This window comes from Tetrao urogallus (assembly GCF_951394365.1).
Source record: "Tetrao urogallus genome assembly, chromosome: 8".
NCBI classification, from domain to species: Eukaryota; Metazoa; Chordata; class Aves; order Galliformes; family Phasianidae; genus Tetrao; species Tetrao urogallus.
Window position 1 is genome coordinate 23053832 of NC_136821.1, and position 260125 is coordinate 23313956.

Below are 260125 nucleotides of genomic sequence, written 5' to 3' on the forward strand. Positions count from 1 at the left end.
TCCCTGAGCTGTTCAGTCTAGTCTCTAATCACCAAATACTTTCCATCCTATCAGATGAATATGTTATACCCAACAAATAACTCGTGGATGTTACCTGCTACAGCACTCTGTAAAGAAAGACTGTCTTCTCCACTTCAGTTCCAGCTGTACAGCTGTATTCCTTCAGGCAGACCGCTCTGAGTAGGGGTATGTGGGCAAATGAAATGGTTGTAGCCTGGAAACAAAATCTGGGAAGACAGCATCAGTGGAAATTCATTACATTCTCTTCTATTTGGTCTTGCAAAAAGGACAATTCTTTAGGATTTCAACTTTAATTAAATACGTCCAAGGATATATTGTGAGAAAAGTAATACGGCAGCATATAAAGGCTGTTATTTTTGGTAAGAGCTCTGTGATTGTGTTCTGCCCTCTGAACATCTGCTGTAAGCTCCTAGATCTCAGAAATGGTTTTGCCAAGCACTACAGAGCATCAGGCAAGTTGTCAGTTAATCACTGGCAATTTTCCAGCTACTGCCCATCAATTGGAAGGCATTTTGTTACAAAGGAGTTCTGATTTGGATGAGAAGGGGAAATTTACTGTGCATTATATTTGATTTTTGAGTGTGTCAGGTTGTCACCTTTTAGTGCGTTCTCACCTCTTGGGTTAGACTTAGTTATTCATAAACTAGCTTACAAGTGTATTTGCCTCTGTTCAGAAATATCTTGCTATTCCAACAATGTCTTAATGGTTTTCATTTGCATAAATCAAAGCCTTGACTTCTCTGATTTATTCTGTTGCATACAGCTTGCACATTGTTCATACACAGGATCCCAGCTCCTTCCCCCACCTCCCACACTGGCACAGATGGGGAAATACTCAGCAATTCTAGAATAAACCTGTGATGAACTGTGGAAATCCTTAACACTTTCAGCGGCCAAAACCAAAAGTGCATTTTCAAATTCTGCTTAGTTTTGGTGATGTTCAGCCTCAGGTCTGAATTCTGCTGCTTCTCTGTTTGCTTCCTGCAGCCTGTCAGGGGCAGGCTCAGGTTGTTTTTCTTCTCTGTGTGACTCACCTGTTTGTTCTTCATTGCGGCTGGTTGGAGATCTATTGAGAGAGTTCACAGGTCTCCCAAAAACCTAACAAAAATTCACTTGCTCTCTCCAGGCAGTCATGTCCCAGGTGAAGCACATCCTGTGATGTGCCGTACCAATTGGACTTTCCTTCTGCACCACATTTTCTATCTTTTTCCAACTGCTGGTAATGGATATCAGGAGATTGACCAGAAGCTCTTTGGCTGTGGGCTTAGAGCTATGCTTGCAACATAGTCCTTTGACCTGTCTACAGCATTTTCTGTTTTCTGTTTTGGCACGAAGCACAATTTTGCTGCAGGAGATCAGCTGTCCTTACTGTCTTGTAGTGGTTGTGAGCTCTAAGAGCTCACTTTTGAGAGACTCTAAGAGAGAATTTTAATTACGATGAAATAAAAAGTGAAAATCAAGTATGCTTAACAGAGTATTATTAATATGATTAATCATGTTATTTTCATTGTCTTAAAAGAAAGCACAGATTTTACTCCAAATTGGGATTTAGACCTCTGAATTTTATCCTGAGTCGACTTTACCTTTCCTGGGGTTGACAGAGGGAAAATGTCATCTCCAGTAGATTCTGTGTTCCTCTTAACTAGAACAGAGTAAAATGTGTTCCGATACGTCAAGCAGGAGAGAGCCCAGATTGCTGGCTTAAAAATGGAACTTTTCAGTATCTGAAGATACATGAGATGGATCCTACCAGAAGAGATCAGAGCCTAAATCTGAGCTAGCCTAAGATGCAAACTGCAGTTTGTACACCAGATATGCTTCGTGAGAGTGTGGATATCTATGTAGTGTCATCATCAAAAGTCTTCCTGGAAAAGGTTTAGAAAAGGATTTGGAAGAGCAAGGGCTATTTTGTGATATGTGAGAAGGGGAGAGTGGTTCTGGCACCATGTAACAGAGATGGAATTACTGCATCCACCCCTCCTGCTACCTCCACCCCCCAAAAACTGAAAACTTCCTGATTTGTGTTCATCAATAATTAAGAGCCCATCAGCAATACTCAGAGGGAGCTTTCATTGCACTTCTGAGCAGCCAGTTAGTAATGTACGGTGGAGAGATCCTCTCTTTCAAATCCCAGGGCTCCAGGCCATGCAATGCTAGTATTGCATTTTCAATTAGCTTCTGAGTGAATGCTTGGCATATGCAGAAGTGAACTGGTACACAATTAGCTTATTGTTCCTTTCAGCTTTGTGCTGAGAGGATCTGAAAGACTGAAGAAGAGAGAGGAGAAAAAATAGCCAAGCCAGCGGCATCTCTGTGGATGTGGAATAAGGGCACTGCTCGGCTCACACAGATCCACTTGCTAAGTCAGGAATTACAGCTGTTACTGAGGAGCACGCGGCGCGGCTCTCGGGAGGGTGCCGAGGGAGCCGCGAACCAGGCTCTGCTCTGAGGCACTCCAAGCTCTGCTCTCACCCACCTCACGTCAGCACTGCCATGGAGCCCAACAGCCCCAAAAAGATCCAGTTTGCCGTGCCGCTGTTTCAGAGCCAAATAGATCCCGAAGCAGCCGAGCAGGTAAGGACGATGAGTTTCTTTGGTTTATTTTTGAGGGAATGGGGTGGACGGAGGCAAGAGAGGGTGTTAACAGGTAATATGACCTAAAATCTTTCCTAACTTATGTTAGTTTGACTACAGACTAAATGCTCTGGAGGTCATTGCGACGTCTGGATACGTGCAAAGAGAGGTGGATATGTGCTCCGAGCAGAATAAGCTTTCTTTGCCTCAGGGAGGTTTGCCCAGTGTACATTTGGTGTACATTTTCTGTAACTGGACTTGTTCTCTAATGCATACATTCCACCTGAATATGCATTCTCAGTCATCTAAAGAACATTGTTTTTACGTGAACCAAAACATGAAGTTGATAATAGGCACCTAATAGGTATATTGCACAGTCCAGTTAGAAGACAGCTTACCATTCATTTTACCATGAGAAAATGAGAGTTACATTTTGCATACAGCCATGCCTTCAGTTATCTCCTGTATTTCACATGATTATTGCAGTCTTCTTTATGTCATTGTTAATGTGTTTTAAACCTTTGAAATATGTACGTGTAAGTGTAGGAATGTGCCTGGATGTAGAATCATGTATGCATGAAACTAATATGTGTACTATTTACGTTTTGAATCACATATACAGATAGATGTAAAATATATATAGCAATACAGCAGTCTGTGTAGGAAAGGATGCCTGGTATTCTGAACAGCTATGCACAGATGTACATAAAGAAGGACACACACAGGCTTAGAAGAAATACTGGATAAGTCATAATTAGGTCACCCAGTATATTTCTCTCAGTGCAAGTCCTTCCTGACACTCACTTCTATTTTGGTAAGTCTCTTTTTAGTTGATACCAGGGGAATATTATAACCTTGACAGTTCTGTGTTAGTAGCCATAAAATCATTTGCACTTCTAGGACAGTTATCTTGTTTCTTGAATGTTTGGATGTTGTGTCTCTTAAAAGGCAGCTGTTTGCTGGAAAATGATGTGTGAGTGACCACTGAATGAAGAAGTGCTAGAAGGGTGCAGGAGAGAACTGCTGCAGGTCTTCATTTTGTCCATAGGTGTTTCTGAGCTATAGAATGTCTGTGCTTATGGTAAAGTCCTGCAGTTAATTCAAATAAGACGTGATCTGACATATTTCTGAACCCTGTGAAAATCTTAGGATTTGGATTTTGCTGCATTCCCATGGCTTTTGAAATGCTACGCCCCAAATTTTGACCAGTGTTTAAAGGCAAGCTTTTTTTTTTTTTTTTTTTTTTTTTTTGGTGTTGAGAGATTAATTCCAAGAGCCAGGGGCATGTGAGGAAATTAAACTAGCAAATGCTGCTGCCAGCTACATTTGCTCTAATCTGGAAAAACCCTATTAAGCCCAGTGATGTAATTTTCCATTTACCCCTTTGAAAGCAAAATTTGAACCCAGCTCACTACAGATGTTGGCTCAGCAACTGAAAAAGAACAAACATACTGACATTGTGCATTTGTGTGAGGTTCATTTCTAGCTTAAATACTCCTGGTCACTCTCCTAAATTCAATAGAATATCGATATAGCCTGAAGGTTTTAGTGTAGCAACTTTCAATGTAAGAATGTCCATTACAGGAGAGTAGTCCAACATCATGTTGTTCAGCCAGTGTTAATGGAACAAAAAAACTTAACCAAATAAACTTTGAATAAGAAGAATTGCATACAATCCTTATTCGGGATCATATATTCGTAGGTAAATATCTGTGGTACGGTGCTCTTTGGAAACATTATTTTGAAAGTCTTTTCTTCAGTTGAAGAATGATAATGCTGCCTCTGGCCACAATTTAGAAATCTGGATTCATCAGAAGACTTATGTCCAATATCAACTCTTGTTTATGCTTACAAAACACTCATTTTAATAAATACTTATAAAAGTTACACCACAAGTAGGTATTTGAATATATAAGCTCACCAGCTACTGCAGTTATTTTCATGCAGTGAAGTTAAATGTCAGTATTTTGAGAAACACATCAGTAATACACATCCAAAAACTTATTCAAGGTGACTGCAAATCACAAAGGTATTTTGGAGGGCTCTCTGCCATGCTTTGGCTTTTCATGCACAAGCAGCACGACCCCAATTGCTGTCAGTCCAGAAGAGCAGTGAGAAAGACAGTGAGGTTTTTTGAATGTTTGTAGTTGTTGTTATTGCTGTTTTTAACTTGATCTGATTCAGACTCAGAAGGACATGGTGTTTGCTTTGCTCTGAGTGTGGGGTGGTTGGTGGTCCCTGATGGCTGCTCTTGTTTTCTGCATGTTACAGATCAGGAAGAGAAGGCCTACACCAGCATCGCTGGTCATCATGAATGAGCACGTGCCCCCAGGTAAGTGCCAGCATACCATCTAAACTATTGAATTTGTATACTCAGTTCTCTGCAAATTGGTTTTTTTAACTACATGATTTTAAAAATTCATCGTTATTTTCTTAGCACTAAATATCACACAGTGGACCCTAGAACTATTTGGAGTGAAACCCATGAATCTTTGTGAATGTTGGCTTCTATATGGTGTCAGTATTTTAAGGATTTTAAACTTTGCAATTTTCTGCAGTATGCATAATGGTAAACAGGACTTTTCTTTCCCTTGGTGGATGCCATGGAGGTCCATGCAGTTGATTTTTCAGTCTCTAGAGATGCTAGCATGGCTCCAAGGCTAATTCAACAAAGGAAATTGCTTTGTAGAGCAGGTTGTTCTCCAGTTTTCTGATGAAGCATGTGATGTCTGTTCTCGCTATTCTTTTTCAAATATGAAAAATAATATCTTCATCTGAGACTCTTCCCAGAAGTTTCTCTGTGAGGTGGGGCAATATGAGGTTGCAATGTCCTTTATCAGATAAATGTGATTTTAAAAAAATAAGTCAGTGATAAGCTGGTCAGTAAGCATTATAAATGACAAAACTGCAAAAATGAATTTCAAGAAAAAAATCTTCAAGACGTAGTCCATTTAAAACACATTACTTCATATCCAGCTTTTCTTTCATGTAGCTCTCTGAAACATTATTTTCCTGCCTTATCTCTTCATATCCTGATTTTTTTAAAAAAAGATAGCTTGGGCTTTTTCTCACTGATATATGTCATAGATCCTTACTGTATGCACTAGCATCTCAGTGAAATTAAACCATCTTAGCTCTATTGGGATCTCCACTTACTGCATCATGCTGATGGTCTCCTATTCTGACTGAGAGATAATACGGGTAGCTGAATTCCTGAGAACTGTGCAGAAGGAAGCATTTAGAGCACCCTGCTCTTCTGGTTGTGATCACTGCAGCATAGCCCAGGTTGGGGATGTTCAAATGTGTCATATGGCTAACACTGTGTTTTTTGAAACTGCAAGTGACCTGTACGTTTTTTAAAGAGCTATTGCTTATCCTAGTTCAGAGAGTAGCAAGTTTCAGTGCCCAAGTCTCAGGCAGTTCAGCTCTCAATTATGAAAGATCTGTCTCGGATCAACTTTCCTTACAATTAATGGGATCTATGATGCCTGTGTTGCTAGGACTTAATTTAAAGCAAACTCACCTTGGCTGTTAATCTCTTTTGCAACTTACTTTGTACGCTTTGTACTGTCATATTTCCTTTTATAAACAGATACTTGATACAGTACCAAATCAAAATCAAACAGAGAATAAGAACTCTTTTTAATTTGCAGGAAATATTAGTGTAAACAAAGTGGTGCATATCTGTTATCTCCTTTCCTGCAATGTTCATAATAAACCTTTAAATAAATCATTTTTATTATCAGTTAGGAATGCTGCGTCAGTCAACTTCCATGAAAACACAAGAGCTCATATTCACCCTTTTCACTTTGCACTTGCCTTCACTTATTTATTCATTTATATATTATCCTCTTACAAGGCATTGGGCACAATATCAATGAAGATATTATATGGTTAAATCTTGTTTTATTGCTTTTTAAAATTTTTCTACATAGTCAGAAAAAAATAGAAGCTTTGTAAGTACTTCATTTTCCTATACCACACCATGTGGTTTGTGCATGAGCACGTGTGTACATGTTTCCAAATGGCATGCTTGATGTGGGCAAGAGTTTCGAAAGGAAGGTGCACATGCAGCTGTGTAAACTCGTGGAATACGAGATCTGCACTGCTAATTTGGAGAGACAGACAATAGCTCTACAATTAAAGTGTGAATAGTAAATAAACTCATAAGGGGCATGGTCTTGAAAGATGTGGGGCAACTTCCAAAATAGCTGTATACCTTCATCTTTCAGAGGAGTCAGCAAGTCCTTGCTGACCTTGCCACCTTGCTGATTAAACCCCAACCGCTAGCCTGCTACTGGGTTTTGAATCAAGTTCAGTGGTCTAATGAATAATGATTCATCCTCAAAAATGGTTAATTCCTCTCTGCATATTTTTATGGTCAATAAAATAATAACAATAGTAAGACCACTACCTTGACACTGCCATAATTTTCCTTAGAAGCACGACTCCCTGAATCAATAAGGAAACTGAGCAGCAGAAAATGTAAGTGATATTGTCAAAGCCAACAATTAAATTAGAGCTGGGCTAAACTAAAATCCAGTCTCCTGAATTTTACGCACTGAAGTACTCCAATTCCCTCATTAGAACAAACAGTGAAAGATATATTTCCAAGGGCTTCAAATGTGTGTTCCAGTGCAATTCTGAATGTTTAGATGCACTCACAAAGTTTACTCAAATTATCTAAACTTCTTTTATTTTATAAAACAGAGAGAGACATTTTCTAAGAAACAGACTTTTCTATATTCTTGTTTTGCATCTGCTCTTGATTGCAGCATGAAAAAAGCAGCATTTTTGTGGTATTCTGGTGTTCTGGATCCAGAGCCATCTGGAAACCAGAAGAGAGTAAAACGTATTTGGAACTATAATAAATGCAGTTTGAGCCATATATAGATCTCAGGGTTGTTTTCTTGTAAGACTTCTCATCCATCCCTAGTGTCTACAACAGATTTGACAGGAATCTGTCTTCACGGATGTAGATAAGGGCCGTTTTGCCATAAAGTGAAGATGGAGTGGCTACTGAGGACAAGTCATTTTAAGCAGATGGCAGCTACTTCCAAAACTGTAAGAGTCTGCTTGGCTTTCTTGCTTCCTAGGAATCTGGAAGGGCCAGACCACACTGGAAAGACAGGTGGTAAATGTGACTGCAGAGGCTAATAGTCAGCCCAGAGTATTGGTGCATTGATTGGTGTATCTTTTCCTGCTCACTCTGGTTGAAATCATATATGACAATTGCAAAGTTAGCAGAAGAGAAATGTGAATAGCAGCAGCATTGATAATTATTGCCGTGGACAAAGTGGGTTTGTGAAGCAACAAAACAATGGAAAAAAGCTTTTTCTCAGAGATCTTTTCTGGTCCTAATGATGATCCTATGATTGAATGATCTGAGCAGAAAAGGTAGCACTAGAAGAATTAAGACACAAATTATGAAGTTACTTACCCCTGTTGTGATTTAGTTGCCACCAAATGAGCTGTATTTTCTGAGAATCTGATGTTTGATCTCATAATACCTAGTTGGTTTTAATTTTATTTGAAATTGCAAGACCTGTTTACTATCTGTGAGAGCAAAGATGAATGTTAGTGGGCAGAACTAGAGAAATGTTCTGCATCTCTTTCTATGCAGGGTATCTGTATGGGCTACTGGGGTAACCCAGTGATATCCTGCTATAGCCACAGTTGCTTATCCCCGTGCTTTAAAAAAGCGACACAAGCATGTGCTTAGTTTTAAAAGCACATTTACCTGCAGAAGAGCTTACATTATCCTGCAGAAGAGCTTACTCCAAAAATGGCTAAAGCTTCCTGCTTCCTTTCTCTTGGAATACCATTGGAGCCAAGAGAAAATAAAATTTCCTACCTTGAAAGCAATCATTTCTGCGCTGCTATAATATATTCACAACCTCCTGTATCCCTACCAAGTGTAGGAGAATAGATATGAAAATCAATTCTTATTATCTGAAATACAAGTCTAGCCGTGCTTTAAACCAGCAGTGCACACAAAAACCAGCAAACCACACTGCAGCCACTCAAGGGAAAGCTGGTAATGTTGTAGAGCAGTGGCAGCTGAGGAAGGAAAACATGTCAGACCATGGGTCAGGTTTAATGCCATTAGTGCTTACTTTGCTAGGAAAACATTGTCAACATTCTTGCATGGGCTGGCTTTGTCACAGAGCCAAGGCAACATCAAATAGTTTTGGCTGTCAGGACCTGCTCTAGTTGTGTCAGAGTGCTCGGTCTTCTTGAAGGATTGGAATATAGGTAAATATCAAGATAAACTCCTGCAATTTTGAATTTTCTTTGTGTTTGCTATTTCCATCTCTTTTCTACTCAGTTGCATGTTTTGGCATCCTTCCCCATAATGTAAACATTATGTGGTGTTTGGAAATAAAAAAACAGAGCAGTGTATATTGTAATTCTCCAGAGATGCCTTTTCATACTGTGTGAATTGAATTTCAAGGAAGAAAAGGTAACTCAATGCATCTGAGTTTTCTGAAGTCTGGAAATTCTAATCTGTAGGTAAGAAAGCTGTATTCATCCCCACTAAGGCTTGCAGCCTGTGTTTGGGCTTCAGCAGCCTTCTGTGGCTGCACCTCTGGAGCTCTGATGGGATGCCCCAGGGGTGGCATCAGCGTTTAGTTCAGCAGCAAACCATAGTCGGATGGCTGGTAGGATGAAAATTGGATGAAAATCTGCTGCAATTCCATGACCACCCAAAACAGGTTTTTTTTAATGTTAAATTTGTTGTCTACCATTTGTTAGCTTTTGCTTCTAAATAGATTAATGTGGTTTTTTTCGTGTCTAATGGTTGTGTTTTCTTCTAAGACGAAAGACACTTGCTGAGTAGGAGAAGATTTTCTGGGCAATAGCAAACCAACCCTGCAGCCCTTTCTCAGGCAAAACTCTTTCTGAAACTTGAGTCTGCAGAGAATTCTTGGTCTCACAGTTCATGAAAATTGATATGTTTTTCAAAAGCATGAGATCCTGGTAGGACACATTGCTTACTTTGGTTCAGGAAGTAGAAAGTGAGCAAGCCAAAGAACAGCTGTTTTCAATTGCAAATTTGGGCTTCAAATGTGGTAATAAAAAAAACTGTCATTAATTTTTTTTGGTCTAACTACTCATCCTTTCTATATGCTAAATTTGAATACTATTTATGCATACTGTTTTTATTGCAGTCTAGGACTTCATGGAGGTATGGCAATAAGCAACGACCTCAGGACTGGAACAGCTCTATGCACATTATTACTGGCACAGAGATGCTCAGAGATCAGGCTCTTTTGGTCAGGGTCATGCATACCTTTGTGTTCTTCAAGCCAGCGCTGTGAAGGGCCAGCTGACACAGTGAGACAATGAAATACTGAGAGTAAACACTGAATGAGAGCTTCTAGGTGACAGAGGGATTCCTGAGCTGGAAAGGAAATGTCAGTGCTTGAAAAAGCCTGCTGTTTGCAGGCTGATGTGAGACTGCAGATGTTCAGTGGCAAACTGCATCCTGTTGTCTTGCCCACTTACCCTGTACCCAGATGCTCCTTTGTTTGGGTTGGTTTGCATTTACTCCATAGTTCAGGATCACAGAGTCCCAGAGGCAAGTCACAGCATTAGTTCCTCACACATATGCTGCATGAGTAAGGTCTCTGTGATATGACCTGAGAAAATAAAAGTTCACAGAGTTAAAATAAGTAAATACATAAATAAATAAGGACAGGAAACTGTGCTTGAGTTGTTTTTAATGCCACACAGAAAAAACAACTCATGGGTTCCAAACAGAAGCAATGAAGCTTCTTTTTTTTTTTTTTATTTTATGGGGAAAAAAAAAAAAGCTTAGCTGAAAAATCTTTCAAAGGCAGACACTCCCACACTGGCACGGGCAGGAGGCATGCTCTGCTTTCATGAGAAGGTGAGGATTTTATATCAGCCAAAGGAGCTGTCGTGCTGCCTGCAGTATGGTGCAGATTGCATGCTGAGGAGCAGATTCTGATTTGGCTGGGAGGAACTGTGAGATGCTCTGTCTGAACTGGAGGTTATCACAGAGGTACACAGATGCATTTTTGCTGGTTTGTTTTGAGGTTGTGACCATATTGGTTCACAAATATAAACATTTCTGGGGAACAATTTACTTGTTGTGTAAAACATATAGTCAGGAACAGTGTGAAATCAGTGCTGTTCTAAATGATGCACAAGTAAGCTACATGCTTTGAGGATGGAAAAGAGCTCATAGTTTTAGGCCTTCTGTTGTTCCAAACTGGTTGACTTTGGGTGACCACCAGGCCAATTTAGCTGACACAGTGAGGACCTCAGGTCAGTCTTCACTCTTCCTTTGGCTCTTGGAGTCATTCCTCCTAATAACATATTGTGCCTGTAAGGGTTATGGCAAGTAAAGCAGCCTTTGGATTGCTTTAATCTACATGGAGTAACCACTATGGTAGAGATGTACAATGACTACAAAGTGTTACAATGCTTCCTCTTTAGGTATACCATGCAGTCCTCAGCTGTGCAGCACAGGATGAGTCTCTGCCACTGGCAGCTAAAAGCTTAAATCCCAGCCCACAATGCTGGATTCATTCTGCTGGGCTGAAGTTAGGGAGTTTGCAGTCAAACTGAGACAAGTTCCTGCCTTTCCTCCCCAAAAAGGTGAAGCACAGGATAAAAGCAAGGTTTGAAAACAATCTGGGTTGTGGAAAGGATGGAGTCTGACTGCAGAGAGGTGGTGAAAGTTGAACATTTACAGCCAGAACTTGGATTTCAGAACCTAGATGGGAGGATGGGGCAGCTGAGGTGACAGAAGGCTCAGTCTTAATTTGGGCAGAATTCCATTTATCCATTTCTCTTGTTCCATCCTCAAATAGCCAGGTGCAGCTGTGCTGCTTATGCACACTATGATGCTGCTTGTTTCTCCTGCTCTCCACCTCCTGTTGGTTTTGCATTTGAGGGGTCAATGTCCATGTAGATATCTGAAAGAGAAGGAGATATTTTTAGACCTGAACCTTGTACTATTCATCTGTTTTCCTTGTTACTTATATAACCATAGAAACAGCCTTCTTCCATCTCAGGAGATTATTTGCAAATAATTTTTAACATGTATGGTTTCATGTTATATTGCCAGCTCCTTAATCATTCAGTGTCATTACTGATATGCTTTAGGACAGTTTAGGACAGTTTGTCTCTGTTGTCATCTGCATTGTGTATTGACAACAATATGTGCCACTGGTTGGGAATAGCAGTGTGGGGAATGATGGTGTTGTGAGAAAGTCACTTTAAGAGCTTCCAGCTTTTTAATATTTGTAATGCTTAGGAACCCTAACAGCCTTGTTCTGTACCAAATACTTTTATACTTCATTCAGCATATTTTGATGAGAAATGACAATAGAATGCTGTGTTTCCTATTTACAAAATGAAATATCTAAGTATATTTAATGACTTCTTATGGTCAAAGTGCTTAAGCTATCTCTAGGACAGCTATGTGGCTCTACAATTATTATTAAATGTTGGTGGCATTCAGATAACTTTTTTTTAAACAAAATGGATTCAGTTTAGTCTGTTGCAAAACATACTGTTAGTATTTTGAGGGTGCCTTTTTAATAGTTAAAAAAAAAAGGCGATAAATTGAAATGAAATATGTTCAAAAAATGAGACAAAATTGCTTGAATGAGAATATAAAATGTTATGGTTTAAGACAGCCTAAATTATAATTCAACCATTTGATAATACTAATACTTTCTCTTTAAACATAGGGTAGAAACTAAAATCCATTAATACATGTTTCAGCCCTGCTGAGGAGATAAAGCACCACACAGTTTGCCTGACCTCTACTATTTACTACTTAATGCAGCACTCATTTACCACGGTGACGTATGCAGAATAAATAGATAATGCAGACAGATGAGAGAGAATCCAGCTTTTAGCACTAACCTCATTATGTTCAGAATACTGGGGAGGAGTTGCACTTAAAGTATCAATCGCCTCATTTAGTGAGCTTCCAGAGGGGAAAAAAGAAAGCTAACTATTTATGTGAAGTAACCAAAGGTAAAGGCTCATGTCAAAACTCACCAAAAGTAGGAATCTGGACTGAAAGCTAGTAAAGAGTGTAAGGAAAAAGCTGCTACCAGTCAAGGAGCTTCTCATCAACTGCACAAGGCTGGACTGCTGAAAACTAGAGTGTATGGGAAGTGCAGAGCTTGGCTTCCCTTTCCTTAGGCAGGAGCTGGCTGTGTCACCAGTGATTAGGAGCAGCCTAATCTCCTTTTACAGCCATCAAAGCAGCTGTAGAGTAGAATTATATTCTGTTTACTGTTTTTCTCTACTCCTCCTCAAAGCCCTAATCCTATGTCTGTATTTAAAATCGTCACTTGTAATATTTTTCTTAATATCTTTGCTGGAGGATCGGGAGAATATGATAGCAGAGTAAAGTGCAGTTACATGCTGTCTAGCTTTGCCTTTTCCCTGGGATACCTGGACACATGTACTGCAGAGTGTGAATGCCTTGGCCTTTTTTTTTTTTTTTATCTTGAAGATCAAACCATGCTTATAGAAGTCCATTAGCAGCACTGAGTGCACAAGTGTGCATTTTGAAGGCAGTATTTTCCACATTTCCATATCCTTCATTCTGACAGCACATCAGAGGAGTCGCACCAAGCAGTGCAAGAGCTTTGTTGGGCCAGATGGAAAGTTCAGGAAAGCAGTAAGCTCTGCTGCATCCTCCAGTGCTGTTTATCCACGTACAGAGATGCCCAACAGATTAAACATTTCAGCAGGGTCTCAGCTCGGAGAAGACAAGCTTGTGGTGATAGTGTTCTTTGAAGTCTTTGAAGCCCTCTGCCTTAGCAGTTCTCTGGCAGTGGTAAAAGCCAAAGATGTACCTGAACATTTTCCCGCTCTTTTTCTGACCACCGCCAAGCAGCCCCCACACACCTGCAGTTCGTGCTCTGCCCTCTCCCTGTCGTGCTGGGATCCACAAGAGCTGGCTGAGACAGGCAAAGAACAGGAGAGCAAGCAGGACCAGCTGATCTCACGTTCTTCAGTGCTGTTTTATAGCCTTTTCTTTTGAGTGGAATTATATTGAAGAACTAAAAAGTGACAGAGTGGAGGAAGGTGGAGAGAAAAGGCAAGAATGTTCTTTTTAAAGAATCGGGATCCAGATGTTTTGGTGCAGATCGACATGAATTTTTTACTTGCTGCTTTTGAAATAAGGTAAGTAGACAGAAGAGCTGCAGTTATTCAGAAATGTGCTTTCATGCTTCCCAAAATGCTGATATTAGTGGATTACTTGGGCCTTAATGTGTATAGCATATCCTGTCGGAGGGTGTGGAACAATTCGTTCCACATGAATCACAGTGCTGTTCTGCTGATTGTGACAGTTCAAAGACGTAGAACACAAGAGACAGGGTTCTTTTGCTCTGGTATTCAGTGAGGTTAGTAGAAATTCTGCTAAATGTCTTTGAAAATTACAGGCTAACTTACTCCAAGTTAACAAATAATCACCCTGTTATTTCCATCCTGTCTAGCCATGTTCATAGTGAGAATGAGATTCTGGAACCTCATTTTGTTGATTCTTTGAAAACTTCCAGATAGGAAAACAAAAAATGAATCTACAAAACTGACTTTTGCATATTCTTCTTGTAAAATGATGATAAACCCCAAGCAGCACTATTAATAGTAGTTAACTTGGTTTGAACATAAACTGACACATGTATTGTGAAGGGTTTTATGCGTGTGCAGTCTCATCATAGGAAAGCAGAGCACTTGGCAAGGAGTAGTTTAAGACACATTTTTACTGAAATCCTTGAGATATTATTCCAAAAAGGAAGGAAACTGCAAAGGCAGCAATAATAATTGGTGGCTAAGGAAGAGTTTTCTTTTGTGTTTGTTTTCTTCTCCCCTGACAAATGTCACTTTCCACAGTGTACAATACACAACTGTTCAGCTAGGAATTTTTTTTCTGTTATGGTTTTACAAGTTATCACAGCAAAGAAATGTTTGAATCTTTTAGTTTTGGCTGTTGGTGATGGCTTTTATCTTAGAGCTTAGAATGCTCTTACAGCTCACAGCGGAGTACTTGGCAGCTGCTCACAGATGTAGGTCCAGCTGTTGCCACTTCTACAAAAAGGTTGCCATCAGTGGATCAGTTCTGAGCCATTTTCCATTGCAATTGATTCCTCTATATGAAGCTACTAGAAAATAGTTTACATGCATACCAGGGGATCCACTACTATTGAATTTCTGTTAGTTATGGACTTTTCTTTATGAGCTTTGCCTCAGATGAATTTAGATCTTCAACCTCTTTTCTGTCTCATTTGAACACAGACTGAACATAAAGCAAGCAAGCAGCCAGGAAGTAACATGTTATTGATATTATTAGTTTTTGCTAGTGAATTCATAACTCATTATCTCAAGGTACTTAACCATTTGTATTTGAAAATGTTTGATGAACATGCTAAATCATTTCACAGATTGATACTTTGGCTTGAGCATTTGAATCAATGGTCAAACTACTTGGAAAGTTTGTGTGAATGTGCTTTGGTAACATCTGGTAAAACATAAGCCACCATTTGCAAATATTTAACATTTTGACAGTATGTTTTGCTTGGATATAGTAGTTTCAGAGGGAAGTTTCTGCTCTTTGACCCTGTTTCTCTGAGTATTTGCCAGCAGTCACTGAACAGCTCTGGCCTTCCTCAGGCCTCTCAAAGCAGTCTTCGTCTTCACTTCTCACTTAGTACTTTCATGTAAATCTTTTCTTTCACTGTTATGCTCCAGGCTAGGTACGGTTATTCTTTGCATTTGGAAATTGTCCTTACCCCATACAGAAAAGATGCAATCTCTCTTGACATCCACTTTTGTGTCAGAATAGACCTGGTGTCAATATAACCTTAGCATTAGGTAAGTTCTCCATCTCATTCAGAAAATTATGAGACGATGTCAATTTTCTAGTCCTTGTCCCTTGCCTTGTTCCATCTCTCTGTTTTTTCCAAGGCCATCTTGCACTTCACTTTGACCTTCCAGCATCTCCCAGCACCCAGAAATGCTAGCTGTCAGATTCTCCTCCCACTGCAATGACACTCTTTCCTGGAGTCACCAGAGCTCATGCCAGAAAATCAGCATCACCCTGATTTACGTATATTTGTTCCACAAAGAAAGGAGATTTTCTTACCTACGTTTTTCAGTCTACAAGAGAGTTAAGTCATCCTAACAGAATGCCCATAAAAGAGAGGTGTGTATAGGTCATCATGTGTCTTCTTAGTATCACTTTTTACATGTTTGAGACTTGAGTTTACAACCAGCCTCTAGGCCCATAGGCCAAGTATTTTAAATTCTGCATTGCAAGCGCACCAGTTTGCTTCAGTTTGACTGTTATTTTTCTTTAGTTAAATGAATTAATCTGAGTCTTCAAAGATGCGACTATCAATTTGACTGTCATTATTTAGTTTAGGTATTGAATAACAGTTCAACAGGAAGCCAGTAGGCTGAAGTTCTTTCCATGTTGTAGTAACTTGGAAATGGTTAATTAAATAATAGAGTGGTTTATTTGTTTGTTTTTTGTTTTGTTTGTTTTTTTCCAAACTCATGCTATAAATCTTGGATAAAATCTTGACTTCGAAGTCAATGGTAAAACTTCCTGTCGCTTATGACTTACTGAAGTCAGCAGTAAAATCTTTTTTTTTGTGTGTTTCATATCTCGTAAATTCTCTTTTGTTTTGCTGATACAGACCTCAGATTTGACCTAGTATCTGCACTGTGCAGCCTTCAACATGGTTTGAAGTTCAGAGCTGGAATTGTTATATCTGGAGCACTGCTCACTTCCCATCAAGCCTAGTTAAAGTAGGCACTGAAGGTACTCCCCTTTTTGAAGAAGGCCGGTGTGTAATAGGTGCAGATGACAAATAACAAAGATTTGGGATTAAACTTACCTCTGTTTTGCTATAAATGGGAAAAAATACTTTGTACTTCACTAGATGATATTCTTTCGGAAGCAATTAATTTATGGAGCTCTGACGCCAGGTATGGGCTGCCTCTGACTTGGTACTTCTGGACACAGTGATACCTCAAGGTTCTGCTGGGGAGGTCTGCCAGCCTTAAAGCCACAGAGTCCACACCGGTCAGCTACAAATTATATGAAAACTTATTTCAGAATAATTCCCTCAAAAACAGTGAGATATTTATCTTGGGATGAGAAAATGTATTATTTAAGAGACCAAAAGGAAAAAAAAATAAGTTTTTGACTTTCTTCCTTTTGATTCCATTTATTTAGCCAGTTGTTCTTTGAGAGCCCTCTCAATTGACTTCACCCAAGAGAAGACTGTAGTGCTTAGAAAGCAACTCCAGGAAAGTAGCTCCAAGCCTAGCACTGATGGGAAGCTAACTCAGTTATTCCATCAGTCATTAGTTATTCAAAGAGAACCTCTCTCTCTGGAAAGAACTGCCAAGCCTAGAAGTGTCCCCATGTGCTTGATGAGGAGCTTCTGGCCAGGAAGCTCTCCTCCAGCATTCCTTACTCGCTGGGCTCATCACAGAGCAGGGCCAGAGAAGATGCCTCATGAGCACAGAAGTGCAAGCCTTGTGCTATGAGGAACTTCTGCATTGAGGGACTTTCTCAAGCCAGATTTTTCCACAAAGCCTGCTTTGTCTTCTAGTAAAATCACAACAGAACTAGTCAATAAAGTAATTAAAAGTATAAAACAAATACAAACAGCAAAACATACTCACATATTACAAGGTGCACAGCACAAGGAATGTGGCTGTGCTTTGCTTAGTGTATGATCAGAGCATTCAAGAAGGCAGAAAGGCCAATTCAGTTGCTCTTTATTCATCACTATTCATTATTATTAATTATTAATTATAAAGGAGAAGGCAAATAATGAATTTTGTATTATTTTCCAATGTATATACATATTTTTGGAATTTATATTTAAGAGGTTTGGGCCATCGTAGAGAGGGGAGAACAGAAGGCTGACAGCATAATGCTTAAGAGGAATGATTTTTTGCTGCTTGTTATTAACAATTGACAGCCGCTCTCTGTAAGGCTTGGAACAGATTCATCACTGTTATATTCTAGTTTAATGCCAGTGAAACTAGACTGATTTCCATGTGTCTGGCATGAAACTGGAACAAGAAGCTGGTAAGCAGGCAGTATAATTCCCTTCTGAGATCTGTGTGATGTGAACAATACATTTAGTTTCACGTTTGAGGTTTGTAATGTCTCCATTTACTTCCAAATGATATTACAATATCAGAATGTACATTTTAAAGCAATTTTTATCTGTGTGATTTATGGAAGAGTTTTATTCCATGCTCTTATGGCTGTGCAGTTGTAGGTAGGTCCTTGGATGCTGTCTCTGTGGTGCACAGTGATGCAGACACTGGGCCAGATGCTGTTGTACTGGTAGAAATATGATCATTCTCTTCATTTAAGAGTTGGCTGCAAGCAACATTAGGAAGCATTTGGACTAACTAAGTAGAGTTCTGTCTGTGCTCAGTACTAGCAATGTCATCTTGAATATTGACAGTGGGAAATACAAGTTATTCAAACGTTAATTATACCAATTTATCTGGAAAGAAAGTACAGCATGTTGAAACAGCTGATTTGTCTGGCCCGTGGTATTCTAGTGAACTTTGGAAGTCCGGTTACGGTCTGGGGCTCTAGATAAACTTGGGCAATGCTGAACCAGCTTAGTGTAGGAGTCAGTGTGAGCAAATACACTTGAGCTGAATGAAATAGCTAACTGAGCCCTGGCAAACTCCTGCCAGGGCTCTCTGTGAGCTCAAAACCAACCACAGCTGCCTTCTTACTCTATTTCACATGCATATTTTTGACCAGCTTGTCCCCTCTAGTTCCATCAGTTCAATCATTCTCTGTCCCCTCCGCCAGGACAACATTTCTGTACTGTGTCAGTACGTGGCACGTGGAAGCCATCCACCACAGTGTTCTCAGGGGCAGGTAGCAGTACCCCTAGGTGCTGTCAGGGTAGCTCAGGATATTCCACAGGATGCGTGCCTGTGCTGCGGGCACCTTACAGAACAACCTTGCAAAAGCTTGTGTTTGCAGCAAACTCCTCTTTTCCCTGTTCTTATTAATATTTCCTCTACAAATCTCTCTATTTGTGTTCCCTAAAGGTAATTTAAATGGTGATTACTGTGTGAAATGCAGCAGAACTATAACGAACACGCTCTCCTGTCAGCACTTGACTGAGGAGGGGGAAGACCCTCTAGCTATGTTTATTGCAGTAGCTGCTATACTGGATTTTAATGAGATGTTTTTGCAATGAGAAGATTTTCAGAAACACATACTCATGCCAGGAGGGCTTACCAGGATATTTTTTTGTAATTAAATGTAATTATGTTCATACTCATAGTCAATTTTTCATTGACAGATATAGACAAATAGAAACCAACAAGTAAAAGTCAATTAGCTACGCAAGCATTTTTTTATTGCCTTACTGGACTTTTTTTCTATCTCCTACCTCAGTGGTTAAAAAGCTATGAAATTCTAGCTTATCCAGCAATGTGCGGTTAGTGTTCTGCCAGAAGCAGAGCATGAAATGTTTTTTGATTTTATTTTGTCTTCTGTAGGAAAGGAAAAGTAGTTTTGATAGTAGGGAAAAAAAAAAAAAAAAAAAAAAAAAAGACCACAAAATAACATTACGACAAACGGTTTCTAAGCCTGATTTCAATGAAGTTGTTTTACAAATACCAGTGGCAAATACAAGCTGTGTTTTTTATTTGAAGCTCCTCAGCTCTGTTTTTCTAGTGAAAATTCCAAACTCTCTACATGGAACTTTCTCCAACAATTATACTACCCTTTTGCTGAGTTTCTCTTGTGTAAAAGCCAGTTTCTGACCTGCTTTTTTCCTCCAGGGCCTGACTGAAACCCTATAGAAGAGGCTTTTATTTGCTCTTGCCATTGGGAAAGAGAGAGGTGTACTTAGCTGGATGAGTGTTTGCTGGATGACTCCACTGCAGATTCCATGGGTGATGTCAGTGGCGAAGTCTTTCAATATACGTCACCTCTTGCCCTGCATAGCTGCTGCAAGTGCATTAACATTGTCCAGTGGGAAACAAGAGGCAGATTTTGATCTGTGAAACAACCATTACGTTTCCCCCAGCATGACCTCGCCATTTAAATCATAATGGAGACTTAGGGGAAAAGTGATAAGCCGCTTCTAGTGGGCATTATTCTGCAGGTAGCCAGCATTCATAGGCTCAAATCCTGTCTGACCTCAGAGAACAGCATCTTATTTCTGGCTTTGTATAAAGATACCCTAGGAGTAGTTCAGCTTATTCTTTCAGCTTGGTTGGATGACTGTGCTAATTAATGTTAAAATGAGCTAAGCTAACACGAGTGTGTGGGAGACAAATCCCCACTTCGCAGCAATTTGGGTACGTACAAATGAGTTCTCAGCTCTTCTCACATGATTTAAAATACCACTTGAATAACAAAAACATTTTAAAAAAATCAAATCAGAAATGATTTGAGTATTAGATTCCTGTTAGCTAATTAGGCCAAGAGTCAAACTGGAAAAATGCCATGTGTTCAGATTTGTAGTATAATAGGGCAGCACTGTTATGATCTGTGAGAAGAAAATGGAGAAGCATTAAACGGTCGTCTTCCTTCTCTGGCCCCAAAAATGAGAACTTGGAGAGAGAAGTTATCTACCAAGAATTTAACATAAGGCAGAATTACCTCTCTAATTGAACATATATTCTCTGTAATTGCCTGGTTATAAACATGACAAGAAAGTTTTTCATTCTTTATAAATAGGAGTTTTTTATGAGTAGAATCCTGACCATACAACGGTCAGGTCACTGAGAACTGAAGGAAAGTGAGAATTCAGGAGTTCCATTCCCTTTTGTGAATCAATTCTGCTTCAGATCATTTCCTCACTCTTCTCAAGGGGACTTCAGGATCTAAGAATTTAGTAAAGAAATTCAGTTTTTCTAATTGCCACTGGATTTGGCAGGGGTCTAAAGCTGGGAATTATCTGTCTTGTTGGATTTCAGTTTGGTGGATACATTGCAGCAGCTGACCCATTGTGTTCCTTCTTACCTTGTGCCATCCATTCCCATCATAAATTTTGTTGTCTCAGAGATATCTCGTTATGCCAGAACTGATCTTTTGTGGTGAGAACATCAATTTGGACATGAAACGACTCTCTTATGGACACTATTATTAAGAACACGCTTTCACAACATTATTTGAACCGCTTTCAAGGCAAAAAGGATTACAATGGAAAAACACTGTGTATATCCAAGCAAGACTAATCACTCAAATATAAATGCAGTCCTCCAGTTAAGTCAGTATGGCTCAAGGTATTTCCTTGGGCAGAGATCTTTTAATCAAGCTCCAGTGCACACTGCACTACTGCTCTGTTCTCACTAAATATCTCCTCTAACTTCTGCTACAGCCCACTACCTGTCTTTCATCACTACCACAGCTACACAAAAAAGCAGCACTGCTTGCTTGCTTTCTTTTCCTTTTTCCCTGTCTTTTCATCTTTCCACTTTCCTCTACAGAGAGAATTTTTATTTTCTTTTCCCTGTGTTGATCTATGGCAAGCAGTGATCTCAGCTTCACCTCTCTTTGAAGATCTATATACTTTGTTGAGTTTTTCTATCAAAATGCCTTTCAAAAATAAGCATGCAATGTTCTTTCTGTGCTCACATCTACCAAAATGTACTGTTGACCAAAAGATATCTCCAGCTGTCTCTGCCTTTCTTTTGATCTCAAAATACATACGAAACACCTCACAACTGCTGCTTCAGGTTTGTCTCCTTTGGTCATTCCAGCTTTTTTCTGGATTTGAAAAACTGTTGGAGTATTTTTGTAAGTCATTCTTGAATTTCTGCATTGTTTGTTGCTATTTATTGGCTTTCATTGCCCTGTGGGTATCAATGATTTCTGTAACTTGACAGGACAGGTTTTGATCAAAAAGCCGACATTATTTAAGGGCTGCTGGATGAAAGGAAAGGATGGAAATTTGCTGGTTCTCATAAATTCAGTGTTGCTTCACTAAGAGGAATAGTTAAAGTGCAAGCCCAAAGGGTTAGAGAAATGCAAATCCATGGGGAAAAGACCTGAAACCCAACAAAGCTGCTGTCTGCAGCGAGACTGACTCCTTATGCAAGTCTCAAGCTGGGTTTTCCACAAATTCTTTGAATCCGAACAAGCCTAGTGTTTCAAGAAGGAACGGGACATAATTTACTCTTAATTGTTCTCTGTTTGAAGTTTTCAATTTATTTCATTTTCAGCCTCTAAACTAAGTCCAGGAACTTGAGGTAAAAATTCTGGTGTTGAGTATTTGAAGTCTGTGTCTCTCTGTCATGCTTCTAATAAGAAACATTGCAAGGACTTAAATAATCAGCCATTTAGCCAGGATATCTTCATGATCCAAAGTGCTTTAAAAGGCTACAAGATTCTGCTATACTTATTTACAGGTAGGGAATTCAAGGAAGAGATTAGTCAGCTTCAAGGTCATGCAAATGTCAATGGCAGGAACTGGCCTCCTGATTGTCTTGTCTAATTCCGTAGCTGTGGGACCACACTGAAGTAATCAGTGCTGTTTTGAACCACGTTTTTCAACCTTGAGTATAAATCAAATGAAGGTCTCTTGTATAAAGCCTATGTGAAATCCATACTTCAAGAAAGATCAGTAAGTCAATTAATGTTTGCAAGATACATGTGCTTGAGGGTAAGGAACGCAGTAGGAAATGCAATTAGTCTGCCTGGACTGGTTCTTCCCCTGACAAAAAATCACATTACAGGCAGCTGATACCTAGATACAAAGTTGGATGAAGCGATGGTACACAGAAATGATTCATCCTCCAAATCTGTCACACATCAGTAGAAATTGGACAATTATATCTGCAAGTAGTGGTGCAGTTAGATTGTTGTCTATGTTTTTAATGGCTCTTTATTTTAGAGCTTGTAACTACAGTGCATCAAAGATCCTGAATGATCTTTGTGGAATGTTTGGAAAGTTTTCATTGGAAGAGACTCTGATCATTAACCGCATCAATACAACGCTAGAAAAATAATTTTGTCTCGTGGACAAGCTGATTTTAGAGCAATGGTTAGGAAAATTTGCAGCTTCTCCGCTTCATGTTATTTGACTTAATTGTTCAGATAAGTTTCCAGAATGTTTATTTTCATTAGGAATCTCTATTATTGACTGTTTCTGTCACACCTATTCTCCAAAACAAATTAAGGCAAAAAAGTAAGTGATATCAGGAAATATTTCACAGCCTTTTCTAAGACTACAGTAGTGGTGTCCTTAAACTTTTCAGATGAAAGACGAGACTTCATTGCACTTCAGTTTGCTGATTTTGAATGTTACTGTTACTCTTGAGTGTCATTACTAGCGTATTAACAGCCGAGTGAAGGGGAAGGTCTTGTTGGTGCTTACTGGAGCCCAGCAGAGCCCTGAGTGAGGCTGCTGCATGCCATTCTGCAGCCATAGCGCAGTGCTTGGGCACCACAAATCGCTTGGGCGTGGAGCCCTGCTGCCAGCCCAGCCAGACAAAAAATGGGAGTGAAGGGCTCCAGACACAATACAGTATTGTAGGGCCTCAGGTTTTCTGAGTGACGCAAAGGAGAAGCTGCAGATCAACAGAGTGATTTCTTATTTACAGGAATGTTCTAGGGTGCTGGGCAGAGCTGCAAGACTTTGCACCAGGAAACGCTTTTGTACTAACTTTTCTATTTTGTATCTTTTCATTTTCTAGAAAAAGATGAGAAAAGAACAAACATCTCACAGGCAGAAGTAAGTGAAGTATTTTTTTCTTAAAATTCATTTACTGTTAGGATAGAACTACTGTTCAAACCCCTCCAAAATGTCCTGGTCCATCGCTGTAGTTGCCTACACTTACACGCTCACATGCCTCCAGCAGCACAGCCAACCCAAACCCACCTACTGTGTCCACCAGCTCTGCTTCCTCACCCTCCTGCCTCAAGCAGAGGGCTGCAGGCAGCTGTGGGGCTGCAAAAATCCCTTCTTGCTGTCCTTTGCCTAGCCCACAGTAGGCACAGGACTGATGCTGTCTGCAGGAGAGCTGAGAACTGGCTCCTCCCCTCTCATCTTCCCTCCCACAGCTCCTGCAGTTCCTTCTCACTTTAGCCTCCACCAATTGCCCAGAGAAGCCAGCAGAGCTCTAAAATAGCTGCAGGAGGTATTGATTGTTTCAGACTTGGATTCAAATGCAGACTTATCAGTGATTCACTGGGGTGAGGATCAGCAACCTATCACAGTGTGATTATAAATAGCTTTCTCTTTCCAAAAGACAATCTTTTATTTATAAATGTTATCACTCCATCCATTGTGATAAGGTAATAGGATTGGTGGCATTTGTGTGGCAGTGTTTTTCTTAAGAGCTGTCTCCAATAATCTTTGAAGAGATTAAAATTCACTGGGGATACACCAGAGGAAAAGTATGAGGCAGCATCATTATAAGCAAATAAAACTAAAATTGATGAGAGCAAGTAAAGCTTGCTCAGGCACAGCTTTTTTTACATTTTTCTTGGGAATGTGGTATGTCTTCCAAACCTAGCCATGTGTGAGATATTATGTGATTTTATTGTGCTCTGTATATGGAGATATTCCATGTTGGTACATACGCCAATTGAACTTTTGCAGAAATTGCACTGCCTTAGCACTGGAGTATGTTTCAGTTAGGTCTTGTTAGATATGCACTGATGTAATCATTCCACGTGTAATTTTAATGCTGTCATTTTGGAATAATTCATCTTTTGTGCATAGGTGTGACTTTGGGGTCAAAAATTATATTATCTCTAAAGATATCCCTTAAAACAGGACTAGCTGAGGGCTGAGTGGTTGGTGGAATTGTTTGAGGAGTATTATAATACATTGAAAAATTGCAGGGGGAGGGTTTTTTCGTTTGTTAGAATGTGTGTAGTAATAATTTCATTATTACCTTACATATGGAGTCATTCTTTATGCATATACTTTATACTGATTAGTTGGAATATTCGTTAAAGTAAATCTTGTGTTATTTTAATATATGTATGTATTTGCCTTCTTAGAGTCAGTTACATAGACTATTAAAAACACAGACTGCCCTAACTTTATGCTTAACAGCATCTTTTACAGTTAAGGGTAATTTTCAGTGGTGCCTGGGAGCTATTAAAGTTGTTCATTAAGCATATTTTGTCCATTTAAATTTTCCCTGTGTTCACAAAAGCACAGGAGCTGGCATCAGACTTCACACGATATCATTTCCACAGATGCTTCTCATTGCTCCTGAACTGGGAGCAACGCAGAGCACTGCAGTCTATCCCAAACCTGCCTATCATTGCTGCCTGTATGTATGGCTTTCAATCCAGCCCTACTGAGGCCATAAGGAACTACCACTTAGTCTGAAAAGCACCCAGGGTAATTCTGAGTGTGAAATAAGTTTTTGCATTGGGCAAGCAACCTCAGAGAGTTTTCAGGTAAAGAGAGGGAAGAGCTGCGCAGCACGACCCCGAGCTGCTAAGCACAAGAAAGTTCTCTGCCCGTGTTTTACCATCTGTCTCTATTTTCAATCCCCAGTGCCAGAGTTCATCGCCAAAGCAGCGGAAGCAGAGCGTGTACACCCCACCTGCTCTCAAAGGTACTGTCCAGGTACTGTCCCTGCCCTGGGAGCACCCTGGTCCCATGCAGCTCTGTGCCCCTGTGCACAGGGAACACCCAGCACAAGCCATAGTTCCGTGTTCCCCCAAGCAGAGCGTGGGGGCTGTGAGAAGTTGGTGCTTATGTGTCTCTGGTCTCTCACATGGGAATGGTTGTCTACCTGATACTGGGCTGCAATTGGCCCTCAGGGCAGTATAACAACAGTGGGAAATCTGTTTAAAGGCCTTGTTTCTTCAGTGACTTGCTCATGCTTCCAGTAGGCAAGATCTGTGGGGACTCACCAGCTGCTTACACCGTCACTTGTCTGTACTGGACAAAGCCAAGTGTCTCCTGGTAGATTATGAATATCTTCAATTTCCATTCTTTCTGCTCAGCACAACCTGACAAAATACAGGAAGTAAAATATTTGTAGAGTGGATCACAACCACAATTGTTAGGTAGTTTACCGTAACAGCCAGCTCTACTAATATCTAATATCTCATTCAGTAGCTTTAGTTCTCCAGCACTTAGCAACACTGAACACATCACCTAGATACTGCTACCTGTCAAAACTGGCTAAAGTTTGTTTACTGGATATTAGAAATAATCTTCTTATAGTAAGTTTTAATAATTTGTGGCAGAAAGTTTTGAGTGGGCAGCAATAGCTCTTATTGATGCCACTGCTGCATTATTCCCCCGCGTAAGTCTAAATTAAACAGTGTGTAAATGAAGAGATCTGAAACAGGTCCTCATAGTCCTAAGACTACATCCTACTCAGCATTACCCCTGCTGAGGTCTGGGGAAGTTCCTGGCAAAGTTTGCTACTACATAAACTTAATTCCCAAGGAAGAGACTTTCTAGAAGAAAAGAGCTCACAGATGATCAGAAATAGCTTGTGATCAGAAGAATGAAAAGTGTAAAATGCTTATCCTGTACACCTTAACTTCCTAACTGGTGCGATATTCCCAGAAGCACAGCTAGGCACCTGGAAGTTGATAACTGCATTGTAAACAGGCTGGATTGCCCTTAATTTAACATATTGGAAATGTCATAAATATAAACCTTTTTGTTTAAAAAAAAAATATCCTGAAACAGAAAATTCATTATTCCTTCCTCCTCATTGCTATGAAAACATTCATGTTATTTTGTTTAGACTGAGATTAGGGGGCACATGTAGCAATCCAAAATACACAATGCTATGAAAAGCATGACTGTGAAACAGAATTTTTAAAAGTTCTTTAATGATTTAAATAATTCTATTTTTATAGGTTATTTGGTTTTTCTCCCCAGTGCTTTCAGAATAGCAGGCTTCTTGATTTCTCAGTATTCCCTCAGCTTTGCATGTGTTTTCCCCCTGGGCTGTTTCTCCCTCTGTACTTATAGTGTATGTGTCAATCTACAGTAGAGCATGAGATTCTAGGTGATGAATATTTTTCGGTACAGTACCAGGACAATGGTTCTTGTTACATTAACTATGCAAATACATTAAAATATTTGAAATTTAAAAAGTAAATGAAGATGCAGCACTGGTGTACATGTCATAGTGATAGATGGAGAGCATTCTTAGCTAAATGTGAGCATACTTTCCCACTCTGCCGTAGAAACAATCTGAACTGAAAGACAATGCTATTATTTGTCTAATACTGCTTCCAAATGCTTTGGTTCCATCCTTAATATGGCTTGCACTGTCTTCGGTGGGTTTGCAGTTGCTGTAGCAAGCTGTAGCAAAGCCGTGTGTATGCAGAGCCAGTGCCTGGTTAGAGTGCAACAGGTAAGTTCTTATTCCTATGTACGTGTGTGTGCACTTCGGCTCCTGCTTTGATTTTTCAGGAAAAAAACCCACACAGCATCTCTGCAGACATAGAAAACAGCTGACTCATCTCACGGCATTGTTCTTTTTACTGGAATAATGTGCTTGAAAAATCAATGTGAGAGCTATTGATTTAGGTGGTAATCTGGAGAGAAGATCAGACAGCAAACCAGATAACAGCTCAGTGCAGAGTTCTTTCTAGCATTATATTACCACGTCTGATGGATGGCAAAGAGGTTTCTTTATTCTGCTTTCAAAAATATTTTTTTTGCTAATGCTGCTACCCTAGTTTTTATTAACTCCACAGCCTTACACAGTATGCAACGATGGAAAAAGTTTCAGCATCCGAAGATTGAACCCAATTCATAATATTTTCAGTATATTATGATTTACCTCATGTACATTGTCAGCACCTCTTACCTGAGGATAGTAATGATAACTAATGAAAGACTGAACATAAGGAAGGCTGAAACTTTTTTCTGTGTTTGAGGGCTGCTCTAATGTCATAGACTAAGCTCTCAACTCTACTAAGCTTATACCATCTCAGATCAGTGATAGGTTCATCCCATGTACTTAATCTAGTAACTTTTTTCTACTGTTTTCTGACTTCATCATCTCTGTTTTGCCTTTCTTCAACCCCCTTTCTTCCCTGTCTCTTGAGTTTTTATATGGGAGCTTCAAATGCTCCCTTACTTCCCTAATTTCCAATGTGCTAATGTGTTAAGCTTGAATCCTATCACTTTCTCCTTCCATTTTAAGCTCCTCTTCATGTACAGAAGCTGACTTTGTATCTCCTGACAAAGAACACCGTAAAAACAACCAGGGAAAATATGTCCATTTGAAGAGTTATCAGTTGTATCCAAAGCAATTTATTTTTTCAGTCAGTTCTCATTGCTTAAGGTTGGTTTATCCTAGTACTGATCTGCTTATTGTTCTTTATGATAAAATTAGTAAGAATCCTTTGGTAATTTTCCTCGGTATCAAAGCAGGTGCCCAGCTTTTTAAACATGTCCATTCATCCACAAATTGGTATACTTAAAGAAATCTCCATTATTCTGGTTGGAGAGTATGAGGAGCCCTTGGGAGCTGTGCCTTTTCCCCTTATGCTCTCCAGAGAAGTCTGAAATGAAATAACCCCCCCAGGCAGAGAGTTCCAGCTCAGACTGTGCTTATCCCTGGTAAAGGTACTTCCTTGGCACCTCATCACCGCCTGAAAATTAAAAGAGCAAATTTGAGGCTCAGAGTTACAGTGGCAGCTTTCAGTCTAAAGACATGCTTTGTACCAATGCAGTTTTCCTACTACCTAGATATCATGTTTTGTTTCAGCTCATTCTTGAAAGGAAACACATACTGGAGTGACAGGAAACAAGGTTTACAAAGACAAACAGAAGACAGTCTGAGCTGTTCCCAAATCTGCATTGCTCCCCAGAGGTCACAAGTCTCCACATTATCTACCAGCCCCTCTGCTATTAATACTAACATCTATTTAAATACCACCAAGGTCTTCCCTTGAGAAGCAAGCGCTCATTCCTGAGTGGTTTGAAGACTTCATTAGTAGTGATCCTACTGGTGTGGGTGTGCTAGAGGTCAGGGAAAGAGGAAACCTTCCCTCATCTGAGTTCACCCTGCAGGAGGCTGTTGGGGCCAGCATCAAGATCCTACTACTCCCAGTGGGCTTTGAAGAAAGTTCTTGCTGCTTTCTGTGTTCACTGGACCACCTTTGCAATTAGCTGCCATTAGATCATAATTAAAGTCCTTCCCTCCTGAAGTGGAATCTTTCACTATGTTTTCCCTCTACCCACTGAGAGAACGCATCCCCTCTTAATGTTTTTTCTTTGCATGAAGGCCAAGATTTTTTCTTTGACTAGTCCTAGCAACAACACTTGAAATGGGATGAAGTACAAGTTGTTATAATCCTAAGGAACATTTAAAAACATCTTTTAGTTTGATTCATTAAAACATCCAGGACTCTGGCTGTTCCCAGGGTGTTCAGACCCAGGGATTTGATACATGCATAATTCTAGTATTTAGAGCGATGTCTGATATTAAATGAGCTCTTTCTAGTTTCTGCCATGAATTTCAGATGCCATGCTTGTTTAGTACCTGCTTGTTCTCCAAAGGAAACAAAATGTAGAATAAATTATTAAAATCATGATGTCCCTCCTGAAATATGTAATTTATTAGAAGCAATTAGTACAGTATGTGGCCCTCATCCAAATTTGTAACCCCTTAGGCCAGCTTGACGATGTCTGATGCATCTCATTACTTTGTGAGTGAAGGTTAACAAGAACACAGAGTCTGGAGACATAAAGGACTGTTGTTACTGTGATAGGCACTGAGTTCAAAGCTCACGAGAATTATCACAGAGCAAAAATCTGAGGCTAAATTTATTTCAAGTGGCAGAGGAGTGACGTTTGTGAGTCTAAAGCAGTCATTACAGAAAACTGTATTGTTTTATGGCCTGTCTTCTTATATGGCAAACTCTGACTAGGTTCTGTCATTAACTAAATTCATTAGGGCGAAAACAAGAAATAGAATGCTAAAAAAAAAAAAGAAAAATACTATGTCTTTGTGTCATTTGTGCTTCATAAATTGTCTTAAATTTAATTTTTTAGAAAATTTATGTTAGCCACAATCTTTTACACATCTTGTACCTTTTTCTGAACATCAAGATAGGTTTGTCAAAATTCACAGCCTAAGCTGGTGCTGCTCGTATGCTTTTCTTATGTAGGTCACTTTGGCTCAGACTTTTATATCTTTGATTTTGCAGTGAGCTAAGGGGCTGAGATAAATTCCAAGTAGTTGGCTGGGACTGGTCCACAATGAAGGCTTCAAGCTGCACCAGAGGTGATTTAGGCTGGACGTTAGGAAATACTACTTTTCTGAAACAGTGATCAGGCACTGGAATGGGCTGCCCAGGGAGGTGGCGGAGTCACCGAACCTGGAGATGTTCAAGGAACGTTTGGATTTTGTACTGAGGGACATGGTCTAATGAGTACTATTGGTCATAGGTGGATGGTTGGACTGGATGATCTTGAAGGTCTTTTCCAACCTTGGTGGTTCTGTGAAGGCGCAGGCCAGAACCTGAAGTGATCATCAAAGATGGGGCCAGACCCTCTTCTCAGACCCCTGCATAGATGCAGTATGGTGCGCATTCTTCAATCCCTTCCCTCTAGGTAGAAGATCTATCTCAATAGTTGTTTCCTGGGTAATAGAAGAGGGCAACAATCTGCGTCATTATTTGCGTGCGTTGCTCCTGTTTGTCAATGTGTTGTGATGTGATATAGCACCATCAGTTTTTTTGTTGTTTCAGGAGTGGAAGCCCCACAACTGCCAGGGCTTCCTGAAGCACTGGGAAAAGAAAATTCATTCTGCAATCTTGTATAATTACATTTTTTTTCTTTTTCATAGCCAAGTCACAAAAGAGAAGTGTAGCTTTTGTTTCAAGAAAATTTTTTTTTTTAGTTACTCTTATCCGTATCTTAGTCACAAAAGCACCTTGAGGCGAGCACATCACTTAATATAGCATGGCCTTGGACAGACTTCCTGGCTTCATTTCAACTGATGTATCAGACCTAGTTGGGGGTATTTCTGAAATTCCTGTGTATGTACCACTGTAAGAAAGAGGCGGGATGCGCATCTTTGCTGTTCTTTCTCAGGATGCTACCTTCTACTGCTTGGTCTCTTCCTCACTCTCCCTATGCCTCTCTCCTGCTTCACACTTGCACACTAGTATGGTAATAGATACAATTTTTAAAAAATGAACTAATTAGTGAATCTCTGACTTAGTGACTGGGATGCATTAGATTGTCACCACCTCAGGTTCAACCGACTGCCACCAAAAGTTGGCAGACACTGCTGTAGTCTGTGTTTAATTCCTTACTGCTGGCAGCACTGAATACGTTTCATTTCACACAGCTGGCAACTTCTAATTCAAAATGGCTGTGGCCCTGTCTGCAATAAATACCACATTACCTTTAGCGAGACTGAGGTGTTCAGTGGAGATTAAGCTTGACATCTGCTGTACTTGAAAATGGGGCATTTGTGCTACAGCTTGTCATCTGCCACTGGTACCTGGCATGTGAAAAAGAAAAGGTTGTACTGAGCACTAATATCAGCCCCCAGATCACCATGTGTGGTTTAAGGCCTGATCCAATGCCGGCGAAAGTCAGGGGGAATATTTCCACTGACTTCATTCAGTTCAGCATGATGTTCCTGTACCTGACCGTTCATTCTAACTTTCATGGAATGAATGTTAAACTGGCCTCATTCTAAGGGCAGACCCTTTTGGCCTTGATTTCATGATGGAATGATAAGCTTACTAATGTCTTTGAAAAAGCATTTCTGGCGTGGAGATAGTTTGATAGGCTTGGAGATTGAGTACTGTCATACCAAAGATAGAACAGTGTAAACATCATGGTACCAATTGCTTCTAAGCAGTAACAGAAGACATTAAGAAGTAAATCTTTAAAGAGAGAAGTACATAAAATATTGCAGAAAGAGAATGTGAAAGACTTAGTACTTATTTTCAAATAAAAAGTAGAAAGCCCAGGAAGAGCAATGATTTGTTCTGGTTACTTTATATCATGAGGCATATTTGTAGTTTAATTCCAAAGATTTTGGCAGGGCTTTGATGAAAAAGCTTTTGAAGAAAAGACAATATTTCTATCTGAGAAGATGCTAGGTTCCTGTGAAGCCAGTCATCTGGTGAGGCATTGGATTTTCTTTACTGGCTGTAGCCATATGTTCTGGGTTGGAGGTTAACAGCCAAGCCCCAAGACAGACACTGACTCCAGTAGGCCCTGTTGTAATAAATAATTGCCCCTTTGTTCTTCTCAAGCACCAAAAACCCTGAGTTTGATCCTAAACAAGGAGACCAAGTGAACCAGCAGGGCTCCTGTGCAGTGTTTGACCCCTCCTTGGCATCTGGACAGGAGCTGCAGGACTCTGTATACAGGCTGGATGGTTTTGGCAGATGCTCACCATCCCCAGCGCTGTGTGGTTTGTCAGCCTGCTGGGCAGAGCAGATCTCTCCTTCTGGGGGAGGTGGCTCATGTGCTGGTGGCTGTGGGTGCAAAGGTGGGAACAGCTTGATCAGGAGGTGAGGAATCAATACAGATACCTCCCTAAGGAGGGCTTTTGCGAAGAGCCTCCATGGGATGCAGGCTCACCTCTTGCCTAATTAAACAAAAATCCTCCCCTGCATTTTCATCTGATTTCTTATCTCTAAGTAGTACCTTCATGTCTCTTAATGTCTCCTGGGAGCCTTGAAATATGCTCTTCCAGGGCAGTAACTTAGCCTTTGCTCTTTTAGTTTCTACCACCGGGTTTTATTCTGACCCGAGCAGAAGTCCAAGCAGTACACAATTTCGTGATATCTCTGTATCTGAGCAACACGGTCCTTAGTTCTGTGGGTAGGCCAAAATAAGGCTGAGATTTTCTTCTTTTCTCAATTGCCATCTGTCTTGGGTTCCTTGTAATGGGGATGTTGCCTGAGTTTTATGACTCGATTTTTGTTCTTTTTTGGAGTGAATGCTTAATAGTCTGAATTTAATGAAAAGTGAAAAATTCTCTAAAGATGGCCATGTGGTTCTCCTCCCCTCCATAATTTCTCCTTTTCCTCACCCCTTGGGATGCAACATTGCCTGGTTTGGCAGGAACAGAGAGTTCCCAAAACCCTCCACCAGAGCTTTGGCATGGAGACAAGAACATGAGCAGCCTGAAGATTTCAACCACATCCTTTTCAGCCCATGGCTAGGCCTGAAAACTCAAATGAATTATGTGTGTGAATGTGACCAGAGGAAAAAGAAAAAAAAAACAGGAAATACTGCAGCAAACATATGGATCTGAAAAGGGATTCATTTTCCTGTGAGCTGCATGGGCCAAAAGGAAGTTGTTTAAAGAGTTCTAAGTGGTTTTCGCTGGTAATTATTCCTGAAACAAGATTTTTCAGGGTTTTTTTCAGCCCTCACCCAACCCGTGAACCAATGTTATCCCACACATCTTTTATACCTGGAGGAGACTGTCAGCAGGCTCTGAGCAATCTGCAGAGTAGTTGCTTTCAAGGATACCTTTAAAAGGACTTGTGGGATTTAATGACCACTCAGAAGAGGAAAACAAACAAGAAAAACACCTAAGAAGTTTGCTGTGATCTTCTCAGCCCAGAAACACCCGGTGCTCATAGGGCGGATTTCCTTGCAGAGCCAAAGGTAGGCAGCACATTGCTCCTTTCCTTTCGGGAATGAGGAGAATCGGTATAAATTCTCTTCCCCCGCTTCCTGATCCCCCAGAAAGCAGAATTGCTGAGCAGGCAGTCACGGGGATTTTTGGCATTAAAGCTCCCTCTGGTGACATGTAGGTGTATTTTCTTACGGCTAGAATTGTGAAGGAGATTTTTTTCTAAATAGTTGTGTTGAAATTTGGGGGAAATTGGCAAGTAAGGCTATAAATGAACTAGAGGAATTATGTCGAAGTCCACCTATGGCTTACATTTCTCATCTAAAATCTGTTAGGTTATCACTGCATTTCACCTGTGTGTTTTCCCCAAATCCTGCAGTGCTCAGAGCTCCATTTTCCCTTCAATCTCGCTCTTGGTAAGATCAAAAGTAAGAACAGTGTTGAAACTCACTTTTACAGAATCTATGAGTCTGAAATGAACTTGTCTAATCATGTAGAGGTGTGTCTACCATTTTTGCACGTTGGCTATATTTTCCACAATGAAACTAAGAAAACTGATATTCTTTCTCCTATATTATTATTTTCACTTTCCAGAAGAATTGAGAGCAATGCTTGTTTCCAGTCTCTGACTATTAATTTAAGTGCCAGATCGTGTATTTCCAGGATGTAATTACATTCTCGTTGTACTGGATGCTGGCTCTGGGGTATTTTGATGCCTTAGGCAAACCAGGAGATGTAGGTTTCTCACAAGCTCAAGTCATTCACGCAATGAAGAGCCACTAAAGATTTTGCCCCTGATGTTTTGCTGCCTATGGCAACTGCAAAGTGAGACCAGCTGCATCTGTGGCAATGCAAATCATTTCTGGTAGCTGCATTCCATGTTCAATATCTGATTTCTTAGTATTTGTTTTAAATTAGTTTTAGGAATAAGAATTTGGTGGACTTTCAGTTGTCAGAAAGCTGTGCTATCCCTGCTTCTACAGGGCAGCCTGGTGTGTCTAAAAAGTATTCACGTAGTCTCAGACTGGATTGGGATGTCAAACTGTTAGAAATGATAAGTTCACACTCTTTAGTGTGTTTTTAGCTGCAGCTTTTAAGAGAGCCAACTATTTATGAGTTAGGAGCATGGATTCTTTAAAAAAACCTATCTGAACACTTAGTGCAATGGTAAGATATCTATTACCATCCACATCCTACTTCTGTTTAGTTACTTTTCAGACTACAGTTGCAGTTTTATGTTAAGTATATCTATGCCTTAAGTAACAATGTTAGACACAGTTCCCTTCCTGACACTTCTCTGCTTTAAAAAATGAGGAGCTAGTATGTGATGTGAGGACAGGAGTCAAAGGACTCAAACTGAAGTGGATGAAATTCAATTTAACATACTTTTTTGGTTGTTTTTGCTGTAAGAGCAGTCAAACAGTGAAACAGGTTGCCTAGAAAGCTTGCCGTTTCCTTCCCTGAAGATATTCTAAACCTGACCTGACAAGGTCATGGACAACATGGTTGGGTTTGGGGGTCCCTTGAGGAACCACTCCAGCCTCACCAGTTCTGTGATTCAATAGCTGTCTTATTTGCTGTTTCTGAAATGCAGTTATTTCACAGTATGGCAATGGCAAGCATATTAAAAACTTGATCTTGCAGCTGCTCACACCAGAATTTCACCTTTGTTCTGATGGATGACATCTTTTGTAGTGTTATGTTTCCTACTTCTACAACAGCACTCTCTAAACATCAGTTTCCTTGGTCAATACAGTGAAAAAATGTCTCAGAATAAAAAATTAGCGCAGGCTGCGAGCTCCAAAGCTGTAGCATGGGAAAGACCTCTTTAGTAACCAGGGTGTTAAAAGAGAAGAGGGACTGGACTGGCTCTGATCTCTCAGGAGAGCTCTGGTGCTCTTCGATGTTTGTTGTATCTCGCTGTGTTGAATTTGCTTCGGTTAGCATGAAATGTCTGCTGCCTGGGGCTACAGGAAAGACTCGAGCCTTGCCATCTGAAGCAGATCCCAGCTGTTTGAGGACATCTGAGCAGCTCGCAGACAATGATGTGGTGAAAATGGAGCGGGCTCATTCTTCCCAACAGATTCCATTTTGGTTGTAAGCACTGCAGCTACTATAGCTGTAACACACACACAAAAAAATGGGAATTGCCTGCTATTCATATGTCACCCATGAAGGAACTACAATGGGGATAATTTAGTGTAAGCACAGACTTATCAATCACTTGTTCAATCATTGCAACGTTCTTGTCATTTTGAAGGAGTTTGTGACATACTTAAACTAACAAGAGAGCTCATTCCAAAGTTTACAATATTACTGATGTCAGTTTATATGGATGCCAAAACTCTATCTCCTTTGTCATCATAAGAAGATTCACAATGAAGAGTGTAATTACAACTCAGTAGGGGATTCATCCATAGCATATTCATTCATAGCAAATTAATGGAGAAGCTTATAGACTTCTGACAGAAACCAAGCAAACCGGATTAATTAAAAGTGAAAGCCACACAGAATATGGAATTATGGCAGTGAAAGACGGAGTTACATATTTTGCTGACCAGCAGAGTTGTTGGTCCTGTTGTTGGTTAACAAGTACAACTCACTGGGAAGCTTTCTATCTGCACTCTAAAAATCTCAGGCTTCAAAGCACTCAGCATGAGATTCAGGTCTGCCGCTAACAAACCTTGTGCTGCTTCTGATCCAGACCAAGCAAAGAAATGACGTCCACAAAAAGAATGTCAAAAATAGAAAATACGGATCCAGAAGACAAACAACACAGAGCAGCTGGGGGGTTGGGGTCCTATGCCAAGACTTGGGATGGAGCAGAGGAAGCTGTGAAGCACCAGGAACTGCTCAGCCCTTACGTGCGGAACTCCATTCATCCCACTGTGGACTCAGCCTCCTGCTCTGGAGCTCAGCAGCTCCCTGTCTCTGCCAGGGATTCTCTCCTCTCAGGATGTGGCAGTCATTTTTTCTCCTCTGTTTAGGTTTCTTGACCTCAGAAAAATCCCTGTATTGGCCAAAAAATATGAAAAAATAGAGCCATAGTGTAATTCTTCAGGAAAAGAGGAGCAGCTGGATAATTCTGTCAGTTGACACTGAAGTCAGATAAGAATGTCTAAAGGAAACTGAAATACAGCTGCTCAGAAAAGTCTCATAGAGGTGTGGAGATCAAAATGCTTCATAAAGCATTTTCAGTAAGGTCCTCAATACACAAATCTCTGAGTGTTTAAGTTAATTTCGCTTGTGTTTTCATCTCAGATAAAAAGTTAATTACTTTTCCTATAGCATGCCTACGTTTTCATGTTAAAAAGAACTAGGCAATGCTGAGTGTTTTTACACCACTAATATAAAATGTTTTGGCAGTATCTTTTTATTTTTCTTTTCATAAAGGAAATTTTTTACTTTCAGGGTTTTATTCCTAATCTCAGGCAAGCAACAATTACAAAGCTCTGAACAAATGCAAATATTCAGCTGTTGAAGTCTGCTGCTGTCATTTTTATAAATGCTTTGTCCTGACTCCATTCTACTTAAGCTGTCAGTCATGTAGTTACCCTGGGTGTGCTACAGGATGCCAAGTGGAGAATCAAACTCTGGGAGTTTCTATGTTGGCTATGTGAGGGCTCGGAAGCAATGTTGTTCCTCTCAAAAGTATGCAAAGGTCAGTGGGCATCTGTGCACTCTCCATCCAGAGTGTCACAGGACATCCCATAGGGTGGTTCTTTGTAGTGCTACAGCTGTGAGCAGGAGCAAGAGAGTGACCTAGGAAATGGAGAGAAAGTGAGGATGTTGTCAGTGAGGTTACCTTTTACAAAGTGTTTCTTCACCATCAACGCGGAGGAGCATCACATATCTTCGCACTTAAAAATCCTCCAAAGATAATTCTGAATTGAGTAAAAATGTTTGTTGAGCAGCAAGACCAATACTTACAAGAGCGTGATGATGCTGGCCCTTGTGTCTGAGAATAAACATTTCCAGTGATCCATTCTAGCAAAAAGGGCTAGAATTGAAGTGTTGGTGATTTTGCCTCTAATCTGTGACTGGACCTAAATTTAATCACCTGTCCTTGTAAGAGAAGCCAGCCACAGCTGGTGCATCAAATCTGGATGTAGTCTCAGGTTTCATATCTCCCTAAGCCTACAGTAGTACTCAGTTCTGCAAATGTACATATGCCCCCTCATTCCTTGCATACAACTTCTTCAATCTTCCTTGCTGCAGTTAACAGAAAGCTACATGCAGTTAAATTTTGCAGAGAAGCTTACTGAGCAAATATTACCTGCCCAGTGGGGTGGGCATTGGAGCCATGTTATAGTACCAGGGCAGTACAAACAGAGTTGATCAGCCTATTTATGGTTCAAGTTTTGACTATAGACATCCTCAGGATTAAAAGAACCTTCCTTGCCTTACAGAGAGACAACCAAGCATTGAGTTATTAGCTTTTATTTATGTAAGTCAGCTTTGATGGCCTGCAGCACCTTGGCTGTGGATGCTTCAGAACATGCGGGCTGCTTCAGCTGTCTCACCATGAGCATGCAGAGTTTGAGCAGACAGCTCTAAGCCTCTGTCTGAGCCGTGAAAAACTGGGATGAAAAGATGTAGCTGAAGAATTTCAGCTGTCCCTGCTGCAAACCCTGGCAGCCCAGTGAGCCTGTCATTAAGCACGTGGGAACCATCTTGCCATGTTTTTCACCTTGAGCCGTCATTGAGGTATTTGACCCAGAGCCATCTTCCACATAATCAGCTGAGAAATGTTTTCTGGCTTTTCAGAGTGAACTAAGGGTGGGCTGTGGTTGTTGCAGTCTGAAACAGCCACGCAGCTGACTGCAGCAGCTTCCGCTTTCTGTTGGAACCCTTAGGACTGACTGATCCCTGCTAGCGAGGCAACCAGCAAAAGGAGTTGATTATATCCTGGTCTGGAGCAACAAAAGCCTTAGTTTACTCTGTTGGCTACTGTAAGTAAAGGGTGCTGTCCCTTGATCACAGCTCAACTGACCCCTGTGTCCAGTGCTTGTTCTGGCCAGCTTGTTCTGCAGTATTGACCAAGCATTGCTGAGCTGAAGCAGATCCCTCATGCTAGTGTGAAGGAGTCAGAGCTGCTTTAGGCAGCTTCTGGGAGAGGAAATTGAAGTAGAAAGTGCAGTGTGAGAGAATAAAATGGAAAACAGCTGGAATTTTGCAACATGAATTTGCTGCTCTCATACAGTCTTCATTGTGCCAGTGTAACACTGGGTCTTTTGACTGAAGAGAAAGCAGCACAAGTCCCCAAATTTGTCATTTAAGAGGCTCACCGTGGGAATTAAATATTCTATATCTGGAGCGAAGAGATGAGTTAGTAACAGCCATCGTGCATTTAGAAAATGAGGCAATCCTCATTGCTTGGTATCAGAAAGGTCATTCACAAATATTTATGAGGCCGTGGTGACCTTCTGGATATGCTGATGATCTGATCTACTCCAGGTGTGACCTACATAAACCAGTTAGATTTGCCAGTACTTCAGACAATTTGTTTTCATTTGATTATCTGTGTTTTTGAAAAAGATCCACGTTATTGAGAGAAAAAATAAAGTAAATATAAATGGGGATTGAATAGTATCTTGGTCTCATAAACGCATTAAACACATGATAAATTTTTCTTCTCCTCAGTCTGAGCTAAGATATAAAATAACATAACACACATTGTTTTTCTGATTTACAGCTTGCTAAAATGTCAGCTTAGTTTAAACTGCCACATTGGTCCTTCAAATTCTTGTCCTGAACTCTAAAGACCCACCATGTGTGCTAGCCTTCGAAGACTCCATCACACTAAGACAGCCACAGCCTGGCTTTGCTTTTCTTTGGATGATCTAAACAGGAGTTTGAGAATATCTGTCTGTGTGTCACTTCTTCTCATTTCTCTAACTTTAAAATCAGACTAAACTTGCATTTATAGAACTGTACATACATTCATTGTAAATAAGCTATTATTTCTTTATAACTGGAGATAAGATCAATCACAAAAGCTGAACTTTCCTTTCCTAAAAAAAAAGAAGAGAATGTCCCAGTGTTATCTGGAAGAGCAAGACCAAGCCCTGCCAATAGGCTTGGCTGTGGTCACTTGTGGGAGTTGTCAAGGGCTGGGTCTGTATGTTTTGTTGCTGTAATTTCAGATTACTGTTGGATTTTCTTTGTACCATTGGTGGCTTTGAGACTACCTGTAAGAGAGTCTGCAGGGGGACATGCAATTGGGCGAGGGTGCCAGAGCTGCCAAAGAGTCTGGGTTGTTGCTCTTGTGGAGACAGGCATTGAGCACTTAATTTCCCTATATTCCTCAGTTTTATCTTGTCTTTGTTTTCACTAGTTGTATACATCATCTTTTTGCAAATGGAGCTCACTCACAGAGTTCCTGCTTTCCCAAGGTGGACTTCTGGTACAGCTGCTTGTTTTCCTGCAGCAGTGCAGACCATGCCTGTGCTGGGAGGAGGCTGCTCCCTGAGACCTGCCAGCTCTCCTGGCTCTACATGGCTGCCTCCAACTGCAGCCTGCTTACCAGTACTGTGAGTAAGACCCAGATGTGTGGTGGAGGCTTTTTCTTTATGAAATGCATTTTTTGTTGTTGTTGTTATTGTGCTGTAAGTTTTTTAATTATTATTTCAAAAAATTTGTCTCAATTGAAAACAAAAGTATGACAAAAGAGCTTTAGTGAAGTCAAAGTATTTTGGACTGATTGTTAAATTCAGAGCAATATGATCCACAAAATGACATTTCTCCCAATCCAGGGGATTGAATACATGATTTTTGTCTTGATATTCCCATTTTTGCTGAAGGAGCTAGAGCGTATTTCATTCAGGATTGGCACAAAGCAGATGTTTTCATTTGGCTATCATCCTCTTTGTCCAGGTTTATTTGCTTGATAATTTCAAAATGATCTAAGTACTGAAAGTCTGAAGGTTAGCCTGCTTTGTCTGTGGCTCAGTTTCAGCTTCCACTCTTTTTCAAGAATTTGGATATTGGTTTTCAATAGGAAGAGGATAAGTTCTAAATCATAAAATTAAATAACCCTCCAAACTGCTGGGAATTCAGATTGCCAAGCTGATTTCAATCTCAAGTTTCATAAATGTCAACAGTGTTCCTTGGGCAATGAAGCAGAATGAAGGCAGAAGAGTTAAATAGGAAGAGGAACTGTCTTAATTATAAGAGATGGAGAACTACCTTAGTTACCTTTTTTTTTTTTTTTTTTTTTTTTTTAAAGGAGAAATTTAATTCAGGAGCACTTGGTTGTTTCCTATCTTAGCCTTTTAATCTGATGCTTTGGTCAGATGGATAGACTGTTGATTAAACAGCATAGATGTTATTATGTGACTGCAAAAATGCCAGGAAGTTGTCCCATTTGCACTCATAATTTATAAGTAATCTAGAAATATGCTTTGAGGCAGTGACTTCATCTAAAAAGAATTAACAGTTCAAAGTGTATTAGTGCATGTCTGCTGAATATGGCTTGGCATTAAGGGTTTCTTCATCAGCATTAATTGGATTAAATTACCTACAGTGAAATATGAACCCTTTGAGGAAAAGCAATTCTTGTGCTGGCTTCAGAAACATAAAGGAGTGTGGGAGAAAAGGGAGAAAAAAACCAAATGTCAGTGTTTAGATAAGCTTTGTTTTAAAGCAGAATACAATGATTTTGAGCAACCTGTGAGTGTGTGATTGTTGTGGTGAGTGTGCAGTGAGAAGTTGAAGCTGTGTCTGGGGGCAGTGAGCAGCAGTGGGACTGGAAAGGCTTTACTCTCAGGAGAGCAGAGTCCCAGCTGGAGCAAGGCTGGGGACCAGCAAGGAGATCTCTTAGACCCCACAAGCCACCCCCAAAGGAGAGCAGGGACAAGCACCTGGGCTGGGGACTGGACAGTGAGAGACCTTATGGGCAATGTGCCCACAGGTTCAGGATTAACTACTGCCTGCAGTAAGGAGCATTGGTGAGATGGGGGACTCACTTGTGGGTATGCATCTGCAGTTCTGTTTGCAGTTATTAATACTGTAAAGTTTACTGAAAAGTGGTTTATGCAAAATGAGTGACTTGATTATTTGAACTTGGATCTTCTGGATGTACAAGCAGTATCTTCTAAAATATCCTGTCTTTGGATTCCCGTGTTTTGTTTTTTCTGTTTGTTGTTTGTTTGTTTTAACGAGTAAGATTTCTGTCTATATTTGTTGTTCATCCTTAATGCCTTGCTTCATCAATGAAGAGGGACAAACCCCAGACAACACTGTTCTGGTGCCTCTTTGATTGCCATTTAGGAAAAGAGAGCTATGAACTCTGTTTCACAGTGCAATGTGCAAGAAGAGCGAAAAGATGAAAAAGAAATATTTTTCTTTTTATTAAACCATCACCACCATAGCAACAGTAGTAAGAACAGTTGGAGTGACCCGAGTAGTAAGTTTTTACTCGATCTCCAACCAGAATATAACCCTTTGGCAAACAGATATTGCTAGGCTAAGATGCTGGATATGAACAGATCTAATTTCTCGGCAGCTGGTTTAGAATGCAGTATTGACAAGAGTTCCATGGCCTATCTGTCAATTCATAACAACTTCCTTCATTGCATAGCTGTCTTATTTCATAACAATGCTTGCAAGATCAAATAATTCTGGCAACCTCCACCGCAACTTTTTTGAGGTTTGTGAATGACGGCTTTGTGAGTCTTCTGCATGCATTGGCCAGTGTAGGAAATGCTGCAAGTCTGTACATCCCAAAGATGCATGATATTCGGTGACTGGCAATGGGAAGGGCAGGATGTAGAAAGGAGGTTATGAAAAACAACTAACTAATAGTGAAAGTGGCCTGGTGAGTGAGAATTTCATCTTCAAAACGCTCCTTGATTCCCATTGATCCCTTCTGTTAAGCACTGGAATAGGCTCCCCAGGGAGGTGGTTGAGTCACCATCCCTGAGTGTGTTTAAGAACCATTTGGATGTGGTGCTCAGTGACATGATTTAACATGTTGTGTTGTTGGAGTTAGTGTAGTTAGTTTGGTTAGATTGTGGTTGGACTTGATCTTTAAGGTCTTTTCCAACCTGAGCAATTCTGTGATTCTATGATCTGAAATACTGAATAATGCATGTTAGACCAGTACAGTGATAAACAAAAGGAGATGAATTTGCCATACGTACATTGCATCATTTTGAAACGAATGTTCTTTTAACCTTTAGTTAAATGAAATCATATTAAATTATTTGTTTTACTGAAGGGCATTGCTAAAGAGACCAGCATGGTGGTAGCTGAGCACTCGAAGTGTTTCTTCACTTAACATCACAGTTACTTAATTGGATATGTGTTGATTATTGTAGGGCACACTTAACACATACTGTGCTAGGAAGCATTAATTTATTTGCATGTTTTACATCTGAACAACTGTTTCCCAGGGAACTAAGTGCTGCTTGTATGCGTTTGAAAGAGAGGGAGCCCGGAGGCCAGGCTGAACCGAGCTTGTCTCCTGCTGGATGCAGGCTGCACTCCCCTTGTTAGAACTTCTATGAGATTCTGCTTTCAGCTGCTTGTAACTTCATTAAACTCGAATAACTGAAAATTCTCCAAGTGATGAATTTGGAAAAATCTTCCCATATTTTGGAGTGAACAAGGGCCTTCAGCATATCAGCCTCAGGCTCAGGCAGAATGATTCCTACACCTACTCTCTTAGCCTTTAAAACTCAAACCTTGCTTTATAGTGGCAATACTAATCTGATCTCTAAGAGAAAAGAAGCTGTTCTGTTCCTACAAAGTATGATAAATTTCCAAAGGGCCCATACTCAAGGAAGACAGTATTTCTGTTGGAAATACATCACAGTACTCTTTGAATGAAGAGTTTTTTGGGAATGGGGGCCAGTATGGGCAATAAAAACATTTCCATTTATTTATTTATTTATTCGTTTATTCATTCATGGAAAAAATATGTCTGATATGAACTAACACAAATTTTAACTATTCTATTTTCAGGGATAAAGCATCTGAAGAGTCAGAGTGATTCAGCGTTCCCAGAGGAGGAAGAGGGAATCGGTGAAAGAGAAGAGGAATGGGACCACTAAGCCATGCAAGTCTGCTTGGGGGCCAGGTACCGCGATGTGACACTGCGTGTGTGTCCCACTATTCACCACCACTTATGTTCCCACACAGCAGGGTGTGCTGGGGGCACACCTTGACTAGGCTTTATGGCCACCTGCAAATCCGTTCTTTGAGCCTTATACCCAGAGATAAAATGGTTGTTTTAACGTCACTCTTCTTTCGTTTTCTATGACGTAGAAATGTCGTTGCAAACATGGTAGATCTGATGGCAGTACTGCCAAAGCTTAACTTCTGTGTGTGAGCTGTGTTCTAAGACCTGTTGTAAATAAATCCCATCTAAGAGCTACAAAATAAATAATATGTTCTTTAGACAAGACTGTATGTTGTACCGTGGGTTTGTCTAGCTTGTGGAGGAGTGTTTGTATAGAATGACCCCATCAGTTAAGGGCTGCTTTTACCAGTAATGTTAGAGTGACCTGCAGTAATGCAGACAGGAACAAAATAAGCAGAGATGCCTCTTATGTCCAATGGAGAAGTATGCAAAGATGTTCTTTGGTGTCTCCCAGGTACACAACAGTTAAAATACTTTTCTGGCTTTAAGATTAACTGTACTGTTGTGTTAGCTAAGTTTGATACAAAGACTTAACTTTCCACTGACTTTAGTCAATCTCAGAGAGCTGAGGTAGCAAAAAAAAAAAAAAAAAAAAAATCCCCGGGCATATGAAAACACAGAACCTTCTGTCTATGCCTTGCATGATGATTTCATTCACAGCTTGAGCTCTTCCATGCAGACTCACTGAGAAAGGGATCTGTTAACAAGTGTTCCTTTGTAGTTGGGAGCCATCTTGTTGCCTTCCATCTGCACTGCAGTATCTGTCCTCTTTATCACCATTATTGCAATCAGTTTCTGTGACTCTAGCTCTGTTCAGCTGCACAGGAAGAACTAAAAGGACTCTTCAATTGGGCAGGAACATCTATAGGGCTGAGGCCTTTTTGTGCTACAAACAAGGAAAGGAGGGAAGTGACCCTTCATAAAACATCTGAACAGGCCAATGTCAAGACTGGAATGGTATCAAGAGGAGCTGGGCTCTGCTCCCAGCTTTGTCACGACTTTGAGTTTGCACTGTGCCAGGCTCTTCACTTAACCCTGGCTGCAGCAGTAAAATGGTGACCAATATAGAGGCATTCTGTTACTGGCTGATAAAACAATTTGTATTAATTTTTGCTGGTTATTAGTACCCAGAGGCTCCACGTAAGAGGTATCTATGGGCCAAAGGAATAAAACATGCAGAAGTTGTAATAGACGATATAAACACAAGGCACTTTGGGACTTCAGCGTTTCAGAGGCAGCACAAAACACCTGATAAGTATATAGAGAATTCATTACAAATAGCTTGTTTCAGGATCACTGTTGGATTGAAGGATGATTACACTTTATGAATTGGATTTATAAATTAGATTCCATTTGAACCAGATCTGAATGCATTGCAGAGCTGTTAATGCAGTGATGAGAGAACAAGAAGCCTGTTTAACAACCCTTATCTGGATGAAGCTCCATAGTTTGATAAGGGCCTCAGATAGCCACGCCTCAATTTGAATGCTTTTCTAAATGCAGATCTCTTATCACCTCCCTCATCTCTAAATATTCCAGCTGTGTTATATCATTTTAAAAGCCTATTGCTTTCTATCTGTCCTGACGCAGGGTTATGCACACAGCACGTCTGAGTGTAGGAACAGACTGATCATTTTTGGTGAAGTGACAGGACTTGTTCCTCAGAAGATTCTGTGGATCCACGTCACCATTTGCTGGTGTTAACCTCACCTAAAGGATATGGATAGAATGCACATTTTTCTGTATGACAACAATTTTAAATCAAAGAATTAAGCAAACTGTCTGATCTTCCACTTGAGAGGTATACCATAAGGATGGCTACAAGGAAAGAGGGAATAAAACATCAGAGCCCAGAAAAACAGAAGAATACCCAGCTAAGTGCTTACATTGGAGCAGAGCTGTAGAACTGCAGTGACTTATCATTGAACCCCAGGACAGAAATGTCCAGGAAGACAGACAATGTGATCACATGGCATGTGTGGGACAACGGGTGGATCAGGTACAGCTAGCATGGGTTCATGAAAGGAAGGTCTTGCTTGACCAACCTGATGTCCTATGATTGACCCGTTTGGTAGATGAGGGAAAGGCTGCTCACATAGGTCTACCTAGAGTTCAGCAAAGCCTTTCACATTGTCTGCCACTGTGTTCTCCTAGAGAAACTGGCTGCCCATGGTTTGGACAGGTACACTTTTTGCTGGGTAAGGAACCAGCTGTGGTGGTGAGTGGAGATAAATCCAACTGGCAACTTGTCACAAGTGGTGTTCCTTATGAATCAATATTGGAGCCTGTCCTGTTTAATATCTTTATTGACAACCTGGATGAGGGGTTGGAGTGCACCCTCAGTAAATTTGCAGATGACACCAAACTGTCACTCTGCCTGAGGGTAGGAAGGCCCTACAGAAGGATGTGGACAGGCTGGATCACTAGACTGAGAGCACACAAAGGTATGAGGAGAGGCTGAGGGAGCTGGGATCATTTGTTCTGGACAAGAGGAGGCTCGTGGGAGACATTATCGCTCTCTACAACTACCTGGAAAGTTTGTGGCGAGCTGGAGATTGGCTTCTTCTCTCAGGTAACAGCAATAGGACGAAGGGGAATGACCTTAAGTTGTGCTGGAGGATAGTCAGGTTGGATACTGGAAAGAATTTCTTAACAGAGAGCTTCTCCTACACTTTGGGTGCAATTGAAAGCTCTGGCTATCTCGGAGTATGATCAGCTTTATAGAGTCTTAAATAAACCATGCAGATCTCTTTGCAATGGTGCAAAATACTGTATGCAGTCAAAACGGACAACAGAGATAGCTTTGATCTGTTTCTAACAATGCAGAGAGACTGGCAAGGGGAAGGAAGAAAATTATTAAAATAAAGAGCATCTGGGCAATCCTTCACCTATGCTATAGGGATTTATTTCTTTAGAGTAGCAATTTTTTGAGTAGTTTTTGTAGTTTACTTTTAAATACTCTAGAAAATTTAATATTGTTTAAAATCTGCTTTTCAAAACAAAACAGGATGTTGTTGGGCAATTTTCCTACGGAAATCTTTGTTCACCCTCCATCAATGTTGTTTCCATGTTATTATTACTCGGTTTGACCTGCCTGAGAAAAGTCAGATGGTGGCACTGCTGGAGAGCTGAGAACTGGAGTTGATGGATCAGGTAGAACACAGCAAGTTCCTTGAGCACCTTTCAAGATGCTAAATATTAACAATCACTATAAACATTTCTACTCTTTCACTTGCTCAGAAACACAGATGATTTCTGCATGCTTGTGGTGTGAGAGTTGACAAAAGAAAATTCAAGTAACACTTTTAGAGATGGATTGTATTAGCCCATATTCCGTGATTGAACTGATGGAGAAAGAAAGAAGAGGTTGAAAAAAAAAAAAAAGAAGGCAAGTAATGAATATAATTCTTTTTTAATGAGCAACTCTGATTTGTTGTTTTTCTTCTCATCTCTCATCATGTTCTTATGTCTATGGCCTTTCTGTGCTGCTGTTCTTCCTTTCAAGATATTGCAGGAAGTGACATTTGCAGAATGATGGCTACAGCAAGATTTGAAAGAAAACTGTCTCTTTGGACTGATTTCAGCTTTTTCCCAGAATCCCACAGCTCATTAATGTACAGCAATTTAAAGGAGCTTTGTTATTGCATTTTACAGCCTTATTTCTTTTTTCTTGTGTTATACTTGTTATTCCATGACAGATTCTTCCCTTTGATTTATTGAGACATTGTGCTAATAAGTTTGTTGGAAAAATTCCACGACTTGACTTACAGGATGGTATGTGTTGTTTATTCTCCAGGTGCAAAAGCAGATAATACTTAAGTAGATACAAAGTAAGAGCCAAGATTTAAAAGTCATTTCTAAAGTGTAATTTCCACTGAAGTCAGAGGAACTGTGTTCAAAAATGACCACAGGTTTTGGCTGACAGTGTCCTTTCTTTTGGAAAAGTATGGTGTGCTGTGTACATAAAACTTCCTGTCATCCTACTGTCAGTTTAAGTACTAAATCTCTTGCAATATTTTAAGAACTACCCCAGTCTTCTCGAAGTGTTGTTAGTTGTCTGCAATGATGTGAACTGGAAAAGGCTCTGATTAGCTACTTTGCTAGCCAAAATTACCACTCGTTATTCTGCTGCTGATGCTATTGAACCTATATCTGCACATCTAGCACGACAGGGCTGGGCTGCTCTCTGGAGAAGGGGTATCTGCCCAGCCTGGGTAGGCTCCAGTGCTGTTGGGTGGGAAGGGACTGATGTGTGGCCCTGCATGCTCTAGGGCCTCCACTGTGCAAGTTTGGTGCCTGGTACCATGCAAATGAGTTTGGTGCAAGCCCAGCTCAATGCAGATTTCTCCTCTCCCCCCATTGCCCCCCCTTTCTCACTCATCTCTCCCCCTCTATTCCCCTCCTCTCTACCTTCCTCTCTCCCACCTCTCCTCTCCTCTCTTCTCTTTTCCGCTGTGCAGCTTTCCTTTCCCCTTCCTCTTTCATTCTCTTTCTCTTACACAGGTGAGACAGAGGCTTTCTATGTGAGGTCTTATTGCTGAGGAACATGAAGTGATTGTACTTTCTGCTGGCAGGTTTGTAGAAGGCAGAGCTGCAGGTGGCATGTGAAACTCAGCACTAAGTTGGCCATGCACTGGATTGATAGCTGACACCTTCTCCACTGCTGGTTTCATAGGGATTACATCCTCTGTTTGTGTGTGTATGGCTGTTACCTTATTCCTTTCTCTCCTTTAGCTGCTCAGCACAATGGTGAGTTGCAATAGGAGTCTCAGCTGCTCTGTAAGTTCATCACACATGCAATTACATTTGACCTTTCCACAGCGAGCGTGGCATTTGGCAATTGAGTTGATGTTCAGCATCTCTTGTGCTGTGTTCTCATTGCTCTCCCCAGTGAGACAGCAGGGCCATCCCCAGCAGCAGCACATTGGGCAGATATCAGGCAAGGCATCTGTGCCCCTTCACTGGGCCTCGGGCGGCTTGGTGACACGATGCTGGTCTCCAGACATAGTAGAGCTGGCTGATGGAGTCTGTGTGTGGTCATTGCCGACAGCAGGGGCATTTCTGCTATAGGCTTGGATGGTTCTGGTAGCTTCTAAAGTAGTCTGTGCTTTCTACAAATATATCCAGCGCTCCTGCTAGGAGAAACTGACTCTGTTTTAGTCTTGTAATGATGCATTTTCTTGGTATATACTGACCCTTAGTGGTGAGCTGAAATTACAATTGCGTACCCACATTTCTAAATTTTTCTTTTCTCTTTGGCCCAACTGTTCAGAAAATGGCAGGGATATTTGCTGTGCATCAGGACTGTCTAACTATTTAAATAGCGCCGTTGTCTTTGACAGACATAATGGGCATCCTAAAATAATGACGACAGGTGTTACTCGCCCTTCTGAAGGGAGGGCTGGGGAGCAGCAGTGTCGAAAGGTTATTCCAAAGTGCAAAACAAAAACCTTGGCATTGAGAAGCAATACTCTCCACATAATGAGAAACAAATAAGAACTCAGTATCTGGCACTAACGAACACCTCAAGCTAACAGTGGAGTGAGTATTAATTAGGTTTCCAAAATAGCATCTTTCTGAAAAGCAGCTGAGGTGTAATATTGCTCCTTATTAATCAAAGCAATGGGACAATGTGAACTCTGCAAAAAATAAATGGTTTGCAGATGGCTGTGTGCATCTTTAATAATCAGAAGAACACAAGTTAGAGCTTTAAATGCCAGAGAGTCTTTCTGCATCTTCTCCCTTTCAGAGAGCGATATTTGCAGTTTTCAAGGCAGTGAGGAAAGTGTGTTGGTTTCTTATTACATTTTCCCTGCAGCATAAATTCTATTGATGTGCTTCCCTAATCATGCTAATTATACTGCCATATGTTGCTCTCATCTTTCTTTTTCTCTCCTAATGGGACATAGATTCTCTCTTTCGAATATGTCATTTGTTTATTGCATTTATCAGGGGCTTTAACATTATATGGGACTTTTAATTGCTTTTTTAAACACTCTGCAGATTGAATATTAAAAACAGACATGAAGGTCAATTATAAATAATATTTAAATTGCTCATGTCATTTTTATTCTCTAATTTGCTGGGAATATCAACTCTGTAGCCCTGGTCTCACGCCCATTATTTGCTTGTGAACACACGCATGTCCATCAGAACTACCTATGGCTGCAGTCACAGCTCTGTCCTACTCCAAACCACCTTGCAACTAGCCGAATAGGAGTCTTCCTCATACAGAAATGCTGAAAAAAAGATGCATGATCTATTAAGTCACAATGCTCACCATAAATTCACTGCCATTCATTCCAGTGAATTGGAGTGCCTCAAGAAATAGATGTAAATTTTCATTTTTGACTGGAAAGAATAACATAACTCTCAGAGGAGAGGAAAGAATTGAAGAAAGGGAAGAATGATTTCAATAGAAGAATTAAAAACAGCTAAAATTTCAGTAAAACAGCTGAAAACAGAGAAATTAACAATAGCTAATTACAAGTTCTCCAATAGTAATCAATCCTTATGTGAGAAGTGTTGGTAACAGACTTCCAACTATCTTTGTGAGGTTAGGCTTTGGGGTGTGGCATTTTTGATTGGCTGGTTGTTCTTTGGTTCATTGAGACTTTTTTGATTGTTTTGTGTTTGTTGTTGTTTTTTTGCAAACTTTAATTTGCCTCAACAACTTAATTACTTAAATAACTGACAATTTACTAAACACCAAAACTTGCTTCCCTTCCTCCTGACTGAAAAGCTGAGCTATTCACCCTCCGCTCTTGTTGGAGTAGTGCCTTTGCTGCTCTGTAAGAATGGGCTGTAGGAAAAGGACTTGCCTGAGCAGAAGGGAAGTGGGTTTTGCAGCACAGTGGTTGTTTTTTTTTCTTTTTCCTCTACACTTATTATTCTGTGAGTAGCCTCTTCATTCCCAAGGGAATGTTTAGAAGCTCAGAGTTCCGTAAAACTTCTAAATCTTTGTCCTGGTACATGGACAAGAGGTCTCTTGAGACCCACTAAATAATTAAATGATCAGGAAAGCAAAACTATCCCAGGGACATTGCCTAAACTTTTCTGAGAGATGACACTTTCTTTTCTTTGCATTATTAAATGTCATTTCTACTCAATTTTTAGGATTTTTTAGGTTTTGAAGGATTTGATTTTTCAAAAAACAATTTACAATTGGATACACTCCTCTCTAAAACAAATCTTGTCTAAACTATCATAACGTTAAGTCTTTTTAATCTGCTATTGAAGAACGTTAATATTATATTTCACACTTTCTCATATGTAGTCAATTGAAAGCATCTATTCCATACATTTCCACTGGGGAACTTGATTACTTTGTTAATTTGATGTCTTAGTAGCAGCTTGTTTGTCTTCTGGCTTGCATGCAACAGATGAAAGTCACCCAAGCATATAGCTGAAGAGAGCCGAATGGAGCTGCAAAGAACTAGATATGGCAGAGTTGTTCTTCATTTATTGCTATCATGCACTTTGTTAGAGCATAATTCAAGTCAATAGGATTCTTTCCATTGATTTCCAGTTGTAGTAGGTTGAGGCCCTGCTCCACTGAACTTTGCTAATTAAGCCTGGACCATGCCATAGAGGTGCCTCTGAAAACAGAACCCATTCTGAAGAATCAGTGCTGGCCTGAATAGTACCAGCAATTTTAACAGTGCCAGCCCCTGGTAAAAAGATTTGGGAAACAATACTTTATATTGGTTATGATTTCCTTCATATGATGGCTGACTGAGTAGTAAAGGTTAAAAAGGTAAAGCACACTGAGAGAAAGTATCATCAAGGGAGTCACAAGGATGCAAGTGAGTTGGTGCAGCATAGTGGCACAGCCATGGACAAAGCACGGAGTGACAGGCAGGAAAAGGGCACAGGAACAGCCAGCTGCGCTCTGCCACTTTTCAGAGACAACTGTATGCAAATAAGCAAATGCTTCAGTCAAGCAGATTTGTAACTAACACTCAGGAGCTTCATGATCTTTGCCCTCAAATCAAATTTATTTAAGAATATCATCATAGGAAATATGGACAAATACAGCAGAATAGAAACACACAGTTGTAGATTGCTTGTTGAAAATTAAATAAAAAAAAAATACTGGCTAGATCATAAACCATAGCAATATTACATAATATATTTATCAGATATCTCAAGATAAAAGTACAAAGTAAAAATTTTGAGGGCTAATCTAAAGCTACAGCTCCTCAGTGTGCTCAATGCAGGGGTACATGCCCATAATGCTGTGGGAGAGATGCAGATATAAACACCAGTTCTTATGGCCCCATGCAATGCTTTGGTAGTGCAGCCTTCTGGGGTTCGGAGAAAGTCCTGCCCAGGAGAGGCCCCCCACAGGAAGCTGCTCTGCCATCTGAGTGTGAATTCCACACAAGATCAAAGCCTTAACTGACACACAACGATTATGGTCTCCTCAGCCAAACTAAATTTTCCTCATCCAAACAACACACTAAGCTTTGGGTCACGTCTGGAAAAAAAACCTTGCTAAGAATAAAGGAAGAAAGAAAGAGAGTTATCTGGCTTTAAAGGAAAACTAAGGACTCTTCTATTTCAGTAACACCTACCACAGTGATTAAGACTGGATAAAAATGAAGAAGTAGAATTATTTATACATTTCTGTATGAATGAAGAGTTGAGCAGGCACTGAGTGCCTTCTATGAGCTCAGGAGCTCCTCCTACCTTCTGAAGGACAACAGGACACCAAAAGCCCCACAGGATGCTCCCAGCGTTCTGCAAGTTCTGTTTGTATTTCCAGAAGATTATTTTCGTATAGTATATCAATCACATAAAGAAAAAGTCAAGTTCAGCTATGGTAGAAGTCTGAAATTGAAAGTAAATACAAACATTAAATTTGGATGGCTCCAAAGTTTTGGTCTCAGGGAATGATAAATCACAATGCTGATGAATGCGCTGTTACAAAGACATAGCTGGCCTAATTTTTAAATATCTCTCTCAATTTTTGCACTTTTAAAATTTGGCCGGAACTGCAGATGCTCAACATATCTGAAATAAGATCCCTTGTTTGGAAAGAAAAGAGATAAGACCAAAGATATCAGATCTTAAACAGGAAAGTTTTCTACTGTCACAGCATATGGCAATTTGCAATGAGGAAAAAAAAAAAAAGTGATATAAATGATGTCTCTTTTTTGGTGCAACAACAATAAGAAATATTTCATTATAAAGAAAAAAATGTGTCCAACATTCCCCATAATGGATTCAGAGGTGCACGGAGTGATCCAGGCTACTAAGGATTTGCTCGAACACTGCCATAATATATAAATTCTTAACTCTTAGCAAAAAATATCAATTGCATTATAACATATATGATACAATTTCATTTGTTAACATTTCATTCTTCAGCTGCACTGTACAGAACTTTGTCCATGCCAAATACAAGCCCTGGACCAGATACACAAGACAATTTAAATGCACTTTTTACAACCTATATGCACAAACATTTCTTAAGTTAAAACTACACACTCTAACTGTGCATAGTGTGTATATGGCTTACATATTCAACGACAGAAATTCCACCTTTTGGCATGCCCTTATTCCAGGGCTCAGAGCTCATATTGTTCCCAGCTCAATTGCAATGATCTGCTGTCAGAAAGGAGACAGTCAAAGGAAGAGAGAAGCACGTGCCCCTACGTGTGGGGTGGCTGGTTTACTGTTCCTTCTTCAGCCAGGACAAAACGCATTCTCTGGAGGCTGAGCCTGTGGTACATGGGAGCTCTAATTAGGTTCCTGAAGCAGTGGATGAGCACCCAGGGCTCTGCAAAGCAGGGAGGAATGCTGTCCCACAAGCGTGCCTCTGTGTGGCCCATGGCGGACTGCAGTCTTGGTCATATTGAGGTAATACAGGATCCAAAAAAATGGAACGCAGTGACCCAAGTTAACCAGGAGAGTAAAAGGTGAAGGGAAAGAGGAACGTTCCTTGTTGGCCGCAACAGAGGGAAGTGAGGTTGGGTGCAGGCTGCGCGAGGTCCCATGAGGCTCAGCAGGAGCAGAGATGAACGTGGAGCCTCTTCTGGGCACAGCTGGGCTGCAGGGCTCATTCCAAGATATCCGGCAGAGGTAAGTGCCTGTGTGCTCCACTTGTGCTGCCTCTCAGAAAAAGATGCTCTGGTGTTTGAACAAAGCAAAGGGAGGACTTTGTCGGATCCATGCTATCACCTTTTCATTTGAGCAAACTCATTATATAAGGCCTCAATATTACCTTCCAGTTCTGTCTGAGAGGCAACACTATGCGTTGCTGGAGGGCAGCAATTTTTGTGTATTTGTGTAGCAGCCTCATCCGCCTGTGAAATCATAAGCACCAGCTTCGTAGTAGGGCTGACACCAGTGCTGACATATGACAAACACTGTAGAGCTGAGTATGTTTGAATCATAATACTGGGTGATATTTCCAATACTGATTTGTTAAACACCATCTCCCTCCCTGTGGCAGACATGGGAAAGAGTCATTATTCATGCAGGATAGATAGTACAACTCTATGACTTCCTGCCCAGTCCACATACTTACATTTCCAGATATTTTAAGGAAGCTAACAAGTAGAACTTTCATGTTGCATGCAGCATGGTTGCATGAACAAGTGTCTGTAACAGTATTTTGTTTCAGCTTTCCATTTCCATTAGATGCCAGTGGCAGTGACATGGAACAGCAATCCAGTGCAGATGATCTTTAACATGTTTTCACATGTCTCTTGGAAACAGCTGGTGTCAGTGATGCAACAAAGCAAGGTCCAACTTTGGCTGGAAAAATTATTTGGCCAGTTGTAGAAAGCAGAATAGAAAAGGGAAAAGCAACAACAAATATGACAAAGTCTTGAGAGTTGTTCGGTGCGTTGAGTTCCCAGCTCAGGGTTTGATGTTTTACACTTTTGATCCTTCTGCCCAGTCTCCACTGAAACAAGATGATCTGAGAGTAAGTTGACAGACAACAGCCTCTGAGAGCATGGAGGTAGGAACAGTGTTCTTTTCTTCTGCAACAGAGTTCAAGTAAAAATTCATAAACAATATTGTTATACTATTACCACATATTTCTAGTATTCAGTATACTTGACTTGAGGATGCTTTATTGAATGGTTATTTTGTCTCACATTAAGAATTCAGATACACAGTATTGTTTTTCCCTTCCGTTATGGTGAATTGACTTCAAAAGGGACATAAAAAGTGGGTTGCAACATGCTCCAGGCACAATGTTTTGTAATAAACCCACAACTAGGATAGAACAAAGAGAATAATAATAGCAATGAGCCAGTCTTTATGGTACAAAACTATCACCATTATAAGAAAGAAATGACAGAAGTACCTGTCCTGCCAGAAACGTCAGAAGCTTTTAAGAAACAGTAAATCTAGTTGTGTACCAGTGCTTGATTCTGTTCCGTGGCTTTTACTATATCTTCTGTTTGCTTACAGTGTGTAGGCTCACCTGGAAGAAAGAAAAAGTGTTATTAAGAACTTGAGTGAGGAAGCAAAAGAAATTTATAGCATCTGCAGAGCTCTAGACAGGCAGTAATGTCTTTCCCCTTTCTTTTGCTAAGGTTGCAGTGAGGGTTCATTCACAGTTTTCTTTAACTGTTTTCTCAGCATAGAAAGTATTGGATTTAATTGACTAATTGCTGTGGTTTATCTAAAGTGCAAAAGATAGAGTGAAAGCAATAGACTACACCGTGAGAGTGTTAATGAAGTGGGTTTTTTAAAAACTTCTAATTTATTGAAAAAAAATAACTAATCATCCTCAGCAGAGCTGTGTTGTTTAAATCCTCTTCGATGTAGGCAACCAAAATAGGCATAAATTGCTCTCAGAGAGTGGAAGATGCCAATGTCAAGTTTTGAAGATTCAATTAATTCAATCAGATAGGGAATGTGACACCTAGCAACACAAGTAGATTTCAAAGTAGGTGACACAGTATAAATGTCAAACTTCCAATCGTTTGACAGAGCTCCTGTTTAAGCTGTTCCTTGAATAAGCACTGCTGGAAAAATTGTAAACTGATTAAGGATAGTAGACATGGGGGGGAGTGCACCAAATTTCAGAGTTATATACCAACTATATGGTAAATGCTTAGCTTTAACTAATGGATGGAGTGATCCCACTAATACTGACTTAAAAAATGTGAAAAAGGAAAGCCACATAAGTATCAAAAGCAGAGAAAGCGAGTTGAGAGAAGGGGAAAAGTTTAGAAACAAAAATGCATATGGGGAAAATTTTTGAAAGACAAAAACAAACTATATAAGCAACTAGAAATGAAAGCAGGTGATTTGTGATTTGAAAGGGAAGCTTCAACTCACTGAAAGACTGTCTTTCATTGAGCTGAAGCTGAAGAAGAGGCTCAGAGTTTAGAAAGGAAAAAAAAAAAAAAAAGAGTGCATGACAATGAACACAAGGAAAGAAAAAAAAAATGAATAGCCCTGAATTTACCACAGTATTACAGTAAACAAACAATTTCATTACTGGATTTTGTGAATGATTTCATTGCTGGGGTACTGCCCACTCTAACACAGCACAGTGCGTTTAATCTTCGTAAAAACTAACACTGAATCCTGAGCCACATTTCACTTTCCTCACAGAAGTGCATACACTTTGTAGCAACTTCCCAATAGTTGCTGAGGGCTTCTACCCCTATCCTTTTTATTAGCACATCACCTGCTCCTTCAACATCTCCTTCCCTCTATCCTCATCCCAGTGCCTCCTTTGGGTTTCCACTGCCACCCATGTGCAGGGTGCACAATTAATGCTAACGAAGCACACAACCTCCACCCACAGCTGCTGAGCACCAATGGGATTGGCACCCAGGGCCACTGGTATTGCCATGGCACAGGTACTACTTGATGCTGTCCACGTTGCCATTAATTGAACTGGTGTGTTGTTGCTGTGAGCTTGTGCAGCTTTACCACAGGTTTCTGCTGAAGGCTCTGCACGCTCACTGCAACACACTGTGCCTGACAGTCCTCTACTGTCACCAGGGACGAATTTACCCATATCCTGCCTTACTGCAGATTTATTGTCCCCTTTTACATTCTGATACTAAGGATTAATGTGGCTATCATCATGAGCGAAAAGTTAAAAGCGTGCCAGCTAGCCATTATAAATCATTGAAACACAAAGTTGTTTAATTAAACATAAGCAGTTTTTAAAATTAATGCTCCAATTAATAAATCACCCAGGAGAAAAGGAAAACCACCACTTAAATAAAATCATCTTATAACAGTTCACTTAATCTTGTCACATGCAATTAAATGATAGTGAGACTGAGGAAGAAGAGCAGTGCCGTGGAAGAAGAGGCACTCAGTCCTGGCCTGAGTTCCCCCAGCAGTTCTCTCTTTGCTCTGACTGGGACACAGGGAAACAGATCCTGGTATGATGTGGTGGTAAATAACTGAGTGGAAAGCAGCACCTTTTCTCTTTTTTTTTTTTTCCCCCCAAGGCATGTTCATACTGTCCAGATAAATGTATAAAGAAAACTTAAAAGATGTGCATACTGCCTTTTACAGCTTGCAAGTGAAGCTGTTGAAAATACCTGCTTTTATTTTTACAAAGTGGCCTGACTGAGTCTGCTGGTCATCAACACAGGTGTAGAAGTGAGAAGCAGAGATGCAGTGCTGTGCAGGGAAAGATCCTGCTGGGCTAAACAGTGCTGCATCATGTGCAGCTCTCCCTTCTGGTCATCTTGACCACAACTTGTTTGCGAAGGTGAGGAAAGGCACAAAAGTTATTTGCTCCTATCTGACGTTCATATGTTGACAGTAAGAAATGCCAGAGCCAACCCATAAGTTTTAGGTTGCTAAATAGAAAAGCACTCATTGCACCATGTGGAGGAACAACAGATGAGAGATGAAAAATAACATTTAAGATTAATCACGGTTTCTGGGCAAGGCTGAATCTAGATTGAATACAGATATGTGGTGTCTTTTTCCCTTTAATTCCTCCGTTTCTCACATAACGAGAAGTAAATTCCACCCAGGAAAACCAGCAGCAATTTGAGTTCTGATACACATTCAGCATATACAAAGGTCTCTCTGAGGTTCATTGTTTGCACCTCATAAGGGATTTTTATATGCCATTGATTTTTGAAAAATACATGCTAAGTGAGAAGTACTGTACTCTTGATGCTACTCATGAATGGCTGATTCTCCAATCCAGTAGAATTCAACAACTGCAGTATTAGACACCAACCTCCGCACACACTGCAGCAAGAAAAACCATGCAAAAAACAAAACCATCAGTGTTATTGTTGTTGTCTAAATAAGCATGACAGTTCAAGGAAAGTCCTTCCACTTACAAGAATTACATTTCACTAACATAAAAGAAATATGAAACATTGTAACCTGACAATTCCCTTTGGTACTGGATATTGCCAGCTATTTCAATACTGAGCTCCTGCTTTGTCTCTCTTTTCTTTTGCTGCAACATGGTGGCACTATTGATGCAGAGGTACTTAAAGCTGCTGCTGAACCTCAGTTTTAATTCATTTTGTCTCAGAGAGCCAGGACCTGTGCTTTGTAGTAAGTCTGCTGCCCCAGCCTCTAGCAGTACGTTGGTTTAACTGCAGGTACAACAAGAGCCCACATGTATATATGTCAGTGAAATAGCAAAATGGCTGCCCTTCTGTCCTTAGAAAAGAGGGTCTGAAGAATATGATGACAGTCTTTCTGTAAAGTCATTTCAAAAGACCAGAAAGTATTCAAAATAGTTTCCTACGACATTTAAAGTTGGAGAAAATTGAGAAAATGCAAGAAGGAAATGTTATTAAAGTATAAATCAAACAATTCAATGTAATAAAAACAGAACATAAATGGCATGGTGGCAGACCAATAAAACCCTGCAGCGGTAGAAAGCTCAGTGGAGATGGACAAGGGCAATGTAACATCAAATATCTTCAGATAAGTAAATCTGATATCAAACATTACACCCTCTGCACAGAATACCTAAGAGAACACATTCAGTGAGTGGTCAGCTCAAACATTAATAAGGAACAGAAACCAGTCAAAACATCAAGATCTCCACTTCCCTGTGATTTCTCTCTACTGGAATACGAACACAAAGAAGGAGATGGCTAAGAGCAAATTCAACATACTGCAGAGGACAGACATGTCACAGAAATATCTATTAAAAAAATGACAACAAAAGACCTACAAATATCAGATGCCTTTTAAAACCAAAACCAAATCAATGCCCTTTTTCTATGCATTGTAGTACTCAATTAAATATCTGCAACAGTGTAAATAAGAAAACAGCTCTTCAGCAAAAGGAGAAATCCAGCCTCATTTTGCCATTTTCTGGCTGGTGGAACTAGGAGTTACTAACGACAGAGTCCACAAAAGGTTCATGAAAGTAAAAAATATAATTTAGGCTTAAGTTGGTTGACCAAGGATGCACAAGTCCATTAGAAAGAATTTTAAAAAGTGCAAGATGTGAAGAACTGGGAACACAGATATTCTCTAAACAACAGTATCACTCCCTACAATGACTGCATTCATTAACAAACTACAGCTGAAACATAGTTTAGAAACTATGTCTAAGAACTCGCCATAGCTGGGAATGCGTTCTGTCAACAGCATGAGCAGCAGCCCCTACTTCTCACTCTCTCCAGGAGGAAAAGGCATGGCTTATAGAACAGGGCAGTCTGAAGAAAAATCCTTCCTTTTTAGAAACAAAATTCTTTTGTTTCCAAAGATCTTATGCAGATGATTACATTTTTCTGGTACAGATGTTAAGTTTCTGTAGAGAAGTGTACATTATTATACCAAAACTTTTTGTGGCTATCAGCTACAAAATCTGCTATGGCTCAGGGGTAAGCTGGGGGATCCCACTAAGTGCCAGCACACAGCTCAACGGCTGAAGCTGCCTTGAAAAATAATACACCAGTTCTCCTATTGTGCAATTGATAACTTGAGGCATTTTGTCTCCAGATTTATCACTCCTTCTTCCACAACTTGCTATCATCCCACAGCTTAGATACTGTTGCCTCTTTAGTGATACAAAGGGCGAGTGATATACCTGTAAAAGCTCTGGTTTTTCATTCAGGACATTACCAAAACTATTTGTTTCCATAAAAATGACAGCTACAGCACAAATGTCTTCTTTGCAGCTTGAAAGACAACAGACACAGTTTTTTCCTATTGTACTCTACACTCAGTAGATGGGAAACTTTTCTAGAGCACATAAATTTCAAAATGAGCATTAATAGAAAAAAAAAAAAAGGTACAAAAAAATACATATCAAAGACAAAAATGTCAACTGCTAAGATGTATGGGAACTGCTGAGTCACAGCCTGAATCATTGATTGATCACCTAGGGAAAGGACCTGGTCAGCTCTGAGTTGCACAGGTGAAGGCAATTCAGCTGTGTGAATCCCTCCTTGGTGAAGCTTTCCCCTGTGAACTTGGAATCTTCTGATACGGGTGAGCAATCTTCTTCCTTTCCCTTACAGCACCTTTCAGTTTGGTTGGTCTTTCCATCACCACACCTTTGTTGTAATGCCTTTCCCATTGTATTGATCTGTCCAATTGCTACACTACACAACTTCAAATGCTGTGGAATTAATTTTTGTGTAAATGTTTTGATTTAGAACCCTAAATTAACCATCTGTTATTGCTGATGGGGAAAAAAAAAATATGTCAACAAAAGCATGGGAGCACTGAAATGCAAATGGTGAATGTTGGACTCCAGAATGAATAAGTGGGAGTTCTCCATAAAAGGAAGTGCTCAGAAATATGCCAAGTCATATACTTGTGTCTAGTCTAAGTCTTATAAGCATTTAACATCGCTGCTCACATGTTGCCATACTTCTGGCACAGTACTGCATGGCTCACTGTTAGCTCAGCATTAATGAGCTTAGTGTTATAATTGGAAGAGAAGGAAACAATACCATTATACCTTGATTATTCCTATTACCCTAATATCTCAAACATACTCTAACAATAAACTATTCAGACCATATGAAGATACTATAAAAATGCACACTGATTTATCTTACTTCTATAAAACCTGTTCATATTGCTTGGGCATCTTGAACTGAGAATGTCATATAATAAACATATACCAAATCATAACCACCTTGTGGTAAAAATACATGCATTCTCAAAAAAAAAAAAAAAAAAAAATTCCGACATCATACAAACGTTTTGGTTTTCTGCCTGTCCAGCAGATTACAATCAGGAGACTGATCTTTCTTGAGAGGATGATGCAGTCCCATGCCTACTACTGCTAGCAAATCACATCTATGTAAATTGATCAGTGTTAATTCCAAATTCACATTATACAGAAATGGTTTACAACACCACAGTCATATGAAGTGCCTCAGTTAAGGGTTTGCATTTTAATTGCACAACAGGAATTACCTATAATAAGAGCAAAAGTTAAATACTTTTAACTTTTTTTGTTAATTTTGGAAGTTTACCTGATTCTTCAGTAACAAAGTGCTATTTAACTGCAAACACATCTTTAAGTTTCTTTAAAATCATTCTTCTTTTCAACTAAAAGTTTTGGTATTTTATGTAAAGCACTTTCTACTAGATTCCAAAAAACTAATATATGAAGATGATATTTGCTTATATCAAATGTCTTTAATTAATGGGTTTAGGACACTTTTGCTTCTACACACTCCTGAAGAAACTCTCTTACAACACTTTGTTTTAATATTTTACCACTGTCGAAGTTAGACAGGGAGATACCAGACACTGCTGCAGCTTCACCCTGGACAGCTTCATTAGATTGACTGGTGCTTTGTCATGAAGTATTACCATTCAGTGGGTCTGTATTCTGTGTTTCTTGCTGGGCATCGGTGAGATCTTTCTGGTTCGGATCAGAGTTAGTGCATTTTTCTGAGTTGGATTCATCACTCAGAGCAGTGTTGGAAGTGACTACTTGTAGGACGATGGGTCTGGGAGGACAGGCTGTACCATCACTTCCCTGACTACTCTCATTTTGTCTGCTTCTTGTCTCTTCCTGTAACTGTGCATCTGTGGAATTTCTGCTCTGGTCTTTTTTCTGTTCATCAACATTTTTCACAAGTTCTTCTATAAAGAGGGAACAAAACATGCGAATTAGATATGAAGGATATGCCACAGTTGTTTGATTTCAGAGTAGCGACTGAGTTGCACATGGGAACACTGTGAGCATAAACTTTCTACACAAGGACAGGTGCACTGATGAGTTAAATATAGGTCAGATCCTGATTATGCTATTGCAACTGAACCATAGCAGTCTACTGTCTGGTCTGACCTCTAACATGTACTTCTTTATCTGGAGGTAATATGAGCAGCAGCAACAAATACACTGTATGCTAAAGGGTAGGAATAGGAGAGCCTCATGCTGAAGCACCAGCTTGCCGTAATGTGACTGGAAGAAGCAGAGCTCACCAGTTCTGTAATGGAGAGGGGACATGGAGAGAAGCACCATTCCAGGAAGAGGGAGGCATCGGCTCTGAAGGGAAGCCCTGATGGGCGTTTGTCCCTCAGGCTGGAAAAACCCAGCACAGCAACTAATAGCTTAAGCCGAAACACATTTCAGAGGTCTATATGCATGCAATCCATTTCTGCTGCCTCCTTGGCTAGCAGAACATACAGAATGGGAAAGGAAAAAATATGACAAAAAATTGTGCTTCAGAGGTCAGCAGCAACAGGACCAAAAAAAAGTTCACAGAAAACTGTACTGCATGCTCCATTGCAGAGACTCTGCAATGAAAAGTACAAATGAAATGGCCAGAGTGAAAGGAGACAGAAAGTAGAGCAGTACAGGGAGGTCATACAAAGACAAACCAAGAAGATGAAGAAAACAGAGAATGGAAAAGTCACATAGGGTAAACAGTCTGATTAAAAATAATCTATATTATACTTCCTGGCATCTTATAAGAAAATCTCAAATTTACAATTTCTTGAAGTTTTGTGGTAGTACTATTACTCTTGTTATTAGAATCCATTTCATAAATTCAGATTTCAGAATCTGCATACTATTATAAAAAATACAAATTCCTCCAATTTAAAATATGCAAGCATTGCAGACTGAACAATACTTAAAGAAGTGTTTGGGATAAAGCCATTGAGAAATAGGAATACATAGCTTAAAGCAAATCTGATGTTTAAGCCAGATATGTTCATTACAGCATCTGTCATTTGAGGTATAACCTACTGGGGCTGTTTAGTCCGGGGAAAAGGAGGCTGCGGGGAGACCTTATTGCTCTCTTCCAATATCTGAAGGGTGCTTACAGTGAGAGCGGGATTGGTCTCCTCTCACTGGTGACAGGATTGCTAAGTATTTGAATAGGCTCCCCAGGGAGGTGGTAGAATCAGCATCCCTGGATGTGTTTAAAAAGTGTTTGGATGTGGTGCTCAGGGACATGATTTAGCAGAAGGTTGTTAGTTAGGGTAGTATGGTTAGGTCATGGTTGGACTTTATGATCTTTAAGGTCTTTTCCAACCTGAGCAATTCTATTCTACATACCTAAGGCTTTTGTCCCAAGAAACTCATTTACAAGCTATATTTGCTCCCATATGGCAGAGCTACAATAATCTTTCCTTTATAAGAAACCCAAGGAAATTTCATAATACAATTTTGGATATTCAGTTGCATCAGCAAGTTGAGGAAAAGAAAGCTAAAATATAATTACATACACATACAGAAAAGGAAAATCTGAAAAATGTAAGTTAACATAATACTTATATAAAAATATGTTAAAATTGTTTATATATCAATTTATTTAGGCTTTCTTGGAGATGTTTGTTTTCTGTGCTCAGCATAAGCAAAAAACTTCAGTAGGTTTTTCCTAAAGGTTTCTTTCAAGTGCCTTTGACTGTACCTTGACCTGTCTCTAGGATACTGATTTATGTAACAACGTTACTGATTTGTTGTTAGAACTGTAGTATTAACTTAGCTCACGCTACGAGAATTGGAACATAAGTATTCAGGCAAATTATAGAAGAGGCTCAGACAATGAGAGAATTACTAAGATTCATGTGAGGCACTGCTGAGTTGATGCCACTGGTGTGAGAAAAGCAGACTGGCAGGAAGGCTGGACAGGAGCAGAGCCGAGCCTCTGGCTCCATCTGACCAATTTGGGCAGGGGACTTCACCCCACACTGCACTTCTAGGAAGAGCAACTTTCTGCTCCTCCATGGGCACACCTTGCTATGGCCAACCAGGAATGGAAATGGGGTGTGATAAATGAATGAGATAACCTAGCATTTGCAAGTTTAACGAAGTTAGATAACAGATCTGTCCAAAGCTGGTTAGAACACATCTGCTTATAACTTGTTGTAAGCATTGTATTCATTTAAGTCAACACTGTGGCCAGCAAGTATTATTTGCTCTCATTCAGATAAAGGGCAGGCAGTGAACTCAGAGCAGGCATTAACGTTGTTACACTTCTTGCTCTCTCTGTTTTAATCCTGGAAAAGTGCCTGGAGCCAGCCTTATTTACACATTCTCAATAGTTTGGTTTTCTTTACAAGAATCCAAGTGCAATCATCAAAATTTCTTAGTGTTCGTCTGTAAAACATTGCCTCTCCTAAAAGATGTGTTAGCAGTCAGTCACGCCCTTCTTTTTGGTACTTCTGTTCCAACTCCTGAACTCCTGCCATAAACCACTGTCCTTCATGAGAAGAAACAAGGTCATTTGATAAGTAAGCACCACACAAGTGGTGTGTTTCATTTTGTGTGTTTAGGCTGGCAAAGTAATTTCCATGCTTTGTTTGGAAATCTGTCAGGAGCTGTGATCTAACAGCCAGCTTCTAGAATAGCTGAAACATTCCACTACTCAGTAGTCCTACATTTTGAGAGTTTTGTAGTTGTTTTTGTTTCATCTTCAGTGGTTAACACAACAAGCACTTCTCTACCCTTTCCACCAAATACTACTCTTCTTTCATTAAGTCACTTTCTATTTTTGGCTTAATAAGCATGTGTAGAAGTGGGTTTTTTAAATCACAGGCCCTCCTTGGATTGTTTTACAGTTCTAGGGGAAGAGCAGTGTTGATAACACACTGATGTTTATAGCTGCTGCTAAGCGCTGCTATACAGAACCAGTTCTCAAAGAAGGGCCCAAGGAGCTGGGAGGGAACAGAATTAGGACAGCTGACACAAACTGTCCAGAGGGATATTCCATACCATGTGCCACTGTGTGGAAGGAGTTCTGAAGGAGGTAAGCAATTACTTCTGCATCACTTTATATATATATATATGTATACATATATATATATATATATACACACACACACACACACACACAGACACGCACAGACACACACACATATAGTCATAACTATTGTCCTTTTCCCTGTCTTAGTAAATAGTTTTTTCCTCAACCCATGAGTTCTGCTTCTTTTTCCCGATTCTCTCTCCATCCCCCTGGGAAGCAGGGGAATAAACAAACAACTGTGTGGTACTGAGCCACCTGCCAGGTTAAATCACAACAGTGTCACTTGGTGTTATAGACTCCCTTTGCATATTACCACATACTGTTTGATTTTGTGGATTGTCTGCTTTTTAATGGAAAAAACTAATTCCACAAAGCAGAAACAATGGAATGGATCCTGGATAACATGAGAAGGAATGCCATCTTTCCAGATGATGCATTCTCACATCTGCCATTTTAAAGAGAGGAGGAAGAGAGAAGTAGACAGACTTATTTAGACACCAACTCCTTCAACTTCCACTTTCTCATATGCAGATTTCATCACAGCTATAGGAGTATGAAAGACTACTGCAAGCCATGTAACCTGGTGGTGCCAGATGTCACAGCATTGTGCCATGCAGAGAACATAACAAAAGGATTCATAGCCATCAAAACTTTTTACTTAAGGTCTTGGTTAAAAGTAAACCTCCACCTTTTAACTTCTCTTTTGCTGTCTAGCTGAAAGTATAGGGATTTTAATGCCACATCTCTGGGGCTTGGGGGACAAGAGGGACACTCCACCTTCAGCGTGATAGAGGAGAAGGTTCTGCTTTGGGTTCAGTTACCATTCCTCAAGTCTGATTTATGAGACATCACCAACATTTCCTGACCCTCCTGGCTCAATCCATTCACTGCACTTACTCAGACTTCAGAAAAACCTCTTTTCCCTCTATTCTTAACACTAAGTTTGCTCAGAGACTGCTTTTGACTGAAGCATTTTAGTACTGCAATTTAAAAAAAAAAAAAAAAAAAAAAAAAAAAAATCACTGTCTCTGGTTTTAGCTGGGTCTCCATTAGACCTCTGAATTTATTTTGTTCAACAGATTAAAACAGTCTATTAGAGTAGATTTCATGCACCAAACTGTCAGTTGATTTCCACGACTGTCACACACATCCTCCCACCACCCTAGCGGCTGCTAAATCACATTAACATGCTATCAGATTTTTGCATTGCAGCAGCTGTTACTCTCTTCTTATTAGGGAGTCTACAGAGATGATCCTTCAGACAAAATGGAGCTAAACCTTGTGGTTATTGTGGCTGGAAGGATGCAGGATTAAAAGTGCCTGAGGGAAGCCTGCAGGTATGATCCAGAGGTCTTTCAGAAGAGGCATCTGTTATTTAAAGTTGCAGCTCAGGGGAAAAAAATGCAAAATAATAATAATAAAGCTAACAAACTGACCTTTGCAGTTGACCACTGCAAAGATGCGAGCTGTTATCTTTTTCCTTCAAAACGAAGCACTGGGAACAACGAATAACAGTGCTGGTTGCATTATGCTGCAGTGGAACATCTGCATGCCCATCCAACTTGCATCTGGACCCTTGGTCTGTATACTGCATTCTCTTCTTCTATTACACGATCTGGGTGAGTGCCTTAAGCTGCCTCTCTTTTTGCTCAACTGTAAAGTCAAGATAATTTGTTATGCTCCTAGTAGAACTGCATAACAGTTAAATGTTTCCAAACAAGTTCTCTCTTACTGGCTTCTCATAGGTCGATAACTCTCAGACTCAAAGTTGACTTAGCAAGCATCTCTGATGAAACAGCCTCTCACACTCATCTTTACTGTTAATTTGCTGCAACTATCACACTTTCAAATAGCAGCAGTTAACACCATTATGTGTTTGGGAAAAAAAAAATAAAAAATAAAAAAAATAAAAAAAAATCAGGGGATGCAATGGTCTCTTTATCATTGTGCTGTGTTGAACAAAGACAGATTATCTCATGATTAGGGGTTTGGAATATTAATTAAACATCAAGGCTTTCAAATTAGAATCCCAGATGTTTGATCATTATGGTAATTCCCTGTTAACAAAATTCCCTGAAAAGCCTGAGACACATTCCTCTAATTCTCCAGTGGTGAAAGGTTGAGGACCCTTAGGCTATAGAGCACTGAGCTCCTCTGCATCAGTTATACAAAACAAGGTTGGTGTTTTTTTTGTTTGTTTTTTCTTACTTTAAGCAAAATGGAGCCATCTCATTTTGAAAACCTTCTGTTAAGGAAGCTCACAAGCAGCTGCCTAGGTAGATAAATGGTTTCTTTGCTAACACAGGCCCTCTCAAAACAAAGCACTTTACTCCTTGCACCAAGCTGCTTGCTCCGAGTAAACAGTCTCACCAGGATCTTTTCAGGGAGGGGCAGCAGGAGCAGCTGGACCTGCTGGGTCTCCCATCAAACACCACATCAGTGCATTCTGGTCTGCTTCTTTAGGCACTGGAGTCAGATTATTGACCTCAGGCCTCAGCATCCACAGTACTGCCTCCAGGCCAGAGCTGCACCTACAGCCTTATCCTGCTAAGGTGAGAAGCTGAAGGAAATGCAATTCCTGCTCAGGAAATCATAAGGATTGTTGCTAGCTTTCATTTGTTCTTATGCATCTGTACCACCATACACTGTATAAACAACTCTTCTCCTGAGCCTGTGAGCTGACCTAGTGGTTTGGTAACAGCACCTAGTAACTGCAAACCTACAGATAAGAACGCAGATTGTTCTTGTAAAAGAGTGAGTCCTATTAGTCACAGGCCACTCAAAGTGTTTGGACGTATATGTTAGCCAGCCAGCCTGCCTACCAGGCACGCTGTCCTCAGGAACATCATCCTCTCAGCAACCTCAGCACATTGTATTTTGTAATAAGTTATCTATTTAGGAATAACTGTAGCAACAACAACATTCCTTTCACCTGGCAGTGACGTACTGGTATTCATTCTGACAGTAGGAGCTCCTACTGACATAAGAGTAAAATACAGATTCATACATACGCCCAGAGTAGCCTAAGAACTTCTCAGCAAACAACAAAGTCAGAGAAAGCGGCAGAAGATCCAGACAAAATAGGACAAATAGCCCCAAGTTCAAGATCTCACATAATTCACTTAGAAACTTAGTTAAACTTAAGTGCAAGCTGACAGAAATTTCAAGTAGAAATTGTTCAAAATAATTTCACTGATTACTACATGTTAATTCTGCACACTCTGATTAAGAAGCCTTAATAGAGTACAGCCTCAGAGCAGGTATACTGTCAATCCTAACCAAGTGGGGAAGGTTCCTTCCCCAATTACGTTACAAAGAACACATATGCTACGTCAGGTACTGCTCCATAGAGGGTTAAATTCTCTTACTGAAAAATCTTTTATTCTTTTCCAGCAACCCTTTGTGCCCATACATGCCCCATGGAGTAAAAGTAATATTAGTTTGCAAAAACATAAATGGAAAGTAGCTTCCACAAACCTCCAAAATCCTCCCATAGCCTTTATTTTTAAAAAGCATATTGCCTATGTACTGTAACGCAATGAAAAGCACAGCAATGACAGCAAAGCAGCAAGGTCCCAGGCTGCAGCAAGAGGGGATTTGCTCAAACGCAACAGTCGTGGGCACAGAAATAAGGGAAAGAAGCTGCTTACCTTTAGAAGGACTCAGGTATGCAAGGCTCTCCAGTGAGATACCCTTGCCTCCACCACCAACCCTTAAATGAGGTCTGGGAAGGGGTAGATCCTGCCTACACCCCTTCTAGCCACACAGGGTCACTGCATACACCTGAGCTCTCCTGCTGGCCCTGCCCTTCCCCCAGGTGCTCAATCACTGGTTCAGACCCTGATGTAGCATTTCTGCTACAGTACTAACAAAATAGAAGTCTGTACTCAAAAGTATTTTTGCTATTCTAGGGATATCTAATCTAGAACCTAAGCAAGAACCCTGAAGATCTTCATGCTTTTCTAGCCTCTACAAGTTATTTCACTAACTATCAGTTTTTTTAATGAACACTCTACTGTAATTCCATAATTCTGGTCAGGAAATACCTAAACATATTTCCTCAGTTGATGGAGGAAAAGAAGAGGATCTTGAATGTTAACAGCTCTGTTTCTCATAGAGAAAACATGTCTGACTTCTTGGATTTGGATCTTGCTGGGCCTCATAACAATACTGACTGTATTGAGAAACAATCGCTTACACCAGAGAATTCTTAGACCTCTTGCTGTGAGAAGCTCTGTCTTTTCAATGGCTGTCAACGGTCCAGGCTTACATGACTGAATCTATCAGTAATTTATAGAGAACTACAAAGTAATGGAAATGAAGGAGGAATTATCTTTTTAATAGCACTGTACACCTCCGTAACAATGCACAGAATGCTGATGTAGAAAATAAAAATGGCTGGTTAGTAGCAGATACAAAAGAAGCTTGTTCTTAGTTTTCTCTTAACAAGAATATTCATTTGCAATCTATCACTACATGAGGTCTTAGCATTGCCTTCAAGAGAAAAAGAAGCTGCTGTGGATGAAAGTATGAACGGTATGAAAGACAAGGCTGAGTACTGGTTTACCATTCCCTGCAGTCGCTGTGAGATCACACATAGTGAGACAAGTCCCAGCACTGAAACACTGTACTGAAATATGCCAGGTGCTTACTTGGAAACAATACAGACTGTGAAGATAATATGTTCCCAAACGGCATTCAATGAACATGGATCAAGGTGTTCACCCAATAATTATCACAAATCATTGTACTTGGATGACTGCAACCCCAGACAATTTTCAGGTATGGCTCATAAATAAAGACCTATGAAATAGGTTTGGCTTTACTATCAGCTGGAAATTAAGAGTCATTTTCAGCCTTGTTTGGGTATAATACACTCTGTGATTGACCAAATCTTTCCATTCACTGGGTCATTTAAATAATTGCCTACATCATAATCCCAAGAAGCCTGCAATACTGAATTTTGTTCTGTACAGTGTGGAACAAACAGCATTTCTAATGGAAAGTATATCTTCACATTTTTTAAGAAACATGGTAGTACATAATACTTTGAACTACTGATTTTGGCATTTAAGGTGGATGTCATTATCAGTTGTGATTAAACGTGCAAAAATGCACATTTCTAAGCCTTCTAAGGATTAGCTGAGCAACACAGGGCCTTATTGTACAGGCTGTATGGTTTCCCTCATCCCCTGACTACTTACATCTCCTTACACCTTATATACAGGGTCATCTATACAGATATGAAATAAAATACATGAACACAACTGTTTTACAGGTTGAGGGAAATTAAAAAAAAATATTAGGAGAGCTCTTAGAAAGTAATCTATGAAAACTTCTTACTATATCATACCTTCTACTGCTAATTCCTTCCATCTTTCTTTGTTTGCTTGGATTATCTGCATCAAGTTGTCCCTAAAGCTTCTTAGGTCTACAGTTGCTAGGGAATTTTCTGTGTGAGCTGCTCCATCACTTGCTGTACTTCTAAAATTGTGTCGTCTTTGCGCATCAACATTGCTTACTGCTCCCAAATTATTCTGGCTGCAGAAAGAAAAAAAATCATAAATTATATACAAAATAGAGCATATTCAAAAATACACAAACAGTTAATTTAAACCAAATTATTTAGGACTTGCATGTAATTACTATGTAGAGATGAGTGTCTTCACCAAAGAATGTCTAAGATACGGGATATTTCCACAACTCATGAAGTTGTAACCTAAGAATTATTCTTGCCAACCTTTTTCCAGGAAATCTTTGTAGAGAAAAAAATCAAAGTGACAGCTGAAAATACATTACTTGAATGTTGGATCCTGAAAGACTGTTTATGGAGTTATTTTGGAGTAGCTTCTTAGTTATGTTTTTATCAGTAAATGGTATCTGGGGACTTACAGGAAAGATACATGATTGTTAATTGTTGTGGCATTTTAAAAAAAGCAAGGCATGATAGGGTATGGCACATAAATGCATTTAATTCCAGCTGAAAATTCTCTCCATGTTACATGACTTTGTAGTCAAAGCAGAATGGAGTGGCAATAAAATGCAACCCTTCGAAACAATATGAAAGTGAAATACTAAGAACAATTACTATATTAACATTAATATTAATGTTAATATATTAACATTAATAAGAAAATATTAGCTTTAGTCACTACTCAAATGCTACTGAAGCTATTCTACAAGAAACATAAGATACAGGCCAAATAGATTCTTTAAATGTGAATATGCAGATACGTGTCCAGGTGTAGTAACTCTCTTTTCTATTTTCATTTCTTTTTTTTTCTTCTTCTTTTTTTTTTAATGATAAAAAAACACCTTATTTCTGCTTTTTCATGGGTAATCACATTGACCCATGACTGTTTTGTAGACACCTTTCTTCATGATGCAAAAATGAAAAGCTTGATAGACAAAAACCAACCAAACAAAAAAAACAACAAGCATCTCATTTATAGTGTATTTAAATTTCACAAATGGAATATAAGCAGGGTCAATTCTGGCTCAGGTGTATATACAAAGTAATACTAGAATGGGAAAGTGAAGAAGGAAAGCGACCTACAGCATCTTTATCAGGCAGTGTACTGGTAGGAAAAGTGGTACTGGATCTATATTAAAAGAAAGAGGGTTTAAGTTAGATATGAGGAAGAAATTCTTTACTAGGAAGGAGGTGGGGCACTGAAACAAGTTGTCCAAAGACAACCTGCATTCAGACAGGACTCAAGACAATCCTCCATCCTTGGAGACATACAAGGTCAGGTTAGATGGAGCTTTGAGCAACCTGGTCTACTGCAAAGTATTTCTGCCCATGGCATGAAGGTTGGAGCTGGACGGTCCTTAAGGTCCCTTCCAAGTCAAACCATTCTACAATTCTATGAATATATAACAAAAAAATCTCAGAAAAGAACTGAAGCTGTTTGCAGCACCTCCACTTCCAATTGTCTGTCAGAAATCAAAGAACTGTCAAAATTTTACTGAAAAAGGCTTGAGGATAAGAGAACAAAGATAACAAAGATAATAAAGAAAAAAATGCTGTTTTTAGGTATGTGGTAGAAAAAGAACTTATATTTTATGTACGCATTCTGTTCTTTACTGTGGCTTTGCCTTTTTACATGCAAGTTCATCCACAATCAATGGAAGAATAACATACTGCAAATACAAGATAGTACCACATGATGGCAACACTGTATAGCTGTTCCTATTGCTTGTCCAACTGATGAAAGTACTACAATAATTCCGAGAAGGACACTATGTTAATTTTGCCAGTCCAAAAAAGAAGCAGTGTATTCATACCCGGGTGTCCCAAATGCAGGACTTTCAGATTTTGATGCTTCCTCTATAAGAGGCATAACAATTTTCTCCATTGAGTCCGTAAGAAGAGAAAATGTTGGTTCTACTATGAAATCAATGAAACCTGAAGGGGAATAAAAAAGAAAAAGTCAGATTTCACATTTTCACAGCTCTCATTGCTAAAAATAAATACTTGATATCAAACTGATTTTATTGTTGCAGTACTGATTCAATATATTAGATATCATTCATTCAATCAAGGAAAAAATGCAAAACTAAACAGAAAAACAACAACAAAAAAACAGCTAGTGAACCCGTGTGGATATAACTCAACAATAATTATAGCTTTTCATTTCTTTATCTTGTAAATTTTATGTACTGCAGAACACACCTACCATTTTGAAATGAATATTAATTATCAAAAAGAAGGGAAGTAAAGGATAGAACTCATACCAGCTCCTTTACCATACAGAGCTTCTTGCCAAGGAGTTAATACTTCAAAATGCTGTTTATTATTCTGTGGAGGTAAAGTGTTATCTCACAGTATGTAGGAGTGTTCTGTCAAATCAGTGAAGAGAACAAGTAATATCCCTAGGAGACAGCATTCATCCCACAGTTCTGAGATGTCAGCTCTGAACAATGTCTTTTACGTTTTAAAGTGCTTGTCAAGGTATGGAATGACATAGTGAGAGAATGAAGCATTATTCTCTGCTGAGCACTTAAGAGGAGAAAAAAAAAAAGTAAAAAAAAAAGATAAAATGTGAACTAGCAATGGATTTCCAGGAGTCTTCATAAAGCACAAAGGTGAGCAGTGGTGCTTCAGCCTAGGATCCAGCTTCCTTTCTGCAGTAGGTATAATGCTTCAAATCCCACTCAAACAGAATAAAGGATGCTCTGAGTGACAAGATCAGACAGGATGACATGCTTCAATTCAAGGATAAGACACCTTCACCTGTAGATTCTCTGCAGGAGCCTCTGCACTCGCTCACACAAGTACAGCTGTTAATACATATGGCTTCATATAATATGCATCTAGGGTATGCCCTTCTAACTAGCCCCACTGATTTTTACCAATTTTTATTTCATTATTATTGCTGAAGGAAATGGAAGTAGAGATAGCTAAGACATGTATTTATGAAAATGTGAAAGAAGTTTGGCTATTGCTGACCAAAACGCAATTAGAATTGATGAAAATAGAATACAGTGGTCCTTGTCAGCCCAGGGAGGCTTGGCTATGCCATGCCAGGTCTCTCAGATGCAGTCCAGGTACCTGAGGTATGAATGAGCCTTAGTTGAGATGTATCTACAAAATGGTACCAGGCTTTTAGATTGTAGCGTAGACAGACTTTCAGGTTTCTGAACAAGAGACAACCTGCTTGAGGCCATGGTCTACTTAACTGTAAAATGCTAACAGTATTAGATAGGCTCATGTCCAGTACTTTGGTAAGCACCTCTGCTGCCTAAAACCTCCCTGGCATCACACATGGTCTCAATAACTTCATATTCTTTTGAGATGAGTGCGTTGCTGCTTTAAGGGCAGTTCAGTGAACAAATAGCTACAAAGAAATACTTTCACTATGATGGGATTTTTAACATTTAAAGTTCATAATGGGTGTAGGAAAGGTCCGCATGATACTGCAAGCTCATACACAGGGAAGAAAAAGGAAAACAGAACTTGCCATTACCGATTTGGGACTGAGCTACCAAAGTAGACTTGCGGTCACAGAGTGGGGAGAACTGAAGACCTAAAGCAGCCTCCTTGTCTCCCTGCAAACAACAATGTTTAATATTACAAGCACATACTTAATAGATGAAAAGAGAGAAAACAAATCTAAATACTATTAGCATTTATTCAACAGGTTATTTTCTTCACTTATACTCCTAAACAAAAATAAGCCATGGGCAAAACCAAAAATTCACTATTTACTTTTAAAATTTCAGGAAAAGTAAAAGTCAAAATTATGGCTTACGTTTGACTGTTTTTATATAAAGGAGCTTACTGCATCTGCCAATGAGATTTAACATGTGTCAAGAAGCAAAAATATATATTTTATACAAAGCACTTCAACAGTCACCATTTAGTTCTGTTGATCCCAGATGTGATGGGATTGGAGACACTTAGACATGTAGGCAGTTGTATTGAAAACACTAAGCGCTTCTTTCTATTGCAGTGGTTTATCCAACATGCGACATTTTTGTTAATGGATTTGTAAAGATAAAGGGCACGATCTGACTTTAACTTATTCTCACTAGCAGGTATGGCTGTGCTGCTGAAGAAAGAAAAAAGAAGCACAGGCTCAATTTCATTAGCAGCATGACTTGTAGAAATCTACTTCTGAAAGTAACATCTAACAGCTAAAAAGGCTTCTTTTGTCATAACAGACTTGACAGACAGGGTAGTACTATCTCCACTTTACAGCATAGTAGGCCAACCAATTTGCAAAGCTCAGAAGGGCAATCCAGTGATGCAAAAAGAATGAAGAGAGAGATCTCCCAGAGGAGGATATAATTTGTGTTGCTGGATAAACCTGGCTGAGAAAAAAGTTGGTCTTTCAAGTAAAATGGTTCTACATGTTACATTAGTCATGCAGACTGCTGTTTCATGATCATCCAGCGGGAAAAGTTGAGAACTATGAAATAACTTCAGACACAAAAACAGACTGTGTTTCATGTGAGATTTTTATCTCTATGGCCTCTATGTTTTACAACCAACTGTTCATATTAATTTGACTTCAGAACACAGAAGAATGCAGGTTCGCATGAGCAGTGCCAGTGGTATCTCCATGTAAATGCAGGAGGCAGGTTGTGTTTCAACATAGAGTAGTTTTAACAATTTCAGTCATTGCTGAATATAGAATTTCTAAAGCAATACTAATTTTGCAATCTTCTCTTAACTAGATATTGAAAAAGAAAAAATTCCGCACTTGTGAGGAATACATTTGCTTTTTTTAGGTTTTCAGGTTGTTCTTTATCCAAATTATGAACTGCTTCAAAATTAAACCAATAACTAATAATTAAATATAATAAATACTAAGTCTAGCATAAATTGTAATAATGGACACAGCACTGATACCTAAAATTGATAACTAGAATCTCAAGAGATTTAGAATCAAGATACGGAGTGAAATGAAATCTTTTCTCAGGTGAACTTTCACGCTTTTGGATTTATGCAGGCTGAGGGCATAATGCTATCAGAGCTGTAATGCTTCCTTGAGTGACTTGATCTACATATTCCTTGATTTTTAAGTATTTGGAATGAGTGGGCAAGTACTCAAGTAACTTGTAACAAGTAACAAAGTAACTCAGATTTTCCTAGGCATTACAATACACTTGCCACAGTTGTTTTTAAAATCAAAAAGTTTGTTTTTTTCTCTGAAGTTAACACTGGAACATTTTAATTATTAGCTGCAGTTAACAAAGTTTTTTTTTTTCTAGGAGAATGTTTGCTTTTTGCTAGTGCTCACTACTTTGAAAGCTGCCTATTAAAACATTGTTTTCTTGGTGGTAGTTTCAAGCTCTGCTGCATTTTCCTGCAAAGCACTGGAAGTAGTTGAATTATTATTTTTAAATAAAAGAAGAGGAGGACTATATGTGTCATCTGGGCTGACACAGATCTGGAAACCCCATAAACTTCCAGTGCATGTACTCGGATCAGCAGTGCAGAGGAGGCACAACCAAAATAAAGCATCTAGGAAGCAGAAGGCCTCCTGTGTCTGTGTCTGCACTGCAGTTCTGTATCCAGTTACTTCATCACACTTCGTAAGCGTTGGAACTACTCTACGCATGCTGTTGTTCTTAGTCATACCTATAAAGGAAGTCGATTCCTTACCTATTCCTCTACAGCCTACGAGCTGCACAGCCTTTCACATTTTACACTGTGCAGCAGCAAAAAAAAACATGTGGTGACTTGATTCTAATACTAGATGGCTAGTCATATCTTCGGGCAGTTTATTTGTGATCCTGTTACTTCTTCTAATGAAAGGATAGGGGAACAGCTAAAACATGAGCTGATCCTAAGCACTCAATGACCAGTGAGATACTGTTTATTGCTCATGCTACATCCACTTGACTGGACACATTGCCTCATTGTCCCATGGGCTCTCTCTAGTCCATCTCTCTGCATCTGAACTGTTTTTACAGTTTGTCGTTTCTGACCTTTTCAAGTAATATGTATCTGCAGTAGTCTGCTCCTCCTTTTTCCTCTCAACTTCAAAATCCTCATTATTTTCATTTACAGAAATGGACACAAACTCATTACGCTACTCAGTATTTCCATATAATGTAGTCCACTCATTACGTAGATTAATGAATCAACTCTCCACTTGGTCTCCCCAGTGCAAACCCCAGAGTCAAGGATGCCCTGATGCTCCCTGGTGAGAATTTGTATAAAGAAACACTGAACTCAGCGAGAACCTTCTAGGGCAGATCAGCTAAATCTCACAGCTTAATTTACTGACTTGTTTATCATCTGGTCTCCTTCTCCAGTGTGACCTATCTGATTGGAAAATGTCAATATATAGCATAATAATGACAATTTAGGTGAGTGAGAATTACACTGTTTCATTATTCTCACAAATACTCCTTTCAGAGATAATATTTTCCCTTTGAAGAAAAGCTTTTTTCACTTGCTGAGGAGAAGTCAGAAAATGTCAGCAGTGACATCAGCACCTACTGGGCTTTCTCTTTGAATTCATTATCTCACAGAAATGAAAAAACCTTCTCAAGACTGCATCTTCATTTTTGTTTAGGATATATGGCCATAGGGTTTACAGGATGATTCTCTCTGTTTTGGTATTAGGTTGTTATAAAAGCAAAGCCTTCATAATGATGTGGAACATGCATGGCAAGCATTGGCAAGAAATAGGAGGATTTTCTGAAATATGAAATGGAGATGGCATTTAGCATTCTTCACTGAACATGAATTCTTCCTAATTTCAAGTCCCTCTTTCTATCCTATCAGTGCTTCATTTTAACTCAAAGCATACATAATTCTCTGTCTACAGAATGAAAACAGCTTGACAAGTTATATTATTATCAAAAGAAAAAAGCGCTACAACACTTAGAATCAGCTGAAATAGATATGAAGCTACAACAATTTCATCTTATTCACTCACATAAAAGTTGAGTTAATGTCAGTGGTATGTATTAAGAGTAAGAAATATATACTGCTGACTATGTTCATCAATCACAGCCAACAATATCCTTGCTGGTAGACTTAGGAAAATACTTAATTGTGTAACATTTGCTTCTTGAAGTAGTATATTAAAAGATTTTTTAAATGGCACCTGTCGAAAAAATTCTTCCATCAGGGCCATGGTCCACCGGTAGTGCAGTTCCCAGGATTTTGCTGGATGGCTTATGTCTGCTGCATGTAGAATCAAAGACATGGCTTTGGCTTTGTCTACCCTGTCAATTCAAGGACATGCTCCAATTATCTCAGAACAAAAACAACTATTTGAGTCTTTTCTTGTACATGAGCTCATTTAAAGACTAGAGATAATGAACAGAATGAAAATTACCTACCCCTCTGCCTGCTGTAGAGTATGCCGCATCGTTTTAATTTGTTGGAAATGACCCGACATATCTGTTGACAAGACCATCTCAATGACCAAGCTACGCAACTCCCTGAGAATAATTAAAAGCAAAATGACTGGTTACAAACCATTTATTCTACGCATGGAATATTTCTTTAAGCAGTACTTGTTAACTTAAGACTTTCTTAACAACACTGTGGTTTTTACTACTTTTTAAAAATCATTTAAATAAATAGTTAATAACTTGACTGTTGAATCATAAAGAGATTCTGTGGAAGCAATGTACTTCAAAAAATGCTCTTTGTAATTTTTTATTTCACATTCTATTATTTCAGAGTCACACTATTTTTTAATTCTTCTTTTCTACTGTTTAAACTTAAACTGTCGCCCACTTAAAGCCTTTCCTTATTTTTCAGCAGTGAAATATTTTACAGTCAGTCTCTGGGCTCACCACCACACTGGGGAATATATTGTTATCTTTTATTATTGCTCTCATATCAGTGCATAGCAGGAACAACATGAAATACAGGAAGAAGATGGTGAAAACATTTAAAAGAGCAAGAAATATTACATACAAAATGGTATTAACATTATGCTAACATACAAACATTATGTCAAACTATTCTTCAATACAAAAATGCCTTAATGTCTATTACAAGAGTTAAAGCAAGTTCAGAATGTATAGTTTATCTGTATGTAGGTGTTTTGCACTGAGATATGGGCTTGGCCAAACTAAATGGATATGAAAATAGTAAAATGTGAATCATGTGAGACAGTGTACAAATTCCTACTGTTAATCTTACTTGTCAAGCAGCAATAATTGTGCCTTGAAGAAACCTCAGCATCTACAATACTGCCACAGCATACTGATTCAAAGAATTCTGTTTCCTTGATGTTGAGGGTTGTATGCAGGAGTCTACTTTATTCTCATGCTTTTAAAATGACCTACTGGCTATTATATGTAAGAGTGCCACTTACATATGTAAATGGAGGAGAATTCACCACATTAAATCTTTGTTGATGCAGCATAACTCTTCATGAGCACAATGCTAATCTTAAAGGTCTCTAAGTATCAATCACAAGAGTAAAATTCTACTTAAGTAACACTCATTGATCTTTAGTAGTGTATTCAATCTTTGAGTTGACTAACAGTGCAGGTTTTTCAAAGGAACACATTTTAAAGAGATTGTTTGTTATTTTTTTTAGGGCTGAGTAGTTTTTATAATGAATTATCAACACTGCTTCTGAATTAAATTAATTGCATATTTAAGTTTATACTCCTCACTGATTTCTGTGTATTTCTTCTTGACTTGCTTTGATGATAACTGGATAAAGATTCAACCCTCTCACTTCTCAAATAATATGCAGCCATAACAACCTGAGTTTAGAAAATGTCTTACTTTATCTGATCTCATAATGAGAGACTAATTTATTTGTATCCCAACTGTTTCTCCTCCACACTGCTTTGAAACTGCACTTTTCAAACACAGCCAAACCCAGAAATAAAGAAAAAAAAAAAGAAGAAAAAAAGCCTAGCTGCATGAAAAGCGAGAGCTCAGCACTGTTAAGTGCTGTTTCTTTGTAAAACTTAATTGATGATAACTTCTATTCCTATGAAGATTTTCCTAGGAACTTTCCCTGTCTGAACTTTCTTCTAGTGGTAATTAGAAATAAGCCAGCCCCACCACGCAAGGCATGCAATCAACATGCTGCTTCTGGTAGATTCACTCTGTCATGGCAGATGACAAACTCACATTCATGCTTCTGACACCTGAAGAAGGATCAAATAGTTTAGCACTGCCCTTCTCACACCCTTCACAATATTTCAGGTCACTAAAACACTACATAAAAGCAAAGGAGAGGCTCTCCGCCTACAATCTGCAATTGCTTCCTGCCTGCACTCCCATTCTTATCAACAGAGAGATAGAAAATACAGAACTGGCAGGGAAACATTAAATACAGTTTTACTAGAGCCAAGAGAGCTCAGTCTGCTAACACTGCACAAAAGATTACTCTTGGACACAGACTGTTCCCAAACTATCTCCATGGAGACTCTCAACTTCCATATCGAAGGAGAGAAAACACTGCACACTCCCTTAAGCATCAGGCAGCTGAAGGCATCATGACAAACACTGTTAGTGCTGCTAATACTACCTCAGCAAAATGACACATAGGAACTGCCATCTTTATGTCTGCTATCAGAAGCATAGCAATTTCATTTATAGCACAAAGCAAACTTTTGGAGCTCACAATTGGAAAAATACTGGTTTTGTATATACATATTTCTTGAGCAATTGGTCGTGTCCTTTGTTGTCATCCTTTCTTAGCTCTCCCATAGCCATATGACCTATGGATGTTTATAAACAAGTAGTAGATGAAATATGATGTGAAAAAACAACATGAATAATGCTGTGATAGACAAGAGACAAAGAGCGATACATTCGTTTCTTCAGAAAGTAGTCAACCAATAAACTGAATCCCACGTCACCAGGATTTGTTTGTGACAATGACATTTAGTCAGTTGGACACAGTTGGATCACTGAACTAAAACCTTAGGAACAGGCTAGGAAGTAGGAAACTGAAGACCTAAGGCAATCTTGCAAGTTACAGCAATTCTGCTTTCCTCAAACAGAATAATGCCAGAGGAAGTTGTCAAAGAGAAGCTGTGCTATGCATTGCACATAACGTACATTTTTTGTCCATCTTTTTATATAATCAGACAATATATCAATATATGCTTTATAACTGGAATGGTTTGAAACCTTAATATCGCCAGTTCACTTGTAATTGGTGACTTGTAATTGGCAGCATTTCCCTGCTCAGAACCAAGTCCTGTGCTTTAAGCTCAAATGAAGATGACTGTTTACTAGTTCATTTATCTTCTTGAAGTTAAGTTGTAGAAAATCAAGTGTAATACTATAAAGTCATTCCCAGTCATTTTGCTTCATCTTGCTGAAATAGAGAATTACAGTGTAAATAGGCAGAGGTGTTAATATAAAATAAAAAATAAAATCACTGTAAGTAAAAAAAAGACAGATCTGATGGTAATCAAGAAATTCATCAGTGTGAGGAAGTACATTAAAAAGTTGAGCAAATTATCATTTATATTTACTACCAACAACAGACTTTAAGAGTCTATCTAAGCAACAAACCGTGGAACTCTGTGTCCTACTGTAATTGCTTGAGCTTGTTAGGCAGGTTTCATACAGACTAGACTAAGCAGTCTTTACAGAGAAGAGAGTACTTCCAAAAAGTGAAAACAATCTATCACATTCCCTCCTTTATTCTGTTGCAGCATATCAGAGCGTTATATTACAAACATCACACACCTGGAAACCATAGGCTTCTCTTTCCACTGGGCAATACTTTCTATCATCCTATCACTCTTTTCTTCCCGATATAGCAAAAGGGAATGACTGGAATGAAGAGTACCAGCTGACATCCAACTACATATTGCTGCAGGTATTCCCAGGCTACACTCATTCAAGGAGGTCTCTAGTGACTATGAATCCAGGACTTTGGTCCAGTTTTGAATTGAAATTCAACTGCATCAGAAAGTCTAACTGCTTTCTACATGCTCTCTGGCAGGACAGTGTATGAAATGACACCAGCTGGGGGCACATATTCAAAGCAACTATCTTAAAGAAGTGAAATTCATTACCTCTTCTACAAGTTATGATTTTAAAAGATGAAAAATCCCAGCTCCTGCTGGCTGCCTACTGGCACAATCACATCTCCACTCTCAACAGCTCTTAATAAGCATCACAGAGGCCCAAAAGAGTTCCCAGCAGAGAAAGACCCCTGCTCATGTTAGAATTTTAGAATGTCTTTGGTTAGACAGAACCTTAAAGATCATATAGATTTAACCCTCCTGCTGTGGGCAGGGTTGCCAACTGCTAGATCGAGCACCAGATCAGGCTGCCTAGGGCCCCATCCATCCTGGCCTTGAATACCTCTAGGAATGGGGCATCAACAACCTCCCTGGGCAGACTGTTCCAGCACCTCACCACTCTCTCTGTGAAAAACTTCCCCCAACATCTAATCTAAATCTCCCTTCCTTCAGTTTTAAACCACTCTCTCTTGTCCTGTCACTACCTACCCCTGCAAAAAGCTGATTTCCCTTCTATTTATAATTTCCCTTTAAATACTGAAAGGCTGCAATGAGGTCTCCCTGAAGCCTTCTCTTCTCCAGACTGAACAAGCCCAGCTCCCTTAGCCTGTCTTCGTAGGAGAGGTGCTCCAGTCTTCTGATTATCCATTGTGCTGGTAATGAAGAACTGGGTTTATACGGGAATCATTGTTGAAGTTTATCATTTCCAGAGATCTTTCTCCAGAACTAAATTTACAATGCAAACTTTATGATAACTAAATCAAATGAGTATCACCTGAGAATAAATCCTTTATGAGAATGAAAAATTTCGTTTCTCCTCTCATTATTTTACTAAATTAAAAAAATAAATAAATAAACACTTTAATATTAAGCATAGTGGAGCATCTATTGAGAAATAATGAACTGAAAACCAAAAGGATCAGCAGACTTGCGTTCAATAAAATATTTATTTTGGAATGTTCTACTCATGTTAATGAGTAAAATCATGTAAATCTACCATGTAAACCAATCCTCCGCCTGTAAACATATCCCAAACCAAAATTTGTTCTGAAATTCCTGTATTTCTTTATAATTGTGCATTTTTGTGAAAACATAAATAAACAAATTACAGCTCTATAATTTATGGTGGCATCCTTTACAGTGGAAGATCTTCCTGGAAGCAAAACATCCCTATGTGGATTCAAAGTCCACCTACTTATTTTTAGGATATCTGAATGACAATAGCTACACATACAGAATCATACATAAGACTCAAATTTAAAGACTTGATGTATGGATCTAGTAGAGATCTATGGTATACAAAGATAACATGCTGCCTTAATAACTGAGAAAATCATAGATCTAACACTTGCTGATTTCGTTCCTGATATTCGTGCATGGCAGTTACGTTCCTGATTCTTTCAACCACTCAAATTTTCTTCAGAAAGTACATTAAAATGAAGAAGAATAAAAAAACACGTGCTTCTGAACCCTTACCTTATTATTTTTGGACTCTGCAGATAACTCATGTTTTAATGCTTAACAAGATGTGATTATGCAGTGCAGAAATCTGCACACAGAAATCTCAGAGGCAGTAGTGGTCACGCTGGCAGTAGAGCATGACTCTGCACCGTGGTTTTAAAATCCATCACTAGACAAAGGTAATCTATCTCAACAGGGGCAGTTCTGTGGTTTTCCTGAAAACTGTCTCATCAGAGACATTGTCCACACAGTCCAACAACATGCCTCATAAAAGCACAACCTCACTTGGAAAATTATTTGGCAACTTCCAAACAGTACTTTTACACGACAGCAGCTTTCCCAAAGCTCTAAATATCCATTACTCCCGCCACAGCCAAAAGTTTCTTCCTGTAACTTGAACTCTTAAAATAGACTCTACAGAGAAAGCCTGGAGTTTTTCAGTATTTTTAAATACCAGAATTATGTTTGAGTATCTAAACACTACTTACCTCCAGTCATCTTTGGTTAAATTTGTCAGGATGTTCATCTCTTCCTCTTGCATTAGTCTATAAGCAGCACTTACATGATGGTTTTCAAGAACAGACCGATCATTGTACAATATTGCAACATCTGACCTAGTGTTAAAAAAATAAGGCACAATTTTCAATAACCATCCCAATCATAGTGCTGTAGAAGGAAGAACATTGAGAACTACTGACTATATATATTTACATCTCTCCAACTATGTTTATTTTTTCTATCAAATAAATATCAAATCAAATTATGATAAAGCTTCCATACTATCTGCATAAAAATATCATCATTACCACTGTATATATTGCCCACGTGAAAGTAATCTTTTTAAATATATAACATTTTGTTTTTACTATAAAACTGCACCAATAATCTGTGAAGCAAACCTAGAGCTTCTTGACAGTACTGGATCACAGAGCAATAGAGATGCTCTTTGAGGCCACTTAGAAAAACTCCTTGGCAACACAACCATTTAAAATGCAACTCATTCACAAGAGAGGAGATCTACAAATAGAATGGGCATTAAAAAATTACCACCTCTATTCTGAGAGAGACGTGCTTTGGCTCATGTCACTCACAATCCAAAAGATCTGTAAACTTTAAAATGTTTTAAAACTTCAATTTCATAAGTTATAAACGGATCCCCTGTTCTCGCAGAAAAGCAGCCTCACTTTGAGCCTTGTAAGAAGGAAATGGAAGAAATACAAAGCTGAATCTTGATTGCATTGAAATTCTTTCTAAAGCCTGACCCTTAAAGTTACCATACTCAACTGCATCCTTTCCTTCCTAATAAGAGCCTAACTTAAAATACCAAAATTACGTATGGATTTTTCAGAAATTTGGATGCAATACAGATTTATCATACTTCAGAGTTCATTAATTCTTGGGGAACTTGTTTTCCTAAAACCCAACTTGACTTGTTAGGCAACCTTAGGTTTCCCCTCTCTGCTCCACTTCTCTTCTGTTGTTCCGGAATATCTCAGTTCAGTGAGCTGATCAATATGTACTGCAGGGGAGGTGGAATGACTTATCATTGCAGCTTACTATGATCTTAACATGGTAAATTCAATTCCTTGTTCTGATGAACAATATGAAACGTTCAGTTTAACCACTCACATGTGTGGTATGGCACTGGGGAAACTGAAAAAATAGGATTGGAAAGTTTACTTAAAAAGAACAAACAATATCCTACCTAAACAATGAGTAAGTTTATGTTCATAATCTTTCTAAAATCATGGGAAAATTAATGATTTACCAATCATACAAGGTTATGAAGAACACTTTGGCCCACATGGCTAATCATGCACAGTTTTAATCAGAAATGAAATTGGATATGATTATGCCAGCCTTTTCCTCAGCATCTTGCGGGCAAAAGAAACTGGAATAACACCCTGAGATGTCACATCAGGGCCAATTCACTAAGAGCAAAGAATGAGCTTAGTTGGTCTCTACCGCAAAACAAATACCTGTTTGTATGTCCAAGTAAGAGTCAAACAGTGTAATTCTTTTTTTTTACTTTTGCAATACTCCAGAGCAAAATATTAATGACAAAAATAGAAAAGTAGTGTAAACTTGGAACTACAAACTAGAGTTTATTTTTAGAAGGGCTGTGCAGAGGAGGAAAAGAATTATGCCTTTATTGCAGCTACAGATCTTGAATTTCTTCATTGTTTAAGGGCACAACCCAGGGCATGAGTATGTCCTGGATTTAATTACACTTAACCCTTGGGCACTTTATCTGTACCTTATCTGTCAGAGTTTCTCATTCAGTAAGCTGAATATATTTTAAGGCATACGTTAATGTTCTGGACCAGAGGCTATGACATACTATGCCTGAATCAGAATGCAGTGAGCCTAACTTTCAAAATGGATTTCTTCGTCATAGCTACTGCAGATGTTATCATGACACGTTAGGGGAGGATCCTTGGTAGGGATTGCTAAAGCTGTGCTTGAAGGTTTTTCCCTGCTTACTCAATTCATAAAATCTGGAATGGTCTGGCTACTTTCTGGCAGCACCAGTAAGAGGTATGAAACAGCTTGGAATAATCAACAGCAAACTCCAGACTTGATGCTTCAAGGACAACTTTGCTTACCTTGTCTGAATATGAAAATTGTTTGTGGTCCCCGTATGTTCATAATCATGGATGGCAGCTGCAAAAATCATTGCTAAAATTTCCAGTTCTGTGAGCCAGTGCTAGTAAATGAAAAACAGATCTTAGTTATGTTTTCTATAGCTGCCTAATTCAGATTAACTGCATTACTGAAGTGTTCTGCATGACCTTCAGCTAAAGTAAACTTCATCATTTTTTGATTCCAGCTGACTATACAGCCACCATGCCTAAGTATTATACAATAAAATTACTCCTTCTGCTTTTTGAATGTCTCCAAGACTGAGTTAAAGCCTTTATGGACACTAGCAAAGTAAATACTGTCAGCCATAATATATAAGCAGTTTTTAAGAAAATTAAGTGGTGTACTTTACTGTTATTTGGGGTGGGAGGTGTCTAATATGCTAACCAGTATTTGACACTTGCTAAATTGTAGTAAATTCTTCTAAAGCTTTTTACAAAGCTAAGGCTGTAATTTCTTTTTTTCAGTGAAAAAATATGCAGTTTACAATACCTTTTTAGGTACAACTATAATACTGAAATTAGGTCATGGGAGATTTTTCTTTTCTAAATTATATTATACTTTGTGCTACCATATTGCTTTCAGAAATGTACAAATATGGTGCATAAAATTAGCATACAGTTACACAGAACAAAAGAAAACACAGATAGTCTGTATAAAACAACACAAGCACAAGAATTTTCTGCACTTTTATACCTCTTGCTAATTCAAGATTGCTCTGTTGGTATAATCAGCTTTGTTATTTTCTCATTCAAGTTCTACTTTCTTTAATGGTAAATACTTAAAGCTTCAGGAGAAAATTTACTCCCCCCCAAAATAGGGGCAGAAGCATCAAGTGATAGTTAAGCCCACAGACATAGGACTGATTAAGTCAAATGACAGTCAGGTATTTCCATACATATTTCAGATTTTTTCCTGTGTAGAAGTAAGCTTCTGTGCTAAAAGATCTACAAATGATTTTCACCCAAATATACACATACATGCACTAGGGCTGCTCCAAAAGCAATGCCTCCTATTTTGTTATTTTGGCCTATGGCGTCAGAGGCAGATGTTGGCAGTATGGCTGTAGAGGATGAACCATCCCACCAACATTCCATTACATTCTGTTGCCATGAGACAGACGGCAGCAGAGGAGCAGTCTGACGAAATGGTGTCTGAAGTGTGTACGAAGCAAAGGTGTGTCACTGAATTCCTCCATGTGGAAAAAATGGCACCTATTGACCAATTCATCAATACTAGCTGAAAGTTTACAGAGACCAAACAGTGGATGTGAGCACAGTGAGGTGGTGGGTGGTGCACATCAGCAGTGGCAATAGTGATGTGAAAGACAAGCTACATCCCAGACAGGCATACACAGCTGTCACACCATGAAATGAAGAGCACTGCTGTCAGCTCATCAGCAGATTGACCGGTGGTGGTGACTATATTGAAAAAAGTGTTTTGTAGCTGAGAGTTTGCTCCATCAAATAGCGCTATTTTGCTCTTTGTATCTGTTGTAGTCTCCATGGAAATGAATAGGAGGCATTACTTTTGGAGCGAATGCCATGCCCTACATGAGATGCACGCAGCGCCAGAAGTGGTATCAATTTTTCAATAAAGAAAGGAAACAGTCAAAATTCATAAGCTGTGTGAGAACAATAAAATAGGTCATTCAGAGACCAGCTAAGGCAGCCAAGGAACAACAAGTACTAGCTGTATAGATTTTGAAAGGTCACAACGGAGGAATGAGAATGTACTGTAAGCAGTTCTAAAAATGGAAACATTGACCTTCATAGTATTGTCTGTCGTTAGAAACTAGGCCATGACTCGTCCTGACTTTCACCATGTTTTCAACATACCAACAGAACAGAAATCCAGAAATTATGAGCAACTAAAGCCAAATACAAACTTTTTCTTTCAGATGCTTTTTTAAGCCTCAACTTTTTTAGCAACCAAAATAGTTGCTAGATAATTCATTTACAAGTCGAGAGAGCTTCTTACAAACAATATCTGTAGACTATACAGAATTTTCATATTGTGCTCATGAAAGTAAGTATTCTGGACACTGCAGCAATATAGTCAAAATTCAGATTAGTGTCAGAATCAGAGAAATTGAGAACTATTTAGCTAAGGGATTTTTAAAGAAGAGGAGGAAGCTTTCTCTCTAAAAGCCAAGTTAATTTATTTCGATAGGAGTGTGCAAAGCAGGTTCTGGTATCCAGAGGTCTGGCAGACAGCAAGGAGCTGGAACCTACTTCCCTGATAGCTGATATTGTGCCATGAGAGTGTAACTACTGTTGGAAAAAAAAAAAAAAAAAAACAAAACTTGAGAGAGTTCTCTACTGAGAGATGCTTTGCAGTACTATAAATTGCTTATAAATCGATGCACCTTAACTTTTCATGAACTCTGGTTCTAACTATTTCTTTAAACAAGGCTGGATTAAAAAATGAGTAAAGCTGTGAGTCTCACAATACACTGGTTGATAGCAAAGACATTTTTTCTTTTCATTTGAGCAATACAGGTACGTGGGAGGAGAAAAGAGATGGTGGGAAGATGATCGATGACTCAAAAGTTCTTCACAAGATGTATTCCCTGGGACTTGGATTCTTAAATTTGTAGAGATGAAGATCTCATAAATGCTAGCTTGAGCTATATATTTCAGTTGTATCATCTGGGATTTAATCTCTTGGAGAAGTTAATAGATTGTCTGCCATCTGTGATATCTAACTTCCTAACACATCTGAAGTGATCTGAAGTGGCTGAAACTCATTTCTTAAGATAGACAGGCAACGTCTTCCATAAAATATGATGATCATTCTATTTCTTTAAACAAGACACTGAAGATATATCATTCTTCACCATAATCTTTCTAAAAGCTTTCAAACCAAAAGCTATGAACAGTCAAACTTTTGCCAAATGCTGAAATCTGACTGTATTCCAAGTGCCAAACAGATATACGTATGACCTCCACAATAGGAATTACAAAAAAGATTTTCAAACCTCAGCTTCCTCTAACATTTGCTTCACTGCATCTTTCAGAAGTGAATAAGCAAGACAGCCATTCTTTGCTGTCAGAATCAGCTCCTCAAGGTACAGTAAAAGCACAAGAATTTCAAACCAAATGTCAGTCTGCAAAACTCCGAGGAATCTGATATACAATTGTATCAAATTGCTTCCTGTCCAAGTAATTGATAGATGATACAACAGAATTACAATTAATATTACAAAGGACACACTCCGAAAACAATTAGATCAAGAAGCCAACTTCTTGGTTCAGGAAGGCTAAAATTAATCAGGCAACAGCAAAGAATGAAAGAAAAAAAAGTTAAGCAGAACATTTGTGCATATAGTGATGAATTCTCAGACTGCAAATGACATTTGGACAGAAATACACTGCAAGCTGCGGAATCACTAGGCCTCCTTTCAAACACTGATTTCTATAAATGCTTCTTCTGCCTGGCAAACTGCATCTGTTTGAAGGCACTCTTGACTAAGTGGTGTCCTAGTTAGGTAACTTTCCAAGAACTTTCCAGTATCATAATTCAGCAATTCAAAAGTGAATATTTAAAAAGTGGCCTAATTTTACAGGAATATTTTGCACAGATATTGCAAGATTAATGAGCTTCTACAGCAAAGTAACAGCACTGAAGTTTATGCTTCTCTGAAAATAGTTGTCCAAATCACATCGAAGTGCAGTTACAAAGTTAAATTGCCTACATTGTACCGCTTGAGTTGCTGAGGCCTTTCTCAATCTCATGTGTATCTGGTGGAACAGCAGATACTCAAATACAAAGCAGATTCTTTGATTCGGTGTTCAGAGCCTTCTGAAGTGTGTTGCAAAGTTGTTTAATCAATGGCTAATCATTCCAAATTAACTCGTATAACTCACAAAGTTCAAAGTTTGTTCTGGCACCACGAAGGAAATCTGGAATGCTATTGTCTTTCTTGAAGGGAGAAAGAGCACAGCTGCAGTAAGCCAAAAGAATGTTTATAATTTAAATGTTTGTAATCTGTAATACAACAAAGGGATTTTTCTCCCTGTTGAACTGCTTATCCTGCACCAGAGACATGCTTCACATGACTTAATGCTTGCTCTGAGCCACGATGCATTCAAGCTTTTTCTTTTATTAAAATGTTTCTTTAATAAGTGAACATCTAATACAACAGCTTTGGGTTGGAGTTAAGAGAGTTGCCTAATCCATTTTTCAGGCTTCTATGGATGTCCTTTCTCAAGAAAATATCTCAGTGTCAAAGGGAATACTGGCTGGTGAAGATTCCAGACATCACTCCACAAGCAGTATTTGCCTTAAAATGTGGCTTGAAAATCTCCATGTTTAGAAGTAAAAAGCTTCCTTCAAACTACAGAATTAATTACTGCAATGCCTAGAAACTTGTTCTCTCCTGAAGCCAAAGCTTTCAGGTAGAAAAGGCTTAGTATAGGTAAATAACTGTCATTTATTGTCTATATGTTGAAGTACAAACATTTACAGTCAGCCTAAAAATTTTCCTTTCCCAAAGTCTCATGGATTCATTTCAAGGCTCTACAAACAGAAATCAGACACTATCACTTTCCACACGTCTGGCATTTTGTAAATTTAAAAAAAAAAAAAAAAAGGTGCATTCATACTGAAGACAAATCATCAAAAGTCCATTGACAGAAATGTCCATTTACTTCCAGTCAGTACTCACTTTTGTCTCGCAACCTGATAGTGAGGAGACTCTCACAGCTGGTATTAAATCAAACATGAGTAAACAAGAGTAAAACTGCTTGCACAGACTCACTTCAGATCCCAAAGTTAACACAAAAGAATATTGGGATATTGCAAAAGTGCAAGGCAAATGCAATTGCCTGCCTATTGAAGGCATATGTGGCACACAATGGCAGTCCTAAAGATGGTTATATACCAAAAGAAAAAGCAGCTCAGAGTGTTCGAGTAAACCTGAACTGAATCAGTATTTCTTTCAATGGCCAAGATCTCAGCAGATACTGAAGTTTCCTTGTCTGATCACGCCTCCCAGGCTCCAATGTGGAAGTGAAAAATTCTCACCTACCCACTACTGCAAATATCTCTTTTAATATGATATGCAATGCCAAAGCTCAGCCAATGAAAAGCAAAAAGGGTTTAACAAGGATTTTTTTTTCCCCTTTTTCTCCTCAACATCAAGCTGGAAGAATTGTTAAACAGAAGACTGGAATCTCTCTGAATAATTTTCAAGGAGCTTTTTGCTGAAGCCACGCATACACAGCTATCCAAAACATCAGAGAATCTGCAAAAAGAAGTAAATTGAACTTTGTAGTATTTCTTACCATGATACCAGTATGAATCATTATGTAATGCACAGTTTGAGTAACATCAGCTGCATGGATCAAGTTGTGATATGGATTTTTGTATTTGCTGTAACCAACCTCAAGAGTTTCAGCAAATGTAATAAGGTTGGGAACAGGGATCTGGGGAGGAAATAAAAATTAAAATAAATGCTTTTTCCTGCAACAACAGCAAAGTTAATCATGCAATAAATAAACCACAAATAAGTACATCACAAAATTTTTGTTATGAACAGAAGAATTTAAAATGTAAAGGTTTAAAATCTAACATGCATCTGGAAGTCTTCACCCAATTTTTGTAGACGTTACATCCTGCAACATACACCATGCACAGCATGCAGTCAGTGTACAAGAGGCTGCAGAACTATTGACTAAATAGATGTGGAGAGATTTCTTCCTGTATGCAGATTGTTCCTATAAGAAAGCTACAACTAACAGGAATCTAAAAATAGGAAAACTTGTTTTTCTTGATCAGCTTTACATTGAGACAGTATTTTCTTGAACCTGGCAGTCTCCATTCCCTGTCTCCTACTTCCTCTAAGCAATGTATAAAATACAGGTACTATTTAGTCCCACTTTTTCCCACGTAATGAATTGATATTTTCCTTAAAATTTCTTTTTCTTTATATAAAAGTCCTGCAAGATTAACTGTCAGATTGAGAATGGGCTTAATCCCACTAAGCCAATAACCCTGTGGATTTTTTTCAATCTGTGCTGTTAATGGTGGTCCTGGTAGGGCTCTGACATCATCCAGACCCTCCCAGGAAAAGCTGAGTTCGAGTTACTGTATAAGTCAAATTACTGAAATCAACTTCAAAATGAGCAGACTCTTCCAATGGCGCTTGAAGTTTGGCAGTGAGAGATTTTGAGCTGCATTGAAACTTCAGTAATTTTATAATAATAAATTTGGTACTTCAGATTTTATCTCAGCTTTTCAAAGTTGGTTAGAAATACTCCATATTGTACCACAACACCCTACAAACACCACCTAGAAGCAGCCTTTTCTATATATTACTAAAGTTGCTTTCAACTGGGAGGTTCAGCTAAACTCCTCCAGTTTTGGCCAACACACAATGAACTGTATTATGAAAACAGTACTCAGGATTAACTACAGCTTCTACCTTATTAGGAAACTTTTAAAATCTGCCTATTTAATCCGTTTAATGCTTACAGCATTTAACTGCTCAAGAGCAATGTCCCATTCCAAATTGCCTTGACATGGTCTATGAAGCATTCAGGTCTTCATCTGCAGAAATATCTGCAGGCTCTGGGTAGAGTTTCATATAGCGGAACTACTGAGATATTGTTATGTTCAACTTGCCATCTTCTATGAAGTTCTGTACTGTACAAAAAAAATAATCTCAAACCCATCCTGGCTTTCTTACATTTTAAATTTGACATACTTATTTTTGCACGCATATTTTTATCTGTGGATAGCTTCTGACCTTGAAACGGTTCAAAAGGTCGTATCGGGTGAACAGCTCATACATCATAAATTTCAGACTGTGTTCTCCACTTGCTTCATTTAGGGCAAATACGTCAAAAGACCATTTATCAACATCCTGTAAGTGTGCAGAAAAGAAAAAGAACACCATAAAGTTTCAGTTTGTTTAAGTAGCATTCCAGCTAATCACTGGAAAAGATATTTTGTTTTTTTAGGGGAGAAGAAAGGGAAAAAAATCAATGTCTTGGGCTTTTTGTTGTTGGTTTTGTTGTGGGTTTTTTTTTGGGTTTTTTTTTTTTTTTTTGGTTCAATTCTTTCAAACTCTTTTTGTAGATAATATCTCAGTGAATGTTTATTAATAAAAATATTAATATATTAATAAATATAATAATATTAATAAATATTAATAAAATACTTGTAACATGTCCTATGCAACTTTGTATGCTTCAAATCAAAGGCCTTAATCCTTCAAATTTAACGTTTGGTGTAAAATTTTTCTGTAAAACTCGATTAAGCTAATGTGAATAACTATCCTTCAAATAGGCTTCTGTGCAATGTTATTAATGCTACAGCCATACAGTGATTTGTAAATAACACAATGATGCTGTGCTCTCAGGAGAAAAGGTGAAGCTCTACATTCTTTCTCAGGGTATGTCATTCTTTATTGCATATGTAGCCATAGTAATTTTACTATTATGAGAGACTGACTTTTAAGTAAACTACAGTGTTGCCTTAAATTCACAGAAAAAGTGCCATTGTTCCATAAGCCACAATTTCTTTCATTATCTCTCTCCCAATATGACTTTCTTTTCTTTCCTAAAAAGAAAACAAATGCTGCTGCCTGAGATACTGATTACCATACTGGTGGGAGCTGACACAATCACAACTGTCACATTTTTATTAAAATTTCTATACCAGTTTTATACTCTTGCTCTAGTAACACCTAAATGAAATCACAACAAAACAGTAAAACAAAAACCAGAATCATATGCTATTTTTGAATTTTGAACTATTAAATTGCTCTGTTCTGTGTGTTCAGTTCTGCAGTACTAAATGTGTCTAGGGTATATTCAGTAGAAAAAAATATTTTACCCTAAAATTCACTAGAAATAAGTACTAATCCATTCAAATTTCACAATTAAAGTTATTTCACCTTAAATGTTACAATCACTTCTGCTGGGTAAGCCAAACCAACCATGCTAGAAGTTCTCCGGTACATCCTAAAAGAACAAATAAAATATTCAGTAAGAGTATTTCATTAAAAAGTATTATAACAATTTCTTGTTTTGTTTAGTCTTCTTTCATGATCTGTGAAAATAATACTAGGCTACTTGAGGGTCTGGTCTCAAAGATGACATAAGCATTTTTATGAACTTAAGAGACAAGCCCCTTTGATGGTGGATTACTGTTGTATGTTTCTGTAATATTTGGCACACATCTTCATGTAGAAGATTCCAAGCTTTAAAATCCATTCTCAGAATTTTCCAAAGTCCAGGAGATTTCATTACAAATGTAGAGATTTTATCTGGGTTTCTGTATAGAAACATACACAGATACATAATTTGAATCCTAAAACCTGTCTTAAAGAATTGATACAGGCTCATCCCACCTTTTACAATAGACTCTGTGGTTAAATGTAATCCTTGCCACGGTAGGAAAACAGAACTCTCACCTTTCTACAAAAATCCCAGCCTGTACAGCATGCACAATGCTTCGAAATTTGGGCTTTTCTTCAGGTCTCCTCTTCACTATTCCCATTTCCCTTGTGAATGTAGAAGCTAACCAGTCTCGCACTTCCAGCGGGACCGAATCCGACTGGATGTCCGAGAGTTCATCCTCAGTGTCCAGAAGCCTCCTACAAAAAAGTTAATAAAAGTTAAGAAAATATTATGGACAGAAGCAAAAGGAGAATGGACACACAAACAGCTCTCAAAACTTCGTTTAATAGAAGCAGATGTTGTCTGTAGAATTAACTCAGTGCATTATCAAAGGTCCTCTCTGATAGACACACCAAGGCCTCGAGGAAGGCATGCACAGCATGTGGCTTCCCTCCTTCCCCTGTTCAAATCCTAGAATGTATAAGATGCTCAAAAAAATATTCAAGGAAAGGTAAGTAAAAAGTTTTCCACAAAGATGTCACAGCTTTGGTGGACTGAAATGTAACAGTGAGTTATAAAATCCTTCCATATAAAAGAGTGACTGACATGAACACCTAGAAAAAGAGGTACAACAAATAACACCAGTGATCAATCTAAACCATCCTCCAAAATGATACAAAAATTTACATGCAAAACAAATTATATTATGTAACAACTCTACATTGAATGGGTTTCGATGAGCATCCAGTATATGTGTTCACTGCATTATTCCATTGCTATAAAAGCATTAATGAGAATGAATTTCTCCTGTTTTGAGATCAGTACTCCTATTGAAGGGTTGGTAACAAAATCGTAACAATATTATTAAAAAACTGGACTACAAGTCCCTGGTCAAGATCTTAAATCATTTAAATGGTTAGAAAAGCTATGTATACCTAATGCAGGATAAAACATCTTTAAAAGGAACTTCACTTAAACAGAACCAGAGATCGATTCATTTAGAAGAAACTACAATATTCTCCTAAAACAGAGTCAACATTCAACAGTCATATTCTACAATTCTACAGATCTACCAGAAGTAGAATCACTTTTTTCTTGCTATTATTCACCCACATCACTCAGTCTTCTGGGGTTTTTCCAGAAATAAATCACCTATTTATTCTCATAATAAGTTTTCCTTCATCAATTGTTCAAGAAACTCCAGAGGCAGGATGATTTGAACATATGCAATGCATGCCAACCTTTTAAAACATTCTATTAAAACTAGTACCAATTGAATTCCAGACATGATATTCCAGACATATATTTATTTCTCTGGAGATGTCTTTCTGAAACTGTGCAGGTCTCCATGAATTGGACACAAAACAATTGTGGACAAAGTATTTTTGATTGTGAATTGCTCATATATAACTCCTGATCCTTCCTCCTACTTGTGCACTCTTTCTTCATATATTCATATCTCTTCATCACTGTTTTGAAATCCTTAGCCTAATCTAGGTCTTCTATGTCTTCTATGGCAAATAGGGGAACTGAACAAAAACACAGATGATGAGGAAAGCCCTGTACACTTCAAAGGAACCCACACATAAATCTAATATTACCTGAGGGATTAGAGGGTGATGTTCAGTAGGAAAAATGATGCAAGACACGTTACATAAATTATTTGAGAACACTGGAGTTTATTGCGTATTTGTGCTCATCTGCCCTATACTCAATTTCAACAGCTCATCTGGTTGGCAGGACATTTTGTGGGACTTCTCAACCAGGACTTAAAAAAAAAAGAAAAGAAATCCATAAAGTTCTCCCCACAACAACACTGCTTTCTGAAAGAACAGTGGTTCCTATTTTTTAGGGGTACAAAATTGTCAGATTACAAACACAGAACACAAGAGGAACAGAATAGACAAGGATGATGCAGTTTTTCTGGCAGTGGGGAACTGGTCAGAAGTGGGTAATTTAATCTGGAGGAGGAGAAGGATTTGTGCAGAAGAAGGGACTCGGGCAAATCATCTTGCAAACCTGAACCAGGGCTGAGACTGCCAAGAGGTCAAAAGCTATAGACTGATTTTATTTCCCAGATTAAAAACTGTTATAGTCCACGGAAATCTCTACTAGAACAACACCATTCTTAAATATCCTGTATGCTTCATAAATATGAAGTATACATTAAATATCCTGCACAGATTGCTCTAAAAAATTTTTTTTTCAGGATTGGCATTTGATGTAGTATAAACAGGAATAGGCCTTGTAATTTCTAAAACATTTTTCTAACTATTCAAAAGACAAGAAATTATTCCAGCAATAAAAAGACCATTGGCAGAGTCTGCTGCAGGAATAATCCACATCTTCTGCGTAGCACAAAGAACACTACGCTATTTGCTGTAGTCTGGTGTAGATGTGAATTTGGTACCACATCCCCAATCAGTGGAATATGAATTAAGGCTAGCAAGACACACTTCTTGTTTCTAGTTTCTCTAACTTTTTTTAACATTCATTTGTAAATCAGGAGGATTATTCAGTCTGTATTTGATAATAAAAGGAATTACTTTAAGAAGACTGAACAGAGAAATCAGAATTTGAAGAAAGTGTTTATTTAATCAAGATTTTTTTGTTTGGTTTCTTGAACACTCCAGATTTTTTTCATGACACCAATCCTTTGTAATGAGAGGTGACTGAGCTATGTTTTATGAGAGTGACAGGTTAAGTGCCTCTGGTTCCTACTCCAGTAAGGAAGAAAGGCAATTGTAACAAAGAATGATGTTGTAAACACAGTCCTTTGTACCAGCTCCTACAGATCCCTCGGATTAGAACACATTCAACATATACCTTAATCACTTCTCAATGATAATTACTTTCTTTCAGAAGCTTGAATGAAACAGCTTTAGAGGAGAGTAAGCACGGAGTGGTAATTGCCTATTTTCTGCAAGTCCGTACATCTTCCTGACCTTTTGAATAATACAGTTCACATAGGCAAACAATTATTCATGGCATGTGCATCGCTAGAAACAGCTATGAACAAATTCACTAATGATTGTCATTATTCAGTAATTGGAGGGGCAGGACTCATATACGGCTCTACACAAAGTAGAAAAAAAGGATGATTAGATAGATCTATAATTTGATGGTAATTTTGTTCAGGAAAGAAACAAATTAGGATATATATTGCAGTATATAAACTACACTTAATTATCACAAATTGTTCAATATTGACCAATACTGAACTGATTTCTTGGTTTGTTATTTTTGTCTACTTATGTTCATTCACTTTGACTAAAAAAGAAACTATGAGTATCTGTAAGAAATCCATTATATTTCCACAGGTGTGGATAGCATACTGTATAATCAAGATGCTATAATTGCAATATAGTTGTTTAATCAACAGATATCAAGATGTTGTAATCACAATATAATCGAGAGAATCAAGCAAGGTAGACAATGATCACAAAGAGAATAAGCGGAAGAGCTTACCCTTCGGCTGAGCTCACCAGAAGACACCAAGAGAGGGGATCTCCAGAAGAGATCCTTCCCCTCTGGTAGCCAGCTCTTAAATAGGTCTAGGAGGGGTGGAGCCTGGCTCCAGCCCTTCCAGCAGCACAGGTGAATTGCCTTCACCTGTGCTCCTCTGGCTGACTCATGGCTCGCCTCAGGTGATTAATCAGAGGTTCAGGCCGTGACTCAGCAGTTCCCATACACTCCACCCCTTCACGGCGTGAACCACTGATCAGGTTAACAAAAGGGTGAGCTTTCCCTAATACAGAGATCCGGTATATCGCGACGCTTATACAATTTTATCGCGACGTGTGTTGGTACAGTTCAAGACAAGTGATGATTAGTGAATGTCCATGTTCTTCTATGGGCCAGTGCTCGATGATGTGACTGGAGGCATGAGGTCCTGAGGTGCAGGTCCATTCTATGTTCCATCAGTCCCATGCAGACCATCACCGGGTGTTGTACGTGATCTGACAGCAACACTGGAACACTTGATGGCGTTTTGTTCCTTCCGGTGGTCCTGAAGGCTCACAGACTCACGGGGAGTAATACAGATGTTTTACAGGTACCAGGAGGGGAAGGTCTGCTCTCCAGGGCAAGATACAGGCCGTATTTCTGTCTTGGGTCAACACTTCCGCTTGTACGGGGGCACGTCCTGGCCGCCTGTACCACACCTTTTGGCCGGATATCTGCGGCTGCATAACGATATCAGGCACCAAAGGAGGTGTCCTGATCTGCCACAGGGACATGATGGGGGTCCCTTTAGCAATAAAGATCGGAGTGTTGACCACAATATCAGTAGGCCATGTACCTATTACTGGAGGGACTACTGAGCCTCCCACCTCCAATAGTCTCCCCCAAGGTGCAAGTAGGCCACACCACTTGGGTCCTACTTGCACCTTCCAGGGCCATTTTATTTTATGGGTACCTGGCTCTAAATTTTCAGGGGCAGGGAGCAGAAGATTATTTTCATTACCAATCTGGGGTCTTACCTGATGATCAGTGCCCGTAATTTGGATCCTAAGCGGGGTGGCCCATGTCGTCTGCAACATTCTCAGGGCACTGGGTCTGCCGTCTCGAGGTCTTTCATTCAGGTCCCGCAGGGTTTCATACAGTCTTTTTGTCCACCCCTGCAGGGACTGGGAGTCTGTCTTCAGGGCAGCCTTAAGAATACCATTATAACGTTCGATGAGGCCTGCCCCCGTTGGATTATATGGCAGGTGGAATCGCCATTCGATGTTATTTTCTTCTGCCCAGCGCTGTATCGTTGCACCAGTAAAATGAGTCCCTTGGTCGCTCTCGATGACTTGCGGTGTCCCGTAGGCAGACATCAGTTTAGTGAGTGCCTTGATGGTATATGCCTGGTTTGCTTTTGGTACTGGATAGGCCTGCAGTAGCCCACTTGCAGTATCGACACAGGTCAGGGCGTATCTTGCCCCTTCGGAACGAGGAAGGGGCCCGATGTAATCGACCTGCCATCGCTGGAGAGGATTGTGTCCCCTAGCAAGATGGGCTGTTGTTTCGGGCAACGATCTCGGTCTCATCTTGGAGCAAGCGTCGCAATCCTGGCATGCCTGGATGATATCAGATAGTTGTATGGGCAGTCCCCATGCTTTAGCAGCTGCCCACATTGTCTTTTGTCCAGCATGCCGTAGCTTCTGATGTAACCAGCGGGCGATGTTCTCAGATGGTGAATTCTCAATCCATCGAACTCGGGCCAGTGTGTCGGCTTCATCGTTTCCCGGTGACTGTAGGGGCTGATGACCAGAAACATGGTAGACACGTACAGTCCTGTGTTTGACCGTATTCCATATATCTAACCACATGTCTTTGCCCCAGATCGGTCGGGCGTGGATAGTCCATTCCTGGGTGGCCCACTGTGCAATCCAAAGAGTGAGCCCCCGGTACACAGCCCAACTATCTGTGCAGATGTTCAGGATACCATCACCGGGTTCCTTGGTTATAACCATCCACACGGCTCGCAGTTCTGCCCATTGGCTGCTCTGACCATCCCCCTCATCAAACCAGATTGTCTCGGTGGAAGGATGATATGCTATTGCTCTCCACTTGCTCGGGTTGCCCTTGCTGGACCCATCTGTGTACCAGGCATCTTCAGGGATAGGATATTTTCCCTCCTGAACTGGACTCTTCTCTGGTGGAGCGACCAGTATTTCTTTTGGTGCATCACTGTGATACGTCACTGGGCCTAGGATCTTCTGGAGTTCTTCTTTCAAGGGTGATGAAGACAGACTGCTCCTTTGGCTGAGATAGGCGACCCATCGTGCCACTGTTTGTGCTTGGGCCACCCCTGTCTTAGGAAGGTGGGTCAGATCTTTCACCCACCCCTGAATTGGCAGAGTGGTCTTGACTATAACTGCAGCTGTTTGAGTTATTGGCTCTACTGCCTGTAATGCCGAATAGGCAGCCAATAACTGTTTTTCAATCATACTGTATCTTTCTTCTGCTCCGTGCCAAACCTGAGACCAGAAACCAATGGGGGTCCGAACAGAGCTCTGGCGTTGCCACAGGCCCCAACCGAAGCCGTCTTGGGTAACATGAACGTCCAACTCGGCTGGGAGGGTAGGATCGAATATACCCAATGCCTGAGCTTGTTTAACTGCCAATTTCGCTTGTTGGAAAGCATCCTGTTCGGTTTTCCCCCAGTCCCATAGCTGCCCCTTTTTTGTGAGTCTGTATAGTGGCCGTAGCAGCTGCGCCAGGTGAGGTATAAAGGAACGCCAATAACCCAATATACCTAGAAACTCTTGCAGCTGCTTTGATGTTGTAGGGACTGGGAAGGCCTGAACCTTATCTATGACAGCACTGGGTAGCACTTTGGTCTTTCCTGACCAAACCACCCCCAGGAATTTTACGGACAGGCCTGGACCTTGCACCTTTTGGGGATTTATAGCCCATCCCCTCTGTTGTAAATAGGCAGTTAATGAATCTGCTGCCTGTCCTACTGCCTCCAGTGAGTCGGATGTCAACAGGAGATCATCAATATAATGATATAGGTTAACACCATCAGGTTTTCTCCAATCAGCCAGGTCACGCGCCACTAGATTGTGACAATACGTTGGTGAATGCACGTACCCCTGTGGCAGGACCTGAAAGGTCCACTGCCTGCCTCCCCACGTAAACGCAAACTGATCTTGCGATTCCTCAGCAATTGGAATACTGAAGAACGCATTTGCTAGATCTAGGACACAATGATAGGTTTTTATCTCCCTACTCAATGTGTCCATTAGGGAGGCAATATTGGGTACAGCCGCATGAATAGGCGGCGTGACCTTATTTAATTCTCTGTAATCTACTGTCATCCTCCATGTGCCATCCGACTTTCGCACTGGCCATATGGGGGAGTTATACGGGCTGTGTGCAGGTCTTATAATACCCACTTTTTCTAATTCCTGCACCGTTCTCGATATTTCATCTTGCCCACCCGGGAGTCTATACTGTCTAACGTTAGTAATCCGGCGCGGTTTCGGCAGGCAAACAGGCTCATGTTTCGCATGGCCTCTTAATATTGCCTGCACCGCCCGGATACTGATACATCTTTGTCGAAGCCTGAACTCTCCCACAGTTGTTTGGAGAGCCAGACCCCATAGAATATCTATGCCCAGGATGTATTCTTGGACTGGGGCGATAGACACCTTGTACTCCCGGGGTGGGAGACGCCCAACCCCCAATTTTAACCATGTTTGGGTGACAGGAATAGTCTGTCCCCCAAAACCACCAATCATCACTCTGTCACCATCAAATTTTCCCGGATCTCCATAGATAATTGATGTTTCTGCTCCTGTGTCTACCAATGCCATTACTCTCTGAATATTTTTTCGGGACCAATAAATCGTTAATTCTACATAGGGCCTCCGGTCCCGTCTGGAGGCCCTACGGGGACTAACATCCCTTGTCACTCCATGAATTGGGCTAGGGCCAATTCTTTTGCTTCTGATGGCTCAGGCATTGTGGCCCGAGACACCTGAGGTGGCTTCTTTTTTCTGTTTGGAATAATAAAATCTTCTAGGTTCCATGTTGTTGTTGGAACCCTCTCTATAGCTCTTACCCTTGATTTCTTAGGGTAGCTCTGGAATTTTTGATTGTCCTTTAGTTGTCTCCAGAGCTGGAGAAGGACATGGTTGGGCTGGCGGTCGATCTTAGCAAATTGGACCCCAGCCCGAATTAAATCATTAAACATTTGTTTTCGGGATACCCTTATGGGTCCCGATGGAGGAGCTCGAGTAGCCGGCATTTTGGTTTTATTTACCGGCAGGACCTCTGCTTCCTCCAGAAACCGAATATTGCGCCTAGTCCGCAGGCGTTCTGTTTCTCCCAGGTCGGCAACTAACTGGGCAGCCTGCTGGACTACGGCTTCTGATGCTACAAGGGGATTCAATATGGAGACTAAGGTGCCATACAGATGGGAGGGAGCTTGCTGTAAAATTAAATCTCTCATCCCTGCTGAAAATTTAACCATATCAGGGCCATCAAATGTATCTTCATAGATGGCCTCTCTTACACCCAGTTCGCGGATATAGTTTTGAAGGTCCTCCATGGAGGACCACATGCCTGTATGTAAAGGTATGTCTGATTTATTCGGCCATACCATACGGCAGGCTGCCATTAACCATTCTAGTATGGAATGGTTTTCATCACGATATTGATTACCTACATATAACCTCTGTCTGAGAGCAGGATGGATGGTCATGGTGGCCAACTTGGCTATTTCTGGGCCATTCACCAAGACACTTTCTGCCCCAGAATCCCATAGTCTCAATAACCAAGCTGGCACACTTTCTCTAGGCTTCTGCCGAAATCGTTGTACTAAGTCCATTAATTCTGTTGCCGTGTATGGCCGTGCCGTTACATGTAAATGAGTCTGGGCAGGGGGCCATTGATCAGGCGGCACCCCTGCTGGTCTGTCCTGTACTTTTTTTGTTTTCTGGGTTACAACAGGACGGATTTCCAGGGGATCAGTCAGAATAGGACATTCAAGGTCTGATTTGGATTTCTTGTTCACCTGATCAACGAAGTCTGTTGATTCAGGAGTCTGGTCATCATTTATTGAAATACTACGAATTTGGCCTACGGGAAGATGTAGAATTGGCTTCTTCCCTGTTAAAACGCCAAGTTCATGCTCTAGCTTTTCAACGCGGTCTTTCAAAAGCTGATTTTCCGTTTCTAAAGTATTATTTCTTAAGTCCGCATGATTTAAGGCAGTTAATAATGGCCATGCCACCATGGAGGCAGCCAGTTGTCTTTCTTTAGTAGTGAGGACATCCTTGCCAAGTCCTTGAAAATAGTCCGCCATGCGATATGGGGAGATATTGCCCATAACGCGTAAGGGACCCCATTTTTCAATGATAGTAGCTAACTCATAATAGGGCGATCCCTCAAATCCTGGGATCTGCCCTGGAATCATTTTCTCTAGAGGAGTATTGTTCTCCCCCTTGACCCATTTATAGAAATTCCATAAAAAAGACATGATGTTAATTTCAGTATATTTGGCCTGCCTGGCTCGCCAAGTGTATAATCAAGATGCTATAATTGCAATATAGTTGTTTAATCAACAGATATCAAGATGTTGTAATCACAATATAATCGAGAGAATCAAGCAAGGTAGACAATGATCACAAAGAGAATAAGCGGAAGAGCTTACCCTTCGACTGAGCTCACCAGAAGACACCAAGAGAGGGGATCTCCAGAAGAGATCCTTCCCCTCTGGTAGCCAGCTCTTAAATAGGTCTAGGAGGGGTGGAGCCTGGCTCCAGCCCTTCCAGCAGCACAGGTGAATTGCCTTCACCTGTGCTCCTCTGGCTGACTCATGGCTCGCCTCAGGTGATTAATCAGAGGTTCAGGCCGTGACTCAGCAGTTCCCATACACATACATATTCCATTTTGCAGATTGTGCAAAATATATATTTAATTGTTCATCTTTTATTTACTGATATGAAAACACTTTGAGTGTTGATTGATGTGTATACAATGTATGTGTTTCACAAATGTCTGCCTTGTGACATAAGAACTTCATATTGTTCTATCAGTATTTTTACTGACTTGCAAAATGCACACATAAATTTTACTAAAAGTAAAACAAAGAACTTTCAGCAAAAGTATCAGAAATAACAGATATTAACAAGAAGTGCTAACAAGAAGTATTTCATCACTATATATAAGTAGCAAAAATTAGCTTCTACATACTGCTAGGATGAGGTTTTGATTTTGATGCTTTTTTTTTTTGACACAGATATTGGTTTTGCATTGAAGCATTTTGAATTCTAAGCATGTAAATCATTGAAGTGAACATACCAAGAAGATGATCAAGCCCATTTTCCTACACATCTGTGCCTCTTACTGTCACTTCTGTTGATCGAAACTTAACAGAAACAAAGGCTGGCTCTTCCAGAAAGCTTATGATCACATTGCTTCTGTGCAACCACTGAGCATTGTCATCATCGCTTTGAACAAGTTTTACAATTCAACATTTTCTATAACTACTGGAAAAAAAAGTAATGGTCAGAAGTGTATGTTGAGAATATTTTTATTCCTGAGCACTTATATTACTGGCCTTTTAATGTGTATCTGCTTAGAACTGATAGCTTCCAAGAGCTTCAGTAAAATCAGTGACTCAGTAGGCAGTTACTGGTGCTTGGGTTTTGTATACTGAAAGTTATTTTTCAGATAAAAGGAAAAAATATATTCTATTATTATTAGAATTCTTGCTCTAACCTTCTGCTTCATGAATCACAGGTGAATATGTAAATTATTTTTATAGGAAATTATTTGGGGTGCCTTTACGTTAAAAAAGAGAAGAAAAAGATTAAATAATACTAGAAGATGAGGTCAAGACAGATAAACATTGTTAATCCATTGATCTTCTTGCTGAATAGTGCAGAGTTTTTTGTAAGCTTTTGCAATATAAAACTTTGTGTATGTTCAAAAATGCCATTGGATAAATTGATGAAGAAAATAATAAGCGATCTCAACTGCTAAATAGAAGATAGAACCTCTAGTTTATGAACTATTTGGAATGGAGCGGTTGCAAGATCCATAGTCTCATTCCCCAAAGCAACCTGACTGAAGTCAGGACATGGTTGGTATTTACTTTCTCTGTTAGAGCTACACAGTTGTTCTCGTAAGTCAGCCTCAAAGTAAAACTGTAGTACGGCAAGTACCACTGAATTGCAAACCATGAACTCCAGTTCAAATTAAACTTCAGTTTAATAAAACACATATTAATTTACCAAGGCACGTAATTTAGCTTTTTCTCTCCTAAACTTAAAAATGCTAATAAACAAATGTAGCAGACCAACAAAAAACACTTTACCTGTGGCATACCTGGAATTGTCTTAAACACTTCCTAAATAAGACCATCACCCTGACAACAAATTGGAGGCTGAAGATGTGGTTGAGTGGAGGGAGTCCTGCAGAGACAGGACAGACTTGCTCTGTCCCAAACTGCCATTTGCAGCAGTTTAGGCAAACTTGTCTATTGTAAACTTGTTGCGAACTTACTGACAAACTTGTGATGGCAAACCCCACCTGAAAGGAAGCCTAAGAGAAGTTCTGGAGGGCTTTGAGACTTCAATACTTGGAAGCTTCTAGACAAGCACTCTCACAGACTGAGGACCTCCCTGTCGGCTGGACAAACACTGGAACCTAGACTGGTCATCTCTTTGTCTGTCTGTCTCTCACTCTGTCCCTCTCTCCGCACTCCACCCTCCATCTCTCTCCTTTCTTTTTCCCTCGTAAAGTTGGTAGGTAATACAAGGTTTATTTGAATTTCTTATAAAAACACATGGTTTAGCTGCACAGCTTTGACAGATATAGTTGTAAGAGTGCTGATGCTTTTAAGATAATTGTAGTACAGAGATTCTCATTAAAACTGATGACTGTGTTTGGACCTTGAGTATCGTTTTACCTTAACCTAACAAGGGGGATTTGCAAATCTGGTCACCGCACACTCTTTACAGGTGGCTCGTGACTATGAAGAAAAATGCTCTAACAAAATGTGTGCCACAGAAAGTACTTTTTCTTCAACATGAAGTCAGAATTTCAGGGTTACGTACAGTTATTTTGCCCATATATCATTAGCCTATTAAGTAGATGCAATATGTGGAAGAGAGATGTGTGGGAAGAAGAGGGGGAGGCTTAGGTTATTTAATTCTATTCATTCCATGACTGGAGCTCCCATTGACAGTTGTGGGAATATGTAAGATATGGCCCATGGCATTTCAGCTTAGCAGTCAATTAACACTGCAGCCATAGTAACTAATAACCTGATTTTCTTGTCATAGTACTGTGTTTTTCTATCAAAAGTAATTCTTCAAAATTTAAGCAGTGATCATTTCTAGCTCTTTTTTCATTTAATCAGAATTTTAAATATAGTAATGGGCGAGTCAGAAGTATATTTCTTTTCCCTTAGGAATATATCAAATGTACCATGGAGGAAAAGATGGAAAAGCAAATGAAAAAAAGAAAAATTAGATAATAGCTGAGGAGGAAAAAAAAAACTACCAGTGCCAATCAGTCATTTTACTTAACTGAGATGGTGAAAGATTTCAAAGAACACAGATGAGCATTATGTGATCCAGGGAAAGGATGAGAGAAGGAAGTATTAGCTCTTTATTGCTTAGCTAATTAATCAAGCTAATGACCTAGCCAGTAAATTGACCAAACTCCTCTTCTAGGTCTGGAAACAGAAGGCAAAGAATTTATAGCCCAAATGGATGATTTACATTTTTCCTAATTATTTGTGTCTCACTATATTCATGAATGAGCATGAATCAATATCTTTAATCAATATTTACATCCTCATAGGACAGTACAATTTCTACTTACTTTCAGTAAAAGATTAACTTGGGCACCACTGAAGATTAAGCAAACAGCAAAAATGATTGTGGCCCATTATAGGTATATAAAAGTCTTTCTAAATAAGTAATGAACTAATCAACACTTAAAAAATTTAGCATATTCTTCAAAAAACTTGTCCTCAGATTTAGAACTTCAAATTAATTAACTATTAATTAATTACAGCAAATGCCAAAGACTGGATGAAATACATTATGAAAGCAGATAACTAATGGGTGAAGGGCCATCATCACTGGAAATATTTAATTTTTGATAGGTACTGCCTTTCAACTTGCTTTTCTATACAGAAATGCAGACCTAGACAACAAATAGTCTTAAAATTCAGCTCATGATATCCATTATTTAAAAAAATTGAATTTTTCAGGAGTATATCTGTTACTTTATATATTTTCCTGTTTTTGATCAATTGCTTTAATTCCAGAAGCTCTGTAGAACAGGGTCTATTGCAGGGCATGACTCAAATAAATTGACATCAATCACTTTGAGATATAAACATTCAGTAACTTTCTGAAAATGTAGTCAGGCCATTTATTAAATGGCTGAACTGATCTGCAGAATTTTAGTCAAAGTTAACAGATTGTCAATAACTTTCGATCTTATACGTATACATAATTTTGATGCTGTTTTAAGTTCCCCTTTCAGAAAAGCTTTTGGTTTAGTACAAAAGCCTTTGGAGGTTTATTTTAAATTTTACACAGCTGGAATACACTGAATTACTCTCAGCAAAATAAGCTTTTTTTCTCAGTGATTTCTAAATATCACTTCTAGAATCACTTAATAGGTGAACTGAATAATTTTCTTCATGTGACATATTTATTAATGACAAAGCAATGTATATTTAATGACGGACTGGATACAGAGGACAGCAATACACACTCATAGCAAGCTGGTTGGATCATGAGTACTTAAGACTCTGATTTAACTTCACATTTAAATAACTGTCCCTTTCAATTTCCCCTCCACTAAGTAATCTCACACAGGAGTCATAAAGTCCAGTTTTTTTCATCTGGCAAATAATTACCAAATAGGACATCTTATTCCACTTGTTTTAGCCATGTAACAGTAGACTGATTACAATTCACAAAGTCAGCTGGATTTGGTACGCTACCTGTGAGTGGGACTGAAAGGCAAACAGCCCTGTAATGTCAAGCAACCAGCTCCTGCTGTGAGATGCTAAGCAGCAGCTGCTCTAAGCTGATTTAGTGGTAGCTTAGAGCCTTTTAACGCTAATGTGAAATATAACTTATGAAAATGAAATAATAAAGAAATGCATAAGATGGAGCCTTCTCTGACTTTCATTCTTATTTAAAATACAGAGAAGCTGCTAAATCCATATCAATGGCCACAACAAAGTGAAAAAAGACACAAGGGTTTCAAATAAGTATCCAAGTCATTTATTTTGGGAAATATTAATTACTAGTCTCAGACAGAGCAGCTGCTATGGGCTCAGTCTGTTGCAGTACTGAGAACAGGCAACAGCCTCTTCCTGCTTGCAAACGCAACCAAAGCTGTGCTACACTCACTGTTCCTCACCTTGGAATCTCCAGGAAGCAGGGGAGAATACCACTGAGTTAGTGGGCTGCTGCTATGCTCCATTCATGGTCTCATCACAGAGAGCTCTGTGAGCACCAGCAACTAGCCAAAACTAGGCTCGGCTCGGCTCGGCTCGGCTCGGCTCGGCTCGGCTCGGCTCGGCTCGGCTCCTCTCCTCTCCTCTCCTCTCCTCTCCTCTCCTCTCCTCTCCTCTCCTCTCCTCTCCTCTCCTCTCCTCTCCTCTCCTCTCCTCTCCTCTCCTCTCCTCTCCTCTCCTCTCCTCTCCTCTCCTCTCCTCTCCTCTCCTCTCGATTCCACATGACAATGTAGGACATGTGTCCCCATCATAAATACTTCTGTGGTGTGTTTTCAGAGGACACGTAGATGTTTGGTGATGTTGTTAACTCTAACTCTTGCAAGTGGCACAGTCAGTGTTTAGCATTTTTCCCGGCTGGCAGCAGCAGAAATACTTGGTATTTCTTTTTACTATTTACTTGGAGCAGTGCTCTGGAAATTCATTATGGTCCTAGGTGTATAGAACAGCTGCAGACACAAAGACTGGGTTTAATGACCTCCTGTTTCACTAAGTTTATGCATATCCGAATGCAAACATTTTTAAATAAGGAGTTTTTCCTCAAAAAGACTGCTGTGTTTATTTTATGGTATCATTTAAATACCTCCAGCACTTCCAGATCTCTCATGCAAACAGATGACACGTATTATTACAACACCACTTACCCTTAATGAGATTTCCTTTCTGCCTCAAGAATGTGGCAATGACTTGTATTTGTTATTTTTCCTTGATGACTCAAACAAAGATGCTGAAAGCAATTGCTAGCTATATAAAACACATCTCATTCACATATTACTGAAATATGAACTCATCTAAGTTAGAAGTTCTCAAAAGACTGAAGTCTTTTAGAAGGGTATTTTACAGTATAAAACCAGTCATATCTATGCATGGAATTGAAAAAACACAGATAAATATCTTCCTGAAATCAAGTCTATTTTGTAAAATATTAAAGCACATGAAGTGTAAAAATAAAACTTTTAATAGGAACAAAAAATTCTGACTTTATCCAGAACAACTTAAAAACATTTTCCACAGTAAGTTTAAATTTTCAGGGTTTTTGGCTTTCAAATGCTTTTTTTTTTCTTAATTTTGTCATTTCCATCTACATTTTACTTGACTTATTTTCTTCTCACTTACCACAAATGAAGAGCTGTGTTTACAAGGAACGGAACAGCTGTCCTCACTGGATTATCAGGCTGTATTTATTTCCTGTTCAACTCTAAAAATCCTTCTTCCACTACCTCAAGCCAAGTGTCAGGTACAAACGGAGAAAATTCTGCAAGACTTGTCAGAATTATTTATAACACCTATTGAGTAAGTCTGAACTTCTTCCACAGAGATCTGCTGAGTGAGAGGTTCACTGATTATTTTTAGCTGACACTGAGCCTCCGCTCCAGTGACCAAAGTGCTAGTTTTCTTTCAAGGAAGTGTCTCGTGTGCCTTACAATTGTGCAGTACTGACAGATGCAGCAGTCCTAAAAAGTGTTTGATAAAGAAGCTTGTTAATTAACATGGGGCCACAGATAATTAAGCTCAGAGAAAAGCAGCACTTACATATATCTGACTTCTCTCCATTTTCCAACTTCCCGTCAGCTCAGAATCTTTCATACAGCATACTGAAAATCACTACCCCAAATCAATTTTTCATAATTTGGGGATGCTATTTCTACTATCTGGCTAGTTCCAAAAGAGTCTGTTCTCAGAACACTGTAATTAAAACCTGCTGTGTTACCTCTCTGCCTTTTCACCAACCCAACTGCATACATTTTTAGAAAGAGCTTGTATGGATATAAGTATGTGTACCCAGTTTTTAAAAATGCTACATTATTCTCAGATCAGAGGCCACAGCAGAGAGCAACAGAACAGCAGAGAAGCAAGTAAGAGGACCTGAGGAAGGTGCTCCTTACTCAGCTAAAGGGTTGGAATTCTATAGTCCATTTCAAGCTGATGGTTGTACGCTAAATGAAAACTTAAGGTACTGCCAGCTTGCACATATTTGCATGTCCACATACAACTTTATAGAATTGAAAGGCCTTTCAATCAAAGTAAATCAAATCTCTCTCTGTTCACTGCTATTCCTAATCTGACTATTGAGATACTTTAGAGGGCTCTCTGTCAACTGGTATTGAGTTCTGTCTCCCAGAAAATGGGGGAGGAAGAAAACATCACAGACAGGATCTAGTTTTAGTGCCTGGTTGAAGCTGAGGTCTTCTTGGATATGTAAGCAATGGTTTAGTAAAACACAAAATATGGCTCTTTTAATGTGAGTTGAGTGCTCTGTACTGAACCTTTTGTCCTAAACCTGCAATACTTTGGACAAGGAGACATCGTTGCATTTTCTATATTGTACATCAAATCTCAGGATTATTTTTTTTTTAGATGGGAAAGTGTCAAAATTTAAAACAGTAGTACAGATAATATTTTAAATATTTTAGAATTTCACAATACTTCACAAAAGTGGAAACTCAGCCTGTATTCTTACCATACATTTAACAGAAGGTCCAAACAATGCACCATTCTAAATCTGAATCTCATTGCATTAGTCCAGAGACAGAAAATAAATTCAGAAACTATAAACCAAAACAGACAATATGGAATATAAAGTACTAAACACTAAAAATAGGAGAATAAAATTTGAAGAATTGGTTTCATTAAAGTTACTTCATTTTTAACTGTTACTCATGCCATAAGTAGCATGGGCAAGGAAAATTCCTTTACATCATAATACTTCAGAAAAATAGCTGTAGGTATGGGAGGAAATACATAATCCATATGCTTAATGTATATATATAGAGAGAAAATAATAACAAAAATTAGTATGTCTATCAGCTCAGTTTGCAGTTGTGTTGGAGAAGTATTCAGTGAGTTACAACAAAACTAGACATCTGTCTCAGTTTTAATTAATTTCCTTTATGACTTATTATAATGAAAAATCATATTGTTACACAAAATATGGAATGCAATTCATAAATAAGATTTCAAGCTAGATATCAGGAAAAATTTATTCTCAGAAAGAGCGATGAGGTATTGGAATGAGCTGCTCAGAGGTGGTGAAGTCACCATCCCTAGCGGTGCTCAAGAAAAGGGTAGATGTGCAAGAAGGGACATGGCTTAGTGGGCGCAGGATGAAGGTTGGACATCCTGTGGTCTTCCCCAAACATAATGATTTTTTTTGAAAACATCTGAATAATCACCATTATGAGATCATAATGCTCCTAAGGTTAAGAAAATAGCCTGAGAATGACAAAAATCTTCTAGACCACTATAAAGCTAAGTATATTTATTTTCATTTGGGCAGTTTAATAATCCTGCCACTGAGACCTATGAGGGCAATAAACTTATTTAAAGAGTTTCTTACAGTGAAAATAATGCACCTGCTGCTGCTGAAATCTAAGCATTTTCAGGTGTACCAGATTTCTCTGCATATGAAATTTCTGTTACTTTTCTTGATACTCCCACACGGAGCTAGAAAGACTGGGTTCCTCGTTATAATGATACTATTTGTTTCAATAGAGGCCTTATTTTAGAAACAAAAATTTTTCACAGTCCTGGTGCTACTACTCAGAAAGAGCTATGAGTACTGTACCCACTTAATCACAGTGCCTGGGAGGTGCATGGAAGGAGTAATTACATCCTTGCTCCCAACTGACTGTGCAGCTATGACACAGCTCCGTGGTTGTTCATGCAAAATACGTGAAGTTCTGTTCACTGATGATTTTAGGGTATAGCATGATGCAGAGGTGAGGACCCAGATTTTCCAAAGCTTCTTGAGAAACTGAACTGTGTCAACAGAATTTACATTTAGAACTATTACTGGAAAATAAAATGTTATGGTGCTATTAGGGTAATATACGCTTGAAGAGAAGTGTGTTGATCATTTCTTTGTACATCTCCCTAAGAAATTTTATCACTTTAACTTCAAACTATTTTAAATGCACAAACCAGTCCTTGATACAATACGATACAAAGGAAGCTTAATTAACTTAAATCAATCAGCAAAACTGAAATAATTATATTCGTAGTGGTACATAAATGGAATTAACTACGACTCAGCTGCTCTGGAAGTCTCTCTTACAGTATAAAGTCATAAGAAATTTCTGAATGATGGATGATGGATTTTCTTTCGCACATAGGTCACACAATGATAATCATACTGAGGACTATGTCACGAAAAAAATGAGTTCTATAGTCTTTTACAGAACTGGACAGGCATTAACTCTAAGAGCAGGACGCCAGCAGAAGTGATTTTGCTAGCCCAGTCTGTATTATAATCTGGGAAAAACAGAGCATTGGTACCAAATTTGCTATTGTTTTCATCCTTCTGTTTGCAAATGTTTATGCTTTCTATTGCCTAATAGTTGATGCTCCTAATTACAAACCAGCAAGGTTTGGTGTGTGAATCACACACATTAAAGGAAAGGAAACTGGAAGAAGTTAGAGCTGCAGTTTATGCACTGTATCACATTTGCAGACTTCCAAGAAGAAAGAGAGGATGAAATAGCTAGGTCTGTGCAATAATTAGTAGATGGCAGACTTCCTAAATGTCAGAAGGGACTGAGACTAGACATAGCATGCGTGCTCCAGCAGTACTGAAGAGGGTTTGGCAGACTGTTTTACAAGAACATTCTGCTTTAAAAAAAAAAAATAAAATAAGCATGTTGAAATAAAATTGTAAATTAGCTAGTTCGCATCAATTATATTACATATCTTAAAATGTTTTCAGGAAGAACTTTTACTTAGAAGTTCCAATTTCATTGAAGTCAACCCACATTTAAGATGACTGCCATTAATACTGCCAGTAACGATAAATACAAACAAATAATTAAATACCATAAAATAAATCACAACTTTTCGTTAACTTATGTGTTAGTGGCCAGATTATAATACCCTGACTCATATCTGTGAGCATTTCATTTCCAAACAGCTCATTTTTTTCGTGACATAGTCCTCAGTATGATTATCATTGTGTGACCTATGTGCAAAAGAAAATCCATCATCCATCATTCAGAAATTTCTTATGACTTTATACTGTCAACATCTGGCAAGTGAAGATGACAGAAACTAAGCAAATCCTCCAGATGATGGTTACACCTCATCTTCAAAATCTTAAGTGCTTTAACCTTGTCACTAAAAAATCTAAAAGCTACCCATTATTCTGAGTTGCAGAGATCTTCATTTCATAACATTTACAACTGCATGCAAAGACTAGATTTGTAAAATGTAACTCCCAACTGCTCTTCCTTTTTTAAACTAAAAGAGGGGAGGTTTAGGTTAGATATAAGGTAGAAATTGTTTACTCAGAGGGCGGTGAGACACTGGCACAACTGCCCAGAGAATCTGTGAGTGTCCCATCTCTGGAGGCGTTCAAGGCCAAATGGAATGGGGCCCTGGGCAGTTGAGCTGGTGGGGACAGCCCTGCCGTAGCAGGGAGGCTGGAACTATGTGATCTGTGATGTCCTTTCCAACTCAAACCATTCTATGATTTTATTCATGTCAGACTCACCTGGTTTCATCAATATAAACTGCCTCCAGCACAGATGCTGCATATTCAATGTTCTTTTTTAAATCCACCACATTGATGTCACCTTTCTCCAGTTGCTTCACCAAGCATCTTAATCTGTGGAAGAAAAAAAAAAAAATGTATATGTCAGGGCATTGCTTATTTCAAATTTTAGTAACAGCTTCTTCCATCTGGAATATTGGAAGCAATGCAACAGTCACTGTGAAGAGACCTCCGATGCATTTTTTGTCTTTTTTTGTTTTTAAATCCACTTTGAGAACACACATAACATAATTGTTCACACATAATTGTCCATTCTTTACAGCTTATCAAATATGTAAGGTCCATTAAGAGTCAGAGGTCCAATAAGTCAGAGAGGACTCGCTAACTATGATCACAGGTATTTTATATTAATTTGTGACACTGCTAGTCTCCAGTTTTGTTTAAACACTAAATAAAGCTTTGCAGGTTGTCATACATGGTTTTTCCCTGCTTAAAACTTGGGTTATATTTTTAATATCCATGACACATGGACTTTCCTTCATTTTAATGACTTTATTTTTATTTTGGCCTCCAGTATATTTTTGCTGCAGAATATGAACTAATGTGGAGCTCCACTGCTCTGTGTTTACAGAGAATTCATCATTATACCAGAAGAAAGGTGGTGCCTATGGCATTAGAAAAATCCAAATATTTTCCCAAGTGTGCTTTAACTTTTAGTTTTGAGAACATTCTTTTACATTACAAACATGGAAACGCCCAAAAGAGATTTTGTAATGCATGGACTCATGCCTCTGTGGCAATAAACTTGCACAGACAAATTACTTGAACATCAGATTCCTCCTAAACTCTTTGATGAGAACACTTCTGACAGTGCTCAGTTAAACCATATGGAGAAATCACAGCACTGCAGATAAATAAAAAATTATCAGTAACTCTGTAGAGCTGTGACAAAAAGGATGTTCAGACAAGTATGGATATTTTCTTCTTTCTGTGCAAATCTCTAAGCTGAAATGATTTACAGTTTTGTAACATACAAGGCAGATTCTTGTAAAGATATATTATGATTTTAATAATAAAATTATTATAACAATCATTTATTATTTTAACGGTTTTGATGGGATAATGTTTTTATGTTATGAAATGTGAAAAAAATTGTGAAACGAGCATCTAGTTCAGAAGTCTGTTGAAATTAATTGAATTGAAAAAATTGAAATTAGTCATCTAATGCTGGCTACTTATAGAGAAAATCTATAACATGCAACACATTGTATAAATATAAGCAATACAAAATCAGTAGAAATAATGAATAGAAAAAAATAGGCAAATGAAATTATGGCAGATTTATGTTCATTTATTTTTATTAGCATATAAAATATTTGATTCAACCTAATTAAAATGTATGATTTTTTTTTTTTTTAATGATGCAGTGTTGGGAATAAATTTCCCACAAACTTGGAAAGTATTATTCCGTCATAAAACAACCTTCATGTTTTTCCTTTATATTTATTTGGAAATAAGCATAATTTTAGCTTATGGTATTGTGAAAGATCAGCTTCCTCAGTTCTTCAAAGTCTTACCTGAAATTAGTACCGAGCATAATACAAATAGGGCTCTTAGCAACCATAACCACTTGGTATGCTACACAATGCATTACGTATAAATGGAATGGGAAAATTAGAGTTGATTTTTTTCTTAGAGGGTTGAAGTGGGTGGCTGAAATACTGTGAGAATGCATCTCCTACACAGAAACAACCTTATGCACAAGGAGGCAGTTCTAGAACTTTGTTCCCTCTCTCTCAGAGCACCTAATGACTGCAGAAGCAAATTCACTAAGCAAGCTGGCAGTACTCGGTGCATGCACAGTAACTCTCCTGAGATTTGCTTCTCAGCAGTGCATGCACCCATGCATACGGTTTCTCCCGCGCACAGACACCACTGCTACAACTTGCCAATAATTTAACCATTTGTGCTGTTCCCTTGGTGTCAGATTTCACTTTTTGAGGTGGAAGGGTAAACTGATTTAAAAATGCATCATTTAACAGAGGGAGAACCAGGCTAGAATACAGCAATCATGGTTCAAAATTGCTTAAAACCCTATGATTTCCTGTAGCGTATTTTGCTCTTAACTGTATGGCTCTGTTTCCTCAGGGCATAGATCAAATGACAGATATGTGGAATTATTTGTATGCTTGCAGGAGGAAAGAAAATCCAGAGGGAGTTGGAAAGCAACAAAGACCTTGCAATACCTTACTTCACAGGTCACAGTCAGCTGATGCAGTTTGCCCTGCAGCTATCATTTCTTACACTAGGAAGAATGCGGAACAAAATAAAACATCAGGAAATTTGGGAAAGTCTTCTCAGGCAACGTTAAGGGGATTCTGAAGAGGTCACAGAGACAGGAAAAGACAAAACTCATACATTTCAGTGCTGACCTGGTCACCTCACACATCCGCATTGTGTGGTTATGTTCTCAAGAATGTCTGCAGCTGACCCAATGCAGCTCTCCATAAAACCACAGGATAATATGGTTGAAGGGGATGCCTACCTGGTCCAAGCCCTTGCTTAAAGCAGAGTCAGCATCCAAAGTAGATGAAACTTCGAAGTCAGATCAAATTGCAAGAGGCTTTTCCAACTGAGTTTGTGATATTCTCTAGCATGGAGATTCCACAAACTTCAACCAGTTCCAGTATTTAATCAGCCAGAGATACAGAGAGAATATTTCAATAATGAGATTGAATATTCTTTACTGAAAATGTCACTTTGATAAAAAAAATAAATACATCAGCTTATAAGACAAAACAAGTGTTAAAATGCTTATAGTGCAGCATTCTGCAAGACAAAGGAATTTTTGTAAAAAGGAGAAAGAAAAAGAACTAAAAAATAGTGATTACTGCAGCTGGACAGGATTGGGTTTTGTTTGTTTTTGTGGAATTACATGTAATAAGTGAAAAAGAAACATGAGAAATACAATTGGAAAACTTGAAATGCTACTTAAAACTGGAGCTAAAATTTGTACGATCCTGCCTGTGAAATGTAAGAAAGAAATAATGAGAAAAATCTGAAGTAGCAAATAGCCGTGAAATAGAAAAATGAACTGTTTTGAGGTACAAAATAAACTGTATGCAGAGCTAACACAACACAATAGAAAGAAATAGACTTATGGAGAAAGAAACATCTTATTTCTCTCAGGACAAATAACAAGCACAGTTTAAAACTACCAGTCCCAGTTTGTAAGGGTGAGAGAGACATCTGCAAGTAATAAAGGCAGTGGGTGGAGAGCCAACTTCTGTCCTATTAGGTAAACACCACTAACAGCCATGATGCAGGAGTAAGAAACATTGCTGGACAATGCAGGCACACTCTGCCCCCACCTGCCTTTGACAGTGAGCAGGCGCAGGGGCTGGGCTTGCTTGGCCCTCACCCTTCAGCCTCTGACACCTCTGCCCAGCAAGAATACTCGTCTGCTTTCCCAGCAACTGTCTTCATCTTCCAAGTGGGCCTCCCCACTGCCAAGCACTGCAAAGAACCAGCTTTTTAACCTACACATCTGGACTTAGCTTAAAACTGCTTTGGAAACTTTGTGCAAAATAGTTGGCTTTTGCAACAGATAAAGGGGGAGTGAAGTAAACTGTAAAATAAACCATAAATAAACCTTGTTTCCTATTATATTTTGAAGATAATGGAAGTCACTGTTGAGGGATGGACAGTGAATACATTGATATTATTTTAAAATAAAATATTAATAATAATATTCTAAAAATGCTTATGCTAATTTCAGAGGAAAAAGATATTTGTATTAATATTTAGTAATCACAATGTAATTTTAAAATGGTGTGTATTGTTTAAGTTAAGTACAACTACAACTAATAAATTGTTATGTTTCATGAACTGGTTGAGAAAATCCTTGCTGTGTGCCAAATGTATTAATTACTTGAAAAGATGATGAGTAAGTCCTGACAATGTGTAAAAAAGACTGAGGACAGAACCAACACTTTCCTGTAAACTGCGATTTCATATTTTGTTTGGACAACTTAATACTGACTAAGAAGATTAACTTGATTGTAATTACTGTTACATGAGTGATTTAACCCTCTAAATGAACATTATAAACTAAAAATGGACGGGTACGTAATATGAAATTAAAAGTAAGGTGGAGGATAGTAACCATTTTCTGACAATCCAATTAGTTCATATAATCACAGAATCATAGGGATTGGAAGGGACCTCAAGAGATCACAGAATTGCAGGGGTTGAAAGTGACCTCCAGAGATCACTGAGTCCAGTCCTCTGCTAAAGCACATACCCTGCGATAGGTCACACAGGAAGGCTTCCAAATGGGTTTTGAATATCTCCATAGAAAGAGACTCCACATCCTCTCTGGGCATCCTGTTCCAGTGCTCCATCACCCTTACCATAAAGAAGTTCTTACACGTTAGTACAGAATTTCCTACATTCCAGTTTTAGGGCATCACTTCTTATCCTATCACTACAAACCACTGAGAAGAGCCTGGCCTCATCCATTTGCATCCATCTCTCTTTAGATGTTTATAAACATTTATCAGATCCGCTCTCAATCTTTTCCTCCCCACGCTGAACAGATCCAGGTTAGTCAACCTTTCCGCATGTGGGAGATGCTCTGGGCCCTTAAGCATCTTTGTGGCCCTCTGCTAGACTCTGTCTAGGTGATTGTTCTCTTTTAAGAATTGGGGAGCCCAGAACTGGACAAAGTAGCCAGGGCAGATCAGAGGGGAATCAACCTGCTGGCCACTCTCTTTTCAATGCACCTCAGGATACCACTGGCCTTCTTGGCCACCAGGCGCATGGTGGCTGATGACTCACGGCCAACCTGTTGTCTACCAACAGATCTCCAGGATCTCCGGGTCCTTCTCCACAGAACTCATCTCCAGCAGGTCATCCCCTAACCTGTACTGATGCGTGTGGTAATTCCTCCCCAGGTGCAAGACTCTACACTTGCTCTTGTTAAATCTCATCAGGTTCTTCCTTGCCCAACTCTGCAGTCTGTCCAGGTCTTGTTGGATGGTAGCACAGCCTTTTAGCATGTTGCCAATCTTCCCAGCTTTGTATCATCAGCAAATATGCTGATGATGGAGCCCATCCGTTCATTCAGGTCACTGATGAAGACGTTGAACAAGACCAGACCCAGCACCAACCCCTGGGGAGCATCACAAGTTACAGGACATCTATATCTAAATAATCCACTTATTCCAATGAATACTTTATATAATCATATAGATCAGAAATAAAAAAGAAGTTGTAATAACAGGCATAAATTATGTACAAAGTTCACGCTCTCGCTTCTTCAAGTCAAAAATCAAAATAACATAACGGTTGTTAGAAACCTTTTAGTGGGATGGCAAGGCTATAATTCCCTTTCTGCATGTTTTCTACAGGAAAAAAGATAAATACCATCTGTGAAACAACAAAATTGCAGATACAGTTGTAATATTTTTAATACATGGTTATGAAAAACTAGATCATTAGAATGGATGAGAGGAAATAGGAAAATATTCAAAATATGCTAATAAAGGTTCAGGAGCAATCCCTTTGGTTAGCAGGTCTTGTTTCCCCACTCCCTCCTGCCATTACAATATAGACAGTAGCGTGGCTTCAAAAGAACTAGCCATTACTTCAAGACTTTTTACACAAAGGAAAATACATTGACACAAGGACACTTTGCCAGTCAAGGCAACAGGTCAATAATGGGCAAGGATTAGAATGGATAGCTCCTTATCTGGATCTTGATGTACATTTCATTCCTCTGAAAACAAAACAATGCAGTTATCTAATATTCCTTCTGGTTAGAGGTGCTGTGTCTCTACATTCTGATTCAGAGAACTGCAAGAAAGATATATCACACTTCTGGTGCTGCAAATGTGTTTAATGAAACAACTTCTCAGTCACTCCTGTGTCTGAGCCTATGCACAGGAAGCCTTGCGGTTGCTAAGGGTTTCATGAATCACAATTCATTTTGTGATTATTTTAAGCACTATGAGTGGTACACACTGATCTGTAATTATGATTCAGTCATTGGAAAATAAATATTGAATCTGCTGGTAATTCAGCCAACATTTTTATATAGTAAAACTTCATTCCCATATTGAGGAATTAAAATAGAAATTCTGCAGCTATATAGCACACACTTTCTTAATGAAAAAAACCTACATTTTTATGATGATAGTCATCTTTGCTGTTTAAATATTGATCGTATTTACGCAAGATGAAGTGGTTTTCAACAGGCAGGCATTTTACATCAGGCTTCAATTCATTTTAACTTACTCTATACGTTTTCATAGTATTAAAACTGTAATGCTGTGTAAATAATGCCATTTGGGTCTCATTTAGTATCAAGGTCAAGTGTGTTTAAAGGATTAATCAAAATTTAGTCAAAATTCCCAAATTTTCTTTAGCATCTAGCTGAAATTTCTCAAAGCCAAAGAGTCTTACGTGATTTCCACCTGAAATCACAAACCGGTCCAAGCTCTGTAAAAGCATTTTTAAATTTTTGCCTAACTCACTCTCAGCAAACCTGATCAAACATTGCAAGGGCCTGGAATGCTTCAGTAATGCTAAATGTCTCCTGTTCACAGCTCTGTAACCTTTCACTATAATCATAATCATCACCAGCTGCCCCGGAGAGAAGCCCCAGAGGAGGAGGCTTATCTGGGATCCTGTTGTGTGTTCTTCCCTGCTGTGTGTGTGTCTGTCTTGTCTCTGTCTCTCTCCCTGGCACTGCCCATCATTCCCCAAAAGTAACTTTCACCATTAGAGACTATGTGAATCTGCCCTGGCTGCATTTGTACATTCCATAGATGAAGAATATAACCTATTTCAGAGAAGCTTTAAGCATCTTTCAAACACTTCTCTCTCACTTTCACCAATGAATCATCATTAATGTTAATTCAGTTCCCCTCTTCAACAGCTTTCCAGATTGAAGCTTAATGAAAATATCTTAAAATAACTTAATATGTACACACATTTAAGTGTTTTCTGTCTTCTGTTAGATCCAACTAGTATCCAACAAGTCTCTTCCTACTCTAAATTCTGTGAGTATATTTATGAGCTCAGCTTCCACTTCCATTATCTCATATTTCCATTTCGCATTCAATCCATGAAATCAAAAACAAATATGCATGTTCTATAGGATTTGTAAACTGCAAATTATCCTTTGGATGGCTTTTGATAAATCTTTATATTTGACTGAAGATTGGCATTTGATCTATAAGGTTCCCCTGAATTGTATATACACTAGATAGAGTGCTAGCTAAAGCTGCTTAATCTTGAAATTGCCAAACACATGAACAGTCTGCACGCCTGAAAGTCTTCATCATAATCTAGCTAAATTCATTATCAAGAACAAGCTGGGAAATCAAATGTAAACTCATCACCTGCCAAAAATCATGCTTGAAAATGATGGAAGGCTTTCAGCAAGTCTTACTTGTTGAAGTTAATGTGATAATCTCACAGAAGCACATATCCCTTATTCCCTGTAGACATTTTAAAAGCTTTATTTTTGCTGCATACAGCAGCTTTAAGCACAGTGACCAAAGAAGCTGCTAAAAGACAGAAGTTAAGCCTCCAAATCTTCCTAAGCACTTCACTGCATTCTTTTTAATAATAATTTCATGGCAGGAGAAAGATATTTCCAAATAGATTATCTCACGACATTTATCCCATGACATTTGTGTGTAGGCTCTACATTCCAGCATAGAATTTGTATCCAAAACCTCTGGACCACTGGAAATTCTCGAAGTAGTGCAGACCTGGTAGAGATCACTGACTGTGCCTCAAAGGAACTCAGTTATCCTTGTCTCACAGCAGCTCTTCATGGCCACTGCATCTCATGTACTTGGAAGAAAGATCATGACCTATTTCTGACCCATGGATGGTCAGTCATAGGACAGAATGCATCTGCTGTTTTTACAGTTCTTGCTAGAAAGTATTTCTCCATTTCCTATCTGCTACAAAGTACTGCTAGAACCTGTAACTTGCTTTAGTTACTCTCAAAACTCATAGACAAAATAGATTAGTCATTAGATGGGACATAAGGAAGAAGTTTTTGCAATAAGGGTGGTGAGGCACAGCACAGGATACCCGGGGTACCCAGAGATGTGGTGGATGCCCAGTCCTTGGACACATTCAAGATCAGGCTGGATGGTGGTCTGGGCACCTGACTGAGATGTAGATGACCCTGTTCACTGTAGGGACTGTCGGAGTACATGACCTTCACGCATCCCTTCCAACTCAAATGGTTCTGTGATTCTGTCATTCTATGAAATAGTATCTCTTCATGCAGTGTTATCATCTTATCAAATGTCACACAAAATTATAAAGGTTTGATCTCTCATTACTTTCTTTTATTCTGTCTTCTCATTCACCCTGAAGCCATTAGCACAGAGGGGATGGTGCCCCCATGCTGAACCAACATGCTGAAAATTTCTTTCATTGCTGAGGTTCAGAAAAACTAGGCTGAGGACTGTTGATGCTCATCCTCAAAAAAAGCATGAAAAGAGGTAGAGAGTCCTTCCAGAAACATTATGAACACAAGCTGTCATGTAAAAAGTCAGTTGATGTTCTTCCATTTAAGACCACGTTGACTAGAATCGGTAACCTTGTACTGAAAATATTTGCTAGATTACTACTAAGAAAATACATAGCTGTGCCTGTAAAGGCTTCTAAAAGCATTCTTGGCCAATTTCTCTAATTGTTAAAGGCAGAAGATTGTTGTTTCATTTAGGAGTCCCATATAATGAAACTTAGGAAGTACCAGAATACAAAGGTTATACTTCCAATATATAAAGTAATAATGTCTTCCGGACAGGATGACAGTCGATTTCTTTTGAATTCTGTTCATAAAGTATATCAGGAGGAACAAAGCACAGATCTCTATTTATTGGAAAATAAAATATTTGTATTTTTTACTCTTCAAAATTCATTTAAAACTTTAACGGACTATTGAATAAAGTTTCAAATCATGTAAGAGTCACTCTAATTTGCCTAAAATGTTGAAGAAAAAATACCAGCTCTTTAATACAAATGTCTTTTTACTGAATAATTAACAGCTTCAACACATCTATTTCCAATAAAAAGATTTTTTTCATTCAAAAGACAAAGCAAGACATAAAATGCTTTAGCACAACAGCTATAGTAATTACAGTACAATCTTGCTGTAAAATCATTACCATCTCAGTAATTCTGAAGAAAGGATAAAGTACATGTAATGCATATAACAATGTAAAAAATATGAATAAGGGTTTTATTTAGAATTGCAATGCTGTAATTAAAATGAAGAAAAGAAAAATTGTAGGAGATGATAGAATCCAGCACTCTATGTAAAGTGTAAAACTGACTTCTGTAATTTGGAATTGTTAAGAATAAATGTTCTGTTGAAGAATTGCCAAATCAAAGTACTTCAAAGTAGATCTTGGTAATGAGAAGTAGAACATTAGAAAAGCTTAAACACACTTGAGAACTGTATAAACGTTTAAAAGAGAAAAGAATCAAGCAGACAAAGCGTCCTTTATATTCTTTGAGGGGGATGAAACGTGATATGACCATTCCTACGCATGTGAGCTTCATCTAGGTTTTGTCTACTTGAGAAAATAAATTTGAATTAAGGTCAGGTGTGAAACTGAAATTTAGTATCTATCCTTGAAATGCTTCACCTTGAGTACTTCAGAATGATAGAGCTAAACATAAACACGTCCCTGGAACTCGTCAAGAAGAATATTTCCCAAAAGGTTATTTTTGAGCAATATCACTTTCAACCCATTATCCAGCATATGGGCTATATTCATACTGTCTTTAGTTCAGCAAACAGTTGTGACAAGAACTGTGGCAAGCCAAATAAAAAATAGTTTGTAGTGAATGCCTTGCCTAGAGCAGCCATTTTTTCCTCAGCCTGGGAAGTTCCTGATGCCTCCATATACAAGGCCCAGGCTTTGTATATCCAGGAAGGTAAAAGTGGATTAAAGCTGGTGCTGAGGCTTTAGATGCTAGTGTTCCTTTGCCTTAATTCATGTTACTCATAGCAGCCTCCCCTATTCCTTCTGCTTTCACCTGATCATATTTAATAAAAACAGACCAATACACTGTGAGAAATTGTGCAGACTGTAGCAAACTGCAGCATAGCGCTTATATACAGGACATCAAAATGGCAGAGGCCACTATCCTTGTCATAGAATTGCCTAGATTTTTCTCTACCGCATCTAAGAAATTTTCAAAAGTAGCTTTTAATAACATAAAATTCTGTTCTTAATTTCTGTGTACTTCTAGGATTCCAAAATCAAAATCTGATTTTTTCAGAGTGATAATAGTACAACATCCCTAACTATACCTCTCCAGGGAAGTGAGACTTGAAGGCGTCAACTCCCTTATGGTCATGAGAACCTCTAAGTGCTCCATTTTTCAGTCCTACTAAATGAATCACTGTCCTTCAGTCTCTGTGCAAAGCCATGACATTCCTTCCAAGAACCTGGTTACGATTAAATTTTGAAACTGAAAACCAGTTAAGTTCTTGAGTCTATGAAGTAAGTGTTTATCTACGTACTTACTAGGGATTTAGAAAAAGCCTATGTGTATAAGAAAAAGCAAACATGACTTGAAATAAAAATGGACAGTAAAACAGTTTGCTAGAAAAATTTATAAAATCTAATTACATACTGTGATTTGTCTGACATTCCTAAACAATACATTGCAGTGGTTTCCATTGTATTTCAGATCCTCCTATCTTTATATTGGAATGATCATTTTTTAAATTATTCACTTTAATCTAAAATAAGACTACTCAAAGAAGTAAGCCTCTGTTCTGCTCAAAAAAAGCAAGTCAGCTGTTATACTCTTGTAACCAGTCCCAGGCCTTGATCATGAGATAGTGTTCACCTGAGTGACAACCAGAATAGTAGAAGTACTACAGCAAAGCATGAAGGAGTTACATTTTGTAAATTGATGGAAATAACAAAGTGCCTGGTTATGTAGTCTGCTATCACTATATTACTTTCTCCTCCAGATATCTACATCATTCTTGTTCAGGCTGGAGAAAAGCAAATCTCTGGGGCAAATCTCATTGAGGCCTTCCAGTGATGTGATTGTATACAACACAGGACATTCTTGAATGAACAGTGTTCAAAAGAAAAAAAAAAAAAAAAAAAAAAAAAAAAAAAAAAAAAAAAAAAAACACAGCGATACTAAAGAGCAATTCATTTTTGCTGTATGTGGTTCTACAAATGTGAACTGGTCAAGAAAACCATGAAAAAAAGAGCTAAATTTTAACTCAACTAGTGTTTACAGCCTACCTGACTGTGATGATTGTGATGAAAAGTGTACGTAACATTTTACTGCTAGTTGTACAGGTTGAGAATAATCTCGTTAAAATGGAAATTCACTGCAGAAAAAAGGGTTACCCTTTTATGGGGAGGCAACCATAGGTCATCAAAGAACAGTAACTGCATATGTGCCTAGACGCTTTAATACAGTGGTCAGTTCCTTGGTTGTCTATCTGCTATGCAATGTTCAGTAACACCTGATTTGACTGTACTCAAGTGTGCACTGTAAGTCCAAATTTTCTGTGGCTTTGGGATTTTCATAATGCTGTATTTTGTATTTATTTTGGACTACATATTTTATTTTAAGAAATAGTAAGATTATGACTTGAAGTGATTTGTGAGTTGACCCAAGGATTCAGGGATGCAATTTGGAAAAAAGAATGAGAGGTTTACGTGTTAGCATTGGCCACATGTTTTCATTTTCTGCAATGATAATCACCAAAAGATAGAGATTTAAAAAAAATCACATCTGTTTCCATTGTATACCTCAAAAATTATGGAAAAGCAAAAAGATCTCAAAAACACCCAACTGAAAGGTGGATATCTATATATATGCTCCAGTTTGTTAACACCTGCATTGACAACTGCACTCTCCTTAAGGCTGGAGGATAAAAATCACGTAATAAAGAGACCTAAGCCTAGTTCTTAAACATTTAAGGCAAAAGGATCTGCTTCCTTTTTAGGAAACCTGTGTTGAAATACCTGATAGATTAATTGAGAGCATACAGAAAAGCCAGATTAAAGCCCTTCTCTGTAATAGACTGGCAAGGAACATGAATGAAATGTGAAAAAGCCAGAGTGTAGACAATGACATTCAATATAGTAACCAAAGTAGCAAAAATACGTATTTTTATGAAGAAACTTGCCCTACCCACAATAACATGAAGTAAGAGTACCAGAACAAATAACAGCTAAAAAAGTGGTCTGTGATATAACTTTTGGAAGAATAGAGGATTATTCTCCTATTAATCCTCACTTTTTATTATGTTTTAAATTCGCTGTCTGACAAATGTGCTTCTAACCTGCATAGATCAACATATATTTTAAAATACTGCCAGTATTCTGCAGTTGGATACACGGTAATGCATCTTACATGAAAAAGAAATGAAACTAAAATTAATATAATAATTTCCCTGCAGTAGATCCTGGATCAGGTATTAAAGAAAAGCACTTGTATTACTGTGAGTCAGATTGAATGTGAAGTTAATCCATGGAGTAATTTAAAGTATATTTTTCCCTAAAAGATTTCTATTCTAGTTTTCAAAACGCACTGGTATGTAAGTACTTGTTTTAGCTTTTCATTTGCTATGATTACTATTTTGAGGCCATGCCAGCTGCATTTTGTTCAAATTTTAATCCAGAATAGTTAATCTCAGACTCTATGATGGAATACCGAAGTTCAGACAGGAGCAACGTTAAATGAACAAACACAGAACAGTGGAATAAGATATTCCTATGGTACAAAGTAATCAACCTTTTCAAAACTTACCTCGCTAAATAACAACTCCAGAAAAATCATTAATCAGAAGATACAACTATTTTCTGATAATAGAATTGGAGAGGTTTACTCAGCCAGAGCTATTTAGCTAGATTCTGATATACTTAAACAAAAACAAAAAACAAAAAACAAAAAACAAAAAGATATTGGCACCTCAACCACAAACATGATTACAGAAATGACATAAAAATGTACTAAACTTTCACGACCTGTTTAATGCTCTCTAGCTGTCTGACATAGATCTCAATTATTTTTGCAGTAAGAGGAATTAATTAATTCCTCCCAGAGGAAGAATATTTCTACATGCAGATATATATCTGAATATAAATCAAAGTGAGCCCCAAAATCTGACAACACTAAACATAACTATAGGAATATTTTTTCTTTGAGGAGGATTTGAGAGTGCTACCCCTGTGGTTTACCATCTGTGGTTTCAACCATTCTGTCACTTTTAGGATGAAAATGCAGGCCGCAGTTCTTTTTCATCACACATTAACCTCACAACTCTAGCTGCACTATGCACTTGACCTTTTTCTTTCAGAAGCCCATAAAAGCTGCTGAGTAAAGCCATTCAGATTCATTTGAAACATCAATACTCTCATCGATTTAGCCCCAAAAATGCATAAAAATGAGCACAAAGATTACAGCAATAAAGTTTATTTTCTCCTGCTTTTCCATTACTCTTTGCACTCAATTCATTTGCAGCGCTCTCCAGAAACATTTCAGTCTTATGAAATGTTATTCATAATATTGAATTGAAGTAGTAAACCTGTAGTACATCTTCTTTCCAGACCTAGCTCACAAAGAATTTGAAAATGAATCCTTTGGAAAGCCCCAGCAGGAGCAGAGCTGTGCTGGTGCCCTGCAGAGCCAAAGCAGCAGCCAGCTGAGTGAAGTAACTTTGGTGTCAGCAGGTGGGACTGGGTAGCTCTCCCACGTATGGCAGAAGGATTCACCATACCAGTACTTCCCAAACAGTGCAAGTACCAAACTGTCTCATGCTGTATCCACCAACACATCCAGATTATTGCAACTCACTGACAACAGTCATTCACTTAGTCTCAGCTGCTCTTGCTGCATAGTAGGATCCAATTTGCTCAGGATGGTTTCTGATACAGCCTCTTTAGAGCTGCAAATTATAAAATGCATACAGCAGAATGATCTTTAACTGGCTTGAAATATTCCAAGAGGAAAAAAAAATAATTACTTGATTTTCAAAACCTTTTATGAACACTATCTAACTTCACCAAATTTCCACTAGACATGGGCTTAGAAATTATGCCTTAAATGATGAAATTTTGATGTATTTTAAACAATCCAAAATGTCCTTTCTTTGATAGTGCTGGAATAAATACTACCTTAAGCATCACTAATTTTTTCAGTTGCATCCCTTATAATGCTGTAAATTTAATACATCTTAGTCCTAGGTCTGCTTTGGAAATTATAATTTTTTTTTCTTGCAGAATTGCTCCAATATTTTCTTGTGATGAATAATGCAGTTTTTGAGCTGCCTTTGAGTCTTGTCAGCACTTCCCAATCCCACATTTGTAAAACTGTGGAACTTTTCCAAAACATATTGTCTCATAAATCTTCTTTAACCAGAAAAATCTTGAAACCGTATTTTGCAGACCTACATCAGTGAATGAACATGGAAACTTTTCTTTTACAAATAGGATTATAGGAGCCCCATAAAACTCAGTTAAGAGGTTTTTCAGACCTTGCAGAGATTTTAAAAAGAAACTAAGATAAATACATAATGAAAATCCTATTCACAATGTCTACAGAAACTCTCTTCAGAGGACCTGTCATTGCATTTAACTATCTGCTCATAATTATTAAAAAGATAAACACTGTTGTAAGATGGATTCATTTTAATGCCTTGCCTCTCCTAGTGAAAATATATCCCTGCAGCTTTTCTGCTGTTGGATCAGACAGCATAATTGTGTGATCTACCAGATCATTTATCAGTGTCCTCCTACAGAAACTGGCTGTTTTTATGTAGCTGCTAGATTTAGCAGTCATTCTGAAAATTAAAAGGAGACTGTTTTACTTTGTGGCAAGCACAGCAAGTCAACAAGTTACAGTGGTTCTCCTAAGGTTGCACATTCTATTCTAAATTCAGATCTGACAATCTCAATATTTAGCTTTTATACTTAATGCCATGGCACTTCACACATAGTAAACACAAGAACTTTCATATGATTCAGAAATAACTAATTTTTTGTGAAAAAGTTGTTTTTGTTGTTTATCAAGTAGACCATAAGTATGGATCTTTTTCTCAAGCAAAATGTCACTGAAAATGATACAGTAAAAGAAGTGCTTTTGGTTTAGAATAATTAGCATTTCCATACGAAAAGCAAGCCTGTATTTTGTCAAAAACTTCTTATCAGTAAAATACCGAGCAGTGGAAGCATTTTGCAGTCACTCTGCATTTTTCTGCACGTTCAACTGGTACAGGACAGAACAGCTTTATGTCCTCAGCAGTTCACTCTCATGCACCAGCCTCTGGGCCATCTGATAAGGACTGTTCTGCTCCTCTAAATCAGTACGCACATTAGGACCTTTGCTTAGCTGACGTAAGTATTTATCGGCCAATTCCAGACCGTCTGTTTTATCAGGGGAACTCTCAGCAGTCCAACAACAAACAGCCTGGTTTCAGTTTCCAGTCTTCATGATTTTATGTTCCATTTTGCTCATGACCGCTCAGACTAGGACAGCAGGATGGGGTAGGAGCCACGATTTCCCACTATGAAAATGAGCATCTTAATTTACAATTCCATACTTCTTTCATGTGCGCACAGAAGGAAATTGACTGCATTTTTTTTTCCAGAAAGGAGCAGGTGGCAAAGTGGAGGCTAAAAATTCACGAGGGAAATAAATGAACCTATTAAGCTCCCACCCATGTTCATTTTAACTAAATTAAATTTTCTCCTATAACCAATAATAAATTATTAACAGCATGATTGTAAATGGCTGTGGAAGTGTTGTCAGCTCCAGCAAAATGTGCCAAATTCTTCATTTTAGACTAAGACCACTTCATATTCACGCACAAATATATATTTGTGACTATATTACCTAAACTAATTTCCAGTAGAACAAAGCAAAAACATCCATTTCCATCAATGGAATCAAGACTGAATCTCATGATCCAGTTGAATCAGTGGAGCCAGGCAGATTGGACATGTAACTGTCACCCTCTAGAAGAGCAGGAAATGCATCTTGTGGAAAAGTACCTGATCAAATTTTTGCTCACCCCAAAAGATTTGGGTTTCCACATGCTAAACTTTATGCCAGAACAGCAATAGTTAGAAGGTTTTGATCATGTACCACTAATGTATGTCTAGTTGACAAATTTTCATGATAGGAATATGGGATGGATTAAAAAAGATAAAGGTTCCGGAAAACTGAAGTGCATCTTATCTACTATGCAGAAAAGTTCTAAATTTCCTAAAGGCACAATGTAGATTTTTCTACTTGTTCTGTTCAGTCACTTTTGACAGAATGATAGGAAATTTTAGCTTCAGTTCTTTGTCTCTAGAGAGATACACATGAACTGAAAATATCTACAAATGCCAAAAAGAAGCAATCTATTAAACTGCTTGAAGAACCATAACTGGTGTAACACGAAAAGATTCACCGAACTTTCACCTGCTTATCAATACATATAACTGTCCATCAATGTCAGCTGGAGAGAGATGTCATGGATTTGAAAATGTGCAGGACCTGTTCAGACAAAAAAAAAAAAAAAAAAAAAAAAAAAAAGGAAAACTGCTGCCATGGTAAATGTATATTTTTCTTTGCATCTCTTTTCTTAGAGATGTATTTCCACATACCACTGTAAAGGAAACATTTCCAAGAAACTGCATATACCTGATGTGCTGGAAGAACTGGCTTCCTCCCATGACCCAACAAACAGTGCCAAAAGCAGCTCTGCTTCCTGTAGCTTTTGCTAGCTATGTCAAAGGAAAGGAGCCAATCTTTGGAGTAAGTCATGCTGTCCTCAGGTTTGAGGTTTGGCACAAGTTTCAGCTCTATCATCATGTTAAAAAATTCAATTATTAAGAATATAGTTTAATTAAAATCTTGAAAGTATTAATAAAATGTATAATCAACATAAAATATGGTAAAGACAAAAGAGCAGCATTCATAATAAAAGTACAACATAATACAAATGCCACTAATACCCATTTCAAACAAAAAATAAAAATGATTCATAAGAGAAAAGTCCCTGCTGTACTGATTTTGCTCTAAGACCTCAGCCTTTAGAACCGTGCAGCTACTTCAGTGTGCAACATTTATGCACTTGAAAGGAATCCTGATGGGAATGCTTTATGCCTGTTGTTCTCTGAAACAGAAGGAAAAGGAATATAGGCAAATAATTATGGAGAGGATTAAAAACCAGCTACATGTGCACAGAATACACAAGAAGAACCTTTCCATTTCCATCAGCCAAAAAACATATCAACCTCTAAAAAGCCAGTGCATATAAATAATGTAGCTGCTTAGGTCATCTGCAAAGCTTTCTATACAGCAAAGAATTGAATTATGGCTTCCTGTTCCGTTATTTGTTGTCTTTGGTCAGTACCCAGGTGCATGGAAAAGTTTTCAAAGTAATGTTTATCACTGAAAAAGAAAATTCTTGAGAGCTACAAACTAACTAGCTTCTTTAGCAGGAAGAAGAGGATTTACTTAATGTTATTCTGGCACACAAAACATAAATCTGGTTTCAGAAAGAGCTGCTATACAGTCCAGGCTTTTGTTTCCTTCACAAATTTCACACTGTCAGAAGTGACAGAAGATTTTACAAGCCCTAGAGTGCAAAGCCTTTTGCATAAATATACATGTTCATTTTTAGTTATTAGCTCTGCAAGCTGTGTGGCTTTGCTCATATGATATTGTGAATAAGACAAATTTTGAATGCTCCGTCATTTATCAAAGTTCCCTTCAAGAACAGCTGCTGCATAGCCACTCTGGAGAGCTATGCATTTTACCCACAACAGTCAGAAATTAGGTGGATAAGCAGCTCCTTTAGCATCGAGAGGGAGACGATGTAATTAAAGGCTTGCAAAAGTTGGCCTCAGAACAAAACAAAACACCCAGGATCCTAATTTTTGATCAGTCATCTTATACATTAAATATATATTATGCCCAGAAACAGGAGGCTTAAACCCGTTACCAAATGCAGACATCTAGTGCCATTTGAGAAGCCCTAGAGTATCTCACCTGGTCCCCAGCTGCTGCTCCAGAAGAGCGCAGGTGTCCTGCAGGTCCTGTGCCATATCTGCCAGCCCTGGGTGGTATCCCAGGCACCTGTTGGTGCCTCAGATGCCACTAGATGCCTGTGTCTGAGCGACTGATTCCCGCCTAGGCTGTCATTTCTTTACAGGTTAAGCAGATAGATGCTTCTTCAGACAGAAGATGTTCAGTTCAGAAATTACTGAAATCTACTTGAAGATAAACGGGAGAGGGGTTACATTTCTTCAGAGACAGAGAGTGTGTGGGATGGTGCTACTGCAGTATGACATAAAAAGCTGATCTCGTACATGTGTTGTGAGCAGAACAGAAAAAAAGAGAAAGCCAGAGAGACGGAGACAGGAAAAGCACATATATACTGCAGTGCTCTGAGATGTAGAAATACAAGTGCCCTCTGTTTTGCATGATTTTTCATCTCTTGCAAGTGATTATAACCTGGGTTAACCACGTAGGCCCTATTTGTTACCATGTCCAGGTTTTAACTCACTTCTCAGGCAAGCAGGACTCCCTTCTGACATACAAAGGAAAGTAATACATATCGTTACACCAAAATCTTTCTATACCACCAATACCGTATTAAAGGAGTATTGATTATAACTGCCTCCACACTTCAGTTGGGTTCCCATTTATCTTATGGCCAGTACATTAACTGCCCATTTTGATAAAACATTTGGCAAATCATCTCTTCTGAGACAAGCTATGCTCTGCCGTCCAAGCTCGGGCTCTATGCTCATAATCCATTTCATTAGTTACTAGGTCTGCCTACTCAGTTACCCAGGGAACACACAAGTTCTCCAGCGCAAGCAGCTCCCTCCTCCCCCCAACTGTCTCCCAGCACTAATCTCCCTGCACCCCCCCCCCCCACCCCTCTGAGCTGAAGACACACACTGCTCTTCCCTGGGAAGAGACTGGCTGCGATTTTTTTTTCCCCTCACAGCCAGTTCTGTGAGATCAACCTGACCTGAGGAACACGGCTCGCAAGCTGCTTCAGCAGTGACACGCTGCAATGCAGGCCTCCACCTGGGCACTGCACATTTGACCTCCGAATCCCTTTCAGATAGTTTTGTGTGAGGATGAGGAAGGATCTAAAGGATGAAAACGCTTAAAAGCTCTGTTTATCTTATGTACATTTCTGAAAATTACAGCTTCTTGAAGAACAGCTCATAGTTTTAATGTATATACATAGTTTACCATATTCAGCCATTTTCTAGGCTTGTATATGTATATAGGCTTGTATATGATTGAGATAAACTTTAATTCACAAAACAAGAATATTTTTTGAGATTTTAAAAATATGTGAAGTTACACACATATGTTTACATAAAGTAATGGTCAGAGAAGAGGAATCAGTGGCTGACAGCAAGGAATTGAATGCCTAACAAAACAGACACTTACTGGTTCTGGCTGGATTTACTGAGTCTGCATCTTATGCATTCTCCCTCTCACTAGGACTGCAGAGTTTAATGAGTTTAGCTGACAAGAGTTAAATCTCTTAGCTCTCACGGTCTTCAATCTTTCATCTATACAAAATTATCAAATATAATTTATGCACAATACCATAAGCCAATAACGGGAATTTATTAAACCAATAAAGTGCCTCTTTCCCGGGCTCTTTCTGTCTGTAGAATTTACAGATAACTCAACAGTCTCAGATTTACCATGATCACAGTACACATACCATCCCTAAAAACGGTGATAAATACTACTTGTGATTTGTTTTGTTTTATGAGATTCTGGAAATGATACGTTTATGAATACAGTTGTACAAGTGTGAAAGGATTCATGGTCACTGCACCCGCTAATCTTTTACATAAACTATTAGTATCTTTTTCTTTTTTAAAAGAAAGCATTTGTCAATGCAATGCCATTTCATCCATTACAAACTAGAAAATGAACGTGTTTGGGCTGTGTACAACTCCTGTGCAATGTAAGTAATTAATTCAGCATCTTTATGTGTTCAAATTTAGACATCATTTGTTTCTCCAGATTCACATTAAAGAAGACGGCAGTTCTATTCTTTTTCACTATTCACTTAACACTGCACAAAACAGGAGACAACCATCTTATGCTGTTGCAGAAGCTCCCGGCTGCTTGCAGTTCTTTGACTTAGGTTCTGGCCTACAGCACTACTGTTGCTGTATATAAGTTTTCTACTAAAAAGTCTTAAATTACTTTATATTACTTACAAAAGTAATATAAATAAACACGTCTTTCTGTCTCCCTACACAATCCAACCTGCAAAAATCAGACTGCTCATTTTACTTCTCATGGAGCCATCAAAGCGTATGAAGGAAAATACTGGCCTGGCAACAGCTCAGACAGTTATATCAGTTCTTGTAAGAGGCCACTGGCCCTCACTCACTGCTTTTCCACTTAAAGACATCAGGAAAGCACCAGCCTCAGGCATAGCATTTGGAGCAGCTGCTCAGTGGAGACCCTAGCACTGGTGTCCTAAGGATTAATTAATTAAGAATTAAGCTTAGTCTGTGCTTCTGAGAAGACTTGAATTAGCTCAGCTCAGCTGCAATTCTATAATTGTAGTATTTACTGTTTTCCAAAGGAAAGAAGTACTATTTGTTGAATCTGAAGGCTTCGTTTGCGAACAATGGAAAATACTACTAAACTGTACTTTTCAAACAGTGCCAGCTATTTTGCTACAGAATTGCACAGCATACCATATCACGTCACTAGAGACCAAAATAAAACCTTCCCAGAAACCCAAGTGCCCTATAATACTAATTTTAAGATATTCCAAAGTTATTCCAAGCAAATGGCTTTATCTAAATTTGGCTATAATTTCCTATAGTCAAACTGATTTTGAGCAAGGCAGTGTGTTTTGTATAAACATAGGAAACGACACAGAACAATGTTTTCTCTCTGTGCACCGTATGAACTGTATCTCACAGAATGTCAGATGAAATGAAGTGCAGAACTGAATGTTAGGAGGGAAACCTTCACTTGTGCTTCTCCTTTAGCACCAATTACATAAAACAATTACATAAAGGCTGCTTATTATATTTACTTTTACATTATTTTTGGTAAGAGGTGCCTTTATTCATTTACTGTGATAAGTCTGCTGGGTTGTCTAGAGTGCAGCTGAACTCAGCATGCTTGGGTACAGGTCAGCTGCAAATGCCTGGAAGTGCTGATGTCTCAAAGTCCCAACAGAGGAATCCCCTTCAAGGTCAGGGACTATCATGCCCTGCACATTCACCAGCCAAAAGAGTTTCGTAAGAAGGTAAAAATGATGGTGAGAGCAAGAGGAAAAAAAAACTACTACGTATATCTCGTAGTAACCAAGCAAGGACACCCTGTGCAAGAAATCCTGCAACTTTTGACCTTTCCAGCAAGGACAGCTTGTGTATAAAAACTAAATCTGACTGACTCAACAATTTTCAAATAAAAAGTCATAAGCACGTTTTCAGCTTTGTTTTACCTTTCAAAAGCATTTATGGTGAAGTGGAATGCAGTGAATAAACAAATATATTTGTTTTGATAAAAATATAGTGGTTTTAAGTTAGCACTTAGCACTTGAAGAATAGTCTAAAATTTTATGGAGAATGTCAAATTTGATTTTTTAATTTTCCAAAAGCAAAAATAGTTTCTGGTGTAAAACATAACTTTCTAAAAAACAAAACAAAACAAAACCCAAACAAACAAAAGCACCATCACCACATGTTCACACAGAAAACATATGTGAGAAAAAACATTTTGGAGAAATCTCTCATAAAAATAGAAATCTATCAATCATTAAATGGTTTGAAAGAAATATTTTCAGAAGAAATCTACAGTCAATTTCTCACATGAGTTCTTTGAAAAGTATGATTAAATAGAAGGCCATAAAGAATGAACAATGAAGTATCTGATCTTCATTTATAGCCTGCATATTATTCTGCTCTGCCATCACCCAAAAAAACCTTAGCAAACTGTTCTCTGTTGTCAAAAAAATCTGAACAGCTGCTTCAGTTGAACCCACCCCAATTAAAAGTTTTACGAAAAATTTTGCAGAGTCCTACCAATTTTGGTTAATTCATGCTTAGAGAGAGAGGTTTTGCTAACATCTCAAAATGTCATCTTCACATACTTGCGTTCTATATTCAGTCTTGAACAGAAGAAAGTAATCCATATAAATGTAGCAAAGAGTTGCTCTTCACATTCTGTAATAAATACATGTTTAAAAGTTTCTACGTTGCATAATCTAAGCTTTCCTAATCTGTTTTCCTTTTTATGATTGGAAATTTCCCAAAAATGATTCTATTAAAAGAGTTTGAATCCCAAAGCATCTTGTTTGGAAACTAAACAAGCAAATAGCTGTATGGATTTCTATCCATACATTTCTGTCATTATAATAAATCAATTAAGTACTTCATTAACTTAATTCTTCTGTTTATCAACACCATGTATTCGCATCATTTGTATTTTGGCTGTGCTAAAACATTAAGATATAAAGTGGAAAAGACACTGTGAGGTTTAATTTGGTGGAATAGATTAAATTTTCATAGCATCTTCTGTCCAAGGATAGCGTGGCAGTCTATAAACAAGTTGAAAGTTACACACCAAATTTTTATCTCTGTTCTACAAATAGGGGTACTGAGGAACACGAGAAGCTAGGTGCCAGGGGTCATGGGAAATAACACACTTATAATAACTCTCTTGGCTCACAGGCTAATTCTTTGCCACTTTGTGCCATCTGTTTCTCCTGTATGCTATGCTACCCAAAACTGCAGCACGAAGATATTTCCTAGTTTTTAAGTTACTCTTCTGTCATAATCAGAAGAGTTCTCTCTGTTCTCTGGACTTATTACTCCAGCTTAAAAAAAAAAAGTTTTAGAAGAATTGACTGTGCCACATGTATTTCATTTTCTTGGATATGAGTGATTGCATTCAGAGTAGTCACAACCTTTCAGATAGAGCTGCAAGTTTATATAACCCTGCAAACTTTTAGCTGCCCTGATATAAGTCTCTGAAATACACAGAAATATAGTGCAAAACCTAATGAACTTCTACTACCTGTGCCTCAGAGGACTGTCCTTCCTTTTCTCAACATAGCTGTTCCTTCTCACAGTCCTCTACAAGATAGTTGGCTGATTTAAATCTTCATGATTCTGAAATTTTCAGAAAATGTAAGGTTGAGCAGAAATGGAAGGATAGATCTTCTATGGAAAAAAAGATTTTTTCCTACTTATTTTACCATAAGACATCAGCACTAAGCTGGTATGATACCAATTTGCTGTCATTGTAGCTGGTGCACCCAAGTGATATCACCATCAAGACTCATATGAAGCTTCAAAACAGAATGGTTGTTATAAAGCCTAATTCTGCTTGGTTTTATATTCAACTATTACAGAGCTGGGCAGAGTTTCTGACATTAATATAATTGTAAGGTCGCATCAATTACACACTCTTCCTCTATACTGAAAAGCATGTTTTGCAACAGACATTAACAAGTTAATTTCCTGCTAACTCAGCAATGTGCAGATGAGAGCTTTTTGTACCTTTTTGTCTGCTACAGAGTCTTTATCAGTGATTCTCAGTTCTCTTTAAAGTGTGTAGGATTGAGAATTACAGGCTGGAAAGGACTTCATTATGTCCAAAGTCCTTCTAAAAGCACATTTAGCCATAATATCAGACCATTTTCTATTCATAGGCTAAAGGAAACTTATCAGAACATACTGTAACTGTTGCAATACAATGGATCCATAATACCTGTACTTAAATAACTTACTTGCTGAAGAGATTACAAAAGTAATGATGAAAAAAAAATTGATTGTTCCATGCAAAGTAATTTGAAAGCTATGAAATACCATAATCCTATCAGAAACTCTGATGTACAAGCATTCAGTATTTTTACAGTACTGAAAAACAAAATAGGTAAGCCTATCTGTTATAAATTCATAAAGTCAGTCTTTCACTACATGAAAATTGCCCTTATTTTCTATCCTAATTTTTAAATTAAAGACGAATCACAGAATTGTAGGGGTTGGAAGGGACCTCCAGAGATCATCGAGTTCAATCCCCCTGCCAAAGCAGGTTCCCTACACCAGGTAATGATGATCCTAGAGTGCCAGAAGCCATAACAGTCTGACAAAAAGTAGCAATTTTCAGTTGCAGTTGAATATGAATTCAAAATGCTTATGAGATAACACTTCAGTTGTTAACAAATTTATGGAGCTAGAGATAATTCCACAATATTGTTAAATTCAAATCACACTCATAAGAGCTGTAGTTATTTGAATATATTTGCACATACAGGTCTAGAATGGAGACCATCTTTGTTTTGAAGTGATGTTTAGCTGTGTAACTCAGTGCAACTCTTTGATACCAGTGATTTTTTTCACTAGAAAAAATAAGCAATGATAACAAGATATTTTTTCCATCTATAAATTATTTTATAATCGATATACTCAAAATGTAATAATACTTTATGTTTCATTTTTCTTCAAGGTAGATAAGGATAATCATCTCTTTTTGTCCAAAGTTTTGCACAGGATGAGGTAAATATTTCAGTATCATTAAACGATAGATAACCTATTTTTCTTTAACTTCCTTTTCTAAATTTCTGTTACATAATGATTGAATTGCCATCACCAGTTCTACCGCTGCTTAGTAAATAGTAATACTAGAGCAGAGTTACTGCCTTTTATTCATCAAGTACTTAAGGAGGTTACCATATTTTGGGTTACTTTCTAGACGTTCTGAAATGTCAATGCCAACATTTACTTTCATAACATAAGAGGTTATGCAGAAATAAAATTGCTTTGAAAGCCACTGGGACAGAGTCCATGTGATATAACAAAACTTCTAGGAAAGGAAGATCCACTTACTGTTTAAGAGGACAAACAGTTCTACATCAGCAAATGAATGGATGGTGTTTCCCATGTACAATATTTACAGCACTTGTACTTATTTATTACTAACGAAAAGCATCCTCAAAACATACCTTTTAATATGTTTACTTTGATTTTAGTGTTTACGTGCCAACAGTAGGAATTCTGGTCAACGATACCGATGAAGAAACTAATTACTTAGCTACATTTTCTTTTGAAATGTCTCTGTGTTTTTTTACAATCAAATCTTTTCCCCATCTGTAAATAAAGTCCACGGAATTAAATTGAAATATGTATCAGATTTCACACAATCTTGAAAAGTCTTTGTACCAAAGATGTGGTATTCCTCACATCATTCAAAAATTCCTATGACCACTGCTTGTCTGAAGTCCTCTTCTGCTGTGCACATGGAGGAAACTCCACCCACTGGTGAAGGTCCATTAATGCTATCAGTGGAAGAAATAGCTTTTCAAAACTCAGAAGTCATCATGTGCCTTAGGAGGAACAGCTGAAACACGTACAAGCAGATCTTGCTGGTCTTATTTCCTCTCATTCAGAATGCACAGATGTTAGACACGTTTTATGACTATGTCAGAAGTCTGTATTGCTTCATAGAGAAGTTCTAATGGTTGATTGCCAAACGTACAACTTGAATTCATAACTGTTTTTCCTGATGTACAAATCAAATCAATTATCAGCAAACAAAAGACAGAATTTGTCCTTCAATCAGCAGAGTACCTAAGCATGTATGCAACTCTAAAGTCATGACCAGCCTTCTGAAGTCAACAGACTGCTTTTGTGCTTAAACTTCATGTATTTGAGTGTCAGAGCAGATATCATCTGAGCTTACCTATTCTGATCGCATGAATTTTTAGAGGTGCTTTTGGTCAAGATCATCAACTCTTTTCCAATTCACTTTCCTCTGCAATTTTCAAGCAGAGATAAAAAATGGATTTCTGGGTTATTTTCTGGAGATCCCTGGTAGATAGAGCAGAGAACCGCAGGACCTATAGGTTACAGCCTACAAAGCACATGGCTGCAACAGATACACAAGCCTGATGTCACATTGTGAGATCTTTGCAGAAAGTCTTTTTCACTTTCCACAACATTTTATGTTTCACTACATCTCCAAATAAAATTACAGTAACTTGACATATCAAGGGCTTAATTTTGAGAACTACTCAGTAAAAAACAAAAACAACGGTAATTGTGACTTACATCCCCTTCTGAACATTGAGATCTCATGTTCCAACTATAGGGCATTAGAATAGATTATTCTGAATTTGATCGGGGAACTACATGCAGATTATGAACTATTTAAAATTCTTCCAGTCTTTTTCACAGAGTTTCATAAGATTTGTTTCAAAAACTTCAATGTTTGAATCATTGATTTATGCATCATGGTACAATGGAATTTGCTTAATTGTTACATTTAAAAAAAAATCTTTTTATTACTACAAAAGAAATAATGAGGATTTCTCAACAAAATGCCCTGCAATCTTCCAGAAAGTGATCCAATTCATTTCTCCCAGCTGTTGGTGGTATGGCAGTAGAGCTTGAACCTTCCCATCAATATTTCACTACATTTTGTTGCCATGAGACAGATGGCAGAGGGGCAGTCAGACAAAACACCACCTGATTCGAAAGCATGTATGAAACAAAGGTGTGCCACTGAAATCCTCCACATGGAGAAAAAACTTACGGATACCTAACAGTGGATGGGAGCACAGTGAGGTGGTGGGTGGTACATTTCAGCAGTAGCAAGTGATGTGAAAGATAAGCCATCTTCTGAACAGCCATGCACTATTGCCACACCACGAAAAGAAGAGGGTGTCAATCAGTTTATCCATGTGAATAGGCTAACGGTGACGATTATGTTGAAAACTAGTGCTTTCTTGTTGAGAAATGGCTCTGAAGTAGTGTTACTGTGCTCTTTGCATCTGTTGTAGTTTCCATGGAAATAAGTAGGAGGCATTGGTTCAGGAGTGATCTACATACCTGTCTTCAACAGGCTTTATTAACAGAATAGAGTACAGCATATTGTATTTAAGAAATTTATTTTGTTTTAATAATTAGCTCTACAGGAAGAATATAAAACTCATTTAATCATCATGCAAACTGGATTCCTACTGGAAAACTTTTTTCTATTTAAGATGCTCTGAAAGTAATGCCTCCTATTTATTTCCATAAAAACTGTAATACACAACATCATTTGATAGAGCAAATTCCCTGTCGCAAAACACTTTCTCAACAGTCATCACCACTAGCTATTCATGTTCAACATCAATGAACAACAGCCTGCATGCTGTGTTCTTAAGAACCTGCACCAGAGTAGGCAAATGTTCAGAGTTGCTGCTGCCGCTGCTGAAATGCATCACCCACCGCCTCACTGTTCACACACCTACCTTTTGGCCCCCCTAAGCATTCAGCAAACACTGATGAATGTCAATAGATGCCACAGCTGGTATGCTGCTGGCTCATGGCCAACCTGTTCACCAGAACACCCAGGTTCTTCTGTGCAGAGCTCCTTTCCAGCATGTCAATCCATAACTTGTACTAATGCACGCAGTTATTCCTCTCCAGGTGAAGGATTCTACACTTGCCCCTATTCAGCCTCTTAGGGTTCCACTCCACCCAACTTTCCAGCCTGTCCATGTCTGGTTAAATGGCCTTCTGGTGTGTCAGTCACTCCTCCCTGGAGTGTACACTCCTTATACCATCAGCAAACTTGCTGAGGGTGCACTCTATCCCTTCATCCAGGTCATCAATGAAGATTTAAAGTCAGTACTGACCCCTGGGGTACACCACTTGCTACAGGGGTCCAACTAGACTCTGTGCCACTGATCACAACTGTGAGCTCTGCCAATGAGCCAGCTCAATCCACTTCACTGTCTACTTATTCATCTCACACTTCCTAAGCTTACCTGCAAGGATGTTATGGGAGGCAGTGTTGAAAGCCTTACCGAAGTCAGAGTAGACATGCCCCCTCATCTACCTAGCCAGCTGTGATATCACAGAAGGCTGTCAGATTGTTCAAACATGATTTTCCCTTGGTGAATCCACACTGACTACTCCTATAAGTGAAAACGTTAAAAGAAAAGGGAGTGTAATTAATGGGAACAGGAGAGAACAGGAGACTGGACCAATCTTGACTATAGCAGAAGGTACAAACAGGATTTAATAGTTAACTGGAAATTGTCAATATTACTATTTGACTGCATTCTTCAGGAATGGAGGTGAAGTTCAAATGTAAGGTAGGAATCTGGAATAAAAGTTAATAGAATTTAGGGCAAAGGTGAAAACAGGAAGAAAAGATTGACTGGAAATAGAGACAAATGTGTGCATGTATAATAACTGTTCAAAGCCTTTGGACAGATTTGCACAAAATTCTTATTTGATTCACTTAAGCTCAGTAGGCCCAAGAACTACGGAGATGATGAATCCTAAAGCAAAGCTGCCTTAATTTCTTCAGTGTTGGGATAATTAATACCTCTGTATGCTCTGAAGGGAAAACTTAAGTTTCTCCTAGGCACTGAGACATATCTTTTAAAGGTAAAGTGTTAAATTACCTAACTAATATGAACCTGCCAGGATAAAAATATACATATCCCAATCATTCCTTAAGTCCACTACTACCTTTAAAAGGCACTGATGAGCTACTGGTGAGATCTTTCAGATTTTCTTTTTTGTTACAAGCAACAATCATCAGGAACAGATTTACAGAGGAAATAATTTCTTACATATCAATGTGTCCTCCCAATATGTCTGTCTAGAAAGAATTAGTCAAAAAAAAAAAACAAACAAACAAAAAAAAACCCACAACAAACCACAACCAGAAATCAAAACACCAAAAAAGCTGTGAAAAATGTTAGAACAGAAAGAAAAATTGTGATGAAGGCAACTATCAACCAGTCATTTGAATTTGCAGCTTTCCAGTAATACAGAACATACTTTAAGAGAACAGCCTACTGGTTAATTGAGGAAGTATTGAACTATGAACCATTAAGATTTGGGGTTACATAAGGACTGAACCAAGTAATCTCAACTGACTTGTTGATGAAGCAGCACGAGTAGAGTAGAATTTACATAACTGGATTTCCAGAAAGATTTGAACACTAGAATACCTAGAAATATTTGTGGGATTTTTTTTTAAATGATTACTTAACAATGGCAAAACATTACTAAAATTGTCAATTCAAGCTATGTGAGAACAAAGAAGATTTAGAAAGTATTGCAAACACACAGGAAGCAACATTATGAACAAAAATCCTCATAACATTGGAAGATAAAATATAAGAGAACATATTTCATATCTGTTTCAAAGAGAGATGAAAGTATGCAATGCTGAGATAGACTTAATAGGACCAAATAACCATGCTAGAATGTCTCTGAAAAGCTCCTATAATTCACAATTAACTACAATTTAAAAATGAAAGAGGGCGTTACACCTAATGACTTTGAGAAAAGAAAAACTGGAGTTAAGTTCTCCTATAGCCAAGTTTCTGCTATAGAAAGCAGAAACTATTCAAAGTATTTGTCAGGAGCTTCAAAGGGTCAATTAAAAGTTATAAGTTAAAAATAATTAAGAATAGACTGGTTCACATGTGACTAGACTGACAGCATCTACAAAGACTTTGACATCATCAAGAATAAAATAAAGAACAGTTATTCAGTATGAGACTCTCATATTAATAGCCTGAAATTAAACATGGAAAAACTGAGGCTGAATATCAGGAAAGCTTCCTGGCAGTGGAACAAACTAAGCTCCCAAGGGAAACAATGGAATCTACATAGCTTTAAAGTTTTAAAACTAGACTAGACAATAACACTCAATGTAGTTAGGGGAATATTTTTGCACTGGCAAAAGATACGACTGCATGACTTGATACTGGTAGGTTGTGGCCATCTCTAGTTTCTGCAGTTCTGCAAGGAAATGCATAACCCCCACAATAGCACAGACAACTTATCAGTCTCTGTTTTCACAAACATTAGCAGAAATCGGAGACATTTCCTAAGAAAAGACCTGACTTTAGAATATATTCCCTCAGATATTCAAATGAAACTCACAAAAATGATTCAATCAATACATAAGGCAGAGTATGATTTTATTATTTGTTGCTCACATAAAAAAAACCCATAAGATTCTAGGTGAAGTGGAATAGCCTATGTCTTGCTGATTTGATGTACTAGTTCAAGCTAACAATGCTGTCGAGGAGTACTGTTATTTGTTTTGTGATTTTAAGTTGTTGTCATGGTGACTACAGTAGATCTATAGGTGTCTTTTTCTCATTTACTGCCTAAAGAGATATTTTTAATAAAGGCAATGGGAAAATAGTTTAAAGTTTAACTATCCTGTTAAATATTTCCTCTTAATAATATGCCAAGACTTTCTAAAGCCTCTTGACACTCATTCCTTTCTGCACATTGTTTTCTTTACAAACAGAACATTTTACGTTTAGCGCCAGTTACTGCTCTTGTTTAACTTTCATATAAACCCAGCTGACGTCAGCAAGAATGCACAGGTGTAACTGTCACAGTAGAGCAGTAACTAGAAGTTAGCTGTTATGAATAAGCAGTACACCATGTACTAATATGCCAATAAACAATGATTGCACCAATTAAGAATGTTTTGTCAAGTTGCATAGTTTATTGATATACCCTTGCAGACCATGCTGTCCTGATTTAGTCTGAGTTGCCTGGTAAGAAACAAGCTTACCTTGTGTGCCCAAAATAAAGGAAAAACAATGCCTGGAGCAGACTTGCTCTGCCTGTTATTTATGTCACAAAGAAACAAAAGTGAATATTCATTTACTAGCAAATGGTTGTAACATGGACACATTTTGCTTTCCAAAATTAGGTAGTTGAATCAGAGTTATAAAAACTGCATGCTTTTTTGAGAAAGAAATCTGAACCAGTAAAATATTTGAAGCAATATTCAGTAACTAACATGAAAGAGGACTTGAGAGAAAACAAATCACGTCATAGGAATACTTATTCACTTAAAAATGTTTAATGAGAAAGAGCTTTACATTCTGAAGACAATCCCAAGGCAGTGTTGTTGCAGCGTAGAAGTTTTGTACCTTTTAAACCTTATTTCATTCTGAGATACTTTTTCCATCAGCAATACTAACAGCAAGAAAATACTAATGAATCCAAGATAAATGATACTTAATTGTGAAAGAGAAGGTTTGATGGCACGGTTTTTAAGGACGCCTTGTGGCTTTTACAGCTCTGTTTATATTTCCAATACACTATGCAAACTTTCTTCAGCTAAAAAAAAAAAAAACAAACAACAAAAAAACAACAAAAAAAAACATGCTGTAATGGAACCAGAGGGGAATAGGCTATATTACGAACAAGAATTCCGTAATACCACCATTACAGGGTCACGTCCTCTGAACAGCTAGGATATGTTCAATTCATTTAGTGGATTTCTTCAGCTCTACAAGGGACAAGTCCCTTACTGCAAAAGGCAGCATAAACTGAGACTGTCATTTAGGGGTGAAAGTATATGGCCCTAATTTCCTTTCCAATTGATATTATATTCCTTGATATCAACATAATTAAATACTCATTCCTGACACAGAAGCAATAAAGCACATCTACAAAGAATCACCCTTCAGACCAGTATTTCATAGCCTTCACTATTAACAGTATACGCTGTGTCTATGTGAATTGTTGAGCACAACAGTGAATCTCATGTACTGGGGTCAAACTTAGCACGATGGTTTGAAACAGAACAACCTTTATCAATCCTGCCATACCTCATTGCTTTTTACACTAAATGGGGATAAAAGTATTTGATAGCCATATTCTAGTCTCATCTGTCCACTCCTTCCACCTTCTCCAGAAGGCCTCTGGCAGGGTGGTCACAACGTGATCAGTGATAAAATGAAAGCATTGTCCACAACTCTAGTAAACAAAGAGTCTGCCTTTCCCCAGATCATCAGATTAAACACACTCAGCCCTTGGTTACTGCTACATATTGCTGTGCTAGGTGTGGGAAGAAGTGTGCAACCAAGAGGATCTCAATGCAGTTTAGGTGTAGAGGGAAAGTTCACTCTTAATACTGCAGAGCGAACCTAAGTGGCAAATAAAATAATATAAACTATTTCTTATCAAAGATCTGTTCTACAAAAGTAGGGACCACATTTCTCTGAACACAGCATGGTCCAAGATGAAGTGCAGGTAAGAACTCACTTGGCATCTTAGGAGTTATTGTACATACAAAGAACAAAGTTCCCATAGCTATTGGGATCAAACCATGTTAGTTTTTTTTTTTAATCTTTCCTTATGAGTTCATTCAGCACAAGATGTGTGACTAAGAAGCTAAGAGCTGTTTCTGTCTTTTGGGCTACCCAGTCTGATGCCAGTCATCTTCACCTTTGCCCATCACAACCTTGTATGTACCTATGTAAGTCTGTTTACTTTCAGCAACAGGTCCAGATTACTGTGTTTTTTCCTTCAGTTCCTTTTTACACAAAGACTCAGCAAGATGATGTCAACAACTTCAGAAGCAGTCAGAAGCTGTACCTTGAAAGGAAATGCACTCTTCACAGAGGCCTATTGCACAAGGTCATGCCTAGCATCAGAATGAGATGACAGTACAATAGCTATGCAATCTTTTAGATCGCAGTAGAGGAAAAAAAAAATATTATCAGTGGATGTTTTCAATGCCAGTTTTGACATATTTCTTTTCCTTACCTATATCTGTAGAAAGATTGTTTAAATAAACATTAGAGCATGAGATTAGAGGCAAGACTGCCTCTGCGCATGTGATCAAAGTCACACTTTCTGCAAAGGAGTTAACACGAATTGCGGAAAAAAATAAAAAACTTACAGTACTAATTTCCCCATAAGAAGTTTATTTTACCACATGCAGTATCCTGACCAAGTAGCAGCAACATGAATGAAGGGTACTTTGAAGCACTCATAAATCTCAGTCTGCTTTTTATTCATTTAGTATCTTTCTCCTCCATCTTGGGAAAATCTAAAATCTGCTGACAGGCCCAGCATGGAAAATTCTCTGCTTAGTACAGTTTCCCATGAAACTGTTTTCTTACCTGCACACGCACTAATGATCAAACAGAGCCATTGCCCATATTTCTTTGAAGAGGGTTGTGCAGCAGGACAGGCAGGTTGGTAATGTTATGTGAATTGTTTGCAATCTTTCACCCTTCTGTGAGTAAATATTGGTTTAAATAAAAACAAAAGGTAGAAGAATGTCATTCTTCAGAAAATACTTTGGGTCAGAAAATATTTACTTTTTACATTATTTACTGTAATTTTGTTTACATAGTGAAAGGTTGCCCTTATGTTATTTCTACAAGCATCTTTGGACACACACTGCTTGCAGGGAACACCTCAGTAACAAACTGCTCACTGAACACTTCCTCTACATTTAACACAGAATATGAACAAATAGAATTTCATGCTTATTCAGGAGATTCATTTTGTAAGTAATAACCCCAACAAATATAATTTGGAGACAGTGGAAGTTCACACTCCATAACAGTTCAGTATTTTTCTCTGAGGATCCCTTGAAGCATACCTCAACCATCAGCAGTTTTTAATGAAATGACAGACCTGCTAAAGTGCAATTTTGAATCCACAAAAATCAATCTTTTCCCCTCCTGTTCCAGAATACATCAGAATGACAAAATACTCTGGAAACAATAACAACCACAATAAAAAGACGGCAAGGAACACCCCAGGCTTCAAAAGCTTTGATCCCTCTTTAAAATATGCAATTTCACAAAAATGTATACATCAGTCTATCAAAACTTTTTTTTTTTTTTAAAATAGAATTTGGTTTAAGACCACTTTATATATTTAACTTCCTACCTCATCATATATATATTTTTTTTAATTAAAAAAGTAACACAATCTGAACAAACATTAGGTTGACCAGTACTTCTGCCAAACAGAAAAGAATCCTCAGATTCCAGAGCTAAAGTGTCTTTGGTTCATAGTCCTTTTCTATTATTAGATCTTTTTTAAAAAGAAATCCAAGTTTCCTATTTTTTTTCTTCATCAGTCAGAAACCAAAGTCATTTTATAAATAATTCTATTCTAATTCCGTATCAAGACAGCAAATGATTAAATAAGCGTCATACTATGGCCAACACATTTTGCACAGATGAGAATTGAGAGCTAAGAGTCAAGAAAAATAACAGAGAAAGGTTACAAAAGGAATTTTCCCATGAGCTTTTTGCTCCCTACATGCTCTAAACCTTCTCATCTGAGAAAACTCAGATGGTCACATCATACCAAAAATTGCCAAGTGAAGCAGGGGGGTAGGACAGTAAGTGGCTTTGCCAGGCAATGACAGCTTTGCACTCTTGTTACTTTGACGATGGCACTGCATTCTCATAGTGAAACAGATTTTAATGGTTTTTAATGCAATTACAAGAGAAAGAACTTTAAGAACTAATGCAAACAGGAGAATAGCTAAAACAAATACTAAAAGCAAAATCAAATATTTCACTGTATTTTTCTGACTCATACACTCCCTGAGAATGCAAAATAGTTTCTCTGTTTAGTAGGCAGCCATGGATAAGTTTATTCCCCTTCTTTTGCTTCTCTTTAACAGCAAATTCTGTTTTACCCTTTTTGGCATGATCACAACTGATTATGGAAATAATTAACGGCACTGGTTTATGTTTCACTTTGTTCTATTACCATAATGATTTTCAAAAAGAAGAGAAAGGAAGAAAAGTTTGCTTCTACAACATAGGTAGCAACTGTTTTACAGAAGCTGTGCACAGCAGGACTTCAGTTGTAAAGTGTATATATATACACACACAGATACATTTCAACTTTCCCCTTTCTGGATTAACTGGACTGTACGCAACATGGGGCAGTCAGAAAAGCACCAGCATGAACACATGCTGAAATTGTGCTGGCATAAAAAAAAAAAAAAAAAAAAAAAAAAAAAAAAAAAAAAAAAAAAAAGAAGATGTTTTTCTGTTTTTATTTTTTTCCCCCCACAGCTAGGTAAATAAATCCCATAAATTGTAATCATTTTGACAACCTTGAATTTTTGCCCTAAGCTTCATACCTGCAGGAGCCAGGAATATCACAACAAAATTGCTAACAAAAGCAATTTTCTTAGAATAGTTTGAATGACTTTGCAAGTCACCTCACATACCAGCTTTGTAATTTCATATCTACTATCTACCCAGTCAGCACAGTGGACCCATGAAAACAGAGTCCTTCATTGAGTTGAACAGAATTCCTTGAGGCACAGGTTTCACGACCCTAGCAAACTACTACTGAGTCTATTGAAACTCAAATTTATTGGGAGATCATTTCTATAAATTAGGAAAAAAAAAAAAATAATCACAAAGTTATTAAAAGTTACAATGAGATGGAAAAGTGACCTCTGTCACTTTTCAAGTGCCAGGGAAAGCCATAGCCTCACTGAAGATAAATCAAATTTTCTCCACTTGAAAGCAATTTTCTGCCTAGCTTTAGAAATGGCTGTGCTGCTCTGGCTAAGACCTTCAAATGAGTTAAAAACAAAAAACCGAACAGCTTGCTAGTGCAACTTAGCAAACCAACCAACCAACCAACCAACCTTCAGCACAGGTTTGAAAAGATAATCAATGAATGAAACAGATCTCTATAATTGAGGTTTCGGGCAACATCAGCTTTAGCTGATGTTTGCATTTTCCATTTCTCCTATACTATATATATATTTAAATTTTTTTACCTTCATGCTTTTTATTTCCCACTTGAATTGCAATACTGGTTGGAGGCCTATCTGCATGTGTAAAGTTTATTCTTCTGACATGCTTACTCTACTCCATCTCCAGCAGCTACTTACTACAGCACTGCTAAAAGTACTGCATTAGCACTGAACAGAGCACAGCCACAGTGCTTGGTTCCTATTAGGGCAGCAGTTGGAGCATCATTGGCTGACCATCATTCAAGGAATGGCATTCACAGGGTATAAATTCAAGATACTTTTCCTTTCCCTTTAAGTATCATTTCCTCATGTGCTGTTCCATCTCATACTCACATTAACAGTTTGTTTCTGGAAATGCTCTCCAGCCTGTTAAATTTTTATTGTGAAATGTTTTGACTAGAAGACAGAGCACTCGTCTCTAAAGCAGAATAGAGACAGCAGCCTGTATATTCCTTGAATGAGCCAAGATTTTTCTGTCCACTTTAACCATAGTTTATCTCAGCCAGAAATCACTCTAGTTTGCATAATGTTTCATGAACAGCGAAAAGCTACTTAATTATATCTATTGAGTACTTAAAAGCCATGGATGAGAATCAAGGAAAAAATAAGCAGAAAATCTTTTAAATATGAGAAGTTACCTTTCATACATTTCTTTCTTGTTCACTTAATCCATTAAGAAAAACTTTAACTAAGGTCAGATATTACCAAAGATTCTCATTTTGTGACTCCAACATAGGAGACAAATTTTTTCCAAGAGGACCTTCCCAAAAAAGGCAATAAAAAGAAGAGTGTTTCTTTGTCTTGAGAGGTATTCAAGAAAATAAAAAAATCTCAAAAGATCACACATTTTCCTAACCAACTTTAAGTAAATCCAAAGTGAGATCATTTATGTGAAGTACGTCTCAATGCAGTATTATTTAAAATTATTTCTATTACTACTTATTATCTCCAATAATGCACGTATATGGCTATAAAGATCTCTATTGTTTCTTAGTGAGGCTGATTTACCATTGATACTTGTTGTTAGGGACAGGAAGTTTTGTAGGACTTATTCAGAGCAGTCAGTAGAAGCAGATTTAGCAGGGAATGCTGAAGCAATTTCAATAGTGAAAAGGTCCTAATAGAAATGTCCTATCACCTCCTCTGCTTTTCTGAGTTGAGCTCTGAAGTAGTCCTAAAGTAGTCCTAGTAGTCTGAAGAGTCCTAGAGCTCCAAGACTAAACAAGGGTTAATAAAGAAAGCATTTTATAGTAACACATTTACTGATGCTTTTTCAATTTTTCCATAGAACCATATAATTGTTTTTCTATTGTTATTACATGTTTACAAAAAAATATGTACAAATAATATACCTGTGAAGATTTATTTAACTGCCTGTAGGAGAGGTCAAGACAAAAAAACGTTTTAGAACCTCCAAGTTTCTACACTTTTCATTCTTAACGTCTGTTGATTCTCTAGTATCTGCTTCCTGACATAGTGTGTCTGATGCCAGGATCAGATTCTGAGACAATTTAGCACCTTAAAATTCATTGTTCTGCAATTCATTTTGAGGAAACATTTTCAAAGAACTTTAAAGAATGCTTTTCCTTTGAAAACCTTTGAAAATCCTTTGAAAATCCTATACTAAATTATTCTTACTGCTTAGAAGAAACATGCAGACTAAGCATCAGAGATAAGTCAAATATTCTCAAAACACACAGAGCTAAAAATTAGTAAGTGCACTTCACACAAAATGAAATGCACATTTCTAAGCCCGATGCATTGGTTTCTAAAAACAGTTTTAATTTTCTTTGTCCTGCTGATTTACACCTTTTCTTACTTTAAAAAACAATTTTATATTCCTACCTGATTTTAAATATTATTATATTCCTATAAAATTTAAATATAATAAGCTATAAATTTGTAGATTTCTGCTCAAATTCTGAATATATTTAGCTGGAAGCCTTAAATACCAAAGCTTCATTGACAAATTTTAAACCACATAAAACATACATCCCTTTTAGGCAGCCTCTGCTATTAGACTGCTAGGAGCTTGTAGCTGAAACTGCTCAACAGTAGTCAAGTTCAGTGATCATATAGTGACCACAATTTTTCTTAACCTTAACTTATATCATGAACATTGTACAGATTAAAACAAGCAACCAAAATTCCTACAAATCACTCATTCCAGATTAGACAGCATGCAGATGGATTTTACCTAACTGGAGGTACAGAAAACTCTATTTAGGTTTGTGAAGCTGCAACAACTTATTTCATACTGTGATAGGACAAGGGGGAATGGTTTTAAGGTCAAGGATGGAAGGTTTAAATTAGATGTCAGGGGGAAGTTCTTTACAGAGAGAGTGGTGAGGTGCTGGAACAGGCTTCCTAGAGAGGTTGTGGATGCCCCATCTATGGAGGTGTTCAAGGCCAGGTTGGATGGGGCCCTAGGCAACCCAGTCTAGTATTAAATGTAGAGGTTGGTGGCCCTGTATATACTACAGAATGTTATATTTTTTTCTCCCCACGGATGGGGAGGTTGGAACTTGACGATCCTTGGGGTCCCTTCCAAACCAAGTTATTCTATGATTCTATACTATGAGATGGAGGTTTGATTCTATGAGATGGAGGTTTGGGGCTAAAGAGAGAGATGTTACTTACCAGAAAGTAACATCTGTACTTTTGAAAAAGGATGTGTTAAGCTAAGTATGTTCCTGTTTAGATCCAATGTTGCATATATGGTATTTTTTTATATAATGTCTGGCCAGATCCAGTTTTGGTAGTATCTAAGCACTCTGGATTTTCATAAACTTGTTACGCACAGAGCAGCCCTAATAACAGCTGTTAATCACATTGCCCAGAATCATTTACTATGCATCCATCACATCAATACAGTTAATATGTGGTAACTAACATAACAGAGCAGTCTCATCCTACTGATGTGCAAGCTAGCTACTTAGCATTTCACTGTACTTTAAGCCACAGGATAGTTTTCCACAGGAACTGGCACTTAAATAACTTAGGTTACTTTGCAGAACACTGCATACAAAGTAATGGTTTGTCTAGGTTACCTAGTAAGTCTCTTTCCTTCTGGGGATACCCAGTTCCCAGATTTCTGTGATTCAGAGAACCTGATCACCAAAAGAGAATGAAGGGCTTCTTTACAGAAATACCCAGACCAACACATTCAACATCTTCATTCATGACCTGGACAGCATCTTAAGCAGGTTTGCAAACAATACAAAACCAGGAGTAGCTGGTAAGCCAGACGGTTGTACTGCATTCAGTGGGAATCTGACAGTCTGGAAAAATGAGCAAACATGAATCTCACAAAGTTTGTATGGAAAATGCAAATATGAATATCCCCATTCACCAATACAGGCTGGTACAAACTGTCTAGAAAGCAGCTTGAAAGAAAAAAATTTGGAGTCCATGTGGACAAGATGAACAACATGCAGTGATGTCCCCTTGTGGTAACAAAGCCAACAGCCTTCAATACTGCATTAGAAGCGATGCCAGCAGGTTGGAGGGGATCCTTCCTCTCTACTCAGCTATGATGAGACATACCTGGAGAGGTCTGTCAGTTCTAGATTCCCCGGTACACAGAGGCATGGACATAATACTGCAGTGAGTTCAGTAACAGGACACAAAGATGATTAGAAGACTGAAGGATCTATCGCACAAGGACAGACTGAGAGCCTAACTAGGATATTTCTGATAACATGTTGCCAGTTGCCTCTTGATGGTGGAAATCTGACTTCTGATATCATTATCAAGAAATCTTTAAGGCAAATTATAAAATGTTATATTTTTTTCTTCCCAATAAAAACTGTAGTTCTCGAAGAACTCTCAACACTGAATGCCTGATACTTGTTGCAATGGACTTGAAGAAATATGAAATCACATTGTGCTGATTCAAGAGACATTATGTTTACACACTCTGTACCATTAATGAAGCACTGAAAATTCCCTCCAGTCCTAATGAAATCAGTCTGTAAAGGGGGTCCAGAAATTCTGTGCTTTAGTGTGTAGAAAAATTACAGTTTAACTTTACATATGGAAGAGATCAAAGCTACTGCTGATCTGATGCTTTGCTTTCTGCTTCTATCACCTGAAAATCCAGCAGAGGAAAAAGTAAAGAATTGCCTACACAAAGGCCCAAACTAATGGCAATCCGCTCTCTTGGGGACTGGTGGTAAAGAATCTGTTGCCTGCCAAAAGAATCCAGCCACATCCATAATTCTTCACTGATGGGTAAAACCATCCATCTAGGCACAGCTGTGTGCAGTGCATTGGACACTGTGAGGATTTTCCCGGATTGGTTCCACATACACATCAAGCAACTTTTTCTCATAAGATCTTGCAAGGATTTGCAATCATTTCAGATAAAAGAGCATGTTTAAAGGATGACTGGCTGAGCTGCTGCTGACAAATATACTGGCATCTGTTCCTCCTCCTGAAAATTCTCTTCCAAGGGAACTAGATCAGTAACAGACTGAGCAATAGGAGGAATAAATATATCTTTCATGGTCTTTGTGGTGAATCCTTATGGAGTTTTGAGATATCCCATGCTGACAAAAAAAGAAATATCACTTGAGAAGCTGAGTCCTAGGCAGAAAGATTCTTGTAAGGAGGAAATTAAGAATGTCTGGTATGGAGAACTACAGAGAGATGGGACCCATGTGGTTTAGAGCAGAAAGTCTGTTGTCCTGAAAATATGATGAGGAAGAAGAACAATTCTTTTGAACATGTTACACTACTGCAATAAAATCCAGATCCTTTGGAGGCTGCTAAGGTAGGCACTGAAATTAAATAGGGAAGGCCAATAACACAGTGTATAACAAGTCTTTGTTGGCTGGCACATGCTGTTAAAAGGCTAGACAAGTTACATAAGATGAATTGGAATTATTCATTGATGAGCACGTATTTGTTTTCAATTAATAATTTTAATTGTGACTTTATTTATTAAAATCAAATAAAGATTGCTATAACTGAATGGATGGAAGATATAGCAATGAAGGCAATGTAGTTTAATCCACACCTGATAGTGATGACTTGCAACTGTTCAAGAATACCCCCAGATGATTTATGAAGGGGCCTCTGATATCTCGCAAATGCCCTAGTTGTCATGCCAGAAGAGAATCATAAAGTACATCTCTGAGTACTCTGTTGCTGAGTACTGATCTAGTTGCTGAACTGAGTTTGTGAACAGTTACGTCACTAAGTAGAGACACTAGCCTGAGAGCCACAGAATTGGAATTTGTTTCTATCCTAGTGGATATGCAACAAAAAGTGATAATATATAAAAAGAATAGACTATAAAGCTAAGCCCAGAAAACCTTCTGTTCCACTGATTGTGTGTTTTAGGTCAGATAGATTATTTTGAACTAAATGTTGATCTCATTTTGTGTGAAAGAAAAACCTCATAGATCTCACATTTTTGCTGAGCTCCTAAATAAACAGATATAGACACATGCGCATCGTAAGAGATAAGCAGCTAAACACGAGTTGAGAATTGTAACACAATTGAAAGTGCAATAATAACAGCAGAACAGCAAGGTCCTAGGCTACAGCAAGTGAGGACTTGCTCAAATGCAACAGCTGTGGGCAAAAAATAGAAGGGAAGAAGCTGCTTACCTTCAGAACACTTCAGGCATACAGGAATATCAAGTGAGACACCCTTGCCTCTACTGCCTTAAATGAGGTCTGGGAAGGGGTGGATCCTGAATCCAGTCACAGAGGTGCATTGCATACACCTGAGCTCCCTGGGTTGGCCCTGCCTTCCTACTAGGTCCTCATTCACTGTTTCAAGCCCTGACTTAGCATTTCCAATGGAAGTATTATATTGAAAAACAGTAAATTCCAGATTGAGGTGCATAACAAGGAATCCTAAGTGGATGTAGAAGCTATATACATCTCCATTTGGTACTGGTGAGATCAGTACTGGAATACTGCAGTATAATCACATGTTCACATTACAAGGATGATTTTGAAAACTGGATATAAAATTAGAGAGAAAAGCTATGAATATAAAGGAATTAATAGCTTACAGTAAAACTTTTTTCTATATAAATAAAAATAGTCAGAGTTTAGAGTTCCTAGGACACACTTTACAACCAGGAAAGGGACAAAAAATAAAAAGAGAGGTACTTAAATCTATCTAGTTTACAGAATTGGATCAAATAAAGTTTAAATTAGAGAAAATAACAGATATCCTAAAGAAAAGAAGATATCAACAATGAAAGCTATAAGCATTGAGATAATTAACAACAAGCATCAATTATTTTACTCATGTTTTCCTAAAATATCTGATTTACTTAATAAATGTTACTGGATTTGAAGCAGAGATTGTTTTGAGTACTTTATGTACACTATTTAGCATGAGGGCAATAGAGGTAAACACAGTAATTACTTCTCAGTTTCAAATTTCATTAATGTATAAATTCAAACAAAACCAGTACTTAGTTAGAAATAATTAAAAAAAAAAGAACATATCATCATTAAGTCATTCCTAACTGTCATTTGTCTGCTTTGTTCAGCTGCAATTTACTTTATTAAAAAGGTTCTGATATAACTGATTCTTACACTTTAACCTCTAAATTTTTGAAATACAATCCTTTAAATGTAATTGCATTTTGACCATTACCTCACAAACAGCAGAAGTCTTAATATTTTACTTTTAATTAGTAGAAGAGCTGAATTAAAAATAATGCCATGTTAAATCCAAATCAGTGTTGGGTAGACTCTTTGCCTTCTGCAGGCTGATATCGTGAAACTCTATTTGTCAAGTACAGTGTTTTTGTATGTGCAGTCTCATTGACTTCATTAGACCTCTCACAATGACTACCCATGGGCACAATTATTTCCAGGATCACATCTTTACTTCATAAAGAAACACCATCAAAGGATAGTCAAGAAAATATATGGATATAATGAAATCAATCCCTTTTACCAAAGCAGTCTGTAAGATTCTATAAACGCATCCTGGCAGCCTCAGAAGGGTGCTTTGCATGGAAGTTTCAATCATCTGTGCTGCAGCTTAAGAAGAACCACATTAGTGAATCTCTTGAGGATCCATACAACATTTGGGACAGTGATGAAAGCAATACAATTTATCCAGACACAATTTATTTTGTGAATATTCATTATACAAAACAAGGAGAGTTCATCGTATGAGAAAGAAAACTGATACTGTAAGTGAACACTTCTAGAACACTGGTCATTTGTACCTTGAGCCACTTAAACATGAGGACTTTGTAGTGCATGTAAGCCATGTTGTTTGCTTACTGTTTTTGATTTTACTTAATTTCATAAAACAAACTAAGTTGAACACTTCTCTAGAAAGACTTCAGCATGGTAAATTCATTTTACTTTATCCATGAATTAGTTCACAGCTTATTTACTAGAACAACAGATACATATTTGTACTTGGTGAGTTAATTCATGCTAAGTTTATTTGGATTTATATTACATCTTTAAATAAAAGGTGGTAACTCATGGTTTTTCAGCTCATGTAAGTAGTTCTTTCAGTGACAAGTTGCACAGCCTCTCTTAGTAATTATTTATTTTATTTCTAAGACTGTACTAAAACAAAGGGGAAGCTGATGCTAAGATGCTACCTCTAGGAGATGGCACCTAACAGCTGAAAACAGAATTGTAGTCCAACAACCATGTAGTCTTCCCAGTTTTTTTTTACTACGATCTTGGTTTTTCTCTTTTTGCTTATACTCAGCACTGCAGTCCTGATCTAGCTTTTCCACCTGGTAGGCTAGAATTAGCATGTACTAGTTTGTATTTTGCAATATAAGGTATGGTAAGGTGTTACTATTCTCTTGATGTCTGGATGCTGGGAGACAAACTGTGTTTATCTGCTAAGTTCACATGTTGTCTACAGTCACAGAAGTAAACCTTTCCCTTGCTATTTCAGATACTACTGAAGGGAAAAATTAGAGCACGTGGAAAGCATCTGGTAAGTCTTGGCCCACAAAACAATCTTGACACTGGAACATCTGCCCTGGTCCTAATAACTGAGTGTTCCTAGCAAGAAAAACTGGGCAGAAGTACCACTTGCTCTGGCAGGTATGCCTAAGAAGTCCCTCCGCGCTTCAAAAAAGCTGCTGGAGGGCATGTTTTGAGTGTGCAATTTTCTTGAACAAAGGACTTCATCAGCAAGATGACCACAGTCACATCCAAGACTGAGGAAATTAAGTTAGGGAAGAGTGCAGTTACATAAGACAGGCCAAAGCCTACTCACGGAGCTATTTCTATCTTCAGTGCAAGTCCTCTGTCCATCAAGATCCTAAATCTGCTCTTAAGAGGAGTGATTTCCTACTGGTCAGAAAAGAATTTGTACCTCATTCTTCTGTTGAGAGGAATCACTGAAAGATAGTGTTCAAAAACAGGTCAAAAACTCATGTGAGGAACGTGATCAGTTCTCTGCTTGCTGCTGCTCATCATCCATATTCACTGATGGCACAGCCAGGCACAATCCTCAGAGCAGCAAGGCAATAGGTGATATAGCAAGAATTTTACTTCCAGCTGAAGCTGAAACGAAGGCCCAAAAGAGACTAATACAAAAAATTAACATAGGGACTTTTCTAAAAAGTAGCTTTATTAAATGACTGCTGTATGGAACAAATAATGAAGAAAATTTACAGAAAATTTCAACAACAAATAGTTTCCAGAAGCAAACATATTTACAGAAAAAAAGAGTAGGGTGGGCCATTATTTCAGTTTTATACACAATAATAAAAATTTGCTTTGATAGTAAAGTGACAGTAAATTTGCCTAAAAAACAGTGGTGGTCCCCATTTCTGGAAGAAGAAAGACAAAGGAAAGAAAAGAAGAAATATTGTGTGAAGGGGATACGTCTTGTTGAACAATACTTAGCAAGTGTTCACTGCCACAGAAACAGCACATTTCAAGTGGGTATTATAAGACAGATTATAAGCTCGGATCTATTGCATATTCTCTTGGACAAAGAAATAAAGCTCAGTGATAAGAGCTTTTGAACATGACCAGAATGGGTGAAATTGCAAGTACCTAGAAGGTTAGATAAAAATTTCATTTGGAGAAATTCTCATCACACAAGATATCATTTAGTAGAGAAAATTGAAAAATGCTGCAGATAGGAGATGGATACAACTGATGAGACAGCAGTAATGCAGAAAATGGTATAGCATTAGAAGGGATGATAACATAAAAAAGCAAGTCCAGGTGATAAAAGAGAGAGCAGCTTCCATTTTGGGACACACTCATACTAAATAAATTGTTTCTAGAGTAATCTATCCATTTGGAGGAATTACACTCTGAAGAAAGCCATAGACAAAACACAGATTGAAATGGGAAATACAAAACCCAGAAATTCAGGAAATATAACCTGGAGGGAAATATTGAAGGACAGGACCGGTATTCTCAAACAAAGAGATGACTGAAAGCCCATGGAAAAAAGTTCCTAATAAGAAGTTGACGACAAAATATTCTTCCATATATGAAAGACTGAAAGAAGTAATCTTTTTGATATCTTTGGGCAGATTTCTGCTGCAGATCTCACTCTGGTGCACACACTGAAAGAACATTCAAGAGAGTTACGTCTGATTCTGGAAGTAGTTGGAAGAAGGAGATCAGCACGGGCTAAGAAACGCTATTCTGGATTCTTTGGAAAAACTTTATGCAGTCTGCCTTTAAATAAGCTAATATAGTCATTAAAGGTGTTTTTTTACATTCCGGGAAGATGGAATGTAAATGGGGAGTCCTGGTAACATAACAGTACGTTTTAAGTGGGGCCCTGAAGGGCCAATCATTCTGGCTAGATCAATATTGCTGAATGTTGCTTAAAAATTTATGTGCGTTTTTATGGGAATTCAATTTTTTTTTTTTGCTGTTCAAAACAACAACAAAAAAGAAATAGGCAAATTATTTAGAAACTCCACTCCAGTTATTCAAGTATTGTGTTTATTTATTTTTTATGAACCATATTATTACAGATTTGAAATCTTTTCTCCAGCACTAAGGAAGCTATTAATTCTGGTTCATAGAAGTGTTTAAACAATTCCTTGTAACCATTCATTATCAACAGAGTAGGTTGCTACTATGCATTAGTTTTACACCAATGCATTTTATTTGGTTTGCATAATACAAATGTTCCAGATTGTGTATATCCAAAGCTCCAAGAAAACACATCATTAACTTTCAAATGAGAGGTTAACAAGACCTATTATTCTGAAGCTGAAAAATGGATTTTCTAAAATAAGGTAATTAATAATTTAAGATAAATCAGCTCAGCACAAAACTTTCTTCAGTTGCTGCAATCAGGAGACCAAATTAATTTCCTGTAAAATTAGAAATGTTTACCCATAAAGCGTGTAATGACCACCTTGACGCGATTGGAGCAGCATGTTTTAAGATCTGAATATAGACTGAAGAGCTTAGAGGTCTGACAGAATGGTAGGACAGAAGTTGACTTAACTTCTCTATGTCAGGAAATGTTTCAAACGCTAGTTGCAGGCCTGGAGGAAAGCAATGTGTCAACATTCCTAATCATCATGAAATTTCTTAATTTCTGTAAATTTTTAAAAACAATAACAACAGAAACACAGGATCTGCTTCTTGCGGGATTTTTCAGATCCCTGTTTCCTTGAAGTACTTTAAAGACACTTTTAACAAAAATAATGAGAAATATAATAAAGCTCTCTCATGCCAATTGGAAAATGACTCAATTATTAATCTTGTAATGTCCCCTGAATTCATCATTAACCTTCATAAAAATTTGTCTGGAAGTAGTACAAAACAGTGCATCAGCAGTATCCCAAACAGAGCATCAAGATGACATTAAACATTTAATATATCGCACCAGTGTCACTATGTGTAGTGTACTTACCAATAACATGGAGTAATTAGCACAGTTTATGTTTTAGTATGCTAGGGATGAGTAAGCATGTAAAACTTCAAATGACCATATTCTCATTAACTTCTCTGTCAGCTCACCACCTGCTTATCTTTACAATTCCACACTATTCATTATATTTTGCATTACTAATTCTCTTCTTCCTTTAATTTTGCCTTAACTTCTTCATTATCCAATTTTTCTGTCTTCATTTTTTTTTCGTTTGTTCAATTTTGCAGGTTTGGTGTTTTTTTGCTTCACATCTTTTCCACAGTTTCTCATCACCTTCCCATTCTCAATTCCACGTACCTCTATTCAGCTACCCCATGTACTTCCACTACTAAAGCCACTGTCCTTTAAATCGTAAATGATCTCTAGTTTTGGATTTTTTTTAATCCCTTCTCTTCCATCCTTTATGCAGCTTTACAATTATCTGCATACTTACAGACTTTCTCTCTCCTTTTTCCTCCTCTTCATTCCATGTATTTTCTCTTCTCAATAATAACAGATTCACCCAATCAGTGGGTCTTTGTAACCTTTCCCCCAGTCTGTTTCCATATATATTCACACCAGTCATCCTCAAGTTCAATTGTAGTGCTGATGCCCTATTTTTAAACTCTCAACCATTCCTCTCAATCTGTGAGGGTGTCTGCAGGGTCCATCTTTGACAAAGAAAATACCAGATAACGATAGGAGTATGAGTGTAAATAGAGTGTGTGGATGGGATTCACAAACCTCTCTGAATGGGTGTTTCTACAGAACGGTTTATGTTAAGGAAGAAGACGACCAGAAGCCACAATAACTCAGCTCGGAATTTTGGGGAGGTTTCTGGAACAACAAAGGGGTCAGTTTGAAAAGAAGCATAAAGGAAGCACAGAAAGCTGGAACAGTGAGGACAGAACTTGGAGACAAGAGCCTCACTCAAATCCAGTTTGATGCTGACTGAGGTCACTGTGCAGTCACCAGGTGAGTCTGAGGGGCACATAGCACTGCACACCTTGTCTCCACTGCCAGGAATGTGGAAGCAGCAGAACAAGGCTCAGAGACTCATTTATTCACACCAGCCCTGTGTCTCACACTTGTCCTCTTTCCTATGCTCTTCCCAGGTATAGTTAAGGCTCACGAACATGAGTTAAGGTATTGACTAACATCACTAAATCGCTTGTATTAGCCAAATTAGTATCTCTAGATGGTTCTGTATTGTGTATGAAGCCTTTCTCCATTCCCTCCAGCCAAATTTCAGGCTTTCAAGCTCTGAATAAAGTCCAATTGCTGGAAAGAACATCAGAGCAAACAGTATCATTTCAAATGCAATGTTGCAATGGCCTTCACTTAACAAAGAACACAGCAGTAAGCCCATATTGTACACTATCAGCTTAACTCAGAAAACCACCTTTGTATGACAATGCAGTCTATGCAACTGTCTATCATGGTCATCAAAACTCATATTTGTAAAATAATTTTAAAATCATACTTGAGAGCAGAATTCCACTAACATTTTGGGACAACAGCTTCAAAACCATTTCCCAGTCTTCCTTTTGGCTTTGCTAATTTGACTTTGTCATTATTGCCTTGTAGGCACTATTGTCATTTTCAAAAAGTTTAAAATACTTAAAATATAAACTCTTCTAAATGCCTTAACAAATTCTCTTTTCATCTTCACGTGCATTTAAAAACTAAATCAACATAGTAATCATACTTAGGTGGGTAGGCAGCTTATGTCATTTTTTCTATTATCTGCCTTCTTATGTACATAAAAAGAGAAATATTGAAGAACTAAAATGAATGCTTGTAATTGTGAGCTGATTTAATAGAGAATTAAATATTTCAGAAATCAAGATTCCCATAATGTTCAGTAATAAGCAAAGTACTGGCATGCTCTTTACTATTCTGTACTGCTTTGGAAATCAACTTTCAATGACATTATCTGATAGAGCCTTAAGGTCATGTCCATGTATTCTAAGCACAGAATACATGGAAAAATTAAGTCTACAACAAGAAAAAAAATAAAGTATTTAAAATGTGGTTCTCAATCTGCTATTTAATTTAAGAATTTAGATGCAGACTAATGAACAAATGCTAATGAACATCTAAAAACTGTGACCAGCCTCCTCGTATGTAGGCAGTGAATCAAGTGCATACAGGAAGCTTGGAAATACATATCTTTAAAACTGATGAGCACAAGATTCCTATGATTTAGCTGGGATTACGCTGGAAGCTGTGGAGTCTGATTTGAAAGATGCAGCTGTTTAAAACTTGTAAAAAGAAAATCCACTTCCCTGCTTTGCTACAGCTTCTAGCAGGAGCTGGCTGCCTCCCTCCCTACAGCAAGTTTCCATTCCAGACACAGAAGCAAAGCCCACCTCCACCCTGGTCCCTGAGCCCAGCCAGCTGCCAAACTGCTCTGATGCAGCCATCTGTCGGCAACAGAAACAAAACTCTGACTTGCCACAGGTACAACCTGCCTATTATTAAAAAATGTGGGAGAGACCACACTTCCTCTGCTGACTCATGACGTTTGCTTGATAAAGTTGCTACACTTGAATGACCTCCAGTTTTCATTCATGTACTTTCTTACATGGATATGAAGCATGCTAGATTGAGACAAGATAGCTACCATTTAGTCGGTGGTGAGTGTAGGGACAAGTGTCACAGGAAAGCTGAAATGAGCATTCTTACACTATATCATGCAGTTTTCAGTCTGTGACTTTCCAGAAAAGGATCGTGCAAAGGAGGAGTAGAAGTAATGGACTAGCACCATAGCAGAGGTAGCAAGTTCTGTGAAGAAGCGATTCTTACCTTGTGCTGCAACTTCCTACTGATTTGAAAATGTAAATCTCTGCAAATCTGTGGTTGGTCAGTGCTTACCTGCCTATCACCGCCATTTACAGTTTCTTCCTCATAGGCCTTGTCACAAACATGTTAAGAACACAGCGTAACAGAGCTACTAGCTCTGATGAAATGTATTTCCAATATGTTTTCACAATGTTAGGACACCAAATACATACATCTATAGCTTAATTCTTTAGATCTGCATCCAGAATATATCAATTCCACCCTAGAAAGAATTATGTTTTCACTTCTGATTATTCAGACAAAAACAGGAAAAAATGTACCCACTAGAGAAAAAAAAAAAAAAAAAGAATTATACTATTCTACTTTATATCTCAACAGAACTCAGAGTCTTCGCTGCCTTTTGTGCTCTCTATTCTTTAAGATATGAAAAAAAAAAAAATCACCGTCTTCCTTAGAACTTTCTATTGCATACCCTTAATTGCTTTATTTCCTTGAAAGACTACTGCCACAAAGCCAGGCAACATCCATGCAGTCACTGCTCATCACTTCCATTTCTTCGGGATAACTCAAGCTCCTCTCCTCCCTCCTAACCTCCTCTGAAAATGAACTAACAATGCATGATCTGTAGCTTCTGTTCTACTATCTGAAAAATTGACTCCCTTTGATCTCAGTGGAGGCACAGTCTGACTTTCCCATGAATGTTCTCCCAAACCATGCAAAATGAAACTTTAATTCTAACCAAAAGAAATCTTTAGAGATGAAGATGTTATTCAATGAATGTACATCAGTTCTCACTTAACTTTTCCTCTTTAGAAGTCTACAATCAAACCTACTGTTAAATCAGTTCTTGATTAAGTATAAATAAAGTAAAGGGAAAGCTCTAATAAAAAGCTTGAAATATGTAGGCAAATCTGTTTTTCATACGGTATGTTCCTTAAAGTGAGAAAGCCAGGACAGAACAAAACTGGATACACAATAACAATATAGTTATTAAAAATAATTAGCAATAGAATGTTTCCTGAAATAAATGTGTTCTCATTAATTAACTGTCATGTTAGGAAGTTTTGTATACTGAAAAACAAAAAATGTAATTGTTCTAATCCATCAAAAGCTTCCTTTTTTTGGTCCTGCTGTCAAAAGTACTAGAATGAATAATGTACTCAGAACTCCATTTCCTAACTCAGCCAAGAATCCCATCATCACTTCAACAGCAATCATGCTTTCATTACTGGGATGGTGATAAAGTTGTTCTTACTTTCTATCTCAATTTGGTGACAGCCAAGCTGTCTATACCATATAGTATGTTTTGCTATTGCACACTACCAATTTCATTTGAATCATTTGTCTTTGCTTGCTGAAGTTTCTCAAATGTATTTATTTACCTTCTAGCATGATTAAGAGGTTGAATACAAACATTTGGACTGCTGTTCAAGTGTATATGAGCAACATTAAGCTACAAAAGCAAATGTCAGACATTTGCTCCATTTCTTTTGATTTTTTTGCACTTGATTCCTCCTCCATTCAGTGTACTTAGTGAATAAAAGTGTATCTGCTCATAAATTGGATTCTCCAAGCTTTCCCCCTGCCTAATCTAGTATTCTCTCTCCTGTTTTCTTAATTCTTCAATGACACTTACCATTCAAATTTCTTGATTACTGCTTTACATTTTATCTTCCTGTCCACCATCTTTGGATGTGCCAGGCTCTCAGAAATTCATCATCCTGAATATCTATGGACTATTTACACCCTTCATAGTGTTCTGGATGCTCCTCAAAACTGTCTTCATTTACTGCTTCAATCAAATATTTTTTTTCACTGCTTCTTATCATGCTAAGAGCAGATGTTTCTGTCCTCTCCATCCTTCTCTCAAAGCCCAGTTTTCCTGTGATTAGTTTTTAAATTTCTTATGTCAGTTTCAAGGTTAAGCATTTTAAGGTAACACCATTTAAAAACATCTGTTGACAGTTTAACACAGAACAATATAATCTGTTTGGGTATTTACCCATCAGTGAAGCCATTACAGACAGACAGAAAGAGGCACTAGCAAGCATGTAGGCAGAAAATACTTTTAGCAACATCAGCAACAAGAAGGCCATGGTTGTGCACTGTACCAAGCCTTGTAGAAATTGCACAAACTTTGCCATCAGAGTAAGGAAAAATCAAGAAACAAACTTGGGTGTCAGAGCTTTCTTGTGGAACTATGCTTTTACATTTCAGCCTTTCGTTAAAGCAAGAAGTAAAGGATGATGGCAGCTTCTCTTTTCCTGCCCACCTTTCCTCCTACACCATAGGAATAAATTATCACTGATCAAAATTAATATGCTACATTAATTTACAATTAAGTGATCACTAGCAATGAAGATATATAATGTACATTCATAGTAATTGTAGAGCACAACTCAACACAAACTTGGCAAATTTTCCCATACATCTGCTTCTTCCCTACACACAAGTAGTAAGGATAATAGTCATTTGGACCCATTGAACATCATTAGAAACAAAGTGAGAAAACACTATTTTTTTAAAAAGCTTCTTAGCCTCTATATAGATTTAAAATCTACTGCTTTCTAAGCTGCCCATCATACAGCAACTGTTTTCTTTTTACAGAGATCTATCCTTTTCATATGATGTTCTGATTTTGTACCTGTTCTATAGATGTCAATCAAAAAACTGTTAACACCATTTATACTAATGCAAAACACAAATATATCTGTTCATTACATACTGTATTGAAGCCATGGGATAAAAAGAATAAATTAGAACACACAAAGAAGATGAGGGTATGCTTGTTTGTACTTGGTAAAACTCCTAAATATTTTGAGCTTCCAAGAAAAAGAAAAAAAAAAGAAAAGATTAAAAAGAAAGGGTGTTACACTGGTGGGTTTTTTGTTTTTTTTTGCTAGAAAATATTTGTCAGTATATTTTTTTCCATAGGAAAAAATCTGCCAAGAATTTATAATATCTAGGAACTGTAGAACATGTTGTTTCTGTATTTCATTATACTGCATGTAAATGACATTATAAGAATTACTTATTCCACAAGTAATGGCAGAATAAACCCTGTATAGAAGCTGGGTCTTTGTGAGCGTATGCAATATACCATGCAGCTTTCACTTGGTCTTACCTATGTGCCCCATAGTGGGTAAGAATCATGCTGGAATCTGTCAGTGGATTACAGTGAGGTTCAGTAGCCAGGTTTTGGAGCTGATTTTATCATAGAACAAAATAATGAATTGGCCACACGTATTTAAGGGACTGGAAGTAAGATACCAAAGGATTGGACTGGGTCACTCTTAGTAAAGGAGAAGTTAAAATTACAGAGAGATCCAGTCCAGTTAATAGCAATTAATATATTTGTATATATGAAAAACAAAGGTAACGGAACAAAAGCAATGGTACAAAGAGCTTTTCTCAGATGCAGACACTGCAGAAAAGATGACACCAGAGTTCACTGAAGAGCCGGAAAACAAGTGCTTTTCCACCCTTGTTCTCTCCTAATAAGCAGGAGAAAGAATACCATGAGCCCTATTTTTCTATCCCTACCACTATGAAGGAAAACAGTTGATCCAAAACTACATGAGACCACAGAAAATGTGCGGCACAGAAAAGAGAGGTATTTTGAAATTAATACACTAATATTTTAAAATTTTAAAGAGCCTTAAATCAAAGCAAGGACAAATTCATTATTATAGTCTTGCTACGGTTGTAAAACAATGCATAGCACGCACACTGGCCACAGGCTGGAGTGCAGAAAAACATTAGCTTCATGTAAGCATTGACTAATGGTTGTAGAGATTCTTATGTTAATAGAAATCACAGAAATTTGAGAACTAAAACGTTTATTATGTCATCTAATCTATGTAGTTGGCAGGAAAGGATTTGTTCCCTAAAGCATATTTTATATGGTTTTATTCAATCCAATTTTAAATGGCAGAGCAATGAAGCTTCCACTGTGTTATTTCAGAAAACTGATTTGTTTATTGTTTGAATTGATTTGACCAGCTTTAGCAAACATGCTCAAGATGCTGTTCTTAAAAAAAATATGGAATGCCCTCAGTAATTTATGTTAGCATTAAATTGCCAGTGAATATCTGATCTACAAGTTCTGTTGAAATATATCTTTACATATAGCAGGCTGTTTTTTTTAATATTAAGAAATGCAGGAATCTCTAAGCTGTTGGCAGTTGGTTTCTGATGCAATTACAAAATTTTATCCAAATTGATGTGCTTTAGTAATCAGTTCAATACGATTCATAACTCAGCTTTCTTAAGTTAAAGTTAAATTTCTTTAAGTTAAATTTCTGAATGATTTTTTTGCATATTTCCAAGCTCAAGTAGGGTGGAAATACCAGGAGTTACATTTTTTTTCACAACATTTTTATATTATTACTTCTTCAAGAATTTGGAATTGACAAAAAAAAAAAACCCTGAAAATTAGTGATAAATATCCTTTTAGTATTGATGTCGCATTTGAAAATATAATATTGCTCTTATATAGAGGATTGGTAACATTGAAGGAATATTTTACAATAGAATTCAACCTGATTTTTCATGCAACTCTAGTAAAATTATACATCCGCTGTAAATTTAGATGCTAATGAAGATATTCATATATAAATGTAATAATACGTTCTGACAAAGCTTCCAAGAAAGACTTGATTTCTTAGATTGTATCTAAAATTAGTGTTGGCTGTATATATAGATTACACAGACACACACACATATATGGATAATTTAATATTTTCTTTGCTGTTTGTGGGAAATATACAACTAAGCTGCAGATTCAGTTACCTCAATGTAAGGTTTGTGCCCCTAAACCATCTGGTTTATATGGGAAAAAAATTACAGGATTAAAAGACTGAAGTTAAATCCTCTGTAAGAGCACTTTTTCAGTGGAGAATATTTTCCAAAGTCATAAGGAACATACTTAAAAAAAATCAGCCATTTAATGAACTATGGTGGAATCTGTATTTACTGTACATGATACCATCTTTATGGCATACGGAGATTGTCTTTCTGTTTGAGCTGCCTAAAATATTACGCTGGTCTCAACCTTGGAAACATTTCTTAAGTATTTACTGTACTACAACAGAGATCTTTTGCCAGAAGAGTCACTGCAGAGCCTTGGGCTCTGAGGGGGCTTTCCATATTAGGGGTTTTCTTGCTCTGGATTAAGCATGCCAACAGTAGTTAGTTGCCGTTCTGTATTTAGAACTGGTTTGCAGGGATGGATTTGGGTAAGAAATGATGAAACTTCTTGTATTTCATTGAGCTAAGCTTACTCCCACAAGACAACTTAAGGAGACATTCGTTAAGAAAACTCTCACAAAGTATTCAGTGCTACATGAGCTATAGCAGATTTCTGAATGCTTCAATAATTAGGCACTTTTCCACCGCAGTTCTAATGGCCCCAAAAGACTGTGTCGACTGTGCTTTTAAAATATATACGTATATACATATATATATATATATATTTTTTTTTTTTTACACTTTACTGGATAGTTACTGTAGATCCTCAAAAATGACTAACAATATTTAAATAGAAAAATAGTGAACTAAACTATCAGCTTATATAATATAATTTCAGGAAAATACCAAACACCTCTTTAATCATGAGACAACATCCTTCTACAAAATAACTTTGTAACTCCACTTAATTAAAGCAAAGCAAAATACATTTCATTTAATTTATAATAAAAATTGCATAGCAGATCCAAGCAGAACATTCAAATTTAAGGTTAGCCCTTAGGTCACTTAATTCCTATAGTAACTTTTTAATGTCCAAATTCCCTTTCTGTACCATAACTATATAGCACCAAAAGACTTCTCCCCGGGTAGCAGTAGCAGTGCATAATCCTAGCATGGCCACCTGTCTGAGTTTACCGTGTAATCCCATAATATACAACATCAGTAGTGGCTATCTATAATCCTGTATTTATTTGTCATATCAACAGTGTAGTTTCAATGTTCTAATGATGTCACCCAATAATATTTGGAGTTTTCTTGAAGATGTCAGGAGCTATAAACAGAAGTGTGAACTCTTGCAGGTTTATTTAATCCTACAGCCGCTGAATCCTTATTTGCAGTAGTTTGAGGTATGCTACTTCTCATGCAAGCTCACTAAGTCTGAAGCTAGGACAGGCCAAAGGAAAGAAAATAATTTTTTTGTGATAACATACAAATAAATTAGATCTAATCCTGATCTGTAAAAATAAGTTTATTACTGAAGTTAAAAAACAAAACAATCAGAAGCATATTCACAGATCAAAATAACATATGTAAGAAGCAGTGAAGAACCACCTCACAAAACTTTCAACTTGTTGCTCTTTAGACTTGAACCTTTCCTATCAGAAAAGTCTTGTGGATTAGTTGTACTTTAATCACTCAACTGCATGTTCCAACCAGCCAGCCACTTTACTCCAAAAGGTGCATCATTTCATGTACGAAATCTCTGCCATTCAGACATAATCAAGTAAAGCAACCAAGACCCATGTTCCACATATAAACAGTTTTATAATTCCAGAATACTCTGAGGGACTACAGAGCTGTAGGAAAACAAAACAAAACACGCACACACACAAAAAGTTTTCAGGGGCTTAAACTGCTCCTCTTTCATAATAAAGGCAATTCCACACAAAACTTCAGAAAACGTAGATGGCAAAAAGGAGGAAAAGAAAGTCTCAGTACAAGCAGAAAAACTACATTCTGAGCACAAAAATCACCTAATATGTTAGCAGAATACGCAACATTCAATTCTTCCTCTTCTTTTTGTGTGCTTGCATAAGAACTTTAAGCAAACAAATAGGATATAAAGTTCTTAATGTCTTCAGTTGAAAGAAACAATAGCATCACTTACCGAAAGATTGGTCTTTGGAGATGCTTTTTCTTGATTGTAACACAATCATCCATTTAAAGAGGGAAAAAAGACTTCTTCCAGCGAATAACTCCAAAAAGACCAGGGAGTAATCAAGAAACTTGTTCTTTGCTACTGTGCTGCAGAGAGCACACAGAATGATATTTTGGTGCTGGGGGAAGCCTCCCTCCCTCTTTCTGACAGTTGAGCAGAAAAGGGCCATAGAGGCCACATAAGACAGGCACGGCTGTGCACCAGCAAACCCTGCAGGCTGAGCAGAACTGGAGGCAAGTTGATCAAAGCACGGAGTTGTACTGGATTCCTTTCAACTGTGCAGGAAAAAAAGGAGAGCTTTGCCAAGTGCTACCTAGGTAAAAATGTGTTAGATTATTCCAGCCATGCGAGCACTTCTTACACATGCTGGTCAAAGTCTTAAATGCAGAGTCACTCTCTCCCTCGCTCTTTAAAACACACTGTTCCGAGGCTCAACTTTTTTTCTTCAAAATAAAAGTTGTGCAGCTGTTTCAGCATTCCCATGCGAGTACCTTCAGAAAGTTTGTTCTGGTAAAAGAACTGTATACAAATTAATGAAGATGGATGGATCTGGTCTGTGAGGCTGGCTCCACTTCAAGAGATTGTAATTATTTTACAATCTGGCTTTTATTCACTCTGGATGATGTGTGGATATAACTATGTAAATTAAAGCACTGCTCATAATTTTTAGCATTCATAACCTAATAACCTAGAGTTGGCTGAAGCTGAATATGGTGTTTGCAGCTGGTAGAGCCATAACTACATAAAACAAACCGACGCTATGTGAATGAGGAAAACAAAGCTGACCAAGCTCTGATAGGGACAGTAGCAAACTGTTACTGCTTGCAAGATAAGATTTCAACAGAGATCCAAAGTCAAGAGCTTTCTCTGACATCATGCTGACATAAATCAGGAAGAATTCAACTGCAGCAAACAGAGGTTGTAAAGAAAACGGTAAGGCAGGAGCAGGATCGTGGCTCTTGATGGACAGGTCATGAGTGGCTCAGCTGAGCCACCATTTCCAGGGGACCTGCAGGGCTCTGTAACAAAGCACTGCTGGCACAGGGCCCAGCAGGAAGCATGAAGCCTGGCCAGAGAAGCAGAAAACAAGCATCGAGCCCTCGTCTGCATGCAGCTGCACAGCCAGGCTGCACAGCGCTGCAGAGCCCTCCTGCAGAAGAGGAAGGGCCCTGCCACACAGACCTTCCCTGCAACACAGCTCCCGCCTGCTCAGTTCTCAAAACGCACTTAGCATGTGTGAGGTGACGTTTCTGAGGTGTGACAAGTGGATCAGCAAGGCCAGGCATCTTTGTAAGAGGGAGAGCAGAAGAGCTGTAAATTTACACAGCTGGGTGTACAGCACTGGCATTATCAAATTAAGCTTGAGAGATGCACTAAGTCTGAAAAAAAAGTAAGATAGGTAACATTGAGACATGTCTTAGGCTGTATATACGACTAATTCACATATACATTATGGTAAAATTATTATGAATTTCACAAATTTTCATGAAATAATGATACGTAACAATGGAGAGATAACCAATATCGTAATAATATGTGTTCTCATATATGAAAATATAGGAGTTTGGCAGATTTTATTGAAAAAGATATAATTTCTTCCTAGATCTAAAACACACAGCTTAGAGATCAGCGTGGCAGTGCAAAGTTTGGTTAACCATCCCCACACTATATGGAATAACTGCCATGACACAGTCACAGCGCAATTATCTAAAGGAAAAATGATCACATGGCTGCTGATTCAGTTTTACCCTGCCCCACTGTTTGTTTCTAGGAGGAGAGAGATACACCTTCATTAGGGCATCAGCTATCTTGATCAGATTACAGGTTAGCTTTTGCCAGGATCTTAAAGGATCTGAGGATCTTTCTTCAACAATATGCAGTGTTCAGAGTGTTGTCTTATTTATGAGCATTTCATACAGTCATGGTCTTACTTATTCTTGCCTGTCAAGACTCACATTTTTCTTCATGCATTCTTCCGGTTCTGGATTTCAGTTTTTCAAAATAATTTGCTGCTTTTTGAAGTATTCACTCACTGACTGTAGTCCAAGCTGCAAATCACAAAGAAATCTCCCTTTTCATTCTGTTTCATATTATGTGTGTAGGGCTGCTGTACTTCTGTTATTCAGAGGAATTCAGAATAATGATCTTGATATCTTCTGAAGCTTTCAGGGAAAAAAAATCTTCAAGTCCTCAGTGAGAGCAATCCCAAATATGTTTTTCCGTTGAACACAATCTTTCATCTTGTAGTTTTGCCAGTCCTGAAACCCCAAACACATCTTAAAAGTAGTTTTTTTTCTGGGCCTAGTCCAGTGAATGTTGTTGTCTGTGGGATTTCACTCAAGCATGGCACTGAAAAAAGTACTATTCAGGGGTGCTGAAATTCCAGCAGTACAATTACTTCAGCTACAAGGAATTCAAGAGTTGTTAACAAATATAAGAAAAATAGGAATATAAAATAGCAACAAAACTTTGATTTAATTGTATTGTTTTTCCTCTTCCAAACAGCCTTTTTTTTTTTTTTTGCCCACTCAAGAGTTTTTGTTCAACATAAGAATCTGTTGTTTTTTTCATTAAAATATTCAGAAATCAGTTCAACTTGTTGAGTGAGTATGCACACAAATTCTTCAAAAGAAAGGATTTTAAGAAAGATATGATAGATTAATTAGACTGAAGCCTCACAAAAATAGGGTTCCATCAACATGGAGATTTGTTGCAATAGTTATTTGATATCTAGTATTATTTCTCAAGCCAAAAGACACCATGTGAGCCAAACTATTTTACTCTGCTTGTTTTAATGCTACATTTTTCTCATTGATCTGTAGCTCATTGCCAGAAGTCTAGAAATGTAATTATTTTTCCTACTGTAATTTCAAATCTGTTGGCAATTAAGGCAGTAACTAAGAGGTTTGACATTTAAAGCTTTAATTCATTATATGCTATAATCTCTGTTCTGCTTCCATAATAAAGCAAGGGGTCAGATACCCTCCCCTGTTGTTTAAGAAGTAAGACAGCAAATGGAGAGCTAAGTTTCATGGGTCTGTTTATTTTCTGGATTGATTAGAATAGGGAAAAGAAAAAGAAAAAAAAACATGCTTCTATATACATGTGTTCATGTTTTTGAAATGGAGAGATTTGAAATACAAAAACCTAAAACAGGGCTTATCCCCAGATTGTTATTTTACTTTTCTGTACAGAATCTCTTAGCAGTTCATTGTTTAAGATTTTTGTAAAGAAAATAAATCACTAAGTAAAGCATGAACAGGAAACTTTACAGTAAGAAATCAGTATATCTACGTATCTCTTAACAAGATTAGCATTTAGGTACTTAATATTACTGGATTAAATCCATTCCTTAAAGACTGCACACAGGCTGAGCATCTAAACACCATGCATAAGAAACAGTAGAGGCTAAAGTGATATTTTTGAAATCCAAATATGCCACTACTGTCACACTTGCAAGGCCAACGCAAGGTCTCTCAAGGCATTTGAAAAGGCACATCGCTGTTATAGGCTGTTTGTGATAATGTAGGGGGTGTGCCTCTTAGCACCCCTTTTGCCTGCTTCCATTTCATAGGCAGGCACCCCTGAGCCAGTAAAATTGCCCAGCTATGTGACGTCTTGTACTGTCCCCAGACACAAGTTAAATGCTATAGGAGATGCTATGATTGCTTGCCACACAAAGGCTGAACTTAACACAAGCCTGTAATTCTTCATTTAAACTACTACCTTCTCAAATTGCAGTTGTATAATGGTTTAGTAGCTAAATAATAGTTAGTCACACTCTGCATATAGCTACCCATATTACTCAGCACAGGTCACACTGTCACAGATCAGCCTGAATGCTTTTTTCACTTAACAGCTCTATGAGGTAGGCATTAATCTTATTATGTTCTGCATACATAAGTGTGTAGGACAGTGTGTCAATTTATTTCTTTGCGCTGACGTCAGCAAAATCCACTGAAGTTAACCTAGTGACTTCTCCATGCTAGAAAAACTAGAAAGAACTGGAGATAACTGTGACTCATTCAGAGCAGATAGAAAAGTTGGCAGCTGCTACTGGATCTACTATAGTGCAAGTGGTAAAGTTCTATACAAACAGTTGTGCGGGTCTTTAAGATCTGGCTTCCCTTTTTACCCCTTATATGTAAGAATATTTATAAAATTGTGTCCTCTCTTGCTTTCCCTGTTTACATGCACACACAAACCAAGCAGAGACTTACCTCAGTGCCATCACACAGGAGATTAATTTCCTTACTGAGACTTTCCTACTCAGAATACAGCACAGAAACTTGGTTTAAGAAGCTTCCCAGTTCTTCTCTTTTAATTTTATATTTTTCTACATCTTAAGTCGTGAAAAAATCAGGGGCACTGTTGCACAGAAAAATCTATAGCACCTCATTCTTTAATACCTCTACAAATGTTCTTCATAAAAACTAGCATTTTGGGGGAGATTGGTCACCTATAAGCCTTTGGAAGTCCCAGCGTGGTATTTCCCCATAGTATCTGACCAGTCACTTCCTTTTTCAGATTATTTTGGATGTAGTCAGTCATCACCTGTAATACTACAGAAGAGTTTCTCTGCTCCTGCAGGAGCAACTCCATAAGGTGACTCATCTAGCATGTCTTAAACACTAAAGGGTGTCCACCCATTGATGCTATTTTTCTTTCCCTCTCTTCACTGACCAGACTCTCAAACAGCTAGTTTAGTCTAGAGGACAGGCTCACTGAAAATTATATTTTGAATTTGTATAATCATTTCACTGAGGCAGAAGTATTTACCAGATAATCTTCAAAGTAATGAAGATGACAAATTTTCCTGCACAACACTGAAGGATGGTATCTAGAGTCCCCCTAATAACCATGAATGAAGAAGCATCTATCAGTTTTTTCTAACCAAAAGGCAACAGAATAGGTGTTAAGACAAGGAGACTAGTTGAAGCAGTTGTTGAAGTACAGACTGCAGCTCTGCAAAATATAGAACAGAAGCCAGAATACAGACCAAGGGACATACTCTAAAATACTTGACTATAGACAAATAGATATATGAGTAAATACATCTATGACATATAGACATTTATCCATCTGTAAATAGATATTGGAATTTATCAATACCAGGAAATGAATACCAAAAATATAAATAGCAATGTCTCATAAGGACATTGATTCTCCAGATCAATATAACTCTTCTGAAGACCATGAGCAGTATCACAGTTGTATTTTCAATCCTATTTGTTAATACTATGATTTTATACCCAGCATCTTTAGTGAACAGAGGTAAAGAGAAGAGAGGAAAGGAGGGAAAATAAAACGGATTTTCCTTTGGGATATATGATGCTAAATTAGCACTAAAATACACAAGTCAAAACATGGCATTCCTTGGTTTTGAGCCAGAACATTAGTATTGGCCACGGTGGAAGGAATTGGAGTTTCTATTGGAAAACACTATAACTGATCTGCCACATATTCCTAAATGTATTCACATAATGGCAATCACATACTGGACAACACGGTAATGTCTGATTAACATAATGTAATTCTTTCAGGAGGTAAAAGGGTTATAAAACATACAGATGGATAACAAATATAGAGCTGTTGTTTTTTTTAATGCTGATTTCAAGGAGTCAGTATAAATTCAGTACAATCCATACAGACAGCAAAAATAGGTCAGAACAGTCTCCAAAATAGTCCAGAGAGGAAAACATGAGTAACTGTATCATACACTAAGAATGACTGCTGAACAACAGCAAGATCGCAACCAAAAGACATGATTGCTAAACTTCAGTTCCCCACAGGAAATATATGGGCATTTAATAGGCCAGAGATTGTGCTAAAAAGAATCAGAAGAGACATGATAGGCAACAGATGTTTACTCCTTGAAATCTTTTGGTGAAGAAAGTTCTTAAGAACTTATGAAAGTTATGAATTAAATGTGTTGATTTTTTTTATATACAGTAGAGTATACCTTAGAGTTTAGAATAAAGAGGCAAGAATCTCCCTTAACTACTTTTCCTCTACAAAGATTTTTGTCTTAACTCATGTTCAAATCCAGTTTTACATTTCTTTGTGGTGGCAGAGTATGAACTTCAAGCAAACATTAAACAACTACCAGTCAGACATAATTGAGAAAACACTGCGAGACAACTGTAAAAATTGTAGGCCTGTTCTGATTAATAGTATACGAAAAATAAATAATATTTTAAAAGGTTTTTCTTCAGACAGTTCTACTTTGGATACATTAATAAGATTTTATTTCACTTTAGGTTTTGAAAGTATTTTGCACTGCCTTTGTCTCCACATCCACCTATTAGCTTTCCAGAATTTCATTCATTTTTATTGGCTAACATACTCTGGTCTGTCTGCAGTTGTTGATGTCTCCTGGTTTTCCATTATGAAATTTCTAGCATCCAGTTTGAGACATGAAAAACACATGCATTTCCCTCAAGGATTAGCAGTATCTGGGAGCCGTTGCAGTGCCTTTTCTACCAGCCATTTGTTCTTGGGTCACATTGCCATTATCCATAGACTAGATAAAAAAGGAGTTGCAACATCAGAAACACTACTGGGGATAATATATCTTCTTTCAAAACTGGTTCTTTGAAGTAGCATCACTAATAATTCCAGAGCTTTGCCTTCTGATTGAAAAAATTGCTTTTAAATAACGGTTTCCTTGTAAATGTCTTCAAATCTGACATTCATCATTTTAAAGTCTTACAAATAGTGATAAAAAAATTCTGAGTTCAGTTCTACCCTCAGATAGGTAACATGGTCGTAGACAAAAAAGTCTTGTGCATGACTCAGAAATCTATTATTCTAACATAATAACATTTTGATCATTCTTATCTTTCTATTACAAAGATACTCATCAAACATAATGCTCACAGTAATGATCTGATTTTTTTTTCTTTCTATCTCAAATCTATTATGGCCTTTGCAATACACAGTGTTGGCTTTCAAAGGTAAGAAGACTACATAGTTATATCCTATATTTTACGTGTAAATCACTTTATTGTTTTCCTCCTTATATTAGATCACCATCTTCTCCCCACAGACTATATCCCAAGTCTCTATTTACTGTGGTGACATCCATGTGACATCCATACAGATGTGCCAAGAATCTCTGTACTAGTGACAAAATACTACTGGGAAATTTCTCAGTTTGTTTTTGGCATTAGCATTTTCCAGAGGAAAATAACAAGTAAAGTTGAAATTCAAACTTCAATATGCCGCATATTTCTCTCCCACATCCCAGTAAAATGGATTCTTACTATGGCCGAACTACATACAAAGCAGCTCTCCTGATAATTGTAGTGCAGATATGAGAGACATCTTTGAAATATATTTCAAATGCATTGGCTTATTTGACTTAAAAAGACCGTGTACAAAAATGAAAGAGAATCCTGAGCATAATTCCACAAATACACAAATGGTGTCTTTCCCCCTGAAAACACTGCTAAAGATCCCAAACAAGGGCTCACTTGTGCATCTGTGCTCAGGACCCGATAATCCTTTGGGTAAATTTTGACAGTCAGTGAATCTCCAAGGGATTATTCAGAACATCACCTAGTCAACAATGTTTTAAAATAAAAGCAGTGCTCAAAAGTGTTCAGTGCCCCTCTTTTTTATCAAGGGTCAGACGTTTGCAAGCCGTGTAGAACAGAAAGGACCAGAACAGTGAATGTGAGACATAACAAGGGTGTTGTGCTTTATAAACACTGAATGAGTCATAGTTTCCTGCAAGGTCTCTTCCTTGATTTTTTCTCTTCCACTTCTGTATGGCAGTAGAACTTTGTTCATTCATATGTTCAAAATCTCATTTCAGAAAAAATAACTACAAAGATGTATGTGAAATACCACAAACTGCAAATAATAATAATAATAATAATGATAATAATAATAATAATAATAATATAATAGTAAAATAAAATAAAATTGAATGTGCTTTCATTATGTACACTAATCTGCCTGAACTCAAGGATGATTTTGCCAGTTAAATTCTCTGAGATGTTTAAATTTGGGTAAAATTGCACAATTGGGTAAAAATCGCACAATTGCCTTACATATGAATATTGAACACATGTAATGGGCTGTGCTGCCAGTTTTAGAGAACAGAGTGTTTGCTTACCCACTGAAAAGAAAAAGCACACACCAAGGCACTGTTAACTGCCCAGTTTGGGGATGTACCGGGACATCAGAGAAAGTTGGCGTTTTTCTCAATGAAGTCTTAAAACTGAACTAAAAGTAAAAAAAAAGAGCAGTACTTTTATTAAAATCTGTGGATTCTTTCAGTTCTTCCACAGAACTGACAGGTTTACATGTTACTGAACTTTTTTCCTGAACGCGAATGAACAAAAACCCCACAATATTCAGTGAGAAGAATGTTTCCCTCGGCCACGCACAACACACACACCACAACATCATGCATTTTCATTTTCTCCATCTTACAAATTACGACAACAAAAGCAGAAGTTCCCATTGCATTCTCTGGCAAGTGCATTCTACCTCAGAATTTGCTTCTGTGCTCTTATGTGCTAAATGTTGACACTAGTTTTTAATTTTTAATCTCATTTTTATGAGTCTCAAAATTAACTTTCTGCTCACATTTAGCATACAATTTTTCCCTTTACTGCAAGATATTTTCCACAGCTTTTAAATACCACTTACATACTACTTCCTGGAGCACATAAAGCCATCTTCATACAGACTATACTGTCAAACCATAAAGCACAATTTGACTAATTTGAAATTAATTATATAAATAGCAAACTAGCACATTTTTAATTATCTTGTTGCAGAATTTCTAATTAAGCATGGATATTTGTACATTTAGTAACACTTTTCTGTTACTATCCTGACAAGACAGTTAGAACTGCCATTAACAAGTCCAAGATAACACCACTCAGTGATGAACATTTGAAGTAAAATGGTATACAACATTCTGGTTCGGTGTGGTGAATGGCTTCACTCTACACATACATAATCAGGAAAAAAAATACAACAAACCAAGCATTTACACAACATGTAAAGTGAAATGAGCATGTTACAACTAATGACTATATGACAGGTGCTAAAATGTAACTGTTCATTTAACTGCCTTTCTTACGGAGCATTTCAGATGTTTATGAACCTGGCTTTCTCCCTGACTCTATATAAGCAAGCATCTGTGCCCACACAACTTCTGTCAGTAAAATGTCAATTACTTCTAAGAACTACTCTCACTCTGATGAGTGTTATCCACAGTGTTACACACAATTGTTACACACAATGCAGTGTTACTTGATTATCCATTTATCCACATTAATTATATTTCTTTCCTGACCCTTAGGAAATGATCCTATAGTGAGATTATAAGGGCTGGCTCAAAAATTATATTACATTTTATGAAGACATGCAGTCTAAGGAAAATATTATGGGCTAAGTAAGGTCAATTCTGCTGTTTCAGCATGATCATTTTGTAGAAAAGAAAAGCGGGAAAGATTATGGCAATTACAGGAATAATTTGGTATAAAAACAAGTTATTTTTTATTTCTGATAACTTCTATCTTTCATATTGCTGTATATACCACTGTTTATGTTAAGAGGAAGGGATTTCCCTGGTCTGTAGTACCAAATCTTCTGGAGGGGGTTCAGAGTGAGTTCAAAGTGCGACTGTGCTGTGCAGGAGCTCATGTTACAAAGCCAGGATGAGGGAGAGCGATGAATTATAGTTCCAAGTGGCTTCACATATCAAAACCGAGAAGAACAAAGAAAGTAACCTGACTGAAAGGGGGGAGTCATCAAAAGTTCCGACATAGCTGAGGCTTTTTGAAAGCACAAGGAATAATTGCAGATTTAAATTGGTCTCTTCTCAATTGGGCTGCCATCAGTGAGAAAATAAGCTAGAAAATAATTCTTTCAGTAATTGGTTCTGAGGCACCTTACATTCTCAATATTTTTCTTTGTATCATGCAAGAGGAACTTAAATACGAAATAGTATTGCAGGTGCAAAAGGAAATTGTAATCCATCTAGAGCTGAAAATTTAAAAATGGCAAACACATATCCTGAAAAGAGGGAAAAGTAGGAGATGTGATTGTTCATTACCATAAATATGTAGTCTGAACGCCTGCTTAAAATAAAAAAAAATCCAAAAATGATACTAATGAAAGACTATTGATTCATGACCAGTTAGATATGCAACATTTTGAACTTCAGATTGAAATTGTGAATATTATGAAGGATACAAGATCTCTTAAGACTAACACTGAAGGGAATTCAGAGCTCAATACTGGATATGAGAGCTGTTCCAAAAGTAATGCCTCCTATTTTATTATGCTGGCCCACAACACCAGAACCAGATGTTGGTGGTATGACAGTAAAGACTGACCCTTCCCACCAGTATTCCATTACATTTTGTTGTCATGCAATAGATGGCAGCAGAGGGGCAGCCTGACAAAATGGCATCTTTCATGAAAGTGCATACGAAGCAAAGGTGTGTCACTGAATTGCATGTTGTGGGAAAAAATGGCACCTACTGACATTCACTGATGCTTGCTGAACGTTTATGGAGATCGAATAGTGGATGTGAGCACAGTGAGGGGTTGGTGGTGCGTTTCATCAGTAGCAACAGAGATGTGAAAGGCAAGCCATGTTCTGGATGGCCATACATAGCTGTCACACCACAAAATAAGAGCATCTCTATGAGCTCACTCAAACATATCAGCAGATTATGACTGGAAACAGTAGTGGCAACATTGGAATTTCACAGTTAGTACCAGGCAGGTTCCACAAATGATCACTCAGGAACAGAAAGAACATTGTGTACGAAGCTGAAGGCAGCAGTTTCCTGGATCACATCATTACCAGGGATGAGATGTGTCACCAGTATGAGACAAGAGTCAAAACCGCAGTCCATCAAGGGGCAGCATGTGAATTTCCCATTGAAGAAAAAGTTCATGACACCCCCTGACAGTCCTGACAGTGAGTAAAGTGTCTTTTGGGATGGGAAAAGGGCGACCCTTCTGGATTTACTCAAATCTGAACAAACCATCAACTCTGACCAATGCGTCATGACACTGACTAAGCCAAAGGCTGGGATTTCCAGAATCAGGCTGAAGAAGAAGAAAACCTTTGTCTTGCAACCCAGTGACACCTGGCCTCATACTGGTTTGAAAACCATGGAGCACATCTTTGGTGGATTGTCCTACCATACCCATCGTATGGTCCAGACTTAGCACTTTCTGACTTTCACCTATTTGGGCAATGAAAGATGGACTGCATGGACAACAATTTCCTGACAACAACAACATCATAGCAGCTATGAAACAGTGTGTCATCTCCACTACTGCAGATTGTTTTTCAAGCACAGCATGTAGGCACTTGTTCATCACTGGTGAAAATGCATAGCTAACAGTGGTGACTGTATTGCAAAACAGCATTTTCTATCTGAGAGTTTGTTCAGTCAAACAGTGTTATTATGCTCTTTGTATGTGTTGCACTTTCCATGGAAATAAATAGGAAGCATTACTTTTGAAGTGACTTACATACAAAAATAATGTTTTGTAAGCAATAGAAATGCATGACAAGACCACAATCACCATTTGTAAAGAGAAGCATGAACTGTAGAAGTCAGACCACTGAATTTTGTTCAAAATGTGAGATTATCTCCTGGAACCTCTTCAGCGGTACTGAAATGTGACAAGTTGTTCCTTGTCCCATGTTTGTGCAGCTGATTACTGCTGCCTTAATGTGGCATACTTCTGGCAATAGCACTGTATTTTTGGACCATAACTATCATTTTGAATTCTAGTTTTATTCTCCACTATATTCTTGCTCTTGCTGTAAGTTAATAATAATTCAAACTACTGAACAAAAATGGACTTGTGTCAGAGCACTTGAGAGCCAGTGAATACATCTTTCTGTTTTGACCAATAGACCTCTGGTAACACTTTACTAAAGTAAACAGTTTCCAGACAATTCCTAGAAAGTTCCTCTGAATCTGAAAGTAACTATGGATTTGTTTCTCAAGGAGCCATAGAACAGAAGAAAAAATAAAGCTGGTAACTGTGTTCCCTCACAGTGACAGTGGCAGAGGAAAAAACAAGTTTTATACTTGAACCACCACACAACAAACAGATTAAACTCATGCTCCAAGTTAAGCCAACTAATAGCAAAAGCACACCTTCAAATTTTCAGGAAAATAGTTTTCTACTGACAGCTGTTGCGATCAATGATCTTCCAGTGCATTCTGTCTACAGAGACATTGACTACAGGTAAAATATAAAGACAGAGTTCGCACTTCATCAAGTATATGAAACCACCTTGGAACTGCATGCCTCACAAGGAACAAGTACATTGTTTTCACAGTTTTTCTTAGATTAATCTAAACGCATGACGTTGGAATGACATCTGAATGCATGAGAGACCACGCTGATTGTTGTCTTACAGAGATTTAGTTTACTGCAAAGCATTGTATGGTTATGCTGTACTAATGGTGGTAGCTGATCGCTCCACTGTCTGTTGTTAGGTGACCTGTGTGGCATTTGGAATGGATTAATGGTAAAACCTGTTTTTAATTCCTTCTCATACAAACATAAACATTAGAATCTGACATACTCACTCCGGGTTGGGGCCTAAGAGTTCTGAGCTCTTACCTCATCCACTGACTGAGCTTGGACAGATCGCTTCAGCTCGGGCTGCCCAAGTATCAATGCTGGGAGATGATTAAATTCCTTTCTTTCAAAAGATGTTTTGATTTTTATTGATTAAAAAGCTTTGCAAGAGCTAGATATCCTTTTTTGTTTGTTTGTTTCTTCTCCTGTATACTTGATCTAATTTTGTCTTTTATTTCAGTGACATTTAGCAATAGTTTCTTTTGAAAATCTATCTCTTTCCTATCCAAATATATCTAACAGTATTTTTTTCATCCTTCTTCTGTAAGAGATGGCCTACTCTCACAGATCTTATAAACTCGTGGATATCCAATTTAGTATTTCTTAGTAACAGTTTCCACAGATTCAGCATGTCCTTTGGTGTAGGCTTTAGAGAACTGCTTTCAGGTGACAAAAGGCAAATATCAACTTGTTCTTAAGTTTTCTGCTTTGTTCCAAAACCACACTTACTATCTGGAATACTGCAGCAATTTCCTGCTGGTACTTAGATTCAAGAACATCATGAGTTATGCAGGTGGTTTCTGTCACACCATCATTCATACTTTTGACAGATTTTGAGTCTGCATAATATTTCCCGAAAAATTTCTTAATGTGATCTGTGCCAGGAAAGGAAAGTTTATGTTCTGCCAGCTTACTGACACAAACCCTATCTATGATATCACCCTTTTGCTTAGTCAGTAATGCAAATAAACCTTCAAATCCCAATGAGAAATACTGAAGAACCTTGCCTAAGAATGTTGTAAGAAAGTCGCATTAGAAGAAGGCCAATAAAGTTGACCGGGCTGACTCACTAAATCACAAGGTTGTATGTAATGTGTTTAAAAACATTATCTTGCCTTTTTAAATTGGAAAAAAAAAAAAAAATCTTTATAGAAGTCTAGAGTTTAGCAAAATTAGCTCCCATTGGTACGGCACAATCTTTCAAGTTAAGCTACAGTACAATGAAAGGAAAAGTAGCTGTCAATAACTATCCTTCAGTTGATGCTACAAAACGAAGGGAAGTTATCCTAATCCAGTTTCTTGAAGGACACTTCACTAGAAGTTCAACTCATAGTAGGTGGAAGGAGAAGCAGTACTGAAATTTCGCAAGTCAACCTCATGTAGGTGGCCGGAAGAAAAAGTCAGAGATATGACTATTCTGGACTCTAGAAGTAATGCGTAGAACTATTGGAGGTGTTCAGAGCTCCTCCCAGATAAATAATACCCTAATAGAGAGTTGAAATGAACTACCTTATATCTAACATGTTTGATACTGTGACATTTAAAATACAAATCCGAGATTCTAAACTGAACATTACAATGCACAAACCATCCATTCAGATGTTTTCATGATAAAAGTACTGAAATGTCAAAACTTTGACATAGTACTGCCAGAAAGACTTTTACTTGTTCTAAATCTGCAACCTATTCTGAAATGCTGTTTTGTCCTGTTGTAAATAATCAGCATCTGGACACAGTGGCCATGGAGTTTATAGACTATTCCTACATCCATCACCTCTAGAATGTTCAATTCTCTCTCCCTTATGGCTTCTGCAGAAGTAAATGAACTCCTTCATTTTGAAGGAGCTGTTTCTGTAGTTTAGTAGTATCTCCAGCTTGAGATGTGTTTTCAGAAGACTTTGATTCTCTAATACAACAATCTAAGTTCAGAGAAGAGATCTCTGGGTCTCTGAGAGGTGAACACCAGAGAACATGGGAAGTACAGGCAACTCTCTTCACCTCCTCTCCCTGGGTGTGAACAGAGCTCAGGTGACATGGAAAAAATAAATGCTGAAATGCTAAAGTATAGCATTTACTTGCTGGATAAAGATTTTTCACTAACTCATAGCTATCACTAATTGAGAAAGTAGCAGTTATTCATAACATCTGGAGGAAAAAAATTCATTCACTGTAAGATTTTTAAACAACTTACTATCAACATTTGTTTGTTGTGATAGTACCTAAAATTCCTAGTAGGGAAGATAAAGACATCATTCTTCCAGTTGCTATACAAACAGAAGCTGTTTCCTACCCCTAAGATCTCATAATATAAGTTATCTGAGAAATTAACTGAGAAATGAGTACATTAATATGCTAGTAAGTCTAAATTTTGTTTTAAATATTCAGCAGTGCATTCCACAATAATTTGCTTAAATGCAGAATCAGTAATGTTTTCAGTCATTTTTATGGGGTTCATAATATTAAGAAATTGCAGCTATGCCTGGTTAAAATAGATTCCTTATTTGCTTCAAGATAATTGCCTCTATAGGAGTGAAAGCTACATAGAATTTGCTTTCGAGAAACAGGAAATAATGTAAGTATGCAAACTGCATAATATAAGTATGAAAACTAGACATAATTACTGGATCTCCCAAGTCCCAGCTCAGGCAGAGATAAATGACCTGCTAAAGTGTGAAACTGGCTTCTCACTTAAGCGATAAGGACAAATACCACAGCTAAACAGGCTGAAATGCCTTTTTTGTGTAGCATCTATCCTAGACTGAGCACATACGGATCTTACACAGATGTGACACATTTCTTGCAGGACATTCTCAGGAAAGCACTCTGGGAGTCCTGGAGATCCACGTCATTTCCTGTTTAAACCACACACCTGTGCTATGTTATTTTTTTTTCAGTTGTTCCAGTTGAAACGACAATTTCCAAACTTACAGTAATGTTTAGCTCATAATTTAACAGTGCATACGGATAATAAATGATGATTGCAGTGGTAATTACACTTGAGAGGAAGTGATGAATCATCTCATACTTTCTTGCTGGTCTTATTTTAAGACTAAGAACTTGGCACTTATCCTTATGTCATTTTGGGATATGTCCAAAAAGCTACAGCACATTTTTTCAGACAAGGGGTTAACACAGGCACACAGAAAAATGCAGGAAGACAGCAACTGCTCATAGACAAAAAGAAAGGAGGAAAAGCCAAGGGCAACAGAAGTCCAACAGTTTCTTGAGATGTGGTCTGAGACTCTTCTTAACCTGCCAGAATTTTAAACTTTCCACATGTAGCATAGAGAGCAAACAGGGAACAAAGAGAAATTACTGAACAAGAGCTAGGAGGAGCTTTAAGCTACAAGTTATGAAAGAACTCCTGAAACAGTTAAGTGTAAATGGATCTATGAAGAGAATGCCTGAGATTATGAAGAGTTGAGTTTGTTTCTTGTGATATATGGATACTTCAGTGAAATAACTTGGGCAGTGTGCATTTATATCTAGGGAGAATCTTGTAATGGCGGAATTTATCAACATCACAGACTGAGGCAACCCTATTAAAAGTGCTTTCAAGTCTTTTTCTTAGTTTCTCTCAGAATTTAAAGCTACGCACAAAACCTCCAATTATTTCATTGAGATCTAGCCTTAATTTCTCTATTTCATTTGACATTCAATTAAAAAACATAAATCAGTCACCACTGAGCACAACTTCTTATGTTCTTGACATAGGCAAGCTAAGAACATCATATTAAAATATTTGATTTAGAGTCGTTAAACCAAAGCATAGGAGCGTGTTCTGGTCTCTCCAAGAACAGTAATAATGGCCAGGTAGAATCAGCTGGATCTTATAAGTAGAAAAATAAATAAGAAATATTTTCCTTTCCATTTTTTTCTCTGAAAGTGTTTGAGCACTGAGGATCACAGGACTACAAAGAGGCGCTTAGAGAGTGTTTGGTCTGAGCATTTTCTCATTCTTGCTCCCAGCAGCCACTGAGAAAGAAGGTCTCTGAGAGGCTTAAAAGTAACAATTCTGTTTGATTTCCATTCACTGATTTCACAAGAAGAGATCAGAAATTTCAAATATCTGCTCCTGACCCTGACACAAAAGACACAAGGCTACAAGAAAGATCCTGGGTGGGTGGGAGTCCTGGTTTGCGATAAATGTTAGATAAAATGAGTATTGCTGGCCTAGAATTTCACATATGAAGTACCCCAAACCATTATAGCATTTAAATTCCGGGTTTGGGGTTCTTTCTTCTGATTATCAATAGACTGTATTTCATGACATTGGTCAGATTTTTACTCCCAGAATAAAGCAGATATTTGGATATTTGTTGTTTTTGGAATATGCAAAAAATTTAGAAAGCTAGAGGTAGTATCACAAATATTCTCAAAAATGCTTTCCATGGAGCATTTTTACGTGTAGGTTCATCTTGTCTGTGTGTTCTCTTTTGTCTGAATATCTGTGAGAGAAGAATAAAGCAGCAACAGTGACCTGCAACCTAGCTAGCAGAGAAACTTCTGGAGCCTTGCAAAATGTTATTAGCTGCTGTACTATAAGTAATAGTAAGTGCTTATAAGCATGAAAGTTGTAGAGGAGCTTAATAGCCCTCCTTTTTTCTTTGCAAAGATATGTGGAGTTTTTGGGAGATTCTGCATAAACAATACCCATCTGAAAAGTGCAGATACAGGATTGCCCTGCCTAGCCTTCTTATCACACTTCATCAGAATGAGCACTGCCTATTCACTTTATTTACTTGGAGCTGTTGTGATGTCTGCTACGTTTCAAGAAACAGGTTTGGAATAAACAGGCTGAGAGAAATGCTTAATGTAAGCCAGTGTTTGTAACAGTGTTTTTGGATACCTTCTGTGCATGTGACTTCAATGTGAGTCCCCAGGAATTACAAACCTCCCCATATGGAATTTTTCAGTTTTGGATGTACTAAGTGTCTTGAGAAAATGTACATTCTGGCTATTTCTGTTCTATAAAGAGCATAAGAGCAGTTAGAATAATGTCAATCTTTAAACTGAAGAAAGTTTCAAGTGTCCGTGAAGTACTGTAATTTCTCATATATGTAATCTGTATCACAGATAATCCAAATCTCTTTAAAAATATAGATACTTGCAAATACATATTCCGATAAACCTCAGAAGAGCACAGCCTGGAGGAGCATTTAAGGTGAGAGAAGCACTGTTACATTCCACCTCATATTACAGACACGTATAAACCATGCTGCTGCCAAATCCCAGGAGTGAGTGGTGGGATGTTCTTTATTTTTCTTTTATATATAGCACATATACTCACAAAGAAGCTATACTTATTTATACAACAGTAATATAACATAACCTGTGTGTTTTTGTTTCCCACTGAAATGCTTAGGATTAGACAAGAAAATAAAGGATTGATATCGAAAGGTTTGTTACCAAAGACTTACATTCACTTCTCTCACAGATATTCAGACAAAAGAGAACACACAGACAAGATGAACCTACACGTAAAAATGCTCCATGGAAAGCATTTTTAAGAATATTTGTGATACTACCTCTAGCTTTCTAAATTTTTTGCATATTCCAAAAACAACAAATATCCAACATCACATTCCATATAGCTACATAGCAAAAATGGCATTAGGAAATATGTGAAAATAACTGCATCAAAAGCACTAGGAAAACTGAAACACCTACTAGGCTGTTCAGAAAACTACAGAGACAGATGTGTGAAAGTTATCAAATACCAGAAGTTAATACCAAGTACTAATAATTACGGACTGTGTTGAACAAATGCTTTCAATCCCAAAATATTTTTATTACCATCTCTATTTACTAAAAGCTATGTCATAAAGGCCCTGTCACTGACATCCAGGTATCAGACCTAGTGTCCAGTTCTTCAATCAGTCATTTAGCTAGCAGTAGCACATACAGTATTTTCAGATGTATCTGTGACATATTTTGGTGTTTCTTTACTTTCCAGTTTTTTCTTAACTCTCATCTTCACGTCATATTTTTCATTATTTTTGTGTGCTTGTTGCTATATATATGGCCTAACATTATTGTGTTTTAGAAAACTAACATTAAAAAAAAATCCAAATTGAATAAAAACACTATGTTTTACAATGGGTTTTATCTTCCAAAAAGAGCAGATGCATTTTTTCTCTTTCCAACCACCCAGATACAAGTTAGGTAGATGAAGTATGCAGCACTGCTGCTTCTGAAGATTATTCTTATCTTCTTACAGTTTGTTAAATAAAAGAATTCCATTTAATTTCTTTCTCCACAGTTCCAGAGAGTCAGTTGGTGCTGGTGAATTCAATGTATATTGGTGTAGTTAACCTTGGGAATTTAACTGCTCTAAAGTATTTAAAAGTTCACCTAAATAACAACACATGATGAAGTATAACTCAGATTTGTCAGATTTTCAATAAAAATAATATCAGTATTAGTAAGAGGAATTTCTACTCACATCAAAACAGTTAGTTATGGTAAAAGGTAATTATTTATTCTATTTTATCAGCCAAAAGTATAGTTACATAAGAATCAGCAAAAAGGAGATAATAACTTTGTGATACATGAAGACAGCATGCTTATCATGACATTTACGCCTACTTGAATGTTCATCTGGGAAAGTCATATTGACAGCTTAGAACTTGAAGCAATCATTGTTCACAGACACATACAATTAATAGCTAGACAGTAATGAGATGTGAGTCTACATGAGTATGCAGAGGTTGGAAGATTGTGGTACACCCACATACCCATTATAAAAACTCCCTATTGCAAAGACTGCCATTATTAGCAAGTCAGGATAAATTACACTGAAAAACCATTTTCTGAATCCAACATACAGCTAGTTTTCAACTCAGGCCACTGTCCAGAGTTTCTTTCTTCTGTAGGTTGAGAAAGGAGAGAAACTGTTCTCCCAGTATGTCATCTTTGAAGAACACTTCCATGTTTTTGGAAGGTGAACTTGGGCAAGTCTCACCTCAGTATGCCAACTGAACAAGTCAATCAAGTTTTGCTACTTTTGACATTGACCAAAAAATAGTTGGACTCCTACTCAAAACAAAAAGCAAACACAAATCAAATCCGATATTGCAGATACTGAGATTATCAAGAGTGCATAGTCTTCAGCTATCATCCTCATTAAATATCAGCTCTGATTCTACACATGTGGTTATGCAGGTCCAGAATCAACAGTAAACACAGAGAAATGTCTCATGGTAGTAACATGAATGTGTAAAATTCTTCCTGTTTTTCTTTCTTTCATACCAAAAGCAAAGTGCTGGGCCTATAAAGAAATCCCACTGATGGGATGTTAAAATATATTTTTTACATTTCAAATATGTAATTTATCTTTTTTGTTGTTTAATTGTTCTTTTAAAATAATTTTTAATACATTTGTTCTTGCACAGAAGTAGCAATTTACCCAATAAGCACAAATTTCCTGAAGCCCCATTAACATATGCTTAGCCTCACTTAACAGATTTTATTACTGAAGAAGTACCTCAGCACAATTCAAATTACTTTAGCCTCTTTCTGAGAAGTGATGTGTCACAAGAAACTTGCTAGCAAAAACATAATGACATGACCAAGACTAAATCAACTAAAACTAAAAATTAAGCTTTTATTCTAGGGCAGGTACTGGTTCTCTCTTACACCCTCAGAACAACAGGTTCTTAATAGTCACAGACTCATTAAAGTTTTTGTGTTACCGAAACTCCAAGAACTGCTTGAAATGTTTGAGAAGTTATTTGATTGCCATGTCTACAGACAGAATAAGCAATACGGTCATAATGAACCATTATGGATGGGAAACACTACGTTCACAGGTACAGGGAACAATGACCTCCTTTATAGCAAGTACCAACAACTTAGTGAGACTTGAGGACTTTTCAACCTAATCGTTCTGTAAGCAAAGATACTGATCAACATTTTTAAGAAGAGGGTGATCTGAGCAGAACATTGTTTAACACCTGGCTGATCAAAATGCACCTGCACCAAGGGAAGGAAAAAGAGGAAAAGCTAGCCTTTGGGCTTGGGCTGAGTGAGAAATACCTTACTCGTCAACAGAAGACTTGCCTGTCACGATACTTAACACTAATGAATGAATGCTGGTAGAGACTTTATTCATATCTTTCGGTCTGATTTGCTAGAATCAACCCATTAATGAGGAGTCAAGAGCACTTGCAATCATGTCAGGATTGAGGATTTCATGTTGTGTTGAAGTGACAAAACACAGAAGGAATATAGTATGAATCCTGCAAGAAAAAGGAGGAGAGAACAACCTGCTAAAGAAATATTACTGTCATCTACCTTTAAGACTATTTTTACAAACATTAATAAGAAGAGAATCAAATAACGCATTTAGAAATAAAAACAAGTGCATAACCTTGAAAGGAAGTGAGGGATTCTGTGAAAGGAAAAAACCACTCTTCTTCTCTGCTGCTTTCTCCTTGTGAGTCATACTCTGGGCGTGGTACCAGCATGCCTTGTCCTATTTCTATGGAAAAAATCCTTGAGCAAGTTCATTCTTGATTAAGTTAGCATGGTGCCAAGCAAACATAAAACCCTGACTCTTTGATTTAGCATGCTCTATTGTTGCAGTTGCACAGAGGGAGGGAAGCAATGCATGTTATTAGCAGAGCTTCGGCACTGGCAGTGAAGTTAATGGCACTGGGGACAATATTTCCTTTCCTTTGTCAGCTTCAGTGAAGGAAAATATTTTCAACACAACTTAGGGATTTGTTTCTCAAAATCCCAGCTTCAGCAGTGAGCTTGATACTTGCACCACAGCTCTGACAGTCCACTCTTTCTGCATGCTACAATCTGTTCTCTCTTTATCTGTGCCAATAAACCAGAACCTTGAAATTATCTGAATTCCTTCAAACAATGTGGGCTGAAGGTAATTCTTCTTTCCAAAACAGGCTGGGGAATTAAAAGAGAAGTAACAAGCTTGACTGCTGCAGCAAGCATGTCACTGTATCCAAAGCCGTGGACAGAAGCTGAAAGAGCTCAGTGGTGTTAATAGTTCTTTAGCAAATTTGATTTACTAAATTTGTTAGGAAATTTTTAATGTAAACAGAAAAAAGAAGCTGCCTCACCTTGAAACACAAGGACCCAAGCAGAAGCACTGTAAGTGAATAACCACGTCTCTGTAATTGACAATATACCACTGTTTAGATAATGCCTTCATTCGTTTTCACTTCTGTAATTCACTTACACAAAAAAGGCAATCTGGGTAGCTGTAATCACACGTGTAGGCATGGGTGCTTTCTGGACAACGAAATTAAAAATGAAAAACCATAGCCTACATTTGCTCATTAACAGTCTTTCAGTACAGAAATAGTTTACTGAGTAAAACACTTCTTTTATATGTGTAACCACTGAGATTAATTCTTTATGCATGAAGGAATGGCAGCTTCTACACTCACGATGTTAGGAATTGCTTTCAGTCTTAATTAGGAAGAGAAGCATAGGGAAACTGAAATATTTGTGATGGGAGGAGAGACATTTTGTGATGGGGTAATAACATGAGAGAAAAGAGCTCTTTTAATGGGAAGGCTGGATTTAATCATAAAGTGAAGCAACAAAGGCTTTTGTGAACCTGACACTTTCCTTGAGGCAACTCAGCAGGAAAAAATGAAACTTCTAGCTTTTATTTGTTAGCTGCTTTTTAGTAGTGCTGAGTGCGTACACTGAGAAGCTTTCAGCTATCTATAAAAATGAAAGTACAATATTTAAGACTTCATCACTTAATATAGCACAGATTTTTATTATAACAACACATACCATACAACATTGTGAGAACCGTGCTAGTTGCTAGCTGTGTTAGAAGGGAATGCAATGCAGCTATTTGGTTTAAGTGAGGACAGCATTAGGTAAGACTGTCCCTTCCCATCTGTCTCTCCCTTCCAGTCTGTTTCGATTTTCCAAATTACTACAGAAAAAGCGCTAACGTGAAATTTTGAAATGAAGCACCCTAACAGTGGAACAGAATTGGGAAGCACAGCATGGAAGATGTCCAGGTGCATGTGTCTGAAAGTTTGGAGTTCTCAGTTCTACTGTTTTGTTATTAGCAGCCTAGAGGACACTCAGCGACTGAAATTTTTTTTTGCTATTTCTCGCTCTTCTCATCCACACAGTGAAAGCTTCACAGATGCATTAAATGTGGTGATCATAATACATGGTGGTGACCACAATACAACTTACAATCTTCTGATTTTATTCATAGAGATAAATTAAGTAACAAGCTGAGATACAACTGACTGTGTTTGAGCAGGGGGGCCCACCTTTACTTTGTCTGCAAAAGCAAAGCTCATTCATTAGCAAGAGAGGCAAAAATCCAAAATCATAGCAACAAATAGCAAATTTGTTGAAAACTGCTTCTATGCTACTCCTTCCAGCTCCAGCCAAGCAAGAGACAAAGAGAGGTAAACAGCTTTCTTCCCTTTGGGGGAGGAAAAAAAGGGAAGTAGAAACAAAGCAAAAACCAAAGCAGCCTCAGAAAATCCTTCTTTCACTATCAAGTGAGTTGATCACTTAGTAATGCAATGAAAGAAGAATCAAATCCAGTAACAGCTAACTAAAAAGTATTATGTACTTGACATAGGCCAGTGTCCATAAAAAGGAGTGAGCAATAAACCTTAGCCAAATTCCACTGCATCTTTGAAATATCGTGCTCTTTTGTTACAATAAAGTAAATCTGTTTTAATCTTTCATTTTTGGGGGATGTAATTCAATAGTCTCCAATTAAACTGGAGTAAGTTAGACCAGAGCCAGGGTAGTTTTATTAAATTATGGACTTGGAGAAATCACAGGCTGAAATTCTTTGGTCTATGGGCATGACATCAACCGTATCATGATAATTATGCTTCAAAAACTACTATATATCTTTTTTTTCTCATTCAAAAACCCCAGACCTCCTTCATTCTGTCCACATCATCAGAAGCTGTAGTTCAACACCATGTTTTCACTGAAGGTTGGATCTTGACAATTTCTTACCTCTTTGAACTGAAGTCTCACAAAGCTACAAGATTTTCTGATCCTTTGGGCAGAATCACAAATTCTCAGTACAGTCAGATATCAGCAGATGCTTGCAAATGACCAGGCAGCAGATGACTGAGCTAGTAAGTAGAATCCATAACTGGGCCTGAATTACTTTTTTTTCTGAGATACAGAATTATGTTTCGCAGCAGCCTTCTTCTGCGAATAATCAAATAATTTTCAGCAGTGAAGCATCATATGGAGATTTTTGCACTCATGCCCATGTATAAAGCTGGAATCAGTCCCATGCATGTGGTAGTCTGCCAATTTCAGTAAGACATGGGTGCCAGCTAAAGACAGATTTAATATAGCTTGTACAATGTAGAAAATTTTCAGTTCCATGCCAAAAGAATCATGATAATGTTAATCATTGTCAAATGATAAGAATGCACTTCACTGTGAGAAATCACATCTGTTGTCACTTGTGGAGCTTTACATTGTCATTCTTGAGCTTCAAACAGTATCCTTCTGAGTCAATTTCAATGCAGAAAAACAGTATGTAAAGATGCAAAACTGTTTTTCATTACTTGAAATGAAAAAGATACAGTAAATCTCTAAAAACTTCAAAGAATTCTTCCTTTTCCTCTAAATTCCTTCCCTTGAAACCTTCCTTTACTGAAGCTGATGTCTTATGGTTTCTTTCTATTCCCTTGTTCATCAAACTAAGAACGTACTTGAGATTGCATTTAAAAATCAAGTTCTATTAATAACCACATGCCCCTAAATAGCAACATGATTCAAGGACTCTGCAACTTCTGAGTACTCCTCTGCAAAAGCAATGAAATAATTTTTGTATTGAACTGATTATGAAAATCTTCCAAACTTTCAAACTAGAAGGTCTTAAGTAAAACTTACAAGAAATTATTCACTTCCATTAAACCATTATCAAATCTTCACCTTTTGCTTTCAGCTTATATGTGAACACAAGGATATTTTAAAACTACATACAATGGCATTCTAGTTACACCTTCTTTGTTGCAAAAGAAAAGATGACCAGCAAAGTGCTAGAAAGTGGAATAGGACCTCATGCATAAGATGAAGTTGACTGTTTCCCGTATCCAGAAAGAAGCTAGCCAAAACTGAGTGCAACTCAAGGACAAAATAGGTGACAGGGGTGACTTGATGTGTGCTACCTGAGTCACCTAAATTTTCCATAATAATAAATAAATAAAATGATGAATAAATCATGGCATGTTTGTTGAATTTAAGTAGTCTGCAGCAAAGCTGGCATGTGATGTTAATAAATATACAAGTTTACAGTGAAAAAGCAGAAATACAATTAGAGAACCAAATCAGAGCCAACATTATCCATATGCATTCTAATATCATGTTTGTTTTAAACATCAGAACAAGCACTGTCATACTTCCATTAAATTTATACACAATTCAGACTTCTAGCAGTCTCTACATTTTTGAATACAAACTTTGGTTTAGGCTGTAACAGTGATAAGAGCAACTCAGAAAGTTTGGATTCAGCTATAAACTCTCTTAATCTTCTGGGATGCTCATATCCTGTGTTTACCCCATAACAGACAACCAGCTGCCGAATGTTCACTTTTAAACTCTCTTTTTCACTGTCTCCTATGTAGACAAAACATTTTTTTCTCAGCTAAAATTCACTTTCATGCAGAATATGAACTACGTTTGATTCACAGCAGGGGTATATGGGCATGTTCTTGGAATACTGAAGAATAAAATATAATAGTGGTGAAGGCAAGGGGAAAGTTTTGGTATATTAAATAAGCACTGGGAAACAGAAGGTCTAGGTCATAAGTCTTCTGTGATCTCCCATTTGAACAGGACAGGAATATAAATCCAGTTTTTAATTTCTTTCCAAACAGAAAATCATGTGACTTAACCTATTTAATAACACAAAACTATCAGGTATGCATCGTATCTTTTTTACTTACAAAGCCAGCAAACCAATCATGTAGCTTTGGAAGCATGTTGAATCAAGATGTTTTAACAATTTTATTTCTACTTACTTCTGGATATTATACCCATAAATGCTTCTGGAAGGTAGGGATGTTCTAAGAATCAAGTGAAGAAGAAACTCTTTTCTGATCTGTAGCTCAAGCAAGACTGTGCCTCCCCAGACTATTCCAGAGAAAAACTAAAAATAGAAGTATGTAATTCTTTCTTGGAGACAAAGCTTCCTCACAGTTATCACTAAACTATTTAAATGTGTATGTTATTAACATTCTTCATTTTGACAAGTGCTTGACAAATATTTTTAAATATTTCCAGAGAAACAAGCAATATTAAATCAATCTGCTTAGAACTTCAAAGTCAAAAGGCCCAAATAAGCCAGTGTTTTTACCTATGACATTTTTAGTAAAGAACATAATACTTCTGTCAACACACACATAAACCAGAAAATATCCAGTAGAAACAAACTTATTTCAGAGTATAAATCTTTTTGACTCTACTTACATACTCTTTCCACTTTCAGTAATACTTCCTACCATGTAACGATGACAATTTTACTCACAAAGTGCACCAGTTCATTCAAGAAATCGAAACAGTTACATAATTTTGAGGCAGATTCAAGGTGGAAATATAGGAAAGAAGGGCTCAGTACTTTCCGGTGAAATATCAAAATGTGATGATATTAAAAGCATCAAACATGCACTACGTAGGGAAGTTAAGACATACATTTCTTCTCTTTATGGAACTTGCAAAAAAGGTCAACTTTACAGGGAAAAAAAATTGTATTTTAAACACTCTTAAAAAGCTAGTAGCAAGTAAATTAATTTGAAGCCTAATTTTTGTCCCAATTACTTAAAAAGATGCATTCTCAAGAGAAATATAACACTAAAATGGAATTTCCTTGTCATCACACTATGAGGTGGAGAAAAGGCTATTGTAATCTCCACCTCACTGCCATTGGACTAGGCCATAAACCTGGTTTCCTCTAAACTAACTGATGCTATGGTTAGTAAAGGTTTTAGTAATCATTGAGACATACAGCCATAAAACCAGCTGCTGAAAATAACTACTTTGTGTAGGAGATAATAACAAAAAATATTTGAAACAATCAGAAAATAAAAACACGACACATATCACTGCAGGAAACCTGATGTTAGATGTTGATTCTTCAATATATTCTGCATAAAACACGGCAGAAAACAGCCAATAGCATTTCATTTCAATTGACCCAGGCAGAACAATAGTTGAGTACTGTATGTGAGCAAAAGACAGTAAATACTACCTGGTAGTCTGCTCGTTAGCATCTTTCTGGCATAAATTAAACTAGCAGTGAACCATTCAAATACAAGTGCCTCCAAACACTATTTATCAGAGAAATTCATAACAATTAAATGTCAGCATAATATTTATGGAGGCTACTTATTTTCCCAGGGGCGCCAAAAGTCTGGAGAAGGGTTGGGTCAAGCAAACTGCAGCCAGTGTCAAACAGTAGATAATGGAGCATAGCCACTTGCACAGGCAAACATCTTCCTTTAGATCTCTTCCTGTTAAATAACACTGCATCAAATAGTATCTGCATTCTGCCTGGAAGGCTGCGTTGCTGTGATTCAACAGACTATAAATCTGAAAAGCTCATTAAGTAAACAGCAACAAAACCAGAAAAAAAAAAAGTTGAATGACTATGATTACGAATATTTATTTATGCCATCATGTAGAAAGCATATGATCAGTGAGGAAGAATTGAGCAAAAACACATTCTCTTCTCTTACTTCTTCAAAACAAACAAACGAACATCAAAACCACTGCTTTGGATGGATATTTGTAGAGTGACTAGTTTTGGAAAAGTAGAGCTTTAAGATATACTTTTCCTTTTTCTGTCCTTCAGCAGATGATACTTAAAGGTATCCTGGCTTCTCTGGAAGGCATAAAAATCAGATGTATTTGCCTAAATTGCCCAATAAAGAAGCACACTAACCCACCCCTGTGACATGTCTATGATTTCAATTTTTGTAGGTAGATGTAACTAAAGATTTTATAGAAGCTTTACTCCCATGCCTGATCTTCAGGAAACGTAAATATTTGGAAGACTTTAGGAACTGCATTACTGTTCATGCTTTTTGGAATACTTGCTTATTTCTTCTGTTTTACGGCTGACTCGGATGAATGTTACTTCTCTTACTCATTGTAAAGAATTTATTATAAACCACATGAGTGTCCAGTTTTACCATGCAAGCTGTAAACAGCAGAGTGTCAGCTATTGAGTATCGATTCTCAGGGTGTTTTAGTCAAGAAGAATCAAAATTTCATGTAGCACGTTTTTGAAGGAGTGCTTCTTGTATTTGTTTTTTTATTTCCTTTTGGGAGGGTTTACAGACATCTAAAACATTGCCAGTGGTGGCAAGGTACAAGCAAGGTAAATAAAAGACTTAAGGAGTGACAGTTCTACAGTGACTGCTGGTTATAGGTTACCTCACAGTACTTAACTGATTTAGTTGAGGTGCATATACAAGTGATTATAATTCTCCTGCATTAGTCAAAGTACACAAAATGGATGTTTATTATGGACTTCTTTCAGGCTAGCTTTTTGTTAACTACAGGAGCACAGGTTTTATCTGATGCATCATAAAGCTGGAGTGAAATGGGCAAAACTTGATTTTCATAAAAACTGCTACTACAAAGCTAATCTTGCAGAAATACTGGAACCCTCAGCACGAGTTCATATTGCATCAATACCTTCTCTCATTACACTAGAATAGGGTTTACAGTGTCACAGACTTGAAACACAGGCGACTTGAGACTGCGGTTCTTTTGCTGGTGAGCTTCACCAGATGAAGCAGGGCCATCTCCTTTCACTTCATCAGCTATTCCCATACCCAGACAACTTTCTGCACTGCAAGGGTGCAGCTGGGTGTGGAAACACCCAAGGAATCCAACTTAGGAACTGATTCAAGTCAAAATTAATCAGAGTAAAAAGTATTAGCAGGTTGCTTTTAACCCACAAGAATTCTTAGCACGGCATCAAAAAGTCATACTAGCAGAGTTAAGAAAACTCAAATGGAGGCAAGAATGAATCACAGGAGAGAATCTAACTTATCATGGCAGCTGAAAAAGGTCAGATTCTTTGGGACCACATAGCTGACAAACTCACGCAGCTCGCAGATCAGTTTGGCAACTGATTTTCCAGGAGAACCCACAGGAATTAATAAAACAAATCATGTAACAGTATTAGACTTACACATAGGTTCTGGCAAGCAGTCAGAATCACCCAATGTTTTAGGAGTAACTGGAGTGCTGGAACAGGCTGCCCAGAGGATGCCCCATCCCTGGAGGCATTCAAGGCCAGGTTGGATGAGGCCTTGGGCAGCCTGGTCTGGTATTAAATGAGGAGGTTGGTGGCTCTGCCTGTGGTGGTGGGGTTGAAGATTCTTGAGGTGATCCTGATCCTTGAGGTCCTTTCCAACCCAGGCCATTCTGTGATTCTGTAATTAGAGCCACAGTACTAGGCAAGCTGCTGCAGTCTTTAGCAGGTACTGAATGCTTTCAGTAGCTCCTTACAAGTAACTCTAAACAGTTTCCTAAAGATAATGAGAGGCGAAGGAGAAGGCTTGCTTGTTTAGTTTGTAGCATGGAGTGCCTAATTGTTCAGCTTTATGGACTGTGAAAGCTGAGTCACTTCACTGTCAGCTGAAACTTTCTAATCCACGTACTCAATTTCTGTTCAGCTAGCTTTAGCCACAAAGTGCAATTTTCTCTCATTTTAGTTGCTACTGCTCAATATTTTATTTCCTTCATAAAATTAAAGGAATTATTTTCTGTCACTATATCTCTTTCTTCTCTATGAGATCATATTTTAAAAATTCGATGACTTGGTTCATGAAATGATGTGACAAGGTGGTAAAGGAGGAAAAAAAAAAAAAAAAAAAAAGAAGCTTCCAAAATACCCCTGCTACCACCAGAGTGTAAATACTCTGTTCCTCTGCAATTTGGGAGTCAAGCTTAGCTCTTTTAATCTTTGGTTGGCTGATTTTGACAATCCAGGGGGTCTTTGCTTGGCAAAAAGGAAACCTGCTGGTTAGATACGATGGCAAAGCAGCTTGGGATTTGCTGCTAACCAGTACACCTCTAACCTTGCTTTGCAGCATTAGCTTTCTCATCGACCTGTTGTTGTTTAACCCTGCAAGCAGCTAAACAGCACATTTAGTTTGTTTGCTCACTTGCCCCCTTCCCCCCCCGCCCTCGAGGTATGAAAGAGAAATGGAAACTAAATAGAACTCATGGGTTCATGAGATAAAAGCAGATTACTAAAATAGAAGACGAAAATGGGAAAAAAAATGCAATGATAACAACATATATAACTGCAGTGTGATTACTTGCAGACCAAGGCACAGCATAAGTACTCTCCACTGACCTATACCTCGCAGCCCCTCAGAGGCAACTGTCCCTGGCCAACTCACCACAGCCTTATGGTCTTCAATACGGTATCATGTGGCATGGAAATAACCCCTGGCCTAACTCAAGCCATCTAGCCTGGCTCCGCTCCTCTCCTGCTGTTGCATCACCAGACCGGTGGCTCTTCCTCACCAAGCAGCCCACCTTGGCATGGGCTGTGATCCCATCACTCAGCAACAAACAAGACATCAGTGTGCTATTAACACAGCAGAAATACCTGCAACTGTTTTGTTTTAGTTCTACTCCAGAGATGATACCAGGAGCAAACCAGACTGGGACACCAACGCAAACAAATGGAGCAGTGCTAACACTCAGTTCACTACTAAATATTTATTTTGTCATCTTATGAAATACATCTTATTTCCATTAACTTGAAGTTATGTTACTCTTTCAGAAAGAAATATGAAGATGCCTAGTTTAATTATAGCATCCACGGGTAATAATGTAATTCCAGTATTTAGTCATGTAGTGTACAATCAACAAGACAGCTTGCTTTTGCTTACCCAGATGTTTTGACTGCACTTTGTAGGACCTTGCTGTGGAGGCAGAGCAAAAACTAGCAGTTATATGTGGGAATGCAGCACAGTGAACTGAGTTTTTGACCAACAGCTTTGAGAGACAGGTAACTACTTTGTAGCAGGCTTCAATGTGTACCAACTAAATTAGAAAATGATGTTGTTGAAAGAAAGATTCACAACAATTGGTCAGCCCATGGGGCAAACAAGAGCCTCCGCAAAAGTAGCTGGAAGGGGCTTCAATTAGAAGGAACGTAACTATTTCAGCAGTTACGTTATGCAGTCTCTTTCTAGGCAGAGATCTGAATTGAACATGCATGAGTTAAATAGAGAAAGCATTGTTTGAAATGCTTTCTTAGAAGCATAAGTAGAGGCAAAAGCCTAAGCTAAACAAAAATAAAGAGGATAGAAATTTGAGACTTCATTTAATTGCAGTTTGACAGTCAGCTTCATAAAATGTTTTCTTAAATTTCCTTTGCAGTGTTCTCAGATAAAGAGCCATGATTTTAATGGGAAGCGTATGTGATGGCACATGTACATTTGAAGATCTGGAAATAGGGGACTTCCCTACTGGATCATACAGAGACTGCAAGATCTGTAAAGACAGAATTTTGTTCTTAGTTATATCACAGGCAAATTACGGCTTGTGGACCACTCCTTCAATTTGCAATCATCTCTAGAAGAGCTTTCTTAAGCACAGCAATTCACCTACCCACAGCAAACTGGAGGACTAGCATTTCCTCTAATCCATCAAAAGCACCAGTAAGTGCTAGCAATTGCAGCAAAAATTAGTATGAACTGGGAAATAAATTCTCTGTGTCCACTACAAAGTAATGATGAAAATTACTTTCTAACAACAGTATCATTATTATACTGATATGACTAGATAAGAGAGTTCTTTGTATTGCTAATCCTAAGTAACCGAGTATGGATAAAATATCTATAGTTATTGAAAGTCCTGGAATATAAGTTGAATTGGATTAATATTTTTTAGACAACAGAATTATTGTGAATTGTTTACCAAGACCACCCAGCTGCAGAAACATACTTTGGTTTTGGAATCGAAAGAAATTGTTCACAACACATAATGGAACATTTCTTACTGTAATTACAGAACTAACAGGAGACATCTCAATCCTGGGTAAATCGTTACACAATTTCTTCATTTTTCAGTTCAGAGCATTTCTGAAATCATACTTGACAAATAGTGGCTTTTATTTTACTTCAGTTCCATTTAGACATAGCTCTCATTTGAATTTTTTCAAGAACATATGATTTTCCTCTAAAGTAAAGTTTTCACATTGGGAAAAAAAAATGCAATATTACAAGTAAAAACTTCTTGAACTGTATATTCATTTGTTCCTAATGTAGTTCCCACTACTTGACAATTTCTGGCTCATTTTTTATCAGTTTCCCTCCTCCTAGTTAATCTTTTTTCCTTTGATTCTACAGTACTCAGAAGTTTACAAACCTTTATATCACAAAACGTCAGGTTTTGATCATGATAATCTCTCCACTTAACTTTGTGAGCTTTCATGGCTTACACAAATTGCACATATAGATATGTTATTTTCCAAGCAAACTTAAATGCCAAATACAGTATAAAATAGAATATGAACAAGACACGAAAAAGCCAACAACAACAACAAAAAAAAAAAAAAACACAAAAAAAACAAGGTTCTCAGAACTGTTCCACAGCTTTCCCACCAGTATCTGAGAGTCTGATAAAGGCACAGCTGAGGGAGGTTTCCTAGCTGAGATTATCCATTCCAGTCCCTTTTAGACCTAGCAGGCTGCTAACCTGTGGACTGCACTTGATGCCTTTAAAAGCATTTTTGCTTTCAGTTCAGCAGGTGTGAGGGAATGCATTTCTCTACTTTCCTTTCAAGTCAAGTTTCCCCAACTCACTGACTAGAACCCTTTTTTCCTCTACAGAATTTGCACGCACGCAGCAATAGGCATTTGTTACTGCAGCACCCCGGGTTCAACAAACTGACTCCAGGAGAGTCAGGCTTTTAGTGCCTAAAAACTCTCCTTTCTGAAGTCTGTTTTTGGATGCAGAGTAACAGAAAGGGAAGAAGATATGACAAGAAGGTTCTGCTTTTCCTCAATCTTGTTTGCCATCCAGCTTAGCACAAATTAGTTTTAGCAGACAGCAATGGCAATAGCAAATATTCTCTGATTTATATCAGTAACAATTACAGGAAATAGTTTATTTTAACTACAGTGAACTCAAACCCCACAGATATTTCAGATGCTCCATTTTAACTTTTTCTATTCAGAGATCTCCCAAAGAATTCTGGCAAATATGCCGTGAAAAAAGTTATTTTCTCACAAATTAATTTAAAGCTCAGAAATGGAACTCATTCCTAATACTGGGTTCAACAATAGTGGAGACAGAAGAAGCGTCTTGCAAAAAAGATGCCTACTTGCAACAAAAGGTATATTGTGGGTGAATCTGTCTGTTCTGTATGTGACACTGAGTAAAGTGGCAGACAGCCAAGGCATACTGTAAACAGACTGTGCACCATTCCTCAGCATAATGAGGAACACAGGGTTAAGTCAACTGCAGATTAAGGAGAACACCAAACACTGCAAAGTCAGTGAGCATACAGAGCCCTTCTTTAAATCTGGTTCTCTGGGTGAACCCTTGTGAAGCAAAATGCTTAAAAGAAGTTGCATCTCTTTCTGAGCTCACTAATATTCTCTGTCAGTATTGGAAGAGAAGCCTTCATGGGCAGCAAATACTCCAGTCCTGTTGACACCAGAATACTATTAAACTGGAGACTTAGTTACTGTCTAAAGTAAATTCTTACCTCACAGAGTGAAAGGCTAAGCAAGAACTCAGTGGCATTAAATGCTCTGAGAAGGATACACCTGGACAGACCATGAGGAGATTTCTTCCAGAGAGGAACATACACAACACGTTCCCGAGGCAGGCAGTACCAATTCCAGTGTGGTTTGAACTGCTTTTGCTTTTACTCTTCTGAGTAACAAAGAATTATTTAAATCACACTATTATACGACATATTTTGCTGGCACTTATTATTTGTGTCTGCTTTCTCCCTGAAGTATGAAACAGTAGAAGCTTGCAGTCTGCATACTGAAAATGTCTTAATTCAAAAATCAGAAGCTTGAGTCAAGACAGAAGTGTACACAATTCCTTTCCACAAGTAAGTCCTGTAACAGCAAGCTTGTGTTTTATACACTCAGACATCAATAAACTTAGTACCAATGCTAAGGATCAACTTACTTCAAATTAACCTTTCCTCTGCCAGAGAAGTTCTTCGTTTGCAGCAGTGCTGCAGTTTCTGCTACAGTTTTAGCTGCAGTTTCAGTATGAAGATAAGAGTCAGATTTTGACTTACAATGCAATAGGCAGAACTTGGCTCTAAGGCCACATAGGGCAGAAGCTAGGTGTGGACTCTTATTCTACATATCCAAGTATTTACTGCAGGACATAAGAAGAGCAGTAGACTATTGGTTTGCATGGTACCTATTGGAATAGAAACTATGTAGAAAGGCTTTTCCATCCAACGTTATTCACACTACCCAGTTTTCTCATTGGTTACTCCTATGCAGATTTCTCATTCTTTGAGAAGTATATTCAGTTCAACTAGCTTAAACAACAGACTGCATTTAGAAAATAAAAAAATAGAAATAAAATATAATTTTTAAAAAGACCTACAAGATTAAATGTATATGGAACTCTGCACACAAATCTTTATTTAAATGTAGATTATGTAAAAAGCTGACATGATAAAGTGAAATACTATCTTAGTTAAGGGCCCACTGTGTATCTTTTAAACACTAACTAGAGAGTTACCCAAATGAAATCCAATGATCTTTCACAAGTAATGACCTGCTTGCAAGAAGATGATTGGAACTCTCAGCTAACAAAGTATAGTAGACTGCATTTAGCAGTCCTCTGAACTAGAGCAAGAAAAGATTCAGCCCCATAATTCACACTACATCTTGACTAAAGTGTGGAAGTATTACTATAAGGGTGTAATTTACTTACACACACACACACACACAGTTTCACTAATAGTTCTCCCCATAAGACAAAACAATTCTCCTGACAATTCATAAAGGATTCTTCCCAAATGTGTGTTGGTCCTACTTATCTGTCCATCTTTCCTCCCACATACAAACAAATGTATCTGCACCAGCAAAATTAATCCTTTTCCTTAATGTCTGATGTTTAAACTATAAATTCAATATAAAGATGTGCTCTAAAAAACTCAACTCTTTGAACTTTTCCCATCAGAGCATTGACTGGTAGGTGATTTCCTTTTGACTAGGGAATGACTAAAATGAAATCATTGGGAAGTCTGAGAAATACTCAGCTGAGCATTCATATAATAACATATTTATGTATAATATATTTTTTTAAAATACAAGTATTTTAGCACTGCAGTTGTAACAGTCAGGTGAAAGACAGTTTTCAAATACTTGAAACCATTGTTTTAACTACTCCTAAAGAAACCTGGGCCTTATTTGCTGAAGCTGCTTCAGAAAACAAGCTGAGTATCACTACTTTTTAGTTATTTACTTTTGTTTGTCTAATGGAACAATTCTGAAGGAAAACATTTCAGCCCAAGAAACACCACTCTTACTCTGGTGGTAACAGAATATACAAAATGAACAAAAGCAGCAGATTAGATCCCACACAAATAGAAGCCTGCACAAACTGATGGAGGTCTCTGCTGGAAAGGAAGAGAGGGAATCTTATAACTTCATAAGTACCTAAAGTCTAGAAGTCAAATTGATGGAAGAAGACTCCTTTTAGTGGTGAACGAGTGCAGAACAAGGGCAACAGGCAGAAACTGCAACACAGGAAGTTCCATATTAATATAAGGAAGAAATTCTTTACTCTCAGAGTGACACCGAGGCTGCCCAGAGAGGTTGTGGAGTCTCCTTCTATGGAGATACTCAAGACTCATCTGGACGCCTACCTGTGCGACTTCCTGTAGGGTGCTTGCATTATCGGGGTGGTTGGATTCAGTGATCTCTGAAAGTCCCTTCCAACCCAAGGCTTGGAATTTTGTGATTCTGTGCTTCTGTGTTTGAAACTCAGAGGCAAGATGTGTGGCATCAGGCAGAATATTTACTCTAAGTGCACTGCACAGTTTCTAGGGCTAATGTGTTTGCCAAAATGCATAATATTAAACAATGATGATAGGATTCATAGCAAATATTCAGAAGCATATCATAAACAAGTTCTGATAAATTTCTGACCATAACTGAAAAGTTGCTTTCCACAGAGGCAAACAAACTTTCACATGAAAGAAAGCAGACAGCAGAAATTCCTTTTCCCACAGCCAGCTCAAATCTCCACCCAATGCACAGGGGAAATACGTAGAGCCATAGCCAGTGCATTCAACATTTAGCATTCAAATTGATGCAGAGGTTTCAATCAAACTTCTTCCTTTGACATCAGAAAGACTGTACAGTAACTGTAGCATACCTTTAGAAACTCAGTATTTCAAATATTTCCAGCTAGAATGAATGTCCTATCATCACTTTCAAAGCAGAATGGTAACGTGTCTTTTCCTTTGTAACATCATGACACCAGATTTCAGAGAAAAAAACAGACAAGTACTTGAAAGAGATGCTGAAGTTTAAGGTGTTTAGAACACATTAGTTGACTTTCTCCCTGACATGTTGTAGAAGTTTGTTTATTGATCACTTCCACCAAAAACCTACACTGAAATTTTCACAAGCATACCAAATTATACATAGCAGGTGCATTGTGTTCCCTTCAAACAGTTCTTTAATCAGTTTTTGGCATTGCTAAGCACCAGAATATTTAACAAAGACCAAAAACAGAGACAAAGCATCCTCCTAGCATCCTCCCCATAACTAGGTATCTTTTAACAGAGTTCTTCGCATTCTCAAAAGGCAAAGTACTGATACTTCCTATGGAACTGCTGTAATATACTTACCCACATATATCAGCAGGAATGATGGAACAGCTCTGGCAATGCTGATTCTGAAGATAACATTTACAAAATCACATCAGAGCTAAGGGGGTGTAAACATGAAAGGACTTACCTGCAATTTCAGTTTTGATAACTAGTCATCTGTCTTTTTAAATGAGGTGATTGAACCTTATATTGCATTCAATATTAATCTAAGTACCATGATACAAGAGAGTGATGTACTGTATTATGAGAGCAAATACTATTCACAGCTTAGAGATAATTCTCCCATTTGTTAATTAGTCATTTTAACGAATGAAAACAGTCTTTCCTAAGGAACAGAACAAAAGCCAAGGAGGGAAGTACTCACATTCCTTTGAGCCGCTGCCACATTTTCTCTGCATGTCCTCCTATTTGATACTTTATAGAGGTGCTTTCCAGTTCCCGAGTTGTTTCCGTTGCTCGAGCCCCCATCGTTACTGTCCTACAGTGACACAGTTATAGTCAGGCTCAGCAGCAAGTAAAAGCATTCCTCAGTCCACTACAAACATCAGAAGATCCACGTATGTTAGACAGTAGCAGCTTTCACATCAAAACACATCAGAATTACAAGAGCTGAGGGATGATTCTGCCTGAATCGCTACTCACTTGGGCAGAAAAATCCACTCTTCCCCCCCACACAAGCACAGAGCAGCACACAGCTCCTCTGACCTCACGAGTCTAATCCATACGCGTGAGCCAGCTACTACGCTACCGACTGCCTGCACAGGCTCCTTCCTCACGCACTTTGCCTGCAGTAGGAATATGCACAGAAGCACAAAAGATTCCTTAAAACAGACTATAACGCATTGCCATGCAGGATAAATGTGAACGGTTTTAACAATCCAGAAGGAAAGAAAGCCTGGCTTCTGCTCTGCAGGTTGGAGAAACAGGCTGCAATAGGAAAGCAGATGGTAGGAGCCAGTATCAGCCACATCACCCTACAAAGAGGGCACGTTCAAATGCCACCACTTTCTTCCCTTTAGATGATCCCGAATTGATTTTTAAAGAGTAAATATCTACAAGCTTCTTGAGAAGAAAATGACCAATGTTAAGTCGCAGTGAAGTATAAATCCCTGCAGAAGAGAAATTAAAGAGCTCTACAGGTTGTTACTGAAGGAGTATGCTGTAATGATGACTATTCACCTTCTCCTAGCAACTCCACACAGTAGGTTGCTGTCAGTTTCAGTGGTGGGAAATGCAGCAGCTGCAAGACAGCCCGCTCAGCGAATCCTGCAGGACAGCACCATGCTTGTGTCTGCCAGCAAAACTATTAAGTGCAGGCAAACAACACAGGGGTTGGGGACAAAAAGGTATGCCAGCCACACAGCACATTGCCAGGGCTGCTTTTCAAGTGCGGAACTAAGCACCTGGGTGTACAGCCAACGCTGGGTTTTGGAGGGGGCAAAGGAGAGGATTTCCTTGATTGCCCAGCCACAGACCTGGCTTTGTGGAGTGCCTCCTGTACTGTATAAACAGCACTGCAGTGAATCAGAAACAATCTTCATTTCTGAAGCAAAAGCCAAATAATCAAATATTTCACAGACTTCTGTCAGAGCTTGTGTTTGTTTCAGTAAGAGCTGTGCAAGAAGCCAGTCAAGAGGGGGGTGCCAATTGGCAGACAGTGTGCCTGCTGTCACCAGACGGGAAAGGGGTACTGAGTTGGGATAGATCACTGTAAACCAAGGCCCTCAGATGCCATTTCAAAGGAGCCTAAGGTAGAAGATGCATATCCCATATGGCTTTAATTAGACATCTTTATATGTATTAAATGGTGCGAAGATGTGAGCTGTCAAGAAGTTCCCATCTGATGCAATCAGCAGAAAAGGGTCAAGCATTAAGTATTCGGGATCTTACAGAAAAATAAAAAAGAGGCTCACTGCTTTGAAATAATGCTAATGCTCCTCAGAAATTTCTTATTAATTTACTTTCTCCGGGATGCTTTTCTCCTGTAGAAGTTACAGTTTTAAAATATCCCCTATTGGAGTTACAAAACAGTATGAGATGCATCTGTTACACGATGATCTCACGTGGAGAACTGAACACTGCATTTCATTTACTTTTCTGGTTTTAACACGTACGTAATTTTAAAATTGTATTATTTTAGTGACATTCGCTTCATTACTACTGACTCAAACATATAGTCATCATTCTTATAAACTTCACTATCAATACCCAAAAAACACTCATGGGATGAGAAATCTCTCTAATAATTTTCAAACAGCATCATAAAACAACATGAAGATGCAAACAACTGTTTTCTCAGAAACTGCAAAGCATTTATTCAGTTAAAAAGGCAGCAGTATCTCTGTAACTTCTCTGAGGAACCACTTAGAAACTTCCCAGATTTCCACTCCTGTTGTGCACAAAGTCCTACTAAGGTTGGGAAGAGTATGAAGACCTCTCCAAGGAATAACTAATGAGAACTCTCACACTGATCCAGGCTCTTCCCTCTGGTAACTCCCTGACCTCTGAGACGACGCAAAGAAAACAAGTATTTATAGAAACCACATCAACCTCCAGGGACAGAGGGGAATTTTAAGGGCCTAATTTTTGTCGTAAAGAATTCCCTATTCTTATCCAAATCTACGATAAAAAAAAAGTAGAGCATCTAAGTTGTTCTCTTCCCGATCACCAAGAAAATAAGCCAAGAAAATATATTGCTTTGATTTACTGGAGAAGTGTTATCAGCAGGTAACATCCCCCCTAAAGGAACAAACCACCCAAATATAGCTGTGAGCGGAGGTACACCCACAAACTTCACCAGAACCCCACAAAGGGAACCCAGCACATCTTTGCTCCCTGTGTGCCCACACTGCTGAAACAAACAAAAAACCCTGCAACAGAATCACCTGACCAGGCTCTAAAAATGAAAGAAACAACAGGAAACGCATGAAAAGATATCAATAAGTCATTAGAAAACCAAGGAAGTACTCCAAGCAAGTGTTCTGCATGCACCTAAGGAGAAAGAAACAAACCGGAAAAGGAAAAGGAAGGTAAGCTGTTATCCTGGAAAAGCGAGCAAATCTATCCTTATGGAGGCATGAGGAAAGGAAGATAAGTTACAGCAGCAGCTCCCCACAGGCTCATGAGGCAGCACAGGGTAGGAGCTTGCTACTAGAAGAGAGGACAACAGAATTGCCCCTGTGCAACAAGGGAAGCGGGGAAGGAACTACAGCTGACCTGACTTGCTCAGAAATACATGTCTGTTGTACAAATTGGTGTGAAAGTGATTCAGAGTACTAAACGAGAAGCAGATATTTTAGGAAGTCAAGTCAACCAGAAAAGATAACACCTGAGATGGTAAATGATATTAATTTGTTTTACTCCAGCTACTTCCTGTTCTTATTCTGCTCTGCTCGCGCCCTACCTAACCTGATATTTGTGTTACAGTCCCAGCAAGTTGTTATCGCAGTTCTTCTTCCCCCTATAGAAATATAATCTTCTTTATCTACCAGTTTTTTATTTTTAATTTGCTGCTCAATATTTCTGGACTGAAATGAATAGCTTCAGCTACTCAGCATGAATACATTTTAAAATAAGTATTGATTTTCACTCTCTCTCTAAGGGAAAATATAACTCCCTATTCCACTTCATCAAATAGAAACCTATGCTTAATGGTAATACATTCTGAGCTCTTTTCACATCAGTAGAAATAAACAGTGCAAAAAATTAGTTTAAAATGCACTCACTAGTAAAAAAAAAAAAATCTGGTTAGCTCTCCAATACTGAATACTAAGATACCTTTACTGTCATGCCAAAATCACAGCAAGTCTGAAAATGACCTGTGTCAAAACTGGGAATGACAGATTTGTTATGGAAACTAGAAAAGGTTGTGCAGGTTCTGATGAGGAGAACTGGAGTTTTGAAATTATCTTCACAACACATAGATGGAAAATAAGGAATAACAAGAGGCCTGCAGGTGACTTGCCAGGTTAATATGCATTCTTCCAGATCCAATAGCACAATCGTCCCTGCAGAGGAGCTGCAGAAGGGCCGTGAACCAATTAAGAACTGTGAAAATATCAAAGGGAAAAAAAAAAAAAAAAAAGGAAAAACTACTTTTAAGTAGACAGAGGATGTATTGGGTCTGACTGGATTGTATGCTGAACGCCCTGGCTTCTCAATGAGCAAGCACTGATACTTAATTCAGAGACAAATAAAGCATTACACTTCTTTGCTGGATGTGAGATAGCAATCAGTACCATTACAGGTCAGGAAGTTAATTACTGAGGAGCTGAATGCCAGTGGGCTCGAGTGTGCCATGGTAACTTAGTAGGACAAGGATCTCACTGCTCAATCCCTGCCCCCAGCACAAAGGACCAGCTTGTCAGGCAGTGCTTGCAGTGTCTCCTCCAGCCTCCCCAGTGTCTGCTGCACTCACGTTTGCAACGTGCAATCTCCGTCTTCACAAGCAGAGTCCAGCTTGCTTGTTATGCCCAATTGTGATAACTGTTAACCAGTAAAAACATAATGGAGGAAAAAGGAGCATCTACTCTTATTAAAATCAAAATTAATAATAGGGAATCAACAACCTGGCAGAGGTAAAATAGTGATGTTACAGTAATATTGTCTCCATAGAATACACTAATAAAATTAGCAGTCTTACATAATTGATGGATAACGATTTGAGAGATTCACACATACGGCCTACACAGTGTATTGGCATCAATTCAGTTAAGTAGGTAAAAGCTGGGATTGATACAGGTTGACTAGATGACCTAAGAAAGGAGAGCTAACAAGGAGAATTTTCCCTTTTTTTTTTTTTTAAAGTATGTTTTGCTACATGTGATTTTCTGTATTTGGGGCTTCAACACTGCTCAACTGCCAGTTGCATGCTACATCCAGCTGCAGGCGTATGGGAAGCTGCAGGCAGAAATGTACTGGTTAACTTAAGCTGAATCATAACTTTGATATGGGGGAAACAAACTGGATGTCTGAAAGTGGATGGAACATACATAATAGTTACGAAGTCTTCCCTGCTATGGTACCATCATAGTCTTTCAGTAATTAGTTGTAAAAAGTAAAGAAGCAAGAGGCTGCACTTCACCTTGTCCAAAATACATGACTAGAGCACCACTGAAGACTAAAGTTTTTCAAAATAGGAACACACTGGTTTGTAATAGCATCAAGCTGAAGTTTTGGTACATTCACGTACATGAGAAACACTCATGAAAAAAAGAACTCACTTCTAAGAACCCATCAAGAAGTTTTTTGGCTGAAAAACAAGTATGTTCATTTTTAGAAAAAAAAGTAAGAAAAAAGGAAGCCATTCTAAAACTGGCAGCACTGCAGAAAAAAGATGCACAGATTGAAATAAACTGTCATAGAGAATCATAGAGATAATGGTTTGTTTCATGTCAACATGAGATTACTACTTTTCAATGGCAAAGAGGGCAAGGCTGCCTACATAGCATAGAATCAACAGTTGTAGATTAAATATTAATGTACTGGATTAGTTGTGCTCCTAACAGAGGACACTGTTTTATTAAATTTCATACATTTTTTAATCTCTTATTTAGGAGTATTCATGAAGCCATTATAATTACGATAATCATGTATCAAAGAGGTAATGGTAAGATAAAAGTCTTTTAACACAAAAGCCATGGTTGACTGTGGACAACTAACTGCAAAGTTTTTGGCATGGGTGTACAGCTCAGGAAAGAGAGAGAACAGAATAAAAGGCAAAAGGAGAAAGGAAGCTGGATTTGACAGAGCATCTGCCAGCTTATCTCATGGAACTATGAAGGAAACAAAGAAAATAAAATAACTAGCTCATGGTACAAGATGCGTGTGGACCAAGCCAGCACTGAGTACAGTTGTCCCAGCTAACTGCTGTCTAGAGAAGTTATTTCTAGCATCCATTTTGAACTAGTCAACAAAGAAAATTGTTCACTTCAGATATGTTACTTTCACAAGGACCATAGCAACAAGAAAATGTCTCTTGATATTTATAAAAGATTCTGACAAAACAGATGCCAACAGAAAGGAAAAAAAAAAAAATCAAAGTGAAAATGAAATTTAGGGAATCTACCCTTAACTGAGCTACATTATTAAATGTGGAACTATACATCATGGAGAAATGATGAAAACTAAAAGCATAAATTATTTCAAAAAGGACTAGGCAATACATTAAGTGCAAGTCCAGTGATGGCTATGAAACAAAATGGTTCAGGTCCAGCATCCAGTGTACAATGCCTACAAACTGCAGAATGTCATTAGGTAAAAAAGCATAGAGAGAGATCACTTTTAAGTACCTACTCACTGTTATATTCCTTTTCTGAGTATTTTCTGCTAACCATCACTGGAAACAGAATACTTCCTGATAGAAGCGTAGTATTTCCTATGTCTTTATTCAATACAAGAAGTGCTTCTTATGACGTAGAAAAATATTTTTCATTCACTAATGTTTAAAAAAATTCTCTGTAGAAGCAGTGGTTTTCTCCCTTGAGTTATGAAGGAATCTTACATAACACCTCTGCAAAATGCCTTCTGCTGCAGTTAACAAGAAAATGGAGTCATTGGTAGTGTATACACATGCTAGAAGTGTAAATACAGAGAGTGATTAACAGAGAAGCAAGAACATATTTCCTACATCCTTCAACCTAACTTGGATGATATACAGTATAGTATAAAATGTACAGGAAATACATATGATGCCTGAGAAAAATCAGCAGATTCAAACTTTATTTTTGTAGCTTCTAATCACAAAAAAATTTCAGCAGTATAAGACCCATAGTCTATAGCATGAAAGAGAATTGAATATTATTAAGTATATGACATGATAGGGTTGGAGTATGCACAGTATTATCTGATTTAGAATTATTCTGTGCCAAATATCTGCACTTCAGGGACTTGCTACAGAACTTGAAAACTAAACACTGCTGAAATCTGAAGGGTCTTTTGTTAGCATATTCTGTATTTTAACCTGAATTCCAGCAAGATGGAATCCAGCTTTTGGCTTTAAAACATCCTAAAAGATGAGTGAAGTACTCAACTGATGGTAAAAACTGGCAGCACACTTAAACATTAGTTCAACAGTCTAGCATGCAACAAGATTAATGACAAGAGCAAAATTCACTGACAGTCAGATGTTTAGTATCACTTAACTGTGTTTAATATCACTGGAACAGGCAAGTTCAACCAAAGTGGAAAGGTAAAGTTTAGGGAAGTTTTAACGTTGTCCTGGCAAAACATCCCTCTGTCAGGTTTTTCATATCAACCCATGATTTGGTATAAATATCCTTGAATATAATTTTCAATAGAAAAGTGACAGGAATATGTTAATTCAAATCAAAACCACAACTAACAAAATTAGTTTTTAAAAATAAAATGTTTGTTTCTTACTTCAGTATTAAAATGACAGAGTCTAAAAGCATAATTATCTACATTATTAATTTGTGCTTTATTGACACTTGGACAAGTGGATGTTAAACATCTGTTGAAACACTGCCCACTGGTGGAGGTCAGCACAGCTGCTCCCACATGCAGGTTGAATCCCAGTGCCAGGGAGCAGCTGAACCACACTGAACTCCAAAGGTGTCACTGGAGGAGCAGCTCAACTGCAAAAGGTTGACATCTTCTGTAAGGGGTGCACAACCAAAGGAGCTTTGTGTACCCTAGAAAGAGCTGCAACTCCTCTGCCATAGTCTGTTCTCATTGCAGTGTTTTTGTACCTGGCATTATCCTACAGCTGCTTCAGTGGCATGGAAAAAACAAGCCACCATTACTGCAGCTCTTACCACACCCACTGCCACAGCACAGCCACTAATGCTGATGGCTAGTGGAGTGACACTCGTGACAGAGACTTCAAAAAAAGAGTGCAAAAGAAGAATGAGACTTACTCAACTGAGCTTATGGGATTCTTTTTGGGGCTGTCTTACCCTAGCTCTTTTTGTTTGCTTATTAGCATCTAACTTGCCACTTCCTTGAATGCGTTTCCTGCCTGCATTCATCTCCATCAGTGTAATTTCTGAATATTTTTACCACGTATAAACAGCTGTAAGCCTCCTCATGGTTTAAAAAAAAAAAAAAAAAAAAAGCCTGGAGGTTGGAACCTGTGTCAAACTGGCAGACAGGGAGAAGTGAACTAACACTGCTGCTGTGTTCAAAAACATAAAAATCTTAAATAAAACAATGAGGCAGTTGCCCTTGAAACAGGGCACACACTGAGCATAAACCAAGCATGGATTTATCTGCTTACAGATGTGAAAAAAGCTGAAAAATTTCTGCTTGATCTGGCATGCCTACCTGACCAGATCACGGCTCTCCCTGCTCCATGAGGTCTCCCTGCTGCAGTAAAAAAGGGCAAATTTCAGGATTTAAGCACAAAACGCAGGAAGTGTTTCCGAGATCTCAGGTGAACACATCTACCCAATTTTAGTGTGTATCCAAACTAACATCCAGATGTGGACAAGAATAAAGAATAGCACAAGTATAGATAATTGTAAGTGAAGAACAGAGTTAGCATGACAAGAAGGATACAATAATTGTAGTTTGATAAGCTACACTGCTTTTTTTTTTTTTAATATATGTTGCATGCTAATACAAAAAAAATTCAGTGGCTCGCAATGCTCAATTAGGATAGACCAAGCAGTAATTAGACGAATTTGTAACAAATACAATCTCAGCTAGAAATGAAGAAACATTCTCCAGCTACAAAAGTCAAATACTGGAGCTGGACATCCAGGCTGACAATGAAATCTTTTTCACTAAAGCTTGAGAAAAGGACAGGCAAAAATCTGAAATCAGAAATCTCCCTTCTATATTTCTTTTTTTTCTTTTAACTTCGGTTTTGAAAGTATGTGTTTTAATTAGCTTGAGCTGAGATATTCTAAAATATCTTATGAAAAAAAAGAAGATAGGAGATCCCACAGAGAAGCGACGGGGCAGCACATTATAAGCACACAAACACTCAGCATTAGAGAATTCTCAGCATTAGTAAAATCAAGTTTTCAAATCCACTAACAAAATGCAGTCACTTTCTTATAAAAAGAGAAAAACATCCAGGCTACCAATGCTATAATCTCTTCAGCTACAAGAAGTAGTTTTGTACTTCCCTCAAAATGAAAATAATTCCATTTCTGACTATCCAGAAATGTCCCATAGCTAGTACTCAATATATATGCACTTTTTTTTACTCTGAAAAGCGTATTGTTTCACCCAGCCAGGTGCATTGCTGCACACTGATGAGCGCACTATCTTGATTTTCAAGAGCAATAGTACAGATGAAGTATACTTTTACAAAAAGCTGATTTTTTTTAATATATTATTCTAAGGTTTTAAATAATTAATAGTAAGAAAGAACTCAGCATGTTTCTATATTATTTTGTGTAATTATTTTTTCGTATTAAAAACTTGCCCCTTACTTCCAGTTGCCTAAGCTCCAATTCCCAACATTAGCACCTTTATTCTATTTTCCTTTTTTAAAATACATCCTCTACACAGTACACTGCTTCCTTTTTTCAGACCTACAGACCATTTTCCATTTATGTTTTCTTGTTCATAAACTGAAAAAACACAAAGTTCTTATTCCTCCAGCAAAAAGGCTTAGTTGTCACTCTTCCAAGGCCAAAACAATTGCCAGTGTTTGTTAAAGTAACTCCGTTGTGAAATCAGTGTCTCAGATGAACTCTCCAGAAGTTCTATTTTCTGTGCTGCCACAGATGCTTGCTGTGAAGTGCCTTGATTGGACAACAGAAAGATGAAATGGACTTTTTCTGTTTGTTTGTTTACAGTATTTCTTAACAGGAGTATCGTGTATTTGATAGCTGCCAATATTGATGAGCTCATCAATCATCTATGTACATGTCTCCTAATAAAAGATGAGCAAACGCTGAAGAAAAAGCTGCTTCTTATGTACACCACGCTATTGATTTTAAATATGAGAAAAATACAAACAATAAAACAGTAAAAAAAAAATCCAGGGGATGAAATGTTTAAATTAATTCCAAACTAAAAATAAGTATCTTTATACTGTTAAAGACTTTTCAGTATTTGATGCTTAAATGGATGACAAAATTATCATCACAGTAAAGGAGAATTTAGAAATGGAGATCAAACCTGACACTGTTTTTCCCCCAATAAAAGAATGACATATTCTGAAAAATTAAAATGCCAAGTTTGGGGAATATTTCTATAATTACAAATATAGATTTAAAAAGTCAAGTGTTTCTACTCTAATAAAACAGATAGTTTTCCCAGAACATCTCCTAGTGATGAGGCCTTCTTTGTTGCTTTTTGTGGTTTTCTTTTGAACAGTGATGTGTATTAGGATATGAAAACTATTTGCTATGTTATGAGTATTTGCTATCTTGTGATGGAAAAATGAATGGAAGAAAATATGACATATTAAGTCTTATTTTAATATCAATGCCCAATATAGGCTCCAATAGGCATTAATAAAATGTTACCAATCCACAGGCAACACTGTTAGTCTGGTACAAGATTTTAATTAATGTAAGTTTCTATTTCAGGCTACAAAATCTTCCATTAAATACAGTCTGTCTGAAGATTAACAGGACTTCCTCAAGACTGTACGTCCTCTTCAAAGAGTTGAGGGAAAGCCACTAATTACTAGTCAAAACAAATCTATTTCTCTGGTACCTTACCTCTGGATAATCCGAGTGTTTATAAAAGTGGTCCAAGTAATTTACAATGTTTAAGTTACCTCAGTGAACTTTATGGAAGTAGCTTGTATTTGCAAGTAAGTACTTCATTTACCTTTCACACAAAGCAAAACTTTGGTGAGCCCATATCGGTTTTAAAGAATCTATAAACTAAGGTGTTCTGCTTTGGGATTTTGCTTGAGAAGGTGATAGCACAACTCAGTTCCTCTGCCTGGATAAGACCTGAGTCAGCTCTCACTGAGGTCTTTCAGAGGCAGGAATTTTATACAACAGGAATATCTACTGTGACCCCATTTTGAAGGAAAGATACTACACTTTGATAGGAAAAACCAAAGCACCAAAATGTGCTCCAGCCATTAATTTTACACTTCTATTAAAAGCATGATACTAGCTCTAAGTCAAGTTTTCTTGCAGATATTTACACTAAGTGATTGGGGCTCAAGCTGGAACTGAAGCTTCCCCTTGAATGGTACTGTGACTACTCAAACACTGCTTATAGCCTGAAAAAAAAATCATCTTTTTATTCAATGAACTAGCCCAGTTTCTGCAACATGTAGGCTATAAAGTCCTCTGCAAAAACAGCCAGCACTGCATAGCTAGAGAACAAATAGGAGATTAAACAAGCATAAAATGAGCTTCCCCCAGCATCTTCCCCAAGTAGCGACTTTCTGAGCCAGGGATTGCATTTGATAGCATAGCTCCTGGCCCCTGCTAGATTTATTCCATATGAACTTGCCTAAAACTCTCTTGAAAACATTTATTCATTATTCTCCACAGCACACTGAAGTAATCTGTTCTATACTTCAGTGACACGTCACAGAAAATTTGCTGTCGTGTGCATGTTTTAGGTGTACTTCATGCTATAGGATCTCCCTACCTTCTTCCATTAATGAAACATTAGATAATTATTTCCTGCATATCTGTCACATTCACACTTTAATACTATTCATACAGAAATCAATACGCGAGAATAATGTCTTGAGGTTGCTGTCCATATTCCTCCTCAGAATATCAAATGTTTCCTTTGCCTTTCCACAGTTGCTGGGCCCTGAACGGATACTTTTCAGACCACAGCTAGAGAAATGGGTCTAGGTTTGGATTCCTTCATACAAGAAAGCCACTGACATCATGACATAAGCCCAGCAAAGGGCTACTAAGGAGTCTGGAGCTCACGACATGCAAAGAGAGGCAGAGGGACATAAACCTGTTCAGCCTGGAGAAGTCTCAGGGGAGACCCTGTTGCTGCTTAGAGCTACCTAGACAAGCAATACAGAATGGGAGCTACACTCCTCTCAGAGGTGCAGGAAAGAGGCAATAGACAAAAAGAAACATGAGAAAATACGGCATTCTGAGGGAAAAAATATCACGAAAAGTCACTTTATTAAGTGAAGAGTTTTCACCGTGTGTTGTTTGAAGACCAGACTTGGAGCTGGGGAAGCCCCATGCTCAGAGAAGCTCGAGGCTGGACTGATGAAGTCCCTGAGCACCTTGACCTAGGCTTGCACAGCACGACCTGCAGAGGGCCCTGCCAACTGCAACTGGGACTCTGGAATTCTACCAGACAGCAAAGCACTGCCACCATTGATAATGCCGCATTAGCAAAAGCAGTGCTCTGCCCTAAGTTGGCAATTCACATTTCCAATTACTTAGAAGTTACTTAAAAGAAGAACTTGAAATCTGCACATTTCACGTTCTCTCCAATAGCAGGATGTAGCCTATATAATTTACTTGCAGAGTTCATTGCCGCAAGATGCCATTGATTATGTTATTAAGATATTTAGCAGATTAAATATAAATAATAATGACAGCTGTTATTAATATAACAATGGACAAAAATAAAAAGGCTAGCAATTTTCAGGCTTTGGATCATAAGCATATCACCAGATGGAAAAAACCAACAGAATTATCTTCTTACAATGATAGAAAATCTTGGCCAGGTATATTTAATAACAATACTATCAGAGAGGGAAAATGGAATTATGTAATTGTTTTGCAATGTCTTTCTTATATACTGTTTTCATTATTAAACATACGAGAACCATTTTGTGTTTTTTTTTTTTTTTTTTATCTCTGAACATAAGGACTGGACAATACCTCATGTTGGTAACAATTTCTCTGCCTTCTTTTACTCATTTCTTCAAAAAACAAAAATATATAAGAATTATAACAGCACGCAAAAGACAAAAAATATTGGATACCTTACTACTCACAAATTATTGCTGAAATGCAAACATCTATAAAATCCATGGTTTTGTATGCAGAGGTACCACAAAGTAAATTTTAAATCCAATATTCAATAGCTCAAAAAATAACAGTTCATTCAGCCTAAACAAAGGTTAAAAACATTAAAAAGCCAAAGTCTGGAAGAATTATCTGCTTTGTTTAAAAAACACATTTAAAATGAAGAGACCTTAGCAAATTTAATCTGCTACAGCTGACATCATTACTGGGCATTGATTCAAATTCCAAATTTAATTTCAGAGAAGCCTTAGTAAAAGTAATGCCTTCTGCAGGTTCAGAGCCATCTGACTGACAATTTCTGCTGATGACAATAAAAAGTAACTTAACCAAATCTTTAATTTTAAGAACTGTTTGCAGAAACTATATATATGAAATGTATGTTGAACTGGCTTGGTACAAGATTTTAAGCCATTGGTATTCCTGTTATCACGGTTTATGCGCTTCAAAGTAAGCATCAGCACAGATTTGAGTTCTTCTGAATACATTTTTAGTTCTAGACATACATATGCTGTGTGTCACAATTTAATTTCTTCTGATATATTGAGACAGTGAAAGTGTACTTTCTACTGCAGTGAAATATATGACATGATGAGCAGAGCACAGAAGAGAAAATGGAAAAATCCATGCTGGGGAATGCTTCTGGCATGCCCTACCTTTATGACAGTTAGCAAGGTTTCACATTCGTGACAATAGTAAAAGGATGATTGCAAGTCATTTTATTTATTTGACTTTTTATGGTAGATACCAAAAATGTATTTTCATTATCCCTGTTACTGACCTTGCAAAACAGTCAGGAAACTGCATGAGTTGAACATTTCTCTGTAAATTTTTATGTTCCAATTTTGCTCAGAAAATTTATCTAGAAGTACACTTGGCAGAGCACTATGTAATCTCACAAAAGACCACATTGGAATTTCTGCAGATTGACAGAGCTCCAAGCATATATATTTGCATATGCAAAAATATTACTTGCATGAAAAAACAATTATATTTGTTCATACAGATTGGAATTTATTGTAATCAATTAAATACTAGCTTACATAATAGCTCAGTGATCCCTATTCATGCCCATTTGTATAGCTCACAGGATTTCTATTAATGAAACATATCTGAGTATAAATGCTTTTCGTTTACAATGAAACATCCACATCGTCTATATTTCTTTCTTTTTCTTTTTTTTAAATTAAAGCTATGAAAAGCAAACCCATAAAAATGCCAGCAAGTATTAAAACCCTTCTCTATTTCATTTTCCGTTCCCTAACTCCTTCCTCCAAAGAAAAAAACCACTTCCAGGAGCTATTTTCCTGGAAATGTTTTCCTACACATTAGACTAGAAGACTAGATGCAATGCAAAAAACAGTAATGCTACTTCACAAAGAAAATCAGGTTATTCAGCATTGTTCCTGGCATTCAGGCCAATTACTGAAAGAAGACAATGTTCAGAGAAAAATCTTCACATACGCTTTCTTAATTTTGCACTCCTAATCAATAAATACCTTCACATTAATCATAGAATCCACACAGACAATAAGGATCATCAAGTCCAACCCCAGCATTTTCCCATTACCCTTGTTCTGTCTTCATCCATCACTTCCTAATAAAAGTGGGGAAATGTTCTTCGGATATAACTTTGCCAATGGCAGTAATATAGAGAAGGAGACAGGAGATGGATGGTTTAGATTTCCTCAAGAGACCAGGAAGGCTAGGAAGCCCTCGATTGTAGCTCAGGCTGAATTACAAAGGCAAGCCTCACCTACTTGTTGAGAACTATTTAAATTGGGTTATAGTCTTTGCTGAAGGCAAATAAACCCCAGAAAGTCTTCCTTCAAATTATTTTTTTCAGATAACAAAGCCCAACCACATCAAACATGAAACTGTGCTGCTTTAAAAGTTGTGGACTGAAAGCTTCAAGGATTTAAAAGACAACAACACCCACCTTGTACAAGTTTGCCAAATATGGCTTTCTTGGCAGATAGAAACACGCTAAGCAGTGTTTTGTTACTTAATGAAATCCAGGACAGAGCCAAAGGGACCCAATAGTAGGCCATAAATGGACAAGTTCACCAAGGCCGTTATCACAGAAGCACAGAACTGTAGGGGTTGGAAGGGACCTCTAGAGATCATTGAGTCCAATCCCCTGCCAAAGCAGGCTCATTTATGGCTCACTTTACCCCCATCTGGAAATTCAGAGCTTGTTCATACACTGTTCTTAATGATTGCGAAATATTTGGTATCCAACAAAGCTTAGGCAAATATAAAAGATTGTAGTATGTGATAAAAGGGCTGCATGTGGCACCAAACAATGCAGAAGAAAAGAAGCGATGGACAGCTGTCACTGGTTGCCCTACCTAGTAAGTTAACAGCTTACCAAGTCCAAGTTATCAAGGGCCACACAGACAACGTTACATTTGGCACTGGAGTACATATCAAATAAATGTATCATTCTTAAGTAAAAATAATAATCAAAAGTTAAATCATCGTAATCCAGAATTTCTGATTATTCCTATTCTCCACAAGTTCTTAATAGCTAATATCTTGTGCACTAAGCAGAATGCTTTTGCTGGAAATTTTAAAATTATACAACATCACAAGTTTCTTATAATCTAAGAGTATTTCCCAAAGCTGCTTTTTTTCCAGTCTGTGTGAGATTTCAGCCACGTGGATAAAAACAACAGCTTAGGAAAGATATTTTGCAATGCAACAAAAGCAACAGGAAAAAAAAAAACAGTGCAAGGTTTGCATTCAACAGTCTTGCAGCAGATTCAGTGTAAGTACAAACAGACTTAATGCAAAGTCTGTACAAATCCATGGCATCTCACAAAATATTTGTAGACATGCTGAGGAGCTCAAATTGAAAAGAAACGAAGGAGAAGTAAAACGTCAATGACAAAGAAAACAAGCAATGGGAGATAGAACCAAAATACTCATCACTCTAATCACAGTAATGCAGAGATAATTTTTACCCATAATCTGTTCACTGCCAGTCACTACATAAATTGCCTTCAAAATTCTGGAAATAACATGGAGTTAAATCAAAAAAAAGAGTTCTCCAAAGAAGAATTTATGCTCTTTAAATAGCTTCTAGCTAGACTTGGCATTTTCTTTAACAGCTAAAAATCCGCATCAAGAATAATAATGATGAACTTACAAGACCGACAGTGATCTAAAGAAATTAAATCTTTGTATTTTATCATACTATTCTTTTCATTATATTGTCCTCATATACGTACATTTAGGACTTAATCATACAGAAAACAGCTTTTTGGTTCCAAGCCAAGAATCTATTTGCCGAAAAAAAATATAAACAGGAGAATAAATTTGAAAAACAATATTTTGGACTTTTAATTAGCTAATAGAGAAAGCATCTTGAAAATCTGCATAAATTACACACCATTTCAGAAAAGCAAATTGTGAAAACTAACTATAATTCTACTTTGTCAAAGCATTTAAGTGAATAATTTGAAATCCATGAATATCTATGTGAAGATGTTGACAGATGAAGATAACTGTCTGTCTGAAGTTTGAAGACACAGTTTGAAGAGCTGCTCCGTCTACAGTGACTGTTTGAAGGTAACTGCTAAGAATGCAACAAGCAGGCTGCTGTGGGTACTGGTGTTTGGGAACACTACGAAATGCTGAATTTTTGTTAGTTTCTCTTAAAGAAAAAAAAAGGTCCATAACATCGGAGGTGGCTGTCGGCAGTACGGCAGTAGAGACTGAACCTTCACACCAATATTCCATTACATTTTGTTGCCTTGGAACAGATGGCAGCAGAGGGGCAACCTGACAAAATGGCATCTGACTTGAAAGTGTTTATGAACCAAAGGTGTGCCACTGAATTGCTCCTGAGGAAAAAATGGCACCCACTGACATTCACTGATGCTGGCTGAACATTTACAGTGACCAACCAGCAGATGTGAGCACAGCTAGGGGGCTGGGTGGTGTGTTTCAGCAGCAGCATCAGCGATGTGAAAGGCAAGCCATGTTCCAAACAGCCATGCAAAACTGTCCCACTACCAAATGAAGAGTGCCTCTATTAGGGGTGGTCCTTCTGTATTTCCTGGAACAGGGACAAACTAAACTCTGACTGCTAGATTGTGACTGTGACTACTAAGCTGAAGGCTTAAATGAGTCGGACCAGAGAAGACGAGGGCCTTTCTCTTGCAGCACAATAATGCCAGGCCACACGCCTCTTTTGAAGGCAGTGGAGCACATTGCCAATCTGGGCTGGACTGTTCCACTGCAGCCACTGTATAATCCAGATTTGGCATTTTCTGGACTCCATTTGTCCTGGCTGATGAAAAACGGACTATGTAGGAAACATTTTCCTAACAACATCATCATAGCAGCTATGAAACAGTGGGTCACTTGAACCAACATGCAGGCTCTTGTTCACCACCAGAGAAAATGCATAGCTAATGATGATGACTATGTTAAAAAAAAAAAAAAAAACAGCATTTTGTAGCTGAGATTTTTTTCTATTAATTGTGAGCATAATTATGCTCTCTGTAGGTATTGTACTTTCCATGGAATAAATAGGAGGCATTACTTACAGAACAACCTACATACATTCATTCAAGCTGTTAGTGGTCTGGGTCCTTAGCTAAACCTTAGATCATGGGCAGTATTGATCACATAGATCCCACTGAGAATGCTTTATATTACCCAAAGTCATTAAGATTGTATGCTATACATCTTCTTGTTTTGCTTTTCTACAGAAATATTTTTAACAAATCATCCTGTTTTCATCACAAAGAGCTTAAACCTGGGAAGAAAGAGATACGAGAAAAATCTGCAGAACTAAATATTACAATAACGCTCAGAAAATATTCAATGCACCTCTACTCTACAGAAGACCTCTCAGATTCAAAGATACAAAGTGAAACGTGTTACAGACCAGCAATGGGACACTGATATCCATGTTTATTTTAACTGAAGTGTTGCCAGTCTTTCCTTCCTCTTTATCTACAGTCTTATTTATATGAATGAATCCAGTCTTCATGATTTCCGAACACTAATATTGCAGTAGAAAAGTGACATAAATTTGGCCTTTACAACAGCAAATTCATCACAGTCAAAATGCTCTTAAATATAAGAACTCCCTTATTTAGTCTTCAAGGAAGACCACAGATGGAGACACCATTTGCTCACACTATTCCAGAGCAGACTATTTAAATAGTCAACTTGGTGGAACACTGTTCAATTTGCCTGAAGATAAGCAAACTTCAAAGGTTTCAGTGGTTAAACCTAAAAGATATCCCTTTTCCCTTAAGTTGCAGAATGGAAGTTTAAAGAATGTGCAGACCAAAACCATAAAAGATTCAGTTACAACTGAAGCATAATCATCTGTATGAGAACCCCAAAGTTATATTATCTGCTTACAATTACACATTACAAATACAGTGCTGAGGTTTAATGAGAGCAAAAATTTACTACTTGCCTGACAAGTGCAAACTGAACAAGTGGATGCACCTACCAAGTGACAATTTGATACTGTGAGAAGAGAAGGGAAAACCACTTGCTTTGTGCACAATATACAAAAATGTAACTTGAACAGGCACTTATCCTGTCCCCACTTTAGCAATGACTCCTCAAGGCAAAGCTCAAATGAATCTGAAAAAAGAAAATACATCCTTGTACCATAAACAATTGCACACAGCAAAACTTACAGCAAGTAAACATAAATAATAAAATATTATAAGTCAATGCATTCTATATTCCCTCTTCAACCTACTTGCAGACAACCACTTATCTGGAAAATAAAGGCAGAAACAGCTAATGTTGCATTTTAAAGGATGTTTATGTAACAGAGCACTGGCATTCTGAGGGTTGATTATATATTGGCTTTCATATGAACATCTATTTATTTGCACTGTTGCAAGATGTAGCCTTCTGTAAATACAAACTCAAAGCCAAACCTAAAAATTACTTACACTCAATCAGGTAATACCAAGAAGTCTACCTGTAACCTGCAATAATTACAATTGTTTTTTCTTGTTATATTGTGCACAAAGGCACATTCTGCTCAAGACTGTTATTTTTAAGTTCATTTTTCATTGTGATGCATAGCATAGAATCATAATATTTATTGTTTTCAGTTGGTTTATTCTATCACTTAGCCATTCAGGCCACTCCTACACATCTCAAAGTATTCATTGTGATGCACACAGGCATGAAGAAATCTGTGGCCATCAGGGAAGTTTAAAAACAGTGCATGGCATTCTTTCTGTATCAATTTACATTCAAGAGAACATGGCAGATTATTCCTCTTTACTTTCAATTCTCTTTTTAATAATACTAGATGAAATGATTTTGCAAATGAACTTCGATTTTTTATACTCACCACACTAATGAACAATTGTTGAATAATATTATTCTTTACTCTTATGTTTTCTTGCATGTTTTTTCCCTTGATAAAAGGGTGGGTTGAGGGATAAATGTCTAAGTCTATAATTATTAATGCCAGAAGGCTCCCTAAAATCATTTCTCGATGGCCAATACTTTTTAATATTAGTAGAAATGAGTTCACAATGATCTCGAGCCTTTAAAAACTGAAGAACTAAAGGGGCTGGAAAAAGAAGGGGACAGACTCTTTAGCAGGGTCTGTGTGATAGGACAAGGGGAGATGGCTTCAAGCTAAAGGAGGGGAGGTTTAGATAGGATATAAGGGAGAAGGTTTTGACAATAGAGGCAGTGACACAGAGATAAAGTTGGTGCCCATCCCTTCAGGCACTCGGGTCAGACTGGGGGGCTGTGAGCACTGATGGAGCTGTGAATGTCCCTGCACACTGCAGCGGGTTGGACCAGATGGCCTTTAAGGGTCTCTTCCAACTCAAACCGTTCCATGATTTCAGACAGGAAAATAATATGGGAAAGAAAAAGGGAAGAGTATTACACACATGCTTCCTTCGGTTCTACAGCAGGAAGCCAGGCACAGGGCTTACACACAGAGAATTTTTCAAGAAAGTAAAAGTGACAAATTTGTTGCATTAGTGTCTATTATTCCCACGTAATAATTTTAATTTCCCTTAAAGTGTACCTGAGGATCATTAGTTAATGCACACGATTTAAATCTTGAATTGGTATGTCTCCTTAATTAGCATATAGCATCTCAGAAAAGCAGCAATGAGAGGGAAAAGAATTTTTAAAAAGAAGCAACAATGAACGAATATAATTCACAAAAACAATTTGTGACTGGAATTCAGCTGAAACCAACCTGTCTGTTTGTCTTAGGCAATTTAAATGCCTCTCCTTATTACAAATCAGGCGCTACTCGATCTCAGTCATGGCAGCCTACAGCTTCTCACAAGGGGAGTTGGAGGAGCAGCACCAATCTCTGCTCTTCGGTGACAACAGGACTCAAGGGGGCAGCCTGGAGCTGTGCCAGGAGAGGATCAGATTGGGTATTAGGAAAAGGTCATTCACCAGGAGTTGGTCGGCACTGATGCAGGCTCTCCAGGGAAGTGGCCATGGCCCCAAGCTGCCAGAGTGCAAGAAGCATTTGGACAATGCTCAGACATGGGGTTTGGGTGGTTCTGGGTGGAGCCAGGAGTTGGAGTTGGTGATTCTTGTGGGTCCCTTCCAACTCCAGATATTCTAAACAATTTAAAATAAGAGATTTTGCCTTTTTTGCTTTATAGCATTAGTGTTCTACACACCGCTCACTGCTACAGGGCAATGCCCCAAGTTTTGCTGTGATGACATCTGCTATGATTTTTAAAACCAAACCATTTTCCCTGAGAACTCTTCAGGCATAAAAGCTATTTTCCACAATTTGTTTCCATAGATACAGCTTTCTTCTTGTTATTATTAATCGGGATGAAAGATTGAAAATTACTAAGCAAATATATAATCAGAAACTAGTTAATATTCCATGCTGTGTCTATTTAAACAGGGTCCCATCCTGATCATATTTAATTTTGGACAGCCAAGGCAGAGTGGAATAGGATGATGTGACCCTTTCTAAATGGAGATTTTGACACACCAGTTCAAGACAGAAGCACAGGACAGTTATCACTTAAGACTGTGACTGCTGACCTTACTGAAAATAAACAAACAAGTTCTGCTTAGAAAAAGAAAAAAAGCCAGAGACCAAATTATAGCATCATTTCATCCAAGTATCTGACTAAATTCAATTTTAGTCTCAGAAATCTAAACAGATAGCAGAGGGGATAGGGATCTGTCATTTCATCAAGTTAGCTGGAACAGCTCTGGAAATATACATACAAAGTAAAGGCTGCAGCACCTTTTGCAGAGACAGTGATTTCAATTTTTTACTCTCTCTGAGTAGGATAGCAAAGCAAAATAGATAGGCTAATAATTATTATTGGCCTAAAGCTGCTGCATTAGCTTTCCAGGGCAGGCTAATTCTACCCAAAAACTTCAGAACATGCACTAAAGTATTTGAAAAATTTTACAGAGGTGAGAAGAGTCAGAAGTACTCAGAACTCACAGGTATTTTAAAATAAAAAAAGCTTTTTTAAAGTGACTTCCATAAATCATCTCTCTCCCTCCCCCTTACCCTCCCTAAATAACTGAATTAGTAGTGATATCTCAAGAACATCCTAAGACATACATCACAGGCAATCCTAAGCAAGAGGATGCTTCATTTATGTTCATAACAGAAATAATTCTGAGTGTCTTGATGTTACTGGAGCTTTAGTGCCTGCCACGTCAGTCTGTCACACCGCCAGTTATGTTTGTTGTTTTTTAATTTCTCAAGCAAGTCCACCAGCAGTGGGCAGCTATTTCTACAGCAACTCAGCACAACTGGAGAACTGTTTCAGGTGATGTTAGGCAATACAATGCCATCAGGTCCTTGATGTTGCTTAATCTTATTGTAGTACATGCTCTCTGGAGCCATCTAATTAAACACACACACACACACACAAAAAAAAAAAAAAGCACTCAATCAGGAAGCTGATGTGGAAACAAGCTGTCTTTGTGGGAAAAATATCCCATTCAAAGTGCAGAATAAAATAGATGGCTCTTTTTGTTTGTTTGCAAACCTCAGTATAAAATAGAAGATGACTTCCACAGGTTTCTGGAATAGGAGTACATAACACTTAACATGATTGATAAAACTAAGAAGAAAATCATATTAGAAAATTCTAACTGTATGCAAAAATAAAACATTGTGTTCATTTTAGAGCACCATGTCAGTTCATATCACTGCAATAATTTTAAGTTTGTCTGTACTGTACTGGTCTATAGAAAACAATCCTAGAAGGTTTCCTTAAGAAAATTCTTAACATGGTTAAGGGATGCAAATAACTGGTAGAGTTACCCTTCATTTTGGCTATCTGGAAATTTGGAAATGAATTAGTACAGAGCACATTATTTTACACAAAGGATGGTTCCTGAAGAAGCACATCAGCAAAGCAGTGAGGGCAAGAGGACTGGCACTGCTTGGGATGTGATGGTTTTATGGGGAGGAAAAAATACCAAAACTAATCACTTTCATCCTTCACTTTGGCATGATGGAGCAATAAATTCAAACAATTTCTAAAGCAAGGACTGATCAGTGAACTGAGAATTATTGCCCAATGATCCATTATTTCATCTGTTTTTCCTATGGTGTGTTGAGTATATACTTATAGGTTTGGAAAAAGGACAGAGGCAGGGACAGTACCTTGCAGAAGAATTCGTCTACATTCAAAAGGAGATTCCTACTGATAACATCCACTTTACTGCTAGTTCTCAAAGGAAATGGATAACAGCTAACCATACAAAGTTGACTTGAAAAATTACAAGGGACGTGAAAGCGTAAAAAATAATTAGGATTAGGATATTGGATTTCTGAATTTGTTTCCTTGCTTATTCATTTTTTAAGTCTATGATTCCAGATATGAAAACAATTTTAGAATGCTGTAGAACATCAGGTCAAAGTGTTGTAAAGAAACTCACTTTGACACTTCTAATTAAACATGTAAGGACCTCTTCAGGCCTAATACAGTTTTTAAAAGTCCTGAGTGGTTCATTGCCTGAAGTATCCGAGCACTAATTTTCCCCAGAATCCTACACCAGATTCAGCAAAAATACCAACCTGAGGAGGGAGGGGAGAAGATATAGCTACCTTTCCCTTTCAGCAAAACAATAATTTTTAAAAGCATCTCTGCGAGTTCTTCTGAGCCAGAAAGCAATCCAGAGTGTAAATATCAATTAACTTGTACAGTTAAGCTTTAGCAAACCATGAGGAATCACATGGGAAGCTTTTAATGCCCTGGAGAAGCTGAGGGTAAGAATAAGAAATATAAAATAGGTAATAAATCAGTGAAAGGAAAGCAAGGATGGGTTTTAACCCAGGCGGGACTGCCAGGCAGCAAAGATGGTCAGGATGTTGATATGAACTGTAAAGTAATTACTAAAATACTTCATTGGTGATATTAGTTATGATCGGAGGCTCAGGAATTTATGAATGTTTCACTGACAACAAAATAATTTGGCTTTCAATCTGCTAACATGTGAAAATAAGGGTTTTGGTCTCATTTCTTCATTGTATCATTTCTTCCAGCAAAACAAATGGAAGCTCATGCAATAAATATTTCAGACCAAACCAGTGTTGGATCTAAACATATATTACATTTTTGCTTACAGATTTCAAAATGAATCCAGAAGGGTCCTCTGGCCTAGCAGTCTGTTGTTTGTTCCAGGTTATATGCCTCTTGTGCCTCGCAGTCAGCTAACAATCTTGTTCTTTTCCACACCTTCAACTGATGGGCCACCAACTTTAATAGAAACGTTAATCCACAGAAGCATAACCTTACCTTTTCAATAATTAAATTTCTTACTGCTATTACTTTATTTTACAGCATCACGTAGTTTCTTTTCTAATGTTTATGATCATCCTGACTTTGTGTCACAAATGAATTGAAATCGATACATGCCTGCTTTTGCACTATAAATAAAAGCAATGCCTAAAATTAGGCTATATGCCTATGATCAGGCTACAGGCAATTCTTCTGGAGTCAGGCCTGGTAATCTCACTCCATCCTCACTCATTTTCCTTTAGTTTTTGCCCATTTTTGCCTCACATTTCCATTCCTGTTTCACCCTAAAGATTACTACTTTTCTTTAAAAGAGTGGTAAGCTTTGTTTTGTTGCTTTTTATTATTACTATTTTGATAACAAAGAGGTCTGGAGTTTGCCTGTTTCACTCCTCTTCATCCAATTCAGTAATTATAGACATAAGTTTCCAACCTTATGGTGTCAACAAAATTAAATGAAAATCCTTTCAGGTTTCATGGCTATCAGATGTCTGGAAAGGAAACAGTTTGATCCCTTTCAGATGAGCGTATTAAAATATTTCAGTTTTCTTTCCAGATTTAGAAATAATCATTTTCAAGCAGTCATTTCTGTTAGCCACCCTGGCTTTGCTTCTACGTACTATATTACTGATGTTACTAAACACTGAAGGAAAGTGTTCATTTAGTACAAGGGAAATAATCACATTATCTTTAATCTCTGATTAGAAAAAACCTGCTAACACAGAATAAAGTCAAGCAGAAAATGACATTATTATGAGACATTAAATTTCAGATATAGATCATGAAGCAAATGCTGTTTCTGGTGGTGAATCCTTAAACTATCAAGGAATCATCAGTATTGGATGCTATTCAGAAGTGATTTTAGCAATTAGTGAGAACATGGGACTAGAAATTGCTTCAGGGGCAAAAGAATGAGCAGAGGAGAAATAGCTATTTGGTTTCAATTAAATGGAAAGATAAGTAACAGGAGATACAGCCCAAAGATTTTCAATTTCAGATGTGCAAACTTTGATTATTAACAGAATGATTCTGAAAGAAACTTCAAGATTCAAATGTGAAAAAACTTGCTATTTCTTTCAATTAGTGGTTCTCAGATTCCTTTCCTGGTGAACCATCAAGCAGTAATTAAGCGTGGCGCAGGATTTCTCTTACATAAGGGGCACATCTACAGGACTGGCCATATGGTTGGGAAACAGTGAGAGACGAGAGCTGCTTTTTGGATTTCATGGTTGTACTATCTGCATCTTTCTCTATGGAAAGAATACATTTACATACATCTTTGGCTGCAGTAAGTAATGAAACTACACACACACACAGGAAGATAAGTTCACCAAAAGTTCTCTACCATCCGTTCATCTCTTCTCTGTCACCTGTAGACCTAAACAGCAACTTTAAGAAAATTATTGAAGCGCTCTGCACAAATGCAGACTATTGCTGCGCACTATTAGATCATTTTGCCCAATTTTTATTAATACATGACATTCCTAATCATTTCCCAGAGGCTTACCACTAAGGAACAGCTTGCTTGTGATGGCCAAAAGCCTGCCAGCAGCCTAGCACCTGTCTTTCCCCACAGTCTCTTGGTTCAGAGCACAGCCATCTATGACAAGGACTAATTCTGAAGTTGCTCTCCAAACACAGAGACAACGTACAAAGAGCTGTCCAGAATCACAACAGACCTAGTCTACCACATAGTCATGGAGCCCAGGCCAACTCATTACTCACTGTGCACAAGAAAGGAAATAACAAACCTGTAACTATCTGAAGGTCCTCCATCTGAAGATAAGCCTGTAGCCATGCTGTGGGTGCACTGGATTAGACAGCAGAGAATATGAAGGTCTTTCAGCAATGATGGGCAAAGCCACCATAAAGGGCAGGTCCTGTCCCTGTATCAGCATGTCTGACAGTACTAAAGGCAAAGCTAAAAGTCATACTTACATCAAAAAATGGCTCACTAAAGCAGCAATTTCAACAGCCTTGAGTTTAGGATAGAACGAAGTTAGACCACAGCCCGCAGTATGGGAGAGATGAGAAGATGGGAGCGGTAGAGGTGAAGTGCTCTCTAATAGCAGGAGTCCCTGAAAACATTCTGTCTGACTCATTTGGAATCATTCTTAAGCTGAGCAGAGAAAACTGAGTCATAGATGACTCATCCACTTACCAGATGGGAGGAAAGCATATATGAAATTTGGGACTGCCACTTTCTGCACAGTGTATCATGAGCTGCCACTGCTTGAGCTGTGAGTCAGCTTCTCTGCCACAAACAGGGAAAACACAGAGCACTGCATGCAGAGCAGTGCACACTTCAACCTGCTGGCTGGTGCCTTCATAGAAGTGTACCACAAAAGAGAGGTGTTTAGAACATATTGCTGCCCAACAAGCCCAAATATTTACTGGCCTTACCCTAAATCACTGCTAACAACTTTTACACAGTTGTAACAGGTAGCCAATAAAAATTATTTTGCCACACCTGCTATGTCACAGATACCTTCCTACCTGTTCAGTACATAAAAGCATTTTGCAAATGCTTTTTTTTTTTTTTTTTTTTTTTTCAAAAATGCTCATTAGAAGCTGGTGAGCAATGCAGAAATTTGTAACCTCTCACTGCTGTTCTAACAAAAGTAGAAAATTAAGGCAGAGACAAGGCAATAGCTTCATTTTCATTGGCATTAGTCAAGTTTTGGGATTATGTACTTCACCTTTTAGGTCAGAAATCTCAGATACTAGAAGGACTTCAGACTGTAGATTTACATCAGTCTCTTAGTTTGACTGCACATTTTCTGCACTGAAAGTCTCTTTAAGCCACTTGTGTACATACTGAAAAGATCATAACATCCAATTTAATCCCTGAATCACTAAGCAGTTTGCTCTTGAGACTGGAAAGCCATAATTCAGCTTCAAACTGACATTTAAAAATACCTCTTGATTCTGGTCTGACATCCAGCAGTTCAAGATTAGTCAAGGACCCATCAGCCTTGTACTGTTGGTTTTTTTTGTGTTGGTTTTTTTTTTTTTTTTTTTTTTTTTTTTTTACTTGCTGATGTCATAAGCTTCTCAGTCAAACTTATCTATAAAAACTTTTGTCTTGTTAGACACGAGTCCAAACATTCCAGACTACCACCTGAGTAACTGTACCAACATCCCCAGTGTTGGGTTATTTTGAGGCTTTAGCAGAACTATATATAAGCTTGACAAATACCTGACCCAGGTGCTGAAGGTACAACATGAGAATTAAAAGTATTTGGGAACTAAGGTGTGATAGGTGCTGGTTTAAGCCAGAATTTCAACTGCAGTTCAGTGCAGGCGCAGCTCACTGCGGCTAAGTCCTTCTAGTCATGGTATGGTTACCCTCTTGCGTTATATGGATTTTTATCATCCCAGTCAAAACCTCCACATCATGACTTGTCACAGCCACAAGAATCAGTTTGTATGGGTTTTGGTATGACCTAACGTGCTGTAAAGCTTGGGAGTTACTTGCAGAAAACTTTATGCAATTCCTCATACAAGTGTCATGGCCTGCATTAGCAGTCAAGTCAATCCAGCTACTGATGTATTCGGTTTGCAAGGAAAATTGAAATTACAATTTCTGCTGGTCAGTAACACCAAATAACATTGTACACATTTCAGCAAGTCCAAACTACTTCCCAAGGAATGTCAGCATTGTTACACATCATTTCTACCTTCTTTCTGAGGAACATGTGCAGAAAACTGGTATTCATATGTAGCAGTTCTTTTGATGACACAATAGCATAGCTATAAGACAGTGGGTTTTCTTACATGAAAGCAACCCCTCATGGTACCAGCCTGCCATCTAACACCCTAAAATTAACATCCAACAGGCAACGTGTGTATAATAATATAAAGCAAGAGATTAAAGAGTGTGAACCAGAAAATTCTTGTACTTGAAAAAGATTCCATGTACCAACATTTGAAGTAGAAATAGTTTCTATTTTATGTTTAATAAATAATGCTTGATGCCCAGAAATACATTAGCTTTATCACTGGAGAGCCTTCCACATTCCTGAGCCTTCTCCTGTCTTTCCTTCATGGGGATAAATCCACACTAGAAGTTTCCATGCTAAATATTTTAAATATTTGAGTCAAACTTGATTCAAGTCAAATCTCCATTGTTTGCATGCATTTGTTCATCACGTGCAGGAAAAAAAGAGCGAGTTCTCCATTCAGAACAGCAATTATGTTAAGAAAAAACAGAATTATTTGCTTTCACTGTTGAAAGAGTCCTTTGAACTAGCTAGAGTTCTCTCCACCTATTTCTTTAGGAAATGTTTTTTTTCCTGTATCTACAACTGCAAATTTGAAGCCTGAATTTCAATTCAGTAATCCCCCACTTTCTTGCAAAGGCTAATTTCAAAAGTAAAACATTTAATACGGGGAAGAAATACCTACAGTTATGGTGCTTAAATACAGCAACCTTGGTCACAAACTTCCACCTAATTCTTCAAAAACCACACAGCCAGATTAGTTTCTGTCTTTCATGCTAAGTCTTTCTGGCTGAGAACCCACAAAGATATAGAGAAATGTGATATTCATGGATCATTCTTGTCAAAAACTTATAAATGTAGTAGGCTAACAGAGACAGGTGGCCCCAAGCATTCATTCAGTGCCTCAGCTCTTCTCTATACAGATACTGCCTTTTTTTTTTTTTTTTTTTTTTTTTTTTGCACAGAAGAAAGAGAAGCAAACAACGCGCACAGGAACAGCCTACCTTTACTGTCCAGTAGCTGGCTCGTGACTTAGGAAACACACACCATTGAAGATGTTTATTCAGCTTTCATTTCAAGCAGTAAGGTTTCCCTAATTTGAATATACATAACAGCCTACTTCTAAAGTATCCAGAAGTACAGTTTCTAATTAAGGCACAGACGTGGGGAGCAAGAATTCTACAAGGTATGGGTTTTGTGCTCTCTCATTGATCCCTACACACAAATCACTTATACTGTTTGGTGCCTTGCCTTCTTTATTTACGAAAGACTCGCATTCAAGAATTTCAAAATCCATATGCAACTCTTGGGAATGGAGTATGAGAGGAAGTATATTTTTGAAGTTTTACAAGTAAAGATTTACAGAAGCTGTTGCAGTTACGATTACTTTCTCTCTGACTGCTAGAAATGTTAGATTAGTAAAAATCTTAACGATTCACTGGTAGACATCACTCATTTGACAAAAGTGACACTTCTGGAAGAACATGGAACATCAGAAACTCCTGAAAGAATTGAAGTCTGAGTTTCTGACTGTTCTCCCCCAGAAGACAAACCAACAATTGCTGAATTTACCTCACTTTTAATTTAAGTTACAAGGAACTGAGTGGTTGCAAACTTCTTCAAAGTTCCTCTTTAAGTTTCTTTGAAGAGTGGAGTAGGTTTCACCACAGAATAGGTGCTATAAAACCTGACAGTGGGAGCCAAATTGTCTATTGTAGCTATCTGGTATGAGCATGTGCTGCTCAGATTAAATGCAGTCCTTTGATACAGCCACAGAAGATATGTAAAGTTACAGAGGATCTAAGGTCTCCTACTGTTGATAATGACTCATATCCTGTATTTTTCACATAAGACAGCAAGTTCCAGCTATTTTTGGTACAACCCATTAAAAATTTCTTTTCATGAAGAAAAAATGCTGTCAGCTGCCATTCAGAAGTTGAAGTAGGAGGCCAACTAGCATGCTACAGAAATTATCAGAGAAAAATACTATAATCACAAAAGAGCCAAATGTTTCCTCTTCAGCCCTTTGAGATAGCTGATGCCTAGTCATAAGCAGAATCTTTTTTTTTTCCTTAAGATTTTGCTCATACACATAGGAATTAAAAAAAAAAAAAAGCATAGGAAAAAAAAGAAAAATGTGGTATGACTGATTTCCAACTGCACCATTCTATGCTGTGTATCTCATGGACATATCAACTCTTCCCCACATACTGCCCCCAAAACACAGGATGGGAGTGAAGGTGGCTTGCGCTCCCTGCTGCTGATTCATGCTCTATCCAACATCTTCCACACAAAAGGGAGAATATTCTTCAAAGGCAAAGCTATGGTTTAGGCTAGTTTTATTAAAGCTTTAACAGTCTGATCAAAGAATTATTTGTCTCATCAAAATGTGAAACTAACGTTTATAGTTCAAATCCTACTAAGTCAACACAGGTATATACAAGCCTTCTGCTGCCTGCTTTTTCCTCTGGCGTTATGATCAGCCTTACACTGCCCCTTTGGGTCACATCAGCATAGGGGGACATCATGGGGAGACTTCAGTGTCCCAGATCTTCACAGGGATAAACACAATGGTGGAGAGATGATGTGGGTGACAGTGAGGCAATGTAGATGGCAATGGAGTCTCCTCTTTGCAAGATGGTTTCTTCTTCTTCAGTCCATAGGCTGCTTGGGACTATTTATATATTTTATTTATATAATATATATATAATAATAATAATAATAATATATATTATATATATAAATATATATATTTTACAAGTTTTTACACCTTTTTCATGATTAGTCTAAAAGTCTGTCTTCTATCCACATTCACTAAATATGTTGCATTTCACATATATCAGCTACTTGTTTTTTTGTTTGTTTGTTTGTTTTGTTTTTTAAACCCTTGAAACCAGTCTTGTCTGCTTTCAAGTCTGCATTTATTCTAAGTCCCAGTAGTAAAGTTTTTGGCTCAGTCTTTAGTACCACCTTGTACTGCAACTTTCAAGGTTTCTGTTAACATTCCATGCCTGGGCTGAAAGGGCTCCCTACCCCCCACATATAACAGATCTCACATATGTTATTTTGTAGGCAAAAACACTGCAGCTTGAGACACCTTACACCACATTTGCTGGTCATTAGGAATGAACTGAGGACCAATCTGAGCATTCTACTGGTATCACAGTTTTCAAATCAGAGCTACAGACATCACAGCAATAGCAGATATCCCACCAACAGTGCTGGCAGATGAGAAAATACTTAAATTCAGAATTATGCAGATTATCAAATGCACCTGCTGGGTTCAACAGTGAGGTTTATGTATCTACTTCAGTAACCAGTAACACAGGAAGATACAAGTACAAACATTTCCACTGGAGCCAAGACAAGCGCAGCATGCAAGGCTTGCACAGACACAACTAAATGAACAATCACTACTCATTCTATAGTCACACAACATACTGCACAGTATTAAGGTTATGTATGAAGAGCCTCAAGAATTTGGCATGGCCAACTTCCAGGAGGAGATATTCATTTGTGGTATGGCAGAAACCCTGAAATAACCATGCTATTTGTCAGACTGGCACCAGACTTTGACAGAGAGCTAGAACATAGGTCTTTGCCTCCTGAAAATCAGATACCCATATCTGACTGCTGCCATATACAGAGGATTTGTGAGATTGCTAAAAGCCTGGGATCATTCCCTCAGAATGATCAAGGCTTACAAAGCCTGTCACCACTGTCAGGATCCCATACTAATAATAATTTGGCCACACTTCAAGTATATCCTACAGCAGTCCACCCGAGCATGCACCTAACACTAGCCAAAGTGAACAAGGAGGCTAGCTGCTGTCCCCTTCACACACAGCTTCAGCAGAGCTTGCAGTTCCCTTACTCAGAGTCTGCAATCAAGGTAACTGTGTCACACTTAAACAGCACACCAAAAACAAGTAGGTGGTGGGTTTGTGGATCGTGAACCATATAGGCAACTGCTAACTAAGGCTTATACACTATCCCAGGAGCTCTCTGTGCCAAATATCCAAACCAGGCATTCTAAAGGGCACTCCTTAAAAAGCCTTTTTTTCTTTTCCCAGTTTCTCGTAAGTCACAAAGAAAAATGAACATTGAAATTGTCTGAAATCTTCTAAAATCAAATCTTGAACATTTCTTAGCAAATCCAGAAAGAAATTGGAAAGGAATGGAAGTCTTTTTATCAAGCTGTATACAGCATCAGCAGTTAGGTCAAGAATCAGAAATGAAGTTCACTGCTGTAACGAACTTTAAGCTCTACTGTATATATATTTTTTATGTGTTTTTAAACTCTTCAGCACATATCTGATGGTCTTTAAGGTCTTTTCTAACCAGCCAATTCTACGATTCTATGATTCTATACACTGTTAGGTTCAGACTAGAGAAACTCTTAATGGATCGTGATGGTAATTAAGAAGCTGACTCTTGAAATGACAGCTAGTTTTCTGAGGGACACGGCAAATACTCTTACAGAAACAATACTAAGCTATGTTTCTCACAGATATAAAGGTTGCAACTTACATTTCCGTACTCAAGCTACTGTACAGTGCTGCTACTTGACTCTGACCTGCACCTCAAACAATTTAAAACCAGTTAAGACAGAATATGTTCTGCTCCATGAAAGAAAGAGTTCACAAAACTGAGGGTGAACTGAAACTCAGATCAAACTTTCTTTAAGAAAAAATACTATTAAGAAAAATTCCATGGGCCAGTACCCATCTTGCATTTTACAAAGGAGGCATATGCATATTGCAGATAATCTAAGTTCCCCAACAGGTTTATTGTGTGTGTATGTATATATGTATATATATGTAATAATAATAATAATATATATATATATATGTATATATATGTAATAATAATAATATATATATATATATATATATATATATATATATATATATAGCCTCTACCTGGTGGGGATTTCCTATAAATTTTCTATGAAATAGGAAAAAAAAAAAAGCCACACAAGCACTAAGCTGTAGTAACTTAAAATAAAGCAGTTATTGCTGTTTAATTTCAGTTGTGAACCAACAATTCAGCTTATTAAAAATATTAAAAGAAATTTTCTAGGTAAAATGCTGGCTTTTCCCTGTGCAAGTAGAATATTAAATTTTAATTGATTCCTTGTTTTTTCAGTTACAATTTGACAGATTTATTGTATCCAGATGCTATACACTGTTCATATTTCACTACAGATACAACAGAGTTCCCAGCTGTACTATTTAGTTGACTTCAAAGTATTCCATGATTGCTGAGGGATGGTTTATGAAATCAAAATAGTCCTTTAAAAATATCACCAGGCAGTAAATTTTAAAAGCACTGAGCTTCAGTCGTGTAGGAAATCAGGTGCTAGGAGACTTGAGAATAACACTGATCTCTCCAGAGTAATGTTCTGCCATCATCATTCCCACTGGAGTCAACGGGAATTGAATGAAAATCAATAGTGGGGCATAATCCTGTGATTAAACTCCTCGGAGATGATGTATACAGTGAAAAAACACCATTTAGGATCAGTATGAGTACAATCCAGTATAAGAACTACCGTCTTCAAATTCTCAAGTCCATTTATGCAAGCATTCCTGTTTCTGTTTCTGCATGAGATTCTCATGGAGTTCAGATGGAAAGTTTTCCTAAGAATTACCATCTTCTTGCTGCAAAAACACTTGCACAGTCACCGAACAGTTGAGACTGGAAGGGACTCCTGAGACCATCCATCAGCTGCCCAGAAGGTGGACAGAAGATGTCACCACTTTGTTATGAGGCCCAAAGGACAGCTACTTCATGAGCATAAAGCATATGCATTGCTTTTATCTATAAAGACACGCTGATCAAAAATACAAATGACGGGACAAAGTAGAAAATGACAACAGGTAACAAAGGGCTCACTTTTCTGGCTCAAAACTAAGATTACCCATGTCAAAAGCAGCAGTGAATGAGTGAAGGAAAAGGCAACTGCACTACTGAGTAGAATAAGATATTTCTCTTGTTAAAGATGGTGGAAGTCAATTCTCAAGTCCATTTATGCAAGCATTCCTGTTTCTGTTACTGCATGAGATTCTCATGGAGTTCAGATGGAAAGTTTTCCTAAACCTGGATTCCTGCAGTCCCATTGTGGAGAAGAATCGACCAACAAGAGAGCCAAATAAAAATGAAGTTGGAACACATACACCTTCCAATTAGAGTAATTCAGGTCAAAAAGAGGTCTTTGGTCCCACTTCCCGCTCAAAGAGCAGGGTCAGCTATGAGGTCAGATTGCTCAGGGCTGTCACCAGCTCAGTTTTGTAAAAATTAAATCTGCATGTGGCTCCTCTGAGGTGCACATACATCAGCACAGAGCCTGGAAAACTGCCAGAGTGTTCCTGATTTACAGTCTACCGCTCAACTGGAAAAATATGTTGAAACTGCCAGGACTAAGGTCAACAGAACACTCGAGATTCAAGATGCTTCTGAATTACTATGAAACTTCCTGGATCGTGGTTACAGAATAAGAATACGAGACAATGAACCCCAATCAATTTGTGCACAATGCTGGAACCCATATCACCGTGAGATGGATTTGAAATACCGGTTGTGTGCTTTAAAGAATTCCAGTGTCATAACAAGAAACTTTATTACAGCAACAAAGCAATTTATATAGCTTAGACTTAAAGGCAGTTTCTAGCTCCAAGCAGCTGTGCAGTCTGGCCCATGGGGGCTCATTGCTCTCCTGCCCCACCAACATAAATCAGAGTAATGCCACACTTTGTCGTGTGTTTAGCCAAAAAACATTTCGCACAAGAGGAAAATAAGGTGAAAAGTAGGAATGGAACAGAGATGTTTTTTTGCCAAGGCCAGAAGTGCTTCTGCTTCTAGACAGATCATTCTGGAAATGTAAAACAAAATGGTTGCACAACATCTGTGAATCCTACCACACACCCATAGCCTTCCAAAGAGCAATTGCAACAGCTTAGAAAAAATATTGTCAGCAGAAACAGTAACTAGTCAGGAAGCGTTCAGTCAAAATCTTCCAGAAACTTCTGAGGATTACAATAGCCCCAGCATGAAAAATCAGATAGCACCTCAGTGTGTGCAGAATCTCTAAGGAAGAAAAATAAGTGATAAAACTGTTTCAACAACAACAAAAATAATTTATAACAAAAAGAATGCCCCAGAAATCACTGCATTTTTTCCAGATGATGGGTCTTCTATCTCAGTTTACCCAAGGTATTATATCACTCCTATCATTCTAACATTAAAAATTGGAACACAGTGGCGAGCAAATAGTTTGCTTAAACTTCTGTATTTGTTTGTTCTTCATTCAGTGCACCAAATGAAGGCTAGAGTTTGCAGTTCAGAATTGCCAAACCCCAGCTGACGCAGCCAGGAGACAAGGACTTCAGTTGGTGGTTGCAGGACACACGTCACAACCAGCAGTGCCAAGATCAAGGAATTCAAGCCTGGTTCATAGGAAGGTGCCTAACACCCCAGCGTGCTCTGAGGACATGGAAAGGCAGAACTTGTTTTACCAGGTTCAGGTCTCTGAAGAGCCTCTGTGCTGTGCCAACATGCAGGTGCTGCTGGTCACATAGAGCTGCAGCTGACAAACAGTTCCTGTGTGGATGTTCATCGTCCCTGCTCCAAACCCTCATAAAGAAAACCATATGTCTCAGTAAACAGATAATTAAAACAGTAAGTTCCTTATTGTGCCTAATATTTTAGCAAGAGATTTCTTTCACTCTCAACAGGGCTCTGTGTTAGAACATTTCTAACAACACCTTTTGAAATTCAAGGGTTTTTGTTGCTGTTCTACACCGGAACAAAACTAAAACTAATTCAGTGCTATTTGAAATGAGTGTTTGAGCCAAGGCCTTGGCATTTGGAAAAAGCATCTGCAGGGTAAAATTACCTATCTGACAGGTATTGAACCTCCCCATTTAATACTAGACCAGGCTGCCCAGGGCCCCTTCCAACCTGGCCTTGAACGCCTCCAGAGATGGGGCATCATTGGCATTTTGAACACAATCTTACCATGTAATGTCAGGACTCTGTTCATGCTGATGTAATTCAGAAACATTTATTATTCATTTTACTACACATTTCTATACTTAGCTGCCTTTAGAGTGATTTCTGTTCTTAAATATACTGCAACTTAGTTCTGAATTGAATTCTCATGTAAGAACTCTATCTTCCCATCTCACATGCAGTGAGATTGCAAAAAAAATTATGATGGCCATTATGATGGCTAAAACAAGCAATGCATTTATTGCTTCTTTCCTACAAACAGTGCTGACAGTACTATGCACAGCTTTTCGGCTCATTTGGTAACTGTAGCCCAGAATTCACCTCCAACTACAGGTACTAAGGATGTGTCTGTACTTCCTGGAGGTTTTAAGGAGTAAATTCTGCTATTGTAAGGCTGCAGAATTTCTTCTAAAAAGCTGTACCTTTGTGCCCACAAGAAAACTTGCAGGTCCAAACCCAACTGCTCAGAGCTTACAACTAATGTTAATAGGGCAGTAGTTAAAAGTATACACGTCTTAGGCTAAGTACTTCTGCTAACACTCCTTTCAACTAACTTCTCAAACCCTTGAGATATCTTAAAGAATGAGGTAATACTGGTAACTTTCATAATTACTCTCATTAGGGGTTATGCAAATAGGCAAAGGAAGGAGAACAACAGTTCATTTGATATCAAAATACCCTCCCAAAACACTCAAAACTCTTATTTTGTTTCACCACCCACAAACACTGAAATTTAAGAAAAAGTTTAAAAAAAATTAACTAAATATTTCTTGCGAAACATGCCATAAGCTTTTCTCTTCAGAGTCATGAAGCAGGAAGAGCACATTTTTAGCAGCACCTTGAAATTCATGACTAACAGAGGGTAAAAGTGAATGTTTTGTGAAGTCTGAGAATATGCCATACAAATGACCTTTTCTTTTTTCCAAGCAGTTAAGCTGTAAAAACACTTGAACTGTATAAGTTTTGGCAGTGACAGCCTATTAAGTTCCTGAATTTAATCACCAACAAGATGCTTCTCATATTTTTTTTTTGTTGTTGTTGTTGTTGCACTGGTGTTTTATTATTTGCTTTTTCTAGTACAAAAGTTCTCCAATTCTAATGAAAAAATTCAGAACTAAGTCTTCTAAAAGGTCTTCCTTCCTTCACCTTAAAAACATACAAAGCTCACATTAATCCCAGAACTCGAAAACTGATAATATCTAATAAAGAGGGTATAAAGCAAGATGATAAGAGAAATACATCCTGAAATAAAACAATCCAAAATTCGCTTCCAAGCAGGTTCCAAATGTTTGGATTTTATCCCACACCTTTTGATTGTGCCTAACTGTTGATATACACAAGAACAAGAACAGAAACAGCATCTAGCAATAGCTGTTATCAATGAATAAAGTCTATTTCACAGAAGCTGGTGATGAATCATGTAGTTCATAAAAATGTTGTTACAAATATGGGATAAGGATTGCTTGCTTAAAAGGATTATCATAAACTACACAAAGTACTGCATTACAAATACTGCCTGAAAACAAGAGTAAGGCTCCTAAGGTTAAATTGAGGCCCTATTATTCTACTCACCAAAACATAATAAAGAAAGTCTCTTGCTCTCTAAAAAAGGAAAAATATATACCCCTGAGCAAGCTCGTGTTATAAGAATAGATACATAAATTGAATGAATTATAGATTTGGCAAGGTATCAGGAAGTCTTAAGAGGATTTCCAAGCAACAATAAATTGCTGGTTAAAAAAGAAAGCAAGTCACATACTTGTACACGCTTTGATAGAACAAAGATAGTATATACTTCCATTACTGAAGCATTTGCTTCTTTTTCAGCACTTTTTTTTTTGAACTTGGATTTCAATTCTGCCTACATTCTGTCACTTACAGATGAAGGCTCCCCTAAAACATTCTAACCTTTTCACTTGCAAAAAAAAAAAAAAAAAAAAAAAAAAAAAAAAAAAGCTCTAAAAACAAATATTAACTTGGTAAATTCTTTCTTGAGCATACACTGAGAAAATACCCTTGACTTGAGCAACAAAAATAAACCCTGCAGCTTCCATTACCCCTACAAAAGCAGCAGCCCAGGAAGGAGTAAGCAGCTCTGCCTGCCTACCACAAGTGAGCACCTGCAAGCAGACACCACGGAGCAGTGGGCACTTGATAACTCATTGCCACAGAAGGCAGCAGTTCTTCACTCCTGCTCTATCACACATCTGGCCACATGTTTGTGAGATTAGATGCAGCACTTCTCTGAAGATATGTTCAGGAGGTTGGCAGGTAACACTCTGCATGCTGGTATTGACTAATAAACTGATCTGCTCTAAAACATACTTCCTGCTTAGACCCTTAAAGGTTACTGCTACATGGACAAGGAAATCAGGAAACTGGGGTAAATGGGGTAAAATGCTGAATGAAGGGGCAGCTGCAGCAAGAATCTGTTGACAGATGGGCTGAGAGTCCTGACTTGAATACATAGGCTAGTTTAATGCTATGGAAGGTAATTTGCATGCCTACAATACAGCTATTAAATTATTTCCCCTAAGAGCTGGTTACTTTCAGAAGAGAAGCTTGAGGATGGTAAGGAGCCATCTGTTGAAGGGACACTTTGAAAAGAAAACCTAAGGTCTAATGCAGGAAATCTGTCTAGGTCACAGCAAGCAGTGATTTAACTACTGAAGTAAACAAAAAAATAGTATATACAGCAACACAAAACTCCAAACACTAACACCGTTAATAGCAGTGCTTACCTCTCTTGGAAACCAGCTTTCTCTTTTTCTCTCATTTAAAGCTTCATTGCCATCACCATATTAGTGCCCAATTGCTGCTGTAGACATAGGGAAAAACGCCTGTACACACAAAACCCCTCTTTTCCTCGCACAGCAACAACAGCAGACCTTTACTTCTTGGAAAGGAAGGAGCTTTCAGCTGTAGTGCTTTCCCATGCATCAGCTATGTCAGCTATATCAGTTAGCTATCAGTCATATATAACACACCCCATGGGGAAGGCAGAGCAATGAAAGCAGAAAAGGTGAAAGGCACTTCCAATGCTTTGAAGGACCCTAGAGATAAGTGGTTACAGCCACATAAGTGCAACTGCTTCAGCTGATTTATTTTTTAATGCTAGTCAGCTAAGAATGCCCTTCAATGGACTGCGTGAATCTGACCTACCACACTGCTACATAAAAGGGCAAATTCCTTCCCTTCCCAGTACCCCTAAGTGAGTATTACTGCTGTTTCCCTTGTATTACTGCAAGCACTGCTATGGCTAAGTCATAAGCTTCTCAAAAAACTGATTTGTCTGGAACTAGACCAGCAAAAGCCATAAAAGTGATTCATTTTCAATCAGAATGGTTCTTTGCTCTAGCAGACTGCGTGCTCCATTGGCAGCAGTCCAAAGGATGGGGCAAAACACACTGCAAAGGGTGGAGGGGAAAGCAGGATCCCTCCTTTCAGTAGAAGCCCATCTTAAAAACAACACCACCAGAGACATGGTATTAGTTAAGCTGTCTGAATGGAAATTCTATCCATGGGTGGTACATCTTTTAACTATCTTCCATTAAGAGGTACTGAAAAATGCCAACATCAACAAGAATTGCACAAACTGGGTTCCATAATGTGCCCTTGGCAGTGGCGGAGTGCTGAAGATCTTCTTTTAGCATGTACATTTCCTTGAAGTGAAAAGTAATACTGTTCTTTTCATTCTCAAGATGAAACTTGGGATAAGTGGCGCATACTCATAAAACCAAGAGCCTGCTTTGCAGACCAAAATAGTAGCTCAGCTCAGCAGTCAGCGCTCCAAATGTGAAAGCAAGGGCTGGGTGTGCTACTGAATGAATCAGAGGTGGAGTGTGAATTAATCAGTGTAAAAACCTCAGCACGTAAAGCAGAGAAACTAAAGGATCTGCAGTTTGAACTGTTAATTTCATTGTCTTCCCAACATGCTTCCATGCCAGTCTTTAATGTCACTTTCAGGCTTTACAATTGCTGAGGGCTCTTCGGGAAATTAAGCATATCTGAGCTTCTTTAACTTCACAGAACGTGAAAAGAAAGGCTTTTAAATTTCTTTAATAACCAAAAAAGTACAATTCCATTTATTCAATGTTTCTTCTGTAGTCACATCTTTATGGTTACCCACAAGTGTTACCACAATGATTTATCATGCAGAAGTGGTTATGCTAATTTGTATCTATTTCTACCATAAGAGGGTGGGGGTGAGGGAACTTATGCCTTTCAACAAGGAACTTTAATGTGGAAAAATAAAATTTATCTTAAAATGTCATTTCTATGACATTTTTGCCTTTTTTGGAAAGCGTGGCTTGTTTAAAGACACGAGCACTTAGGAGCCCACAGTTCCCCAGGGAAATTGAAATGTGAGTCTGATTACTCAAAGTTGCAAAATGCACAAAAACCTCAGCATTAAAATCAAACCTTCTGTTTAATTATCATTGACTAAAAATTTTAGGATCTTTATTCCTCAAACATTTTCCCTTTCTAAAAAGAAACATCCTACCAACCAGACTTTCCATGAAATAAAGCTTATCTTCCATTACTAGGTTTGCAAAAGCCATAATGAAGTTTCCTGTATTCTCATAGCTGAGGTGGACTCTCAGTTTTTGCTAATAAAAGTGTTTTATCAAATCCCACAAAGACTGTGATTACAACAACTCCACGTGCTTCATAATAATTGAACACAATTTCGGGAGGCATTCAACTGTGCATAATGACTTAATTAAATCTTTCCAACACTCAACATAATAGATATTCATAACATTGAATTTTGATCCCAGAATTTCCTAGATTTCACCTCTGTTTTGAATAGAAGTTGAGTCACATGCTCAGTATTAGATACAAGAAAACAGGAAGAGTTACTTGTATAAACTTGCGTGACTATATCTAAAATGAGACAAAACTATGTCTAAATTGATACAAAAGTCATATACAGACACTACTGAGCTCAACAACATTCATGTCATATACAACTGGTGCAATGCAACTACTCGTAGACACAAACTGGTATCTTTAAGGAAATGCATGCATTTGAAACTATTGGATATCTGCACCTCTGTTTTCTCTCACTGTGTAACTATCAAAGGCTTTTACTTACAGCTGGAAGCAACACCAAGGCAACCCCCTCAACACTCAATTGTGCCAAGGAACTGACAGATAGCAACATTCCTCTGCTCTACATATTCATCCCAGATGATGAAACTATTGGCATTCTGTTCTTTAGAATGAAGGGTTACAGTTTTCTGCCTTCTCCCATCTGTATCCACATGGATTTTCTCCTTATTTTTCCCTCACTCATTCTAATCCAAGAGAGTAACAGCTCACAAATACAAGTTTATCATAGCCTCACTATACACCACACTGGAGGCATCATGCCACTGTCACTTTCTCCAAGATTAGGTGGGGGGGAAAACTTTGGAAACCTACATGTAGCCAAAATTGAATGTTTTTGTGATACTGTTACTTTTTGTCTTTTGTGATACAATACCGTGTGTGGTACACAAAATGGAAAAGACAGAAGCAGACTGATCTTGCCCTATTGAGAATGAAATAGCAAAATATTAATGCCTATAAATCCATAGCTGCATTATGCAGATTAAAAAATAGCTTTAAAATCCTAATACAATGATTGAGCAGACATTAACATTGCATCACTTAGCTAAAAAAAAGTGTAAATGATTCCTGTCACCTGAAATATTTAATGGACCACTTGTCTCTCCTGAAATAACCACTTTCTACTGATCTCTGCTGTATTACTCTGCTAATGCTATCTTCCATGGGATTTCTGCATGTATAGAAACAAGTAATCACATGTTACTGTGGTCACTCTTGTTAAAAAAGAAAACAAAACATGTGCATAATAGGTACATAATATAATAGATAATAGGTACAGCAGTACCTATTATCATCAAATAATGCTCAGGAAGAAATATAGGTTGAAAATGGCAGGAAAAGTGAAACTATACTTATCAAATAGGATCTCCTTCAAAAAAGCATCAATAATTCTACATAAAGCTGAGAACATGGAAAAATCACATTATCCTCCATACACAAGTACAAGTAAGTATAGATCCATGTTTCTATATTTATATATTCCACATTTTTAAAGAGAGTTGCCTTTCACGGTTTCTTTGGGCTTCTCTCATCTACTACAAAGGTGAATAAGAAGGATTAAGATTCCTTCTATTCATCATTTTTATAATGGTAAAAGCAAGGCAAATATTAAGCCAAGACTAAGTTATCCACCTTAACGTATACTCACTAGATAATGCTGTAGGGTCTACAGAAAGCCCTCTGTCCATGCATTAGTTTAAACCTGTGACATTTGAAAGATCAGCCTCTATCAATATGCAGTGGCTCCTTTGTGAAAAATACAACTTGATGTCAGAACAAGCTTTCCCTTGCTGTGACACATTCTGTCTTTTCTAAACAAATGCATAATGCATTTAATCAAGTAACCCTAGATCACACAGTTAATCACTGTGGAATATGATTTATCAGAACCCATTTGCAGTTTCATTTGCAAAAATAATTAATTAGCTTGTGGAATTATATGAAGAAAAAAAAATGTTATTATCAGTCAGAAGTAAAGCTAGACCTGCTCTCACTCATCTTTGGGTATACAAGATTCTCAAAAGTTTCCTCCAATCATATTCACGCGTAACACGAAATTTTCTCAAGTGAAAAATATAGGTTCAAATCAGGCAAAAATATCAGATCAGAAGAATTTATTTAGGTTTACAATTAATTGATCTGAATTTTTGCTGTGTTCCAGAGGTATATGCTAGAAAACAAATGGCTACATAAAATGTACATGGCAAACAAATATTTAGGAAAGAAAATGGTCCAGTACATTTTGATTGCATGAGTAGATAGGGAGTATTTCCTACAACTGACAAAGGAGTATTTATCTGGGACTTGAGACATAAGGCAAGCAATATAAAATAAGGCATGTTACAGAAACTTAAGATTTAGTTCATCAGTGTTTTAAAACAAATATTCTGTAAACTTTAGATAAGATCCTGTAAAAGACTTTTTTTAGGGTTAATATTTCACATGGAGGGGGAAAAACACCCCATAAGGGACATTGACAATAAGCAAATAAAGTACACACCTGCTTGATCACAGATAGATAGTGAAAATATCTGTATTTGCAGCAGCCTTTGAAATGCAGTCCTGGACAATTTGTTTTAGAAATATTTCATCAATTAGATTAAACAAAATCCTTTAGCAAATTCTGTGAATCAGCTAGAAGGCAGGCACTGGAATGAGGCTCATCATCTGTTTACCAGATCCCTTATGGACACTGGCCAGCACATTTCTCTCGTTTAAACAGAGCCCAATCTCAAGAAGTTGCTGTTTACTCCGAGCAGTAAAATATCCCTGAGTGTCCAGCCAACTAAATCCTAACCCACATAAACTTTCTTGGTACTACAAGGGGCAACACAGGTTCCTGTAACTGCTCAAAGACAAATGTCATTAGCTTATTATTTCTCTTGCCACACACTGAGGCCAAGATAGCTAACAGTCTAACAGTCATACTAAGTTCTACCACAAGATCTCTTATTGAGGCAACCTCTCCACCATTCTGCATGTTTTACGCATCAGTGGGAGGGAATACAAACAAAATATGCTTCAGAATAACTGTAAATATATAAGAAATGCTGAGTTATGAGTTTTCCCCTTCTTGTAAGGGTAAACTCAGAAGTACATGGAACAACTAATAAATATATTTTAAACAGCTGCAGAAAGCTAGAACTACATAGGTCTCTCCAGAAGTAATGCCTCCCTTTTATTTCAATGGAAACTACAACAGGTATGAGTACAATAACAATATTGGACAGATCAAATTGTCAGCTGCAAAATACTGTTTTTTCAATGTAATTACCACAATGTATTTGTCTTTGCTTTCTCTACTGGGAAGAGCAGTTAGGCCATATGAACTGCTAGTGATGGAATTATCAGTCTTTCAGATAAGTAAACATTTTTCCTATGAAATTATGCTTTTAGAAGATTTTCATAGCTGCTTAACCTCAGTCCCTTGCTACTTGTGAGCCTTGATTTCTATGAGAGGTTCTTCCTCACATGCAAAGCTTTACCTCTAGCTCCTGAGAAAGTTCTGAGATCTACCAACCTCTCTCTGAAGCTGAACTTCAGAACTTACTGAAATAGGAAAAGAACAGTCTTCTACCAGTCCCTGAATATACCATATATCAGTACCAGTCAACTGGCACCTGCAGAACAGCTAGAATTCAGAACACTACTTTCGCCACATGCAAAATCCTGCCACCAAAACCTTCGTAAAGCAGTTCTGTTTAGGCTCGCTATACTACACACATAACAGGAAAAGCAATCTGAACAATACAGTCCTGGAACTTCTACAGCCAAATCCCCAAACGCAGCTGGTAAATGGAGGCTGAGGTTGGACAGGGAACTGACAAACAGAAACTGGGGTTCACCAGCCTCTGTGAGGCAAGCTAGCACATACTCTGCAATTGGCAAAGGCTGGTAAGTAGTAATTAGTCACAAAATATTGTTGACGTGCAACAGTTTGTTAGGCTTCAAGAAGCCTGCCAACTTGGGACTAAATTCTCAGTATCACTGTACCAGCTGAAGAATTTTAAAAAAAAAAAAAAAAACCACCATAGTTTCTGGATGATTATGGCTGTTCTTGAGACAGGATGCCATGCCTTCTCAGTCTGCTGTCCAAGTGCTCGTATGATGGTATTCCCCCCCAGCTCAGTTTAGTATGATAGAAAAGTTGCTTCAAGGAAGAACTACTACTGAATCAATGTTAACGGCTAAGAAATTATTTCAGGAAAAGAGGAAGGCTGATAACCTCTGTAAGGGAAGGTGAACTAAGAACAGGACATGCATCTAGTCCTGAGTTAGGGTTTTGGTTCTTGCTTTTTTTTTTCTTCCCTTCTTCTGTACATAAAAATAAGTTTTACTTCAGCATTAATCTTCACGGTACCATATTATATGGCCAGTATTAAAATGGGAATAAAGATACCCTTGCGATTCAGAAGCCTGTTGTGAAAAATCAGCTGGTTGATATTCACAACCTTGTTATACATCCATGCTGAGCACCATAAGGGTTTATAGAGTTAACAACTTGTGCTCATTCTGTGATAAGAACAGAGCAGGAAACAAAGCTATTCTTCAAACCATGACAAAAGAAACACAAAGAATAGCTTTGCGCTGAACGTACATACTGCTAACTCATCTATTTCAATATGGAAGAACACACACACAAGGAACCATAACAGCTGCCAATTAAAAAAAAAAAAGCATAAGCAGCTGTGATTTCTTACTATTTTAAATACTTCCTATTAATCTTAGCAAAGCTATTCCAGTCAGGTTCTCCATGATTAAGAAGGCACATTGGTAATAATCTGGACTAAACTGCAACCATAGTTCATAGTGACATATGTTATATACACTGAGGTAAGATGTTTGGGTTAGTATTTTCTGAATATTCTTTTAAGTTTGCAGAGCATTCTGAGAGCAGAGTGAGTAACAGATGGATGCAGAGAGTGTGTCCTGACAAATTACATACATTTCTGTTCCTATTTAAATTGTAAATACCATGCTGGTACAAGTTACCCTGTGAATAACCTGCAGAACACACTTGTATAATCTGCTAATGTGAAGCATTGAAGAGATGTTCACTGCTAGTTAGGAGCCCGGCAGAATGATTTCAATGCAAGTAAAAAGCAATTAATGCTAAATACTGAGTTTCTAAACAGATTTTTTTAATGGACTTGGTTTTTATCATCATACAGTCAACAAATGTACAGTTGGAAAAGTACTGTAGTTAGGACAGTATTTTACAGGTGTTATAGATGGAAAGATGATCATGGTGGAAGAGAGACAATCAAATAAATGCTTCCCCATATCCAAGGATCTAGGCTCACAGTGGAAAACTCCAAAAAGGAGGGATCCCAGAAAAAGAACCTTCCCCAGTGGCAGTCAGCCCTTAAATGGGGGGGGGTTTAAGAGAGGTGTAGCCAGGCGTCTCTTCTAGTCACACAGCTGAATTGCTTTCACCTGTGGTCCCAGGGCTGACCCAGTCCTTGCTCACATGATCAATCAGTGGTCCAGGCCATGACTCAACAATTCCCATACAATCATATAAACCAAGAAACTAACATAAAACGCAATCAGAAGATCAAATGTCTTCAGTACTAAAGCCCTTGCAAATTGCTACATGAAATATGAATCTGTCACTCAGAATTGATTCTCCATTTTAGTATTTTATCAGAACAGTTTTTCCCCCACTGTTCTCTATTAATATAAATTTTGAAAACATTGCATGTATCCAGGGCAGTGCATACAAGGCCAGGCAGCTGAAACTAATGTGTGCTTCTAACTCTGATTCAGACTTTCACTCACTTTGGGCGAGTCCAGACCAAAACTGGGAACACTTCCTGTCTTCTGGATGTAAGTACACACCATGACAGCTCAATAGGAGGTGGCTGGGTGGGCACCACCACCTGCACATCCTCTCTCCTCACTCAGGAAGCATCTTGTGACAGAAACCCATTCATAGAGGGTAGTAAGGAACATCATTCAGTGTAGGTACAACCTTAAGCAACCTTGTCGTAGAAGACAAGCACCTTGCTAAGTTCTAAATCCTATTTACCTAGTGAGGAATAAATGAAATCAGCTGGCTAAAATTCAATAATCACTATAGCCATGAACTCTAAGGTGCCACAATGCTATGCATTGTCTGTTGCCAGTTGACAATGGATGCACAGCTAGATAGTTTAAAACACATAGCTTAAAAGAAAACCTATCACTACATCACCCATATTTTACATGCCTATTGATATGGAGTGGGAAGTTACATGCAAGATATATGCTTTCACAGCCAAAAATGGAATACTTTCTGCCCATCTCAAAAACATCATATTTCCACACTGCTGGCACAAGAAGAATTCCCCAAACACACAAACACAAACCCTTCCTGCTGCGCTCACAGGAACTGGGGCCCTTCTTCTTTTGGAAGAGAAGGGCTATAAATTGTCTTGTTATGTAAGGATAAGATTGTGCATAAGATCATACATCTTCCCCTGTGTTCAAAAATTAATATTGAGATTAAAAGTTTATGAATTGAGAAATTTCTAAAGTTATTTGTAAATTAATGTCCTACAGTACCATGATTTTTTTTCACTTCTAAGAGGCAGAGGAGATTTTACACTAAGTTTCTCATCAGAAGAAGTCTCTTCATTATCTTTGTAAAGCTATTTCTCCCCATGCAGAAAACTGTGAGATGGGCTCCCTCTTGTGTTCATCTCAGATATCAACTTGGAATTAAAAAAAGATGGCACAAATCAGTTAAATATCCCAACATCTGAGCCAGTGTCTCCCTCAGAAAAAAAAAAGTTCAGACAGTGCAATTGAGAAAATTTTATATTACTAGTTAAATGAGTTTATGCATTTGTACAGATCAATTCTTAATGCAAAGTGTTCTTCCATGTATCTACCAGATGATCCAAATAAACGAGATATTTCCAAATCCTGAAGCTAATTGTAGAACTGGAATCCTCCATCTGTATAAAAATGTCATTTAACTTCAAATAAGGATGTTTGTATAAAAGCATCCCTTTCCTCTTGAGCATGGTTAAAGGGTTTTTTATTGTTGTTGTTTTTTTTTTTTTTTTTAAAGTAATTCCAGTTCACCTTACAGCAACCTTGAGTTTGATTTTATTTCATTCATGTCAGTGGATACTTATCAATATGAACATAAGAACATGCCTTTACATTATTAGCTCAACAGTAATTAAAGAAGGGCATACCAAGTGTGGGTGGACAACTTTTGCCATCATCTACTGAAAGCTGCATTTTAACTTAGGCTACCTATTGTTGTCTTCCACTCAGAAGACGGCAAGTGGTGATGGTGAGCAAAAGATTGAGGCTGGGCTGTGTATTCCCCGAGCAGATGCACCAGGCCAGTAGGGCTGAACCAGCACAGATGGGGTAGTGAGCAGTCAGGAAAAGGGCTGCAGTCATTCTTTTTCTTTCTAAAACAACAAGGAAGCAGATCTGAATCTCAAGATATGCTCCACGACACAATTCTGTGAGGTGCACATGTATAGTATATCTTTTTCTATCTACTACAACCTGCAGTGGTGAATCATATGGAAGAGAAACGATTTTACACCAAGATGCTGATTCATTTAATTTACTATAAACAACCAGTAAAACAAAAGAAAAACAATCAGGGAAAAAAGGAATCCAATTTATAAAATCTAAGTGTGAATCTGACAACTTCCCAGTCTTGTGTTTTACATTGCTTTGTTTCCCACTCATTGGGAAAGAAGACACAGCACGTCACCTTCAGACAAACACATTACATTGAAGGCGTGGTATCTTCTTTCAGACTGACAAAGTTATTACTGCCTCATAAACTTGAGGATTAGAATTATGTAGTTAACATAGCCACACATAAATAAATTACAACTCTAAATAAGCTTGTGGATTAACGTCTGTCATTAACAGAGAGAGAAATCTTTCCTTCATTTCCTAATCCTAGGGTTCATTGTTTTGCTCAACACCTTCAGATCCAAATCTCCTGCTTTATTTATAAAGCACATCACTAGAGTAAGACATCTATTAGTTCTCCTCAGAACAGTTTTTATAGATTTTTGCTGCAGATGATCAGTTAGCTCACTACTCATTTACTTTTGCCACAAATCAGATGCATCACTAGGCCACATACAGCAGCCATTTTCTGCAGCCTCGCAGTGAGAAGGTAAAACAAGTGAAGAGCTGGGCAACTTGGCTACCCCAGTATTCCTTAAACTCTTAGAGTGAGCACAAAGTTATTTGCACCTTCTCTTACAAATAACAGTGACACTGCTTGAAAGAACAGGTGGAATGAAGTCACACAGTCCCTGGGGCTTTTGATAGGTGTATGTATGTCAGTTCAGTTCATAGGACTTCAAGCTGGGAGCAAAAGTATTCTAGCAAAGTTACTCCTTTTTGAAAAGTACTTTAAGTTTCTTTGTAAGCATTACAGAAAAAAAAAAAGTAATAAATACATTTTAAGTTATACATTTTCTTTATGCTTCAGTGCAAAATAGTTACATCACATGACTTTTCATTACTAATGCAGCTAAGTCTTACAGGTTCACCTATTATTAAAACATGCTAGCCCCTGTTATTATGTTGGGAAGGATTGTCAGATAGCATACACAGCATCACATAAGTTTTCAGACAATTAGCTAGGTAAAAGATGTACTGTTTTAGCAAGTTTAGAAGGCAAGTTTTTGAAAAACAGTCAAAGGAGTGAATCACTACCAAAGTACACTTCTTCAGGGAGAACTTCTTTTTCTATCTCCGTATTTTATTTAGAAGGCTTTCAGTCAATGTGCCTCACAAAACCTCTGTTGCACTGCGTCCCACAGTACACCATCAGGTCACACAGTAACACTTAGTCTGTGGTTGATTTTATGGCAATGTCCTACAAACAGTACGTTCAAACATGAATAAATTAGCTGCTCCAGAGCATTGGACTGTAGGCGCCCTCAGGAAGGCAGCTGCCTCAGCAGCCAGCTCCTGCCTGCCAGCCAACTCTGCTGCTCCATGCCCTGCCTGCAGCAAGTTGGGCAGCACCATAGGCCTGGGGCTGAGCAGAAGCAAAGCATTTTGTTCTCCTACCCCAGAAACAAGGCAACACACTTGGAGGAGCTCTGACATCAAATTAGCAGGGCAGAGGCAAAGCTGAGACATGCAAGTGCCTCAGACAAGTGCCTGTGCTCAGACACCCCAACACACCAGCAGCAGCCCAGGCCGCAGTGTCATAAAATGAACAGCAACATTAAAGATGTTTGCTCTAACAGCAACGACAAAGCTCTCAGTAAATACTGCATGTTTGGACAAGTACCAGCCAGCTAAAAATTGCTTCCATGTTTACAATAAACATCAAAGGCAGTCAGGGTGGAAGCATCTTGATTTGCAATCTATATATGAATGCGTGTTTACATGACAAAAATGAATCACAGTGACTTCAGCTTTAACCATATTTCAAGACATTCTTGGATCACATTAATACATCATGGCATTTCTACAACTGTTATGTTTATTACCTTGATTTCACAGACTTAAATCCTGCAAATGCACACAAACAGCTTTTTTTTTTTTTTTTAAATGTACAGCACTTCAGTGCTGCCATTTTTAACATGCACAGAAATGCAGAGCACCTGCAGAATGTGACCACGTGCACCAAGCAGTTTTCTCCTACTTTGAAAGCAGCCCTATTAATATCGTGATCGTTCGCTTATCAGAAGTCATGATTATTACTGTTCACCTCAAACACCAACAGAGTTACAGTCAAACATGAGCACTCTTGCTTCAGTCAAGCTCCAAACAGCAGAGAAGCATTGAGCTGAGGCTCCCAAAGCAGCGATGAGGACACAGTGAGTTCAATATACCTATATCAGTTCACAGCATAGGGCCAGGAGAGCTCTTTCACAGAATCACAGAATTGTAGGGGTTGGAATGGACCCCTAAAGATCATCAAGACCAACCCCTCTTTCTCTACAATCCTGCCCAGCATCCAGACTGGACCACCGAAACACCAGTAATGAGATTTTAGCACACATATTTTTTTTGCAAGTGTCTGAAGTGGAAACTTGCTGAACTGATACTGATAAAAGCTTGTGTTTATTAGAAATCTTCGTATTATTACAATTTCATTACAGAAATTAGAAGTATACGATGATTCAGTGCACAAAATTTATGATCCATAAATAAATGCTTAACAGGAGCACAGGGAACAATTTTAAAGGAATATAGATAAAAAAAAAGTACCATTACCATCCGTTCCAAACTAATGAGCCAAATTTAGATGGCTATTGTTCTTCACGCTCATTAATGATAACTGAACATGAATCACAAGAAACATAAAATACATTGATTTTTACCCAGCCTTTTTAAAGATTTTCTTTTCATCAAAACTATATGTACAAGCTAAGGAGATGGGCAATGCAAAGAAATCAGCATCGAATTCTCTACTAACTCAGTAAAGGTTTGAACTGCAGCAGTTTACAGTCAGAATTATAAACAAAGATGAATGTCATCAGTAAAAATGAATGCTTTCTCTTATAAAGTTACCTTCAGAAATCAAATGAAGGGTGATATGTAATACAAATAAAACTTACTGCATGTTGAGACAACTACAATAAAGGTAAAAGGCCTTGCCAATATGGCACATACCTGTATGCAATTTGATATTCCAGTGCTAGAATACATCCATAGTGGATAAATATTTATCTGCTTGCAAAAAGGAAGGGGCAGCATTAACACTGCCAACGACAGCACGCTAATGCCTGCTCCATCTCTCAATGGTAAATCACTAAATACACAAAAGGAATGATCTTAGTATCCCTGAGAGAGGATGATTTTAAACCTCAGTGACATCAGAAAGCTGTGTTTTCAGTCTGCAAAACAGCTGCCAGATAGTTTGCTCCAAGAGTGCATGAGAACACACAGAGGTTGGTCCAAAACATATGGCTTCCACTGCACTCTGAGTGATGGCTCAGGTTGGAAGTGCAACAGCCATGAAGGAACACCAAGGCACAAGGACCAGCAGAGTACAGCTGTGACAGAGCTGCATGTCAGTGAGGAGTTACCCTTCATATAGCACCATATATCCCCAGTCACAAAACCCTTGCATTGAAGAACATTTACAAGGATAATGACTGCAACACCAAAGGAACCATTTTTGTAAATAACTGCAGTAAAGGAGCACAACTCATATGAGAAGTATTAATCTTTAAATAACCAACCCAATACGACCCCATCAGTCACCTCCACTACCTTTGACAATCATGACTGTATATCCTCTAGCCTGAAAACCTCCAGCTCTGCTTACTCCAAATCCACATGCCTAATCACTGACTCTTCTTTATTTCTAGCTTTTCTCTCTGCTTCTTCTAAGCAGGATTTCTAGTCAAAGCTACAGGCTAGCTAAGTTTGGTCTACAGGGAGTAACCACACTGCCCAAAGGGCACAACCTGATTATAAACAAGCCCATGAATGGAGAGTTGGACATCAGGGCTTCAGTGGGAGCAAGTCATACAGCCCGGCATACCCTTACAGGCCAGCAGAGCCTGAACTGAAAAATGAGAAAGCTGGGGAACAGAGGGAGGAAGGCAAACATAGGCCTGCCTCACTTCATTTTTACCAGCACTTTGAAGTCCCACTGTTTGACTGGCTGTTTGTGGGACCATAGCAGTGTGCAGAGACTGGAATCTTAGGAAAACAAAACACTGCTACTCTGTACTATGTTTTATTAGTGTGTTTTCTCATGTTTTGTTTCCAAAACATGCCAGACAGCTAAGAATCACTGAGAAATGCCATGCCATTTCACATGCTGCACAAACCAAGTCAGTAGAATTTAAACAGGATGCTAAGAATATGGAACTCCCGAAATGAAAACTTAAGGCCTTAGTACAGGTAGAGGAAATATGAGAGTTAGTGAATTAAATCTGGTCCATTTTTAATCTTTAAGCAGACTACAAACCTCTGAACACACCTGTAGAACACTAACTCAAAACCGAAATTGTACCCTACTAAAACAACATTTCATGCTTTTATACAACATCTACATATCTATGTAACCACACATTAAAACACCTCTAAGTATTTGTTTGAGGCAGTCTGAAAACAAAATACAGCCATACAAGGAAAAAACACTGTAAACTGAACTAATCAGAAATTCAAAAGATCAACCAGTGGCAGATCAAGTCAGATGGAAAGTACAGCCTTGTGTTCAAGAACCATGAAGAAACCCTTAACCTGAAACATACATTACAGGAAGCCTCTGCCCCCACAGATGTACCTCATTTTTATCTCCTCATCTTTTCTGAACTGCCAGAAGCTGTCTCCCTGACAAGCACCTTGCAAACATGTTTTCAGTTGCACCAGAGAAGCTTCAAATAAAGTAAAAAGTTTCAACAAAATGAAGTCCTGCCTTTTTGTAACACCAAATGCCACTCATCTCACATTTTCAAAATCTGGTAATAAGGCTACGGAGCCCCTGCTGAGCTCCTCTGGATTCTAGGGTTATTTTGGATTCAGCAGAGGGTTCATTTGGACAAGGGTCCCCCAGGAATCCTACCACCAGGAATGACTGAAGAGAAGTATCTGTGCTGCTCACACTCCTCCCGCCAGCTCTATGACACACGAGTTGCTGCCTCTCACTCCTTAGCAACCTGATGCAGGAACTATTTTACATGAATAGCTGTATCCTATGGCACTTTCAGCCAGTGAGAACCAATGAAATAGTTCACAGGAAATGGCCCAGCCAATGAATAGAAAAAAAATAAAGGCCAGATCCTAAATCACCTGCCACCCATCATACAGAAACCTTCCAACTCCCACAGTCTTCTGTAGCTTTCAACTTCTTATAACTGCTAATAAGAAGTAAAGAACACAAATGCCAAAGGTGAAAATTCCAAATGTAGTGTAATTAGCAGATTTTCTGCACAAAACCCTCTTTGCTAACAATTATTGCATATTTCACTGCAGAAAGAAAAAGTCCTAAGGATAGCTGAATGCTAATTTTAAAGCAATCAAAAATGCATAGATGTTTTAAATTACAAGAAATAGCTCTGTAACATCTTGACTATCTAAACAGAAACAGATGGTTTACATGGCTTCACTACTTAATTAAACATTTTATATACTCCACAAAATCACATCTGATGGCATTCTTTCCGACTGGCTTTCTCAATTTAAAATTAAAAAGTAATTTTACGTATGCATCATATTAAGCTGAAAATTAATAAAAACGTTCATATTCGATACCAACCTACCAATTTAGTTCTCCAATACCTGTGAAAAATGCAATCAGTGGTCCATCTCCTTATTACTTCCTTGTGATAACGCTAGAATTTTTTTCTTCATACTTCTAGCAGATTCCTTTATTTTAAATAGTCCTAATTCAAAAGCAAATATCTTAGATTTCCCCCTCCCATCACCTTTAAAAAATAAAAATAAAAACAGTGGAACAGGAAAAAAATAAGATCGAATGGATTTTACGAAGAACTTAAAACCATCTCCAAACAAGATAAAGGTATGAATGTTGCTATCCTAGTAAGATACAACTACCTGTGGGCAGGAAAGATCTGAGAGAGATGACAATGAAGTTGTTTTGAAGAAACTATTGAAAAATAGTTTGAAAATATTGAAAATACAACGAGTGAAAGACAACAGGGAAAAGGTGTGCTGACACAGGACTAAAGTCAGTTTACCTGCTTCTACAGAGCCACAGTCACCTCACTGGAAGGAAGAGAGGAACGCAACAGAAAGACTGGGCATAACAGTCAAGGTTTTAATTACATAAATCATCATTCAGTTCAAACTTTCTGTTGTAAGTCAAGTGATGGAGAAGCTTTCACAACTATTACTTATAGTTAACAGTATTACTTTTTAAAGCTAATGCAAAACTGATGTAGTAAAAAGTAGAAACAGATAAATATCAAAATTATTCAGCCAGGTGCTCGTTCAAGTGTGCGATTGCTAATGACGCACTAAGATTAGAACGAACTTTGCTCTGTTCTCATTGATAATAGTTCAAACGGGATAAATTGGCACAAGAAGGTAGTATCATCAACTGCATTCATAGACGGCCTTACTCAGCTAGGCTGCAGTACAATCTTTACACCAGATGATGAACAAAAGTACAGAAGAGAGGAATGAAGTTGGCTTGCAAGTCACAAAGCCGGAAGAGTTGCAGATCGTTATGACCTTCTACCAGAAGCTCTGTCGTTAGCACGTACTTAAACCTACAACAGCCTTTCTGCTTCTTTTCAGGCATTTGTTAAGCACCAAACTCTATGAAACTTCGGAGAACATTTCTGTTCCCCTTAGCCCACCAAAAACCTACATTAAGCAGCAACAGAGCAAACCACTAAGAGGCATTCCTTAACTAATGATAAGCAACTACATCATAGCTCAGTCCGTCACATACTGCTAATACAAAGCAGAAAGATGCAGAAGAAATAATCCAGTTTTGCCATTTAGTTGCACGTATTTGGATAAAAATGCAATTACCAAAAAAAGTGAGGCTTTTTAAAAAAGTTATTTACTAATTCAAAATATCAACTGTAGAACACTGAAGCAACATGATAAAAGTAGGACAGCTAGCTGCTAAAGCAATCCAGACCTCCAGAGTTTTGTAGCAGTCTACTCCCTATATTCATTAACACTCTGTATAATCAATGAATATAAAAATGTTATTATTACGAAAAAAACAAGACAAAGTTTGACAAAGCAGATTATAATAACAAAAAGAGATTAGATAGAATGCTTACCCATGTCCTGAGCTTGCTGCAAAACTCCAGAAGAGGGATCTCCAGAAAAGATCCTTCCCCCCTGATAATCAGCCCTTAAATGGGTCTAGGAGAGATGGAGCCAGGCTCCGCCCCTTCTGGCAGCACAGGAGAATTGCCTTCACCTGTGCTCCCGTGGCTGACACAGTGCTCGCCTCAGGTGATCAGAGGT

The 260125-nt window shown here is 38.0% G+C and overlaps 2 protein-coding genes across 2 annotated transcripts; one reads left to right on the forward strand and one right to left on the reverse strand.

Moving 5' to 3' along the window:
• Positions 1-2338: 2338 nt before the first annotated feature.
• On the forward strand, positions 2339-43229 carry PPP1R1C (protein phosphatase 1 regulatory inhibitor subunit 1C; the record flags this gene model as incomplete). The annotated part of the gene is given in 6 exon segments (XM_079538802.1): positions 2339-2447; positions 2450-2595; positions 4867-4927; positions 23305-23342; positions 25128-25188; positions 43141-43229. Coding segments are annotated over 6 exon segments (504 nt in total).
• An 11455-nt stretch (positions 43230-54684) lies between these two features.
• Positions 54685-205675, reverse strand: PDE1A (phosphodiesterase 1A; the record flags this gene model as incomplete). The annotated part of the gene is made up of 15 exons (XM_079539130.1): positions 54685-54761; positions 61079-61354; positions 69821-70008; positions 71755-71875; positions 73437-73518; positions 77037-77157; positions 77275-77376; positions 82845-82970; positions 84963-85063; positions 90288-90428; positions 91751-91867; positions 92903-92969; positions 93422-93604; positions 112817-112930; positions 205572-205675. The coding sequence occupies 15 exons, from the start codon at positions 205673-205675 to the stop codon at positions 54685-54687; spliced, it is 1920 nt and encodes a 639-aa protein (XP_079395256.1).
• Positions 205676-260125: the final 54450 nt, after the last annotated feature.